This window comes from Triplophysa rosa, linkage group LG14 (assembly GCF_024868665.1).
Source record: "Triplophysa rosa linkage group LG14, Trosa_1v2, whole genome shotgun sequence".
Classification (NCBI taxonomy): Eukaryota; Metazoa; Chordata; class Actinopteri; order Cypriniformes; family Nemacheilidae; genus Triplophysa; species Triplophysa rosa.
Window position 1 is genome coordinate 18,969,556 of NC_079903.1, and position 288,358 is coordinate 19,257,913.

Genomic DNA, 288,358 nt, shown 5'->3' on the forward strand with positions numbered 1-288,358 from the left:
TCAAGAGATTGCCCAAACAATTTATAAACGATTGTGGCATATCATAATACACTTCTGTAATAATTCTGGCATAGGGATGCTTATTTAGTGTCATCTATTGTTCATCACAGAAGATAACAGAAAACATCACGCAAGCTGAATCTCCAAAAGCAAAGGGAGGAAAACATTTTCAAGCAAACCACTAAACTCCATTTACCAAATTATTTTGAATTAAAAAAAAATCCTGTGCATTACAACAATTGCCGGATTTTGTGCAAATCAAATCTCTGGCTATTTTCCTGTGTATAGCAAACATTGCTGACCTCTGTGTCTTGTGCAATAGGCGCGGGGCGCAGTGCGCAGAAAAGCTCATGGAAACCACTGCTAAGAATCCCGGGAATTCAATTGTGTACCCGAGCATCGGGAAACTGGCAACCTGTGTGGTGACACCAGAGGCCGGGTCAGCTCGAGATGCTGTGGTCGCTCTTCGTGCGCAAAACGACGGACAGCAAAATACGTCTCACAGATATACACGCGCGGTGCTAGAAAAGTGCTCGGATGCCTTTGTGCGCAATTTCATGCGTCTGGTTGATTTTGATGTGACAAGTAATCTTCTTAAATCGGACAGCAAACAAAGTGCATGCAATAACAACCATCGGTGCCATAACTGCATACACACCCAACCTTGCAATACAGTAAACGGAGTAAATTTGACTCCAGAATAACGATCACAAATTTAACAAAATGTATTAAAACAATTAATTTCACTACGTTAAAATACGCAGTATCGAGTCCTATGCCTTCGATTTTAGGGAACACGGCGAAGGAATAACACTTTAATACTTTATATTAATAATACTTTAATTATAGTTCGAATACGTTAAAAAACATGAGTTTTATTTAAGATGTTTAAGTTTAAACGTTTTTTAATCTGCAACATACTTCCATTAATTCATTTAAATATTATTATTATTCATCCCAGTTGTTAAAATGTCCAAATGATATTATTATTAAGTAGTTAGTTGATTGATAGTGATTTAGTATTGAAGGTTATGTTTCTATTGTTCTTTTATTATTAGCAACAGAAAACAAGAATATTCCATACGATTGCAGAACTGAAATTGAAACTGAAATGTAAGTTTCCCCTGTGAACAACCCCATTAAAAATATTTGAGGTGAACAGGTTAGTTTGCTAACAGCTTTCTCTGTTGATTAGGACACACATAATGCATGCATACTTTAACGGGGGCCCACCTTCACCTCCCACCGTTCCCGGGCATCCTGCATGCGGGTGTATTGTGTGATGCACACCTGGCACCTGAGAAAGACTGTAGTGCTCGGCTGCTTGGGGATGGGAAACATGGAAGCGAGATACCATCAAATTAGCTAAATATTTCATCTTTTTTTGTATTGCTGTGTGTGAAATGTTGAATTGATATAATATAAGAGTTTGGTTCCAAAATGAGATACTGTAACTCCGTTTTTTAAAAAAATTCAAAATTATTTTTTATTATGTTATCATGTTTTTATTGTGTTTTATTGTTAGTTAGCACAATAAAAATCTTTTTTGAGTGATAATGGCTTAAATCAAAACAAACCAACTGCAGTTTGATTGATATTAATTGGAATGCATAAAAAAACATGATTTTTTTATTTAAAAACGGAGTTATCTCATTTTGGAACCAAACTTTTCATATGTATTTTTTAATACAGTGAAACACGTTTTCAGCATAACGATGAAACAATAAGAAAACTTGTAAACCATATTCTTAATAAATATATTTACAAAAATAACTGCGCTATAATGTTTGATTTAGGTTTGCATTCATTATATTGGCTTGCATTAAGCAAAGGAGATTTGAAGTTACTGAATGATCTTGAGCGTTTCATTGGGTTACCTAATGTATTTGTCAAAATCTTTAAACAAGATTTTGGATTCGATGTGTTTAGATTCGACATTTAGATTCATTTTAGAAATATAGATTCGATGTGTTTTTCGTGTATGGACTTTGTCTAGTCAATGGTCTTTTTTATATTTGTTAAATGTGTATGCTCAAGAAGATGAAGATCAACACAGTCACACAAACAGACTCCTGATCCTCCAGTTTTAGGGCAAACAGAGAGAAAGTGGGACAAAGATTTATAAAATATATTTTATTAATAAAACTATTCCTAACGGATCAGTATTAAACTGAATATCTTTGAGATTTATTTTTCAATTATATTAATAAATAACTAAACAATATTTAATATATGTTGCTGAAATGTGTCTTTTTCTTTGCTTTTCTGTTTTGCAGTTATGTCAAATAAAAAACTGCAATCAATGTTGAACTTGTTTATACGGTAACTTTATTTTTAGGGTCTATATATCGTTCTTCTTATGCAAGAGTCATTTTAATCATCATAATATTTTTTTTGTATAGGCTACGAAGAATTTATAAAAATGACCATTATTATTTGGAAATACGGTCAAGTTTAAAAACAGTGATCTGCCTATACTGCCTACATTGTAACTTGTTTATTATTTTGTAAAAAGGCGACACCATGTCTGTACCACGGAATAACTTCTATAAAAAAGTTCTGTTTTTCAGTGATCCATGTGTGAAAAACAATGAGATGTTGATCTGTATCACTCAAGCATGTATACTGCAGTTCAACTTAGAATTCATGTTGAATGGATTTTGCGTCTGTCAATCATAAATCCATTGTATTTTACCTATGACCCAGGCTTATTGACCCCGAAAAAAAGAACATTTGAATATTCCGTGCATGGAGGAAACACCGCCAAACAGCTTAATGCTCCTAAACGATATATAACATTTCCGATTTAAATAAATGGTTCGCAAATATGGCGGTGTGTGTGTGTTGCGGTATATGCGCGTTTAATTTCAAATGAATAATTCATTTTCTTAAATCTTCAAACGTTTTGCCTTCTATCATGTTGATGCCCTACTGCTGAAAGATTTGTGTCTTTTCTAAAATATTAATATTTTTGACAAATTTGCTGGCTATTAGTTTAAAAAAATATGAATACAATATGTTTCCCATTTTCGCGCAGTGAACTGTAACATAACATTTAAACGAATATAAAAAATTAAAAGGGATTTTCCCCCCAGTTTTTATGTTTGATCTTAAACATTTTACATAGCAGAAATTGCGTTAACATTTTGTTTTCGTGCAACTTTGATGATGTCCTGTTTGCAGAATTAATGTCAGCCTGTGATTTAACCTATTTCACAGCACTAAACGCCGTGTTGGTATATATCAAGGAAATATTGTTGGTTGAACAATTTATCTTTTTATAATAATTAATCATAATAATTGTCACGTAATAGTAATAATAATAATAATTTATTCAATTGACGACCACTGTTACGTTGACAAAAAGTTTATTAAAAGATAAAAAGCTAGACCTATAAAAAGAAAAAAAGATTGAAAAGTGCTAGTTAAACATGGTCCCTTGTGTCATAAGGCAATTAAACATATTTCATATTGATAAAAAAGTACATACAAAATAGTCCGAACAAGCCGTCACGTGCGCTGACCCCTGTAAGACCCTGCATCAAGGGCCCTATACGCGAAAACAAAGAACCAAAACACAGGTGTGAGCGTGTACATGCGTCCCCTCCAAGCTTCAGTTTAACTACCCGTTCTGAACTCCACTGTGTCCTTAAACATTCAAAAGCAAAGAGAATAACATGTTGGCTGAACAATGGGTCCAGAGCCCAGAACGTCTTTCCAAAGTCACTGACAGCACGCTGAGAAGGGATTCAGGTAAACATGATTTGTAAATCCAGATGTCGGTGCCTTCAATCTGCTGGCCATCCCACATGATATGCGTCTGTACAGTTTATACATATGTCCAGCACATCTCACGTGGAGGAACATTTTAGCCCCATAATCCAACTCGTTACATATGTCCCACACCGCAGGCGCGCTTTTATTTTCATCTATTTTGGTGTGTTGCAAAATCCGACTCGATCACCATCTCATATTGTTTTTAAGCAAGGAAACTTGGTTTCTATATATCAATCCGCGCCTGCAATGCTGAGTGTTTGCTCTCGTGCTCCCAGTACGAACAGTGCATCACGGAGAGCTCGGTGGGCTGCCGCGAGCAGGCAAACTGCAGCCCCGTTCCGTTACCCGTGGACACCGGAGGAGGGGCGGCCGTGGCGGGACTTAGCTGCTGCGCGTGCGGGAGCCCGTGCGGGTGCGCGTGGTGGTGATGATGATGATGATGGTGACCCATGCCGTTGTAAGAGTTCACCATGCCCGGGAGAGCCATGCTCTGCACGCGCGAGTACGGATTGTACGAGGACGGCGCGGACAGGCCTTTGACGTTAACGGGACTCACGTTCCCGCTGCTCATCTGACAGGAGGTATAGGGCATGGGCGCCGGAGACCAGGAGTTGTTAAGGAACCCCGACTGCAGGTATTTGGGCGGGGACAGGTAGCCGTACCCATCACCGCCGAACAGAGATTTACCGGGCTGGAAATGCGTCGGCGGAGGCCTGAACGGTCTCTTCATGCGCCGTCTCCGCCGGTAGTTGCCCTTCTCGAACATGTCCTCGCACGCCGGGTCCAGGGTCCAGTAGTTGCCTTTGCGTTCTCCTCCACCTTCCCTTGGCACTTTGATGAAGCACTCGTTGAGAGACAGGTTGTGTCGGATGCTGTTCTGCCATCCCTTCCTGTTTTTCTCGTAGAAAGGGAACTTGGAGATGATGTACTGGTAGATACCGGACAGCGTGAGACGCTTCTCCGAGCTCTCGCGGATCGCCATCGCGATTAACGCCACGTAGGAGTACGGGGGTTTCTGGGTCGGGTCAGATTTGTCCGGTAACTTCTCGGGCTGTGGGTCGTCTTTGGTCCTGTCTTTCTCCGTCGAGTTGGTGTCCATGAGGATCATGGCGTTATCCTCAGGGCCAGGGTAAGTTGCCATCATTGCGCACGCGGCCGACCTGCGCCAAAGCAAAACCGAAGAGCAGTAAAACCCCAAGTTTAGCAGTCTTCTGTAAGAAATTGTTTCTTGCGAATAAAATGTGTAGTTGTTTGTACGTCTGCAGCTTAATGCCAGGGTAAAACGTTTCTCTGAGCTCCTACGTCCCAGACTTTCTCCTGAACTAGAAGGAGGGCAAATTGTGGTTTGGTTTCTCCGTAAGCCCGCCTACTCTCCTGCACACACTCACACATATTTGATGCGCTAAGGAAATAAAGCTTCCTGATTCTTCTGCCACGATGCGATCCACCTCTTTTGTTTCACACTTTTCATTATTCTGTATGCTGTTTCACAGCAGAACAAATGAGCCAACAACTGGTGACTGAGGCCGACTTTAACAAGACATCATTGGTTCATAAAACAGGTGCACGAGCAAAAATAAATCTGTCAACTTATGACTGTCATGCCCGCAAGGTTTCCCTGTAATCAAACCATTTTTAAATATCTCATTAAACTTACCTTTCAATTAGAAAACGAGTTATGACATTAATGCTTGCATTCTGTCAGCATATTACAAAACGATTATTGATTATTACCATTATAATTATTGTTATTGTTACTTACCGATTATATAGTTTTAAGACTAAAATATATAGGCCTACTTGAAATGTTGTGAAGACGATGTTCTAATCGCGTTTTATTTTGTTTGCATTTCTGCACTTTGTCATAGACAAAATAAACACAGCATGATTCTGGTTAAATTACAAAGCCAATGTACATGCTTACTGACCAAAAAAAAGTTGGATAAAAAGCCTTTATTCATAGTTCGCAGTCAGTTCCCGTAAGCAGCAGTAAATAGGCCTACGTGTGAATTTATTTACTTCCATTTTATTTGGACCTACTTTGATAAATATACAGAAGAAACGCGTTAGATTTTTTGACTGTGGTTTCTTACACAATAGGGAGGCCAACATAAATAGGAGTTAACGAAAAAGATTTGGAAATGAGCACCTCGCTCTATGTTGTATCAGCATGTCAGTCACAATAGCAAAAACTATTGCACAGATCTCATTAAGGATGAGCTACACAGTATCTCTATATGGCCATATTCTATATGTGAAAGGCAAGTTTTTAACAAAGTTTTTATGATCCTCATCGTGTGATCACATCAATTTATTTAGTTTGGCAATAATATTTCATGTTTTATAATAATAATAATGTTTTATCAAATCCTATTTTTTTCCTTTTATTATGGAGAAATGTAATATGTGCAAGGTTTCTACTAGTTTAGATGAGTGTTTTATGGTAAAGATATTGCAACCTTCCATTCACGCGCTAATCTTAAAATATTATACCTTTTTATTTACTCATGCCAATATTCCCTGACAACATTTAACTTTGCTAACACAAAATACAATTACGTGATGTAAGTGAACAAAACACTGAAATCTTTTTTAAATCGCTTAAAAATCATGCGCAGCCTATTGCATCCATAGAATCTCATTAAATGACAGCAAAGAAACACAAATCACATCTATGACGAGAACACACATTAGAGTTGTTCTGGAGCTGTTTGACGAATTTATAAAAAAATACACAATACATATCGCTAGCCAAAACTATTTCGTATATCTTGTGAAATAAAAATAATAAAAAATATGTATGCCTGTGCTCTCCGCGTTAACACGTAGCCTACTCTGTAAAAAACTGAGCAAAACTAATCTATGAAAATGTTTCTTTTTCTTTTCAACACTGTTGAAAGTTTAAGAAAAAGTCAGCTGGCTGAATAATGGTAAGTGTTCTTTAAACACGACATACATTTTTATAATATGTATAATAAACTAAACAACAATGCCTATATTGCTTAAAAAATAAATGGCCAAACAGAGACACGTTTAATACCCACAACTATCCTCAGGACCCTAGAAACATGCTGGGTTGTGCCTCTACTGCAAGCCAAAGATTTGTAAAAAAAAAAGCAATAAAAATGCCCCTTAGGTGTAAACAATATCCATCACTGGTCACAGTGTGAAAATATAGTTATTGTGTATGATGGGTGAATGGAGAAAAAGGGAGGTGATGCAGAAATGAAGAAAGCATTATAGCACACCTATATTCCAGTCTTAATGGACTCTGAAAGACAGAAATGTCTGTTCTCTGCACTTCCTGACCGGGTCTGAGACATAAGGATGTTTATTTTTGGGTGCGTATAGACCAGTGGTTCTCAAACGTTTTCACTGCAAGCCTCCCTTTGTGTAGAGTGCATCCCTTTGCGGCCCCAAATAAAGACTTATAATCCTAAATTTAGAATTTCAATTAAACCAAAAACATTGTCTGTTACACAACGCTGAAACATCAATTCTTTTGGTTGGTGGTCCAAACCAAAAGATTATTTTTTCTGTATTTTTCTGTATAAATTTCTATATTTCATAAAATGCCACAAAATCCGTGGCCCCCCCTGGATCCATTTTGGGGCCCCCAGTTTGAGAACCACTGGTATAGACGGAGAGGACTGGATCACACGCGTCAGTCCATAGAGCAAGGATGAAAGATGTCTGTATATTTTGACTAGAGAGAAAAGTGTGCATGTGGAGATGTAAGGGTGAGGAAACGGAAAGAGGGATTAAGAGAGAGGGATGTTCTCAGCTCCTGCTGTGACACAGGTGAACGACACACACACACACACACACACACACACACACACACACACACACACGCACACGTGTATCTTACCTCAGTACGTGTTTGTCACTCAGTATGTGTCACTTACATTGATAAATCACACAAATCCAGACTCATATTTAAAATATCTTTCTAATATGACATTTTGGTCATTGACATTAAATTTCAGCCTGCAGGGCTCTTGGCCTATTTTCTAGCTTTGTGAAATTCTTGTGAATTTCTTGTGAAAGTCTTGATGTGGTGTTGGTATATTCCTCCGTCATATAGTTGTTTTCAATTACACTAGGTTTTTATTTTAATTAGGCCAAATTCCAGGGTTTTACTGTAAGGATGCATGGATAGATTTCACTGATTCCGCTTGCCAATTATTCAGAGTGATATCTGCCGATACCTATTAAATGAATATTTCTTTACTTTCTGAATGTTATCAATTCATATAATGACTATTAATATTGAACATCAAACTGGTGATGTTTCTTAACATTTTCTATATAAAGAGCACAAATTCATTGCACTTTCCTTCCCTCTTTTGAAGGACAGGATATATCAATATATATCAATAACAACACATTTTTTTCTTAAATCACACTTGTTAAAGTGATAGTTCACCCAAAAATGAAAATCCTGTCATCATTTACTCACCGTCATGTCATTTCAAACCTGTATGACTTTCTTTCATCCGCAGAACACAAAAGAAGATATTTCGAAGAAAGTTCTGCACTGGACCCCATTCGCTTCTATTGTATGGACACAAAACCAATGCAAGTGAATGGGGTCCAGTTAACAACATTTTTCAAAATATCTTCTTTTGTGTTCTGCGGAAGAAAGAAAGTCATACAGGTTTGAAATGACATGAGGGTGAGTAAATGATGACAATTTAGAAGACTTGGAATGTAGCACATGAACTAATGTTATGATGTTTTTTATGTCATGAATTCTTTGATCAACTTCAATCAATACAAGGCATTAACTGCACACTTCCTTGAGTCGTAGCCATCCCTCATGCACACACAACACACCAGGAAGAGGAAGTTGCAGCTTTGACAGTTGACATGTTTAAATCCTCAAAGTTAATGGAGCAAAAACACCGGCCAAGTTAATTCAGGTGAACGAGTTTAGGTTCAGTACAAAGTGTTTGTGCTATGGGGCGGGTCTCCACCTGACACCCCATGCCCTGCCGTTGCTAAGCGACCAGAGATCATTATTGGCACGGCATTGGACCACAGCACAAAAGGCATAAACTACATGTGAGCGGCTATGAATCATGGAAGATCTTATCGCGTCACGTCTCCACGACAACAAGAGACGTTCATGCAGCCGTGACACTGCTGCCGCTGTGTCAGCCAGCTGTTTAACTTCAGCTCTTCCCGTCTCTTATGCTCAGTTTTGTCCCTCTTAATAATTGATGTAGTTCTTATGTAGTCCGGTTTGGGTTTTTGACGTACGAAAGGCAGATGGGTGCCTAGAATGACTGGGGTACAGTATAGGTGTGAAAATATGGACATAAGTATAATAAAAATGTTTACAGTAATAAAACACCCAAGGGGCGGTCAAACGGCGTGAAAAGATGCGTATCAGTTGTCTGTGTTGTATGTTCATTTAGCTCGAAGTCTGTTTATTTGCACACGTAATTGAAATAGTTTGTGTATTTGTGTATGTGAGCGAGAGAGAGAGAGAGAGAGAGAGAGAGAGAGAGAGAGAGAGAGAGAGAGAGAGAGAGAGAGAGAGAGAGAGAGAGAGAGAGAGAGAGAGAGAGAGAGAGAGAGAGAGAGAGGTCTCTGCACACAGTGAGGAGTAGTTTCCTGCAGGAAAGGAAAAGTAAAACAGGACGTCTTCAAATCCACAGGGAGAGGAGTTTTCTGAACCTGCCTCGGACCTCAGTAATCTGTTGCTTTCTCTTCTTTCATTTACTACATCCATCATTCATTTAAGCTCGCACATCTCTATCTAGTTCAATTAAATTTTCCATCCTTTCCCAATTCCCGATATTCACTAAAAAATGAAAATTCTGTCATCACTTACTTACCTTCAAGTTGTTCCGAATACATTTCTTTGTTCTGATGAACACAGAGAAAGATATTTGGAGGAATGCTAGTAACCAGACAGATCTTGCCCCCCATTGACTTCCATAGTAGGAAAAAATACAGCAGTAGCCAAAAGTGTCCCAGAACGATTTTCTGTCCTCCATTCTTCATAATGTCTACTTTTGTGTTCAACAGAACCAAAAAATGATCAAGTCATTTTTCCTACTATGGGAGTCAATGGGGGGCAAGATCTGTTTGGTTATAAGCATTCTTCCAAATATCTTTCTCTGTGTTCATCAGAACAAAGAAATTTGTATAGATTTGGAACAACTCGAAGGTGAGTAAATGATGACAGAATTTTCATTTTTTAGTGAATATTCCTTTAACAGAAAACTTTGGATCATTTATCCCTTTTTTGGAAAAACTTTGGGGATATAAGCAGGATAAGGTAAAACATTATGAACAAATTTCTATTTGGTTGGTTTGTTTATACTGTTTTAATGTATCTGTTATTTTTACATTTTCTTTTTACACGTCCTTTACAGAAAACACACTGAAACACTGACAGAGATGTCTGTGGATGTGACGTCAGTGTGAAACAATATGGCCAATGTATTAACTATTCCTTGGGTACAAAACTGCCCTCAAACATTGACTAAATCAGACAATAGTCTAAATCTGACTCAGGTTGCTTTCCTAGGTGATGTGATTTGTAATGAACCTGCCACGTTCGTCTTTGGCTTGCTTACCGGGTGACATTAGGTTTTATTTTAACTTTGGTTATCATCTGCTCTGACTTGTATCTTGAAGACACTTCACCCCACAAAATGAAAATTCTGTCATCATTTACTCATGCTGTTGTCATTTTAAACGTGTGTGATTTTCTTTCTTCTGTAAAACACAAAAGAAGATAGTTTGAAAAATGTTGGTAACATAAAACCGTTGGTCCCCATTGACTTCTATTGTATGAACAAAACCATTGCAAGTCAATGGGGACCGATGGTTTTCTGTTGCCAACATTTTTCAAACTATCTTGAGAAAGAAAGTGATACAGGTTTAAAATGACAAGATGACGTGTAAACAATGAAGGTGATTACTTTAACTACAAGGTAACAATGCTAATGCCATGTATTTCATTATTTTCCTTTTTTCGTGATTCCTTTCTTCTGTTTCTCTTTTATATTTGCCTTATGGTTGCTCTTCAATGTGTACCTTTAGTGAAATCACATGTTACTGATCTTTATGTTTTTGGCATGTGTGTGTGTTTGTGTACATAATCGAGCCCAGATGAGGTCTGTTTACTGTAGAATTTCAGCAGATGAGGGCATTAACAGGTAATTGTCTAATCCTCGTCAATCTCTTTGAAATGGGTGTAAAGTTTCATCTGGTGTGGATAATCCTGCCTGGTGTTAAACTCTAGAGCGCAGAGGCTTGGGGATCAGGATCCGCATCTCTGCAGTATGATGACAGTCCACATACCACAAATCTTGAAAGAGAAAGTTCTTGAAATGTTTGGCCACAGGGGCCTAAAAGTGAGAAAGATGCCAAACTGTAACCACCAAGTCTGGAGAATTTGTAGGATAACGCAACAACTGAGCACAACTACACTTCCAAGTACTAAATATCCAAGTTACTGCTTGATATACATTTTCAAACACATATTTCTGAAAATACTGTGACTTTAAATTTTAAATTTGTGTTTTAATGTGTGGTATTTGCTAAAGCAAGCATGCAATACTTTGAGTTAAGGATTAAAAAGAAGTTGCTTAACCGTAGGGGTTAAACTTCGGCATGTAACTCATTTAAAATCATTTTGGCTGTAGATGCGAACAAGGTGTGTGGCTTGTTGAGCAAGACACATTGGGCCAGTAAGCAACCAACCACCCTACAACAACCAGTCAACAAGCACCCCTAACATCCAATAAACCATAAAGCAACAGGCAAAAATATTTATTTACTGAATATTACATATTGAATTTTGCTCATCAGTTCATTGTCATCGTTGCACAACAATAAAAACACACTAATGCTTTTTGTGTGAAGTAAAGAACAGCGAGAGGCAATAATGAAGCTGTATGGAAACAATATATTCAAGTCTTAGATTACGTTTTGTATTTTCAATTTCTATTCAATAGTTTGCGTATAGCATATTAATGCTCATAATGAATAATGTATCAATTCTTTAAATGACCTTTCTTTATAGTCTCCTCTCTCACTCAATATTGATTTTTCAATACATTGTTTAAATAATTGATACATTTAATTAATTCACATTGACATAACAATTGTTTAATTAAAAATGTACTATTTCAAACCCATAATCTTGTTTATTTTCATATCTACAATTAAATTGTATTTTTCTAGATAGTAAACTCATGGAATAACAAACGTTTTCTCAAAACGTAGTGCTTCTTGATCATTATGAAAGGAGCTATTCTGAGCTCTTATTACTGTAGCTGTTTTCATCAATTTATCAATCAATTAATTTATTTTGCAATGAAAGATTAATGTTGCTTATATTAATGGGTTACTATACTAATTTTAAACTTTAAGCATATGCCTTAAGATCAAAAGAATCAAACTGTGTTTTGATGTTTCACATTTACATTTACATTTATTTTAACAGATTTATTAGCCTGTTATATTAAAAAGGCCAACAGTTTTCTAGAAAGTTCTCTTATTTTATGGCATTTTTTTATTTCCTTTGTCATAAATAAAAGTAAAATCCTTGACCATTTTTTACTGCAAGCACATTTGGAGCATTTATAAGGCACAATATGGAACTTGTAAAACCAACATGTCAATTCCCCCACCAGATCATGTCAATATACACTCTACAAAAATCCGTAAAATAGGGCACAATATATATTAATATGAAGAAATTTTCCGTATTCATTTTTACAGTTGTTTTACTTGTATTTTACATTTTGCACTGCATTAAATTACATTTTAGCATTAACGGAAATGTCCGTAAAATAAAGGAAAATATACTGGTAATTTTCTGCCAGTACTTGATCCATTTTTTTACTGGACTTTTTTTACAGTGAATGCTGTTATGCTGAAACCAGGAGACACAGTTCAGTCATCTACTGAACAATTAGTCATTTCTGAAGCCTGATGGATGCGGTGAAAAACTCCTGTAGGCCTGCCTGTAATTATACGACCCTATTTCTAATCTTTACCCCCTAACCAGGGCTGGATTGGCCATCGGGCATACCGGGCATTTTCCCGGTGGGCCGATGTACTTTTTGTCCTCTCCGTCAACTCCATTCTTTCTCTTTCACTCTCTTAAAGACACACACGCAATGCATAAACCAGGCACACGGCCTATGTTTTCTTTCTGCTTATTGGTGTGTAGCTCCCTTAAACAGCGCCTAAGAAGGCGTGTGCGTTTGGACGTTCACTTCAAAGTCGCGCACACGCACGAGCTGTGACCGTTTTTCCTGGAGGAAGTGCTGTGTGTGTTTGTTTTTGGGACAAAGCTCAGAAGCTTTTTTGAAAAAATCCTTTTAGTTTGCCGAACCAAAGCTGATTAAAGCAGGCGGGGGTCTGTCAAGCCAACGGCCGTCAATCAGCACTTCTGCCCAGCAGGAAAAGCCCCATCAGAGGCTCGGGGTGGATCTGAAACTGTGGCACGAAAGGCCATCTCACTACAAATAGCACAACAAGCAATTACGGTAAATCGTTCTCATCATCATGCTAAAACTGATGTTATATTCTCTGATAGATGATACGGTCTAAATCATCTTGCATCATCATATTCATCATTATCATGTTGACGGTATACATCACTCACTATGTCAATGTGTTGCTAAGATACGAAAAGAAGAGCATGGAAAAGGGTGAATTGCTTTTCTTTTAATCTTACAATAGTTTTGTGCTTCATCGGCGGCTCTCACAGGACAAAGATGTCATCACGTTTTCACTTCTTTGCCGAAAGAGATAACGTATTTACGAAACTGTAGAAACAACATGGCCAATTCATGCAAGCCGTGGTGTATGTAGATAGAAATAGCTCATTCTAAGGTAATAAAAACATACGTTTTATTATGTAAGGTCTTTATATACCTCTGAAGAGTTATGTATATTATATTGCATTTCTGTCAATAGATCCTTCCAAAAATCACACATTGCACCTTTAACATTCCAGCTCACTGATGCACCTATTTTGTAGGACCTATAATGTAATACAATGAAGAAACTCATTTAAAGTCCTCATGACCTCAAAATCGACCCTATTAGATCACATTACTAATTTTGTGGTAAGCAATGCAAGTCAATCCACAAAGGAAAGTTTCATTTTCGTAATCTTCAACCCTTCTCTGATGATGTCAGTTTGACGGTTTGGGCAGATCTGATAATCCCTCCCCTCCAGCTGTCAGGCTGCTGCCAGCTCCACTTTGAGTTTTATACATTCAGTAAATTCATAGTAGATAAAAACAAGCAGCACCTCTATTTTTCTCATTTGATCTTCGGTTTCAATCGGAAATACATCACAATACCGAAATAAAAATGACTGCGACTTTCAGTCTCTTGTGATCTCTTCACAATGGCCTCGGGTGAGTCTAAGAACCAGAATATATGCTTGTAAAGGGATGAGACACAAGTCTTAATGAAACACAAAGATTACATCCAAGATGGTGGTATTACCTTGCGATGGAGGCAGGTCAGTCAAGAAATCCACCACATGGGACCAGGGACGATGTAGCATGGACAGTGGGTGCAGTGGGACAATGGGAGACCAGGATCACTTATCATCATTCATCTTAAGCATTATGTCCCACTGAACAGGAGCAACCACTAGTGGAGAAGACAAGATGTCGGCAGTGTAGGCACCTGAGAGGGTGTAGTGTTCATGGATCCAAGGTCGTACATAACGGAAGTAACAATTAGAGCAGTGTTCACCAACCCTGCTCCTGGAGATCACCTTCCTGAAGATTTCAGCTCTAACCCCAATCAAACACACCTGAACTATCTAATCAAGGTGTTTAGGTTTGCTTGATAATTACAGACAGGTGTGCTGAAGCAGGGTTGGAGATGCAGTCTGCAGGACGGTCGATCTCCAGGAACAGGGTTGGTGACCTCTGAATTAGAGAGTCCACCTTTCTTGACGGGAGTTGGTTTTTTGGCCCCTTGAATCTACATTTCTGTCAGGACCACTACCGTCAAGATTTAAGCAATAGCAATATTTAAGGTTGGTGGAATGAAAGTGTTCTGGGCAAACTCTCTGTCTATCCATGCAGCCTTGCACGAACAGAGCAGGAGTGCAGCAGCAATAATAACCCCCCACATGGGGAACCAGAACAATTTTCAAAACAGGGATATGCATACCTTGCAGATTAGTGATATGAAAAATGTGTATACTAAAAGGACATCATCTAATCCAGAGGATCCACACCTATTATAAGAGAAAATTTAAAAAAGCTCAGGATGCATACAGGATGAAATTAAAGGTTACCTGATAGATGCAGTCAGATGAGGAGGAGTTGGGGATGGTGGTGGGTTTTTTGAGAGTGGCATGATTAAAACGCTGTATAAGAGCTATAAGAAGGCAACTTAAATAGGACACAGTCTGGTATGTGTTGTTTCACTATGGATTGACACTGATTAGCTGCACCTGATGACATCAGCTGCAGTGTTGCGTGTAACTATTTATTAAGTAATTAGCTATTGTAATTTAATTACTTTTCCCTTGAAAAAGTAAAGTAAGGGATTACTCCATTTTTTTCTTTTATTTAATTACAGTTACTTCTGATATAAGTAAACTAAATACTGTGTGTAATATATGTGTGTGCAATAGTGGAACTGACATCAAAATTCAAAGTTTAACTTTAAAATCCGTGCTTTAATGTATAATTCTCGCATTTGTAATATTTTGGTCAGTTAATAATAATACTTTATGTAGTTTTATAGTATTTATTTGAATGAATTAAAAGAGCCGTTTCATGTCTATCCTTGAATCACTTAACTAATCAAGGTTGATGTAGGATATAGAAAGTAATTAGTAATAAGTAATTAAATACTTTTTGGAGAGAGTAATTTGCACAGTAATCTAATTACACTATTGAATATGTAATTAATTACTTTTTCAGAGTAACTTGCCCAACACTGATCAGCTGAGAAGCTTGACTAACGTGGCCTGCCATAACTGACGCTATGCTTGATGTGTAGAGATGCATAAAGAAAATGTTGAAAATAGTGTAGCGCTTATGTTGCGTAATGATGCATATAACAAAATCACAACTGAATGTCTACGTGTTTGGAGCAGGTGGTGCTGTTTTCCCAGTGCTGTGGTGTTCTGGTACCATGTTTCTAGTCGATCCACAGAAGGAGGCACACAAACCCTTTAGCCCATATGACTGGACCAACATGCAAGAATATGATGGTACTACTTTCTATTTTTGTGCACTTCTTTTTTATTGTTTTTGGCATATTTCTATTATTATTCTTTTTGAAGACCAACAATAGTGTCAAAGTGTCATTGTAAACACTCACTCTTCACAGTTCAACACATTTACTATTTCTATTTTCAGTGATGACAACATCATAAAGGTCGCAAAAAAATCTTGACGTGCTTGTTAAGTAACAATGGTTTATACTGTACAGTAGGGTTCTCAATGTGAACACAGCCGGTTTACAGAGACAGGAAGTGATGGGGGAATGGATGGTGACACGACACAGCTGTCTGTCATGTTTTGCCCGCACACACAGCTGAAGCAGAATTTCACTTGTGTTTTTTTTTAATAATAGACATAGATTTAGAAGATGGAGTCCGACCCTGACAGCCTCAAATCACATGCAGGTGCTTACACTTCCAGTCCTGCCAAACATTTTCCTGTTCACCTTCCTATGCCTCAATGCAGGAAGACCTTTTATTCCAAAATAACCTATGCATTTGGTATTCACCCCGTTTTCAACTTTGAAGAGGACTTTTGCCTGTTTTATTTTATGCCTCCTACGAGACTACCGGACTACATTCTAATAACTAATACACATCGGAAACTCTAAATCTACATTTTCTTCTTTAAGGTCTGTCTGTATTGCACGAAAACTTTTGGTGAAATGTAACAAATGAAATTTCAGCTGCTTAATAAGTGAGTCCAATGATACAATTAATCTTTTTCTTAAGCACTAAATGTAAACACTGGCCGAAACACAGAGAGTAATGAAAATTCATGCTCACCCTCTTGTAGGATCCTTCGTTTGACAGGTTTGAACATGCAGGAACATGCACATTTTTCAAAACATCTCCTTTTGGAAGCCAGCAAAGAAAAAAGTTGGTATTAAAGTTTGTAGTTTGTTGAGGAAATGATGACAAATTTCCTTTATATGTCCTTTCCATATATTCCACTGAAATACGGTATTCTGTACTGGAGAGAGTTTGTTGGTAACCAGTCCAGCAAGATGTTTTAAAGAGCGATAAGATGGAGTACAGCAGCACACGTTTTATTCATTTCCTTAGCATTAAGTTCAACCCTGTGAAAAAAAATATGATGTTTTGTGTCCATACAATCGAAGTAAAAGGGGTTTAATGTTCTTTGGTTATGTTCACTCTTTAAAATAAAGGTGCATCACGTTGCCATAGAAGAAACATTTTGTCTAAATGGTTCCATAAAGAACCTTTAACATCCAAAGATCCTTTCTGTTTCACAAAAGGTTCTTTGTGGCGATAAAAGGTTCTTCAGATTATAGGCATGGTCTAAACCAGCAGGATAGGTAAGACCCGTGACGTAAGCAAACACCGATTGGCCGAACTTCTGTTGTTTGGTTGTTGTTCGACGGAAGAACTTAAATGACGTTGCTGTCGACCGGCTTACGTCAGTAAATAGTTCCTTTTGTTGGTGCGAATGCGATAGGGGAAATGGCCTGAGGGAAAACTTGTTTCAAGAATGACAGCCCTCTTTACTCGTTCCGGAACTTTGTTCCTAAACTTATCCGGTCGGAAAGCACCTTATGGTTCTTTGAGAAACCAAAAGTGGTTCTTATGGCATCGTGGTGAAGAACCTTTTAAGCACCGTTATTTTTAAGGGTGTTCTTTAAAATATCTTCTGTAGTGTTCTGCAGAAGAAAGAAAGTCATGCAGGTTTGGAATGACATGAGGATGAGTAAATGACGAATGAATTTTCTTTTTGGGGTGTACTGTCCCTTTAAATGATATGATGTATAATTCTGCTTTGTGCCATATGTTTCCCCAGCAAAATACAATTGGTAAGAAACAGCCACATGATAAATCAAAGTCCATCACAAGTGACCTTTCTGTAAATGCACTTTAAAGGTGCTTTAAATGTTCTTCACAGCGATGCCATAGAAAAAAACATTTTTGGAAACATTCAGTCAAAGAACCCTCTCTTTCTTACCTTTTAAACAACCTTTTTTCGCCACAAAGAACCTTTTGTGAAACAGAAAGGTTCTTCGGATGTTAAAGGTTCTTTATGGAACCAAAAGGTTGTTCTATGGCATCAAAGAACCTTTTGAAGAACCTTTTTTAAAGAGAGTACTCTATATGTAATGAATTGTATTTTTTATTTAAAACATTATTTAATTGACATTACACGATATACCACCATATTAGAAAAATATCACAAATCATTCATATATTTTACTTTTAAAAGCTGTACATGTAACTGGGTAATATTTTATTTTGATATTTTACAAATTATAAGTAACTTTGGGACTTCTCGTGAACTACCAGTCAGTAAATTATTAGTAAACTTTCTCTCTAATATCTACTAGCAATTTATTATAAAAAACATTTTACTCACTATAACATGTTCTCCTAACCCAAAACCCAACCCTAACCCTAACCTTAACCTAACACTGTACTAATACTGTAATGAGAGTTAGTTGACATGTACAGTTGCTGCAAAGTTACTTATCATCAGTATGATGTCTTTCAAAATAAAGTTTAACCTTTAACTGTATACACTATGTTCAGGTTTTTAGAGCTACCCAGGATTTACCGTAGCATTTTACATTCTGTTACAATTATAAAAATGATTATTACGTTCACTAATCAGCAGCTGCCATATTGTCACCGCACAGCTGACAGGTGCACAAAATGGCCGCTGACATTTTTCTTCCCTTTCACTCTCTTGTCGTGGTGGATGGTGAAAAGAGATTGTGTGTGTGTGTGTGCGAGTGAGTGAGTGAGTTGAGGTGGGTGGTAATGAAAGACTAAGTGAATGGAGGGCCATGTCTGGTTCACAGGTTTTTTATTTCTTACTTGTTTGAGGGGGGGGGTTCGGAGTGACTAGGTGTTAATTGACAAACGGCAGACTGAACTGCTCTGTGGTTGAACAGCGTGGACAGGAGGGGTGTAAGAGGTATGGTGGCGGTAACACGTGACTAAAGATATCTACATCCAACCCCTTAATTCACCCCTGACAAAGAAGCAACAGACAGACTTCGGCGAGACCATATCCAAGCAGGCCCTCGTCCTAACACACACACACGATACCCGCCCCAGAGGACACCCTATTACATGTGTTCGCAGAGCCCTTTGATTATTTTTATCTGCAACAGGAAGCACCCCTCTAATAATAAACCCTCAGATCCCGGCGATGACAGATCCCAATTAGAGCTGAATGAACGACGAGACATGAAGGGAAGACGAGGGATGTTCTCTGCTCGAAACAAGAAATGGAGAATGATTAGAGCTTTTTCAGACAGGAAACACAGCAGAATGACGACTTGGTTGAGACGCAGCTGAAAAATGAGAAAAGAGAGCGAGACAGAGATGTTGTTATGCATGTATGCAGAACACTGATTAACTGTATCGTGTCTATGCGATGGGAAAGGAAGAGAGTGATTGACGCAGCTTTCTGATTGGACATCCCGCTTGCATGCATGCACGTGACACGCCTTTTCCGTCAAACATCCTCCTGCCACTTTGCATTGTAATATTAATATAGATAAAAATACAACCTCTTTTTTTTGTGTGTGTGTGCCTTTTGCAACAGGTTATTTTCAAGTATTCATGAACAAAACATTGTAACGCTAATAAAAAGATTCAACACGATGTCATGGCAACTCTCAACTATTAACAGTAGCCTATACAGTATGTTCAGTACGATCTGCTTTTGCCCGAGTGATGTTAGGTTTGGGGCAGGGTTTCATTCTTGGTTTTTTAACACGTTAAACATTTTTATACGATTCACATAGTGCAAATTCATACAAAAATGCCCACAACACAAACAAGCAGTTAGTTGAGCTATAAGATGGCATGTTCAAACACATAAACAGAGCAATTATTTTGAAGTGGCACGGAGCAAAAATCTTCTACTGTCTTCCGACAAATGGCTTATTCAATATGTATTTGTATGTGTTTCCACTAGGTCACATGACCAAAAAAGACGCACCTGTAGGTCAAAGTATGTGATGTACATTTTATTACATGTATGCATTTGGCAGACGCTTTTATCCAAAGAGACACATTACATTGCGCTATACATTTGTTTTTTTTGTATGTGCAATCCCTGGGATCGAACCCATGACCTTGGCGTTGCAAGCGGCATGCTCTATCCACTGAGTCACAGGAAAGATTAGTTGTATAATGATATAAAGGCAGAGAACAGTACAGTTATACATACAACAATAAATTATATATATGTACAAATACAATTAAAAACATTTTCCATTCAAAGACAACTTGAAAATACTATGCTGTGCTTATGAGTTAAAAAGGATCTTCAATGATATGCCACAGAAAAAATTAAGGGACCATTTCAAATTTAATTTCAAATCAGCATTTCTAGATGTATTGTGGGGATTACAGTCAAGTGTCTGTTGAATTTCAACAAAATTCAACCTCAGGAGTGACATCAAGTCATCCAACAGCAATGTGAAAGACTGACAGCATGACAAGACACATGGAAATTGTGTTAAAAATCGAGGTTATCATTTTACATGTAGAAACATTACTCTTGTATTGTTAAAAAGTGAATATAAACTTACAAAGCATGGAAAAATACAGAGCATATTTTCTGTTATTTTGACCTGTTTCTCCAGTTTTCATTTTCTGCAAATAAATGCAAATAAAAACAATATTTTTATTTGACATTTGAAGGGAAATAGTGTTTGTAGTTCACAGAATTAAACAAAAATGACCATTTTACCTAAACACATACTTTACATTCAGCTGTATGTATATTATACTTCAACAAATAAATCTGTTTTTGATAATGTTTTTGATACAGGTGTCTATATGAGATTTATTGGTGTGGGAGGAATTTTTCCACCCGGCCCAATTCAACCATGCATACATGGGCTGAACACACTAGATATACTCAAAAACACTGTCCACACCCCAACCAAACCAACAGTGACAGACAACCCCCAAATAGCAAACACCTGGACTTCACACATACACATACACGCGCACACACACACACACACATACATTATTAGCTCATGAGGGAAGCTTTGGGCTCAGTAGAAACATCAAACATAAGAAACTAGAGAGAATAGCCCAGCTGGAATATACAACTCAACAGTGCAGCAAGCCGAAGGGGCGGAGGTGGGGGATTATGTGTTTGAGAGAGAGAGAGAGAGAGAGAGAATTTGCGGTTTACCTACAGCTGTCAATCACACAAGAGTCTAGCCCAAAGCTTTTATCAGTCATTAAATGGATGGTTCACCCAAAAATGAAAATTCTGTTAGCATTTACTCACCCTCAAGTTGTTCCAAACCTGTATAAATTACTTTGTTCTGCTGAAACAAAGAAAGATATTTGTAAGAATGATAGCAACTGACATCATTGACCACCATAGTACAAAAAAATGCATACCCTCTATTCTTCAAAATATCTTGTATTGGGTTTTTAACAGAATATTGTATAGAAAAAAAACACTGAGACATTTCTTAAAATATCTTCTCTTGTGTTCTACTAAAATACTTGTATACAGGTTTTAATTGAGTTTTTATGAACTTTACCTTTAAGCACCAATTAAAACAACAACAGATAGAGACACAGATGACATGCCTATCTACAGTGCTTATTCAGATGTGTGCATGACTGCATGCTCTCCTTGAGCTGTGTGTATGTAGGACAGTGTGGCAGTGGGATATCACAGCTGGCAGAGATCTGAGAAAAGCTTTTGGTGTGTTTTAGTCTAATCCAAAAGTGGAGAGAGAGAGAGAGAGAGAGAGAGAGAGAGAGAGAGAGAGAGAGGTATGAGAGATATGAGAGATATATATAATATATAAGAGATATGAGTGCAGATAATTGCAGTCCTATTAATCAATGAACTCTTATGAACCTAACACTGGTCCTTGGGGCACACCATCTTATTTGACAGTGTATTTTTAAGTTGTTTCTTAAAGCGATATAGAGAATTACAGACCGGAAGAGTAAGATAAAAGTGTTGGTTCAGTAAGAGGACATGCTGGTATTCGTGAGAGAATCAGATTTCAGTGAAAAAAGTTGGAGTCAGGGGAATTAAGGAAGTCAGAAATAATTATCTGATTATCTGTAATACAAGGAAAAAAATGTTTGCAAAATATTTTATGCACTGTTTCACAGAAGAAGTGGATGTACATGTTTTCATGTTCAGAAACAGAGCAATGTCTTTACATGCCAGGTGTGAGAGCCCTGACGCAATGGAATGTCTACCAGTCTTGGTGCAGAGTGAAAACTGCCATTTGGCATGTGTGTGTGTGTGTGTGTGTGCAGTGTTTGTAAATGTGATACCACAGTGCTGTGTCGTTCTAAAAGGCTGTGTTAAGGTGTCATTATACAAATAGCTTCCACAGCATCAACCCTAGGTGCTGACTGATATCCATTTTTCATTATTAGCACAGACCATCTGACACATTATCTGTAATTAGTGTCGGAGATAGTCTTCCACCATGCTATGATTTAAGACCAAATTATTACACTTCTGTTTACATTATCAGAAGTCAATGTTTGTATAACACCCTCATATATGAGTCAGCCGTGTTAACCAGTCTACCTGATAAAGAACAGAAATCAACTCATTCAGAACTGTAAATTCGACCAAGTTTTAATCCAGGGGGTACTGTGGATGAGAGTCAAGCCTTTACAAAGGAGAAAAAAATAATTGAGGGGAAAAGAGAAAGAGATTTGCAAAGTTAAATACTGTACATGTAATGAAACACTTATTGCTGAGAACCACAACTTTTGTGAAAACGTATTTAATAGTTATAATAGTTATAATAATTCAAAAAATTTAACAAATCCTGCATGGCAAGCAGTTCCATAAAATAAATAATAATTATAAAACATAATTTATTCTACACTATTACATAAACATAGTACAGTTTTAATTATTGTTAACAGTAAAAGTAATAGTTAATGTTAATTAAAGAGATAGTTCACCCAAAAACGAAAATTCTGTCATCATTTACCTCAGATTGTTCCAAACCTTTATGAATGTCTTTTTCACAAAGGAAAACATTTGGAAGAATGTCAGTAACCAAACAGATCTCATCCCCATTGCCTCCCATAGTATTTATTTTCATACTATGGCAGTAAATGGAGGATGAGATCTGTTTGGTTACTGATGTTTTCCAAATACTTTCCTTTGTGTTTAGCAGAACACAAACATTTTTTAATAGTAATGTTAATACTAAGCAAGTTTAATTTTACATGAATAGTTTTTTGTGAGCTTATATTATGTCAGTAACAATCACATACAAGTTACAAATTGTAACGCCGACCAACTGACCGTTTTGACAACATGCAAAAAAAGCAAAGCAGCTGCTTTCTTAAAAGCAGATAGCGAGTTACCTCTATACTTTTACCTTTATGAAGTTTTATATGTTATTGCAGCTGATGTTACCTGATAGACTTCGAAACAAAGCATAATCATTTTGTAAAACTAATTTGAATAAAAATGCGGAAATGTGCAACGCAGTGGGCTTGATGATGAGCTGTATTTCCAGTAGCAACATCACATTAATGTGTCGTGTAATGTCACATCACTACGACACCCAGACATTCGGTGTCTATTTTAATAAGACAGTGTACTTGTTATATGTTTGTGTGTGCATTCTGCATTTGGGAATGTTCAGTATGTTTAAACACGTGAGTGTGGGTTGGAGACAATGTTCATGCGTGTGCGTGTGTTTGTGTGGCAGGACAGTACGCTGATTCAGCTGTAGGTTATTGTCGCACTGTGATTCTCCCTTACTGAGAAAATATTGTGGTACATCTGTTCACACTTAGCCTTGCCACACACACACACACACACACACACACACACACACACAGGGAGAGATTAGAGATCAGATGAGAATCTTTGAAATACCATAGTGTTTTATCTTAGAGAGCTTAGAAATTATGATCTAATAAACATAAACATCACCAAATGTCAATACAGCCAAATAAACACACTGCGCTATAAAAAGCGTTCATTTGGTATCTCAAGGATCTGACCCTTAATGTCACTTGTGTTGATAATTCATTCAAGGTAATTCAAAGTATTAAATATTATATGCAACAGAAAATATTACGTGTTTGGCAAAATAAATGCTTGATTTTGTTACAAAACACAAATTACTCGTCAAAACATTTTTAAAGAGCATTTGTAACACACACAAGCACACGTTTACTGATTATAATCACTGTAATTGCTCTGTAAAAACACACACGCACACACACGCACACACACGTACACACGCACACACACACACACACGCACACACACATACACACGCACACACACGCACACACACACACACACACACACACACACACGCACACACACACACACACACACACACACACACACAAACCCAGGAGCTCTTCATGAAAACCATTCCTGCCTTTGGGGTGTCAATCTACAAAGCAAACTCGACGGGAATCTAACACACCTGTATTTCGGTTATTCATTCATACATCACTCAAACATTCGAGCTTTAATAACGTTTTATTTGAAAATAGCAGTGCACACACACACACACACACACACACACACAATGTGTAATGCCAGAATGACCCTCTTTATTTCTGATCTGGTAACTGTATCTGCAGTGACCCCTTCAACCTTTCCAAACCTCACCCCCTGCCATCACACACACACCGCCGGGCCGAGCCCAGCCCCTTATTTGTTCAGTATGCAGGACTAATTTTTCGCGTGTAGCGAGTGGACAAGTTGTGCGGCTGACCGAGCTCAACCCTCGGCTTACCTTATGGAGTTAGTTACCGTCACACACAGTTCAACTCTGACACGACCAATCCAATCATGCGCCGGGAGAAAGAGAGAAAGAGAGAGATTGCTTGAAGGGCTCCAGTGTCTTTCCAGCCAGTGTCTCACCCCCGTTTAAAGCTCTGATCCTTATCGTAATTAATTCAATAAACCTGCAATGTGCCGCCAACCTCTTAGCCCCTCTGTCAGACATGGACTCGGATAGACTTTCACCATTCCTGTGTGTGTGTGTGTGTGTGTGTGTGTGTGTGTGTGTGTGTGTGCCTCATATACAGAGAACTGCTCTCTGTTTATGCGTGGAGCGTCTTTGCAATTGTATCCAAGTGTGTGACTGTAATTGTATCAGGTGTGTGTTCGTACGTGTGTATTAATGTCAGGGATTATCAGGAACACACTTAGCACAAACTGCAATGGCGCAATAGGTTTTAGTGTTTAAAATGACGTACGCGAGTTTGTGTTAATAACCTAATAAAAACAAGAAAGTCAGCGCTGCTGAAACCAGGTTTAACGTGAATAGAGGCCTAGTAAATCAAATACGTTTAGATGTTTTTACTTTCAAGCTGTTTTATGCTGAAATTAAAGATGGCGACTATTCTGAGAGAGCTCACAGTCATGTCCCGAGACTGGCAAATGGATTCATACAGGACACGCCAAAAGAAAATCACACACTTTATATTGATTCACAATTTGAGGTAGCTATATAGCTTGTAGCTATATAGTCGCTGGGGTTGTTCCGATACCAATACTAAACAATTCTGGCATCGGTATCGGCCAGTACTTGAATCCATGTGCCGATCTGATACCATTTTCTTAAACAAGACCTATTTATGCCTTCTAGCTTTGCTTAACGCTGCAAATGGGAAATCACTTCTTCGCTGCTCAGAATGCAAACACAGGAAGTTGTGCTATGTCACCCAAGGTCATTTTGGTTTACTAAAATTAAAATTTTGAAAACGTTTCTGTTCATTGAAATCAAATAAAATATTGACCTAAAATTATTGGAAAAACTTCGATGTTGCCTCAAAAATAAACCAATATAAGTTTAACGCACTACAATTATAATAATAAACAAAAACTAACATAAAATAAAAATGAATTCATCTTATATTGCAACATAACAAATCAACAAATATATTATAAAATGACAAAAGCATACTGCAAAATTGCTCAAACTTTAACTACAATTAACATAACAACTAAATGTCTGAAAATAAAAGCTAATATAAAATATTAATAAAACTAAATATAACTCAAATCAAAACTATAATAACTATGGTGTCACCACAAGCAACCACTGTTTAGAGCAACGAAGAAAAAATACTTGAGACCAGGTATCGGAATCGGAAAAGGGTATCGGTACATCTCTACTGTAAGCCTTCATGTAAGCTGTCAAAAACATTTTTTTAAGAAAAATGTCAGATCATGTAAAGGAGAAAAATGCAGAGATAAAACAAGCGATTGTTTACCTTCACTACTTTGTGACATTTAGTTCACGTGTGGGCAGTGTTGGGTAAATTGAAAAATATGAAATATGAAAAACATATTCAATAGTGTTATTAGATTGCTGTACAAATGACTCTCTCCAAAAGTTTATCCTATATCAACCTTGATTAGTTAAGTGATTCAAGGATAGACATGAAAGGACTCTTAATTCATTCAAATAAATAATATAAAACTTTGCCTGTACTCTTATTAACGGACTTAAGTATTACAAATGCAAGAAAGATACACTAATGCCTGCATGTTAAAGTTAGACTTTCAACAGAATACTGTGTAATGTATACAATATTGGAATTGACGTTAAAATTCAATTACATCCAAAGTGACTGTAATTAAATTACAGAAAAAAGAAGAGTAATCCCTTACTTTACTTTTTTAAAGGGGAAAGTAATTCAATTACAGTAACTAATTACTAAGGAACTAGTTACACCCAACACTGCGTGTGGGGCTGCGATATTGTTTTCTCTAATAATCAAATGGATGATTTTCTCTAATGATCAAAAGGTGTTTTTCATTTCTATGAAAAACACTGTATATGAATTCTTATGAATTAGGCACCTCACAAAATACTGGCTGTTGATTCTTATGTTACCATGTAGCTAAACTGATCACTAAATACCACAAAAAGTATGCATAAGAAAAACATTTAAGAAAGTTTATGTCTTGCAAAATGTTACAGTGTAACATTTTTAAATCGGTTGGTAGGGTTTTCATATTGGTAGCTGTGATGTCCAAACACAGTCGTTTATCATTCCTGTCTATTTAACCCAGTATTTTACTGTTCTGCACATCCGATGCTCAGGTAACCAGACTCAGCAGCACCTGGCTTCAAGCGCACGCTTCGCACAGGTAACCCAATACACGGACGGCATTAACTATCTCAAGGAAATCAGGCAGCACAGATGCATGTAGATCACTTCATGGCCACACCAAAACCCATTAGCTACAATAATATCAATATTGTCAGTGTAAACAGACTAAATGTCATCGTAATGATTTAAAATAATTGAAAAGGCGATATGGCAGACGACAGAACCAAAGCACCACCGTGTTATGTTTTGGTAGGAGGTTGTAATATATTGTGCAGGTCGTGTGAATAAAGACCAGAGGCAGATTTGCTCGGATCTCAAAAGGGCTTATGGATGTTTTCAGGTTTTGTAGGGCCGTCCAAACCATGCATGCGTGTTTTGTGTCTCAAAGCAAGTTGGTATTTAGAGGCGTTTCTATTTACATGTAATTTCTAACATTTTACCAGGAGATGATTGAAACTGAACATTGCTTTATTACAATGGTTATTTTCTTTCCAACAGCTACAACCAAATACAACTTCCCTTCATTTGAGAAGTATCAGCCTACTGATGTATTACGTAGCCAACCCAAGGTTTTTACGGCTGGCTAATTCGCATGATTCCGTTTTAGTATGATTTGATTTCGCGCCAGTGACGGTTTAGGGGTGGGGCTTCGTGGTTGCTTTTTCCAATAATTGTACGTTTTTGTAAGATTCACATTGCACAAATTTATCCAAATTATCCGTCAGGTAAAATACTTACAAATTCAGGCCAAAACGTCATGAACTCACCTACGTGATGTGTTTCACCATCAGGATATCAGTAAAGATTATGGAAATCAAATCATCACGTGAACACGAACTGGAATCATATGCAGGTGTAATGTGATGTTGCCGCCCTGCGATCACCACTCATTAAATTTCAGAGCGTGTCACACTTTTTGCCACTGACCTTCTGGCCCCATTGGGGGGTCGGAGTGACCGCGGTTGGTTGAGGTGGGGAAAGGTTTTTTTGGGGTAGGGGTGCTGTGCACTCAGGATATTTGACCAGAATTTGCCCTCCTCTGCACCCCCACCTCCTCATTCCCCCTGTTCCCCTTTAGATCAGTGAAATTGGATCAAGATGACACCAATAATTGACTCAAGCTGCAGTCGCGCTCAGACCAAACGATCCATATCTGAGTGCGTTCGTAACTGGTGTCCGCGTCTCAATGATACGCCGTGGCTCCAAGGCGCCCCGTTTACCTTGGCTCGGCACGCCGATCCTTTCGGCTCGATCCCCCTCGGAGAGTCTTCGCGCCATGACATCATGAGAAGGACGGCGAGGTTACAATTTTCACAGATGTCTGGGAAGTTATCCCACCGTCCTTTATCACAGTCAGATTTAGCTTCAGAGTTTTTCTGAATGATCGGTAGAGATGTCTAAGAATGCCTTTAGAAACTTTAAAAAACATTAAAAAGTACACATTTAAAAAAAATAGAAACGCAATATGTGCATTCATATCAAAGGATTTTCAATATAGCCTAATGATAAACATAAATGTACTCAAGTGCATTCAAATGTAAGAAAAAAAGCAGATAATTTTTTTATTTATTTATTAATTGTTAATACAGTATTAGTTTGTGGAACATTTTTATCAATGAGTGTAACACAAGTGCTGTGTCTAGTCAGTCTCTCCGACCAATAACTGAGATTCTAGTAGCTCTGATGAGAGAATGAGAAGACAGAGTTCATGCAGTCTGTGTAGATTAGGCTGACAGTACTTGAAATATTTTTCCACCTCTAATGAGTAATTTCAGACCCTCATGAGTCCAAGAAAAATGTTTAAAGTTGTAATGAACGTAAATTTAATCATAACAAAGAGTGAAGCCGATAAAAACACACATGTATCCCCTCTGATAAGTGAAAGTAAATGTGCAGTCTTAACTAGCAAGGATTTGTTTATTTTAGTTTCACATCCAGACTACTGAAAGCCTCATCACCCTGAACTGCTGCTACGCACACACACACACACACACACACACACACACACACACACACACGCACGCACGCACGCACGCACACACTCACACATATCACTGACTATACGTAATACAAACAGTTTATGGTATTTGGATAAGTTTCTCTCAATAGGTTTGATTTCGAAAGTCAATTTCTGCATAGCATTCCTTAAATTCTCAACTACAAAAGCAATTGAGCATTATTTAGAGCAGTGGTTCTCAAACTCTTTCGTTGTAAGGCCCCCTTTGTGTTAAGTGCATCGCTTTGCGGCCCCCCATATAAAGACGTATAATCTTAAACTTAGAATTTTTATTAAACCAAAAACATTAAGTTATACAATGCTGAAACCTCAATTCTTTTGGTTGGTGGTGTCATTTTTCTGATGTTTGATTGCATAAAATCTATGATAAATTTCTATATTTCATAAAATGCCACAAAATCTGTGGCCCCCCTAGATCCATCTTGGGGCCCCCCCAGGGGGCCACGGCCCCTAGTTGAAAACCACTGATTTATAGGACAACATTGACAACAATTATTGTCATTTAAGTGGATTTAATTAGATGTTTCATTTCATTTGGTTTAGAGTTATGTCTGAACTCAACATATGTAGGTCTAAACAAAGAAAATTTGCAGTTAGAAATTAGACTAATGAGATGTAGATAACTTGCCTTGTCTCAGAAACATGTGTCTTTTGTTGCTGCACACATAATCTGTTGTGGATGCTGTAACAGTGAAATAAAGTAAAGGAAAGTGCTCTTTTATCACACAGGTCGATCTGTGAGAATCATTAGCATAACTAATAATTACGCACGCACGCACACACAGAGAGAGAGAGAGAGAAACAGTTGATTTCACTTTCCAAGTTACCAAGGAAAATAATCAAATTACCATCTTCCTAGTATGTAGGGTTTTCTGATTTTCTATAGGCCAAATGACTGACCTCTTAGATAATGTAGGCTACTGCATGTATTGTATGTAAATGTGCTTCTCTAAATGTGTGTCTGTGTGTTTGCAAAAAGTACTTTTTATATGTGATATGTGAAGTAATATTCCTTAACAAATTGACCAAAAATAATAATTTAGCACATACATACCATTATTGGCCATTATTGTTATAAAAATGCAATAAAACTGCGGAAACTATTTGCCCACTGTGACTACAGCGGCTCAACCCTCAATTTATGAAGCAACAAGAATACGCTTTGTGCGCAGTAAAAATTACAACTTTATTTAACTTCTTCCTTTCTTCCTCGTCAGTCTCCAATGCGTGTGAAGCAGGCCCTACTGTGCGCACAGTATTTTACTCTGCAGAAACAGTAAGAGTTGTACACTATAATATAACTTTGATCTCTTCATGTGCCGTAGGAATTCAGTACACAAACACTTGATGATTTATATTTCAGACATTTTTCAGATTGACAGCACTTCTAAAGCTATAGGCTACTTTCCGCTTCCATTCCCACCCACCAGGAACAATAATTGTGTCCGATATATTACTATAATGAACAAATTTTGTTTTTATGGTTCCAAAATGAGATAACTCTGTTTCTAAACTTGTTCAAAAATCATGTTTTTTTTTATTGTGCATTCCAATTAATATCAATCAAACTGCAGTTGGTTTGTTTTGATTTAAGCCATAATAACCCAAAAAATACAGTTAACGAACACAATAAAAACATGATAACATAATAAAAAACATGATTTTTGAATTTTTTGAAAAACGTAAGTTATCTTATTTTGGAACCAAACTCTTCATATATACTGTACTATATTCAATTCAATTCAATTCGATTTTATTTATATAGCGCTTTTTACAATGTTGCATTGTTTCAACGCAGCTTTACAGTAAGAACGACAAAAACAGACAAAAAGTTAGTATTAAAATAACAAGGGACCATCTTTGCTCTTAGTTATTGACGGAGAGTAACAATATTTAGGATATAACATAAACACAGCATATAAAGCAAAAAGCAGTCACAACTGTTTTTCAAAATGTACAAATATCCCAAAAACATCAATTTTAATGAGGAAAAGACGCTGAAGTGAGCACCATCCGCAGTAAATCTTCAGATCTGGCAAACGTCCGGTTGAAACGCACGTTTAAAATGACCACCAGAAGAAGTGATACATCAGCTGTGATTGTGAAATGTCTGTGGCTGCGTCCGAAATCGCATACTGTTAATCTACGTACTGAATTTGAATCGGCCGTTAAAACAGAACGTTATGAGTGGGAGTAGTATGAATATATTTCGGACATACTGCGTCCGCCATGTTTTATGGTCATGTGACCCGTATGCTCTTTGACCTATGAGGTATTAACAACATCCTACACGTGAGCGTTGATAAAAACATAATTCAGTCAAGAGAAATTAATTTATTACATTAGAAACTGAAGTCCGCTTTGAAGTTTTCCGCTATATTTATTTGATTTACTTTTGAAATTTGACCGTTGCTCAGCTCCCGTGGCATCATGGGATAGAGAAGTGTCCATCCGATCCACACTCACTAATCTCGGCGGAAAAGGTAGACCATCCGGGGAAATTCAATAAAATTATATGTTCTACTACATGTACATGTTCTACTTATTTCATCATAGATTATTTTACCAAATGTTTGCATTTAAAGAGATAGGTCACCCAAAAATGAAAATTCTATCATCATTCACTCACCCTCAAGTTTTTCCAAACCTGTATAAATATGAAGATATTTGGAAGAATATTTAGCAATTTTCAGTTCTGGGACATCATCCACTACCATGGTAGGAAAAATGATTGTATCATTTTTTTGTTCTGTTGAACACAAAATGAGATATTTTTAAGAATTTAGGAAAGCATTTTTGGGGCACCTTTAACTTCCATTTTAATTTGACCTACTAGTCAATGATGTCTCAAAAATTGCTAACATTCTTTCAAATATCTTTCTCTGTGTTCATCAGAACAAAGAAATGTATACAGGTTTGGAACAACTTGAGGATGAGTAAATGATGAAAGAATTTTCATTTTTGGGTGAACTATCAAATCTCAGTTTGACACAGTACAAATCTTGTTTCCGGTACGAATCAAGTGACAGCCATTGTATCTCGTGCCCGCTTTGAAAGTGATGTGTCATTGGCTCTCGTGACCAATTGCATCATGATGTCTGAACAAGATCTGACTGTGTGCGTTGCATTCACGGATATCTTCGTATAAAGTTATCTCATGGCTTCAGTTCAGAAGGTTTCCGACGCGTGTTTTTATTGTTATGTACTGTTTATTGGTCAACTTATGCAATCAATACCTGTGACTGTACTTTCTTTCTTCCGCAGAGCACAAAAGAAGATATTTTGAAGAATGTTGTTAACAACCCCCCATTCACTTGCATTGTTTACAATAGAAGTGAAAGGGGGGTTGTGCTGTGCTGTTACCAACATTATTTTAAATATCTTCTTTTGTGTTCTGCAGAAGAAAGAAAGTCAAACAGGTGAGTAAATGATGACAGAATTTTCATTTTGAAGGTGAACTACTTTAATTCAATGATTCCTGTTTGTGTTAAATCAAATAAGTACGAAATAAAAACCCCAAAAAAAGACACAGACGGATATCAGTGGATATATACCTATTCAAATGGACGAAGTGTCCGTGATGTCACCCGTAGGTTTGTGAAGAGCAATTTTGAAGACAAAAGTGGGCGGAACCGGCCGCCACCAGCGCTTCGCCGCACGTCACTCCCGGTTGGAGGTGGGAGTGATGTGCGTGGAGCTGAGATGCCTGATTGGTGAAACCACCTGTCACTCAAGTGGCCACGCCCTTAATTATGCAGAATGTAAAGGCTTAATATAATTTAAACGGATGAGTTATAAAAAAGTGAACTCCCCTCACAGATGTCATGAAGGGCAAAATTATCCATATACACCAAAATCATGTAAAACATGTTTTTTCTGCTATAAAGTTGGGCATTAAAACATGGGGCTCAATGAGATTCTGCTCTGTTTTTCTTATGCATATAAGAAACAGGCGTGAGGATGTATTTCTCCCCACACCTCTGTTAAAGAAGTAAGAGAAACGGTGGTCAGGAAAACAGAGAAGCAAACACACTTTTTTACAAACATGAACAAAAATGAAAGACCTGAGAAGGAAAAGAAAGCGATGAAGGTCTCCTCCACACAGCTGTCTTATTATCAGTGTGTGTGTGTGTGTGGTAGAAGTACAGTCTGAGCTTATCTTCAGGGTCACTGTGCACTGCTGAGATCCAGCTGTTGTGTGAGAACAATCTCTATGATCAGGAGTGTTCAGAAACAATTGCAAAATTATACGTCACCTGAGGAGCAGGTACTCTCTACAGATTCATCTGCATTAGAAAGTAATGTAAGGTATGAATGTAATGAAGCTATCTCGCCCCTTCTCTCTCGAGTGGATCTCTTCCCTAAACACCTCCACTGGAGGGCGCCCTGGATGCATCCTAACCAGATGGCCGATCCACCTCAGCTGGATCAGTTCAATATGGAGGAGCAGCGGCCCTACTCCGAGTCTCGATCTGGCTGTTTGGGTCATTACCAAGCGGCAACCTTCCGATCTCTCTCTTGAAGCCAACACAGAAGAGACTTAAACAGAAATTCTTCGACTGGCCGCTAGAGACTGGCCCCAAGGGAGAGCAGAATCTCATTGACCCCCATGTTAAAATGGGCCACTTTACAGCAGAAAACAGCCTGGTACAAAAATATAAGTATATGGCTCATTTTACCCTTTAACTGTGAGGAGGGTGAATTTTTTTATAACTCACCCGTTTAACTTATATTAAGCCTTCTTAAAATTTTGCAAATTAGATGAGTGACAAGTGGTTTCAGCAACCAGGCGCCTCAGCTCCAACCACGTTCCGCCACTTTGCCCATTTCCGATTATCCGGGAGTGACGTGCTGCTAAGATGGCGACGGCCGGCTCCGTCCACATTAAGCTTCAAAACAGCACCTCAGAAACCTACGGGTGACATCACGGACACTACGTCCATGTTTTTTACAGTCTATGGTCATTACCTAAAGCTCATGACCAGTGGTGTGGGTTAACTGGTAAATTGAGAGCTTTGCCCTCCAGCCCATTTTCGTCTTCACATGACAGTCCAATACAATGACCACATTACTGCTGTCGCTGCATCTACCTGCCTCCGGCACCCGATATGACGACAACGACAATTGGTACCAATTCAGTGTTGCCAACTTGACGACTTTGTCGCTAGATTTAGCGACTTTTCAGACCCCTTTAGCAACTTATTTTTCAAAGAGCGACTAGCGACAAATCTAACTACTTTCTGAATAAACCTTGGCGACTTAGCGAAACATTCAAGAAATAATCACTTATTGACCTTGTTTGAGCATTTATGTTTTCAAACGCGATGCCTGTATGGACGCATAAACATGAACACAGACAGATTTTAGCTGTTCAATGAAAGTGACTGCTGGTGTGCAGTTTTAAGTGGTCGAGTTCACTCACTTTTACATAGCTTTTGTTGTCTGCCAACAGAAACAGAAAATTAAGTAATTAAGAACCCATTTATTGTTATTTGGGTGTATTGTTTTAATATAATACTGTACTGTTTACGACCGCTCAGAGAGTAGAGATATGAAGCAGACACGAAGCGCTTAGCTTGTCAGATACTATGTGATGACGTCACTGATATGCAAATTAGCGCGTGACCTCATCTGGCGACATTTAGCGACTTTTCGGGCAGGTTTTAGCTACTTTCCATTGAAAATAGCTGGCAACACTGTACCAATTACACTTGATCGCTGATACTCTGAACAGTGATTCGGGGAGTAAACACAGAGTCAAAGGCTCAGTTCATGTCTGATAGCTTTTAGCACTGGGACGGCATCATCTATCAGTTTCAAACGATCTCCAAATCCAGCGTTATATCCACCATTTATATAACATCCATCACTGAAATGCCGTGAACAAACAGACACATCTAAGCTTCACTATCGCAAGAGTAACGAGTTGCAGCGCAGCCCATCTTCTCGCTCGTCGGTTGGCTCGCGGGCGGGCTCTTTCTTTCGCCTTGCCGTGCTTTTCCGGGAGAATGGCCGATAAAAGGAATAGGATCCTTTTGACGACACAGGGATCCAGAATTATAAAAAAACTTTCCGAAACAAGTTGGAGTGCTGGGGAAGTGTATCAAGCTCAGAAATACTACGTCATACGTCCAACTCGTTTTTTAACAAGTTGACCGTGTTAAGCATGAGAAGCCAGCACGTTTAACAGTGTAAAGAAGTCAGATTGCATGACATAGCATGATACCCGATCTTTAAACTTCACATTAACTGTAAACTTATCCCTCAAATCGTATTGGTTGATTTAATGTTTTCCCAATACCAATCTATATAAGACTTAGAAAATGAATCATTATGGCCCAGTTTCACAGACACGGTTTATCTTAAGCCAGGACTATGCCTTTATGTTGCTTTCATAAAAATGCCTTAGAAGAATACATTGGTGTGCATCTTGAGACAAAACAATGGCACTGATATATTTTATTTTTAAGATTAAGATTTAGTTATATTGAGTTAGGACAGGTCACACATTCATTTTATTCTGGGACTAGCCTTAAGCCTGTGAAACTGGGCCTATATGTCAGGAACGAGTTTTATTGCCGGTACTCTTTTCTATAGGTGAATGTTATACCGATAGTTCAGTCACCGGCTGAGGTTTAAGCAGAAATGTGTTGGCAGCCTATCGTACGGGGTCCATTTAGGTTTAAGTTAATAATTGCAATTATTTAACACCTTTGTAGATTTGGAAATGAATGATAATCAGTGATCATCAATAACAGTATTCCACCTCCATTTACGCTGGGTCCTTGCGTGTTAGTTCATTTCCAGAACGGATGACAATGATAAACATGGTTTTTCCACAGCCTCTAACTGGTCTGAGAGAATGAGAAAGCATTAAAACAAGGTCTATATATAGAGTCTCTCTAATTCATCACCCAAATTTACTCCTTTAAAGTGCTTTCCTGTATTGTGTTCATACTGATTACAGTCTTCCTACTGTCTGAGTGTGTGTGCATGTGTGTGAGAGAGGGAATGTCTGAATAACAATGACCATAAATTGGACATCTTTTCCCGAAGTGGGCTACAATATTCAAAAAATTGTGTAGTCAGTCACCCCATAAGGGGATCCCAGTTGAATTTAATCTTTTAAAGAGATACTCCACCCAAAAATGAAAATTCTGTCATGAATTATTCGACCCCAAGTTGTTCCAAACCTATACATTTCTTTGTTCTGCTGAACACAGAGAAAGATATTTGGAAGAATGTTAGCAACTGACATTTCTGAGGCAGAAATTTTTCCATAGTAGGAAAAATTGAAATGGTGGTCAAATAAATTCTTTAAAATATCTAATTTTGTGTTCAACAACAAAAAAATGATACAATCATTTTTCAATGTGGTCCCAGAAATGTCAGTTGCTGACATTTTTCCAAATATCCTTCTATGTGTTTAGCAGAACAAAGACTTTATACAGGTTTGGAACAACTTAAGTGTGAGTAAATGATGACAGCATTTTCATTTTTGGGTGGAGTACATATGCATGCATGCAAGCTAACCATGCAAAAGATTATGAGTTTTGGTAAGATTTTCTCCATCAGATAAGATGTGGATGTTTAGTGATTTAAATCTATTAATGTGACGTGTTAGTAGTAATTTACTGGCAGTAGTTTGTTCAAATATAAATTAACATTAAACATTAATAAGTCTTTATCTTTACAGAAAAAAACTATAATAATAATATCCCAAAGTATTCTGGTAAAGGTTTTTTTCCTGTAAAGATAAAGACTTGTTAATGTCTAATGTTAATATATCTTAGAACAAACTATTGCCAATAAATTACATACATTTAAAAACCTGCTGCCAAGACTGTAATTTCTACAGAATTTTTTAACAGTGTTATGATTTCAGATTTGTCATGTCCATAAATGGTTCATATTCCTCATTAATGAGCACATGAAAATGAAAATATAATAACTATTTTATGTTATATGAAGAGCTTTCTTCATTTTTAGGGTATTATCGCTTTTGATTTGTGAATTTAATTCACATCAACCGTACAAAGCACAAAATGTTGTCTCTCAAAAACACATCCTTTTTGTCAAATCCATAACGCATCTTAAATAGTGTAGTAAAAAAATCGTAAATCGTGTAGTAAAAATCTGATATCGTGACAGCCCTGTTTTTTATAGTATGTAAAAATCTAATATAACATTTTTACAAGACTACTCTTTTTGAAACAGGCAGCATAGGCCTTTTAAAGTGTGCACTGCAAAAAGAATTTCACCTATTTCAAAAACTAAATTTATAATTTAATAATTTGAACTTAAATTATTATTAAAAATCTAGTTGTATTTCATATAACATAATTTTAAGTTAAAGTTTGGTTTAACTTTAAATATTAAGGAAACTTTTTAACTAAAGTTTTACAGCTGAATTTTTTAGTGTATTATCATTTTTTTCCATTCGTTCTGTTAATATTCTAAATAATTTTCTGTAATAATCAATTATATCAATAAAAGACACTACACACTCAAGGTGAGTTAGAGTCGATAATATGAAGGATGAAATGGAAATGGCAAGCATAAAAATAAAAAATAAAAGAACTGTAGGGTGATGGAGATGAGGACGAAAAACATGAAAGAACATGGGAGAGCTATTCCGTAAGAGAGCAGTCAGGTTTAGTGTCACTGTGCCCTTTTCCAACCTCTCCCTCGTTCCCCTCCCACTGAACTGAGAAATACCAAAACTTCAGTCCTTGAAGCCTTATTACTGCCCCTGAGAGCGCACACACACACGCACACACGCACACACACGCACCTTTCCGTTTTACCCTTCTGTGAACCCTCCATTTTCTGGCTGGTGTGTAGGAACCAAAATAAACATACATTGAATTAGTCTTCGTATACAATAAGTGTGCATACACGTGTAATCTCACACTCCCTGTGCAGTCAGCAATCCTGGGTCAAGCTCTCACCTTCCTGGACACACAATACACACATAGAAGCTATATAAGTGAAGACTCGAAGTGGTTTTTATACTGACATAATGATATTTACTAAAGCCCCCGAAAACAAACCTGTTAACCTGGGAACTAGGAATGCTCATAAACTGGAAAAAATCGGCTTTGCTTCACTTTTGATGGTGTAAACATATGTTTTGTGAAGGTTAGGTTTGGGGGTTTGTTGTAGTAAATATGATCATTTTAGCAAAAACATTGCATCTATAGTAGGTTCTCACTAATCTAGATTCTTTAAGAATTATACTTACTAAAATACTACAATTATGAGATCAGTTCTGTCTGTGTGTGTCTGCTACAGAGACAGCTGTTGCTTGTTGAAAGGCTAAACCAGTCTTGCCTCTGGTGACTAGGACTATTAAAAGACACACACACATTTTTTCAAACCTGTTTGGAAAGTGTTAAAAAGTAGTGCACAGATATAAAACTTGCAATACAAGGAAGCTGGAAACGTTGAATCATCACATTGTGTTCCCGTATACTGCACAGACGTGATTTTAAGGCTTTTCATGGCTTTAAAAATGTAATGTAGGCTATCAGACTGATAAAGTACAAGGTCAACTGATGCAGTGGTGTAGTCTACGTTATACGCCGTATTCCCACTAAAGATGAAGAATTTCCATATACCCACTTAAAAAAGCGCGATGATACGTAACAACATCGTTTTGTGTCAGAAAAGTGCGACGCACTGACTTTTGGACCATTGGTGCAACCGGGAGATGTGAAACAAAAGGAGATCATGAAAGGCAAGCATTTAAACGACACTATTTCAGTGTTTTCGTAAACCTGCCTCTGAAGATACTGGCGCTTCGGGTGACGCAGCAGGTGTTACTGAAAATGAGCCCGACGAGGCTCATGCGTCCCCCTCCCTCGCGATAGTGTCCCGGGGTCGCAATCGCGCACTCTGTTCGCCGGTGTATTATACCTTCTGCTGATAACTCACCCAAACTTTTAAAACCACTGCGTAGTCTTTAATAAAACGAGCATATTTGTTTTCATTGACACAACGGTAAGGGGATTGTTGTCATATTAAATTGTATCTAACTAGCCAACTTCACAAACGTTAGTTTGTGTGGTGGTGAATCAATACATGAAGGAGAAAGGGAGAGATAAATTATACTACAATGTTTATAATTGTTTTAGATGATAAGAGATGAGAACTCCTGGCCAGCCTTGTGAAAGTCAGTCTAGAGACACCGCCAGCAATCTATAAGTGCAACGGGTGCTTGATAAAACTGCACAAATGTTCATTGTTGATTATTATAGTTAACTTATCAATGTCAATAATAGACGTAACTTGCACTCATAAGTGTGACCCGGTGTGTGAAAACTAGGCTAAAAATCTAGTTATTAGTGATGAGCATCAGAGTTTGATTTTAACCATTTATTTCAATATGATTTAGGCTACTCTTTTGACATGATCAAAATCTAAAGACTAGACTTTCACAGGATATTCTTTACATTATGTTGGTTGCCCTGCTAAAAAAAAAGAACCAATAGGGAATCAATAGAACACCCAATAGTTTTTTATTTTGTAAGAGAAAAAATGGTGGTACATAATGGTATTTTAATGGAAACCACTAGAATTAATGTAATACTATTTTTTAGCAGGGTGGGTTTATGTAGAAATAGTACATCACAAATAAATGACTTTATAGCTGGGTTTTCACATGGATCACAAATGTGCATTGAAAATTGCCAGCTAATCAAACCCGTGCTTTAGGGATTATATACATCTAAGGCTAAATGCAACTCTTAACTGACTGATTTATACAGTGATTAACAAAACCAGCAAGTCCCCCCAGCTGTCATTGCTATTGAAATCTTGCTTGCAATAAGTCTTTCAGAATGCTCTTGATGACATATAGAGGCATACTCTACGCATTCGTGAGTGTGGTGGTGCTCATGGGTTGTTGATCTGGGACGGATGAGAAGCCTGGGGGGATCAGAGTATACGCTGATCCCCCCAGGCTTCAAAAAACTAGTCTACACCACTGAACTGATGTGACTTAGAGAAGTGTACTGTATTTGGGTTTGTGTTTTACTATCCGAGATCAGACAGTGTAAACCTCTTGCGCCATCTACTGGTTAAAATATTTATTTACGACATTACAGTCTTACCGAATCACAGACAGTTTACCATACTATAGCATCCAGAGTATTGTGTTATACAACACAAATTATAACAAATTATAACTCAGTTTATTACAGTAAACACTAATTAGTATCTTTGTTTCATGTGCTCAACTAATGCTAAAATATGGTGTAGTTCAGGTTAATCCGGTGCGCATATAGCATAGTAATTGGATATTATTTAATGGTCGACTTAAATGTATTTCATGTATTAAATGTATTATTTATTTACCAAAAGAAAAAGGCAGTGAATGTTAAAACAGTTCTCCAAAAAAAAGTCCTAAACTGCGTCTGAATTCGCTCACTTGTTCACTCCTTCACTATTCCCTATGTAGCGAATGCTAAATAGTCCACTATATGGGGTAGAAGTGAATGAAAATGAGTCAACAATTTCGCACACTGACGTAATATATCCTGCGTCTGACAATACTGTCGCGCACATTCGTCATAACGCTTATATTACACCTGTGTGGCTTTATGGATTGTTTTGTAAAATGGTAAAGTTCATTTTTACATAATTTGTCAAGTTTATTGTATTCGTTTTTAATAAAGAGAACAAAACAAATGTTTGCCACGTTTATTTACTATTACATTTATTACGTTTAAAAAATTACTTAATATTTTTAAAATACAACACTGCTATATATAACATTAATTTAATCTCAAAAGTAGAAAATAACTGTCAACAAGAACAAACACAAGTGTATAAACGTACATTCGTGGCAATAACGGTCACTCACCTCCAGCTGATTCTAATCAGACGGTTGATTCGCGTTGTATCATGGGAAATATGAGTGAGCGAGCGTACATCGAACGTACACTCAAAGTCAGAATGCATTGTGGGTCAAAAGTAGTGAACAAATGTAGGGAATGAGTTTTTTACTCAGCATTCGGACAACACTACAAAATGGCGGACACCCTATATAGTGCACTACATAGGAGATAGGGGCGAATTCAGCCACAGCTCTAGTAAGACTGTGAAGCCAGTCATTTTTTCAGCCACAGGCTGCAGCCATTGAGCGCTTTCTTTGTGCCAGAATAAAAAACGAAGCTCTCCAGTTTACGCGTGCTCGTGGGGCGCACTTGCCCTTCCAAATATGGCGGCGATTATGCCATGCAAGTATGCATAAATTTATATAACTAGATGCCGCATTCAAGCGCACCAGGCACGTAGATTTCTCCGCCATCTTGGAACAGTCCATTGAAGTCACTCACAGTTGAGTAGAATGTCCCAACACTGCGCTGCGCAGCCATGGCTGTGAAAACCACGGGGATTTAAATTCCCGAAAAATGGGATAAATAATAATGTTGTCATGTGTTAGTGTAGCAGATATAATGTTTGAGTTCACACAACAATAAATATGTTTTCATAATCATACACAGTCAGCTTGATTTTGAGTGTTAACGGACCGGCTCGCACCGTTCCAATATGGCGGACGACCAACTTATAGCGGCCCATAGAAACAGATTCTAATGCGGCATCTAGTTATGATTTGCGGTTCAGGTGAAAGTTCAACTACGGGTGGTGACGTCATTTCAACATGGCAGCTTTCGGTGTAACGCGGTGTTTATGGAGGTCTTACTGTTGTGTTAAAGTCGTGGATCAAAATGCGCACATGCTTCTGCGGGTTACAAGAAGATTGCTGTGTGTGTCAGCACCAGACAGCAGTGAGTACACAGACATACTAACACTGCGCAATCTGCTGTTGCATTGTAACACTGTTGAGTTGACCTTCGTGATTATTATAATGAAACAAATGAAAGAAATTAGACCAGAAAGCTTGACTGTTAACGGGTGATTCTCACGACGAAATCTTGGTTTCCTTTGTAAGCATTAAAACAAGATCTGACATGTTTAAAAGCATTCATTTCAAAACTTTAACAATCTCATTGCCGTAAAAGCCTTAAATGCTTGTTATTCACATTATTGAATGAAATTTTTATATAAAATTATAAATGCAACATTTGAGGGAAACTACCTGTTACAGTATAATCAATGCTGTGGTGTGAAGAGTTTAAGAAGAGAAGAGAATAAACCTTTAATTGTTGATTCATCGATTGACTGACATTCACCATGACATGCAGTCGAATATGAGTGTTTGTGCATTAAATATACCAAAGTATTATGCTATTTAGCATCTAACACAATCACTTTGCCATCTTATTGTGTCAGTACTGACATTGCGAATGTCTTGACAGCTTTATTGATACGTTTTATTTTTTTGTCCAGGTTCAACAAATGTCCCTAGAACTCAATTTACAGATCCAGAGGTTCAAGATATTCTGACCAAAATCACAGGTTTGGATCTGCAGAAAGTCTTCCGGCCCTTGAAACAGCAGCTAAAGCCGCCTAAATACAAACTTATGACAGATGCTGAATTAGAGGAGGTGAGGTATATTTAATCGAATGTGGGACAGGATTCTGAACTGGAAACATTCATAATGGGATGGATGTGTTGGGGTTTTATTCTGAGATTTATACTGGTGTTGTATATTTATATAGCATGCGATCTTGGCCTTGACAATGCTTGTGTTTGATGGGTGTTTCGTTATTGTGGTTGTATAGGCAGTGCAAAAAGCACAAGGGGAGGCGAAACTGTTGCTCAAGATGCCTCCGGTCCTGCCTGAGCGAAAGCCCATAAGCGATGTGATTTCTGAAGATCAGATACTGGAGGGCATGGATACTGCCAAATATGTTTTCACCGACATCAACTTTAACATCCCACATCGAGTAAGAAAGACAGGCGACTGTTTCTGAATCATTTGACATGTGTTTTTAATGATCTAACCCAGTGGTTCTCAAACTGGGGGCCGTGGCCTCCTCGGGGGCCCCAAGATGGTTCCAGGGGGGGCCACAGATTTTGTGGCATTTTAGGAATATTATAGATATTTATCATAAATTTTGTGCAATCAAACATCAGAAAAACAACGCCACCAACCAAAAGAATTGATATTTTAGCATTGTTTAACTGAATATTTTCTTGGTTTAATTAAAATTTTAAGTTTAAGATTCTAAGTCTTTATTTGGGGGGCCGCAAAGCAATGCACTCTACACAAAGGGGGCCTTACAACAAAAAAGTTTGAGAACCACTGATCTAACCAATAAAAAGTATTAAAAAGTCCTTGTCAACTTTGACAACACAGTACGTGATCATTTTAAAAGTACAGCGTTCTTTCAGCTTCCTGAAAACCAGCAAATTTGGACTGCGATTTGAGACCTTGTCATGTGTTTCCAGAGGTTATGTCTTGTTCTCATTGTCACTCTCACTTTTTCTCTCGCATCAATTTAAAGGAGCGCTTCATTGTCGTGAGAGAGCCCGGAGGAACACTGAGAAAAGCATCGTGGGAAGAACGAGACAGGATCATACAAGTTTATTTCCCCAAAGAGGGTCGCAAACTTTCGCCTCTACCCATCTTTAAAGAAGAGAATCTCAAGGTAAGTCTGAAAACATCAGGTTTTGGCAGTTTGCGAACGTGCAGAGCGTGACAAGTGTCTTTTCGCTCAGATGCTCTTTGAACAGGATCGACACGAGGACGTCCTAAACTATTGCATTGTCCAGTTTGAGCCAGACTCTGCAGAATTTATACGGGTGAGTTTGTCACTGACATAAGGGCCTTTCACACTACGCTTAAGCCCAGGTTATCCTCATTCTGAACCCCATGTGGAGCACCCTTTCAAACTTGTCATTAGAAGCAGGTTAGCACCGCTTTTGTGATGCCAAATGTGTGCAGTGTGAAACAAAGGGTGGGGGTAGAATGATACGACCAGACACTTAGCGACAGATAGCCAATGAATAACCAAACAGCACTTGCATTTACATTAAGGGATTTAGCAGATGCTTTTATCCAAAGCGACTTACAAGAGGCGAGGAAGCAATGAAGCGTTAAGTCGTAGAGGTAGCAATAGAAGTGCCATAACGAGTTACCAGGTTACACAAGGCAAGACAATACCTGCTGGGAGAGAGAAAAGGGATTCGTTTTTTTATATATATATAAGCAGAAGTTAGCATGTTCCTGTCAGGTGTTGCTGAAAAAGATGAGTTTTTAGTTGTTTCTTGAAGGATGTGAGGGATGTAGCTGATCAGAGCTGTGCACTTACCTCACGAGCTGTGCACAGTCAGAAACTCTGTGCGCTCAGTAAACAATTGTTTAGTAGATACTAATGTCAAATGGTGACAGAAATCAACTGAATTTGAGTAAAAACGTCCTAGGAGGCTCAAAGCAGCAAATAAGGATTTGCGAGGCGACATTTATACTCGGATGCGGAACCGTGAGGTAGTCAGTTATTTAAAGCAACTGACTATTTTTATTCGGTCAGTTTAACACTGCAGTATTTATCCCAACATGACTGTTGACACTGCAGATAAGAGTTTTGTGATGCACAGTGTGAAACATCAGATTATGAATATCCAGGTTTATGTTTCACCCAAAAAACACAATTTCCCAATGTTTTCGTCCGTTATCCCTCGGTTGCGCGTGAACTAGAGGGTTGTTGTTCCGGAAAATGACGCAGGCGTGTCGAAAGTTCTGGTGACCAAATGTGCTGTAGTTCCGCCCCCCTGCAGGCCTCCAGGCGCTCGTCTTTTGCCGGAAATAGTTGTACAGCTGTATCTCTCGTTTATAAATTTGATCAAACTAAATAATTTTCAAAGATACGACTTATGTAATACTACTGTATAGGTACTCAAGATTAATATGAGATTTGCAGAAACTGCGTGTTACCTGATCTTTAAACCCACAGAGTTTTTCGTTCGATGCATGCACTTTTTAGAGCCTCAAAATCTCGTCCACAATTCACTCCCATTCGAAAGCTTGGAAGTAAAAGGATACGTGGTTTTACAACTCCGACTGCATTATTCTGAAAGAAGAAAGTCATATACAAATAGGATGCCTTGAGGTTGAGTAAAACATGGGGAAATTGTGTTTTGTGGGTGAAATATCCCTTTAACCCCTGGTAAATTATAAGCAGTGTGAAACATATAAGCCGGCATTCTGCTTTCTGGGGTTAACCAAGTGGAAGTAATACACCTTGTAAGATTCTCATAAAAAATAAACAAACATTTTATTTGGGGGGTTTGTAATTTTTTTTGATTTCTTGGTTTTAACATCAATTTTCTTCTTAGTTAATAACATATTCGTGGATTTTGTTTTTGGTGAACTACTCTATCCATTTTATTCTATGTAAGTAGATGGATAGGTGTGAGAAATTTATGGATATTTTAAGCATTCATTTAGCATAATAAAAAAACTCAAATAAAATATGGTGGCGCATGGATGAACGTGGTGTTACATTTTCCACAAATCTCTCTGCCAAGAATTTGTCAAGAAATGGTATTTTCAGTGACTTGTGATGGTGTTGTTTCATGTCTTCTGCGATTAGGTGCACACGTTGACTTATGAGGACATTGAAAAGCATGGGAAATACGATATCTTAAGATCCACCCGGCTCTTCGGAGGTTTGACCTGGCATCTGGTCAACGGCCAGCGAATCGATGGCCTTCTTGTGGACATGCTGCAGAGAGACCTGTGAGTGTGTTTGGAGAATACATTGAGGCGAAATACATTTGTATTGTATTTAATACAACATTAAATAATACAACATGAGCATGCCACAAACACACAGCTTTCGGTTACTGCAGAAAATCATGTTGCCTCTTTCTGATAATGATAATAAAAATCGTTTTTACAAATTTGTGTTTCTTAACTAGAGATCCACGAGTAGGCCAATGGACGTTTGTTAAAATCGGTATTATTGACCAATAAATTCTATTCCTATTGCAAACCTGTATGACTTTTTCAATAGAACTCTAAAGGAGCTCAGAGGCTAAATAAAGAGCGAGGTCTACATTCCTTAAATTGTCTTTTGAGTTCCAAGACAGAAAGTCAAGTTTCATTGTAATTACCCCCAGAACATTAAGATGTGAAACTGGTAGCGATAAAAATTTGTTGGATTTCATGTTAAATTGTGAATGTTCCAACATGCAGAGGTCTAGCTGTTTACATGTGATGTTATTGTTACAGAATGCAAGATGCAGTGGGGTTGGTGTGTTTGTTTAATTTGGTTCATCCTCAGAGCGAATCTGCACGTCACGCCCAAACACAACAGGCTACTGACCTGGACCTTCTCAAGGTAAACCCATACACGTCACGCATGAAATCTTTTGTAACCAAAGATAGCTTCCACGTTCACTAGTTACATGCAGTTCCCCAAAACAAGTTGCTGCTTGCTTGCCTTTCAACTGGTTATCTTTTCAGGAGCTAACTGGCCTGAATCTATTTCTTGGTTGTATATTGCAATTTGGACTGTCAATGGTTTGAACTAATTAAATGCTATTAACCTCCTTTATGTGTTTAAAAATACCAGAGTCAAGCTAAGGTTTTGTGTGTGCCTGTTTGTTCAACACATAAACCTACGGTCGGAATAAAAAATGGATCAATCTTAAAGGGTCATTCTGTGTCAAATCAACCAAATTCTGAATATTTCCCCGGCTCAATTTTTTCTATTTTTACAGAAGCAAGACCAACATCAGTAGTGATGAAAGCTAAAATATTAATGAATAGTTATTAAGTAATCAATTTGTAGAGGGGTGTTAATATGACTACTTTCACCTGAAATTTGGAGCCAAATTAGAGGGGATAAAAATGACATGAGAAATATGGCAGCATCATAATTTTATTTTTACACAGATTGGTATATATGTTAGTGAAATATGTTAATTTTAGCAATCCTTGATGCATTTTATGCCAATAGTGACAGTTCAAAAATGAAGAAAGGGCATTTTTTTGTGTTCTTTTTACAACATTTGCATGGCTGTAACTTCAGAACCGTGCCTTTTAATGTCCTTTTAAATTCTTGTACTTGACCAACTTGTCTTTTGAGAACTACATTTCTAAAGCCCTATAAGGTTCAGGTCTAGAGATAAGGGGATCTAAATGTGGCTTCATGAGAAAACTGTTAAAATGCACTCATTTTCATTCATCAAAAACTAAATGTGTGTCATTTTACAAAAACCTGCTACTTAATTTCTTTGTGTTGAGGCACATTAACTTGCTTTGAAAAGTCTTTTTATAAGATTCTATATTTCTTTGAGTAGTAGGGAAATCTGGATGAAGGGATGTTGTTAATTATTGCCCGGGCAACGATAATGTGAGGAATTGCTCCGTTTTTGAGAGCCTAAACATGCTCGAAAACTCATGAAAGTTTGCAGAGGTGGTGAAAATGTACTTGGTCGTGAAGATTCAAGTACAAGAATCTAAAATGACATTAAGGTATTGCTAACATTTCATAATTTACAGGCATGCAAATTTTATTAAAAGAACACAAAAATTGCCCTTTCTTCATTTTTGAACTGTCACTATTGGCATAAAAAATAAAAATATGCTGGCATTTTCTCATGTCATTTTTACCCCCTCTAATATGGCTCCAAATTTCAGCTGAAAATGGTCATTTTTACCTCCCTCTACAAATGAATTGATTACTTAATTACTATTCATCGGTGGCTTTTAATATATTTGCTTTTGTCACTATTGATGTTGGTCTTGCTAATGTAAAAATAGAATAATAAAATAAATAAAATTCTGGGCTCAGTTGCATAAACTTAGTTGTTAAGTTAAGACTTGCTTCTTAACAGCTATTCTCACATATTTAGGACTAATCAGTGTTACTTTTCATTTTTCAATTAGCCCAATCTACCTTTTTATGTAACTGATTTAAAGAAGTTATGACCAGTCTTGAAGAAAAAATTTAGATGACTAACATCTAAGTCTAGTCTAAGCAGTTTATGCAACCGCGGCCCCTGGTTGTGTTGACACGGAATGACCCTAAATTTAACAAAGTGTTCTCTTGCATAATGTTATTTTAAATAGTTGTACGGGCAACTATTTTATCTTGCCTAAAACCTTCACGGCGGGCACACGCACAGAATAAACACGCACACAAACCCCAGGCTGTAACCTCTCCTGGAAGGCAAACAGGGGTGTCCGTTCCTTGACAAACACTCCGGTAGCTCTAGGTGTGCACTGTGAGCAGCTCTCATCACGCATTTAATCTCAGTTTAGAAATCCTCACAGAAAAACACATGGCTTCACAGAGAACTTCACTCAGACGTGCTTTTGACAGCCCTAGAGACAGGGAAGAAGAGGTCAGGCAAGGGATACATCACTTCCCATTAGCCTGTGTTTGGACCTCTGACCCGCGCGAGGTCGTCGTTCAGAGAGAATGGGGTGAAGTGAATTCTTGAGTTGTAGGCTGCCATCAGTAATCTGGCAGAGATGCGAGTGACCAGATTAAATGTGTGTAAAAGGAAGTTTGAGAACACGTTAGACTTAGCATGGGGCCGCAGTTTAGTCACGCTTCTTGCTTCGCGCATACTCGGCTCACTTCTGTCATGCCTCACACTGACCCTTTAACCCTGTGAAACAGGAAGTTAAAGTTCACGTATGAGGGTAAACTTTTCGACAGTTGACATGAAGTTCATGGAATAATTAGGTTAACAATTTATGTGGTACTGTGATGGTTTGAAAATGACCATAAAAATGATGATGGGACAATTTCATTTATCATTATTTAAAACCTTTTGAGCGATATTTAAGGGCTAGTTCACCCAAAAATGAAAATTCTGTCATCATTCTCTTGTCATTTCAAACCTGTATGACTTACTTTCTTCCGCAGAACACAAAAGAAGATATTTTGAATAATGTTGGCAACTGAACAACGGCGGTACCCATTCACTTCTACCCTTACGAAATTTAACCATGGTAAAAATGTAGTAACCATGTTTTTTGGTGTATTGATTACTATTGGCAAAACTTACTACAGTAACCATGGTTTAACCATGTTTTTTTGTTGTTGTTTTAACTGTGGTAAAACCATGGGTTTTTTTTTTAACCATGGTTAATTTTGTATGGACGCAAAACCAATGCAAGTGAATGGGTACCACCGTTATTCGCTTACCAACATTCTTCAAAATATCCTTTTGTGTTCTGCAGATAAAAAAGAACAGGGTGAGTAAATGATGACAGAATTTTAGGGTGAACTGTCCCTTTAATGCATTTATGTTCTTTAGTGTGCCCATGGAACTAGGAAAGTCTAGTGTGACTGCATGTTGATTCAATGTTTTTTAATCATGCCCAGTCTGTTTTAATTGTATTTTCATTGGACAATTTATATTTGGCTTAAGATGGCTATGTCCTTTTTGCTATATTCCTGCATCCCAATGGAGTGGCTCAGAGATGACGTATTTTTGTAGGCTAACCCAGAAGTAAGCGCCGCGCTGGTTCCCTCGACTGAAGGCCTATGCATTTTCCCCATAGACTTTTGGAAGATCGCAAAAAATAAGCTCTGTGATTAACAAAGGTCTATGATGTTTACACGTTTTGTCTATCAAGATAATCTTTACAAATCAACACAACATTTGATACTTTTGAAGCCGAAATCCAATCAGCAGAAGTAAAAAGCTAACACGATGCTATAAACAGACTACACTACGGTCGCTGGATATCAACGTCACCACCACAAGCCTGACAACTCTTTCAAACTTTCTTAAAAATGTGTTCCCTGGTGAGTAATTACTCCGTGAATTAATCCGCATCTACGTTTTAAGACATTTGTGCCCATGTTGCATTATTTGTGAGCTTTATATGACGTCTAACGTCCCCGCCAAAGGTAGTAGTTGCTTTTAGCAACTTTTTTTTTTTTTTAAGATTTATTTTTGGCGTTTTTTGCCTTTATTTGACAGAGAGAGACTCTTTTCAGAGAGGACAGGAAGCAAAGTGGATGAGAGAGAGAGGGTAGGGTCGGGAAAGGACCACGAGCCGGGATTCGAACTCGGGTCGCCCAGGACGCACCGGCGCCACATGTCGGAGCACGAACCACTCAACCACCTGGCTCCGACCGCTTTTAGCAACTTGTTAGCAACCACCATTTTTAAGACTCAATATGGCTTTAAAAATTCACAAAATTATAACTGGTGTGTTTTATATCATAGATTAAAACCAGATCTGTTTAGAGATTTGGAGCGATGGAATCGGAAGTCCTAAAATGCTAACTTGCTTCCGGGTTTTGCATACAAAAATACGTCATCTCTGCGGCTCCCCATTGCACTTCATTTCAAGTATACTGTATATTTTCCTAAAAGCTGCCATCTACGTCATTTAAAATCAATGGTATATGTTCTTCAATTATTGATTATCTCTTAATGTTTCTGTATGTGTACTGCAGTCGCTGGTGCCAGTCGTTAATATAAATGACGGAAAGTGCTGTAGGAGATGTTCAGATCATTTAAAGTGGCCTCAAGTCAGAATGAGTGAAAATTGCAATATGCATGCACGTCTGTCAGTTTCTGATGTGTTCTTTCTCTTTGTCCATAATTTCTAGATTTATGCCGAGTATGAGTCACATCGAGCTGGATTCATCGAGCTGGCTGTGCAAACGTATAAGCAGACCAAAGCTCTGAGCACTTCATAAACACAGAAATTAAACAGATAAAACTTTTCTCAAGAATAGTCATCACTTATGGAAGTATATACAAATGTAGTACCAAATGTTGTCAAGCTATAAAACATGGTCTGTTTTTGTACATAATAAATAAATCTTTATAAAAATATCGTAACATTCTTTTTCCATCATTAACTTGACATTTCACTCAGCTTTACAGTATTTCTCAGATGCGTTTATGCTACAGAATAAATCCCAACAGTGATGTGACCAGTACCTGACGTGAAGAGCAAGCTGAGACGGAGACCTTTTCCAAGGAATCCGTTTACTTTTGTTTTAGGCAAGACACTTACAGTGACTCGAATGAAACAAACACACAATTTGATTGAATAATATCTAAAAATCTCATATATTATATTAAAAAGGCATATTAATGTTTCATTTATGTGCAGCCAGGATATAGTTTCTAATTGATTTTTCTGAAAACCGGTCAGTGGGGAGATGCATGACAACAATGTTTGCGACTAATGGAAACTATGGGAGGAGAGTATTTAAATGAATCACGCAACGTAATTTACTGATGCTGGGTTCACACCAAACGCGAACAATTGCGTTCCACGCTCTTTATTACTCTTGGGAAAAGTTCGTTATTTTCACGTGAGTGACGCGATCTGACAAATATTTTCAACCTTCACTGAATCCCCTGCCGCGAGTTCGCGTCTATACGCATCTTTGCATTGACTTTGTATGTAATTTACTCACGCAAATCGCTTAATTCGCGTTTGGTGTGAACCCAGCATTAGGTCATTGTACTGGTATTTGCAGCTTTATTTAATGCCCCAAAAAAGCATGTCTTAAACCTTGCACTAGTTTGCGCTGCTCTTAGTAGATTGTGTTGGTCATTATGGGAATGAGATTTTGCGCCAGTGTTTTCACTCCCATCTGTGCTATTTTGCTGACATCTGCTTGTATTTATTAATATCACTTTAAATGTAACATTCAGCTTAATTTATTCATTATTACATATAATATTTGACCTGTGTTTCTCTCTTATCTTAAATATGTGCTTCTCTGTGATAACCAAGCTGTGTGTGTCAGTGCGTGTGTATTTTGTGTTCGTGTGGAGTTGTGTGTCTGTGTTTTAGGCATGTGGGTGTCTGTATTCTGCGTGTGTTCATGTTTTTTTTTACTTGTATAACTTTAATATTTTGCTTATAGTCAGTATGTTTCATGTACAGCTGCTTTGTAACAATGAGCATTGTAAAAAAAAAGCGCTATATAAATAAAGTTGAGTTGAGTGCTTAATTTCATAAAATGAATAGTGGTGATTAAGTTGTAATAAATATTTAGATTTATAGAAAACAAAAGCACAAGACCTGACGATTAAAGTCCAAAACCTGACTTGAACCAAACTAATCAGTCACGTTTAAAAAGGTTTCATAAAGGTCAGCTTTAGTTCACGCAATCCTACTAATTCGTAAGCAGTCCTAGAAGTTGATTGGTACTGCTCTTCTTTTGTTTTACGATGGTTGGCATCCAGCATTAAAGGGATACTCCACCGTAGAGTGAAAATTCTATCATGAATTACTGACCCTCAAGTTGTAGTACACGGACTGTAGCCCCTCTTAGACTGGGACCACACATGACAAAGTGAGGAAGTACAAGTCATTACAACAAAATGCCGGAAGCATCCCATCAAAAAAAATGTTTTAGTTCCTACATAATGCCAGCAAATACTGTATAAGCTCTACCTCCTCACACAAAGGGGATGTAGACATTTACATTTAGGCATTTAGCAGACGCTTTTATCTAAAGCGAAATTTTCTTTTAAAATTTCTTTTAATTTGATGATTATAACTGACAACTCATGAAAATCCCAAATTCAGTATCTCAGAAAATTAGAATATTACTTTAGACCAATACAAAGAAAGGATTTTTAGAAGTCTTGGCCAACTGAAAAGTATGAACATGAAAAGTATGAGCATGTACAGCACTCAATACTTAGTTGGGGCTCCTTTTGCCTGAATTACTGCAGCAATGTGGCGTGGCATGGAGTAGATCAGTCTGTGGCACTGCTCAGGTGTTATGAGAGTCCAGGTTGCTCTGATAGTGGCCTTCAGCTCTTCTGCATTGTTGGGTCTGGCATATCGCATCTTCCTCTTCACAATACCCCCTAGATTTTCTATGGGGTTAAGGTCAGGCGAGTTTGCTGGCCAATTAAGAACAGGGATACCATGGTCCTTAAACCAGGTACTGGTAGCTTTGGCACTGTGTGCAGGTGCCAAGTCCTGTTGGAAAATGAAATCTGCATCTCCATAAAGTTGGTCAGCAGCAGGAAGCATCAGAAGCGTCTCGCCTGGGCTAAAGACAAAAAGGACTGGACTGCTGCTGAGTGGTAGGATTTGAACCAACAGAGCGGAGTGCCGGTGATCCCTAGCGATGAAAGGGTGTCTAGTAAGATCAGGTGATTTACCGTATCGAAGGCAGCCGATAGATCGAGCAGGAGAAGAATGGCACAATTAAAAGTTACATCTTTGTTTTCTAATACATAATTGAGAATATATATTTACCTCAGAGTGTTATCATGGAACGTAACTTCAACAATATAACGTGTTTAATACAAGTGGTTACAAGTGGTGCATTAAATACTTGTATATTTGACAGTTAATTAAAGACGTGTGTTTCATATGCCTTAATTTGGTCCATTGTTGATTTTTTGCTGTGTAGATAATATTAGACTTCTCTAAACCATGTATAGATTATTTTTAGCGTATCGTTTACATTTGATGCAGAGCGAGAACTTTAATATTTAAAGTTCTAATATTTTTAATATTCATTATCATCGTAACTTTCACTTTCTATAACTGTGAATGAGCAGCTAAGGGAAAGAACGGAAAATTGTGGGAGGGGGGCCCTTGGAGGTAACTGGCCCCGGGGCCCTTTGAAGTCATAATCCGTCCCTGCCTGGGACACGCTCCCCTGGGTGGCAAAACACCCAGCAAAATGGCTGAGGAGAATTGTAGAAACAAAGAAACCGGAACTAAAACACGCAATTATTTGCTGAAATTACAAGTAGCTGGACTCGACGGTCATCCTTACGACTTCCCTATGATAACAAAGGAATCTGGTGTTCCTGGACACTGAAATGTTGCGCGGGATTGCATTTCCTGACATTGTAAGCAGTCATTTTGCGGAGTGTTTTTGCCACCCACTCTGGTGTTGCTTACTTGGTAAAATGACGACAAGTCCATACCCTCTATTCATAAAGAGTAGGCGTGAAATACCCGGGTGGTGTACCCGAGATTTGGACATGCGTATACTAATGTTGCGACCGAATACGCCTACTTACCTACTATGTAGTAGGAGAAAACAGTACTTGAACGGAGTAGTATGTCCGAATCGTCAGTGTTTATAAAAGAGTAGGCGAGAAATTCCCGGATGGCTTACTGGCCAGCAAACAATGACCTGGCGGTCCACCGGCGCTTTTTTGCGGCACAGATTCAGGGGCCTGACACAGTCGGACCACTGTCGACAAGCCGATCAATGTAAAAATGCTGTCAGTCTGCCAGCTTTTTTTGGGTGGCACGCCACCAGCGGCTTGCTGCCGCTGGGCCTCTGTTGGTACAGCAGTGGCAAACTAATAGTTTCTTCTGAGCTCTTACAGGAAATTTTTATAAATATTTATTTATTTTTGTGTACAGTCAAAGGAATCTTAAGAATGTTATATACTGGCTAAATAGTTATTTAATACAGCCTAATAGTTATTTAACAAAAGCAAAACTTTTCTGTTAAATAAAAATGCTATTAATTTGCAATTGTAGCCTAATGCTGCGTGACTTTTACTTGTATTAATGGGTGTGCGTTGCGAGCTGAACCTTCGTGTGGCATTCATACACTGGAGCGAAGGGAGTTACCGTGGAAACGGGGCGGCACCAGGAACTGACTAGCAGTAAGCTTTGTTTCTCGCGGTTTTCTTCAGTGTTTTCAGGTAAGTTTAGTCACTCAAATCACACAAATAATACACACAACTGTTGTTGACACGTTTCTGTTGAATATTTACTTATTTATTTACTTAGAAATGGTTTTATGTCTTCAAGAAAAAAGTCTGTTAGCATCTCAACCGTTTTCTGAGAGGCAGGCTAATGTTAACTATAGCTTGAACGCTTGTTTCCGAAAGTTTGGGCATTTAATAACGTCTTTATTTGTAGATGGGAGGTTTTGAAAGCATTGTAACTGTTGTCAAGCGATTATTGGATGTATTGTACCTAAAATATGCGAAGTACTGTTAACGTTACTTACATTGAGCATAGAAATTTGCTGCAGCTAATTCAAGTGTGTTTTGATGTTTTATCGTGAACAGATGCGGTCAAAACGTTGTTATAAATAACACCAATAGTAGAGCAGAACGTTGAGATTTCAACATTTCTGAAGGGAGTTACTGACACAGAGGTGCTTAGGTGAGTTGAGAAAGCTCATTAAATCTTTTTCACAACATATCACCATGCATCTATTTACCATACGTTTTATTCCTTTTTTTAAAAAAAACAGTTTATACAGTTATTTTAAGGTTTTGACATCCAAACGTGAGTGGCATTGTATGAGCAATATTAAATGAATAAGTTAACTTAAAAAAAATAAATTCTGTTATTTTAAGAAATAGTTTTTGTATATTTTCTGTTTACTATCCTTTTTGTTTTCCATGCGCGTGAGTTTAGGGTCCATTTAAACTCCATAGTTTAATGACTGTTGAAAAGACGTCAACGGATAATTATTCACAAGATCATTTTAATCAGGCGGTTTTAACGGATACACTTTAGCGCAATTCAACTTTCTAATCACCTTTCATAAACAAATAATTACAAAACACAAATAAGTCCTAAACCAATTAATTACTAAAATTAAATTACTTATTTATCCAAACGAAAAATGAAGAGACGTGTAAAGTTAAACGAGAGCATGGTCGGATAACATTGGATAACGTCCATGTTAAAACATACTTGGCACATAAAAACACAGATGAGATTTACTCGGGTTGTTCTTAATACTACAATATGCATATTTGAGACATCAACCAATAGGCAGAATTCAGACAAAATAATAATTTGTAGCAGTTTACAGTTAAGTTTGTTTCTGTTACAAAAATATCATTCCATTGGCATAATCATTCTTCACAATGGGAAGTGTGGATGGGCCTGTTATTGCCAAAATTAATTTTTTGGTCAAGTCTAGTTGTAAATTGTATTATTCCGTGCACTCGTTTAGAACGTTTTGATACCTGTGGATGTTACCTGTTGAATATTCTTACCCATGGATGTTACCTGTTGTTTATATACCCACCTGTGGATGCTGTTACCCCGGGGGCCTGTACCATGAATGTAGCTGAACAAACTCAGGGTTACAGGATTAGTTTTGGGTTGACAAAACCAAACCAACAGTATCAGCCACGGAGTAATATGTTTCTACTGTCTACGCAAGACAGAACGGTTTCAGAAACACTGATGATTGCGTTAATGCGCAAGTTAAACGACTATAACACGCATTTACTGTAGTATAGCCTACTAGCAAGGTAAATACTACAGTAATAATAATATACGATGTATGTGTCTAATATGTGTTCCCACGCACAGTGGATGAAAATATCCTCCCTTATATTATTTATCATTTAGTTTACCTTTATTAATGAGGGTGAAGCATTTGATGAAGAGAAACTATCTGTGTGCTCTGACAGAGTTAAAGAGATAAATGTACTGTAGGCTACTATTCAATATGGCACACGTGTGAATGTGAAGATTTATATTTTACGTTACTGGTGTCTCTGTTATTGTAGAACATTTCACAACTTTCCCCAGAAACTGGAGTGTCTACCTCCATAGGTTACAGAAGAAATGTGAACAAAATACACTACACTCTAAAAGAAATCCTTAAAATAGGGCACAATATACTCTATTAATATGAAGGAATTTTCCATATTAATTTTTTACAGTTGTTTTACCTGTATTTTACATTTTGCACTGCATTAAATTACATTTTAGCATTAATGGAAACTTGATTTTTTTAAAAAAGGATTAAAATAGCTGTGTTAAAAGATATGTGATATCACCTGTGGTTTTGTCTGTATCTTACTGCAGCTGTTTAATAGAAGGCTTTTTTAGTGGACAAATATAAATGTCCTAACACAGTGAAACTAAAATTGTTCCTAGATGTTCTGCATCACAGACAAGAATGTAAAAAATGCAATGCTAAGAAATACATATTGTGTGTACAGTAAAAGAATGGAAAATAAATCCATTCCATGTGAGTGTAAGGGAAAGCCAGCAAATGTTATCTCTAAAATCAGATTTTAACACTAGTAACCATTGTATTTGATTTTATATTTGTAATATAAATATAAATTTATATTTTATATATTTTTATATTAGTATTTTTATTGTATTACACATTATTAAAAGTAACTTGCCATTGTAACACGCGCTGTGTTGCGTCACTTATATGTAAATTTACTCGCAGCTGATTGGTTCCGTTTTGGTGCGAGATCTCTAATTTAGATCATAACCTGACTAATCCAGAGAAACCTGTTGAGCGAGATATAGTGAGTTTAGTTTGAACATTTGAAAATGTTTTTATACTCTTCTGTGAAGGAGAAAACATAATCCATTAACACAAAGAGAGAAACTGTAAGTATGTTTTAATATTTGAGTTCACTGGATTATTTACAGTTTTACCTGTAAACATAATGAGTGAATTTATTCCTGATTTCATGTGTAATAGTTCGAATCTGATTAAAGCGTTTGTAATAGTTTCTCTGCAATGTTTTTATTTCTCTAATAAACCGTATCGTAGGGCTGTGCCGATAAACGATATCATATCGAATCGCGATAGAATGTATTTCAAAAACGATGATAAGCTATTGGCATTTTGACTCGATATGGATTAATTTTACAGTCTAACAGAACGCAGAAATAAACGCAACAACAGTCAGTCAGCGTACAGCTTTTATCATGCGCGTCAAAGTACAAAGTCCATTTCATACTGCACTTGGCAAAGAAAACTCATCATGAGGAGGAAAACATTACTGGAAGCTGAAACAAAGGTGAAACTAACCTCGAGTTGTCATTACGCGGTTTATCAAGTGTCTTATTTTTTTTCGCAATCGCCGGTTAAACAAAACCAACTTGAGGCGCAATTGCAAGCGAGTTACTTCGAAACTCAAGCACAAACGTTTTTATATCCATCGTTAACATACCTGCTAACATGAGCTGGTGCATATGAAACAAACCAGCGCTGCCCTGTACAGATTAGAGAGAACCTTGTATGTAAGATGCTTGCATGATTAAAGAAATGTACTACAGTTTTTGTGAGATGTCTTTAAGGTTCACTGAATACATTGAATGAATCCCACTACTCGAGCAAGACATTATTGCAGCGTTATGTATGTGCGCAGGTGCTGAGCCAATAGCGTTCGAATGTACTCAGTAACGGAGCTCTTTCATTGGTTGAATGTACTGAATGAACACTCCCTTTACTTAACGAGTCATTTGAGTCAAAATGAGACTGAATGAACTGGTACATGTTGTTTATGGCCTAATATCCTCTGTGTTGCAACAGTGCATTCATTTAATTGAATTTTAACTGGTTAAAGGTTAACTTTTGTTAATAAACTGTATTTAAAATAGATTCTTTTAAATACTGTTTTTTAATTAAATATATATCGAAATAAATATTGTTATCGATCAATATAGAAAAAAACTATCGAGTTTACTTTTTTGCCATATCGCCCAGCCCTACCGTATCGTATTAAGAGAGTATCATCTCATTTCTTTTTAAGTCTTTCATTAAAAATCAATCGGTTTAGTATTTCAATGAATACACAAGTTTTTAAATGTTGTTTGTTGTTTTTCAGCAGCTATTTTGATTTTAGAATTCCTGTATCTAGTTTTTATCCTTAAACACACATGAATATTCATATTTTCATGAGCTGATTGTGGTGGTGTTTTCTGTCTATCGCCAGAGTGAATTGTGTGAGATATCCAGATAAACTTAATTCCTTAATTATGTGTGTGATGATGTTGTTTGATTGTGATGTGAATGTTTTGTTTTCAGTTGCACTGAATGTGAAACATGAGTTCTGATGCAGATCAGGTGGAGGGAGGATTTTCCTCCAACTCTGAACACATCAGGTAACACACAAACATGACCAGAATATCATTTTTAAACCTTTTTTTGACAGTGTAACCCTAGTCATTAAAAACAATTACTTTTTTAACAATAAGTTATTATTTTTCATATTTACAGACCACACCAAACAGAGGCTGGAGGTGACGATGTGAAATCCCAAAAGAAACCAAACATGACTGAGGTCTATAAATCAAATCTGAGGAAGAAGTTTGAGTGTTTGTGTGAGGGAACATCACATGAGAGAATCCCAACTCTGCTGAATGAGATCTACACAGAGCTCTACATCACAGAGAGTGAAAGTGGAGAGATCAGTAATGAACATGAGGTGAGACAGATTGAGAGACAATCCAGGAGAACAGCAACAGAGGACACACCGATCAAATGCAACGACATCTTTAAAGCTTTACCTGCACAAGACAAACCCATCAGACGTGTGCTGACAAAGGGAGTCGCTGGCATTGGAAAAACAGTCTCTGTGCAGAAGTTCATTCTGGACTGGGCTGAAGGGAAAGAGAATCAGGACGTCCACCTCATATTTCCACTTCCTTTCAGAGAGATCAATCTGATGAAGAACCAAACACTCAGTCTTTTACATCTTCTTCATCTTTTCTTCCCTGAGACAAAAGAAATGGAAATCTCCAGCGGTGAATATAAAGTGTTGTTCATCTTTGATGGTTTGGACGAGTGTCGCGTGTCTCTGGATTTCCACAGCAGTGTGAGGTTGTGTGATGTCATTGAATCAGCCTCAGTGGACGTGATCCTGACAAACCTCATGGCGGGGAATCTGCTTCCCTCCGCTCTCATCTGGATCACCTCCAGACCAGCAGCAGCTGATCTCATCCCCTCTGAGTGTGTTGATCGAGTCACAGAGGTACGAGGCTTCACTGACAAACAGAAGGAGGAATACTTCAGCAAGAGAATCAGTGATGAGAGTCTGAACCACAGAATCATCTCACACCTGAAGTCATCCAGGAGCCTGTACATCATGTGTCACATCCCAGTGTTCTGCTGGATTTCAGCCACTGTTCTAGAGAGAATGTTGAGTGAAGCAGAGAGTGAAGGAGAGATCCCCAAGTCTCTCACTCAAATGTACACACACTTCCTGATCATTCAGACACACATCAAACTTCAGAAGGACTATGAGAAGAAAGAGCAGAATGATGAAGACATGATCTTCAAACTGGGCAAACTGGCCTTTGAGCAGCTTGTGAAAGGCAATGTGATCTTCTATGATGAGGACCTGAGAGAGTGTGGCATTGATGTAGCAGAAGCATCAGTGTACTCAGGATTGTGCACTCAGATCTTCAGAGAGGAGTTTGGCTGGTATCAGGGGAAAGTTTACTGCTTTCTTCATCTGACCATTCAGGAACATCTCGCAGCTCTTTATGCTCACATCTCTTTCATAAACAACAACACAGATGTGTTCAATACAACTACCCAACTAACTCAAGGAGAGAAGCTTTCAGTATCTGTCATGTTACAGAGAGCTAAAGATAAGCTTTCAATATGTGACCTGCATCAGAGAGCTGTAGATGAAGCTCTACAGAGTAAAAATGGACATCTGGATCTTTTTCTTCGTTTTCTTCTGGGTTTGTCGCTGGAGTCTAATCAGAATGTTCTACAGGGTTTCATGACTCAGACAGTAAGAAGCTCTCACAGCAATGAGAAAACAGTCGAGTATATCAAGAAGAATATCAAGAGCACTCGCTCTCCAGAGAAATTCATCAATCTGTTTCACTGTCTGAATGAACTGGGATATCGTTCAATTGTAAAGGAAATTCAACATCATCTGAAATCAGGAGCATTAAGTGAAGTCAAACTCTCTTCATCTCAGTGGTCAGCTGTAGCCTTTGTGTTGTTGACATCACAACAGGAGCTGCATGAGTTTAAACTGAAGGAATTTGTTCAACAAAACAAAGCTGAAAATCTCAAAGTTCTGAAGAAGTTGCTGCCTGTGATTTGTGAATCCAGATCAGTTCAGTAAGTGTGAACAGTCACTTCACTCTTAAAACATTATTCATGAAGAAAAGCCTCATAAATCTTCAGTATTGCAGATGTTCTTCAGTTTAGTGTTTAGATGTGTTTCTGTGTGTGTTTATTTACACATGGTACTCAACCAGAATAATTCATCTGTCGCTGCCATTCTCGCAGCAGCAGTTGTGTCGTTAATGTGTGTTTGTGTGTTAATGTTTACCGTTAAATGGCAGTTTATTCATAGACTTTCACTCGCCATGAGCTGACGCGTGAAGCCTATTGTCGAAACTGTGCCTCTCTCCACCAATGGGCTGGAGTTGATGGATTCAGGCGTATAAATAGAAAAGCTGTCTACAATATAAAAGTTCATTGAAATTCACAGGCACAAGTAAACAGTTATTTAACACTAGTCATAAATACAAACACTTGAAACGAGACGAGACCCATTCAGGAATTGCATTGTCATGAATGAAGCGTGATCTGTGTGAACGTGAATAATATAATGTTGAACATATCAGAATATTTATTAAAGTAAATTATTGAGGCAGATTAATAAATGAAAGCATGATGTACAAGAACGCCATCTGCCTGTCTGCTACAGAATGTGTTACTATTGTCAGTGATGTAACTCATCGCCATGACAACAGTTCATGTTTGTAAAATCACAAAACATAACTCAAACATTCAAGAAATTACAATGGGCTAGTTGCACAAGATGGCACCGGTGAGCTTTTGGGACGCCAGAGTCCGCAGACTAAATTACAGTCGTATAACACAATTTAATTTAATTTAATAACACAAAAAGTCAGATATTCAGCGCTCTCTCTGTTAATCCTCACACAAATAACCCCATCAACTGCAGTAGGATACCTCTGAAAACTACTCGTCTAAAAAACTCTGAGAAGTTGTGTATTGGCAACAAATTGACATTTAATTATTGTAATATGTTAAAGTCCCAGTGAAATTGAAAATTGCAATTCCTATTTTTTCGTTAAATATTGCAGCGTTTATTGTAAATAGCTTACCAATGTGGGTCATTATCTTTTTACAATGTATGTGCCCTCATAATCTTCAGTTAAAGTCCGAAAATGCTCTTCCTCCCTGTAGTGACTATTCATCTCGCATGATGTAAGTTAGATGGTTTGGCTGGAGCATCCGTTAACTCCTCCCCTTCAACAGTCAGCCTGCTGTCAGTTCCATTTCAAAATGCAACGGCTGTTTTTATGCATCCAATCAAATCGCAGTGTACTAACAAGCCACACCCATTATTTTTTCTCATTAGAAATTCCGTTTCACTCATAAATGCGTCAGAATACGGAAGTAAAAACAATCTCAACTTCCGGTTCACGGGCACCTTAATAACAGTCTCTGACAAAGACAAAATGAAAACATTTAAATATTTGTTGTCTAAACAAAAAATTCCTATTATGTTTTCAATAAGGTTTTATAAGTAAGAGAGAGAGATTTATATTGTTTATATATTTTTGTGTTGTTGTATTTCATATGTGTTAAACAGTATACTTATGTAGTTTTGAATAAAGCTGTGTTTATATCGTCTTCTGTGTTGTGAACTGAGAGAGTGAAGTGTGTGTTTTTGTTCTCTACAGATTGAGTTATTGTAAAATCACAGATGAAGGTTGTGCTGCTCTGTCTTCAGCCCTGAGATCAAACCCCTCACACCTGAGAGATCTGAATCTGTCCGAGAATAAATTAGGAGATTCAGGATTAAAGCAGATCTCTACTGTACTGGAGAATCCTCACTGTAAACTGGAGAAACTGGGGTAAGATCATCTCTGTGATAGTCACACATGTACTGAGGCTTACAGTAGTAGAAAACTTAAACTGTTTTTTAAACAAACACAGCAGAATATAGATAATATATAAAGTCCAAAAAGTGATGGGATCACAAGACCTTGTTTGCTGTAGAGCAGCAGTTCAAAAATCTTTATTTCAAAAAATCAAACACATAAAGAAACCAGGGCCTGTATTCTTAAAGCTTACCATAAACATTTCTAACTAGGAATCTTATCTCAAGAGTGATTCAGAGCAACTCGGGTAGAAGGAAAGACAAAAACGTTCATCTTAGTGAGGAGGCGGGGCTCACCCTGTTGCTTGGTATGACACATTCTTTTGAAGACTCCGATTGGTCGTCAAAGAAGGAGAAAAATAAGCGTTTATTACAAACCTCTTCCCTTTGAAATTACAGGCCTAATTTTTCCTATTAAATTTTTCCTATTTTACCCTAAACACACACTGTATGTTGTATATAGCCTATGTATAGCTATTCTTTATTTTTTAAACCCGAAACAAACACAGGGAACTTGGAACAACATTCAACAAATGACTGACACCAGACAACTGAAACACAAGTGCTTAAATACACAGAACTAACAAGATAACAAAACACACCTGGGAGAACTAATTAACACAAAAAAACTACAAAAGGACTACAGAACACGTGGCACAAACAGGAAGTAACATAAAAGCCCAAAATAACGGGAAACACAGAACAGATCGTGACAGATAGGGCTAAGAATAAGGAAAAATTGCTCCGCTCTTTTCAGTTTCACGGATTGCTGGCATGTCTATTTAAAGTCACCATGAAATGGAAGCCCTCTCAAAACTGACTGTCAATGATTTTCATGTATTTTTTAAAATATATTATATTATATATTATAGTATTATATACGTATTACAGAACAAGACTGCGAATTTACAAGAAAAACGGGAAAAACATATAATTTTACAGGGAAAACTGTTATTTTACGGTTTATTTCTGGTGCCCCAGCAGCCAGAATTTTTTTTTTTCACGGAATCTTTTAGAAATGTGGATTGCTGCTTGGAAACCAAATGATTGGAGATGCAGAATTACTATAGCTATTAGTAATTCAGAGATATAAATGCTGAAATACAGCAGACAAGGTTTTTTTTATTGTTGTGTTTTTTAAATGTCTATGAAAAAATTAACAGGCTAGTGTTGAGCCTGGAAATACAATAGATCTTTGCCTTCTCAATAATTATGACCCTGTCTGTGAAATCCAGGCTAAAGTCCCAGAATCAAATGATGAGATAAGAAGCATCAAAGTTTGATTTCAACCCTTAATTTCACTACAATTTATATCTTATGTATTATTCTCTACAGGTTGTGGATGTGTAATATCACAGCTGAAGGTTGTGTTGCTCTGACTTCAGCGCTGAGATCAAACCCTTCACACCTAAGAGATCTGGATCTGTCTGGGAATGATGTAGGAGATTCAGGAGTGAAGCTGATCGCTACTGTACTGAAGAATCCTCTCTGTAAACTTTAGACACTGAAGTGAGATCATCTCTCTGATAGTCACACATGCACTGGATCTTAAAACATGTTCTATATTCATGTTCAGGGGTGGGTTGGGCTTGGTATTTAGGAATGTCATAAAAAAACAAACAGCTTTATAATTGTATTGTCATCGTCTAAACATTTGATAACAAAAATCAACATCATTTCATTACTTTCAATTTGAGCTGAACTTTCCTTTTAAATCTTTATTTAAAACTTTTCATACAATGGTTGAGAGATCTTATCGGTGAGATAAAACTAAAGAAAGAAAGAAAAAAGAGTTTCTCTATTAGAATTTGTTGTTGAATGCATTTAACTTTTTCTAAATACGATTTTTATTGTAATAGGTTAACCACAACCAATAACCAAACTTTAAAATCCACACAGTTTAGCGGGACTTTCTGAAATGCTTCATATGAAACTTTGCATGTTGTATTTATATCTTGGGCTCATCAGATCATCTGTACATGGAAAACTTTATTTACAGAACAGCTCGGCTCTGTAAACAGTAACTCCCATCTTCTTTTATTCGATTGGTCACCTCACTTATTTTGACATTGAGGAGCGCTGTTAGACCACTGAGACGTTATAAAATGAATGATTACAAAGGTTACGTGTTAGCATTTTAATAATGAGATGAGGATGATGAATGTCATTCTGTGTAATATGTTTTTCATTAATGACATTCCTGCTGAACTGAGAGACTGAAGCGTGTGTATTGTTCACTCTACAGGTTGTGGAAGTGTAAGATCACAGATGAAGGTTGTGATGCTCTGACTTCAGCTTTGAAATCAAACCCCTCACACCTGACACATCTGAATCTGTCTGGGAATAATATAGGAGATTCAGGACTGAAGCTTCTCTCTGATCTTAAAGATGATCCACATTATAAACTAGAGACAGTGTGGTGAGTTGAACTCATTTAAATAAATGTTTCAACAGTTCAACATCTATAATAACTTAGTAAAGTAAATGGAAATGACTCTGGTGCTATTATAGGATAAGCGTAACTGTTTTAAGACAATTTTTATTTTCTTGATTTGCTTAGAAAATATTTCTACCCATCTTTACCCTTCTGTTTTTGGCAACTAAAAATAACAAAAATATTACTTGGTATAAGCAAACCTCATAAGTGTCATTAGGTTTTCTTAAATTGAAGCTCAACTGAAAAAAAAACGATACTTTGCAAACACACAAGCACATATGAGTTAACAATAATAAATTACAACAGTACATGTGAAGTGTGTCACAATGTCAATTGATCAGAAAACAATAAAAGAATAGGATGGCACAAGAATTCCTTGGGCAACTCGATGGCTGTGTCCGAAATAGTCCCCTATACCCTAATATTGTGCACTATTTGAGGGGACATCCATTTTTAGTGGACATCCATTTTTAGTGGTGTCCGAATTCATAGTGGACATTATTGAGTGCACTCATTCAATCCCATGATTCATCATAATAACGAGTGTACTGCCAATGTACACTCACGGCTAGCTGCTAGCCATCTATCGTGACGCTCGCGCTGAATGAATTCCCGCGTCTTGGCGGAAGATGGCGCCCGCAGCGTTTCCGGTGCACCGAGTGTCCGAATTTACTCACTCGTTTTCACCCGCTCCTTAAAGTGGACTATATTAGTGAACTAATGTAGGGAATAGTGAATGAGGGTATAGTGGGCGATTTCGGACACAGCCGATCTTTACTCCAATCCGAACTCTCTTCCATTCTGTACACACACTTGTTTTACTCTCCATTTCCTTGTGTCACATCTCCCCTAGTGTTAATACATTGAAACAACAATTGATATAAACAAGTGTACCATTGAACACACTTGATGTTTTGAATGTCTGTTCACTTCGGGACTGTTCACTTCTGGATCGCAGCGTTGAGTTGATTGTGTTCAAGTGAATCATATAGGACACATTACTGATTCATATAGTGCTAATGTTTGTTGTGAAGTGTTTCTAAAGTTTATCTCTTGATCTGACAGTGGTGATGTTCATTTAGTGACCATCTTTGTGTTTCTCTTTTAGGCCTGACAGATGAGTAAGGTGTGTGATTAAAGGTGTCTGTGTGACACACAGTCAACACAGACTGAAGACACAATAACACCTCACACTGATAACACTGATAATCCACACATTCAGTTTAATAATCCAGTGATACTGTAGTCTTGGGTCTGAAGTTTAATGTGACAATACAGTCTAGAATAGTGCATATATAGTGTGTGATTACACTAAGAAATGAACAGACATGTACATAGATTATTATGTGGGTGACACACTTTAATCAACAAATAAAACAAATAAATTCATCTGTCATGACATGACATTGTGTGTGGTGCGCAGTGGCGCAAAAATGGGGTTTGCAGTATATGCGGTGCATGGGGCGCCGCACAAGGGGTTTTCTTAAAGTTTTTTTTAATAAAACGTTTAGCTGTTAAATCTCCCACTATCACGCATATGCTAGTTGTCGGGTTCTTCATTAAACGTCGGACGCGTTTTCCCAGGCCCGTGTTCTTTATATAACGCGATCAGATGCGTCCTCTGCAAACAGCGCGCAGCACAGAGCACAGGAGAGATTGCGTGATGATTGACATTATGACAGAAACAAGAGCGCAAAAAAACGTTAAAAAATAATTTCTTCGTTCAATGTAAGTGAGTTTGTCTTTGTTTTACTGTAATGATGTGTTTTCAGAAAATGTGAACCACAAACTAAAAATGTTTTAAACGGTTCTCTAATTGAAGGGGGGCTGGGGGGCTCCGGGACCCCCCATAAGGCATTAGGGATCCCCCATAAGAGGTAAAAAATAGACTTAGGGGGTCCCTCAGATATTTTTATTTGAGTAAAAATGATAATGACAAATGTAATTAAAGTCATGCAATGGATATGGTTAATTTCGTGAACTAATTATTTACAATAATTTATATTAAGTTTGTTTATGGGCTAGTTGTCTTGTCTATTTACATTTTAAACGCCCCGCCCCACGTCTGAAGACCGCTAAGCGCAGGACATAGTTGACATGACTGCTTGATAACAATAAACCTCCACTCGCAGTCGGGAAGAGAAAGTCTACTAGTTCTTCTTTTTTGAGGGGTAATTTTCTCTCTCTATATCTTTCCACTATATTTATCAACTCCATGTTGGGGCTTTTGTATTTCTTGTGTAAATTATTATTATTAGGCCTGGTTCTGGGGTGATAGAGATCTCGATGAAGATGAGTGACATCTTAATTATAAAGGGAGTGCCCGTTGCGCGATTTCTGTGCTATAGATAATCCATTCAGAATTGTATAAACTTGTTTTTCATGCTTCTAATACCAACGGCCACATACACCCTGCAACGTTTCGGGAATTACATCAGCATATAAATGCGGGATTCACTCTTGAAATAGCTTTGATTGACATATTGATAGCCATAGTTAATTCCTGAATAAAGCAGACTTTTGGACTGAAATGGTTGATTAGTCTGCTGACTGACAGACTCTCTCATAAAAGTAAACATTCAAACATAAAAACATTCAAAAGTAATTTCTGTTCACAAAGCCTGCATTGATTTGATCCAAAATACAGTAATAGAAGCCTGTTCTTTTATGTTAGCCTGTTTTTAATAAATAGTATATAGGTATGCATATTATGATCAAATATATTGTGTATAATTGTATATTGCGAGACTAACCCCCACCCCCACCAAAAAAAGTCTTATGGTGGGGACACCCCATAAGACTTGATTCAATTTGAGCACTGGTTTTAAAGCAAGGGGAAAAATGTATTTGCTTTATAATGTCTGTTATCAGTCTTATTTCGTTTTTCAATAAAAGTTTAATTATAAAGTTTCAGTAAAAGTATGTTTAACATAGGCTGTTTTATTGTTGTGTTTTTATTCAATATTAATGAACCACAAACTAAGCATTCGTTTTAAAGTAGGCCTAAGTGGGAAAGAACAAAGACCTTTTGTTTATTTGTGTTATACAATGCGAGTATGTCATGTGATACGTATTATTAGTTTTGGTAATAATGAATAATGTTAATAATACTTTTTGTTTAAGGAAAGGGAATCATCTAAATGTCTAACATTGAAGATCAAAATAAGTTTATAATTCACTGGGAACATTTCCTCACCTGCACATCTCCGGCTACAACTCGATTGTTACTTATATTTGGGATATTTAAAGACGTTTTATTTTTTAAAACTGGACAAGCTTTTTTGTTAAAGGTTTTAAATTTCAAAATTCTAGACTACATAAGTGAAACTCACCTTTCGAAGTATACAATAAATAGCCTTATTTGGGGTTTTATTTAGTTATTATAAGCAAAAGATCAAATTAAAAATTGTTTAGCCTGTTAACAGATTAATAAAAAAACAATCGTCCGATTATACGATTATTAAAATAATCGTTAGTTTCAGCCCTAATTTATTGTGTATGTCTGAACATAAACTTTATGTACTTTTACTACTTTTGCTCCTTTGTTTCATTAGTTTTCAGATTGTTATTTGTCTTTTCAGAATTGTGTATCTGTTACACTGTGAAGCAGTTGGAAAAGTGTTTCTGTAAAAGGAAACCTTTATGCTTCTGTTATAGATGCAAATCTGATTGTCACCTTCACATGATGTAAAATATAACTAAAATGACTCCAAAGGTAATATACAACTTGTCTGCGGATTTTTTATTTGTTGTGTGTTTTCTATATTGGGGTGGGGATCAATACTGATCTGGCATACCCCTCAGAAAATGTGCAGTTTGTGCCCTTGTGTGGTGGAAGAAATACATTCTGGAATCATTAAAGTAATGGCTTCGTATTGACATTATTATTGTTTATTTAGTATGATTTTACTTTGGAAAAAAAGTGAACCAAAATCTCCTTACAACACAATTAATCAAGTGTTCTACAACAGGAAGTTTTCTAAATGTGAACAGAATTCCACAGAATTCAATCAGAAGATCACATCAAATCTAAACCAACAAATTTGTTATAGGCTATCCATCTGTTCGTGACCGCCATCGGTGATAGAACATGCTGTACATGATGCCAAAAACTGTTAGATCTGATAGAATTAAAACCATCTTGTTCCCCTGATTTATGTAGATCCCATAGATCAAAGATCCAGCCCAGTTTCACAGATCACTCTTCACCCCAGATAGCACAGGTACATCTGTAAGATGTCTGCTAAAGATCTGGAGATCTGGAAATCATCTGCTGTGTAAAAACATCTGCTAAACATCTTAGAAAGAGCTGTTTTACATCCATTCTAAATCATACACATCTTACAGACATCTTCTAGAGGTCTATCTGACAGCAGACGTCTCAGAGATGTAGGGCAGATGAGCAAACAGCATCTGCCAGATGTCTTGCAGATGAAAATGCAGATATCAAATAGATGTCTGCCAGATGTACGTGTGCTATCAGGGATCAGGAAATAATGACTAAATCTGTACTCAAAATATCAACTCTGTTGTGAGTTAATGCTTCAGATCAACCATGAGGCAGATACAGAGATGAAGGGAAGAGCAGACAGGAGACGAAGTGGTGATGGAATAAAATGAGCAGAGTTTGTTGAATAATCTTAGTTGCGTTTCGATGCTGTCTAATTTGGGGCCCAATCCCGATTTTATTGTACACGGGGAAGGGTTGAAAATATTCCCCTAAGAAATGGGACACCACTACTACGTTGTTACAGGAGATACGGCAAAGATACCACCGTCAGCTGGTATCCGTATCTTCATAGGGGTTCTTTTTTTTGTTCACTGCTGAATTTGGGGCCAGGAAAAATGGTTGGAAGAAATGAATCAAATTTTTACTCTTCACGTGGTTTTGTTTCATTTTTGCTACACTAATAGTTATGAAAAGAACAGCGACATCTAGCGGTGTATAATATGACGTGCCAGGACAAGCAGATCACAATATTTTATTTGCCACTGCACTGTCTTTACATTATAAATCTCTGAAAACCCATTTAATAAATATTTAAAATGTGTCAAGCTGTTACAATATGAAAACTGCTTCACAATACTTTGCCAAATGGCGAAACATGCATTACATTTGTTAAGAGTGTCCTTAGAAATGTGTTCAGAATTTTGAAAGCAGAAACATTCAAACAATGTTAAAAGTGGGTATTCTTGACATCAGAAAGAGACGGATCATTTTGTTTTGTTTATTCATAATTCAAAGGTCATAAAAGAACAAAGTTGTGTCCAACATCATATAAAAATCAAGCCTGTAAAAATCAGCCTCATTCACGCTTCAGCAGTTTACAGAAAGTAGCAATACTCAAGTTCAGATGCTAAAAACATTTGAGAACCAACTGAGTCAAGCTTCATCATCTCCAACTAAACACAAGCAACAAACGCTTTCAAAGATCTCAGGCACTGAAACACATATATTAAGGGCCTCTGTTCTGGTTACACACCCAGTAACAAAAAGCTTTAGTTGAAACGGCCACAAAATCATCTTTAGTCTAAAGTTACACTGCATCCACATGAAGAAATCAGGCTCTTAGTGTTAAGATTAAAACATGTGAAGAGGTCAGTTTGTGAAAGTTATTTCCATGGAAGACATGAACTTGTCTCGCACACAAACACACTTTCCTAACCTCCGCAGATAAATCTCCAATAAAATCATTGGTTAAAACCTGATACTTTTCCTCTGGCGAGTCATTTCTGTAGCGTCCATCTCTAACACGCTCTACAGACGTCTGTGCACAGCACAAAGCTTCTCATGACATCACTGATTCTGTGTTTAGTCTACAGAGCCCAGGTGATATTTATCTGTGTGCTTTGGTGTCTCTCATTGGTGCTGCAGGAAGTTTTTGAGCGTCTGGCAAATCTGGATGTGATGAATCCGCTGTCGACCCAGAGCCTGCCGGGCTGCCCGTCTGCAGAGCTCCATCAGGGGCAGGGGTTCGGCTGTGGGGCAGATCAAAGGTCAAGTTAGGGTCAAAGAGCAGGATGTCAGATTAGCACCCAGACACGTTCTCAAATCTTAAAGGGAAAGTTCATCCAAAATTCTGTCGTTTATTCACCCTCATGTGGTTCAAAACTTGTATTTGACTCATTTCAGTGGAACACAAAAGAAGATATTTTTTGAGAAATGTCTCAGTAGTTTTGTGTTCATAAAATGAAAGTCAATAATGATACTAACATTCATCAGAAGAATATATTTTGTGAAAGAAAAGAAAACGGGGAAAGCAATACAAAACTGAACAACAATAGGGTGAGATTATAATAATAATAATGTGAGATATACGTACGGTCCAGTCCGTTGATGTAGGTCATGGTGACCTCGCAGTGACCCCACACGGCACTGACGATGGGGTACAGCCTCTTTCCTTTCAGCCCATGAAACGCTACGCCCAAGTAATTCCCGTCAGCGCAGAACCCGAGCGTTCCCTCGTCCATGTCCAGCACCACCAGAATCTCCTCCGGCACGGAGAACGTCCCATCCTCATCCTCATCCTCGATGAATTTAGGGTAAGATGGCACAGTTCCACTCTGGCTCTGACTCTTCCTGTCGTGGTAAAGTCTGCCGCGGCCCAAATCCCAACCCCACGACTCTGCGTCGCTGCCAGCCATGGCACAATACCCCACAGCCCTTAAAGAAGCCAGAGAGGTGGCGACACCGACCACGGCGTGCGTGCCACGCTGTCGCACGGGCCAGCGGAGGGTCCAAGCGTGAAGCCCACAGGTGAAGCCCACTTTTCCCCGTACGCAGTCAGTGCTCTGGGCCACCGGGTGGCGGTGGAACGTTAAGCGATCGTCATCCTTGATGAACAGGTTGAGGGAGCGGTCGTCTGGGTTCCAGGCGTGGTGAAGCTGAACATCTGGTCCCGCCGGTGGCATATCCAAGAGCAGCTCCACACGGGGAGGTAGTGGGACCCCGCGGCTACGGAGCGACCCACATGCCGGTCGGTAAGCCAGCTCACCTGTCTCCGGCTCATCTGCAGACTTCACACCCGACACCCTCTGCCCCATCACGGCCCGGACACGGGCATCAACAACAACAGCCGGGGTTACCTCATGAGCAGGACGGTAAAAGAGTGCGTCAGCCAATCAGACGAGGCAATACGGCTCCATGTCAGAGGAGCGGTCCAGACTGAGAGAGAGAGAAAGAAAGAGTTAGGACAAGTGTAAACTACTGGACGAGTTTCAAAGCATCAAAACAAAAACAGGCATATTAAAATAACACGCACTAAAAAAAGAAAGCATTAGAAAGTGGCTTTAGAGAAGGTTCTCTAGCCTGAAATGAGTTTTCACAGCATCTGACTCTCACACTCCCCTGGGATATCAAGAGAAATCACAGTGATCCTGAGAGGAGATTCACAGGACCGTGTAGATCGGAGGTAAATATTCCCTCATGAGCTACAAACAAAGAAGCTATAGAACGTTCTTCCTCACCGAATCAATGACAGAAACACGCAATAAATACCAACAAGAGCAAACCCAGACTGTGCTGAAAGTCAGTCCAGGAACTCACGAATATAAAAAAGACACATTTCCCGTAAAGGCCTCAGATAAAGAGCCCGACTCATCTCAGCACTACTGTTACAGACACATGATCCCAAGAACACACTTACAGAAAACAAAACAAAAAAGCAGACCCGTCTAAACCAAACAAAATTCTTACATATACAAATATATATTGTTCAAACTAGATTCAACTAACAAAAACAATAAACAGAAACAATTATCGAGACTACACAAGATAATACATTAGCAGAGTCTGATCTTATTCTCCACGTATCGTCCCCTTCAACAAAGAGCAAGAAAAACATAATAAGTGAAATGAAACAGACTAAAACACAAAAAAGACCTGTCGTCCCTCTCCAACACTCCTTCATGTGGAGCATTCCTCACTCACGCTCATACGGTGGTGAATCCCTGAAAGAAACTTTGGTGCAAGTGTGAATAACTGAGCAAACACTCACCTTCTAGATCACACCCGCACTTCAGGAAGATCTGCCACGGCGATACGTTTTATTACACTTCTGCAGAAAGAGACTTTAGATTTTATTTTCCACAGTTCATGGGTGAAAATAAGGTTGTCGTTTTGATTTTCATGTTGTAGTTCATACCGATTCCAAAGAAAGGACACAATATAAAATAGTAATTTCGCACACCCTTAAATAAGTATTACTTTTATTTAAAGCAATTATTCACTGTTGTCAGCGAACTAAAAGCAGTGAGCAACCAGTGAAGTTCAAAAGGTCAACAGAGTTCAGGTCAATGATAAATGAAAGACCCCTGCAGCAACAGTCTGATGTTTGTGTTTCCGTGACGACCGCGTCCTCTGTTTGAACTCAATGCACAAAAAAACAGACCGAGATGAAAAAAAGAGGAAACAGCTCTGGACACTTCCTACTTCTCTCTCTCGTTCTGAGCATGCTCACAACAGCGATCCGTGTGTGACCTCATCTGAAGGGGGAAATGACAGTGAGGGAGTTTCTGAAGAAATAAAACTACACAGAAAATGTGGCCAGAGCCGGTCTGGATCACCAGGCGATTCTGTTGAGCGGCCATTCAAAACATCCTCATGGTTCAAATAGTTTTTCTGTGACTTTTCATGACATTCACTCAAGTGTCTGAGAGTCACTGTACACATACAGATTTAGTATGTTTAAAATTAACTTGAACGATAATAAAATAAACAAAATGTGACATATGCCTCTAACAAACCTCTTTACATGTAAAGACAAAGTACATGTATATGTCAAATACACGTTTGTCTGTCTGTCCGAGTGCTTGTTTGCATAAGGGTTAGACCAAAGTATTTATAATGAATAACGAACATATGCTAATTCTATGAGGGAAGGGAAGTGGCCATGATTTCAAAAGACTTTTGACACATTAGACAAAGAGAGTGAAAGAAACTTTTGTTTTTCATTTTTTCATTCAGTTTGTCATTGTTTTACTGATTAGTTCATATATTTCACAATATTTAGAATCTGTGCCAGATAAACACAACGGTAGGTCAGAACATGATGAGTTTATCTCCGAACCTCTTTCAGTCTCGACCTTTCAACATAATGAAAAACGGCAAACAAACCCATTTACACTGTCAAAACACTGAAACGCTTGTGTGTGTGCGCATTACCATGACACAATTTCTGCCAGATGGTTTTAAAAATGAGGCGTATCACATAGATGATTTTTAAAACACCGCTCGGAAACGATATATTAAAAAAATGCAACATTGTATCAATGTAACACAACACAAACAAACCAGCCACGCGCTGGATCTACTTACTCTCGCGAGAATCCCACGCAGCTTCAGTTCGAACAAAGACGCGCTTCTCGAGTTCCTGTGGGTTTATGCCGCTCTACTGCGCGCGTAAATATATAAATACTATCATGTATTAAAACAAACTTTAGCGAGAAACGATCGTGACTGCGTGCTGTCGTTCACTTCCAGCGGGGAGGAGCTTTACGCGCGTACGGCTTTTGTTCCGCGAGATATTTTGTGGGCGACGTCACGCGAAGCCGGCGAGCGCTGATTGGCCACGTAGGCGAGTGGGCGGTGAGGAGTCGCCAGAGTCACGATTAGACTAGACGTAAATAAATAAACAGATATTTTGTAAAACACTTGTAGTTAAATAACAATTTAATCATTGTTTTACTTTAAATTACCTTGCTATTTTTATTAGTATCTATATTATTTTAGTTTTTACATACACTTAAAAACCGCAACAAAATGTTGCATCGACTCTATTAGAAAAAGCAAAAAATGGCAATCACTGCAGGTATGTATAAAATATATGTTTTTGAAACAATGTTTCTGTTTCTATTCAGAAAGCGTGCATTCCCTTACAAAAATGAACTATGGGTTTGCTACAAACAAAAAAACACCATAAGTAACCATAATTTAACCATGGTATTTAATATTCAATCCCCCAAAATGGTCATGGCCATGCTTACTACACTTGAACTAAAAAGGTTAGTTTTTGTAAGGGTCATTATAGAGTAGATATATTGAAAGCTTATTTAAAATTGATTTTGTATTTTTCATTATTATCATCTTCTGTAATTGAGGAGTCGTTTATTTTCAGCAATGGCAGCTCTGTACTACACAACCACAGACTGAATTTAATAAGCAAACAGAAAATTTAATTTATTGTATCATAATTACAAACCAAAGCCTTACAGACAGTATTTAGGTCTTCTCAACATAACAGAAATGTGTTTACTTTTATGGTAAATAAAAAAGTGCATTCATAATAATATGTTGATTATACACTTTAGCTTGATTACAGGTCCTTCTGAATTCTTTCCTTGCCTGAGATTGTGACAGATGAACCTGCTGCAATCCCGAATGCAGGATATAGTGGTTCAGTGAAAGTGGTCAGGACTCTGTGTATTAGGGTCATTGTATCAGAGATTTTGTAGAAGGCCAAAATTCCTGCCCTGTGATCCAGATACACACCTATTCTAGAAGCAGCAGGGACATGCACCTGGGCTTTATTATGTACAAAACAGAAATTCTGCCCATCATAGCCAAGTCTCCAGGATTTCTTGTTGAAGCCTAGTCTACAGTCATGACCGGCTCCTTTACGACCAATTCCTTTATAGGAAACTGCCACAGACCAATTGTCCCCACGGCACTCGACTTCCCAGTAACAACGGCCACGCAAACCCTCTCTGCACATGACATTGCCATAAACATCAAACCGCTCAGGGTGGTCTGGATACGCCACAGTCATGTAAATATTAGACACCGTCACATTTCCATCTGACAATATGAGATCGCTGTTTACAGTGTTTGGATCCAGGTGCAGCCCACAAAAATCTGATGATGATAAACAAATTTAAAAAATAAAAATACTGGCACAATGTAGTAGTACTATACTTATTCTATCCAAAAAAATGGATATTAATGAATTGTGTGTTTGTGGTGAAGTAATAATAGCAAACACAGCTCAACTCACATTTTAAAAATTCACTCCGAATATTAGGTTGTGATAGGTGCACGATGTGAACATTTGAGACTGAGGAGACAAACAAAATGACATACTTACCAAAATATTACCGTCAATATAAAACAGTAAAATAATATTTTCTTCCAAGCAAAATATGTTCAGACCTTCTTGAGATATTTTGTCTGTTTCCTGCATACAGACATCTTCCAAAGCCTTTTTCATTGTTGGGATTGAAATGTCTTTAAATGACAGATGAGTGTGCTGGGTGATGCTGACAAGATCTTGAACTATGGGTACATCACACACGGACTGAAAACTCTGCAATAAAACAGATAATTCAGCACTATTTATATGCTTAACAGGAAACTATTACTAAAAATATCACTGTGTTGACATTACACAAATATCGTCACAAAAGAAGTTTTATTACCTTCAGGAAATGGACCTGATCATCTGTATTAAGAAGCTTGCTGATCTCTGTATCTCTTTGCCTGAGGTCTGCCAGCTCTTGACCCAACTGTCTGTTAAGATTTTCTGCTCGATACATCTCGGCTTTCTCCTGAGCGCTGATCCGCTCTTTAACCTCGGATCATTTCTTTTCAAGAAAGTGGATGAGCTCAGTAAAGACCTTTTCACTGTTTTCCATGGCCTCTTGAGCTGAGCTCTGTTGAAGACAAAAATCAAAAACAACAAACAAGATGGTGCCTAACAGTTATAGATGAAGATGCCATCTGGCCCTTCCATACTGGTACTCACTTTAAAAGTCTTCACAACCTCACCGAGTTCCTGTTGACCTCTCTCTCGATCTTGGATCATCTTTGTGCATGTCACCTTTGTTTTTTGCAACGCTTTCTAAAAATGCAAACAAAGATTCAAGGTCTAAAAAGACTTATCTTACATATTAATATGCTTTCATGACCTTTTTCTTTGTCCATTCAGATTCCACAGATACCACACTGTGGCCTTTGTGATAGTCAATCATGCACAAGTAACAAATGCACTGGTTGTCATCCTGACAGTAAATCTCCATTAGTTTTCCATGATGAACACACACGTTCTCTTGAACTTGTGTGGTGGCTTTGACCAGTTTGTGCTTCATGAAGACAGGAGACTGATAGTGAGGCTGCAGGTGACATTCACAGAAAGAGGCCAAACACTGCAGACAGGACATGACAGCTCTGTTCTTCTCTGTAGTGCAAACGTCACACTCCACACAAGAGTTCTCCTGAGAGCACGAAGCCGTGTGCAGAGACGTCTTCTCCAGCTTCTCCATCATCTCAGATAAAAGAGTGTTTTTCTTCAGCAGAGGTCTCTGAGTGAAGCTCTCTCTGCATTGAGGACAGCGGTACGGTGGTCTCTGCTCCTTCTGACCCCAGCAGTCATTAATACACATCAGACAATAACTGTGTCCACATGGAATAGTCACAGGCTCCTTCAGAGCATCCAAACAGATCGAACACACGAACTGCTCATGATGTTCACTTTCTGCCATTTCTGTGTCCTTCAAACTGTTCAAACATACATTTTAAAGCATTAATGTTACAGTTGCCTCTTATTGGTTTTGACAATCCAAGTGTTCAAACAGCATGACAAAAAAATTAAGTATTTATATGTAAGAATGTGTAGTTTCTTACAAAGATTGCATAAAAAGGCTCCTTTTTGTGAGTTTATATAAAAAAGTGAAAGCTAACGCTTTACCTAGTGATGTTATGTTCTGTGCCGAGAAATCCCGGAAGCTTTCAGTGATGCGCGTACCGAGTCTTGTATGGTTTTGACTAGAATGGTTACAGGTACATCCACTGGGCATGCGCACTTCAATACCGCATAATTTTTGTCACGCTGAAAACAGTTTATTAATATTTTTTTTAATATTTTAAGGTTAGGTTTAGGGTTGGATAGGTGTGGGCTTTAGCTAATGTAATTTATTGTATTTATATGGCGAGATATTTGCACCACTTCCGCCGTAGCTGTATCCCTTCTAGCAACAACCGCTTTCGGTCGACTCGAGGGAACCAGGCAGCGCGGCGCTTACTTCCGGGTTAGCCTACAAAAATGCGCCATCTCGCAGCCCAAAGAGAGGGCACCCACTGACTAAAACAGTCGGGACAAATATAAAATCTGCGAACCAGAAACGGTGAAGGAGGTTAAGAGAACTCATCAAAATTTTCTTTAAACAGGCGAGTACACTATAGAGATGTTCATGTGATTTTATTAGCACACCCAGTAAAAGCTTCCCTATTAAGTAAATAATTAGAGCTGCTCGATGACTAGATTTAAACAGGACCCTCCAGTGATGTTATTATGAATGGGGAAAATTCATGCGACCGCTTTAACGAAAACTACTGACGATGATCAGGAGGAGGCAGAAGTACTGTTATTATACTCTTTGGATAAAGGCGTCTGCCAAATGAGTAAATGTAACTACAGGGAGATGGTAGTGTCCAGCGCCGCACAACAGGTGTTGTGCCGAAAACACACTCCCCGCCAGATTATGCACCCCCCTATCCACAATGGTTAGGGTGAGGATTAGGTGTTAGGGGAGGGATTAGGATTGGGTGTGGGGAAGGGTTAGAATTAGCCAATCGGACAGCGTGTTATTGAAGGGGGTGCATAATCTGGCGGGGAGTGTGTTTTCGGCACAACACCGGCGCTATGGTGGGGCATTAGAGGGCCGTGCCCCCCCTAGCGGTCACTGATGCCCCTCCTTCCACAGGCCATGGCGTGGCCCAAAAAATATCCCTTTTAGTTATTCTTTTAATATTAAATGTGAAAACTGTACCTGTAACTGTTGAGAGGTGGATAAACTATTTCTGACATGTGTTGCGGGAATATGGGCATTGTCCCTTTAAGAAGCATGGGGTTTGTATTCCTGGCCGTACTGAATGACGGGAAAAGTAGTGCGGGGTATTCACGTGTGTGAGAGAAAAGTAGCGGACGGAGAAAAGGAGAGTAAGATGCTTTAGAGGTTTTGTTGTTTTCTTTATAAGTTCGTCAAACCACCCGGGAGTTCAAGTGATTGTCAAATGGTATAGTGATGGATGGAGCTTTCGCTGACGAGATTAAACAACGTGCTTCGTAATAACTTTGTCGGCTCATCTTTGTGAGAAATGGACCAGAGCAAACTGTTACAGCTAACATTATCCGCGATCGGAGAGGCGGATTAACAAAAAGGTAACACATGACAGAGATGGGTAAACTGCATTTATTTAAATTTAGCCTCCACTACAGCCCTCCCCTGTGCTGGAGTAGAGAGAGGGCATAACTTTACCCCACCCCTTTCTGCCTTTTATTATCGTCTTCGTGTGTGTGACTGAGTAAACTGTGTGCATAGGGCTACCACATAGCATCGACTAAGTGACATGATATGGAAATTAACAACAACAAGAGTAAACGAAATTAGCAAATATTAATTAATAATAAAAAAAACGTGTTTCGTTTTTTATAGCATTTCTGCTGTGTTGGACTTAGGGCTGTCACGATTATTAAATAATCGTCTCATCGCGATTGTTTGACCTCATCGCGATGGTTTCAGTTCATCGCAATTATTGCACATCTCTATAGAAGACACTAGGGGGAGCTGTAGTGCATCTGCATATTGCATATTTTAGTGTATATATTGTTACTAAAGCATGGTAATACTTGTAAAATCTACCACCACAACACAATCACTTAAAAAAAAAAAACATATACAAATTACCTGCAGTACAATTTAATATTATTTAAGCAAATCTCAGTGTGAAAACCAGTCTACCAAAATTTCATTAACACACAAGTAAAATTTTATGTAGTCTTGCAAGTGAGAAAAAAACAGACTAGAAGCTTTTCTATGACTGATAGTATTTTAATGGTGGCTTCAATTCACACCTGATCAATTTACTTATTTACAAGTATTTGGTGGTTGTATTATTGACAGGTAAAAGCCTAAACCTTAAATATATGATGACCCAATTTTTTCCTGATGTATTTCCAGAAAAAAACATAGTCTTGTATTCAGAACAATATGGTCTTTCAAGCTGAATCAAAAATGATGAGAATTAAATGTCAAAGCTCAAAAACAGACAATTAATCGTCATAATCGCAAAGCCCTAAAACAGACAATTAATCGATCAGATCAATTAAGTATCTTTCATAATCGTGACAGCCCTAACTAAACTGGGTAAGACTTATTGCTACGGTTGTTCATTATCCACTTGTAGTACTGAAATTTGATAATAGGGCATGTCTCCTGACCAATACCTACCTATGTAGTATGTACTTCATTTAATTCTCATACTTAAATGTATGTGATTACATGTAACAAGGATGTAAATGAAGCTGAACCTAATTTTATTTATGGTTATGATGTACCAGCAATAGATGGGGGCACTAGAATCGTCACGTCATGTGTCGATGTCTTACATGGCATGTTCATTTATTACATGAAGTGACGTCACGCTCATGCACCATCATCATTGGGTGGACAACCCCGTATTGCATTCGTTATTATATTGTACCGACGTTTGAAGTATGAGAATCGAATAAGTACAGGCTTTCCGATCTATTCACTTTAACGATACCGATTACATAGTTATATTTCCTTCAAAAAGACAGACATATTGAAACTAAGCGATATCCAAGTTGGCATACATTCATGGCTACGTCGATACAGCTTATTATATAAATACTATTATTACATTATACACATATATATACTTAGGATTATTAGGAACACCATACTAATACGGTGTTTGACCCCCTTTCGCCTTCAGAACTGCCTTAATTCTACGTGGCATTGATTCAACAAGGTGCTGAAAGCATTCTTTAGAAATGTTGGCCCATATTGATAGGATAGCATCTTGCAGTTGATGGAGATTTGTGGGATGCACATCAGGGCACGAAGCTCCCGTTCCACCACATCCCAAAGATGTTCTATCGGGTTGAGATCTGGTGACTGTGGGGGCCATTCTAGTACAGTGAACTCATTGTCATGTTCAAGAAACCAATTTGAAATGATTCGAGCTTGTGACATGGTGCATTATCCTGCTGGAAGTAGCCATTAGAGGATGGGTACATGGTGGTCATAAAGGGATGGACATGGTCAGAAACAATGCTCAGGTAGGCCGTGGCATTTAAACGATGCCCAATTGGCACTAAGGGGCCTAAAGTGTGCCAAGAAAACATCCCCCACACCATTACACCACCACCACCAGCCTGCACAGTGGTAACAAGGCATGATGGATCCATGTTCTCATTCTGTTTACGCCAAATTCTGACTCTACCATTTGAATGTCTCAACAGAAATCGAGACTCATCAGACCAGGCAACATTTTTCCAGTCTTCAACTGTCCAATTTTGGTGAGCTCGTGCAAATTGTAGCCTCTTTTTCCTATTTGTAGTGGAGATGAGTGGTACCCGGTGGGGTCTTCTGCTGTTGTAGCCCATCTGCCTCAAGGTTGTGCGTGTTGTGGCTTCACAAATGCTTTGCTGCATACCTCGGTTGTAACGAGTGGTTATTTCAGTCAAAGTTGCTCTTCTATCAGCTTGAATCAGTCGGCCCATTCTCCTCTGACCTCTAGCATCAACAAGGCATTTTCGCCCACAGGACTGCCGCATACTGGATGTTTTTCCCTTTTCACACCATTCTTTGTAAACCCTAGAAATGGTTGTGCGTGAAAATCCCAGTAACTGAGCAGATTGTGAAATACTCAGACCGGCCCGTCTGGCACCAACAACCATGCCACGCTCAAAATTGCTTAAATCACCTTTCTTTCCCATTCTGACATTCAGTTTGGAGTTCAGGAGATTGTCTTGACCAGGACCACACCCCTAAATGCATTGAAGCAACTGCCATGTGATTGGTTGATTAGATAATTGCATTAATGAGAAATTGAACAGGTGTTCCTAATAATCCTTTAGGTGAGTGTATATATATATAGGCGAATGATATTTAAGTACTAAATATGTAATATATATATATCATTGTAAATATAATAATACATAATGTATGAATTAGATTAAGATGTCTTCTGTACATTTAGCAGAAAATTTAAAATGCTTATATATGCTGAAATATATATTAGAATATCATCAAAAAGTTGATTTATTTCACTAATTCCATTCAAAAAGTGAAACTTGTATATTATATTCATTCATTACACACAGACTGATATATTTCAAATGTTTATTTCTTTTAATTTGATGATTATAACTGACAACTAATGAAAATCCCAAATTCAGTATCTCAGAAAATTAGAATATTACTTAAGACCAATACAAAGAAAGGATTTTTAGAAATCTTGGCCAACTGAAAAGTATGAACATGAAAAGTATGAGCATGTACAGCACTCAATACTTAGTTGGGGCTCCTTTTGCCTGAATTACTGCAGCAATGCGGCGTGGCATGGAGTCGATCAGTCTGTGGCACTGCTCAGGTGTTATGAGAGGCCAGGTTGCTCTGATAGTGGCCTTCAGCTCTTCTGCATTGTTGGGTCTGGCATATCGCATCTTCCTCTTCACAATACCCCATAGATTTCCTATGGGGTTAAGGTCAGGCGAGTTTGCTGGCCAATTAAGAAGAACAGGGATACCATGGTCCTTAAACCAGGTACTGGTAGCTTTGGCACTGTGTGCAGGTGCCAAGTCCTGTTGGAAAATGAAATCTGCATCTCCATAAAGTTGGTCAGCAGCAGAATGGAATTAGTGAAATAAATCAACTTTTTGATGATATTCTAATTATATGACCAGCACCTGTATATATATATATGCAGATTTTTTTTATATATATATACTGTATATATGTATATGTAAACCCTGAATATATAAATGTACATTTTGAATATATAAATGTAAACCCTGAATATCTAAATATAAATCCTGAATATATACTCATAGTTTGAATATATAAATGTAAATCCCGAATATATATTTATTGACTATATCTCAATATAAACATGTTTATGATCGGGCATGTCATTAGACAGACATTACATTTTTTTTATTTTTGTTTTAATGAAAATTAGGCACAATATTAGGGCAAATATTGCACTATTAAATTAAAAAGTAATGTATTATTGGAACAAACTGCTACTTTCAAAAGGCTGTCCATAGTGCCAGAATGTGCCAGAAGGTCCCTAACAGCCCTTAACATAGCTATGTAGTTTTCGGCAGATTTAGTCATGACTGAGAGGGCTAGGAAGATTGTTAACAATCTGCTGATGAACAGTGATTTTATTGACACTTCAGCAGCAGCATGTGATAGACAAGAGACATGGGGACAATCGCAGGGTACATCTGTCCATCAAACTGCAGAGTCAGAGGTGCGCTGGTATGGAAGGTAAATCCTGCCAAATTTAAATAAACAAATTAAACGATGAAAATGAAAACCATATTAACAATATGTTATATATATATATTAATATATATATATTAATTTCATTATACACAACTGCACACACAATATGTGCCAAACTGAAAAATAAAATGAGATGATTTTAATTTCATTTTCATTTTTACACTGACAATGCATTGTCCCTGTCAAATTGAAAAAGAATATGCAATTGGTGATTTGATATTTTATTTTCCATATAATCTCGAGGCAACACTGCCAATATGAAAATGAAAGGCAAATGTGGATGTTTTGTTACATTTTTATTAAAACAAAAATAAAAAAGGTTAATGTCTGTCTAATGACATGCTCAATCATAAACATGCTTATATTGAGATATAGTCAATAAATATATATTCGGGATTTACGTTTATATATTCAAACTTAGACTTATAACTATATATTTGGATTTACACATATATATTCAGATTTACATTTATATATTTTACATTTATATATTCAGACTTACAACTATATATTCAGACTTTTAACCATATATTCGGATTTACATTTATATATTCAGGATTTATAACTATATATTCAGATTTTATATAATTATTTCCTGTTTGGCCCCCCATACCCCCCATAATATATATATATTATATATTAGTAATGTTTATTTGATAGATCTATTTGTTTGACATAATGAAATGAAATGCTGTTTTTGTGATATGTGTGAGAATCAATTATTTATTCAGAAAGACAGATTCATTGATAAAACGTTTGATTGTGACAGGTCTGTTTCTCTGAAGCACACAGAGATCAAGATTTACGCAAGAGAAGAGTGCAGACATGAGTAACACAGAGCCATGCAGAATAAAAAATGAAGATACTGCAGAACGAAGAGGTTGGTGTTCATTCTAGATTCATCATTAATGGTCGTAAGGAACATTAAAGTAAAATCATGACAGTTTTGTTAAGATTTTGTGGTCTTAACATGTACTTTTGTTTCATTTTAGATGTAATGGAAGTGGAAGAAATATCAATATCACAAATATCTTCTGGTAGCTTGCCGGTAAAAAATACTTTCATAAAAAAGGAACCTACTGATATCACGAGAATTCGCACTGGAGAACACCCATACGCATGTCTTCAATGTGGAAAGAGTTTCACCACCAGAAGTAATCTTAATGTCCACACGAGACATCACACCGGAGAAAAACCACACGCCTGTCCTCAGTGTGGAAAGAGTTTCACAACCAAAGGTTATCTTACTGTCCACATGAGACTTCACACCGGAGTAAAACCGTACACGTGTCCTCAGTGTGGAAAGAGTTTCACACACAAACATAGTCTTAAAAATCACATGATAGCTCACACCGGAGAGCGCCCATACGCATGTCCTCAGTGTGGAAAGAGTTTCACACACAAACATAGTCTTAAAAATCACATGATGGCTCACACTGGACAAATGCCATACACATGTCCTCAGTGTGAAAAGGGTTTTCCAAGCAAAGGAAGACTTACTTTGCACATTGAAATGCACATTGGAGAACGTCTGTACATTTGTCCTCAGTGTGAAAAGAGTTTCAGACGAAAAAGTGATCTTAAGGAACACATAAGAATTCACACGAGAGAGCGTCCATACACCTGTCCTCAGTGTGGAAAGAGATTAGCAGGAGGACTTAAAAATCACATGAGAATTCACACCGGAGAAAAAACATACGCCTGTCTTCAGTGTGGAAAGGGTTTCACAAGAAAAGATTATCTGCAATACCACATGAGAACTCATACTGGAGGGCGGCCGTACGTATGTCCTCAGTGTGGAAAGAGTTTCACAACCAAAAGTAATCTTAATGTCCACATGAGAATTCACACTGGAGTAAAACCATACACATGTCCGCAGTGTGAAACGAGTTTTACAAGAAAAGTTCATCTTGAATACCACATGACGACTCATTCTGGTGAACGGCCGTACGCATGTCCTCAGTGTGGAAAGAGTTTCACAGCCAAACATAGTCTTAAAAATCACATGATAGCTCACACCGGAGAGCGCCCATACGCATGTCCTCAGTGTGGAAAGAGCTTCTCAAGAAAAGATTCTCTTGAAAACCACATGAGAACTCATACTGGAATGCGGCCGTTCGTATGTCCTCAGTGTGGAAAGAGTTTCACAAGAAAACGTAATCTTGAAAACCACATGACAACTCATACTGGAGAGCGCCCGTACGCATGTCCTCAGTGTGGAAAGAATTTCACGACCAAAAGTTATCTTAATGTCCACATGAGAATTCACACTGAGAAGCGCTCATAAGCATGTCCAACCCAGTCTCAAGGCAAATTTGGAATCGATTTTTTCGTGTCACTCAGCACGATGTTTTCATGTCACCGGCACGCATTTCAATACACAGACCACGTGTGTATGTACGTTTATATAACCTGATATCAAAAAAGTCCTAAATATTTGAGATTGAAAGTCGTGCTGCTGACACGCAAAATTTTCGTGCTGACTGACACAAAAAAAGGGGCAAATTTGTGTTCATGAACACGAATTAATAGATTACAGTTCGTGACAATGTCACAAATTTCCTCAAGACTGTTGTCATGTCTTATGAGTGTAGAAAGTGTTTCACAGTGGCTCTGTTCACACCGTCAGCGTTTCTCTTTACAGATGTGAGTCTTCGAAAGTTCTGTTCACACAGCTGAAATACTGTCTGTATTCTGTTCCCATGTGACTCCTGTAACCACAGTGATGGACTTTCATCCAGTGTGAGCCATCATGTGATTTTTAAGACTATGTTTGTGTGTGAAACTCTTTCCACACTGAGGACATGCGTATGGGCGCTCTCCGGTGTGAGCTATCATGTGATTTTTAAGACTATGTTTGTGTGTGAAACTCTTTCCACACTGAGGACATGCGTATGGGCGCTCTCCGGTGTGATGTCTCATGTGGACATCACGATTACTTTTGGTGGTGAAACGCTTTCCACACTGTGGACACGTGTGTGGGGGCTCTCTGTTGTGATTTCTCCTGTGGATGTAAAAAGATGTTTTGTTGGTGAAACTCTTTCCACATTGAAGACATGCGTATGGGGGTTCTCCAGTGTGAATTCTCATGTTATCAGTCGGTTCTTCATTTTTAAAAGTATTTTTTGCCGGCAAGCTACCAGAAGATATTTGTGATATTGATATTTCTTCCACTTCCATTACATCTAAAATGAAACAAAAGTACATGTTAAGACCACAAAATCTTAACAAAACTGTCATGATTTTACTTTAATGTTCCTTATGACCATTAATGATGAATCTAGAATGAACACCAACCTCTTTGTTCTGCAGTATCTTCATTTTTTATTCTGCATGGCTCTGTGTTACTCATGTCTGCACTCTTCTCTTGCTTAAATCTTGATCTCTGTGTGTTTCAGAGAAACAGACCTGTCACAATCAAACGTTTTATCAATGAATCTGTCTTTCTGAATAAATAATTGATTCTCACACATATCACAAAAACAGCATTTCATTTCATTATGTCAAACAAATAGATCTATCAAATAAACATTACTAATATATAATATATATATATTATGGGGGGTATGGGGGGCCAAACAGGAAATAATTATATAAAATCTGAATATATAGTTATAAATCCTGAATATATAAATGTAAATCCGAATATATGGTTAAAAGTCTGAATATATAGTTGTAAGTCTGAATATATAAATGTAAAATATATAAATGTAAATCTGAATATATATGTGTAAATCCTAATATATAGTTATAAGTCTAAGTTTGAATATATAAACGTAAATCCCGAATATATATTTATTGACTATATCTCAATATAAGCATGTTTATGATTGAGCATGTCATTAGACAGACATTAACCTTTTTTATTTTTGTTTTAATAAAAATGTAACAAAACATCCACATTTGCCTTTCATTTTCATATTGGCAGTGTTGCCTCGAGATTATATGGAAAATAAAATTTCAAATCACCAATTGCATATTCTTTTTCAATTTGACAGGGACAATGCATTGTCAGTGTAAAAATGAAAATGAAATTAAAATCATCTCATTTTATTTTTCAGTTTGGCACATATTGTGTGTGCAGTTGTGTATAATGAAATTAATATATATATATTAATATATATATATAACATATTGTTAATATGGTTTTCATTTTCATCGTTTAATTTGTTTATTTAAATTTGGCAGGATTTACCTTCCATACCAGCGCACCTCTGACTCTGCAGTTTGATGGACAGATGTACCCTGCGATTGTCCCCTTGTCTCTTGTCTATCACATGCTGCTGCTGAAGTGTCAATAAAATCACTGTTCATCAGCAGATTGTTAACAATCTTCCTAGCCCTCTCAGTCATGACTAAATCTGCCGAAAACTACATAGCTATGTTAAGGGCTGTTAGGGACCTTCTGGCACATTCTGGCACTATGGACAGCCTTTTGAAAGTAGCAGTTTGTTCCAATAATACATTACTTTTTAATTTAATAGTGCAATATTTGCCCTAATATTGTGCCTAATTTTCATTAAAACAAAAATAAAAAATATGTAATGTCTGTCTAATGACATGCCCGATCATAAACATGTTTATATTGAGATATAGTCAATAAATATATATTCGGGATTTACATTTATATATTCAAACTATGAGTATATATTCAGGATTTATATTTAGATATTCAGGGTTTACATTTATATATTCAAAATGTACATTTATATATTCAGGGTTTACATATACATATATACAGTATATATATATAAAAAAAATCTGCATATATATATATACAGGTGCTGGTCATATAATTAGAATATCATCAAAAAGTTGATTTATTTCACTAATTCCATTCTGCTGCTGACCAACTTTATGGAGATGCAGATTTCATTTTCCAACAGGACTTGGCACCTGCACACAGTGCCAAAGCTACCAGTACCTGGTTTAAGGACCATGGTATCCCTGTTCTTCTTAATTGGCCAGCAAACTCGCCTGACCTTAACCCCATAGGAAATCTATGGGGTATTGTGAAGAGGAAGATGCGATATGCCAGACCCAACAATGCAGAAGAGCTGAAGGCCACTATCAGAGCAACCTGGCCTCTCATAACACCTGAGCAGTGCCACAGACTGATCGACTCCATGCCACGCCGCATTGCTGCAGTAATTCAGGCAAAAGGAGCCCCAACTAAGTATTGAGTGCTGTACATGCTCATACTTTTCATGTTCATACTTTTCAGTTGGCCAAGATTTCTAAAAATCCTTTCTTTGTATTGGTCTTAAGTAATATTCTAATTTTCTGAGATACTGAATTTGGGATTTTCATTAGTTGTCAGTTATAATCATCAAATTAAAAGAAATAAACATTTGAAATATATCAGTCTGTGTGTAATGAATGAATATAATATACAAGTTTCACTTTTTGAATGGAATTAGTGAAATAAATCAACTTTTTGATGATATTCTAATTATATCTATATAACTTTATTTTTCTATGACAGAAGACTGTTAATCTAATCAACATTATTATTATTATATTTACAATGTAAATTATTAATATTTATGTTTAAATACATTTAATATATATAACTCACTAAAGATTATTAGAACACCTGTTCAATTTCTCATTAATGCAATTATCTAATCAACCAATCACATGGCAGTTGCTTCAATGCATTTAGGTGTGGCCTGGTCAAGACAATCTCCTGACTCCAAACAATGTCAGATGGAGAAGGTGTTTGCATTAGCGTGCAGGTTTTGTCCAATCTGAGTATTTCACAATCTGCTCAGTTACTGGGATTTCACGCACATTTTAGGGTTACGTGTGTGGGAATAGTATGGGCATCTTCGATGCTTTGATGTATCAGATCCGATGATTACTATAGCAATTTGTGATAACTCGTTCAGTATGGCAAGCATTGTAGACAATTGACAATGCTACACCGTATCTTATTAGCTAAATGCACTCATGGCAGTACTATGTGCTGATAGTGACTTGGCATTAAGTAATCGAATTAATATGATCACACGTACTTGCACTTAATATTTTCTTGATATATGCAATTGAGTTATGATACTACAGCTACATGACTTGAACATTATTCTATGCTACTACAGATATTTTGATAAGCTGATGACAATGAGTAGTCTATAATAGATCCTAAACATGACAGTTTTGATTGATCAAATTATATGATCTATCATATATGAACATTCTAGATCTTCACACCTGTTGTCATGACTGAATAATTTGAAGGCGAAGCAAACACCGTTTAGTAGGTGTTAAAATCTTGGTTATATACGAAGGATATATATGTATAAATGATAGTTATAATTCCGAAAATATAATTAATGTATTCTAGTATAGGGTGTACGATCACTACTCCATAATACTGCAGATCTGGGTTACATTGATTGCATATGATTTGAAAATGTAAAATGAGACTCAAGACTGATTCCCCAATTTAACATTGGTTCACATTACATCCATTTACAGTGAATAACATAGTACTGGTATAAAATGAATCATGACTACTATAGTTTGTTCGGACATTTGCAATCATAAATACTAAGTATTGTCACACTGTATAAATGTACCACATTAGTAGGGCTGTCACGATTATGAAAGTGACGTATTGTAAATCATTCGAATCGAAATGTCGTTAGGCTTCGATTATGACGATTAATTGTCTGTTTTGAGCTTTGACATTTAATTCTCATCATTTTGATTGCATTGATGCCATATTGTTCTGAATACAAGACTATGTTTTTTTCTGGAAATACATCAGGAAAAAATTGGGTCATCATATATTTAAGGTTTAGGCTTTTACCTGTCAATAATACAACCACCAAATACTAATAGTAAATTGATCAGGGTGAATTGAAGCCACCATTAAAATACTATCAGTCATAGAAAAGCTTCTAGTCTGTTTTTTTCTCACTTGCAAGACTACATAAAATTTTACTTGTGTGTTAATGAAATTTTGGTAGACTGGTTTTCACACTGAGATTTGCTTAATAATATTAAATTGTACTGCGTATTTGTATATGTTTTTTTTTTTTAAGTGATTGTGTTGTGGTGGTAGATTTTACAAGTATTACCATGCTTTAGTAACAATATATACACTAAAATATGCAATATGCAGATGCACTACAGCTCCCCCTAGTGTCTTCTATAGAGATGTGCAATAATTGCGATGAACTGAAACCATCGCGATGAGGTCAAACAATCGCGATGAGACGATTATTTAATAATCGTGACAGCCCTAAGTCCAACACAGCAGAAATGCTATAAAAAACGAAACACGTTTTTTTTTTTATTAATTATTATTTGCTAATTTCGTTTACTCTTGTTGTTGTTAATTTCCATATCATGTCACTTAGTCGATGCTATGTGGTAGCCCTATGCACACAGTTTACTCAGTCACACACACGAAGACGATAATAAAAGGCAGAAAGGGGTGGGGTAAAGTTATGCCCTCTCTCTACTCCAGCACAGGGGAGGGCTGTAGTGGAGGCTAAATTTAAATAAATGCAGTTTACCCATCTCTGTCATGTGTTACCTTTTTGTTAATCCGCCTCTCCGATCGCGGATAATGTTAGCTGAAACAGTTTGCTCTGGTCCATTTCTCACAAAGATGAGCCGACAAAGTTATTACGAAGCACGTTGTTTAATCTCGTCAGCGAAAGCTCCATCCATCACTATACCATTTGACAATCACTTGAACTCCCGGGTGGTTTCACGAATTTATAAAGAAAACAACAAAACCTCTAAAGCATCTTACTCTCCTTTTCTCCGTCCGCTACTTTTCTCTCACACACGTGAATACCCCGCACTACTTTTCCCGTCATTCAGTACGGCCAGGAATACAAACCCCATGCTTCTTAAAGGGACAATGCCCATATTCCCGCAACACATGTCAGAAATAGTTTATCCACCTCTCAACAGTTACAGGTACAGTTTTCACATTTAATATTAAAAGAATAACTAAAAGGGATATTTTTTGGGCCACGCCATGGCCTGTGGAAGGAGGGGCATCAGTGACCGCTAGGGGGGGCACGGCCCTCTAATGCCCCACCATAGCGCCGGTGTTGTGCCGAAAACACACTCCCCGCCAGATTATGCACCCCCTTCAATAACACGCTGTCCGATTGGCTAATTCTAACCCTTCCCCACACCCAATCCTAATCCCTCCCCTAACACCTAATCCTCACCCTAACCATTGTGGATAGGGGGGTGCATAATCTGGCGGGGAGTGTGTTTTCGGCACAACACCTGTTGTGCGGCGCTGGACACTACCATCTCCCTGTAGTTACTTTTACTCATTTGGCAGACGCCTTTATCCAAAGAGTATAATAACAGTACTTCTGCCTCCTCCTGATCATCGTCAGTAGTTTTCGTTAAAGCGGTCGCATGAATTTTCCCCATTCATAATAACATCACTGGAGGGTCCTGTTTAAATCTAGTCATCGAGCAGCTCTATTTATTTACTTAATAGGGAAGCTTTTACTGGGTGTGCTAATAAAATCACATGAACATCTCTATAGTGTACTCGCCTGTTTAAAGAAATTTTTGATGAGTTCTCTTAACCTCCTTCACCGTTTCTGGTTCGCAGATTTTATATTTGTCCCGACTGTTTTAGTCAGTGGGTGCCCTCTCTTTGGGCTGCGAGATGGCGCATTTTTGTAGGCTAACCCGGAAGTAAGCGCCGCGCTGCCTGGTTCCCTCGAGTCGACCGAAAGCGGTTGTTGCTAGATGGGATACAGCTACGGCGGAAGTGGTGCAAATATCTCGCCATATAAATACAATAAATTACATTAGCTAATGCCCACACCTATCCAACCCTAAACCTAACCTTAAAATATTAAAAAAAATATTAATTAACTGTTTTCAGCGTGACAAAAATTATGCGGTATTGAAGTGCGCATGCCCAGTGGATGTACCTGTATCCATTCTAGTCAAAACCATACAAGCCTCGGTACGCGCTTCACTGAAAGCTTCCGGGATTTCTCGGCACAGAACATAACATCACTAGGTAAAGCGTTAGCTTTCACTTTTTTATATAAACTCACAAAAAGGAGCCTTTTTATGCAATCTTTGTAAGAAACTACACATTCTTACATATAAATACTTATTTTTTTGTCATGCTGTTTGAACACTTGGATTATTGTCAAAACCAATAAGAGGCAACTGTAACATTAATGCTTTAAAATGTATGTTTGAACAGTTTGTAGGACACAGAAATGGCAGAAAGTGAACATCATGAGCAGTTCGTGTGTTCGATCTGTTTGGATGCTCTGAAGGAGCCTGTGACTATTCCATGTGGACACAGTTATTGTCTGATGTGTATTAATGACTGCTGGGGTCAGAAGGAGCAGAGACCACCGTACCGCTGTCCTCAATGCAGAGAGAGCTTCACTCAGAGACCTCTGCTGAAGAAAAACACTCTTTTATCTGAGATGATGGTGAAGCTGGAGAAGACGTCTCTGCACACGGCTTCGTGCTCTCAGGAGAACTCTTGTGTGGAGTGTGACGTTTGCACTACAGAGAAGAACAGAGCTGTCATGTCCTGTCTGCAGTGTTTGGCCTCTTTCTGTGAATGTCACCTGCAGCCTCACTATCAGTCTCCTGTCTTCATGAAGCACAAACTGGTCAAAGCCACCACACAAGTTCAAGAGAACGTGTGTGTTCATCATGGAAAACTAATGGAGATTTACTGTCAGGATGACAACCAGTGCATTTGTTACTTGTGCATGATTGACTTTCACAAAGGCCACAGTGTGGTATCTGTGGAATCTGAATGGACAAAGAAAAAGGTCATGAATGCATATTAATATGTAAGATAAGTCTTTTTAGACCTTGAATCTTTGTTTGCATTTTTAGAAAGCGTTGCAAAAAACAAAGGTGACATGCACAAAGATGATCCAAGATCTAGAGAGAGGTCAACAGGAACTCGGTGAGGTTGTGAAGACTTTTAAAGTGAGTACCAGTATGGAAGGGCCAGATGGCATCTTCATCTATAACTGTTAGGCACCATCTTGTTTGTTGTTTTTGATTTTTGTCTTCAACAGAGCTCAGCTCAAGAGGCCATGGAAAACAGTGAAAAGGTCTTTACTGAGCTCATCCACTTTCTTGAAAAGAAATGTTCCGAGGTTAAAGAGCGGATCAGCGCTCAGGAGAAAGCCGAGATGTATCGAGCAGAATATCTTAACAGACAGTTGGGTCAAGAGCTGGCAGACCTCAGGCAAAGAGATACAGAGATCAGCAAGCTTCTTAATACAGATGATCAGGTCCATTTCCTGAAGGTAATAAAACTTCTTTTGTGACGATATTTGTGTAATGTCAACACAGTGATATTTTTAGTAATAGTTTCCTGTTAAGCATATAAATAGTGCTGAATTATCTGTTTTATTGCAGAGTTTTCAGTCCGTGTGTGATGTACCCATAGTTCTAGATCTTGTCAGCATCACCCAGCACACTCATCTGTCATTTAAAGACATTTCAATCCCAACAATGAAAAAGGCTTTGGAAGATGTCTGTATGCAGGAAACAGACAAAATATCTCAAGAAGGTCTGAACATATTTTGCTTGGAAGAAAATATTATTTTACTGTTTTATATTGACGGTAATATTTTGGTAAGTATGTCATTTTGTTTGTCTCCTCAGTCTCAAATGTTCACATCGTGCACCTATCACAACCTAATATTCGGAGTGAATTTTTAAAATGTGAGTTGAGCTGTGTTTGCTATTATTACTTCACCACAAACACACAATTCATTAATATCCATTTTTTTGGATAGAATAAGTATAGTACTACTACATTGTGCCAGTATTTTTATTTTTTAAATTTGTTTATCATCATCAGATTTTTGTGGGCTGCACCTGGATCCAAACACTGTAAACAGCGATCTCATATTGTCAGATGGAAATGTGACGGTGTCTAATATTTACATGACTGTGGCGTATCCAGACCACCCTGAGCGGTTTGATGTTTATGGCTATGTCATGTGCAGAGAGGGTTTGCGTGGCCGTTGTTACTGGGAAGTCGAGTGCCGTGGGGACAATTGGTCTGTGGCAGTTTCCTATAAAGGAATTGGTCGTAAAGGAGCCGGTCATGACTGTAGACTTGGCTTCAACAAGAAATCCTGGAGACTTGGCTATGATGGGCAGAATTTCTGTTTTGTACATAATAAAGCCCAGGTGCATGTCCCTGCTGCTTCTAGAATAGGTGTGTATCTGGATCACAGGGCAGGAATTTTGGCCTTCTACAAAATCTCTGATACAATGACCCTAATACACAGAGTCCTGACCACTTTCACTGAACCACTATATCCTGCATTCGGGATTGCAGCAGGTTCATCTGTCACAATCTCAGGCAAGGAAAGAATTCAGAAGGACCTGTAATCAAGCTAAAGTGTATAATCAACATATTATTATGAATGCACTTTTTTATTTACCATAAAAGTAAACACATTTCTGTTATGTTGAGAAGACCTAAATACTGTCTGTAAGGCTTTGGTTTGTAATTATGATACAATAAATTAAATTTTCTGTTTGCTTATTAAATTCAGTCTGTGGTTGTGTAGTACAGAGCTGCCATTGCTGAAAATAAACGACTCCTCAATTACAGAAGATGATAATAATGAAAAATACAAAATCAATTTTAAATAAGCTTTCAATATATCTACTCTATAATGACCCTTACAAAAACTAACCTTTTTAGTTCAAGTGTAGTAAGCATGGCCATGACCATTTTGGGGGATTGAATATTAAATACCATGGTTAAATTATGGTTACTTATGGTGTTTTTTTGTTTGTAGCAAACCCATAGTTCATTTTTGTAAGGGAATGCACGCTTTCTGAATAGAAACAGAAACATTGTTTCAAAAACATATATTTTATACATACCTGCAGTGATTGCCATTTTTTGCTTTTTCTAATAGAGTCGATGCAACATTTTGTTGCGGTTTTTAAGTGTATGTAAAAACTAAAATAATATAGATACTAATAAAAATAGCAAGGTAATTTAAAGTAAAACAATGATTAAATTGTTATTTAACTACAAGTGTTTTACAAAATATCTGTTTATTTATTTACGTCTAGTCTAATCGTGACTCTGGCGACTCCTCACCGCCCACTCGCCTACGTGGCCAATCAGCGCTCGCCGGCTTCGCGTGACGTCGCCCACAAAATATCTCGCGGAACAAAAGCCGTACGCGCGTTTAGCTCCTCCCCGCTGGAAGTGAACGACAGCACGCAGTCACGATCGTTTCTCGCTAAAGTTTGTTTTAATACATGATAGTATTTATATATTTACGCGCGCAGTAGAGCGGCATAAACCCACAGGAACTCGAGAAGCGCGTCTTTGTTCGAACTGAAGCTGCGTGGGATTCTCGCGAGAGTAAGTAGATCCAGCGCGTGGCTGGTTTGTTTGTGTTGTGTTACATTGATACAATGTTGCATTTTTTTAATATATCGTTTCCGAGCGGTGTTTTAAAAATCATCTATGTGATACGCCTCATTTTTAAAACCATCTGGCAGAAATTGTGTCATGGTAATGCGCACACACACAAGCGTTTCAGTGTTTTGACAGTGTAAATGGGTTTGTTTGCCGTTTTTCATTATGTTGAAAGGTCGAGACTGAAAGAGGTTCGGAGATAAACTCATCATGTTCTGACCTACCGTTGTGTTTATCTGGCACAGATTCTAAATATTGTGAAATATATGAACTAATCAGTAAAACAATGACAAACTGAATGAAAAAATGAAAAACAAAAGTTTCTTTCACTCTCTTTGTCTAATGTGTCAAAAGTCTTTTGAAATCATGGCCACTTCCCTTCCCTCATAGAATTTGCATATGTTCGTTATTCATTATAAATACTTTGGTCTAACCCTTATGCAAACAAGCACTCGGACAGACAGACAAACGTGTATTTGACATATACATGTACTTTGTCTTTACATGTAAAGAGGTTTGTTAGAGGCATATGTCACATTTTGTTTATTTTATTATCGTTCAAGTTTATTTTAAACATACTAAATCTGTATGTGTACAGTGACTCTCAGACACTTGAGTGAATGTCATGAAAAGTCACAGAAAAACTATTTGAACCATGAGGATGTTTTGAATGGCCGCTCAACAGAATCGCCTGGTGATCCAGACCGGCTCTGGCCACATTTTCTGTGTAGTTTTATTTCTTCAGAAACTCCCTCACTGTCATTTCCCCCTTCAGATGAGGTCACACTCGGATCGCTGTTGTGAGCATGCTCAGAACGAGAGAGAGAAGTAGGAAGTGTCCAGAGCTGTTTCCTCTTTTTTTCATCTCGGTCTGTTTTTTTGTGCATTGAGTTCAAACAGAGGACGCGGTCGTCACGGAAACACAAACATCAGACTGTTGCTGCAGGGGTCTTTCATTTATCATTGACCTGAACTCTGTTGACCTTTTGAACTTCACTGGTTGCTCACTGCTTTTAGTTCGCTGACAACAGTGAATAATTGCTTTAAATAAATGTAATACTTATTTAAGGGTGTGCGAAATTACTATTTTATATTGTGTCCTTTCTTTGGAATCGGTATGAACTACAACATGAAAATCAAAACGACAACCTTATTTTCACCCATGAACTGTGGAAAATAAAATCTAAAGTCTCTTTCTGCAGAAGTGTAATAAAACGTATCGCCGTGGCAGATCTTCCTGTAGTGCGGGTGTGATCTAGAAGGTGAGTGTTTGCTCAGTTATTCACACTTGCACCAAAGTTTCTTTCAGGGATTCACCACCGTATGAGCGTGAGTGAGGAATGCTCCACATGAAGGAGTGTTGGAGAGGGACGACAGGTCTTTTTTGTGTTTTAGTCTGTTTCATTTCACTTATTATGTTTTTCTTGCTCTTTGTTGAAGGGGACGATACGTGGAGAATAAGATCAGACTCTNCAAATGCCATACACATGTCCTCAGTGTGAAAAGGGTTTTCCAAGCAAAGGAAGACTTACTTTGCACATTGAAATGCACATTGGAGAACGTCTGTACATTTGTCCTCAGTGTGAAAAGAGTTTCAGACGAAAAAGTGATCTTAAGGAACACATAAGAATTCACACGAGAGAGCGTCCATACACCTGTCCTCAGTGTGGAAAGAGATTAGCAGGAGGACTTAAAAATCACATGAGAATTCACACCGGAGAAAAAACATACGCCTGTCTTCAGTGTGGAAAGGGTTTCACAAGAAAAGATTATCTGCAATACCACATGAGAACTCATACTGGAGGGCGGCCGTACGTATGTCCTCAGTGTGGAAAGAGTTTCACAACCAAAAGTAATCTTAATGTCCACATGAGAATTCACACTGGAGTAAAACCATACACATGTCCGCAGTGTGAAACGAGTTTTACAAGAAAAGTTCATCTTGAATACCACATGACGACTCATTCTGGTGAACGGCCGTACGCATGTCCTCAGTGTGGAAAGAGTTTCACAGCCAAACATAGTCTTAAAAATCACATGATAGCTCACACCGGAGAGCGCCCATACGCATGTCCTCAGTGTGGAAAGAGCTTCTCAAGAAAAGATTCTCTTGAAAACCACATGAGAACTCATACTGGAATGCGGCCGTTCGTATGTCCTCAGTGTGGAAAGAGTTTCACAAGAAAACGTAATCTTGAAAACCACATGACAACTCATACTGGAGAGCGCCCGTACGCATGTCCTCAGTGTGGAAAGAATTTCACGACCAAAAGTTATCTTAATGTCCACATGAGAATTCACACTGAGAAGCGCTCATAAGCATGTCCAACCCAGTCTCAAGGCAAATTTGGAATCGATTTTTTCGTGTCACTCAGCACGATGTTTTCATGTCACCGGCACGCATTTCAATACACAGACCACGTGTGTATGTACGTTTATATAACCTGATATCAAAAAAGTCCTAAATATTTGAGATTGAAAGTCGTGCTGCTGACACGCAAAATTTTCGTGCTGACTGACACAAAAAAAGGGGCAAATTTGTGTTCATGAACACGAATTAATAGATTACAGTTCGTGACAATGTCACAAATTTCCTCTAGACTGTTGTCATGTCTTATGAGTGTAGAAAGTGTTTCACAGTGGCTCTGTTCACACCGTCAGCGTTTCTCTTTACAGATGTGAGTCTTCGAAAGTTCTGTTCACACAGCTGAAATACTGTCTGTATTCTGTTCCCATGTGACTCCTGTAACCACAGTGATGGACTTTCATATGACAGGTATTCTTTCTTTATTGACTTGGTATTGCAATTAAACTTGTTGCAATTAATCCATACACTGACAACGTTAATAAAAATGTACTTTTTCACCATATTTCCTTTGAAAATTATTTTGGTGGGTCCTGCTCTGCTCGACCTATCACCTTCGTCGCACACTCATAGCACTGTGGGCCATTAAAGGCAGCGAATGATACATCTATGCTGCATTCAAAATTCGACCAGATGAAGGTATCTCATGAAGCAAACATTGGATTGATTTACATGTACTGTAATAATAGATATATAGATACAGTGAAATACGGTATATACAGATATAGAGAATTCTACCTCTATAATGAACTACCTGTAACTCTACCTCGAAAGATTGGCATTTATGGTAAAAAAAACAAGTGAATTCCTTTGTATGCCATTTGTTTGCATGTTTTATACATGGGTGTGTCCTCATAAACCCCATATACGAGCAGTCACATAAACACACAGTGTTGCCACCGTATCTTCAGTCGGTTTACTTTTTCTATTTGGAGTCTCTGTTGCTGCTCCTTTTCCATCAGCTATAAGAATCAGCTTGACATCTTTTACCAGCTGTGACAAACAAATAGAACCCATAGACAATCACATATACAGACGGAGATATGGTTTTATAGTTCAACAACAAATGCTTAGAAACTCAACAGAGACCAGTATGTGGTCTTGAATGTAAAATATGACCAACATTATATGATTTGTTTTAATTGTTACTACTCACAACAGTTTTTCTAGTTTATAATGTGGATGATCTTTGAGCCCAGAGATCAGCTCCACTTCTGAATCTCCTAGATTATTTCTCTGCAGATTCAGTTCTGTCAGGTGTGAGGGGTTTGATCTCAGAGCTGAAGTCAGAGCAACACAACCTTCATCTGTGATATTACAACCAGCCAACCTGCATGAAATTAAAAATGTTATGCGAGTTTACAACAAAAGCATGAGTAAATTATGACAGAACTTTTACTTTTGGGTGAATGTATTCCTAGATATACTGTATGAATGTACGGCAGGATTTCCCAAACTGGGCTTTCCCAAACCTGGTGGTTCACAAGGGAATTTCAGGGGGTACGTGAGGTGCACGTCCCTGCGTTCCACTCCGAAGGGCTCATCCCTGCCCTACTCTCTTCGAAGAGTAAAGCTCTTGATGTGATAACTCTGAATGGAATGAAATTCACTTGGCAAAAGAAGCAATAAAAACGTCCTTTGATCTTTATTTGGAGCGACGTTTTGTGTAGTGTCCCCTTCCCGAATGTCTGCCAGTTCACATGTTGTTTCCAATACTTTGAAAAAAATTTAATTGCAAAAAATGTTTAGAAACAACAAGTTACGTAAAATACTAATAATAAAAACCTCGAAACTGATCAAAAAAATAAAAGTTACACAAGTTAAACATGCAAATGTGCTATTAAAGTTTTTTTAAATATTTACTTCCTCAGGGGGAGTACCACTTAGGGGGTACTTCAGGTAAATGAACAGTTCAAAGAGATTCGGCTGACGAAACCCTTGATGCAAGTCATCTCACTGAAGGGGTGATAAGAACCAACTGGATGCACATTAAACGTATTAGTAGCATTAGTTTAGCAGAATATTAGTTTGCTTTTAGGATAGAGTCCTTGAACCTGCTGATCTGAATGTTTGATCTAGAAAGTGTCACTGAACCATTTGACAAATAAAGATTATTCTAACATGTGTTAAATTCTCATGCTTATATGTTTAATGAAATTATTTTATTAGTAGAAAAGATCTTACTCCAGTTTCTCCAGTTTACAGTGAGGATTCTCCAGTACATTATAGATCCGCTTCACTCCTGAATCTCCAACATTATTATCAGACAGATCCAGATGTCTCAGGTGTGAGGGGTTTGATCTTAGAGCTGAAGTCAGAGCAACACAACCTTCATCTGTGATATTACAATCACGTAACCTGTGGAGAGATGAGTAAATGTGAGTAAAAAGGACAGAATTTTCAGTTTTCATTCAATTTAAAGTAAGAATTATAACATATCAGGCATAACATTATGACCACTGAAAGGTGAAGTGAATAACACGGATTATCACTTCATCACGGCACCTATTAGTGGGTGGGATACATTAGGTAGCAAGTGAACATTTTATTCTGAAAGGTTGATGTGCTAGAAGCATGAAAATGGTCAAGAGTAAGGACAAGAGGGAGTTTGATGAGAGCCAAATTGTGATGGCTAGACAACTGGGTCAGAGCATCTCCGAAACTGCAGCTCTTGTGGATGTTCCCAGTCTGCAGTGGTCAGTGTCTACCAAAAGTGGTCAAAGGAAGGAACACTAGTGAACCGGCGACAGGGTCATGGGCGGCCAAGGCTCATTGATGCACGCGGGGAGCGAATTCTGGTCTGTATGGTGCAATCCAATCGATGAGCTACTGTAGCTCAAATTGCTGAAGAAGTTAATGCTGGTTTTGATAGAAATGTGTCCGAATACACAATGCATCAGTTTGTTGCATATGGTGCTGCAAAAGGGGGACCAACACATTATTAGGAAGGTGGTCATGTTATGCCAGATCGGTGTACGTTCTTAGTATGCAATTAAAGACACAGAAAACTCGCTAAAACACTGAACACTAAAATCTGCATGACATCTGTACATAATTGATTTAAAAGTGAACTGACTGTTCACACTTACTGAACTGATCTGGATCCACGAATCACAGGCAGCAGCCTCCTAAAAACCTTCAATGTTTCAGCTTTGTTTTCTTTGTGAACAAACTCTTTCAGATGAAACTCATGCAGCTCCTGTTTTGATGTCAACAACACAAAAACTACAGCTGACCACTGAGATGAAGAGAGTTTGACTTCACTTAATGTTCCTGATTTCAGATGATGTTGAATTTTCTCCACTAGTGAATCATCACCCAGTTCATTCAGACAGTGAAACAGATTGATGGATTTCCCTGGAGATCGAATGCTCCTGATCTTCTTTTTTATATATTCGACTGTTTTCTTATTGCTGTGATAGCTTCTTACTGTCTGTGTCATCAGGACTCGTAGAATATTCTGATTAGACTCCAGCGACAAACCCAGAAGAAAACGAAGAAAAAGATCCAGATGTCCATTTTTACTCTGTAGAGACTCATCCACAGCTCTCTGATGCAGGTCAGGGACTGAAACCTTTTCTCCTCGAGGTAATATAGTAATTGAATTAAACACATTTGTGTTGTTGTTTATGAAGGAGATGTGATCATAAAGAGCTGCTAGATGTTCCTGAATGGTCAGATGAAGAAAGCAGTAAACTTTCCCCTGATACCAGCCAAACTCCTCTCTGAAGATCTGAGTGCACAATCCTGAGTACACTGATGCTTCTGCTACATCAATGCCACACTCTCTCAGGTCCTCATCATAGAAGATCACATTGCCTTTCACAAGCTGCTCAAAGGCCAGTTTGCCCAGTTTGAAGATCATGTCTTCATCATTCTGCTCTTTCTTCTCATAGTCCTTCTGATGTTTGATGTGTGTCTGAATGATCAGGAAGTGTGTGTACATTTGAGTGAGAGTCTTGGGGATCTCTCCTTCATTCTCTGCTTCACTCAACATTCTCTCTAGAACAGTGGCTGAAATCCAGCAGAACACTGGGATGTGACACATGATGTACAGGCTCCTGGATGACTTCAGGTGTGAGATGATTCTGTGGTTCAGACTCTCATCACTGATTCTCTTGCTGAAGTATTCCTCCTTCTGTTTGTCAGTGAAGCCTCGTACCTCTGTGACTCGATCAACACACTCAGAGGGGATGAGATCAGCTGCTGCTGGTCTGGAGGTGATCCAGATGAGAGCGGAGGGAAGCAGATTCCCCGCCATGAGGTTTGTCAGGATCACGTCCACTGAGGCTGATTCATTGACATCACACAACCTCACACTGCTGTGGAAATCCAGAGACACGCGACACTCGTCCAAACCATCAAAGATGAACAACACTTTATATTCACCGCTGGAGATTTCCATTTCTTTTGTCTCTGGGAAGAAAAGATGAAGAAGATGTAAAAGACTGAGTGTTTGGTTCTTCATCAGATTGATCTCTCTGAAAGGAAGTGGAAATATGAGGTGGACGTCCTGATTCTCTTTCCCTTCAGCCCAGTCCAGAATGAACTTCTGCACAGAGACTGTTTTTCCAATGCCAGCGACTCCCTTTGTCAGCACACGTCTGATGGGTTTGTCTTGTGCAGGTAAAGCTTTAAAGATGTCGTTGCATTTGATCGGTGTGTCCTCTGTTGCTGTTCTCCTGGATTGTCTCTCAATCTGTCTCACCTCATGTTCATTACTGATCTCTCCACTTTCACTCTCTGTGATGTAGAGCTCTGTGTAGATCTCATTCAGCAGTGTTGGGTTTCTCTCATGTGATGTTCCCTCATACAAACTCTGACACTTCTCTCTCAGATTTGATCTAAATGTGTTGAGGACTTCAGCAAGATTAGATTTATGGCTGTAAAATTGAAATATCAGATTACATATGAGAAAATATATATACAGTAGTCAACATTTGAAGTGGATCAAAAAATGTTAATCAAAGTTGTCTTAGACAAGAACGGGTTTTGTTCTTGTCTTAGGACAACTTTGATTAACCTTTTTGATCCACTTCAAATGTTGACTACTGTATATCAAAATGGCTTTCATTTTATATATCATAAGACAGGACGTGTTTTTTTATTTAAAATGTGTTTAAGTATTGTACTCTCTATATCTTTATCTTATGTTTATTGTATTGTATTTCTTAATTTTTTATACCCATAGGCCCTTATTTAAATCATCTGTGTACTGTATTCTATTGTGTTATGGGCTCTGTGTACTGTTGTTGCTGTTTCTGTGTACTGGATGCTCCTGTCACCAAAACAAATTCCTTGTATGTGCAAACATACTTGGCAATAAAGCTCTTTCTGATTCTGGTAAGCCTGATATGCAATGATTTACCTGAAACCAGGACACACGTCTTGTGGCCGATTCTCAGACTGCTCAAACTTTCTCTTCTTACCGACTGTTACAGCTGATCTGGATGGCCCAATTGAGAATCAAGAATCAATGGATTTTTTTGTTATCACCTCTTAAAATTTTTACAAAGTTGTGAATGTAATTATAAAACAAAACCTACTTATGACCAACTTATGATTAACTGAGTTTGAGCACAGATGTCTCTCTCCCAGTGAATCAATTATATTTTAGTGTCTTTTGACATGTGCAACTGAGCATGTTTAATAATGACAATAACATGTTCTATAAGCAATCACTACAATTTCTCATCTCTTTTACAAAATACTAATTAATAAAAATGAAATGACATGTATAATAATTAAGATAAAAAAAATGTTTACCGACTATCACAGGAATTTCACATCTCTATTACAAACACATCACCACATAAACAACATAATTAATTACATGTTTAGACATTTTTATACCTGAGATTGGGCCTTGTATCTCCACTCTTAAAGTAGATAGACAAATCCTTAGACATGTCACTCTTCATAGACACACAGCTGAACTCTGGATCTGATCTCTCCTGATGAACTGAACTATAACACACAACTTAAATTTACAGAACTAATAATTATGTTATATATATACTTAATATTAACAAATAAACCAAACATATCTGTCCCATTGAATATAATTTGGTATATGTTTACAGAAAGTACCTGCATCCTGGAGAGAAATCTTCATCTGTGGATGTTTTTGTTTCGTTCATGACGGAGCTACAGAGATGAATCTGATTAACCTGATCTCCACAACTGACACTAAAATGAAATTCACGGACAAAAAAAACTCATAATCAAAGTGAATAAACAGCCATTATAATTCAGATAAATGAATCCTGTGTGTTGAAGAAACAGCTGCGTCACCTGAAATAAAATGACAACACATTACTTAAACATAACCACAAATATTGACACGAAACCAGAAAGACAAACATAAAAATGTATTCGGCTCTTACGAATGAGGAAGCTAACACTGTCCTGAACACTCACCGTCATCACGATCTGACTAACGTTACATTCACTTTCTCAAAATACTCCAGCTCTTACATCAACTAAATACATGTAAATAACTCTTTATGTTATAATACGTCTATTAAAACGTTGATATTTCGCGCAGATAATAATATATTCTGAATGTTTAAAATGGTAAACAAGGTAAACAACACTTACTTTCACTTTCAAAGCGAGACTTCGGCTGCGTCATGTACCCCCATTTGCGGTCTTTGCACTTGACCACTTGACTACTTTCATGACGTATTTCCTGTTTTTGGCCCAAGCGTTCTAGGCTGTGGTCTTTGGCCCTGTTCCAAATGGCGCACTCCGCTCTTGTGGACCTCCTCCGAGTCCACACTTGATGACGTCAGGAAGTGCAGACTTATAGGGCACTAGGCACGAGTCCACAAGGGTACACGGGAGTGCATTTTGGGACAGACTTGAGGACATCACACCATAAAGAGCAAGCGGTGCTTTCTAATCACTCTCGCGGTACTTTGTAGTCATTCGCTGATCAGTCTGCGCAGCGCCGCGTGAAGTCGACCACTTGTTGTCCCATTGTTGTTATTTGAGACTGGAGCTGCTGGTTTTTATTGTTCTGTATTTCATATGTTTGTGTTTCATATGTCGATATGCCACCCGAGCATTATGCAATAGATACTTATGTTTGTAATGCATTCATTTGTCATGACGTCATGAAGGTATATTTATTAATTTGTTTACACTATACTTAATGTGCGTAATGTGTTCTTAATATGCATATAGGTTGTTATTTAATATTTCTCTATAATACAGAAGCTGTGTTGTTCAGCTTTACAGAGCCCAGAGACAACTAGATATTAATCTACAACAAAACATGGCTTATTACCTTAAGTAAGAAAATGCACTGCATTAAAAGTTTTTATTCTTGAATAGCTGGCTTAATAGAAAATAAATAAGCAATAATACGAATAAGTAACTAATTAATAAATTAATTTTGAATTTTATCAAAACATACATTTAAAAATGTATCCGTCATGTTTACGTGTATGTCTAACATCCACGACACTCCTCCCATCCGTTCTGTGATTGGGCGCTCGCAAGGATTCCTGGGTAGGGGACTTCAGTGGAGTCTGCATCATCGAGGGCACAAAGGAGGCGCTCGCGAGCAGTCTTCTGAGCGCTGAAAAGACAAATGGGACAATCTACGGACTGGTAGACTTGGCGAGAACGCGCAATTTAAGTCCACGAGACCGCAAGTCCACATGAAGTGCGTCATTTGGGACAGGGCCTATGATGCATCATGGGACTGAATCAGTGCACTCAAAAATGTCCAGTATGAATTCGGACACGACTTAAAATGGATGTCCCCTCAAATAGTGCACTATATGGTATAAGGGGCTATTTCGGACACAGCCCATATCTATGGAGGAAATGCACTAAACGTTTGTTTACCAAACGCCATAAAAATCCAAAAGAAGTAAGAAGAGGAGACTGAAACCAGAGATATTATAAGGACATGGAAGTGTATGTAGTACTCCAATATTGGAAAAACCATAACGGCTAACAAAAACCACTGACATTCATGAAAAAAACTAGCATCTGGCCCTGTCCTGCGTTGCGCTGAGGCTAAAGGCTTTCCATTTAGTGGCTTTGCTGATACTGTCCGGACATATGAGGGAGGTGAAGAGAACTACTGGACATCAATACTTTCTTTAAGACAGGTTAGTGCACTGTAAAGATGTAAATGGAATTTTATTAGTAGGACCCGTATTCCTACTTTCCATTCTCTCCGCGTGCGCAGTAGCGAGATTTTTTTGCATATTTCCAGTTTAAAACCTAATTCATACCGATCCAACAAACGCCAATAGGTGTTTCAAACTACTCCAACAAACGCGTTTATTTAATGGGCGTTTTAATGCACACGAACGCACTTCACTAAATACGCATCAATACATTTGTATATTTTCTGTTTTTTTTACACTGGGGTTTATATTATGGCTATTTAAACGCTGATACAGTGTTAATTTACATTGCGAGGCTAATATATATATACATATATGTTACAATAATTGATGTCATTTCTTACATGTGTTGGCACTTTGGCAAATAAATAAACTGCTATTGGAATATTGTAAGGCCCCGTTAAAAAAACTTAGCTGAAATGGTAAATTAAACCGTAGGCTATAGTGTTTATTTGATAGATCTATTTGTTTGACATAATGAAATGAAATGCTGTTTTTGTGATATGTGTGAGAATCAATTATTTATTCAGAAAGACAGATTCGTTGATAAAACGTTTGATTGTGACAGGTCTGTTTCTCTGAATCACACTGAGATCAAGATTTATGCAAGAGAAGAGTGCAGACATGAGTAACACAGAGCCATGCAGAATAAAAAATGAAGATACTGCAGAACAAAGAGGTTGGTGTTCATTCTAGATTCATCATTAATGGTCGTAAGGAACATTAAAGTAAAATCATGACAGTTTTGTTAAGATTTTGTGGTCTTAACATGTACTTTTGTTTCATTTTAGATGTAATGGAAGTGGAAGAAATATCAATATCAGAAATATCTTCTGGTAGCTTGCCGGCAAAAAATACTTTTAAAAATGAAGAACCGACTGATAACATGAGAATTCACACTGGAGAACACCCATACGCATGTCTTCAATGTGGAAAGAGTTTCACCAACAAAACATCTTTTTACATCCACAGGAGAAATCACAACAGAGAGCCCCCACACACGTGTCCACAGTGTGGAAAGCGTTTCACCACCAAAAGTAATCGTGATGTCCACATGAGACATCACACCGGAGAGCGCCCATACGCATGTCCTCAGTGTGGAAAGAGTTTCACACACAAACATAGTCTTAAAAATCACATGATGGCTCACACTGGACAAATGCCATACACATGTCCTCAGTGTGAAAAGGGTTTTCCAAGCAAAGGAAGACTTACTTTGCACATTGAAATGCACATTGGAGAACGTCTGTACGTTTGTCCTCAGTGTGAAAAGAGTTTCAGACGAAAAAGTGATCTTCAGGAACACATAAGAATTCACACGAGAGAGCGTCCATACACCTGTCCTCAGTGTGGAAAGAGATTCGCGAGAAAAAATAATTTTAAAAACCACATGACGGCTCATTCTGGAGAGCGGCCGTACGCATGTCCTCAGTGTGGAAAGAGTTACACAACCAAAAGTCATCTTAGTGACCACGTGAAAATTCACTCCGGAGAAAAGCCATACGCCTGTCTTCAGTGTGGAAAGAGCTTCACAAGAAATCAAAGTCTTGAAAACCACTTGACAACTCATACTGGAGAGCGGCACGCATGTCCGCAGTGTGAAAAGAGTTTCACAACCAAAAGGTATCTTAATGTCCACATGAGAATTCACACTGAGGAGCGCTCATAAGCATGTCTCATGAGTGTAGAAAGTGTTTCACAGTGGCTCCGTTCACACCGTCAGCGTTTAGGATCGTCTTTACAGATGTGAGTCTTGGAACGTTCTGCTCACACATCTGAAATACTGTCTGTATTCTGTTCCCATGTGACTCCTGTAACCACAGTGATGGACTTTCATATGACCGGAATTCTTTCTTTATTGACTTGGTATTGCAATTAAACTTGTTTAATCCATACACTGACAACGATAATAAAAAAGTAAAATCTAGCACAGGTGCGTCTGTAGTATGTCTGCTAAAGATCTGGTAAAAATCTGCTAAGTAAAAACATCTGCTAATCAGCTGAGAAAGAGCAATTTACACATAATCTCTAAATCATAAACATTTTACAGACATCATCTAGATGTCTATATGACATCTGACGTCTCTGAGACGTATTGCAGATGAGCAAACTATGTCTTGCAGATGTAAACGCAGACATCAAATAGACGTTTTGTGTTATCAGGGACCCGATTCTTACAACAGTGCTTGAAGTGAGCCTTTTTGCTACCTCCATACAAAACAGGACTAACCCCTCCCCAAACCATAAAAGATTAACAAACTAGACGTGATTAAATAACTGGTTATTTGTAAACCACTTGTTGTGGTTAAATCATTTCCTAAATTTACTTTAAATGACCTTGCTGCTATTTTTATTAGCATCTATATTTTTTATTTCTACATACAAAAATGTTTGAACGACTGTATTTGAAAAAGCAAAAAAAGTTGCAATCACTATGCATTGTTTGTTTTTGAAAGAATGTTTGTATTATTTCCTGTAATTGAGTTTACTTTCAGCAATGCACTACACGACCACAGACTGAAATTAATAAGCAAACAGCAATTCATATTCTTATTTATTGTATCATAATTACAAAGCAAAGCCTTACAAACAGAATGTACACAAGATACACGATACATCTTGTGTCATGAAAATTCTCAAAATACACATTTATAAATACACAAACCAATTAAAACAATGTGTGCATAATAATTTTGTGATACATTCTGTGTTTACGAGTTTTCTTTCTGCACTCTCTCCCTCTCTATGATCCTAACAGATGAATCAGAAAGAATCTGAAACACAGGGTACAGCGCCTCAGTAAATGACGTCTGGAATCTGAACATTGGGGTCATTGTTTTAGTGATGTTATAGTATGACAGAGTTCCTGCCTTATGATCCAGATACACCCCGATTCTAGAGGCCGCAGTGAGAGGTGTTCTTACTTTATCATGAATAAAACCAAACTGCTCCTGATAAAAGCCAAATCTCCAGGATTTGTTGTTAAAGCCGAGTCTGCCGCCATCACTGATTCCCTTACGCTCAATTCCCTTGTAGCAAACTCCAACAGCCCAATTTTTACCACTGCACTCAACTTCCCAGTAACAGCGACCACACAATGCCTCTCTACACATGATGTAACAGAAGGAATCGAATCGCTCTGGGTGACAAGGGTACTGTTGGACTTTAACTGTGCATGATATCCTTCTATTCCAATCTGACAGGATGAGACTTTGGTATGCAGTGTTTGGATCCACTTGAAGTTGACAAAAATCTGGGGAGGAAAATGAACACAAACTAATATTGAATAAACTGCGATACAGTTTTTTGGTCCGAATCTCACATCGTTGTAGACTACATGTACTAATATTTCTTAAAACTTGTGTTTGTATTAAAGAATCAACAGATCAACTTACACTGCAAAAAATCTTTTCGAGTCTTTGGTTCTGGAGGTTCTGCAATATGGACTTGTGACACTAAAAGACAATCAGAAATAAGCCTCTATTGTTCATTTGTAAGAGGAATTCTACATGAATGAAAACACAGCACAACAAACCTTCATGAGATATTTTGTCTGTTTCCTTCTGACAGATCTCTTCCAAAGCCTCTTTGAATCCTGAAATTGAAACGCCTTCAAATGACACATGAGGGCTCTGAGTGATGCCGGGAATGTCTTCACGTGTGGGTAAAGTACACACAGACTGAAAACCCTGCAATAAGATGAATTATTAACATGTATTATTATTCGCCGAGCACAAGAGACGTTCTCCTCAAATAAACAAAACAAATCAAGTTTTATTACCTTCAGAAAATTGACCTGATTTTCTGTCATTAGAAGGTTCTCGATCTCTGTCTTTTTTTGTCTGAGCTCTGTCAGCTCTTGATCCAGCTGTCTGTGAAGATCTTCTGCTCGATCGGTCTCTGCTTTCTCCTGAGCGCCGATCAGATCATTTATCTCAGAGCATTTTTTCTCAAGAGAGCAGATGAGCTCAGTAAAGATCTTCTTACATTCTTCTGCAGCTTCTTGAGCTGAAATCTGTTAGAGAAAGATAATGGTCAGAGCAACATAAATCGTATCAAAAGCTAAACAGATTATTCTATGATACAGCACAGAATGTGCAGATGTTGGTCTATTCACAGCTGAATTCATAGTTTTACTGATACTCACTTTAAAAGTCTTCACAACCTCACCGAGTTCCCGTTGACCTCTCTCTCGACCATGGATCATCTTTGTGCATGTCACCTTTGTTTTTTGCAACGCTTTCTAAAAATGCAAACAAAGATTCAAGGTCTAAAAAGACTTATCTTACATATAAACGTTACACATAAACATATGCACACTGCAAAAAATGACTTTCTTACGAAGTCTTTTTCTTATTTTCCGGTAAAAATGTCTAAACATTCTTGAATCAAGATGCATTTTCTTGATGAGCAAACTGACCTAAGAAAATAAGTCTTGTTTTTAGTAAAAAAAAAAAGAAATTTCAGTGAATTTGTGCTTAAAACAAGCAAAAAAATCTGCCAATGGGGTAAGAAAAATAATCTTGAATTGAGTGACTAAGAAAAAGGTAAACCTTAATTCAAGATTATTTTTCTTAGCCCGTTGGCAGATTTTTTTGCTTGTTTTAAGCACAAATTAACAAGACTTATTTTCTTAAGCCATTTTGCTCATCAAGAAAATGCATCTTGATTCAAGAATTTGTAGACATTTTTACTGGAAAACAAGAAAAAAATACTAAGAAAGTCATTTTTTGCTGTGCATTCATGACCTTTTTCTTTGTCCATTCAGATTCCACAGATACCACACTGTGGCCTTTGTGACAGTCAATCATGCACAAGTAACAAATGCACTGGTTGTCATCCTGACAGTAAATCTCCATTAGTTTTCCATGATGAACACACACGTTCTCTTGAACTTGTGTGGTGGCTTTGACCAGTTTGTGCTTCATGAAGACAGGAGACTGATAGTGAGGCTGCAGGTGACATTCACAGAAAGAGGCCAAACACTGCAGACAGGACATGACAGCTCTGTTCTTCTCTGTAGTGCAAACGTCACACTCCACACAAGAGTTCTCCTGAGAGCACGAAGCCGTGTGCAGAGACGTCTTCTCCAGCTTCTCCATCATCTCAGATAAAAGAGTGTTTTTCTTCAGCAGAGGTCTCTGAGTGAAGCTCTCTCTGCATTGAGGACAGCGGTACGGTGGTCTCTGCTCCTTCTGACCCCAGCAGTCATTAATACACATCAGACAATAACTGTGTCCACATGGAATAGTCACAGGCTCCTTCAGAGTATCCAAACAGATCGAACACACGAACTGCTCATGATGTTCACTTTCTGCCATTTCTGTGTCCTTCAAACTGTTCAAACATACATTTTAAAGCATTAATGTTACAGTTGCCTCTTATTAGTTTTGACAATATTTATATTGAATATTTCCAAGTAGTTCGCCTTTTTGTGTGCGATTATATACAAGTACCACGCTACTGCTTTACCCACTGCCAGCACGTATCTATTTTATTGAAGTATTCTGAAACTGTTTCGTTTAATTTCAAAAGCGAATTATTAGATACGGTTTGTAAAAAGTTCTTTACCTGTAACGACGGAATCACAGAAAGTAGAGAAAGGTTTCGTTTCATTCACTTCCTGTTCGTCAGAGCGCATGAGCCACCAGCAGATGTCGCCAGAGGGCCACCACGGTCAGAGTGAGAATCTCTCGTACATTAAAACAATAATTTACAATAAAGTTGTATTTGTTAACATCAGTAAATGGATTATCTTAACATGAACTAACATAGTTAGTGAGCTATATAGTTTTAACATTTATTAATCTTTGTTAATTTCAATTAATACCGACCAAATTGTTCATGTTGGTTCCTGTGTATTAACTTATTTTAACAATCACAAGTTTGGATTATAAATATGTATTACTAAATGTTAAAATTAACATATGATGTATATGCTATTTAAGTATGACAGGTCACGTTAACTAACGCATTAACTAATGTTAACAAACACAGCCCTAAAAATAGCCAAATACTATCAGTATATTAGTATAAAGTACATTTATTAGCTTTATGACATCAATGTTGTGTTTAAAAATGTATTTGGATTACTGTCACACTTGCCTTAATAGGTCATATTAAAACTATTGTAGCATTTCAACTCTGCACTAAAACCGTGCAAAGATGCATTACATCTTAATGTGTTGCATAAAAAAAGCTTACTTGTCCTTTTTGCTTTTAATTTAGTTTAGTTTATTCTTTCCAGACAAACAATTGTTCACATGATATGAAAAGTGACAAACTGACTGTAAACAAAAAAACAAACAAACATTGGGTTGTTGAAAAATCATAAAGGCATTAAAGAGTGAGAGCATAACACTAAATGCACCCAAAACCAAACAAACAACATGATTCATCAGACTTAGATAAGAGCCTGTCTCTGTGTGAACTGAATAAAACACGTGCCACGTGTGCTTGTGATGGGGACACAACATGTCCTCCAAAATCCAAATTTACTATGTGCAACAACCTTCCTGGATAATGCATTTATAAATCTATTTTTAAATATTTTAATTATTACCATCTTCTCAGTAGAATTTTTCCTGCTGGAAAAAACATTTATTACATTTTTATGCTAACAAATGTATATGGCCATCCAGTAGACACACACACACACACACACGCACGCGCGCGCACGCACGCACGCACGCACACACACACACACACACACACACACACACACACATATCGAGGCTGAGAATGCATAAACGTACAATTATGATACACCGATAAGAACTCCACCTCACTTTTACAGTGTTTTACAAACGTCTTTTCTTGCAAATAAGGTTCAAGTACGTGTGTGTGCACAGTGTTCAAGTACCTGTAAAACATACTGTTCAACATCTACAGAAGCAGATATATGTAGGATTCAGGATATTTCTGGTCTGGCATTGCATGACCTTGCAAGTGCATTCTGATTGGCTGGTTGCCAAAACAGGAAATGAGGCTCAGTTTGGACCCCCTCCAATTCCCTTCCAGCTCAGAACTTGAAGCTTTGATCACCGTAAAAACTCTCAACGTTCAGTAAACATAAGAACACCTTGAACTATCTGGGTTTTAACGGTACACATTAAGGCAATGCATGTTAGAAGCAGCATAATATTAAACAATAAATGGAAAAGAGACAGAGAGAGAGAGAGAGTGAGGGAGAATGCAAGAAAATGAAAAAGCATTTAATATCGGTGTGTTTTCTTATGAGAAACTTCAGACCACACTGGGTTTTGGCATTGCTCTCTGTCTGCTGTCTTGTTTTGTCTTTCACACACCACCTGACAAAATGGGAATGACATCACATTAGACTATGGATTCCCAGGTCACGGGTGAGGGATGTTCAGCCATCAAGCAAGTACACGACAAGTTCATATGTGCTCATCATGATGGCTGTATTTGGGATCTGTCTGATCAGGTGCGTTGTGAGTCCTCTGTAAAGAGCGCGATAACCTTCCTCTCGAAACACCAGACTGACACTCTGGAAAAACGAGCGGTACTTGTTGCCCTCTTCTCTTAGCCGGGTACGGATTACTTCTGCAGAACAAACATGCAAAATGCTCAAACACAGTTTTTAAAATCAAAATTCAATCGATTATACTGTATATATTATTGTCATGCAGCCTCACCGTGTGGATAGGCTATAGAGGTGGCGCACGTCTTAGACGTGGCGGCTGCCAACATCATTCCCACAAAGTCTGATGCATCTTTTGAGTCCTGCTCTCCGTCCATGTGTGTTGCTGGTTTGGTCTTTACCAGACGTCGTTTGAGGGCTTCATACACCACGAAGTGAATCACAGTCTCTGAGATTCCTGCGTAGGACGCCGACATACCGCGGTAAAACCCTCGCAGGCCATCAGTTTGATACACGCGTCGTATGCATTCAAACGTGCTCATGCGACGCTCCCCGCGTTTCCTGCACAAAACAACACGCATTAAGTACGTTTACAAAAGTGACAATATTAAACCTGTTCCTTCAAACTACAGTACCTACAACAAAGAAAAATAAAGAAATTTAGGGCTAGACTTTAATCGGTATAACTTTTAAAACAGACGCAGAGGACAATTTGTAAAACTAGATCTTTGCTCAAACTAAAAACAGCACATGGGGGCATTTACAGGATAGCGCTAAACAATGCTTCTTTACGTGCGTGTTGGCATTTACCTGGCATCCAGTTGTAGCCGAGTCTTAATCACCCAAATTGGATTGGTTGCTGTGATGGCTGTAAATCCTGATTGGAGGAGAAGAGGACAGATTAGACATACAGAGAAATAACATCATGAGAGACTTATATTCTCGAAAAAAGTCCACTAGGTGGTAGGGATGTAACGATTCACCAAGCCGGTTGAAAATCGGTTATAATGAGCGACGATTCAAATCGGTTGAGGCGTGAACTGAATCGCAATACATTTTTTGAACAGCAGGGGCCGCTATATTCACTGCAAACCTAAACGTGGATGCTGATATTTCTTAAATGCAAAAAAATCCAAGAAAAGCACAGACAGTATTAGTTTGTTTATATTAAAGAGACTTTTTCTATTATTAATTTGTTATAAAATTGCAGTTTAGTTTTGTTATTTGAAATAAAACATTATTTTATCATACAAAGAAAGTTTTGTTATTTGAAATAAAACATTATTTTATCATACAAAGAAAGTTTTGTTATTTGAAATAAAACATTATTTTATCATACAAAGAAACGTGAAGCATTTAAGAAATAATGCAAGGGACGTTGTTCATTTCTAATTTGTTTCAACTCATTTTTTCAAAATAAATCGTGAGTAAATCGTGAATAAATCGCATCGTGAGATCAGAATCGTGAACCGCATCGCATCGTGAGCTAAGTGAATCGTTACATCCCTACTAGGTGGCAGTGCTCCCATTGGGACTTTAAAGGGATAGTTCACCCCAAAATGAAAATTCTTTCATCATTTACTCGCCCTCTTGTCATTTCAAACCTGCATGACTTTCTTTCTTCTGCAAAACACAAAAGATATTTTGAAGAATATTCACTTGCATTGGTTTTGTGTCCATACAGTAGAAGTGAATGGGGACCAATGTTTTTTGTTTACCAACATTCTTCAAAATATCTTCTTTTGTGTTTTGCAGAAGAAAGAAAGTCAAACAGATTTGAAATAACAACAGGGTGAGTAAATGATGAAAGAATGTTCATTTCTGGGGTTGAATTATCCCTTAAAAGGAGTGTTCCAAAAAGAGAAACCAAATCAAATTAAAAGCTTCAAATGCAGACAACAATGAACATCTGACAAGTGTCTGTCCAAAGAGTTGTGAGAAATAGCGCTTGTACAATTCCATAATTCTTAAGAAATACAAAGACGTGCTTGTGTGCCTGCTATGGAGACTTATCACAGGCACATACACGCATGTTACACAAAATCCTCTCTTCAGTTAAAAGATCAGATGACAGGTAACACCCAACCATTATTAACACAACACACTTACGCACACAATCCTTTGACATCCTCCAATGACATTTACTGGTAAAGAATTGTACAGAAAGTGAAAGCGGTTTAGTACTTTGAGGACATTTTCTTTACGATTTAATTCATATGAGTTGGAGGGGTTTCCATGTTGTGCAATATCTATTCGAGCCCATTTGAAGCCAGAAAGCATGATGTAGTTAGCTGGATCAAATATATAAAGAATTACCTGCGATCCCAGCTGATGCCATGTGCAGCTGTGTGGAGTCGGCCTTAAACACACCGTTCAGTCTCTCCTTTGAGGTGGAATATGCAGCGAAGTAAATAGCCCTGTAAACAAAACAGGAGACAAACAAAATAAATAACGCTGGTGAGTACAACACAGTTGTTATTTTGTGTTATTACACGGCTCGTTGGACTGCTCGATTCTGATTGGCCAGTTGCGACATTTGCAGGTTCGTTATTCCCAGATAACAACCTCTCAAAACTAATAACACACGGTAACCGGATGCAGCAAATCATTTTGACAGTTTTTATTTGACAAATTAAATAACAATTTTTAATCACATATATGACATTATTAGTGGTCGACCGATATGGGTTTTTAATGGCCGATGCCGATATTAAAAAAGGACTGTGGCCGATTGGCCGCCGATATAACACAAATGCAATTCAATGAGTAAATGAGAGGCATACAGAAAATTGGTGAAACTAAATGAACAATTATTGTATCGTGCCTAGTTAGTAACACACTTGAACACATGAAAAGGTCCACACATGACATTGAATTAATTCTGGGCAGCTAAACATGGCCTAATATGAATAAAATATAGCAATTTAAATATATTATTGATACTTACCATACAAATTTTGTATCTCATCCACCTTATACGACCCATTTTACTATGGTCATATTACATTACTAAGTGGCAAAAATACCAGCTTTACATCTTAGTGGCATTTTCAAGAATAAAATGCTAATGTGCTGTATGGCGGCCCCCCAAAAAATTGTCCATTTGTAAAAATATATCGGCCGATGCCGTTAATTAAAAACTTCAAAATATCAGCCGATATATCGCCACGGTAATATATCGGTCTATCACTAGACATTATTTTTACAAATGGTTAAACCAAATTGCCTGTTCGTGACGTTTGAACATCGTTTCTTACTTTAAAACCGAAACTAAACTGCTTTTCCTCTCGGAAGGTCTGCATTCGGTAAAAATGAGCTAATAAAATATTTCAAATTCACATTTCATGTCCAGTTTTTTCTCATGTGCCAAGTAGCCATGTAATAAGCGGGATAATGTATAATCAGCCGGCTGTTACAGCGAAATAAACCCCTTCAGTGTGATGCAAGACCCTCCGCTTCGCTGTCGGGGCTTATTTCTGCAATAACAACCGGCTGTCTGTACATTATCCCTTACTGAACTATCACTTGAACTAAAAGCATTGGTAACAACAGATGGTGACCATGAGAAAAACACCCTTGATACTCTCAGCAACTGATCACGGTTCCCACGTCTCATCTTACTAACACACACAAGTTTACATAAGCTGTCCTTTAAAGTTCAACTAGCACTGATTCATCATTCACACCTCATGACACACGTTTACACAGACACTTATGCTTAAACTTCTCTAACAAGGAGTGAACAAACAAACAACCATTTATCTGCTCGTTTATTTCATTTTCCGGGATGTAATGTTCTTTACAGAGTTCGTGTCTAATTTGTTTGGAGTTTACTGTTGCGGAAAACCTCAAATATGCTGGTGTGGCATAAAATTGCAAGGCCTGGTTTAATCACGGGCGTTGAATGATCCGAACATCTTTAATGGCCTGGAAAACAAATCCACACATTACACACAGTGATCTTTCACACTGAATTACATCAGGTCATCTTTCAGAATGTGTGATGCATTTACTGTCTATGGGTTTTGAAATCTAAAAAGCAGGGTGACTGCTATAAGCACATATCATATATTTAGAGTACATTCGTGATTTATACAACAGTTAATATTGTTCCTATAGTCTCATTACACGAGCGATGCTCAAAAGAGTGCTAATGTACAGTAATATATCAACTCTGGGACACGTTACTGTTTATATTTCTTCATGATGTCAATACAAACGTAATTTCCGTCACATTACATTTAGTCATTTAGCAGACGCTTTTATCCAAAGCGACTTACAGAGAGGTCAGGGAGCAATAAAGCGTTATGTGTCATACAGGAGCAATAATACAATAGGTGCTAAAACCAAGTTACTAGTTTCAACAAAAGCCAGAACAATACCTGTTGAGAGCAAGAGAGAGGGATTTTTTCATTTATCTGTCAAGTATTCACAGAAGAGATGGGTTTTAAGTCATTTTTGAATGTTGTGAGAGATGTGGTTGACCGGACTGAGTTAGGAGGAATGTTCCACCAGGAAGGCACGGGTTTCTTTAGATAAACATTCCATCTCCTTAGAATAAATGCAATCTGAAGTATGTACAAACTGATATTATTTGAAAACTATCAAACTGGAGAACGGCCAAAATAACTACGGTACAACGTCGTACACCATCGTGCTTTGTTGCTCAATTGATAACATGACTAAAATGCATCATCATTATTCAAAAGTTTTCACAGCCCACACACTGCAATGGATTGTAAAAACACTTTTGTTGACATAAGCCTTTCGGAAGGTAATTGTTTCTCATAAGGGACGCAAGATATTTTCACCATTTACGGGGGAAAATGGTGATTTTATTGCCGTCCGAATCCAGAATGTCTGTGTTTTTCTCCCACCACCCGCGGGAAAATCCCCGGCTGAATTACCTACTGTTTTTTGACAAACACCAAGGTCGTGCAGTAATTTAATTCCTGTCCGAATCCACATCTGTGAGTTTATAACAGGTCCATCCAAAATATGTTTTGTAAGTCCGTTCTGACCTCTTAAAAGCACCGTAGAGTGTTGCTCTTTAGGAGGTTCAGGGATTATAGTGTCTGATCATTAAAAACACCGTAAATGGCAGCATAAAAAGCACAACATGACTCACATAACGTCTTATCACACGCGCACCTGATGCGCTTCTGCTAACAGAGAGAAACAGTTCACAGACGGCAGAACGTGCATCCTTTTGCCGTTCTTTATTTGACAAAATCACAATGTTTTGTGGTTATCGTGGGTCTACGCAAATAAATCTAAACCCTTTACAGCTTCGAATGATATCATGCGTGTCTGTATGATGACCAGATCATGATACAGAGTTTAATAAGTTTCGGCTGTTAACGTGATCGCGTAGATGCATCACGCGAACACAAACACACACACACACACACACACACACACACACACACACAGACAGATCAGGATCGCGGCTTCACTACACAGAGAGGGAGATGATAAGAACAGAAAGAAGACAAAAACATGAAAACATTCGATATTGGCATTTCAAAATATCGATTTTATTCCATTATAAGGATTAAATACGTGCGAATTGTCATGTGACTGATCACGTGAGAAGCGCATTTTCCGGGTTCGCAGGATTACAAACTCACACCTACACCGTGGATTTATGTGTACGTCCGAATGCGTGAGTTTTATCACCATGCAGATTTATTTTTTTAAATCTTATTTTTTACCATCCGAATAGGGCTATAGATGCCATCTCAGGGTACATTTACTTCACAAGGAACCGCAAAACTACAAAAAAATGCTGTATTGGGGCGATTCGCATTTTGCGTCTTTTGCGCGCGCAAGTTCGTTATTTTAAATATAGACACATTTTTCTAGGCACTGCATCGAGATGGAACTAGTTCCACTCTACAGAACGCTGCACGTGCACCGCGGGTCATTTGACTAGAGAAAGCGGCGCGGCACGGCTGGCGTTTTCCGTGCGGTTTTAGACACGAAATGTGAATCGCCCCTTATGCATGCCAGGACACAGGACAGCACTGTAAAATATTGGTAACAATAGTGCATAATGTACTATATTTTAATATGAATTCATTGTTTCCCCCCTTTTTTTTTGCACAGCACTGTGTTGCGTTGGAAATGTCTGAAATTGATGGATAATGTCCTGGCAGAAAAGCAGCAGTACTTTTCTGTTTTTTAACAGTGAGTAGATGGCAATGTTAAGAAACACATAATACACATGTGCATGATGTCACGGCTCGTACCAATTTGTGTTTTCAAAATCATGCAGTTTGAAACCAAAAACACAGACTGAAGGCCAAAACTGAAAGAAAAAGATATCTGTTTGTAAATGTAGCAGAATGTAGCAGTTTTGTATGAGTTGGTAAATTTAGCACATTTGCACCCTGCATGGCTCGATGACACTAACGGCCGATTCACACATACTACGTGTGCAGTGCGTATTTTTTCACGTGCCCATGTTTACGGATTACATCATTCACAGCACGCGGATGCGGTGCGGTCCGTCCGTTGCAGATGCGGTGCGGTACATCAGTGCAGCGATCGTGCTTCTATGCAGATAGTGACAAGCAGGTGGTCCAGAAAGTACAAGACGGCAGCGCGATGGATGACACGCGGCTAATTATTGAGGTAGAGAAATACAAAGTGATTTATGACCCCCAGGACTGTTTTTATAAAGACATGAATGCTAAAGAAAAGGCATGGAGGCAGTTTCATCGGCCACTGGAATGGATGGCAAGATATTTTGAAACTCTTTTAACACGCTAGGCTAATCTAACTTCACGTAAGCATCTAGTGTTTTGAAGTACCATCCTAACATCAAAACAGATAAAATATCATTTTAATAGTGTTTTCTTTTCAGCTATTGTCTTTAGCACTGAAAAGGTTTATAATTTTATTTCTGTGTTGTTGTTCTTTTCAAAAACTTACGTTTCGATTAATCATATATCGGAAATACCCATTGTTACCCATTGTTAACTGAATCACACAGAAGACGCGGACCGCTAGCACGCTACAAACGTAGTGTGTGTGTAAGCACAATGGCGCATGACGGATCTGTACCGCATACGTGTTGCTCTACGCACCGCATACGTACCGCACACAAGAGTATGTGTGAATCACATATATTTGACTAACCAATAAAAAAAATATATCTTTTTTTGTTCATTCTCTCTTTTGTTTACTCCAGCTTTAATCCTCCTTGTAGCCTGGCCTTGTAAACTAATGGTACCGTTTAGCAAAATGTCTATATGCTCTCCTACTTGTAAGTCGCTTTGGATGAAAGCGTCTGCCTAATTAATAAATGTAAGTGTAAATGTAATGTAAATCGGGCGTAAACCGTATGCTCAATACAGTCGATACAGAAAATAAACAAACAAAAGGATCAGCACACCACAGTCTGTGTGTGCTTATGGCAAACCCTGTGCATTTGTAGCTTTTCCAGTTGAGCAGGGATTGCATCAGTCACACTGGTCTCTGAATCGGTTTTCACTTCACACTTGTTTAGATACAGTAAGATGTTGTGTCAGTATATGCCCACTCACCGTGATGGAGCCACTCCGATTAGATTGGGCCCCAGACCCCTGAATAAAGAGCGGGCTCCCTCCTTCTCAAGAATGAACCTGAGACAAAAAGAGATGAACACATCAACATCTGTCAGTGCGAATGAATCACAGACAAAACGTGTCAATGCTTTCCGCCTTTATTATGACAAGTTTGAACAGCTTTATGACATGATGTACTTTTTCTCATCAAATATTTTGCCCGAGTAATATGTTTGTCTTTAAAAAACATGCCACAACTGTTCAACTCAACTTCAAAAACGTCCAAATACTTTTCGTGTGCTGTATACGGTGTGTGGATTCATGAACGCGCTAATGTACACAAACTATACTCGTCACAGGACACACCTCAGAAAGACTTGTTCGAAGAAAGAAATCCAAATTCCTGTGAGACATTCTTAAAAAAAAAGAGAATAAAGCTCTCTATTAAGAATGGGTTGTGATTTTTGGTGTGGTGTGGGATTTAACTGTCAATCAAAGACAAATACAGATATTAAAGTGGCTAAAAGAGAAATGTTGACTTGATCAAATGAAAAAAGCGGTTTGTTTCTTCCAACTGAAACCAGGACCAGGTTTCGTTGCGTCACTTCAAACCTATATAACATTTTTTGGTAACAGTAATACGTTAACAAATACAACCTTACTGTAACGCATAATCTACATAAACAACAAATGATACATCTACAACATTCATTCACCGCAGTTCATGTTAATTTCACCGTTTAGTGTAACACCTTTTCATAATCGAAAGTTGTATTTGTTAACATTAGTTAATACACAACACAAAGATGTAAAGATTAATAAATGCTGAAAAACTACCATATTGATCATTGTTCGTTCACGTTAGCTAATGCATTTACAAATGTTTGTTAACAAATACAACCTCACTGGAAAGTGTGTTATGCTGAACACAAACAATGCTTGAAATATACGGTATAACCTGAGAGAATAAAACCACTGAGTCAGACAAACCAGCTACAAACACATTTCAGTTTGATGCCAAGCTCCAGAACTCAACGTTTCAGCGTGAAGGCAGCGATTGGTCGGGTAAGGGGGTGTGGAAACGCTTGAGAAGAGATTCTTAATAAAGAAAACACACCGAAAGGCAGGAAAGAAAGAGTCAGAGTAAGAGATAGAGTCATAGAAATTGTGCAATCCTGCTGATTTTCTTTTACATAAGCTATCTATAATACGACCCGGCTGTTATAGAACAAACCAACAGTCATAATTTGCCCTCTAACTACATTTCTTTTTACTGGTGTGGTGAAGACAGCACATAATGTTCAGAAAAACAACCGTAAGAGCAGCGAAGACGAGGCCTACGTTACAGGACCACAAACCATCGAATGTTTAGAGAACACCGAGCTAAAACAAACACACAGCCAACACTCACACAACGCAGACATAACATTCACTAAATTTAGCTGCCTGACTCCATTCCTGGGTTTTGGCTTTAAAATATTAAAGCGGCCCTAACACACGCGTTTTTTTCCAATCGCATATTAATCTTGAGTACCTATAGAGTAGTATTGCATACTCCATATCTTCGAAGAGTTTTTAGTTTGATCACATTTATAAAAGATAGATACAGCTGTACGATTATTTCCGAAAGCATACGGCACGTGCGGGGGGAGGGGTAGGCTGAACTAAAGCACGTGCGCACCCATTGCCAACAAAACACAGACATCAGTTTCACTTGTCCCGCATCTTTTAGCGCTGGGACAGCTCCATATATCAGTTTCAAACGATCTCTAATCCAGCGTTATATCCACCATTTATATAACATTCATCACCCAAATGCAGTGAACAAACAAACACCTGAACTTCGCGAACGTATGCTCCCTCTCTCTCTCTCTCCTGCACACAAGTGAAAGTGACGTCTGCGCATGCTCCTTCTCCTGCTCTCCTTGCTGCCGCATGGGCGTGCCGCGTGCTTTTCTGGGAGAATTGTCCAATAAGGGACTAAGAAAAATTGTTACGAAACAGTTTTATATGTTCGAAAAAAACTTTCCGAAACCTGTACGATCGCTGGGGGAGTGTATCGAGCACAGAAATATACTACGTACTACGCCCAACTCATTTTTAGACAAGTTGACCATGTTAAGCATGAGAAGACAGCACGTTCAACATTGTAAAGAAGTCAGAATGCATGAAACACCGTTGCAGCACCCCTTTAAAGGCGGGGTAACCGATTTCCGAATTACGCTTTAGACAACTGAGTCGGGCTGAGTACCAAAACAACCTTGTAGCCAATCAGCAGTAAGGTGCACAGGACGGACATTAGCCGAGCGCTGACGAAAGCGAAAGATGGGGGTAGGGGTGTGTTTGTTTTGGTGATTTGAACATCAACAATGGCTAAGAGAAATCGGACACCCTGCCTTTAAGAAGCAACACGGTCAAACTAAAACACTTGAATAAATATTACTGTCTTCACTAAAATTCATAAACACATACAGAACAGCAGCCCAGTGTCTGTTTTCTCAAAGGCGGTGGTTTGATGTTCGCCAAATTAGAGGTAGATCAAACCCGTACGTGACAGGCATGATACACATGATGTTTTACGTACCTGAGGCAGTGAACGGGTCCCGGAGGGGCTACACGTGCCACGCTGGCTCCATTAACTGTACTCAAATGAACCTGAGAGATACAGAAGGTCACGGACGAAGACTGAAGCCTCGTCTTCACCACCTCTAACGGACACGTCAGGATTGCGCCCACCGTGCCGCCACATCTGAAAAAAAATGAGATTATTATTACTAGTTTGTTTGTAAATATGAGGCTACATTAGATGTGTATTACAGTAAATATAAGTTCCTGGAAATCTCCTGAAGGAGACGATCATGTTTTTTTTCACTTTCCTCTTAGAACTTTAGATTTACTCAAATCATGACCCCCGATTTATATCATGTACGCTTATCTGAACACCACGAGACTTGCAACAGCAAACACAGATTCAGAGCAAACACAGATTCAGAGTAAATGAGGGCGACAGGGTTTCAACTCCAATGTGAAAGGTGAATTGTTGTTAGGACTGCAGATCTGGGTTAACAAACACAGTAACTCAATCCATCCCTCACGTGCCGAGAATGACCCGATGTCATTGATCTGATGGAAAAAACTGACCTAAAACTACAAACCACAGAATAAAAAGTTATTTCTGAATAAAACATGACATCTTAAACAACAAAAATGTAGATACGCATGTAAGTTTAATGCAACAATAATTAGACAAAGATAATAAAGTTAGTAGCAAAATAAAAATAAACACAATAAAGTGACATTTATATGAGTGCTACTAATGTAAATCTTTAAATAATAATAACCATGAAAAAATGAGTCAATTTGTATCCAGTATATATTGAAAAACACCTATTTTTGCATTCATGTGTAGTTTCTCCTCATAACAAATCATGAGTTGTTGAGTGTGAAAGCGTGTGTTTCTATTTTAATCACTATGACCACTGCACGGAGGGCAGATATTTCGAGCGTAGACAACAATCACTGGAGCTGAACCAGTGCCACACAGGGCGACAGCTCAATGCAACGAAACCACAACCATGATTCAAAGCTACACCCTTAATGTTATCCTAAAATCAGTGTTTATGTGAACATTCTTTGTTAAACACATATTGTGATATAAATATCAGCGTGGCCGATTGTGACATCTTTCAGAATGCTGGTGTATATTATTTACCGCAAACCACATTATATGCAAGTGCATAAGAAATGAGCAGCACGTGTCTGGTCTCATACAAATGATGAATTACACAGTGAATTGAAGATTGTGTTAAGCTGATGTCAATCATCTGCTGCGATTAACAGTGTGTTCCTGTAACTCAATTGGTACAACATTGTGTCACGGGCAGTGTTGGGCAAGTTACTCTGAAAAATTCATTAATTACTAGTACACTATTACATATTCAATAGTGTAATTAGATTACTGTACAAATTACTCTCTCCAAAAAGTATTTAATTACTTATTACTAATTACTTTCTATATCCTATATCAACCTTGATTAGTTAAGTGATTCAAGGATAGACATGAAACGGCTCTTCTAATTCATTCAAATAAATAATATAAAACTACATAAAGTAGCATTACAAATGTGAGAATTATACATTAAAGCACAGATTTTAAAGTTAGACTTTGAATTTTGATGTCAATTCCACTATTGCACACACATATATTACACAAGTATTTAGTTTAATTACATCAGATGTAACTGTAATTAAATTACAGAAGTAATTAGAGTAATCCCTTACTTTACTTTTAAAGGGGAAAGTAATTAAATTACAGTAACTAATTACTTAGTAACTAGTTACACCCAACACTGGTCACGGGTTTGATTCTCAGGAAACACAAGTATTGATGAAATGTTTAGTATGAATGCACTGTCAGTAGCTTTGGATACAAGTTTTTGCTTTAAATGTCAATGTTGTGGGTATAACTCTGTGTGAGTATTGTCTTACGGCTATATTTTGGGTGGGTGTCTTGTGTGTGTGTTATTGCTTCATTGTGTGTATGTAGTAAGGCTATATTTTGTATGTGTGTAAAATGAATGTATTTTCTTTGTATTACGGTTATTGTGTATGACTGTGTGTGTATTATGAGTACATTTTTTGTGTGCGCGCGCGCTCGTTACATGACTATATTCTTGGTGTGTGTACAGTAGGCTATGTATGGAGTTGTGTAAGGATACAATGTCATTGTGGTGATAAGTGTATTGTGAAGTCATTAAACAAAAGATGTACATTTAAATACTATAAAATCCATGAAAATGGATCTTAAAACAACTTTTCACTCAAATTCTTGAGCTGATTGTGTACACTGTACCTGTAACGCATGTATATGTGAAACGACCTCCTTACCCTCCAGCAAACAGATGCACCAGTGTGTCTCTCTGGCTCATCTCGGCTCATACTCTCCAGGATCCACCGGACTGGGCTGATGTGTCAGTGTACGTGTCCGTGTGGTTCTCATGCGGGTGGGTTTAAGTTTAGCGAGCTCTTGTAGGTAGTCTATTCGACCTCGCGCCGTGCCGCGCCGCTTCACTTCCGACTGTCTCACGCTTATAGTTCCTTCCTCGACCGTTGAGCTGAAGTGATTCTGGGGTCAAAAATTCCTCAAATATCACGGATGCGGGTCGATATCCAGGTGGAAGATTATCGGGGGGTTAAAAATGGAAAAGAAAACACACCCCGTAAGCATTTCACCGTCATGTACACACAGGCACGCACTTCTCCGACGTGAACGCGAGCAAAGTTCACTCAGTCTACGGACCAATCAGAAGGCGAATAATCTTCACGTCTCTTTCACATGATCAGCTCTTATGGAAAGCCGAATTAGCTTAAATTCTCCCCAGCGTTACTCGTCGCAATTGCATTTTTACTAGTAAAGCCCATTGCACATTGAGTCCGAAATTTGCGTCCGAAATTTCCCCACGTTAAAAAATAAATACGACCTCACGTTGTGTCAATCACATTTACACACTGCCTCCGATATTTTCGTCCGTCATAAAAAAATTCGGACCGAGTTCGATTTTCTGCGTTTTTCGCATCCGTAGCAAGCATTTTGAGAGGCCTTTTTTAACAATTCAGAGACACCGTACAAACGATCGCCAAATACGAAAAAACGCATACGAAAATTTCGGACTGTATGTGCAAAGGCCTTAAGAATTAAATTAGAGAGCTCTAATTCAAATTTTTACTAGTAAGAAGACAGAGCTCTCTAATTTCATACTTACTAGTAATAATTCAGTTTATAGAGCTCTCTAATTTAATTCTTACTAATAAAAATGCGATTACGACGAGTAACGCTGGGGACAATTTAAGTTAATTCGGCTTGCCATAAGTGCTTGAATAAAGAGGGTGAACGCGTGTAGCATTTGCAATCGTTGTAAATATGGTGTTTTGAATTGTTTTTTAAATTATGTTATTATGTTAGTCCTTTTTTACTGAAGACTGTAGTGAGAAAAACAATCCGTTTTTCCAGAACTGCTTCATTTGTTCGTTTTATTTTTAAAATGCAAACGCGTTTTATCACGTATTTTGTTACGCGTGAATGTTTTGTCGCATTCAAATCAAATTAGATGTTTCACAAATTTACTAGTCATTTCATTTCTTTGATAATTGCAAGTCATAAAGTGTAAGATAAAGAATTGACAAGGCTTTCTGTGAGACTTCAAAAGTCTTGTTTTGAGGTAGCTGTAAAGAGCAGACAATTCTGAGAACATACAATAAATACAACACACAATTTTATTGACATGTCTTTTAAAACAATCCAATGCATAGACTATTCTTTACTTTTGGTGGATGTGTGTGTGTGTGGGTGGGTGTGCGTGCGCGTGCGTGTGTGTGAAGAGTTTGGTTCCAAAATGAGATAACTCAAAAATCATGTTTTTTATTATGTTATCATGTTTTTATTGTGTTAGTTAGCTGTATTTTTTTAGTTATTATGGCTTAAATCAAAACAAACCAACTGCAGTTTGATTGATATTAATTGGAATGCACAATAAAAAAACATAATTTTTGAAAAGTTTTGAAAAATATCTCATTTTGGAACCAAACTCTTCATATATATATATATATATATATATATGTATTAGTCCACCAAAAGTTATATATATATATATATATATGTTTTATCGACATGTTGTTTGAAGTCCTTGCATGGGTCTTTAGTTACTAGCAGAGACACATTTCTTTAGTTCTCTAAATTATAGTTAGTTGTACAGTGTCGCCACCTATTGTCGACTTATTTTCTTTCCCGTAGAGTTAATGTTTTTCACTGTCTAGAAGCATTTTTCCATGCTTCGTTAAAAATTGCATTTATTTTAAAAATTTAATTAAAGTACAAATACCAATAATAAACATTTCCACAACTAATTCAAAGAATATGCATATAGGCATCCTCATATTAAATATGTAAATAATTGCATGTTATATCAACAGACACCACCAAACCACTGACATTATTTTTTTAAATGTGAGTGTGACATAACTTTTGCAGTGTACATTTTTTAAGGATTTAAGTCATCAATAAAATATACATTAAAATAAAATAATTAAAAAGACGTATCTAGCCAACAAAATAATCTGTGAAGAGATATTTTCAGATGCTCTGTGTTTGTTTAAGAAACAAATTAACAAAAACTGAAAAAAACAGAGCATTTTGTATGTCACTATAATAGGTGCTTTTAGTCACAGTGACACTTTAATGCAATTGTGTGTTTCTATCTGTGTGAGTGTGTGTAAACAGATAGATCTATATTTAAAGTGATTCAATCTCCTCCGAGTTTGTGTACTTTGACCTGCAGACTATCAGTCGTGTTTTGCTTGCTTCAGAACGCAGACAATGATGACAAACCAAAAATCTCCTTCTAAGACTGAATTGTTAAACAACCTTGAACTGAGCATGTCTATTAGGAAAGTCGAATTATTAACCTTTCACACACGCTGTCCTCTAAGGACTTTGATCTGCCAGACTGTAGCTAATAATATCTCTGTGTGGTGTGTCCACACTCTGGATTTTACTCTTTTGAACTCATTTCAGGGTTAATGTTGAACTGTGTCAGCAATTATAGATCGTCCTATTTTCTAAAATATTGAAAAACAGATACAAATCTGTGTTGAGCAAATGCATGTGATTTCCTTTCTTTCTTCACAGATATCTTAACCTTGCAATTTAAGGGTTCTATCTGACATTTTTGTCATTTATATTATGTATTTATATTATGTACATTTTGGGACTTTTTTTAAACAAAACAAAGGGTTTTATCTACAGTCACGTGGAATGCAAAAACTTTGAAGCTCAATATCTCAAAACTGCAGATAGAACCTTGTAATTCCAAGATATATGCTGTAGATAGATAGATAGATAGATAGATAGATAGATAGATAGATAGATAGATAGATAGATGATAGATAGATAGAGTCAACTTAAGCTCATAGACAAACGTACCATTTTTCATTTGCTAGAACAAGTTGTAATTGCGCATATGACCAGCAGGAGGAGTAATGAATCTCTCTCTCTCTCACACACTCGTTCAGTCAGTGTTGTGTAGGAGGAGGGGAAAGAGGTTCACTGTGTGGGCAGGCAGTATCTGATCAGTCCTGCATTCCTCGCGGTCAGATGGATTATGGTTCCTCGCGACGGAGATCAACCCGGGCTCGAGATCTGTGAGCGAAATATTTGAGCTCTGTTACCACCGGCAGGTAAAGACATCTCCCTCCCTCTCTCTCTCTCTCTCTCTCCCTCTCTCTCTCTCTCTCTCTCTCGGGTCTGATTATTTGATCTGTTAAATTGTTGCGCTCGCCTCACGCTATGCGCGTTTTTCGTGTTTATGCGTTATTATGATCTTCCTTTAGGTTATTGTTATTAAGACATACATGTTGCGCTATTAAGATCAAGATCATATTTATTCTCACGACACGACAGAGGCAGCTGTAAATGTATGAAAACAGCTCAAGCTTTGTTGGAGTTTTAGACTTTCGGAATAGCCTACATTTATATTGCATATTACGTTATTAATGATTGAGCAAAGATATTTAGCTCTTAATGGCTGGATTTGCAGCCTTTCCATATGCAAACTGGAGTAGCAGCTATTAGCCACCTAGACAGTCTCCTGCTGTAACTGCAGTTTATAAAGAATAAAAACATTGTGTATTTTGTTGTAAAATTATGTCATGTCATCTATAATAATTATACAAAACTTTATCTGCATCACGCGTCGTTCCAGGGTACTGAATGGATGATAATAGTTTGTGGTTTTAGACAGAAGTTGCAGCGGAACTTATCATAGAACAAGAAGAAGTTCAAACACAAATGTGTGAGAGTTTAGTAGCAAAGGAGCTGATGGGTGTAGCCAGACTGCTGTTTAATGCACTCACGATGTGGCTCCAGACTGCTCGTTTAAACGTCTGCTTGCTTTTTGTGCGTTTCTGTGTGCTCTTGTTTGTCTATCACAAGAAGAGTAAAACCTGAACTATGAGGGAGATTATTGAACATCCTAAATGATTTTGTTTATTTGAAAAGTTGTAATGAGAGTTAGGGGTTAGAACATACAGCTCGTCCAGTAGAGAAGTCATTATGTGTATGGAAAGATCCCACAGAACATGCAAACCTGTGTGTGTGTGTGTTTACATTAGGTCAGAAAGTCCTTGGGTAGGAATGAGTTCAAAAGCACAGCTATTTCAAGATAATAATAGTTTCTCCTGGTGTGTGAGTGAGTTTAATGACATGTTGCATGCCCGTGCTGTGTGTGTAATGTTGTAGTGTTTGTGTGTCTGCCCTCTGGTGTATGTTTTTCGCTTTAAAGGGGTCCTATGACACGGCTTCAGATTGCCCGCGAATATTCGGTGCGAATGTTCGTCGCGATAACGTTCTAGAACAAAAACAATAGATTCTTATGAAGCCTTTCATATAGACCGCGAATATCCGCGCGGCGAAAAAGCGAAGGTTTTTTTTCGTCTAGTGCGACGAATCTTTCCCCATTTGCAAAGCGAAGAAACGGACCGTCCAATAAGAATCGAGCATTTTACGTCACGCGCCTAGAGCCGCTGAGGGCACGCGGGGGCGCTAAAGGCTCAGAAAGCTGTTGTGAGAGAATGGATGTCGAGTTGTTACTGTCGTTGGTGTCAGAACAGACAGAACTTTTTGAAAAAAGTCACAGCGACTCAAAAACCAGGACAAAAAATAAGTTCTGTGGCATAGGTTGATGTGGCATTCAAATATAAAAGTATCAACTAATATATATATATAATCTTTCATATGAATACAATTCACATGTTACGTTGTAGTATGGGATATTACAAATATATTGGCGGTACCAGTAAAAGTCATCAAATACAATCAGTTTCTTCAAATTTCTTTATTTTTATTTATATACAATAACTAAGCAGTTTTGCTTGTAGGTAGAAAGCACAGGCACATGTAATCAAACATCAAGTCAAGTGTACACATATTTTACAACTGTTTAAATAGTACAGTTGCAATGCAAATGCCATTTGGTAACTAATTAACCCCCAGACCATCGTCCTGAAGTAACGATGAAAACGATCGTGGTGCAGCTTTAACTCCTGGATCAATCTATTAAACTCCCCGTGCTCTACTCTCTTCTCAAGAATAGGGTGAACCCAATATCGTCCTTTTCTCTTCCTTTGCTCATTCAGGCAAAAAACAATAAACTCATCTTCGCTGCTGCTGCTGGAGAAATCCATTTCTTGTTCTGCTGTTGTAAGTATGTAAAGCAAACAGTACTAGTAGCCTGTATTGCTAAGCTTTAAGCTTTTCTTCTTCTCAGCAGCCGAAGCCTGAATAGCGGTTGAGTTCCACCTAATGTTTAGGCGTGAAATGTATTCTCCATCAGCGCCATCTACCATACGGGCGTCAAATAGAAGAAAGCGAACATTTGTTTCGTCGTTGATATGAAAACTTGGTTCGTCGGGTATTCGTTTCGCTTTTTCGCATCTCCCGCAATCTGAACGGGCCTTAAAACTAATATTATCGTTTGTTTTAGATGTAATGCAATGTACGATTTAAGGTTCAAAAACGCTGTATTTTCCTCATACCGTGCATGTTTGTATGTCCTCTTTGCCCCGCCTCTCTGAAACGCACAGATTTTTTACAAAGCTCATCGCTCTGAAAAGCGAGGTGTGCTATGATTGGCCAGTTAACCAGTGCGTAGTGATTGGTCGTATACTGCAAGCGTGTGATGGAAATGTAACCACATGACCCCTTTAAAACATGCATTAAGGAAGTCAACATTGTGGGGGTTTTATTACTCTCTGTAATAGTTTTTGTTACGGCTTATAACTTGACTTCATTTAAAAGAGATGTAAAATAAAGTTTGATATGTAATGATATTACGCTTCTCTCTTGAATGTCTAGGTGACATCAAGGGGGCTGTGCATGGATGGCTGACGGACAGGTGTGTCGACTAATCACAGGACAATGCTGGCACGGAACCGTTTCATCATGGTGCTGGTGGTGGGGGTGCTGCTGGCCGTGCTGAGTTTCAGTCTGCAGTATTGTAAGTGTGTGTTTTTGTGTAAAGCACAATGTATACTTGCTCTTCCTCTCTTTTTACGCTGTATGAAATCATGGCTATTCATGTGGGGAATTGCCGTGGGGTGCTTTGTTTGTGAATGTATAGGTTTAGCATGTCAGGTGTGAATACAACCGCGTCTTATATTTACTTGGCGTGTGTGTGTTGTAGTTCCAGTGGGAATACGGTCTCAATTAGAAAGCATTCGCCACTCAAACAAAGCCATTTCCCTGGCAGACGTGCTATATATAACAGACCGCCTCAGCAGATCACAGCTTTATAAAGTGATGTATGACTGACTGTATTTAGAAACGTACAAAACCTAAAGTACAGTTAAAAAATAAAGTGTCATTTACAACGGAGAGATGTTTTATTTATTTATTATTGAAAGGGTTAATTCGATTGGCTTCTGAGAGAGATTATTCTCATATTAGACTCTGGACCAGACTGAAAATCCTCTTCAGATGAGGACCGCAGTCATTCTGCATTCGCCAAAAATACACTCATAAATATCAGCAGATTGAATAATATTGCACAGATGGTGAGAATGTGCAAAAGCAACTCAAATGTAGCCAAACATGGGCATATTTTTTGACGGGTCCCTTTAATGCCCGCCCTCTGCATCACACAGCCAATCACAGTTCAGTTTGAGCAAAAGGATACCCCTGGCCAGCAAATGAAATCTAAATCAAACCAAATGAAACAAAAACCGCTGTCAAGTATAATACTTCAGATATTTGGTAGACACCGTGTTGCTGACAGGAAGTAGTTGCTAAAATGCGTAAGAACACATTTCCTGTAAGGGTTTGTAAGACATGTTAATATAGACTGTGTATAGGGAATAAATGGACACACCTTTGCCTTTTTGTGTGTGTTGTGCAGGCCTGTACACGTGTTTGCATAGTAAAATATTGACTTTTGACAATACCTGTTTTACAATCTCTCGCTCTGTTTTTTTTCTCTTTCCTGTCCCATAAATAAAGTACCTGATCTCAACTTTGGCTTCTGCAATTAAAATGAATTTTGGTTTTATTATAGTAAAAGTCTAGTTTTCTTGGCAGATTGAACCATGGTTGAACTATGGTTACCAGAGCAAAACTGTGGTAAATATATGTTTATATGGTTTAGCTTTTTTTTATTTGTAGTTAAACCATGTTGACTTGTCATCAATTACTAATCCTAAAATATATATAGGCACATAATTCACATATAATGGGGGGGGTTTCCCGGACAGGGTTTAAGACTAGTCCTAGACTAAAATAAATGTTCGAGTTGTCTAAACGGTACTGACATATCTTAAAATACACCAGTGTCATTATTTTGTCTCAAAATGCACACAATTAATGTTTTTTTGTAAGGCATGTTTCTAAAAACTAATTACATTTTTAAATTGAACTAAGGCCTGTCTTAAGCTAATTCCTGTACGGGAAACTGCCCCTATGTCAAAAATGTATTACATTAGATTGTAGATAATAAAATAAAATTGTAAGCAAAGTTCAATAAAAAAATATATATATATACAGTTTACGAAAATGTATCAATCATACAGTAAAATTAAGACAGAACATATTTTTGTGGACACTTTCTGGTTCATATACTTAATGGAACATGCCCTATCTAATAGACAAAGCAAAGCTCTAATGTTGGTATTTAAATACATTTTGGAGACTTATATAAAGCCTTTGTTTATTTTAAACAGTTTTCTGATGATCTTACTGTGCATCTCAGGTCTGTCTTTTCATCCAACTCGTGTTTCCTCGCGATGATGCCTCTTGCTTCACCCTGTGTGATATCATTACTAATTCATTCAGTGCTTTTGTGGTTTTGTTTGAAGCGGTCTGAATGTAGGACAGAAGCATGTCTTAAATTAGCCTCTCTCTTCCTCCTCTCTCTTTTGGCTTGGGTTCACTCAACCGTGACTGCTTCATTTTAAAGAAGGAGACTTCAAGTCTGGAGAGAGAGAGAGATAGAGCGAGACTTCCATTGTATGGACACAAAACCACTCAGACATTTCTCAAAATATCTTTTTTTTGTCATACATGTTTTGAAGGACATGAGGGTGAATAAGTGATGACAAAATGTTCATTTTTGGGTGAAGCTTTAAGACCATTTGTTTTTTTGTGAGTTGATTTTTGCAAGTTTGGCCCTCGCTAGTACCGTCAAACCTGTAGATACACACAGACAGTGTCAGCGTAATGAGCGGTATAAACCCTCTTCTATTTAAAAACGGAACTTTTACAATTTGGTTCAATTCACATGAATTGTGGTTAAGACCGATCTGACTCCAATTTTAATATAATATAATATAAGTTATATGACATTTCCAATTTATCTGTTGATCGTAGTTAATTTGATATGTTAATCTTCATACTTTATTTATAGTTATCCTTTCGTTTGGGACCTGCTGTCGCACAGAGTCTCACGCCGGCCGAGTACGTGGATCTCACCGTCACAAAACTGTCAGTTCTGATCTCTAGTCAGAGGTTGCCGGGTAAACTAATATCATTAAGTCTGGCCGCCCCATGCTTGCTCAGAAACATAACAATAGTTATTTTAGTCACGATCATGCAACTTGCTAAGGCCGGTACAACATGAATTAAAATCATAGAATGCACATACGAAGACAATTCTAACTTGATAAGCAAAGATGATCAACATAATATAAGAATAAAATAAAACCACAAAGCTTATCATACCCGGCAAAATCGAGACGCACGGTTACAGTGCGGGAAGTTCTGGTTACAGATGCTTCCCTAAGTCTTTTGCCAATGCACCGTATATACCCAGATGTAACAAAGAATCATGAATTCAATGGTCATTGTGAAATTTAGTTTAACTCGTGGGTGACGAGATCATCAAATGTCAATCTATCTGTGAACAGGATTCCCTGATGTGTTATTTCTTGTTAACATCACTCATGGGCCTTCAGCTACAAAGAGCTCTTTGTGTGGTCAGCCCCTTCACAAAGCTGTGCTGTGACTGGCTAAGAAACTCAGTCCTAACATCCTATTGGTCGTGCAGATTTGACAAGAAGGAGAGGGGGTTCAATGCTGTATAGAGACAGACGTAATGTGAACACACACACACACACACACACACCTGCAGTGCACACATGATCTCTCTCACACATCTCCAGAATGTCTGCTGCTACTCGTATGAATCAGCTAACTGTTATTCTTCTTTCTGGTGAGTTTAACTAGTTGGTTACATCAGTGGTTAGAAATGCAAATGTGTGAATCATTTCTAATAAAGGTTTAGTTTTTAGCCTGTATTCATTTATTAATAGATTCGTTTAATGTATTGAACAACATTGGCAATGATTGTATTTTAATGTTTTTCCTGTAAACATTTCCGGTATGAACTGATCAAATAGCTCTGCATAGAAATATGTTTTTTGGGGTGCTTAATTTGAACAGTTTTGTTGAAATGAATTGGTACATGGTTTCTTCTCTTTATTGTTTCATTCTTATCTTAAAACAACTTGTATATGTTTTTGATTTACTTATTCTTTTTGTTTTTGTTTATGGTTTTGTATATGGTATGCTGTGGGACTGGTTGAGCGTGTTTTTGTGTTGTATTTTGTGCCTATGTTGTAAACTTTTGTTTTATATTTATAGGACCCCCTTGAAAATCAGATGTTATCCTCTTAATAAATTGAAATTTAACGTGAGAGATTTTATCCGACAAAATTCTTCGAGAGGAGTATGATGCCGGTTTCTCTTACTTAATAGTGTTTTGTTTCTAGTATCCCTACGTTTGTAAAACTGCTTTGCAACAATGCAAAATTGTGAAAAATACATTCGATCTGAACTGCATAAAATATTTCATATTATTTGTTTTTAAGTATGCATAAATATTAAGTTAAGAGGGTGTTTCTGGCACAGGGAATGTGGCGTCCTACTGACTGTCTAAGATCGTTTTTTCTGTGTCTGAAGCTCAGCCTTCGTCGCAACGGCGACTCGTCAGATTCCTCCCTGTGCCCACATCACCTTGGTTATGTCCCAAGCGTAACAAGCGGCAGCACTGTGCGACCTCAGTGTTTACTCAGTGAGCTCACTTCTGAGGAAGCTGGAAAAAGCGTGTAAGTGTGTGTGTGTGCTTGCGACCGGCTCTCAAAGCCGTCTTTTAATCTTTTTCCGCACAGTGCACCTGATTCCAACCAATCCGGTGGCAGAGCAGAGGTCACATGGGAAAAGCAGGAAGCGAGTGAGTCCGGTTCTACATACGGAGCCGCCCAGCCCGGACCCCATCAGAGACACCCATCAGTACTGCAACTACCCCAACATCACTGAACACAGCTGGGAGGGTGAGAAACGCACCCCGTCACCCTTCACACTTGTTTAAAGATTCTCACAGACCCGTATGAACGTATTTGTGTGTGTAGGTCACAGTCTGGCTGACTACAGACTGCTGTCGGTCCAGGTGATGATTCGTCATGGAGACCGTTATCCTCTGTACTCCATCCCCAAAACTAAGAGACCTGCTATAGACTGCACGCTGTCAGACAAGAGGTACACACGCATTAGCATTCATCCGTCTAACATAAAAACAAATCATACAACGCATTATTCTAAATATCAGCCAGCTGTCATTTTAATTCGTTTTTTACGTCTTTGTCTAAAAGCAATCAAATCTGACTTACTTTAGAAGATTGTTTTTGAGCTTTGAACCGACTGCCAACATACATGTGTGTTTGGTACTGTATGATGTCTGAATCAATATCAGATTAATATTTCATTCCTCTTATCATGTTTCATCCTCCCTGAGCTGCGTTTCTAAGGAACGGCTGCAGTTAATAGTCAATGTATCGTTACCTAATATAACATTAAAGGTTTCCATGGTTTCGTCATAGTATTCCAACTCATGCCATCACTAATGCTGCTGTCCAGAATATTCAGAGAATTATCACAGTCAACAAGCCATAATGTTTCAACGCTGCCTCAGATTTATAGTAATCCTCATCCATAAACCTGTGTTTTTCATACACACAAGCAAACAGCACATACCCTGCTAAATAGTTGATTCAAATATAAAAATGTATGACTTCATTTTTCAGCTGAACTCATTTCTATTAATATGCCATTATGTTGTGTATTTTTACGGGACTCAAAATGGCAAATTCCTATTTTACATTTTAATGTCGCTCAAAGTATTGTTTCAAAATAATATTTTCTATCACACACGTTTGGCTTCCGAGGACACACTGGAGTCATTTGGATTACTTTCATGATGGATGGGATGTGCTTTTTGAAGCTTTGCCATGTTCAGCCCGATTTGAGAAGATAACAGGATGGCATTTTGATATCAAATGGTTTGTTTGAACATATGCAGAAAAACATCATGCATGCCTATCTGTAATAGGATGAGGATAAGCAAACTATGAGAGAGTTGTCATATTTGGGTTAACTATTCCTAAGTTTCATGACCAGACAGATCCTAGAGTCAATGCAATCCAAACATTTTGCATGAAAATTGTCCACAAAACCTAAAAGTTTGTGTCCTGTTGGTCTGCCTTAAAGGGATAGTTCACTCAAAAATGAAAATTCTGTCATCATTTACTCACCATCTTGTCATTTCAAACCTGTATACATTTCTTTCTTCCGCAGAAAACAGAAAAACATATTTTGAAGAGAGTAAACGAACACCACCGGCACCCATTCACTTCTATTTTGTGCAAGTGCAAGTCAATGGGTACCGGATAACAACATTCTTCAAAATATCTTCTGTTGTGTTCTGTGGAAGAAAGAAGGTCATGCAGGTTTGAAATGACAAGAGGATTAGTAAATGATGACAGGTTTTTTTTATTTTTGGGTGAACTATCATTTCAATGTAGCCAGTCTTTGACTTTAAAAAGAAAGTAAACTGCCACGGACTAATGTTATTTATTACCCTGGTACTAAAAGAAGAATTATAAAAGTAATGCTTTTGTCAGGAGTCACTTTTTATTCGATAGAGCTAGCTGAATTCAGTGGACTTTTGAGTGCTCATTAGTGTTTCCACATCGCCCTCTTGTGGATGATTCGTGCAGTTGCACTTTTCACATGGCTATTAAAGAAACAAGTTCACCCAAAAATGAAATTTCTGTCATCATTTACTCACCCTCGAGTTGTTCAAAATCTGTATAAATTTCTTTGTTCTGATGAACACAAAGAAAGATATTTGGAAGAATGCTTGTAACCAAACAGTTCTTGGCCACCATTGACACCCATAGCAGAAAAAATGACACTGGTAGTCAAAAGTGCCCCAGAACTGTTTGCTTTCCGACATTCTTCAAAATATCTTATTTTGTGTTCAACAGAACAAAGAAATTTATAAAGCAATTTTCCCTACTATGGTAGTCAATGGTGGGCCAAGATCTGTCTGGTTATAAGCATTCTTCCAAATATCTTTCTCTGTGCTCATCAGAACAAAGAAATGTAAACAGGTTTGGAACAATTCAAGAGTGAGTAAATGATGACAGAATTTTCATTTTTGCGTGAACTGTTTCTTTAGCGGCGTTTGAGTTTTATTAATCACATTTCAGTCTAAAATATGTCTTTCTGTCTGTTTTTGTTGTTGTATTTTTGCAGAAAGCCCTCTCACCCCCTCCTGGCCTCTTTTGTTAATCACATGGCTCTGGGAGGGCGTGGTCACTGGGACGCATCATTGGGATCTCTGCCCCGATTACCCAATCACAGCAGCTGTGAGATGGGCGAGCTCACACAGACAGGTAGCCAATCAGTGTTCTGCAAATTTCTGCGTTCCCAAACTATTTGTGCTTCCAAATAATAATGTACAACGTGTCTCTTTCAGGTGTCGTACAGCACTTGAAAAACGGCGATCTCCTTCGTCAGGCCTACATCAAGCGTCACAATCTGCTCACAGATGATTGGTCGCCGAGGCAGCTGTGGGTGGAGACCACCGGTAAAAGCCGCACCCTGCAGAGCGGATTGGCATTCCTCTTCGGCTTCCTGCCGCATTTTGATTGGTCACGGCTGACGGTAAGACAGCAGTGGAGTACGCTGTTCTGCGGTTCCTCGTGCGACTGTCCCGCACGAAACCGATATTTGGACCAGGAGCAGCGCAGGCAGTACCGGCAAAGGATTGCGGACGCAGAACTCGAGCGCACATACGTCGCCATGGCAAAGACTTTGGTTGTGGCGACGAAAACTCTCAGGGCAGCCAATCCGGTGGATGCTCTCTTATGTCACTTCTGTCACAATCTTCCCTTCCCCTGCTCCAGCACACGCACTACAACCAACTCTCCTCCCGAGGGGGCGTGTCTAACACTACAGCACTTCGCCGTGATTCGCCGGCAACAGAAGGATGACGAACTGGAACGTCGGGAGGCGGGGATTTACCGTCGCTACGCCGTGCTGGCCGCGCATCCGTACCTCAACCGCACCGCGGCACGCATGGAGAGGATCGCGAAAGGCAGCCAGATGCACAGCGGAAGAGAGGAGGCGGTCTTTGCGTTAGCATCCGCTCATGATGTAACCATGGCGCCGTTGCTAAGCGCACTGGGCCTGGAAGGAGCGGGATTTCCGAGGTTCGCCGCCCGGCTGGTGTTTGAGCTGTGGAACAGCCCAGACGTGAAGGACAATGGGGAAAATGAGAGAAAGAAAAGAGGAAAAGGGTTGGACAATATGTTTATTCGTGTTCTCTATAACGGTGAAGACTTGACCTTTGACACAGCCTTCTGCCGGGATCACAGTCGCAGCATCGCTCAGCCTCTGTGCCCTTTGGGTAAATTCCTGTCTTTTGTTCGAAGGGATATGTTTAATATTGTCGATGCTACAAGTTACCAGCAGGCCTGCCATCAAACTGTACTATAGTGAATGAAAGTGAACACAAAGAGAGGGGGAGACATTGTTAAAGGGAAAAATAAGACACAAGAATGAATAGTTCACCTAAAAATCAAGATTCTGTCATTTACACATCCTCACAAGTTGTTTCAAACCATACGGTGTCTTTTGTAAAACACAAGAAGTTTCGCAGAATGTTTACACAGCTGTATACAGTGACCAGGTGCTTGCAAAAAGTATTGTAAAACAACTTTTCTATAGGTTTGACGTTAGGTGAATTAAATGACAAATAATCATTCCTTTAGGATGAACCATTTCATTGTGTTCATAATCAGTTCACCAAACAATTGTACTTGCACAAATAGTGCACAAAAAGTCAGATTTTGTTTACAACAGTCATTGGGTGTAGATGAGATTTAGCCGTCGATTGATCGCACATCTGGATATATTTGTATTATTTTAAATGAGGACTCCAAACTGCCTAAATCCAGCACCCAGACCGACACATTTACTGTACATGTTCAAGCACCTCTTGCCTTTATTGTGAGTCAGTCAAGAAGACAATCCTAGTGCTTTCACTATAGAGAGAACAATCCATTTGTGTTGTGTTTGTCACTTTTAGACCAGATTTCCTAAATGATAGGATGAAATGTAGGGCACTCAGCCACTTTATAGCACAATTCCTGATCGATGGGGAATCAGATTTATTTCGTGGATGTCCCGATGAGAATCCACACTAGACCACCTATGTTAAGTTCTCACTTGAAAAGTATTTGGAAGAATTAAGTTTGTATATTTTCTTCTACATTTGTGTTCTCTTATCTAGTTAGACCTTTTCATTTTAGTTTCCCCTTTTATCTTTAGGGAAAGCAGTGACAGGATTTCTGATTTCTGTAAGGATGAATATGTAATATGTGTTTTATTTTCTGCCACATTACAAACTTCAAAGCAGGTTTTTCAATAAAACATAAATTGTTTTGTCTGAAAAATCCACTGTGTTTTTCTATATATACTGTAGTCAGGCTAAAGTCTCACATAATCTAACATCAGAAGATATAAACACTGGTCCAGAAGCACTTCCAGTTTCTGACTTTTCTTTTTTTATTTCACAGATATAATTAAGTCTTAAAGATGTTTAACATCTTTTAAGTAAACATTTTGTTGGTTGTATTTTGTTCACAATGTTCTATGGAGTGGCTCAGAGATGACGTATTTTTGTAGGCTAACCCGGAAGTAAGCGCCACACAGATTCCCTCGACTGAAAACTTATGCATTTTCCCAGACTTTTGGAAGATCGCAAAAAATCAGCTCTGTTATTAACAAGTGTTTATGTTTACACGTTTTTCTATCAAGATTATCTTTACAGATTAACACAATATTTGCTATTTTTGAAGCCGAAATACAATCGGCAAAAGTAAAAAGCTAACACGAGGCTATAAACAGACTGCAGTTAAGTTCGCGCGATATCAACGTCACCATCACCAAGCCTCCGACAACTCATTCAATCTTTATTAAAAATGTGTTCCCTGCTAAGTAATTATTCCGTGAATGAATCCGCATCTTTAAGAGATTTGTGCCCATGTTGCATTATTTGTGAGCTTTATATGCACGATGACGTCCAACGTCCCCGCTTTTAGCAACTTATTAGCAACCGATGTTTTTAAGACACAAGGCTTAAAAAACCCACAAGAGGGTTATAATTGGTGTGTTTTCTGTCATAGATTAAAACGTGAAAATATTAGAGGTTTTGTTAACTACAGACCTTATTTCAGGCGATTTACCAGAAACCCATTAAAAACCCCATAGACTTTGGGGCGATGGAACCGGAAGTCTTAAAATGCTAACTGGCATACAAAGAAGCCGTCATCTATGTGGCACTCTATTGGTTTGAAGAGGAAGTGCGTCTGTACCAGTGGAATGGTCTATAGTTTTGTCTGAATTTCAGCTATTATTCTGGACCTGAACTGCTCACGTTGACAGGACGGGATCTGTTAAAAAACATGTTCAATCTGACCTGCAGAAATTGCTTAAATGAGATTTTCAAGTTTGTTGTTCGATCTGAGGCTCTTACTCTGATATTGTATTTCATATGATGGCCACAAGGTGGCAGGAGAGTTGCATTTGTGGTATCACTCAAGACCCCAAAGGTAAGACTTGGGTTGAGTCAGTACAGCAAAACTATATCAAGCATCAGTTCATTGGTCAGCATTATATAAAGAAATAGAGTGCCTCATTGGTTGAGTCATTTCTGTTAAACGTGAGATCACAAATCACACGGCTGAGTTTTCTAGCTTAACCTGTCAAATAAATTCATCATAATAGCCAAAAATCTGCCACAAGGTAATCTCCAATATTTCCCCACGAGTGTATAGAGGGATGAAGGTAAAGGCATCTGAGACCTTGTGACTTCATGAGATGATTTAAATTAGCTGTTGTCTTTCTTGCCAAAGAAAAGATCCTTCATTAAGTGAGCTGGACAGAGAAATAGATCTCAGCTCAAGTGTATGCGTCTTTCGATGGTGTTGTGTGTCTGTGGGAATGTGAAGATTTTCGTTGCTGACAAATACAAAGAAAGCACCTTTTTAGAAATCTTTCAGAATGTGTTAGTTATGGTACAACTTAAAGGGATAGTCCACCCAAAAAAGAAAGTTCTGTCAATATTGTCATCCTCAAGTTGTTCCAAACCTGTATACATTTCTGCTCCATTAGCTACCATAGTAGCGAGAATGACTGTATAATTTTTGTTCTGTTGAACACAAAAGAAAATATTTCAAAGAGTTTAGGAAAACAAACTGTTCTGGCCTGGGCACCTTTGACAACCATTTAACGGTAGTCAATGGTGCCCCAGAAAAGTTGCCAACAGAATTCTAAACTGTTCAACAGTTTAGAGTTTGAGGAGTTTGGAACAGCTTGAGGTTGAGTAATTCATGACAGAATTTTCATTTTTGGGCAAACTGTCCCTTTAATGTTCAATCACAGTGATAAAGCAACAAGAGACAAATCATTTTCTAAGAGTATTTTAGCTCGAACTGTGAGTCGGTCACTTAATCTCATCATGTTGCACTCTTAGAAAAGGTTCTTAAAAGGTTCTTTGTTGGGCTGTATGGTCCACAGAAACTTCTGTTGGCATTAAAGGCTCTTTATAGTGAAATACATATCCTTCAAGCTGTGAAAAGGAAAGAAAAAAATGGCTTGCAAGATTATTGAAAGTTTCTTTAAGGAACAAAAATCTTTCTTCTATGACATCACAGTGACCCTTTTTAGTTCCTCTATTATTTTTAATAGTTTGGAGAACCCCGCCCAACAATTAATCTCATTGGCTCAACAAATCACCTGAATAACTAAATAAAAAATACTAGGTGCCAAAATTAGAGTTTTGACTTTACGTCCACATGAATATGCTAGTGTACTCCTAACTAAAACGTTTTTCCAACCCTGACATCTGAGGCCACCTTGAAGTCGCACACGTACCCTCAACGGGACCGTCCCGTTAAAAGGGATTTCTAACGCTGTGTATGTGTGTGGTCACATCTGTGATGTTTCACTCACTGCTCTGCCATAACATTCTTCTCCCTCACAATGTTTTCTCTCACAAAAACACATCCTACAAGCCTAATGCGTCTGCGCGCGCGCACACACACACGCACACACACGCACACACACACACACTTACCGGCTGCGGAAAGCTAAGGGACATTCATTTACTCTGAGATTTTCCGTCTCGCTGTGTGTGTGTGTGTGTGTGTGTGTGTGTGTGTGTGCGTGTGTGTGTGTGTGTGTGTGTGCGTGTGTGTGTGTGTGTGTCAGCGAGTGATTGAGAGAAGGAAAGAATGAAGTGTGATGGAGAGAGTGAATGCTGGTGCTGAGTGATCATGAGGTGTTTCAGAAACACAGACCTCCACATGCCACAGTCAGGTCATCAGCTCAGACCAACACGTGTGTTACACCTCCTCGCTTTTTTCCGGGCAGAACGCACAGAGTGATTAAACATTTAGACCAGAGAAGATGAGAAAACAAACATGTGCATTTGTGACGCTCTTTAGGTTTATATAATGTGAAATAGAAGAGCTATTTTGGGCTGAATGGTTCTATAAAGAACCTTTAACATCCGAGAAAGCTTTCTGTTTCACTGTAGTGAAAAAATGTTCTTTATATAAAAAGGTAAGAATTTATTTTATCCAAAGCGACTTTTAATTGAGAGCATTTGCCATTTTATCTCATTTCTTTTTCTTTGACAAAAAGTGACATGTATAAGATGATGGAGTCCAAACACTCCTGTCTCAGTCTTTGGTTCCTCCCATCTCCACCTGTTCCTTAATAACACGCTGAGTTCCAGGTCGTACCAGCTCACCTCCTGCGGAGGAACACATTCCCGCACGACCATAAAAATGATGGAAAACAGTGTTGTTCCTGATCAACTCCTCATGTACCCGTTTCATTTTGTCTCTGGAATAGTTGGTTCAGAATCATTCGGGTTGGTAACTCATTATTCGATTATTATAGGGTCATTAGAAGAGGAGAGAAAGAAAACAAAGAAGCATTACTAAATGATCTAATGACCTCAAGTGACTTGTAGTTTGTTCTTTGCTCTGTTACTATATTGTGTGCGCGTGAAAAAAAAATGCTGGCTTGGTGTGATTCTCTCAGTTTTGTCCTCCAGAACCAGATGGGTGGACCGGGTCGGAGCCAAACTGATACAGAACCCCCAGGGCAGATCAAATCCACACACATGACAACATACAATAACACAATCCCTAACAGAACCACCCAGGACCCACAAACACTCAAACAAACTGTGCGAGTGATTGACTCTCTACATTTGTATCTATTAATAAAAGGTCTGGGAAAAAGGTTAGGAATACACTTGTGTGTCAATCCACAGCACGGTGAGTTAAATGTATATGTGTATAACTTATATACAGTAAATGTTTCAACATGAATTTAAAACTGCATACAGAAAATATATAACATGTGATATAACGTGAAAAGACAAATCTCTGTCTTTCCGTGTGTATATGGCAGTGGTTCTCAAACTTTTTTGTTGTAAGGCCTACTTTGTGTAGAGTGCATTGCTTTGCGGCCCCCCAAATAAAGACTCATAATCTTAAACTTAAAATTTTAATTAAACCAAGAAAATATTCAGTTTAACAATGCTAAAACATCAATTCTTTTGGTTGGTGGCGTTGTTTTTCTGATGTTTGATTGCACAAAATTTATGATAAATATCATATTTCTAAAATGCCACAAAATCTGTGGCCCCCCTGGAACCATCTTGGGGCCCCCAGGAGGCCACGGCCCCCAGTTTGAGAACCACTATGGAATACTGTGAATGATCTACACTTTGGCAAATTCAGACTTAAGATGGTGTGGGAAAGCTTTAAAAAATGTAACCTGTTTAGATTCCTCCGTTCTTCTCTCTCTCCTTTCAGCCACATGCAGTCATGTCAGTGGCCTGGCTCATAAAAACATTTCTTTGTTTAATCTAGTACGTTTTTAAATAATGTCTTTATTTGATGGCTGTTAAAGGGATAATTCACCCAGAAATGAAACTACTTTTGCTATTATATCATTTATTCATCCTCATCTCGGTTCCAAACCAGTATGAATTTCTTTCTTCTGCAGAACACTAAAGAACGCTGGTAACCAAACAACATCAGCCCCCATTGACTTCCATTGTACGGACACAAAACCACTTCTCGAAATATCTTTTGTTTCGAAGAAGAAAGAGTCATATAAAGGTAAAATGATCATTTTAACAACAATAATTCTCTCAAATTTCAAAAAAATGTTTTCCCCTGTTTGCATTTATTCACAGAAAACTGCACAGCAAAATCGCCAGTGTTAAAAAGGGTCAAATTAACTCTCACAGTGTTTATATAATCCACATTTCGAGCGCGGATTATATGTACACTGTGAGTGTTAATTTGACCTTTTTTTTAACACTGGCGATTTTACTGTGTGGAGAAACAGGTGAAAATAACGATGCTCTGCATTTTTTCAGACCTCAAATACTGCAAAGAAAACAAGTTCATATTCACTTTTATGCAATAACACAGTCGTATTTCGTATGTATTTAGGAAAAGTTCAAAAATGATTTTTTATGCGATAACCTTGATTTTTATGATAGTTGTCATGTGTCTTGTCATGCTGTCAGTCTTTCACATTGCTTTTGGATGACTTTATGTCACTGAGATTTGATTTTGTTGAAATTTAACAGACACTGGACTGTAATGACCACAATACATTGAGAAATGCTGAGAAAGCGAAAATTTGGAATTGTCTCTTATTTTCCCCCGTGTCTGTATATATTTGTCCGATTATAATAAACCTTCAAGCACTGCTGAGCCTTAAAACTTGACAGATTTAAATTTAACGTGGAGCATTATCTCTCAAAAATATGATTTACAAATTGCATCAATACTTCCACATCCATCATCAGACATATTAAGAATAAAACATGCATTTAACTAAACACATTTTAACATATACCACACATAATGTAAAACACGTTCTTCAGACACTAACACAAACGTCACATGCGCTGGGAATGCCGTCTCACAAACAACCACTTCACAAAGCACACATTCCTCACACAATGTGGTTTCTGTAAAACACACACATCAGACACTGAAAATACTTCAGAATATTGGCGTTCGAGTATTTTAATAGACAAACCGCACATTCACGACTAAATTAACCAAGAAAACGAGTGATTAAGAATCTGGGCTGCAATTATAAAAGCTGTCAGTTTAATTCCAAGTACGAGTTCTTGCGTCTTAATTGTCTTCAAAGAAAACAAGACTGTTTGGGTTCCCTTGAGAGAAGAATGTCTAATTAATTCGCCATGTTACTTCCATGTCCTCAGAGTAATTTTAAGGATGAATTTAGTGTGGGAATTGCATTAAGGCTCAGTATTGATTCTTAGTTGCGGGATTAAATTTAGGAAAGGGTGACCTAATGTTCACACACCGACCTATATTAAACATTTTACTATAGAACTTAGCCAACAGTAATATGAGAAAAAGATGTCAATCATTTTTTAGACGAGCTGTCATCTTTGTATGCCTTGATTTTAAAGACTTCATCCAGGGAAATATGCAATTCAAGCTTTTGTCAGACACGGTGAAAGACATTCAGCAGACGTTCATTTCACTGCCAGTGTTTAAAAGAGGTTAAAGCCTTTGAAAAGTATCTTTGACTTTTACCGACTTTTTGGATTTGTGGGTCATTTAAAGTACCTCCGTATCTCGCTGCTAGTGCTCTATAAGTCAGGGGAACGTGACAGAAAACACATCCACAATCTTAAAAGCCTCTCAGAGGAATGTGTGTCACCGTTATTTATCTTCCTAGGTGTTTTATTGAACAGAATAACGTGTTTGTTTGATTATTATTGCTGAGATCGTGGGCACGCATATGTAAGAAAAGTGTTTCACAAATCATACTATTTACAGTTTTGTACATGTAGCAGCAACCATAGGATTGGATTTTTTATATTTTATTTCAAACACCAGTACCGGTATAAACGTGTACAATATATGTCCTAATCACTACCCTGATAGCACACATACATCTGGCAGACGCCTATTTGACGTCTGCATTTACATCTGCAATACATAGTTTGCTCATCTGCAATACGTCTCGGCGACGTCTGCCGTCAGATGTCATATAGAAACCTAGAAGACGTCTGTAAGATGTTTCTGATTTAGAATGGATGTAAAACTGCTCTTTCTAAGATGTTTAGCAGATGTTTTTACACTGCAGATGTTTTCCAGATCTCCAGCTCTTTAGTGGACATCTTACAGACGTACCTGTGCTAGCTGCCGGTGGAAAAAGTAGTAATGTGTTTGTGTTATATTTTGGACTCCAAAATTAAATTTGCATGAACTGCCAATGACACCTAAATATCCAAACATTTTCTGTTTCTTCAGTGCATCCAAGTACATTTTTATTTTCGGTTGAAAACGACAGCACAGATGGAGGTTATACAATGCAGTTAATACTGTATATGGAGGGAGGGAACAAAATAACCTCACGGAAATTCGTAACTATTTTACCAGGTTGCTTATTCGTATGAATTCGTACGCTGGGAGTGTATGATTACTAGAAAAATTGCAATACTAGCCCCACCCTAACCCTGATGTCACTGGCGCGAAAGCAAATCGTACAAAAATGTACAAATGATATTGTACGAATTCATACGAATTAGCCAAAACTAGCCACATCATAAAATAGTTGTTTTTGCTGTGAGATTGAAATAATTTTGAGAAATGTCCAAATACACAATCATTTCTCTGAGTGTTGGCATTTTCTATACATAACGATTATAGATTTGTATACATTTGTGCAGTACATGTGTTTTCTGCAGTAATGAGCTGTTGATGGTTCAAGAGTCAACATGGCACGACGGTTTTTCAGTTTTATGATTCATTTGGAGCAGCTGCACACAAATCCGCATAACTGTGTCATTTCTTAAAGAGTACATAATATGAGATCATGAAAATTACATTTCATGCCGTGTGTAATGTTGCCGTGTTTGAAAGTAAGCAGTTGTAAATCCGAAGGTGAATGAATAACAAAGTTATTGGCTTGGAAAAAAGGGAGTCGACTCTGAATTACGCAAACGAATCGTCCCTAGTCCGTTTCGCAAACCGCTGTGGATTTACGTCACTACATATAGTCCCCGCTTATGTTTTGCTAGGACTGCCCGCAGAACTTCACTCTTCTCCCCCAAACACTGTAGCTCGTGAGCCTCATTCGCAGTAGACCAATCACAGCAGACTAGACCATCTGACCAATCACATCAGACTAGGCTAGCGGAAAGAAGGGGATTAGACAGATGAATCGCGGAACGATTCATCTGAGAGTCAGTCAAGAAGTAAGGTACGAATAACTTCCTTATTACGAAATATTAGTGTTTTTACACCTTCTACGTACATAAACATGTTGTTGGACACACCATAAACCAAAGTAGAACCTTAAAAATCCCTAGTTATGTACTCTTTAAAGTCATGCCACAGAACTACATTTCCACAGAACTCACTTCCTTATAAAACAACAGCAGCTTTGTCTCCTGTTGATGTGTGTTTAGATGTTTGAGTTTGTTGACATAGTGACTGAAAATATTCACAAAATGTGATCGACACTTCAACAGAGAAAAACTCATCTTTGACGTTCCCAAAACATGACAAATGTAGCATTAAAAGAACTGGAACGTTTTCGGATGAGCCCGTGTCCAGGAAAACATAAGCCTGACATGAAGCTGAATAAAACAGCAGATGACACTTTACTGTCTCCGGAAACCCATCGACTTGCATTTGCCCCCCGTGACTAAATTTGCTGCAGATGATATAAAATCAGCACTGTCAAATTGGTCATTAGTTTTATATTCTCTTTTTCTATTTTATTCTCTTGGCAAGGTTTATGGTAGCGGCATGGGTGTTTATACAAAAAACTGAATCGCAGACTCTTGAACCATCACTTCCCAGAGGATGTCCTCCCTCCAAAAGAAACCACACTCTTGACTCGTCCTTCCTGCTTGCTGGAAAAACATTGCCTGTTATTAATATGTTTTCACGTATAAAGCATTTTGTTGTGGGGAAGATTTAATAGTTTCCAGCGTTATTGCTGCTGATGTCGTTGGGTCGTAAAGATGAGTGAGATCATGTGGTTTTGGCGTTTGGGCGCTGACGCACTGAAACAGCTCGGCGCTTTGAGTAAACACTGAAAACCACATCGAACCGCACCAGACCTTTCAGAGATCTGCATAACGCGCTGTTCATTAAACAACATGAAGCTCTTCCTGGAAAACAGTGAGAGAGCATTAACTAACACAGATTCATCAAACAATGATCGTTTTGAACCAGTCACATCTAACACAAACATGAAGAAGACTCTCTTACATTCCTTCTCTCTTTGATCTTACTCGTATCATTCACGTGTCCAATGCGATCCAGACTGTAATGTGCGCATGTGGAACTGAACTTGATTAAAACGAGCAGACTCGAGTCACGTGAGAACTCCTCATGACCTCACTCACCTCCACGTCGAACATCTACAACCCTCTCAAGCTGTCATCATGCATTTAAGTTCTCCAAAGGTTGTGTGATGTCATAAAACAATCACGCAGTCTCACCTGTGTTACGCGGACCACTGGAAAAGACAAATAGTACAAACCTGCTGATTTTTTGGCAGAAGTTTAAAAGAATGTGCTATGTATCTGAAGTCATTTTACAGGCCTTGGACTGTAGTGAGGATTTCAGTGTATAAAAGCAAGTACGTTTGGAAATGGTTTGGACAGACATGGCCGTGCCGTGAAACTCAAATACTGCTAACACAGAATAGAAAATTGGCACTCTCCAGGTGCAAGTAAAAACCGGCTTTGACAAGTGAATCAAGTGGACTTGCAACATAATATATAGGTAAAAGGAATCGTTTGGCCAAAAATAAAAATTCTCTCATGTCAGTCCAAACCTGTATGACTTTCATTCTTCTGCAGAACACAAAAGAAGACATTTTGAAGAATGTTGGTAGCCAAACAACATTGAACCCCATTGACTTCCATTGTATGGACACACAACCACTGAAACATTTCTCAAAACTCAAAAAAGGGAGTCATCAACAGCTTTTGCATGACATGAGGGTGAATAAATGATGACATTTCATTTGATTTTGGGGTGAGCAGTCCCTTCAAGTCTAATTGTAAAACGATAATCCGAGCCTCGTCTCCCTCTACCACAATAAAAGGTCTGTTTGGAGTATAATCAGGAACACAGGACAGAATGAAAAATGACAAACACTTTGTCAGAGCATTAGGTGACACACATACAGATGACCTTTGACCTCCAGCTGTGATCCACTATCAACAGGAAACCGCAAAGGTCTTGCCACCTAAATTGCACCTTTCATCAAACCCTAGGATTGGTGTGTCTGGAGCACGCTGTTATTCAGACATGTTGAACTGCTGTGAGGAAGATTATAATGTGCGAGTGACGTTGATATTTCACGAGCTTGTATCTCTTGTTCTTTCTCCACTCCGTTCAATTTCTTCGTGTCTGCAATGGAGAACATGTCAGTTATGCTTGTTAGTCTTGTGAGACAGTACATCACATATAGAAAGTGATAAAGCACGTTACCTCTTAAATCCCGAGTCAAGATTCGCGTGTGCGCAAGTGAGAGAACGAGGGGTACATGTGGACGTCTCATTTGAGACTCTGCCAAACAGCTTTGGTTAATTGGCCGTGCAATATCGCACAGCTGGGCCTGATTAAAACTCTATACCGTGAAGAAAGAAAGAAATTGGGAGACGAAAGAAGGAGAGAGAGAGATGAGGAGAAGAAAGAGGCAAGAGAGGGCTTCAATAGGTCACATTTCACTGCAAAAATTACAAGTAAAAACTTGAAATTAAATTTTGCGACGTCGATGAAGCTTATTGTGACGGCCATAAGATTTTGACATTATTGGCACTGTGACAGTATTTCATGACAAAAGTGCACTTTTTTTTCGTTTTTTATTTGCGACTGCAATTATTCTTAGTGCTGACCTAACGCTAAAGGGGAGGCAGTTTTGGAGACTAGCGATAGCAAGACGGCTTTGAAAAAATACGAAAGATCCCACGGCTCTCTCCAAAATCCACACCTCCCTGTGTCAATTATCTCACAATGTAAAAAACATATTTTTGGTTAGTGTAAAACTAATAGTGGTTTTGTACGTACATTTTTATGCATGAAACAGGGTACGTCTTATGCAAATACATAGATCGACAGGCAAGTAGGACATTCCGTCTGACATTTAAAGCAAATGCAATGATTGGACAAACATTTTATAGACAGTTTCAAAGCAACGACATAAATAAATTATACTGCATGCGCGCTTTTGTGGCCCAAACTTAAAGGTGCAGTTAGTAAAAACCGCCGCTAGAGGGCGCACGATCAAAACAACAACAATGGCGTAGCTTGATGACGCTGTGAAGGAGCGTGGAATGATGGGATCTGTTGTCTTCAACTCCACCGCTGATGGCCATCAATCAGACGGGACCGAGAAACCATGTTAGCAGATGAGGTAACGTTTTATAATTGTTGCGAATAATTGTGGTCCATAAATAAGTGACTGTTCGAAACAAGTTAGTGGCTTGCTAGACACTAGACACTACTTCCGCATTTGTCCACGACACTGTTGTCATGCGGTTTCTACGTCAGTAAAGGCGGTAACAAAGGGGAACGCAGATATGACGCCATTGACAGGCGATTTCACAGCCCCGTGTCACTGTTTAGAATGGACGATTTACAAGTCGTTGGAAACATTTGAGATGTAGTAGGCTAAGTACTCAGCTGAACAAAACATGTAACACTAGCCTAGAGGTTTTTGGATAGTTTACTGCAAAATTGTTACAAACTGCACCTTTAATTTATGGTACACATCCGCAAAGAATAGAGTCCCTGCAGATTACTTCTGATAACAAGCAAAAGAAATAACAAGTAAATTACATTAGCTAGCAAGTTAAATGTATGTCTAGTCAGTATTATTTTGAGTTACCAGTAGAAAAACGGTTACTTGGCTAAACTTAAATGAGAGAAAGTTACACGACCCATTCAACAAATTGTTTATTAAATATAATTAATATACAATAATCATTTAATACAATTATTATACAATAAAACATTAATATAAATTAAATAAAATATAAATAGTGACATTATTAGTCACTAACCAGACCGAAAAAACAAACACAGATCAGAAGTTAACTTCAAGTGCAGGCGAGTGCGTCTGATGAAACCGTCCTGAGACGTCCACAGCAATATTTGTTAATATTCAGACCACTTTACTTATTGATTGACATCAGGATGTGAAGAGACTTTCAATCGGTCTAACAAAAAATATTTATGGAAAACATTGCCTACCCCTGGCTTTAATGTAATGTGGTGATTTACGTTTATTTTTAAGATTTAAGATGTAGCATGTGTGTATTAAACACTCATGTCTCTATTTATAAATATATAAACGCTGTGTATAGTAAACACACGTACACATATATACATCAAACACTGATCACGGCCCTCTAAGCAGTTTGACCAACAGCTGGTTTGTGTAATACTGAGTCAATATTCTGTTATATTTGGTGCTAAACATCTTCCCTGCATCCACACTTCTCACAGTCATCAACACTCTCTCGCTTCCTGTGATCAAACTGTTTTTAGCCCATATTTCCATGGGACAAGAGCTGTGCTGATCGCAGAAACATGCACTTTATCTGAAAAATACAGAGGGAAATTCCCTGGATCTATTCCTCCCGCCCCTATCTCAGTCTGCCTCTGGAATGTGACAAGCCGAACGGTCCTTCTTCCTAAATCCTTCCCTCGCATGTCATTTACATACTACTCCTTAATCTTCCAAAATCCCTCTCTCACGGAAATCAGTCGGGAATTTTTTCCAGAGGAGGCGGGATGGAGGAGGAAAAGCTGTCTCGACTGATATTTTATTACTCTGAGGGAATTACGACGGGATTAGAGAGGAAATTGATGGGCTACACCACTCTGCCGACTCTTAGTAACTTTCTGTATACTTACTTGCAGAAGAACACCAGTTGTTTGTGTTCGGCAATACTGATTATGTGGTGATGCGGACATGTGTTTGTAAAACATGCTGAGCAATTCGTAAACCTTTTCTCAACTTCTTCATAAACAGACTCTTTCGCCCGTCGTCATCAAGTCTGGTTCACATTGTCGTGAGTTTATTATCCGAAACACGCATCTTGAGAGAAAGAGGACATCTGCCAGTTTGCTATTGTGTGATGTTTTGGTAACCTGGATGCTATACGAACCTTGCAAATTTAGGCAAATCCAGAACTGAGGTCTTCCTTAACCCTCAAGTGGTGTTAATAACAACTGCACTAATCTGCTGTTATTGGACAAATTTGGGCACTTTGTGATTCTATTTGTATTTTACATATATCTTTTTTTCTTTTTAATAAACGTAAAATCTTTCAAGTTATATATTTATTTGGTGATTTTTGTGTTTTTTTTACCTCAATTACTAAAATAAGCAGTTTTTATGTTTTTCACCCAAAACTCACACGAAAACATGATTTTCATAAAAACTTCATTCAACAATTAAAACAGAGTAAAAAACCTTTCAAATAAATTACGATTCTGTTTTTTGTGACATCTGATGGACTTAAAGTAGCAATTACATGAATTATCAATGTAAATACAAAATAAGCATTTTTTTAGCTTATCTTTTACCTGAAATCCACTTAAAAAAGATTTTCATAAAAATCGTCATTCCACTAATTTAAACACAGTGAAAACCCCAAAATATGCCCCACTTTTGTTTTTTAGTGACATCTGATTTAATCAAAATAGCAATTATGAATGTCATTTCAATGGCAGTACTACTCACTGGTTGCATAGGCTAAAATCTATAAAATAATGTTGTAACAAACTTAAGTTCTTACGTTATAGATTTTCATACAAGTACAAGTTTTTTCAAAAATTGTTGAATTAAAACATTTTTTTGGGTATGACTGTGCAACGATGCCATATGCTTACAGACAAATCTAACCGTGTTATAAGGAAAATGCAAAGTAGGAGAAGTAATCACTTATTTGCAGCAACAAACATCCAATTTCAAGTAAGAGATCCATGGTCTCTGCTACAGTAAACCTCTTTGCCATTGTGCTGCTACAAAAATATTTGAAAACTTAACTTTAGCTATATGTTTTATCTGGAAGCATCATCAAATCTTGCAGTGGGACTTCGACCTCTCTTTGAAGTGTGTGTGTGTGTGTGTGTGTGTGTGTGTGTGTGTATACGTGTGTGTGTTCTGCACAGTGGCTGATTGGCATTTTTTGTTATTGTCTCATTAATCTTTTTTTGTTTATTTATGTGTGAGAAGCTGTTTTTATTTGACAAAATAATAAAAAAAAGCAATCTGTTAGTCTCTTTAAGTTTTTTGTTTGTGGATGTGTGTGTGTTGCGTGGTTGTGTGTGTGTGTGAATGTTGGTCACATTAAAGGATGTTGTATAGGCTCACCCCTTCATTTATGTGTAAAGATCTGCATTGTGTTGGATTTATGTTTAAAAAAAAAAAAGCTCATTTATTTCCTATGGGTGCCCAAAAATGGGCACTAACAGCTCATTAAGGAGTTTTTTATTTTCACCAACTTAACATTGTTGAATGAAGTCCAACTTTATTGGGTATGCTTAGGTGGCTAACTTAGGTAAAGTAGCCGAGTTTTGTACCGATCAGATTGAGAGAAAAAAAGTGATTTAAGAAAACCCACATTTGTCCCCAATGTCACTTTAGGGTTAAAAGTGCTTATTTAACAAACATAAATTTGTTTCCCAGTGAGCTGATAAAAACATGACTTCCGGAAATCACAAAGCAATTTATATACGAGCCATTTTAAGTTATTTTGGGGTCTTTCTTGTGCTTTTATTGGATAGGAGAGTATACGGTATATGAAGAGGACAGAAAAAAACAAGATGGAGAAAGGGGAATGGGATTTTCAAAGGACCTCGAGGTGGGAACCGAACTTGGGTCACCGGAACTGCGTTTATGCTATATGTCGGAGCACTCCCCAAGAGGACAGGAGCGTGTCATTTCCATTTTTGTGTTGAATATGCATCAGATAGTCCGCAAGCGTGTCATTGAGGCTGAGATTTAAACTTACCTGACCTGAGTTCTAGTACATCTGTACTGTATGTGACCCAAAGGTGAAAAAACCTTCCACTTTCATGCAGGGGACGTCTTCCTCCCACAGGACGTTCTCACATGTGAAATGTGGATTTTCTTTGAAGGTCAAAAGTCAGTTTACTCCAAGGAATTTCGTTCCTGTCAACAGATACAGATATAGGAGGAGAGAGAGATTATAATAGTCATATTAATAATGTTCACAGACAGAAATCAACGAAATTCCAAGATGGAAATACAGTAGATTGAAAGTTGGAATGAGCAACATGTGTACTGACACACATTATTTAGTACCTGACAGAGTAAGAGGATTACAGCTCTCTTCACTGAGAGTAAGTCTATTTCTGTGCTAAACTGATGATTTAATTTTTCGACCAAAACATAGGCAGCTGGGAAATGTATTTGAGTGAATCTCGCAAAAGTTCCACCTCACCCCTAAATCAAGAGAAAGAAACACAAATGTAAAATTCCAAAAGTAAAAGTAAAAAGGTATTACAACAAAAAAAATTAATGGAGGAGGAAAAATGTGCTTAATTGTCATGAAAATGATGCCATAACACAAGCCCTAATAGTATTAAAGACATACTTCATTTTCTTTAGACATCATTTTTTGGCCAGTAGTTTGGGGTCAAATGTAAGATTTTCATGAGAAAAGTGCAAGTGTGTGTGTGTGTGTGTGTCACAGTATGTATGTATTTCTGGCGTTCTTCTTTCCTCACTTATCAACACATTTCGCATGTGACCACTGAAAGACAGCAGGTTATCCAGACAACAACCAAGCAGACCAGTTATATGTGTGTCAGCTCAAGCGGATATGTTTGTATATATATATAATTCGCAAGAGTCACAAGAATACAAAAGTTGAGTCAAAATGAAATACAAACTGACCATTATTTCTTAATACAAGTGTTTTTTAAGAATATATTTATTGATTTTCCAACTTTTCAAACGCAACGACTTATCAAATGAACATGAAAAATAAATACAAGTAATACAAATAAAATAAAATAAAATAAAATAAAGAAATTAAGATTACGTAGAAAAAAAACGGAAAACAACTAACTAACTAATCGGCTCACCACTTAATTAAATCAAAAAAGCAAAAGACAATTTTTGATACAAGCAATCTCTGTATGGGTTACAAAATTATATCTCCCTAAATAAACCCTCTAGACAAAATAGAAGAGATGTGTACTCCCATATATTTCAAAAATGGTTCCCACCGTCTGAGAAATGTGTGGTCTTTGCTATGAGCGACACAAGTTAAGTAGTCTTAAGAAGCATATTTAAGAACAACTCTATGCCATCGTGTTATTGAAGGAGATTTTTCTGATATCCAATTAAATAGAAAACATTTTCTTGTTTATCTGTAATGGAATTACAATTACAACGTATTCCAAGCACCATATTCAACGGGTCACACACAACATCAATGGCCAGAATAGTATTGATCTCTTGTCCTACCGTGTACTTATAATACAAGTGTTAATGTTAATGATTGGTGCACATTATAGCACATAAGTTAGTCATTCAAATAAAATGGACACATCAGGTCATGTGAAATATATCTAAATTAATTTTGCACTGAAACTGATAAACATTTTAGATTAAACACTAGATTAAACTTAATGTCTTTAGAAGAAACATGTCAACAATGTGCTCTAATATGTACTGTATTCATGCAGCAATGAAATCTGAACACAACTGGTCACAGAGGACCAGTGTTGGGTAAGTTACTCCGAAAAAGTAATTAATTACTAGTTACTAATTACATATTCAATAGTGTAATTAGATTACTGTACAAATTACTCTCTCCAAAAAGTATTTAATTACTTATTACTAATTACTTTCTATATCCTACATCAACCTTGATGAGTTAAGTGATTCAAGGATAGACATGAAACGGCTCTTTTAATTCATTAAAAAATAAATAAATAACTACATAAATTATTTGTATTAACTGATCAATGTATTACAAATGTGAGAAGGAGACATTAAAGGATACATTTTAAAGTTAGACTTATAATTTTGATGTCATTTCCACTATTGAATATATTACACAGTATTAAGTTCAATTACATCAGAAGTAACTGTAATTAAATTACACAAAAAATCAAAGTAATCCCTTACTTTGCTTTTTCAAGGGGAAAGTAATTAAATTACAGTAACTAATTACTTAGTAACTAGTTACACCCAACACTGCAGAGGACACATGTTATGACCAGGTGTAAATGGCGACGAGCATCATCTGGCCTCAGTGAATGTGGACAAAACACAGCCACATCTGCTTTCAGTCGCCACATGAAAGCATAGCTAACACACGCATGATGGACAGCAGAAGGTCCGTTTATACACACAAACACACAGTCACTTTGTGTACACTCTTTGATACAAATACACCAGCTGACTCCCTTAGGCATCACATTTATGGATTACGTAAATGTTGTTTGCTTAAACATAATTTGTTAAAACAAAGCAAAACTAAGCACTCAAGCACCTGCTCACTCCTTGTCATGGCACATTCTAGTATGCCTGGTTGCGTGTTGGTTCTAACAGGATTACGGCAGCACATTAGGAGAACCGCAGGACGCCGAAGTGACCTGTGGAGAGGTGTAATGTGAGCGTATGTATTCAAAAAGACCTATCAATGTGCATGAATGCATCTTTCTTAAAAGAAGTTGATAAAATACAGCTGAAAATACATCGTTAGTTTGAAAAAAAACAGACTACAAATACATTTCTGAACAGAATATAGGCAATGTTAACAACCAGGTTACCAAAAAAAGAACTCAAGATTTGAGAATAAATCCTTGTATAACCACTAGATTTACACAGCCATAAATGCCAGCCCAGCCCTTGCGACACCTGTGATTTACAGACCCAATAACAAATCCTAGCAAAATATAAATAATCCCCCTTTCCGGAAATACATCTGCATATTCATGACACACCCTTACTAGAAGCTTATTTGCATTAGCATGCTGAGAGAATTATTACATCATTGAGATGATGTCATGCATCTGTCACCAGGCTGATAATCGCGGACATATAAATGTAATATATAGATGTATACTGATGACAAGTGTGTAGGTCTGGTAAGCATCACGCTCTCCGATTTAATGAACAATGTTACCGTCTATGAATGCTGGAGATATTCAACATTTCTGATGTGTTCAGATTGGATGGCAAATAGTTTCAGCGCTATTTGCTAACTTAATACATATGTTTGTGATGGCCATTACATGTGATTTAAAACCAGTCTCTTAAAAATCTATTTTGTATGTGATTTTATTGATCAATCCATCAATTTCAGAGAGAATTCAGAGGGAAGAAGGTATGAAGAACCAGGTGTATTGAGTAATCTACAGAAAAATCTACAAATCTACAAAAAATATGTGAAAGAAAGCTGAATTTGGTCCTGTGACACCGTGTCCACACCGGACGCGACAGGCGCGACGCGACACAACAAAGGACATTAGAAACGCATTAGAACCCATTCTAATTTCAATTCTGTCCACACTGGATATGTGACCCATTCAGACATCCAGAAACTAGCAGCGGCAGAGCAACGCGATCTTATTCATTTCAATGGAGAGCTGGCGACTTCCAGCGACACGAGCGACAGTGACCATTGGCGACAGAAAGTGGTCGTGTCCAGCCATAGACCATAGATATTATAACTAAATGCCGCGTTCAAGCTCTCCTGGCGCATATATCGGCCCATAGAAACAGATGCTAATGCGGCATCTAGTTTTGATATCTATAGTTACAACAGGAATTACAGCTGATCTACTTTTATCTGATCTTAAAAAACGATTATCATCTGTGTGGGTTGCATTATATAAATCGTTTTGTATAAAGGTTTTTTGTTTTCCTCACTTTTGCAAGTCACTTTTGATAAAGGCCTATGTGTCACGGATATCGGAGGAAGAACCTAAATGCAGGCAGGCGTGAAGGGGTTAACAAAACAAGACTTTAATAATTCAAAACAAAAACCCACGATGGGGTGCAAAACAAAACAGGAACTAAGAAAACGGAAACAAAACAAAAAACTAGAACAAAACACTTCCCTCGATGGGGCAAGAAAAAAACACGAACAGCAAAACTAAAACTAAAACCACGACCAAACGTCTCACAAACAAAACACGGCAGGGTAAACCAAAAACTCAGTCCACGGACAAGGCACGGGACAGGAACATGGGACCATTACCAACACGGGCATATACACGCACGACAAGACATAAAACCAAAGGGCTCTGTCCTGATCCTGCCACACGACTAGAAGTTCAGATACAAGAAGGCAGAACTGTGACACTATGTAGTTAAACCAAATTTATCAGCTTTCATGGGCTTATGTACATGAAAACATTTTACACAGACAATCACGTGACCATAAGTAGGGGAATTACAGTAGCTCCGCCCCCTGCAGATACTGGATAGCCTATACCTGAAAACATCTTAATTCTGTTGTTCAACTCAGTGAAGAGGCAGCGAGTCAAACTCACAGGACACATGGTAAGTGCACATACAGAAACAAAATGTTATGATTTTGTTATGATTATTGTTAAGAGTTATGATTCAGATCTAAAAAAAATCTAAAATGATTCAGTAATGTTATCTGCTGAATGTTACATTGTTGCACAAAATATTCCACTGGATATTACACATCTTGTTTTATGATGTTCTGTTAAAAAAATCTGTGTATTTATGTTAAGTCAGACACTGACAGGCAGTTTTTCATTGTTACATGACCAAACCAGAAATACCACTAAACTAGTCTAACCAGTTGCTGAAGGCTGTTTTTTGTTGAGTCGTAATCTAATGTTTTGCTTCCTCTTGTTTTTATTTTTAGAGTGCGAAGGAAACACTACATTCAGAATATATTTGTCAAAAATAAGCAAACAAAATGTCCCAAATAAATGACAAGAAATATACTTGCATTGAAGAGAAAAGGTAAGACAAAACGTTTTTGATTATTAATAGATATGAACATTTATTTATACCACGGGGTGTGCATCACTTTTTAAAAATGCAATGTCCCGTCGTCAATTATTTCTTGTATTTGTAGTATAATGAATATTTTCTGAAGCGAATGCTTTGTTTCATAGATCAGACTCACCTGAACCCAGCTGTTTGTCTGTCAAAAGTGATCAATTTATGCCAGTCGAGTTAAACGGTGGAGATTTGTCTTCCGATGAAAGGTAAATACTACATTTTATTGACAAAACTAGAATGACACTCATCTGAATATAATATGAGATAAACAGCTTGTGTGGCTTTGCCAGTTTTCAGCCAGAGAGATCAGATTCACCTGTACTCAGTCTTTTATCTATGAAAAGTGATAAATCAATGACCACGCCAAGTCACTTAAAACAAGGAGATTCTCAGTTTAACCAAAGTCAGTAACACAAACTACTTTCATGTTTGCATGCATCATGACATACCCATTATACAGTATATGGCAATGGCTAAAATACCTTTTATTTGTTTTTAAATATGAAAGAAACAAAATGTTTTAATGAAAAATCTATCTTAAACTATTAAGAGACGGATTGTGTTGTCTTATTCAGTTCTGGTGAGAGACTGAACTCATCTGTACCCGGTGTTTTATCTATGAAAAGTGATAAATCAATGACTATGCCAATTCACTTAAAACACAAAGAATCTCTGCTTGACCAAAGGTAACTCAAACTACTATTATGTTTGCTTGTAACTTAATGGCACAAGTCTAAAATTATTTTGTTTCAATATTTAATTATTAAAACTATTTTATTACTTTGACATAAAGTTTTGTAATTATTGAAGATTTTGTTGTCTTTTTTAGTTCTGGTGAGAGACTGAACTCATCTGTACCCGGTGTTTTATCTATGAAAAGTGATAAATCAATGACTATGCCAATTCACTTAAAACACAAAGAATCTCTGCTTGACCAAAGGTAACTCAAACTACTATTATGTTTGCTTGTAACTTAATGGCACAAGTCTAAAATTATTTTGTTTCAATATTTAATTATTAAAACTATTTTATTACTTTGACATAAAGTTTTGTAATTATTGAAGATTTTGTTGTCTTTTTTAGTTCTGGTGAGAGACTGAACTCATCTGTACCCGGTGTTTTATCTATGAAAAGTGATAAATCAATGACTATGCCAATTCACTTAAAACATGAAGAATCTCTGCCTGACCAAAGGTAACTCAAACTACTATTATGTTTGCAAACGTACAATACATATGATGATTTTGATCCTAAATAGGCACAGAATAAAATAATTCCGTTTTTAAAGATCAATTCAACTGTTTTATTCCTGCAACAATCTTTTTTAACTATAAGATTTTCTTGTTTAGTTCTGGAGAGAGATTTAACTCATCTGTACCCAGTGTTTTATCTTTGAAAAGTGATAAATCAATGAGCACGCCAATTCACTTACACCATGAAGAATCTCTGCCTGACCCAAGGTAACTCAAACTACTTACTGTATGTTTTCATGTAACTTCGTGGCACAAGTCTAAAATAATTGTTTCAATATTTATTTATTCAAACTATTTTATTACTTGAACACAATATTTTTAACTATTGAAGATTTTGTTGTTTTTTAGTTCTAGCGAGAGATTTAACTCAAATGTGCCCAGTGTTTTATCTATGAAGAGTGATAAATCAATGGCTATGCCAATGCACTTAAAACATGAAGACTCTCTGCCTGACCAAAGGTAACTCAAACAACTTTTACGTTTGAATAAGGTTTAGCCTATTTGTGTTGGTTTTGATACTGTATAAAACACTAGGTTGATTCAAGCCATGGTTGGGTGAATGCACATTTTCTAGCTTACTTCCAAACCAGAAGTTGGGTTTCTCAATATTTTACCCAAACATGGATTGAAACAACCCAGCATTTTTCATGTACTGGCGCAGACTTAAAATACTTAAAAAGACGAAAGATGAATTCAATAAGGGTTAATAGCTGCAGAATAAATCTCAACATTATATCTATACGTTATATCATCTCATAAATGTTATCAATGACACATATTTCTATTGAATTTATTTGCGAGTAAATTATTTGTAAAATCAAGGTGACCCACAGTACCCGGGTGACCTTGTGTTATTAGTTTTAGGTGGTTGTCATGACTGACCAATCAGAATCAAGTATTTCAGAGTGCTGTGTTTTAAACGCTAGAACATAATCTTGAACTCTTGATAGCTGAATTTTGTTGTCTTTTTCAGTTCTGGAAAGAGATTTAACCCATCTGTACCCAGAGATAAACCAGTGGTCATGCCAATTAACTTAAAACACAAAGAATCTCTGCCTGACCAAAAGTAAATCAAACTACTATTTGCATGTAACTTATTAAATCTGTTTTTGATTTGATCCTATACACTATAAAAATTGTCCCAACCATAGCCTAAATATAATGTAAAATGTTCAAATTTACATGTTCTTTTTTCTAGAAACGATCCTCCATCATTTGATTCAGAAATTCAACAAAGATTTAAATCACAAATGAAAACGAAGCACCGGTGTGTTTTTGAAGGATTGGCCAAGCAGGAAAACCCAACTCTGCTGAATGAGATCTACACAGAGCTCTACATCACTGAGAGTGAAAGTGGAGAGATCAGTAATGAACATGAGGTGAGACAGATTGAGATACAATCCAGGAGAACAGCAACAGAGGACACACCGATCAAATGCAACGACATCTTTAAAGCTTTACCTGCACAAGACAAACCCATCAGACGTGTGCTGACAAAGGGAGTCGCTGGCATTGGAAAAACAGTCTCTGTGCAGAAGTTCATTCTGGACTGGGCTGAAGGGAAAGAGAATCAGGACGTCCACCTCATATTTCCACTTCCTTTCAGAGAGATCAATCTGATGAAGAACCAAACACGCAGTCTTTTACATCTTCTTCATCTTTTCTTCCCAGAGACAAAAGAAATGGAAATCTCCAGCGGTGAATATAAAGTGTTGTTCATCTTTGATGGTTTGGACGAGTGTCGCGTGTCTCTGGATTTCCACAGCAGTGTGAGGTTGTGTGATGTCATTGAATCAGCCTCAGTGGACGTGATCCTGACAAACCTCATGGCGGGGAATCTGCTTCCCTCCGCTCTCATCTGGATCACCTCCAGACCAGCAGCAGCTGATCTCATCCCCTCTGAGTGTGTTGATCGAGTCACAGAGGTACGAGGCTTCACTGACAAACAGAAGGAGGAATACTTCAGCAAGAGAATCAGTGATGAGAGTCTGAACCACAGAATCATCTCACACCTGAAGTCATCCAGGAGCCTGTACATCATGTGTCACATCCCAGTGTTCTGCTGGATTTCAGCCACTGTTCTAGAGAGAATGTTGAGTGAAGCAGAGATTGAAGGAGAGATCCCCAAGACTCTCACTCAAATGTACACACACTTCCTGATCATTCAGACACACATCAAACATCAGAAGGACTATGAGAAGAAAGTGTAGAATGATGAAGACATGATCTTCAAACTGGGCAAACTGGCCTTTGAGCAGCTTGTGAAAGGCAATGTGATCTTCTATGATGAGGACCTGAGAGAGTGTGGCATTGATGTAGCAGAAGCATCAGTGTACTCAGGATTGTGCACTCAGATCTTCAGAGAGGAGTTTGGCTGGTATCAGGGGAAAGTTTACTGCTTTCTTCATCTGATCTTTCAGGAACATCTCGCAGCTCTTTACGTGCACCTTGAACTTATAAACAACAACAGAAATGTGCTTGACCAGCAAGAATCTCACAAATCTGAAATTCCATTGACAATGTTAAGGTTACACAAGTGTGCAATTGATAAAGCCTTACAAAGTAAGAACGGACATCTAGATCTTCTGCTTCGCTTCCTCATGGGATTCTCAATGGATTCAAATCACATCCTTCTAGAAGGGTTTTTGGTAAAAAGGCCGCATAGCTTCCAGGAACAAGGGAAAACTATTGAGTATCTGAAGGAAAAAATCAGAGACGCATTTTGTCCAAAGCAGTGTGTGAATCTTTTTCACTGTCTACGTGAACTTAATGATCATTCTTTAACCGATGAAATCCAACGCCTTCTGAACTCTGGAAAAGTGAACAGGCAATACATGACTCATGAACTCTGGTTAGCTCTGCTGTATCTTCTCATGATGTCAGATGAAAAGTTTGATGAGTTTGACCTGAGAAAATACGGAGGATCAGAAGAAATCCTTCGTTGGCTGCTCCCGGTGGTCAAGTTATCTCCAAAGGCCCAGTAAGAATTCATTCATTTTTATTGCGGTCATACATAAAATACAGTTTATGTAGTGTACTTGTTCTGTTAGGTTACAGGACTGTAACATCACAGTGAAGGGCTGTGCTTTTCTGTCTTTGGTTCTAACGTCACGGTCCAACGTGAGACAGCTGGACCTGAGCAAAAACAACAACCTACAGGACTCAGGAGTGGAGATGCTCTGTGTCGGAGTAATGAGATCACACTACACGCCATTAGTGTAAGCTCTGAATGTGTATAAAGATAAAATATGGAACCTTATTTTGCTCATTTTACTGGGATAAATGAAATGATTGCAAGAAATGTATGTCTCTCTCGTCAGGATGACAACGTTTTTGACCCTAGGAACTGATTCGGATAATGAACAAAAACTTCTTACCAATTGTGCCGATTATTTTAAATATACGGCTGGCCTGCAGGACACAGAGTGCGGCCTGGAATCTCTGAAGTAGGTTTGGTTTCTCAATCAATGCCAAATTGAAATGCTGTAAACTCTGACAGTCCTCAGCCCACACAAGTGCTTGCTGTAAGCTTGGGATTGCAGTATCAATGTGTTTTTTGTCTGTTGGCTGTAGACTCAAGGACTGTGGAGTAACAGAAGATGGCTGTGTTCTCCTCAGCACAGCTCTGAGTTTAAACCTTTCACACCTGAGAGAGCTGGACCTGAGCTGGAATCCTGTAGGAAACTCTGGAGTCAAACATCTCTGTGCAGTTCTGAAGAAAACTGAATGTGCACTACAGATACTGAAGCGAGTTCAATTCTATTGTCTCAATATTACATGCTATGATAAAAGTACACTGTAACACTTTGCTGTAGTTTTTGCAGCAGGTTTGCCAGTAACTTACTGTAGATTTAATTACTACTTAATATACTTTCCAGTTAGTACTGTTTTCAATTACTTTAATCAAAATGAAAACTCTTTGACTTTTGAGATTCAAAATGAGCAAGAAGAGACTGCTATAGGCACAGAAAAACTGCAAAAAATGACATTCTTCCTGTAGCTTTCCTGTAGCTCAGTGGTAAGAGCATGGCGCTAACAACGCCAAGATCGTGGGTTCGATCCCAGGGGATTGCACATACAACTTAGAAACAAAAAATGTATAGGATAATGCAATGTAAGTCGCTTTGGATAAAAGCGTCTGCCAAATGCATAAATGTCTTCCAAAGCCGTTTTCTGTAAACATATTTAAAACTTCTTAAAGGGGTCATATGGCGCGAATACGTGTTTTTCTGTGTCTTTGGTGTGTTATAAGTTGCCCATGCATGTATTAGACACGTAAAATTGCAAAAATGAAATTGTCGGAACAAAAGATGCTTTCTATCTAAAAGCGAATGCTCACCCAGACCTGCCTGAAACGCCTCGTGTAGCCACACCCCCACAAATTCACCTCAGTTCGTGGTATGATTTGACTAAGATCGCCCAAATGTTTACTCAAGTAAGGTGGTCGCCTGTCAGTACATTTGCTTTGGAACCTGATGTTTCAAATATGGTAAGAGGCGTTACATTTCCGTCACACGCTTGCAGTATTCCACCAATCACTACGCACTGGTTAACTGGCCAATCATAGCACACCTCGCTTTTCAGAACGATGAGCTTTGTAAAAAATCTGCGTGTTTCAGAGAGGCGGGGCAAAGAGGAGAAACAAATGTGGAATGTGGAAAATACAGCGTTTTTGAACCTTAAATCGTGTATACACATTGAATTACATCTAAAACAAACCATAATATTATTTTTAGCAGTGACATATGACCCCTTTAAATTACGATACATTTACATAAGAAAAGTGCCTCAAGATATTTAGTCTTGTTTTATGAAAGAAAAATATATAAACTAGGTAAGTTTATGCTTAAAACAAAATTGTTTATTAAATCTACAGTAAGTTACTGGCAAATCTGCTGCAAAATTACTGCAAAGTTTTACACAGCGAGTCATTAGAAAACATAACGTTTACAAACTTACAATTTTCTCTCAGGCTAAATACATGTGGAATAACAGAGGAAATTTGTGCCGCTCTGGCTTCAGCTCTAAGTTCAAAGACGTCCGGTCTGATCGAGCTTGATCTGAGTGTAAATGCTCTACAAGATTCAGGAGTGAAGCTGATCTCAGCCGGACTGAAGAATTCTCACTGTCAACTGAAGATACTGAGGTAAAGGACTTTATCCGAGTGATCAGAATTGATGCAAAATCTCGAAAGCATTATATTAGCTATTTAGCACAATTTCTTTTTTTAAATAGCCCACCATCTAATGCTTGCAAATACACCGTCTACTCTTCAGGTTGTCAAACTGCAGTGTTACAAAGGAAGGCGTCTCCGCTCTGGCTGAAGCTCTGAACTCAAACCCCTCACACCTGACAGAGCTCGACCTGCGGGACAATCGTCTGAAACAATCAGACGTGAATCTTCTCTCCACGATACAGGACAAAGTTATCACATAAACAGAGGAAACAGTATTAAAATAACACACAATGTGGATGTCATCTATTTTTTGTTTTGCTTTACGGGGCGGTTTCTCATACTGGGTTTAAGACTAGCCCTAGACTAAAATAAATGTTAGTTTTGCATTGACATATCTTCAAATACATCAGTACCATTGATTTATCTCAAAATGCTCATAAGTAATGTTTTTTTAAATGTGCGTTTCTAAAAAGTACTTAAATGTCCTAATTTAGGCCTAGTCTTGATTTAAGATAATCTTTGTCTGGGAAACCACCCTACATGAATTTTAATGTGACAAAAAATTCAGTTGTTTCAGGCTGTTTAAGTAACACAGACACAATTTCTTAGCAATTCATAAAAAAAAAGAATTGTTTTGCCTTTGAAATGTGAGATGTAAGTTACATACAACAATTGATAAAATCCTCTTAAATCATTTATGCCTGTGGCAGCTCACCTGGATGTGCATTTTGTCATCATCCTCTCATATTTCCTCTTACATACTGTAATTTATTTGCTTTGAGAAAATCACCTCTGGGCAGGCAAAATAAACACTTTTATCCTGAACATATGAACACCACAGCATATGTAATCTTTTTCCATTTTATTTTAAGAACTAGATACAAAAGATCATAAATAGAGGTTATAAGTTAGATGCGCCTAAAGAGAAAAAGCAGACTGTGTGACTCCTCATCTATTAAACGAGCCACTGATATACAATGTGTAACTGTCAAAATGAACACTAACAACATTCTGTTAACATCTTTCGTGCATGTGGAAAAAGAAAATGTGACGAAATCCAAATCTGTACATGGAAATGGAAAAGCTGGTATTATGTACATGATAAAAAAAACGATTAAAAACCATTGTATGTACATACAACATTATGTACAGTGTACGTCTAAAACAAGTTTCAAAACTTGCCATCATCAATACAGGCAGGCATTGGATTAAGTCATTTCTTTTGTTACCTCAAAAACTGCAACATGAGTAATTTAAGACTAAATCTTACCTAGGTTTATTTCCTCATTTCCATGATTTTTTAACAAATAAAGCAAAAAGAAATTCCATTCAGCAATACCTCTGAAAAGCTTCTCCATCTGGCCTTCATAAAACAAACACACTCGCTCCAAACGTTCTGTTAGTTTCAGTTGAAAAAGCTGAAAATCTCCCGAGGCAAACGATCCGTTGGAATATAATGTTCACGGGATCATTTCCCTTCCACTGAGGGCAAACACTTCATACTCTCATGATTCCAGAGTCCTGTCAAACACACACCTTCACTTCCTCAGTGCTGGAACAAAAGCTTCAGTAACGTCTTCAAACACTTGAATTGTCTGCAGAAGGCTGGTTCAAAAATCCTCAAACGTCACGAAGACAACCAGCAGAAAAAAATCAACACAATTCCTCATGAAAATGCAGAGGTGCAGGAAAAACTGCAGCTTGACTCGTTCATTTTGATCTTTATATTCCATTAAAGTGCAGAAGTGAAATATTCCTTCCCTCTTAGTTCATGTTAACCAACATGATGTTTGCTTTACACCTCATCCTGGATCACACAGGAACCTTCTTATCTTGCATTTGATGCAATCCAGACAATAAATCCTGAATACCGGTCAAGATCTTTCTTTGATGTGCCGTGCATGTGATTCCCATGTTGGCCAGATCCCTAAAAAAGAAACCATTTATTTTTCTCATGATCAGTAAAATGTGTGTTAATGTGTGTGTGTGTTTTAACACTCACTCCTGGTTTATTTGTATAACGCTTTCTAGACCGCAGTGTCCGGCTGCGCTGAAGTTGTCTCTGTATTGTTTTAATCCGATGACTTTCAACCACTCTTCAGCAGAACCCAACGAGGGGGCGGGGCTTCCAGAGGGGGCGTGGTGCAGCGTGGATGGATGGGGCCTGGGGATAAAAAGATTAGGCACATCACAAAATTACTTTTTTAAAATTCCTACGGACTCACGTTGTCCCAAACCTAAATGACCAGAGAGTCTCAGTCACCATTTACTTGTATTGCATCTTTTTTCTTACAATGAAAGTGAATGGTGACTGAAGCTTTCAGTTACTAACATTCTGAGTTTGAATCAACTTGTAAATAATAAAAATTCCTTTTCAAACTAATTCTTTAGGATCCAAAAATGTGAATATAAATTTCCTGTCATATATAGCTGTGGAAAAAATAAGAGACCATTTCAAAGCACCATATCAGTTTCCCTGAATTTGCTATCTATTGGTATGTGTTTAGGTAAAATGTACATTTTTGTTTCATTCTGTGAACTACTAACAATATTTCTCCCAAATTTAAAAAATATATTGTTGCTATTTGTATTTATTTGCAGAAAATGAAACTAACAGAAAAGATGCTCTGTATTTTTTTCAGACCTTAAATACTGCATAAGTTCATATTCACTTTTAAGCAATACAACATATTTCTGTGTCTTTACGAAAAGTTCAAAGTAATTTTTTATGTGATAACCTGTATTTTTATCACAGTTTTCATGTGTCTTGTCATGCTGTCAGTCTTTCACATTGCTGTTGGATGACTTTTTGTCACTCCTGAGCAGTGTTGGGTAAGTTACTCTGAAAAAGTAATTAATTACTAGTTACTAATTACACATTCGATAATGTAATTAGATTACTGTACAAGTTACTCTCTTCAAAAAGTATTTAATTACTTATTACTAATTACTTTCTATATCCTACATCAACCTTGATGAGTTAAGTGATTCAAGGATAGACATGAAACGGCTCTTTTAATTCATTAAAATAAATAATATAAACTACATAAAGTATTATTATTAATTACAAATGTGAGAATTATACATTAAAGCACGGATTTTAAAGTTAGACTTTGAGTTTGGATGTAAACTCCTCTTCTGCACACACACATTACACAAAGTATTTAGTTTAATTACATCAGAAGTAACTGTAATTAAATTACAGACAAAATAAGAGTAATCCCTTACTTTACTTTTTCAAGGGAAAAGTAATTAAATTACAGTAACTAATTACTTAGTAACTAGTTACACCCAACACTGCTCCTGAGGTTGGAACTGGACTGGAATGACCACAATACATCTAGAAATGCTGATGAAATAAAATTTTGGAATGGTCTCTTCAGTTTTTCCGTGGCTGTATATACAGTCTGCTTTATATAAGGGAAAGGTTGTGCGCTGTCTCTACACGTCTACAAAGTGTACATCTGTTTACCTGCTGGTGTCTCCTGCTATCCTCTTGAGTGTGGCTGGATTGCGTATGAGTTTGTCTAGCATGTTGACTATCTGGCTGAATTTGGGTCTGTCTGCCCGTTCCCTCATCCAGCACTCCAGCATGAGCTGATGTAACGCCAGCGGACACTCCATGGGCGGTGGCAACCGGTAACCTTCCTCTATCGCCTTTATCACCTAGGAAACAGAGAGGAAATGAGTTATGCCATTCAATTAGTTTGTATAATTTGGCATGGTGCACAACGTTATGCAACGATGAAGTGCTATTGTATTATTCCATGGTACCATGGTAACGAAAGAAGTAAAGGTTTGACCTAAATAAATAAGACCAGGAATCTGACTGGCGGTACAGTGGCACTTACATCCTGATTGCTCATGTCCCAATATGGTCGTTCTCCGTATGACATCACTTCCCACATGACGACGCCATAGCTCCACACGTCACTAGCCGAAGTGAACTTCCTGTATGTGATGGCTTCTGGAGCGGTCCAGCGAATCGGAATCTTTCCTCCCTGTGATGAACGGGTTTGTGTTATTAGCAATGTTTACTATACGGTTACATATAAACATAATTTCACAACATCCTGTTTGTTTTCTGTCTTTTATTTATTTTATTTCGCTTTTAATTGAGTGGACTATTAAGACAGAAATCCAAGTCATTGTGTCGACGCCTGAATGTTTTAGTCCATTAATCTGATACTTGCCTAAGTTTTACGTTGAAAATCAAAAAAACGGCCACAGATGTGTTCTGCGTCAACATCCCATTAACTTGTTTATAGAGCTGCATAAAAGCAGTATGACACTCGCACTGAACATCAACACAGCTGTGATGAATCAATGTATATAAATCAAAGTAAACACACTCTGGTGGTGTAAGCTCCTTCTGGTTCATCTTCAAGCACTCTGGACATCCCGAAGTCGGAGACCTTGCACACCAGGTTGCTGTTCACCAGAATGTTCCGAGCCGCCAGGTCCCGATGAACGTAACTCATGTCGGATAAATACTTCATACCGGACGCGACGCCCCTCAGCACCCCCACCAGCTGGATAACAGTGAAGCGGCCGTCATTCTTCTGAAACAGAGAGACTTAGCGGTGACACGTCGCCCATCAAAGTGAATGAATCATGAAGGTCAATTAAAGGACCGGGAAAGCGGATGAATCTCTTTCTCCAGGTTTGAAGATAAACTGCATCTCATATTCGTGTGATCTGTATGAATCTGAAAGCTCTTACTCTGAGAAACATATCCAGCGAGCCGTTCTCCATGTACTCTGTGATGATCATAACAGGTTTGCCTGCAATCGGAGAGAGAGAGAGAGAGAGAGAGAGACTTCATAAGCTGCTGTTCATATGCGAAAAACACAACCCAACTTATTTAACTTTCCACTTTAACTTTCCTACCGACAGTATTTGCATGGCAAAGACAAACTGTGCTAATGAAACACTTTTTCTTAATATTTAGCACGACATGAAGCTTAATATACTAACCAGATGCAAACATCAGATTCAAGACAATGAAACCGTGTTATTCTAAAATCAACACACACACAGTTACGTGTCATTTATTATTATTATTTTTTGTTCGCTTTCCGCTTGCTGGAGTGGTTTAGTTTTGTTAGTTTAATTTGTTGTTTATTTTATACTCGTGTTAACTTTTCGTACATTTCTTTGTAGTAACGGTAGTGGTTTTATTTAGTTCACTTTTTTGGAAGTTTGGAAGAGTAGTGAGGGAAGCAGAGGTCCGGAAGACTCACCTGTTTTCTTTTCTTTTTCGGGAGCGAGGTACGATCTTTCCTGTAGGACAGGTGTAGTCAGGTTGTCTTTTTGTTTCCTTAGCTACCCTGCCTGTTACTATGAATTATTTTGCCTTTATTCGTTTATACATATTTTGTGTATATTTACTTGTTGATATTATCCTGTTTTGATTGTTCATGGAATTTATTTCGTTCTATTTTTTTATTAAAAGAGACAGATTATTTGTCATCAAGCTTCTGTGGTTTATATACATGTTCGGCCATGACCGACAATTTTTGGGTGATTTTTAAAACGAGCTACTTGAATCGGTTCCGTAACACAAAAGCACAGTGGCTGTTTGATTGACAGTTGGTCAATGATTTTTCCCCTATAGAGGAAGTGCGGTAAAATAAGCTCATCCAGACTTATTGTCAGCCATCTTTTTCAGTGTGGCCTTTCTGATGACCTTGAGTCTAGTTTGACTGACAGCTCCTCCGAGGGGCCTGAGGAGCAGGTGACCTCTGACCCCTCCCATCACTGTCTGCATTTCCCAGTCCCGCCCCTTTCCGCCCACCCTATTAGAATGCTAATACAGTGTTTACTGACTGTGTCTAGATTTGCGTTGTGTGTGTCATGCATGCATACATTTGACAATGAACTCGATGGTCTCCATCACCAAAACATAAACATACACTTTACATATTGAAAATGATGCATCAATGAGAACAAACACAAATATTAAAAAAAGAGACAAAAATGAGTTTTTTTTTGCATTTGATATGAGACGGAACCACTGTAGTAATATGATCAACATCACATAGAAACACTGTTGAGAGATACCGAGAGGCCCAGCGATCCCACGCTGCTTTATTTACATATTTAGATTTCATTCTTTCTCATTTATATTATGCAAATGAAGCATTCAGTTCCATTAGCTCTGCGGTAACACAACACAGGAGAAGTAAGACGGCTTTATAGTTTTAGGGGACATTTATGAGTTGAAATTAAATTAAACAACGTCAGTGCTGGATGACTTCCACCTGTTTGAAATACATAATACTCTCTTTTAATTCATTATGAAGTTATAAATCAATGTTTTTAACATCACCTGCTTCTCAAAACTTTCTTTATGCACCTCAGAGTGAGCCGAATAAACTGCTTGAATCTGAATATATGCAGTAATACATACATAAAAAACTATTTCTAATTTTATCATTTCGTTTTTTTTCTTAAAACATTAACATTAAAACACAAAACATTATGAATACATTTCTGATATTAAAAGGAATATACTGCAAGAGAATTATCTATGGTATAAAAAATGTAAAAAGAAGCGAAAGTTTTTTCTTTTTAAGGTACAAAACAACAGCATACTTCAAGTTCATTTCACGAAGTATTCTCAAGGTCAAGTATTTTTTAAGTATTCTTTATGAAGTAAATATATCCAGTCGCTTTGGATAAAAGCGTCTGCCAAATGAATAAATAAATGAATATCAATGTACTAGTAGTGTACTTGTAAGTTTACTTTTGATACCTTTTGGGAGTATATTGGCAGACGTTTTGGTTTATAAAAGTATACTTTTAAGTGCACTTAAAATGTAACACAAGTAAGAAAATTACTTAATAGGCTACCCAATTGAAAAAGTAAACAACTACAAGCCACAAATACATAAAACACAAAAATTGGTTACAAGTATAGGCCAAACATACTTTTGAAAGTGAATGGTGTATCCAAAAGTATATGTAAATAATATATATATATATACTGTATATATAAAATCATAAAAATGTATTTTTAGATTAAAATAACTATACTAATAGCACATTTGAATAAACTTATTTTATGTAACAGCATAATAACACTGTTTACTCAAAAAATAAGTTAACTATTTAAAAATGTACACAGAAAAATAAAGTATAACAGAAATATGTGAAACACTTAGCTATGAACAGGGAATGTGACACCCTCTCGTTCTCACACACACAACAGCAGCGGCGGAGGCGGCGGCGGCGTTGTGCGCCTGTGGTCAGAGATATTAGGTGACACTCAAACCCCCCTCAAACACATTTAGTCCTGACGATGTGATTAATGACCCCGAGTCTGTGGTGCACTTTATCTCACATTAGCCCTCCGGTGCGGCCCACTCCATCTGGAGACCGCAACTGTGCATGTGTGTGTATCAGAGAGCGGCTCTGCAGTCTTTGTCAAGCCACATTCACCAAACAAACACACAAATAAGCACTGAGCAGGCATACATTAAAAATCACCATTAGCATATCAAAAGGAACCTCAAATGTTATATCACCAGCTCGAGTCTTTAAGCTGCGTTCCATTCAAAGTCAAACAGGGGATATTACGAAAAATGTCTGACCCCGTAACGTTCGGCTGTGTGAAGTTTGGAATACGGGTGCTACCGTATGTCTGAACGCTGAAACAAAATGCACTGAACGCATCAAGGCACATGTCAATACTGTCTACTGACATGCCTTCATCTGGTCAGTTTTTGAAGGCAGCAAAGTGTATCCCTTCACAGCCTGCGATATCCCACAATGCTGTGCGTGATTTGGCAGTTTTGATTCGGTTTAAAAATCAGTTGAGCGGTCAGGTCCGATTTCGATGTCAGTTTGACATCCTTTGACTTCAACATGTGTAAAGATACGTTCATAAAGTAATCTGCATTTTTATCTTTTAAACTAAGATATTGATAGAGAAGCAAAAATGACCGATAATGTTAATGAATATATAAATACACATTTTATCTGTATTATAATTTAATTTTTTATCGTGATTCCATTTCTGATAAAATGCAGCAGTTAATGTTCGCTTTTAGAAAAGATCATTCATATTGTTCAACTCGTATGTCTAAGCAAATGTTCTACAATGTTTAAATGATGCGTTAAATTTTCTTCAAATGAAACGTCCCTGAGTGATACCATGATTGTGTGACATCGTGCAATTCCAGGTAGAATCGTGATAAAGTGGCATTTATTGCACATATTAACAAACCTGAATGGAACGCGGCATTAATAACATTTCTGACATTCAGGAAAGTCCAACCACATTAAAACCATGCTAAAAGTAAAACTGTTGCAAAACACATTTTGCTAGCCCTTAAAATCTCTGACTTACATTTGGTAACCACACCCTCCAGGTGAATGATATTGGGATGATCAAACTGGCCGACGACGCTGGCCTCGCTCAGGAAGTCCAGCCTCTGCTGTTCGGTAAACCCCGCTTTCAGCGTCTTGATGGCCACACAGATCTCTCGTTTGCCTGGAAGCTTCAGACGGCCGCTACACACCTCACCAAACTCACCTGCAGACACAAGTTGAGGCGTTTACACCTGCTGTTCATCAACAATCATTCATAGTGATGACAGGATAACAGACTGTTAACTCACCGATGCCGATCACTTTCTCAATCTTAATGGAGGATGTATTGATCTCTTTAGCAAACTCTCGTATGGCCTGGTTGGGGTCTTCGTAGGTGAAGGGGTCCACATATATCCTCACTCCTAAAGGCACATTAAAGACGTTCCATTACGTTAAAGAGGAGAAAACCTTCCAGCAACTGCACAAATGGGATATAAATGTGAGTTGCTGGATTTACCTGGCTGCAGGCGTTTCTCTTCGGCCTGTTTCGTTTTGCCGTATCTGCTCCTCCTAAGATATATCACAATATATTTCACTATTCATTCTTTTATTGGTCTATTATAATAAACACGAGATGTGTCATCATCCGCACCTTTTGGTGATGATAAAGGCGATGATGAAGATGAGCAGAAGCACAACAACACAGCTGGCCACCAACAGCAGCAACACAGCGGAGCTCATGACCCCGACAACACGAGATGCTACTGTAAAAAAGAAACGAAATATCACGTCATGCATTTAATACTTTATAAGAGTTCAGTTAATGATTCTAAAAAAAAAAAACGTTTCTATGTCGTTCCCAATTCAACACACACTTTTGAGCAACAACGGCAGACCCACCGGTGTTGGTGCTGAACTCGAAGGGTGCGCTGAACTCTCCGTATCCCGCTGCGGTGCGAGCGCGCACGTGAAACACGTATGAGGTCAGCGGGGTCAGATCTTTAATATCTGCTTTCCTAGACGTCGTCTTGACGATGCGATAACTCCTCTCGTTCTGATCCTGAGATTTATAAATACAGCCAGAGAGAGACAGAACGGACGAACAGAGGAAGGTAAGAGGTCAACGAGCAGCCTGAGGGATGTCAGTGAGCTATTTTAACCTGAATAAAAACCTCACTTCCTGTTTATCCGGTCAAAGCGGCTGTACACAGGAAAACAGCTTTACTACATGCACTTATATTGAGTTTACAAGTTGAATGGTGTTTCACATACAGTACTGAGAATTTAAACAGTAGAAGAAGGATAACAAAGAAACTGTATTTGAGCCCCGTGGACAACGTTTATGACAACTTTTTTGTTGTTTTATATCTTGACAGACCCAAATGACTTCCTTGGGTTACAACAGCCAGGAGAGAAGAAAGTTTTGCATAGAGGGGCCAGAAGAGGATAAAAGACTTTTCTCAATTTTGGCTGAACTATTCTTTTAAAATGAGATAAAAAGAACTAGATGTTTCCCATAATTCACCTTCTCATAGTATTTGACTTCATACTCCAGTATGACTCCGTTGGGTTTCTCTGGCTCCTGCCAGAACAGAGTGAGCGTGTGCCGGGTTATGTCCTTACTCTCAACCGACATGACTGTGGAGGGAGCTGCAGAGAGAGAGAGAGAGAGAGAAAGTTAATATTCGATAAAGTTTTACATTCACTGCATTTTAGTCAGGTTTTTTGTCTGTCTCACTGTCGCTCTTTCATCACATCACAGACAAACACAGCAAGAGAAAAGACAAATGAAAGGACATAGAGGACAAGATCTTTTTCCCTCCCGAACGTTCCTGGTTTCCTTTCGACTGTGGATTTGGACTCAAGACAGCTATTGTCTGTTCAGTTTTCTCCCCTGAAGCTGTTTTTGTTGAGGGTGAGAAAGTCAAACACCGAGAATCAGACACAACAGAGATGAGCGCCGTCTTTTCAGCTTCTCTAAAGTTGCAGAGAACTGATGAAGAAACAAAACGGAAAAGCGAGAAAACGAGGAAATGTACAAAAGAACGTCAGAGGTCTGTGAAGGAGAAATAAAATGAAAGGCTGGATCAGAGATTTTCATGACTCAGCACAAAGCTCTGAGTATTTCCACAGACTTCAAATGTTGTTACTGAAAAACTTTCATGCCTGAACCTGTGTGTTTACCTTACGTAAATGAACCATGCGACTTTATATTTAACACTTTATATTAAAACTATAAAGAACTGTAAAAAACTATATATTCTAAACTAAACTGTAAGAGTTGTCTTTTAAAAAACTGTCACATTTGCTCACAATTATACAGAAAAATAAAAATAAGACATAAAATAACTAAACAGCTCCCAATACATGATTCGAGTACTTCCAAAACATTTAACAAACACGTAAATCCCCCACAAATCGGTGCAGAAAATGCATCCATGCTGTCTTATCTATAAGTTGCGTGTGCGTCGCGTCTTATGCCTCCGTTAAACAATTGGAACCCCTGCCAGCTGTAACAGCAGCAGCTCGACGCGATCATCTCCCGCCCACAGATCCATCTTCCTCTGCCCGACCCGACAGACCAAACGTGATTTGGAAACGTCCCACGGGGGGCTTCTGAGACGGCCCCCTCCAGCCAAAAACACAGGGGTCAGCGCCCCCCTTCACCCTCCGAAGGCACTCGTCTCTAACGCGCATCCATCATGCCGTCTGCTCTGACAGATATGGGGCCGTAATGGAGTTGTGGGTGTGTGTGTCTGGATGAGATAACGCAAAAAGGAAAGATGAGAATCTTCGCTCGTTTATCGTAAACACGGGGATTCGGGGGCAAAACTGTTTTGGACGCAGCGTTCCACGGGGATCATTTATCAAAGCCGATAGTGCACGCTGGGATATGTGCACTTTGCGGTTTTGTGCGCGAGTGTTTGTGTGAGGTTTGTCCGTGTGTGTGTTTGTGCCAGACGTGTGTATTACGGACACTTGGCTTTGCAATCTCAGTGCTTATACACACACTGGTATCTTTTGAGCGATATACTTTATATAAACACTATGTGATGTGTCTGTATGCGTCTCACTCCGTGACTTTAATCTTCTTGTATTGATACAATTGTCACTCAAAAAACAATTATACAAAGAATTCCACAAAAAAAATCTGCCATCATCTATATGATTTTTTTATAACTTATTTATTTAGATTTCTTAGAAAGTCAAGTATAAAATCACAAATTAAAATGTTAGAAGTTGCAACCCTGACATTCTGCTAACCGTTTCTTCTGTGTATCACTCGTGTTCTTCATTTACCGTTGAACTATCCCTTAACATGATGTATGCTAACTGCGCCCACACACAATCACCCGGCACATATATAAGTAGTACACATGTATGCAGGACCTCTGTCCTACAGCCAAAGGCATGTCAAAGCATGACAGGACCCTCCGCCCAAACTCAATCCCTCCAGGTGATTTACAAGCTTGGGTAACTTGTCACAGAAAGTTCCGGATTTCCAGCAAACGCTCCATTCCGACTGAAACCCAACACACCATCAAGAGCACAGACTGAATATTACACATCCACCCGAAGGTGATTGGGTGAGAGAAACTGAACCCGGTGAAAACTTTGCACAGAGAATTAGGTGAGAAAAACACACATGTATTATTTAAAAGAGTAAAAAGCACACTTCTCTACAACAATCCTCACAAAATAAAGTTCATTACTTAGTTAAATAAGGTTAAAGCATTTGAACAAACCTCTAATGCTGAGTATGCACAACAGCAATTCTAATCCGAAATTTCAGCACGTCAAAAAATAAAGACGACCTCACGTTGTGTCAATCACATTTACACAATGCCTCCGATATTTTCATCCGCTATAAAAAACTTCGGACTGGGTTGGTTTTTCTGCGTTTTTCGCATCCTTGACAATTCAGAGACAAAGTACAAACGAGCGCCAAATACGAAAAAAACGCATACGATAATTTCGGACTATATGCACAAAGATCTTAATGCTCATCTTAGTAGCAAACACGAATCATCGCTTAAATTCAAGTTTGTGATTGGACACCGATAATGCGTAATGAACCGATATGGATCTAGGTCATCTACACAAACCAGCCACGCACACAGAAACTCACCGGCCTGGTTGGTGGCGAGCGTGACGGACACGGCCTGCTCCGGGCCGGGGTTCTGTTTGGACACCCCGTTGACGGCCCAGATCTGAAAGGTGTAGTTGGTGTGCGCCTGCAGCTGGTGAACAGACACGCGCGTGGAGCGCAGACTCAGCCGCTGCGGTAAATAGTGCACGTCTTCCCCGCACGGCACGCATCTCTGCCCGTCTCGAGCGCACCGCTTACACACCACGTTGTAGGTGAGATCCTGACGGCCCCCTGTAGAGAGAGGCGGGCTCCATTCCAAGAGTACGGACGTCTCGTTGACATTAGATATGAGGCTGCGTGGAGCAGATGGAGGACCTGAGACACACACAGGAGTATTTGTTAGCACGTTTTGTTAGAAGTCATTTTTTTGCGATGACCGTCTCCTTCAACAATGAATGTTGGAGAAGCAAGACAGAGACAGAGAGACGGATAAGGAGAAATAAGAAAAAGAGTACAGAAACAGCGTCTGTTTCACAGACTGATCAATCAGCTCATCTGGATGGAGGAAAACAGACAGACAGATAGACAGACAGCTGGCACAGTGAGACGTACAGACAGCTGGCAGAGAGTGAGACTGATACGGTCTCATTTAAATTCATTTATTTGATGTGAGGAACATCTGCTGCATAAACAGATGTAAACAGAAATAATCACATGCACATGCCTGACAAACTATTAGAGCTCTGCTGAAGTTTACTTTTTCATTTTTTTGTATACAAATGTTTTTTTTTGTTTTACATTTTATCTTATCTAAGAGTTACCTCACTGTGTCAAAGAAGTTTAAAACAGTTTACATAAAACAAAATGGAAGACATTTTTGTTTTGACTTTATCATTGACAAAAAAGGAAATCTAAGTAGAAATTTTGCACATTTTTACTGAAATGAATGTTGTTTATTTTGTAATCCATAATCATGTAAAATGTTTGTGTGCTTTCACATCTGTTGTCACGAGAGCCACTTGCAAAAGGATTTCGTTACAAAATAATAAAAAAAGACAATTCAATACTTCTATAAACAGCTGCTTAATATTCAGAAAATGCTGTTTACTTCATAAAAAATGTATTCCAATTGAATTCAGTGCATTGTTTAAGAAATGCAGACGGGGTTGAATTCCTGATGACTGTCATTTATCACAAATCATTAATTATCAGACATGCATCGGGCTTCAATTCATCATCAGACACGAGAAGCCGACCTGAGATCTGTCAACATCTATGATTTCAAAATCAGCTCACACAATAAAACAGTGCCCATATGACACCGACTGATTTAAACTAGTGTGTGTGTTTTCCTTACGTGTGCAGGGCATTGACGCTGGGTCTGTCTCCGATCTGTAATACCCTTTGTCACAATCACAGGACGTGGCTCCTTCCTTCATGGAGTAACTGTTCAGTGGACATCTACGACAGCCGTCGTCTGAAGACAGAGATCTGTAGTACCCGACCTTACACACTAGGAAAACGAAGAGATTTTTAAAGATTATTTTGTGAAAAATAAAACAATGAATCTGTTACCCTGATAACCACAAGTCCGTGAATCAAAACGGCTGCATCATAATGCTATTCAAATATGAACAAATAAAAAACTAGACTAAGATGGAACACTGAAATATAATAAAATAAAACATAAAAATAAAATGACAATTTATGACGGAAGGAAAAAAAAGGGACAAGAGAAATGTAGGGACGTAGGGAGTAAAGCGAGTGAGAGAAACCAGAGATGAATGAGGAATTCTGGGTATTTTCCCAGCATGCAGTGGTTAAGATCCAGAGCTCTTTATTTCTCATGTCCATGTCTTAGACACCGGTCTCATTTATCCAAGTAAAATGTGTTTTGACATCAAAAATAAAAAAATGATTATTGTTCACCTACTGCCTGAAAAATATGACTTTTCTATTTTCCTCAACCCTCATTTAAGTTCAGACAAATTTATCTAAACTATATGAATAAATACTAAACAGGAATAATACGTATATTAAAGATAAATTAAAGATCAAATAGAGCTAACATTATGCATCATCAGCAAAAAATTTGAAAAACACTTGCAAGAGTAAACAGAATTTTTGCAGTTTTTACTGTGTTTTTGTGATTAACCATGATGTGAATAAAGGCTTTTTATATTTTTGTACCGGAAGAAGTGCCTTGGATTCTCTTTTATAGTATAAGAATAATAAACACATTTTCAGTACAATACAAACTTTACGACAGACGATAGATTTTCTATAATAAATTTACAGTATATATTATATCACAAAATTGTCAAGGAAAATGCTCAAGGATTAAGGTCTAAAGGTTTAAGATCCTCAAATACAAACTATAAACCATAAAGATAGATACAGCTTCACACGTAGGTTAGGGTCTTAGATGTTCTGATAATCCTAAAGCAGAAGGGAACAGACTTTCCGACAGATTATCAGACAGCCCCCTAACTTAATCTCTGCATTAAAGATTGATCCAGAGGTGTGAAATCAACAGAGAAAGAGAGAGAGCACAGGAAGAGTAAATCCTCCCTCTCTCTCTCTACCAGAGTTAATCTCTTCTAAACTGAACGATTCCCTTTGTAAGAAAGAAAGTGCTAGCACAGACATACAGACACACAATATGACACGGTCGTCTCAGATAAGCAAACAAAAAAAGTCTCTTCTGACTCACATTCCAACATTCTATAATGCCTGAAAGATGGATGTATCCGTCACATTTCTGAGCCCTGAAAGAGAGACTTCAATGTAACGTCTTTCCATTAGTGAGACGATGAAAGAAAGACCAGACATGAGGAGAGATGAACTACATCAGTGGGTGGCCGGGCGACTGGTCACTCTTCAAAATCCTCAAGCACACGCACGCACACAAACCACATGCTGGTACTCATATCATTACAAGAACTTTCCATTAACTTTATGTTTTTAATACTGAACATAATGATATTTTCTCTCAACCCCAACCCTCATTTTAACACTTTATTATAACATTACTGTATTTAGTATGTTTATAAAGTTTATTTTAATACATGAACAACTGGGTTGCCCTCACAATGACTATGTTTACATGCACCCTCATAATGCGATTATAGACCATTTCATTGGATGCGTGCGCGCCTGACACCCAGTTAACCTCTGGTTTGTGTTTAGCTAGGGTCTAATAATAACTATTTATATTTTATTTAATTTATTTTAGTATTCATTTGTATTTTTTTACGGTATAATAATTGTATAAATTAAACGATTTGTTGAATTTTGTTGTATGCTCATTTTATTAAATAAACAATTTGTTGAATGGGTCCTGTAGTTCGGTGGCATTTAAAGAAACCGTATGGTACAATGACATTTAGCGGTTGAGCTTGGTATTGCAGTCTAAATTCAAAATATTGGAGAGACAAGTTTAGCCAAGTAACTGATATTCTCGGTTTCTTTTGATTGTTATCAGAAATAATCTGCAGGCACTCTATTGTTTGTGAATGTGTACCGGAAGTTCAGTTGGGGTCACAAAAGTGCGCATGCGCAGTAACGTTTGTTTATGTTGTTAAGATGAAACCATCTATAATAGGATTTTGGCAAAACTGCGATTACACTTTACCTCATGTAAACGCAATTATACGATTTAAATTAGTTATATTATACTAATACTCAAAAAGTGTACTTAAGTACAGTACTCAAGTAAATGTACTTCGTTACTTCCCACCTCTGAGCTAAATATACACCCAATTCAGGGTATTTAGTTACAAATTGGGTTTTACATATTATATTCTCTAATTTTGTCATTTAGAACACATCTCCCCTTTAAACTTTTAAAACGCGTGGCTTAAGAGATGCATGCAAAACTCGTCTGACTTTAAAATCGCGCACCTCGCGTTGCATGGAGAGACACGTTTGACTTTAAAACTGCGCAACTTGTGCCGTGCCGAGAGGCGCATTCACGGAGAGAGAAACGTCTGACTAAAAAACAGCGCAGCTCGGGCTGCACGGAGAGACACGTCTGACCTTAAAAATGCGAAGCTCATGCTGCACGTAGAGACACGTCTAAAATGGTAATTTTAAAAGGGAAGAAGACGCGCTTGATCTATAACTGTGCAGCTCGCAAGTGACGTCACAGACCAACTAATCGATAATGAAATTCGTTGACAACTATTTTCATTATCGATTATTATCGATTTTATTGACTAGTTGTTGCAGCCCTAATTTAAATAATGTGATTAAGCTCATAATCGCAGTAAGCGTCAAGCTGTTTTGCATTTGACGCGATTCACGCGAGTATATTAAAACGATAGCCAGTAACACACACCTGCGAATATATTAAAACGATAGCCAGTAACACACATCTACTGTACCCGAGAGCATCGTTTGTGCTGTGTATTATAGCAAATAATCAGACTAATAAAACTCCCATGTAAACAGGAGCAAAGAGGTGTTCTCATGTCATGTAAACATGTTACTGCGATTAAGTCCTTACTTATTGGAAATAATCGCATTACTGATGCGCATGTAAACGTAGTTACAAATGTCCTAATGTTTTCCTACATTGTGAGGAAATTTTCGTCCACAAAATGCGAGTCAAACCACTATCAAGCAGCCAACACTCAAGCAAGCTAAATATTTTAGGGTGCTTCATCTTGAATTTTCAAGTTGGAAACACTCCTCTCGAAAATATTTTTTTGTGTCTCTTGGGATGAAATGACTTGAAGGTGAGACGAATGGTGACAAAATGACAACTTTTGGGGTTAACTATGCCTTTCAGAACAACAGAAGCCAATGGGAAAACCAGATTTAGATACAGCGTGTGTGATTACTGACAGTTTGCAGAGCACCAAGACTTTTTTAAGACATCGAGTTCAGTTTCTTCTCCTCAGGGCAAAGAAAGCCCTCTAACACACATGCACACTTAAAAGAAACATCAAATGACTTCGTGTCTCATGGTCTGGCGTCTGTTGTTCTACATGGTTTAGTCACTAATTAACAATTACCTCTGACCCCTCACACACACTTTAACACACGCACACACACACACGGACAGCGGGTCCATCACTGTGATTAATGACAAACATGTGGAGGACGGGCAGATCATATTGATTGATGACTCGCTCACCCCACATGTTGACCTTGACCCAACCCTGAGGGTCACAACACTCACTGATTCACTGACATTCTGCTTCACCTTAACAAACTCTATTGTCATTACAGAGGAAGTCGTCCATCTCCCTATGTCCAAACAGCTCTTACAAACGCTAGTAATAATATTACTCTAACAAAACCCACAAAACCCATCGCATTCAGCCGAGGAAGGCATCAGATACCCTGCTGAACACACCAGCGTGTGATGGGTTTGTTTGCTGGTCCCCAACACTAGATGCTGGTGTTCTTACCAGGTTTCTTGAGTACTGATAGGAAAAAATTACAAACGTCAATCTCCTTAATTACGTGTTTAATCCTAATGCCAAAATTATAATTTCAAAGACAAACTTTTTAGGACAAACTAAATGCAAAATAAATGTTTAGGTTTTAAACCGACATGCTAGCGTTGTGAACGTCCCCATTCTGCTAAGCATCAATTTATTTAACCTTAAGTTGACTTCAACAAAATATGAAAACGACATCATTATCTCCATTGAATTATTGCTAAATATACGGTATGAAATCACAATGTTGTCGTCGATAGAATTGTGTGAACGCATGATCATTTACTATAGCAGATTTGGCAGGTTTTTGATCCAAGTTTTCCTGAAACGAATTAAACTTCATGCTCCTCTGAACACGTACACCAACTTCCTCCATTCAAAGAGAGGAACTTCCCAACATTTACGGCAAGTTTATCGCTAATAGAATCTCCTAGACCCTGTGGGCCATCGGGGGACTTGAAATCCATAAGCAATTAATAAACCAACAGGATTTTGATAGGAACTACCTGGAAAATGAAAGAATAGAGAGATTAGAGAGAGAAGCGAGTGTGTGTCTGGCAGGGTCAGCAGGTATTGTTCAATGTAAAGCGTTCCGGTCCTATTTTCTAATACAGGAAGTTTTGGCAGAGGAGGATATGCAAATGAGTTCCACATCGACACACTAAGATTTGTTAAATTTGTAGTAGCGCACACAGACTCGGGGTTCTGGTAAAGCCTATAAATACTAAAGAACCACAATTCTTGTATGAAACACGCACATACACCAGAGCCCGTCACACCACACACACAAAATATCATATCATTGTATGAAAACAATAGACCCTTGTGAGATGTTCTGACCGCTGTAATGAAACGCACCTGTATGTGTGTGTATTTTTAGTTTGTTTATCTAAACTGCTGGAAATGCTTGGACGTCAGGCTGTCTGGTGCTGCAACACCTACCATTGTGTGTGTGTGTGTGTGTGTGCGTCTTTATGGGAACTGCGGGGACAGCAGGGAATTGGGTTTTGTTTCGATTGATTTGTTGGGAAAACAAACACACAATAACCTTTTGCAAACACACACAATGAGGTAGTGCAACACGACAAACACGGCAGCGCTAACATGACAAACTTTCTTATTTTGACCTTTGACCGTCCACTTTCTCCCAGCCTTTATGACTGTGGTCATAAGTTAATGGTGTGTTTAGATTTCAACACCAACAGGAATCACATAGTTTGAATCACTGGGTAACACACACACATGATGATATTGAATCACCTCATGTTCGAAGCCCCCAAGAGTCAGCTGCTGTTTTGGAACACCACCGACGTTTGCATTAAAATAATGCCTGTTTCATAACCTAGACCAGTGGTTCTCAAACTGGGGGCCCCAAGATGGATCCAGGGGGGCCGCAGATTTTGTGGCATTTTATGAAATTTAGAAATGTATAATACATTTTAGGCACTCAAACATCGGAAAAATAAGACCACCAACCAAAGGAACTGATGTTCTATGTATAACTGAACATGTTTTTTTTGGAAAGTTTAGGATTATAAGTCTTTATTTGGGGGGCTACAAAGCGATGCACTCTACACAAAGGGGGGCTTACAACGAAAAAGTTTGAGAACCACTGACCTAGACAGCTCTCATCTCCTAAAATGCAGTCTTTAAAAAATAGGAGAGACGCTCCTGATGCAACAAAGTGTTTCAGAAAGTGGGCAGGAACCTAAACCCAATTCATTTCATTTCTTCGGGCAGCTCCTCGTGTATTCCTAAGAAGCAGACAGCAGGTGAGCTCGCTAGATTTTGGAACAGAGCTAACGTTCCAGGTTGTTTGAGTATTCAAAATATTTTTACATCCTTCCTCTCACCACACAGTAAAACTGAGAAAAGACCACCTACACACCCTCCTACCTCCTAGTTTGACAAGCTTAAGACCATAACTCAAAACATCGCAATCACGGCTTATTGTTACGGGAGAGCGACAGAAACGGAGCGAGCGAGAGAGCGAGAGCGTCTGTCATAACATCAAAGAGGTTTTTAAAGGCACGTAAAGTGAATGATGAAATCAAAGCCTAGCTAAGAACCTCTTTCTCAAGACATCAGCTCCTTTTCATTCAGTCGGCGAGAGGAGGCCGCTGACCTTCCCCGTGCGCTGACAAATCTGCTTTTCTCTCCCATCATCTCCATTATTCAAGCTGTCTCTCTCTCTTTTGTTGTCTTCTCTTCCTCTTACCGCACGTCTTTATCTTTTTTGCACCTCGCCATGGAAAATAAAAGACGGATTCACAGGCAGAAGGAAAGGAGATGAAAACAATACAGAGATTCCAGCAGGAAACTTCAACATTGATGGTTTAAACAAATCAGCCAAACCACGTTATAGGAAACGACTAAAGTTTAAAGAGTTCTTTAAAGTAAGCTGAATTTAATGTTATATCAAAAAAAGTTCTCATATACATGTTTTTATATGACAAACATAAACATTAAGCGAAGCCTGTTAAATCACACATCGAGTAACATGAGGGAGAGCAGACAAATGTACTATCACTTTAAGAGCGCTGAATTAAGCTGAAAGGAGAGAGGGAACTTCAGGTTAGTCGAGGGCACACGTATCCTGTCATTCCCTTGTAAGACTTCCAGACAGTCCATTAAGTCTGGTTAATATTAGAGACCGTCAGTGAACTGCAACATTACTGCGGCGCAGTCCCTTGCATTTCTGTCACGCTTCTCTTAGGGGGAAATGTCGGCGTTGAGAGAGGCAGTGTGAGATAAAGAACTTGAGGAACTGAACGCCGGCCAGACCAGAAACAGCTCTCAACACCTCCGTAATTACTCAAACACACACAAGACTCTCTTTCTATCTCTGTTTCCTATAATGTCTTCGGCCTGTTGTGAACTGAACTGGGTCGGGTTGTACAAAGCTCTTCAGGCAAAGGTAATCTCTGACCTTGTGCTTTTAGGCTGGCGTGTGTGTTTGAATCATTACCATATCTTAAAAAAATTAAGATAGTTTTACACCAACCCATATTCGTCTCAAACATAAAAAATAGATAATGGAAGGAAATAAAAAAAGTCATTGATGGAGAAAAGGTGATGCAGATTCTTTCCTAGCCTATCCTGTATTTCGTCACAAATTCTGTTCGGCCACATCAGTTGCACAAAATGTAGCAGCAACTTTCACAAATGTTTCCCTAAAGAATCCCTCGGAAAAATAAAAAATATATAAAAAGAGCCAATCTTTGAAATAGTAAAAACAGAACTGAAAAAGGCAAAAAAAAATTAATTGGTTATAAAAAATATACAGCTGTGGAAACAATTAAGAGACCATTTCAATTTTTTTTTCAGTTTTAGGTTAAATGATCATTATGTTTCATTCCGTGAACTACTAACAATATTTCTCCCAAATTTCAAATACAAATATTTATAATATTTAATATTTATTTACAGAAAATGAAGACTGGAGAAACGGGTAAAAATTACAGAAAATATGCTCTGTATTGACTCAGACCTCAAATACTGCAAAGAAAACAAGTTCATATTCACTTTTAAGCAATACAAGAGTCATATTTCTACTAGGAAAAGTTGTAATTTTTTGTATTCATGTAATAACCTTGATTTTTATCACAGTTTTCATGTTTATTGTCATGCTGTTAGTCTTTCACATTGCTGTTGGATGACTTTATGTCACTGAGGTTTGATTTTGTTGAAATTCAACAGACACTGGACTGGAATGACCACAATACATCTAGAAATGATGATTAAATGAACATTTGGAATGGTCTCTTGATCTTTTTCGCGGCTGTATTTTATCTTGTAATCTTGTTGTATGTAATAGACTATTTTTGCTGTCGACTATCATGTCTGCAACTCTCACATGACACTACAGTGGTTTATGTGCTTTACTGTGACAAGCTGCATAAATCACCCCAGAGAATCTTCTCTCCTGCCGTCCCATTCGGATCATACAGACACCAGCAGAAATGAAGAGAACGCGGGTGAGATCACAGCTCCCGCGTCTCCATGGCGTCCTGTAGAACCCCGGCTGTCAGGAGTTTTGATGTCTTAATAAATTTCTCCTCTACAGCTGTCAAGAGATTGTCAGAGATGGATGGAGGAGTCAGTGACCCTTGACCTGGCCCAGACCCCTCTCTCGATCCCCCCTTAAACACCCGAAACTCTCACAGAAGCCCAACTGCAGACGTCTTTCAACACTACGCCGGCTCTGCTGAAGTCTATCAACAGCATTTACCAGAGCCATGGGATGGTTTCACATGCAGCGCAACTGCTTTCAAAATGTCACAGCAATGTTCGTTACATGCTTGAACAAAATACGACTGAACTAAAAAATATACGATGTGAGGGAAGCTCACATGAATAAAGCTCACAACGGGTTGGTTGCCAGAGTGTTGCTATGCAAAGCCCATTAAGAATTACTCATGCGTGCACGTTTACTTTGGTCAGTCTAGCATTATTTTTAATAAAAAAACCAAGCGGGGCAGCAAACGCCACATCAACCAAAAAAGTGCAGTTCAAGTCCATAAAAAAAAATATTATAACCAATGATGCAATAATGTAGTACAAAAGCTTATAATAACATTAGTTTCTCTGTGCCGATTCTAGGAAAATGTCTTCATGCAAACTCATAGGGTGGAAAAAAATCCACCAATCCTTTCTATTCATAGCTTCCAATTTTCAGAATAATTAATGTGGATTCAACTATCATCAATATTCATGAAGGCTCAACTAATAATCTTATTATAACAGTATAACTCGCTTTCCTGAAAAGCCCATTAAAATTAAAGACATGAGCTTGCCGCACACGCACTCAAGGAAACTTTAAACAGCTCAAGACGACTGCACTTGAGTGAAAAATAACCTCTGATCTGTGACTGACCTTTGAGGTCAGAGGTCAAGGGTGGCGCTGGTTTCCTTCATCATCACTATGGAGACCATGCGAAGTGTTTGCGTGCATCTTTGCCTCAGACGTCTACAAATAGCAGCACATGCCCAAAATCCATCAGACTCAACTGAAGTTCTACTTTCTCCCCGCTCTGTCAACACGTCTGCGTAACGTGTATATTTATTACTGTCACAACCTCTTATTTGACTTGATCTACGGCAGTAAGAAATGGTGCTCTCAGGCATAATTACTTTTTTCTCCTTCACAGGTCCATTCATCATTCTCACGGCCCTCGTCCATTTTTAGATTCTTGATAACATGTCTCAACTCATTCCATCTTAGACTCTCACACACGCACACACTCTGACATACAGTACACACACAACCTTGTGTAGCAGAATGTTGTTAAATATAAGTTAATTATAAAGTCCAGAAAACAATTCTCTCAATAATAACAAACCAACAAAATAAGAAAATATGATATGAGGATAGCACTCCTGTCCTGTCCTCTTCCTGTTTAAATCATCATCTCTTGTCCCCATCATGGGCCATGTCTCATGGTAGGAGCTCTCACAAACACTGATAAACCAATCAGAACAACGCGGCCTTGCTTGTTATCACCTGATGAGAGAATCTTGTTTGAGAGGGGAACAAAATAGATAAAAAGAACAAAGACAAATGGACGCTCAGCAGCGTTTGATTGGTTAATCGTGTGTGACTGTGACAGTCCTCTTACCCTGGCACTGCTCATTCCGTTCCTCGTATCCAGGATTACACAGGCAGTTCCCAATGGGCACCAGCCACTCTCCATCTGACCCGCAGTACATTTTAGGAACCTCCTGCTCTTCCGAATGATTCACGCAGGAGCCTCGTACCTCCACCAGGGACGACGTGTCCGCACCCGTCACGGTGTCCGGAAACTGCGCCAGGTTCCTCACGGCTAACGGACACTTCTTATAAAACACGCGGACAGAAACCAGCGCGATGCAGGCCCCAACATCCTGAAATGCCAGATAGAAGCCTGCGCGGCTCAGAACGCCAACATCCCGAACCTCAGTGTTGAGCTTCATGATCCGATCACCGATATCCACCTGCGTGAAGCTCTCGTCCGCCGCCACCGTGTCGATCTTAGCAAAGCGGCTCTCGTGCAAGAACCGCTCGTTGTCGGAGTCGGACTCAAGGTAGTAGAGGTTAAAGGTCTCCTTGCATGTGCCGATGACCCCGGGCAAACTGTTACAGTCACGCAAGGTGAATTTAATCTCGATGTAGACGCGCTGGGCCGGGCCGCGCTGTATCCAGTGAGTCCGGAGCCAATTGTTCTGACTGGCTTCCATTACGTTACACACCTGGTACGTTCTGATGGGGATGTTCTTCTCGTCCATGATGCTCACCTCCTCCCACTGCATGAGGAGATAAACGAAAAAACAATGTTAGAAATCGAACACATGCATCAAAACAGAATACCTCTTCAAATGAACTGTTTATCTAAATCTGAAAATGTTTTCATTGACCTACGAAATCTGTATGACTTAAACACAGAAAGACATACTTTTTTTTAAAAGAAATACTAACCCATGGTAATAATAATAATACATACATTAAAAAACATTTTTCTATTCCTCACATACCATCGTATAACTTAAAATATAGACCGTTTTATCGGACGCATGCGCGCCTGACCCCCAGTTAACTTTGTGTTTTGCTAGTGTCTAATAAATACAACTATTTATATGTTATTTAATTTATGTTAATATTAATTTGTATTATTATTTTACTGTATAATAATCGTACTAAGTAAACGATTTGTTGAATTTTGTTGTATGTTCATTTTATTAAATAAACTATTTGTTGAATGGGTCCTGTAGTTCGGTCGCATTTAAACAAACCATATGGTACATTGACATCTAGCGGTTGAGCTTGGTATCGCAGTCTAAATTCAAAATATTGGAGAGACAAGTTTAGCCAAGTATCCGTTCTTCTCGGTTTCTTTTGATTGTTATCAGAAATAATCTACAGGCACTCTATTTTTTGTGAATGTGTATCGGAAGTTCAGTTGGGGTCACAAAAGTGCGCATGCACAGTAACGTTTGTTTATGTTGTTAAGATGAAACCGTCCATAGAATATACTGAAGAAAGAACATATGGTTATGGATTGACATGACAATGAGTAAATGATGACAGAATGTTCATTTTGCGTAAAATATAAATATTCCATGAACCCCTCTGACAGGCGCTGGTGTACTATACAAAGCGCAGGGACTTGACTCATCTGAACAGAACAGAACCAGTGATCTAACCCAAGAACCATCAGGTCATCATCAGCGGGCTGAATTAAAATCCTTCGAGAGTGAGGGTAGACGTAAAACGTAACATCTGTTTCTCTCTTACAGGCCTGAATTAACCTCAGAGAAACACCATTATCTGTCTTCTACTGGCCTCAGATACAATAACAACTCTAGACGGTTATAAATGTTTTACAGTCTGGCCTGATAAAAGATCCAAAACATTTCTCAGCTTCTGCTACATCAGTATTACAGCCGGTGACTGGACTCGTTGAGTTTATCATCTACTGTAATCAACAGAAACTGTAATACCATATCAACACATGCAATTTTTTTATTGTTAAATCTGAACCTGGTGATACCTGAGAGTCTTACTGGAAAATCAATTCTATATGCGATATATAAGATGTGCAATTTTTCGTTGAACAGATTGTCCTGTTTGTGCCAGATTCACCAGTCGTCACAATGCAAGTGTGTGTGCAATGCAAGTGAATGAGAAATTTTCTATTTATACAATGTTAACAAATGTTTGGCTTGGATATAAATGTTTTTTTTATTAATTAACATTTTTCATATCGCTCATCTTTTCATTTCTGGACACCAGCGATACCAGTAGCCACAGCTCCACACACACCCGCCTGAATGCCCTTAACAATCTCATACTCAAACTAATTGAGCATTTGCGAGATAACACGAATGACAGCAATCTGGCATCCGTCAGGGGCCGCGATTGTCTCTGCTCGGCTCGTCCCTTCAGCGGTGCAGCTACGGAGACCCAGAGGAGCGACACAGAGATAAGAACCCAGAGCTACAGATAGCAGGACACGAGTAGAAAGGAGCTAATTGGCCGTATTAAAGTCTGAATGCCCGCCCACCGCCTGTGCCAAAGGCCCGTCCATCACACAGGAGATCACAGAGGGAGAGGAACTCTGGATTTCAATGAGAGTTGGATCGATGCTAAAAGAAGCCGAGCTGCAACGGTTCTCTAATGAAAGGGAATTCTGGGAAATGTATTGAACCGGTGATGTGGTCATTTAGACGCACCTGATCTAAAAATGTTAAACGGCTAATTGGTGTTGGGAGGCTGAAAACAGTGGAGAGACCTCAGGAAGCATACATTATCAGACAGAACTCACTGACCCCCTCCATCTAAAATCTCTCTCACACACACATTCAAACAAACCTTTTCTCTGTCCCCGTGTTGCCAAGTCTCTCCCCCCTACCTCTTTTTAGAAAAAGGGATAAAGTTTCCTAACAAAGGCCATTTTTGTCTACCTCCACTATTTGGGAAACTTGACACCCGTCACAGTAACCTAGCGTTCCGAATTTACATTAAAGAGAGGCAGAGAGCAGGGTGATATCATCAGCATTTGTAGCTTTATTATGCTTATTTTTATATGTTACGTGTGTCAGCATTTAAATAGTAAATTATTTTTATAATTGAATCCAGGCACAACTTTAGAGATGCACAGCCTCAGGTGACCGATTTCAATACTCACATAGATGGATTCTTATTTAACGATAAACCATAAGGAAACTATATTTGAGAAAGAGCTACTTATATGCAACTGTTTTCATAAATGAAACCCAGATGGAACTAACAACAATGAACTCATACGGCAAGCTCATATTATCACAAATAATTCGCAAACATCTCATCCATGCGTGACGGGGTTTACATGCTATCAGTTCGTTGTCCAAACATACAAGCAAGTACGTGCACTTAAACACAATACATCATGTTAAGGAGAGGCATGAAGAAAGGAGTCTGAGATGGTCTTGACTCACCCCTCCTTCTGTCGGGCTTGCGACCCAGGCCAGTTCTCCCTGCACGGATCTGGAATCCAACAGCGTGACTGAAGGAGAAATAGACAGAGAATGTAAACTAGATCTCATGAGCGTCTGGTTTTACCCATAGTGCAGTTTTCTTTACGAGCATTGTGCAAGAATGTTGTTAAAATTATGGGTAATTATTAATGGGTAATGAATAAAATACTGTAGGCTTATCGCATATAAACTGGAATTGTCCATGCTGTTTTAGTAGTCGTAATTTCTTTACATGCATTTTTTTGTTTAACATTTGGGGACATTCTTAAAAATGAAATAAAATTGGTGTTGGCATTATGCATGAAGTCTATTTTGAAGACCCATTTTAAAAATATTTAATTCAGAAAATTAAGCAACAGCCTTTTAACATCTATTTCAAGTATTTCAATTTCAAATTCCCAAACTCTTAAATACCAACCGTGACTAAAAAGGAAAGACCAAAAAGAGAGAGTTTTAAAGTAAGATGCATTTAAAGCTTAGACACCCAAATTATCTTACAATACTTAAATGACAAAATGTTTAGCATATATGACATTATACAAATCAGACGGATAATAACAGTAATAAATGAAACTCATAACATTTTAAATATCATCCCCATGAATGTAAAAATTATGGGTCCTCGGTGCTGTTGTGTGTTTATACTGAATCTGAATTCAAACTGTATTTAAACAGTAGTTTGCATGAAAAATAATACACATATTTAGAATGTACGTTTTATTCAGTTGGTTGTATTATTTAGAGTAGAATGTATTTATGTTTCACTATAAATCAGTTTAACTTCTGTTTATTGTATATATATATATGTGTGTGCGTATATATGTATATTATACATATATTATTTTAATATATATATATATATATATTTCTCTCTCTCTCTGCCGTTATTAATGTTGATGTAGTTACAAAAACAGTACTTTTCAATGTTCTTGTCAGCTTTTTGGTTAACTAATGTTAACTGATTTTTTTTCTGATTTTGTCTTTGATTTCAAAGACACATTTAATACATTTTAAAATGACCATAAATTAAGAATAAATACTGTATAAGTGGTGTTCATGTTAAGTCATGTTAACTAATTTAGTTCACTAATGATAACCTTATTGTGTTACCCAGTTATGCTTAAAACTAGTAAAACTCCAGTTAACACTGATTGCAAACTAACTTTATTTATATAGAGTGAACTGGGGAACATTTACTTGGAAAAACATTTCGGCGTTCCTCAGAGAACCGACATCAATCCCCTCACTGACTGACTGACTGACACTGACATGATATATCTGCACTCACGTTCACGTTACTTTTAACTTTTCCGCTTATCTAAAAGCCTCTTACCTTCGTTTAACGGATAATTCCTCGGAAAGGTCAGACCTGCACAAATGCCCATGAAAAGCGAAGCGAGCGCGTAAATAATCGCGGCCATGAGCGCCATTCGTCCACAAACTTTCACTCCGTTATTCCTCGTGCTGCTCTGTGCGACTGACAGAGACTCGCACGACAAGCAAGCTCAGCGAACGCTGCTGGAGGGGGCGTGCCATTGTGCAGTGACGTCGCAGTCAATCAAACGCTACAGAAGCGAATAGTGTGAATTAAACGTGTAGATTAACCGAATGCCGTCCGTATAAATTGTATGGCTAGATTTAGACGTTTCAAATCATTATTAAAATTAGACTGATCTTCGTCAAATTAATACATTATCGAAAAATGTTATCATGAGTAGTCTTTATATTTATTAAATTAATTTAGGCTACTAGGCTACTTAAAATGGATAACAAGAGAAACTGTGTCATATAGTATTGGCAGTAATATTAGTAGTAGAAATATCTGTATAGTAGAACTGAACTGATCTTATTTCGCCATCTAGTGAACATTTAACGACACAACCGACCAAATTAGTTTTTCTCCGCGCACTCACGCACGGCACGCACGCGCCATTAGTGGCCTGAGGCACAAGTGCAGCGTGGCGTAGCCTATTCTTTCACGTCTTTTGTTTTATTCAAGAGAAACTTGCGGGATTTTGTGCGGTAAATTGTGAGAAAGCATCTGTTTGGACTCCGTACCTTCAAGGCAGGTCCGTCAGGCTCTTATTATTCATCTCATTTTTTCGATTTAACGCTCCTCTCGCTGTGAGGTGAATGTTCTTATTGATTGAATTCCACCTGACACCTGCTTTCTCCATCCATCCACACTCCCCGCTTTATACCCCAGGGTAATATGCTACAGGCAGATTTTTCATCTCCAACTGACTGAATCAAACCATTTCCATTTAAACCGAGAGTGGATTCTGCCCCGCATTGAGAGGGGTCACACTGTAAGTCTGGTATGTGTGGCAGAGGGTGAGGGGGTCTCTGGGGAACCTGAGACCATCTGTACCTTCCACCCCAGAATGATTATGTGTGTGCAACTTTGATCGACAGGCACATGCATAAAATATATGTAACTTAACCATGTATTTACATGCATTCTGATAATGAGGCCAATGTTTAAGCATTAAAACTTCTGTAGCCTATGCTCATGTTCTTAGTTGCTGTTACAGAAGTGTGTGAACCCACAGGATCAGTCACCCTCAACTTCTGCTGCCATGAGTACGTTTCTATGTCTTCATGAGTTTACATCATCTATGCTTTGTGCAGAATAGGGCAATATGCTAACAAGAGCTATTCAGAGTGAACAGAATCCTTTTTATTGGATTCTCTCTCGCTAATGTGTTAATGTGACACAACACACACGATACCGCATTTCTTTTTTTGGATACAATGTTTTATTTGGTCAGGCAGTAAGCAGTCCTGGTGTCATTAACAAGGTTGTCAACAAAGCAGAAGTATTACAGTTTATGCATCTTTCATTCATTTTATTGAGTAAATAGAAATCAAGCATGTAAGGAAATTGTAATTGTCATGTGTCTAAGACTCTTACAGGTCTTACAGGCGATCACATTCAGCTTTGTAATTTTCACACTGATAACATGGCAAATCGGGTGCTATTGCTGTAAGTCGTTTTTTCAGATTTTTCATTGTATCATGCGTCCAGACCTTTTTAAAAGCAAGGGCTTTAACTCCCTCGTAATTTTGCAGCATTGTTAGGCTGCGTTTAATTGTATATTTCCCTTCCTCTGCTAGACATCTGTCCAAACAGGGTGAATTTACGGTGAAAAAAATCACACATTCACCTTTAGCATTCAAGATGTTTTTCAGATAATTCTTCAGGCGATACTCCGAATGCTGCGTGTTTTCACCTTTCAGAGCTTTTGCAGCTATGAGGTTATTGCTCTTGTAAACATCATTATTCTCAATCGTATTCTTCACATCTTCTGTTATTAAGTCTTGACCAGAATAGTTGGAATCTGAACATTTCTCCTTCCCGACTCTTAAGGCTACAGCGTATTGACCGGATTTACCCAACCTAGAAAACATTAGAGAGCATTTAAGTTTGTGTGCAATTCTGTTGTATTTCATACATTTTTGCTTTAACTACTATCTTTTTGAGTGTATAGGGTGCTTACTTGGCCTCAAAGGCTTTTACAATATTTGCAAGGGTTCGTGTGTTCACATGTTGCGCACTTAGAATACAGGGATGAAGCAGGAAGATCAAGACGAGGCTCTTCTGTGCCACAGTGAGAACCTATAGACCAAACACATGCATAAAAACATAAACAAGAAACAAACATAGAAATTCAAGATATCCTGGCTACAGAGTCGGCGCCAGGGTGCACAAAGTGAGGGTGCTGCTACGTTTAGTGGGGGGGCCAGGGTTTAGGGGTTTAGAATGGGCTGGTGTCCCGAAATTTCATTCTAACCATCAGATTATCCTACCAGGCATGCGCACATCAATGTTACGTCATTTTTTTGCGCTATAAAATCATCCTACTTGTTTATTTTATACTGCTACGGGAATCTGATTGTGTATTTTCGTTGTTAAATCATTCTAGGCCTACATATTTATTTAGTACTGGTAGTACAATTATAGGGTATTGCGCTGTAAATTAATCATGTTTCTTTTATGCTTGTAGGATAATCTGACAGGGTATTTACGATGTAAATTTATTTAATGTGTTCATTTTAAACTTGTAGGAATATCTGACAGGGTATTTTGCATTGTAAAATCATCCTACCTGTTTATTTTGTCGATGTGGTTTAGATTATAGCCTAAATTTTGCCCTGCGGCAGGAAAATCTGACAGGGTTGGACAATTCAAGGTTGAGACACGGCACATGAGGTCTCGCTCTGTTCTGTTTCAGTGTGCGGCTCTTCTGGTGTTAAGAAGCAGCACTCCGCCATGCCCCAGTTTTCTTCTCAAGTTTAAGTTTTAACAATTTAATTTTTTATCAGAGATAATCGTGGAAAACCTGTGCCCATATTCATGAAAAATCTTATCGCAAAGAATTGCTCCTAGTCACAAAATTCTAAGAAAATTCTTAGAAATGTGGGCGTTTCCCCTTAGAATTACAGAAAAGATCCTAGTAAAGAAGAAAGTAATTCATAAAGCATCTTAACCCTTAAAAGAGCTCTTAAGGTCCAAAATTTTAGGAGTAGCGAGGAGGACTTTTAAGAGACTTAAGAGTTTCTTTAGCAGCAGAGAAAATGGACGAAACACGAAAAGTGAGAAGAAATGTGTTGCAATGCATGACAATTTCCATATTACTTTTAAGGTTTGTCAGATTTTGTGTGTGTGTTCAACTTTTGATTATCTTGGTTTTGGTTTTCTTCTATAGCTGCTTTGATGCAATGCAAATTGTAAAAGCGCTATAAAATAAAATGACATTGAATTGAATGACAGTGGAGTTAATAAGACACAACACATTAGATGTTTGTGACCGATCCTATTAGAGACACGCTAACATCTCCAAAACAGCGCAGAAATGCCGTAGCGCCAGAAATAGAAGAAATCACTACATTAACATATTTAGCAACTGGAGAAATGCAGCTCTGCAGCAGAGATGATTTGGTTCTGTCACAACCTTCTATAGTGATCACACAAACAATTACAGCACTTACAGAGACTTATTGTGTCACTGTTCATTTTCTATCAAATACGTTGACATTAACAGCATGCAAATAAAAAAATAAAGAATATATGTGTGTGTCTGTGTGTGTGCGTGAGTATGGTAACACAGAAAAAAATGACGTGCAATTTCAAACTAATGACCCTATACTTAAAGTCGCTCTTCTTCCTTCTTGGCCAACCAACCAATCACAGTCTTCAAAAGACACAGCAACGGGTCAGCCCCGCCTCCTCACTAAGATAAACGTTTTTGTCTTTTCCTTGCTCAGAGTTGCTCTCAGATTGATCCTGAATCACTTTTAAGCTAAGACTCCTACGTAGAAGTTTTTAAGCTAAATTAAGAGCTTTCTTAGAGGATTCTTAGAAGCTTTAAGAATACGGGCCCTGATCTATATGCAACGTGGTAGGTTAACCAAATCATACTTGTAAAAGCGGCACATTCGCACATAACGAGTGCGCGAAGAAATCCATGTCCGCACACGTCAGGCGCGCACTGCCTATTTCATTGAGAGCCAGACATTTTTAACTATAACACAATAAAAAAAGTTAAATCCTGCCTATGGGTGCGCAATACCTGCGAGTTGTAGATACAAAGCTTTTCATCCAGTGCGCGCTGCCGTGTTGAAATTTAACAATTCTAAATGTCCATTTCGAGGACAGCATTGCATATTTCGCATAGCTTTTTCAAAGTTAATAAATTGAACTGAACTAAAAGACATGAAAGACACTGTATGAAAGACACTGAAACGGAAAGACAAAAAGAACTGGAAATACACCGATCATAGCCCATAAATTCAGCGGGAGTTAATAAATGAAGATTACTAATTTAGACGCATATATAGAAAAAAATTAATAGAAAAATGTCAAAAGCAGCTAGGCTTTAATGAAAAAGTGACAGAAAAAGTTTACAGGGGACTGTTCCCCAGTAGAGCTTATGTCTAACAAAACAATCGCATCAATATAACAACACTAAAGAGCGAGCTCTTGCTTTCTGATAGACAGCCTGTATCTCCACTTGTCACCGTCTGCATAATAGTAATGCCCGTTTCTTGTTTATCAATGTTGCCGCTGGACGCAAGCAGCCCTTTAGCTTGTGTTTTTAACAACACATGAAAGTAGGCTACAGCACAAGACAATGTCTTTAAAATCTCTTAACTAAGAAATAAATTATTTTTACCCTCTGCTCTTGTTGTTTCTTTAATAAATATAAACCAAATTCATTCTCCAAATGTTTTTTTTGTAATGATTTCGTCTTTTATCATTTTTAAAAAGTGAGGGGGCACAGTGACTGAAGTGGCCGAGCCTTGCCTCCTAGTGCCCCCTCGTGGCGCCGACTCTGCCTGGCTATGAGAGCTGATTTTCTTTGTGTATTTAATGCAGTCAGATCTTATTAAACGCTTCTTGTATTGCTGTTGCTCAACGAATGCTGCTATGTCACGAATGCATGTTGTACAAAAGTGTTTACTAAATGTGCATATGCATATTACTGTCAGAAACGTTTTGTGAAAGTTAAGTTAAACAAATGCCTTATTTTTATATTAAATTACATTTATTGCATTAAAATTTCCACATGTGAAACACTAAACAAGTTTGAAGAATAGTCATGTATATTGTGAATGTATAAATAAAGTAAAGTAAATTTGTTTTCGTAAGTTACTTACCATTATGGTGTAGCAAAGTTCAAAGTTCTTTGAAGATGTTAGAAGATGAGTTTTCTCTGAGGTAAAGAGAGACGGGGTTATTTCTCCTGAGCCAACCCCACATGAATCACGTGCAGTTATGCAATACTGTATGTTTTTTTCAGTTGTTTCTCTCAAAGTTTCTGCAAACTTTTGACAATTAGAATGTTTTTTTGAACCTATTTATATTGCAAGCAGCAGCTCGAGTGTTCAAGATCGTGAGCTCTGCATGAGTGCATGCAGTCTTGTTTTGTTCTCCTTCTACCTCCCACACTGTGAACCTCAGACCTGCTCTGCCCTTCGCCCCCCATCCTGCTCCACCTCCTCCCAGAGGGTCATCCGTACCTCTAACATCTCTCCCTGCTGCACGGTGAGCTCGTTGGCATTGCGCGCCACAAAGTGATAACGGATTCTGACATGTATGACACAACTCGCAACATTCTTGAAAAAAATAATATACCAATAAATGAGGATATGTTATACTGGATATTGCATTATTATAATAGCTATTCTCACATAGCTATTTTTATACTACTATGAATTTTAGATTTTGCCGTGTTGCTAAAATACAGTACTGAATAATGTCGCAATCTAGATGAGAACAACTGAAAACATTTACGCATTTCAAAAACAGATGGGCAAAAAGAAAGACAATATTCTGTACAAGAAAATGAGGAAACATTTAGAGTAGCTTATCATCTGTTTGTCACTTAGTTTGGTACGTGTGAATGACCAGGCAGTTTTTAGGCAGTAGTTAGAGTAGTGTGAAGACACGAGAGCAAAAACACTGACAGGCGCTATACACTATGGCTATACGTCACAACTTTTCACATGGGTTCTTAATAACTAAGGTTTTGAGTCAAAAGTCCAAAGTGTTGGTTAGCCAAAAATATCCAACTCCTTTAACCACATTAGCCCCACAAGAAGATTATATGAAGTGTTTCAAATCTGAATATTGCTTAACTAACATTCGAGTAATATCATCAAAAGCATATTTACTGCATCTTTTATGTATGAACCATCAGAAACTGAAAACTTAGCATTGCATTTCTCTTTGCCGGTTTATATATAATGCAATTGATTGTCTGACGTTGTTGAATAAGACCCTGACTCTCCATCCACAAATCAGACAGTAGCTACCTGTAAATAGTTTCTAAAACAGCATCTAAAATAGTTTCTAATATAAAATGACTTTTCAAACTATGTTAAAAGGAAAGGCTGATTAGTGTGTGAACCTAATTTAAAGTGTGCAGAATCATGCACAAGACTGCTACTAACAGAAAAGGTTTATTGATGTTACACTTAAAAGTTGCAAAACAAGACGACGTTTAGAAAGACTAACACATTTATTACGAACAAATCCCAATATACCGATCCCCGTTAATTATTTTAGGGGCGGTTTCCCGAACAAGCATTAGTTTTAGCCAAGACTAGGCCTTAGTTAAATTAGGATATTTAAGTTGTGTTAAAAAACATACTTTACGAAAAACATTACTGCTGTGCATCTGGAGACAAAACAATCGCACTGATATATTTTAAGATATGCCAGTGTAAATTGGTTTCGTTGAAGACGCCTCTAACATTTCAGTTAGTCTGAAGACTAGGCTTAAACCGTGTCCGGGAAACCGCCTCATACTGTTATTAGCTCAAACCGGTGAGATCTGACTCATCATGCTGGGTAACCAACGGTGCCAAAAAAAAAGAATACAAAAAGGTGCAGGGTGCCAGTTTAAGTGGTTGACAAGTTGCAACACAAAGCATGGTACTTAAAAAAAATTATTTTAAAGAAATACAGTGAAAATAAAAAAATAACATGCTGCAGATTTATTAGCTTGTTGATTAGCAAGCTAAAGCATTTAATTCGGGTTAAAACACACCAGGAAGGCAGTGCCCATTCCTCACATTTATAACATTTCATATCAACTCCCAACCAACTCCATGACAAAGATAAAGAGGCACTATCCTATTCATCTTTTGAAATTCATCTGAAAGTTTTTTCTCCAAGTATCCTTGCAAGATGTTTTGAATCACAAAAACATTATTTTCTTTATTCAAATTTTTCCAGCCATTCAAAATATTGTTCTCACTTATGCACACAAGCATTGTAAAAGAAAACCATATAGCTATCTTGATTTGCCCATTTTATATTTGTCATTAAAAAAAAAAAAGAATGACATCATAAAAATAAAAAAGGCTTTTAAACATCAACACCAGGGGGCACTGCTTGCAAAAAAATGTGGAGTCCCTCACTTAAAAAATATCTACACAATCAACTTTATCAAATTTAATTTTTTAATTGTTACATTTGAGAAAAGTGTCACACTTTCCAGTGTTTTTAACTCACAAATGTAACCCTCAAAGTGAAATAACCCCCTGCAAATGTTGCTATAAACTTGATTTTTTAATAACATTTAATAACATTTTTCACCACACAAGCCGAATAAACGTTTGATAGTTCATTTAAAACAGAAAAGAAAGTTTACTCATTAAATCTCATTAGTAAAACTGATATGAACAGTGATGATGATGTAGAAATGTTTAGAGCTACAGTATAGCAGTTTTTTCTTCGAGTGTCATGATAGAGAAAAATTAAGGCTTATATAAAGTCTAAACCCAGCAAAGAATTAAATTATGATTGGTGCAGTGATGCGTCATGTGGGTATAGAAAGGAAATCATGACAGAAGCTGCACCTTTATAACCACATATCAAACAGGGTCCATGTTTACCAAAGGAAGCACTAATCACAGAAAAGATGAAAATCCTTCTATTTTGCATTTTTTCCCTTTTAATTTAAATAATTGCAATACAATCTGGACGTTTTACAAATAAATCCCTGATACGTCTTAAGAATGTGTGTCTGCTTCTTTAAGAGTTGGTTCTGCTCTGTGACATTATATGACATCCTGTCCTCACAGACCTGAGAGAGATGACCTCCTGTGTGGTTAAACCTACTGGAATTTTGATAAACCACTCAAATTCAAATGTATTAATTTTTTTCTTAAAACTCATCTTGACACTTTTTCTAACCAATGTTTCTTGGTCAGAGTTTTTGCTGATGACATGCAGTTCTCTGTCATGATCCCTCCTTCATAGCAGATATTTCTCTTGTTCTGGGCGACGGGATCATGACAGCCCCATTTCTTGTGTTTTGTTTTGGAAGCCATGTGCTCTCCCGTCCTGCGTCTTAGCCCCGCCCCCTTGTTTCCTTATTCATTATTCCATTATACATTTAGTCATTTAGCAGACGTTTTTATCCAAATCGACTTACAAGTTGGGTAAACAATGGAAGCAATTGGGTCAACAACAGGACAACAAAAAGCATAAGTGCAATAAAAACATGTCTCACAAAGCCTACTACAGTGTACAGAGCTAATTTTAGTTTATCTAAGTTTAAGCAAGCATGCTTTTTTTATTTTTATTTTTTATTATAAGTTCACGCCCTTCACCTGTTGCCCTTAAGTTAAGTTAAGTTAATTTTAAGTTGTTGTTTTCCCCCTCGAGGGATTTTGAGTTATGTTTTGTCTATGATCAATAAACTTCAACCTTGATATTTCTATTCAACTTCTTATTCCTTTTGTCAAATATTAATCTTCCAGGATATCATAATGGTCTCCTGAATTTTCCCAAATCGTTGAAATCGTTTTAATAGGGATTTTGGCATTTACAGAATACTGCCATGGTCCCAGAATGGATAATTGGCAGAATAGGGATTTACTGTACATCATACATATCATGTAAATTTTATACATAAACATGGTCAATAAAAATGATAATTGTTATAACAGATTCTGTTTGCACTAGTTTGTCCGTGTGAAGCCAAATAAGATATATTGACCAAAACGCATTCAAATAAACAGCAATTACAAACGGACTTGGGCTGTACAGCTTGATTAACTACAGATAATACTTGTGTTTTAAGATCATTGAAAATGCACAAGGGCAAAAGCAACTCAACTACATGGAATTTGTTTATGGCTTGTTTAATAAAAAAAGACTTGAAATATAATGTGAAAATAACAGGAAACATCTATTGCTATAAAGAGGCTTTCAATTTACAACAACGACTAATTCAGTAATTGTTTATGAGACAACGAAAATCAATTTCACCATATGGATCTTCACAGTCAAAACACTCAATGTCATTCCTACAACGATAGAGAGGGACATATTTCGTTATTTCCTTTAGTGCATTTTTTAAACATTGTGGATTTATTTCATCATCTCTCCAGACATGTTTGAAGACAAGCGCTTTAATGCTGCTATGTTCACTCCAGGTTCGAAGGCCGTCAAAGATGTGATATCTATCAAGGCACAAATCAGCACATGGAGAGTTAAGGCTGTAGAGAATAGTGCAGCTGTTGTTCCTAAGATTCAGAAGGGTTTGCATGGGTGTAGTAGGGTGTAATGAAGTGGGGTTAAGCAGGAGATATTCAGAGTGTAAGGAGTATCCATACATTCGTTGAATTCCTGCTGCTATGAGCTCTGTACCTTCATAAACAGGGTCTTCGTTATTAGAAATGGTCATTCTCACAACTCTTGCATTCTCATTGGTTAGAAAGTTGTCCTGCTGGAATCCATTTCGACACTGTTCTGTCAGTACATTGATGGCTACAGCATATTGAAGTTCATTTCCATTTCTATGAAATCTCTTATAGCTGAAAGATATTAAATTGCACTTTTAGGGCAAGAAGAGATGATCAAGTACATTTACAAATCACTGATATTTTACTTCTTTATAAACTTACTTCTGCTCAAAGAAGGTGATAATACGAGCAAGAGTATTCACGTCGATGTTCCGTCCATCCACACTCTTCAGTGTCGAGTGATGAATCAGAAAGAGCAACAGGACGCCACTCACAGATACTGTGAACTAGAATCACAAAATACAACACAAACACACATAAACCTGAGTAACAAGGCACGACATGTGTTGTGTGCATGTCAGAATTGATGTGATTCAACAAAATATTCCAAAATGTTCTTTTTACCAACGAATGACAAAACATTCTTCAGTAAAGAGTGCTATACTCTGCTAAATAAATCAATAATCTATGTTGAGTTATAGTTGTGAAGGGGACTTACCATGTTGTCTGTGTCAGAGATGAGTTGTGTGTGAATCTCCACAGAAGCTGGGATCAAGGAAGCAGATCAAGTAAAGTAGTAAAGTGTGTTCGTGAAGTATTTATACTGGTTTTGATCCGCCTTCTTCCTGGATTTTGTTTGCTGTTGTCATTATCTACTCAGATGGAACTTCAGATGATCCTTTATTAAAACATACTGAATACTGATCACTTAAAGATGCCTTTACCAAAAAGACATAAAAAATACAACATTCAATGAGCAAAAACTTTATAACCTCTTACTAAAAAATGTTTAAATACCAAATACGTTATTATTCTTTGACCAAACAAAAATAATTAAAATATCCAGACAGAAGGAATGATAGGATATAACGTTTTGGTAATTTTAAGAGAACAAAGTGTTTTAAAAGAGATTTTGTCTCTGCACTTTGACATTGTTGTTTACAACACCCTGTGATATTTATTTAAGGCGTGAAACATACTTCATAGCAACAGACATAAAAGATGTGAGATGATCTCTTGTGTGGAAAAAGTTACCCAGCTTTCTTAGAACTGATCTTCACATGTTTCTCAGAGTTGGGCAGCTGCGACTCTGCCTTGAACTTTGATAGTGTAAAACACTCATGTGATGCATGTGAATTCTCAACCATCTATGCACTTTATTCCTGTTCTCACACCACTGAACATTAGCTTTGATAACTTGATATTTATATTAAACTTCATACTTCTTTGTGACTTAATCATCATTATTGTCTGCTGAATTATTTGTTTTCAAATTTAGATTTTGTATGTGATCTCAGATGTTTTGTCTTCTCTGTATACTGTATAATGGTGATGTAATATAACTGCTGCTTGCATTGTAGTTCCCCTGCATGAGGCCAGATAAGATCTTTTCATTGTTTCAGTGTTTTCTTCACAGATTTCTGTGAAGTTTACTCATTATGGCAGATATCAGCACATGGAGAGTTAGTGGAGAACTCTTTTTTTATTCAAGAGGCTTTGCATGAGTGTTGTGGGTGTTTAGCAGTATAGGGTTAAGAAGGAGACACTCAAAGTGTGTGAAGAACGAGCAACAGGACGCGCCTCACTGTAAACTGTTAGAATCACTAAATGCAAGATAAACACACATCAAATTAAGATGTCAATTTTTAATGAAGATCAGTAAGTGTAATGTCAGGATTGGTAAGTGAGCAATCAAGATCCTGAACTTCTCGACCTAGCTACATCTGCAGTCTTTGCATTTATCCACTTGTCTTCTTGCATGCAGCATGTGCAATATTTGGCCAAAGTAGTCAAGTAGTGTGAAGAGCACATTAGTAGTCAAGTGTGTGTAGTCAAGTGTGTGTAGTCAAGTGTGTGTAGTAGGCCTACATTTTACTATGCGACACTCTGAACCTGAATTAGTTGACTTCACTTGAAAATGATATATGAGCCCGCCAAATCACAGAGATGGCGATTCGCACAGGCTTAAAATCACAGACAACCTCTGCAATTAATACAAATGACTAGAGGTCCCCAGGTAATACTAATCCCGTGCGTATAGTGCTCAGGGCACATCAAGCAAACAAAGCTCTACAAAGATCTAAACGATCTCTAACAAAGCAATAGTGATGCATAGAACAAAAATGTTTTACTCGCATAAGATTGCTGCGCCATTCCTATCGGATCCAATATTGAAGGAACAGCACTAGCTGCTTTTTAATTTGAGTCATTCCACAAATCCAGTGTCGACCTGTGCCTTGTTCACAAAAGAATCCTCGGAGAAATGAAACGAACAAACGTTCCATGTTTTTCCCACATGAGCTGGGACGTCTGGGGCGGGGCTAGAGAAGTAGTCGTTGATATTTTTCTGTGCAGGCGGTGTTCAACCTATCTAGGTGCATTCCAGAACCTGGCGTTCGCTGGGCCTGGTGTCAATAACAGATGTAATCTCAGTAACAAGGACGTTTTCAGTTCTGACACTTACATGATGTTCACATGAATACAATTCCCTCTTATATAACAAAAGCTTGGGTTAAAATTGTGATTTTAATTCATGCCTCCTTTAAATAATCATATAATTAGGCTAGAAAATAAAATGCTTTATTAATGTAATGAAAATAAGAAATCGCATTGGAATCTATTTTTACATTGTCATACTAAACGAAAAAAACGTAATCCATCTTTCTATTTGTCATTATTCCTTATCAGTTATCAAAAACAATTTCTCTAGTTACTTTTTTAATTTTGCTACTCTACCCACCTCTGACGTTCACTCCACTTCGTGCCACAACTGTGGACTGAAGAACACGCTAAACAACGCAGCGCGCCCTCGTTTTCATAATAAGAGTTTTAAAACATTTTTTAGGGGGGCTAAGCATGAAATTTAGGGTGGCTAAGGCCCACCTACAAAGGGCCTAGCGATGCCACTGCTACTCTCTTAATTATACTATTGTAATAATTTTTGAGTGTATCGAGTGCTTACTTTTCCTCAATGGCTTATGTTTGCAAGGGTTTATGTGTTTATTTCCATTTTCTGCATTAAGAGTACAGAGATGAAGCAGGAAGATCAAGACAAGGCCCCTTGGTGCTATTGAGAACCTAGAACAAACACACACCACAAACACATCACACAGGTTACAGTATTATATAGCATTTGAGAGAATATTTTGGGGGTCTTTGTGAATGCTGGAACATCACCAGAATAACAATGAGCAGTCCACACAAAACATCAAGGTTATTTTTAATTTCAGGTACATTAAATGATACAAAAGTCATTGTTTAACATGAATAGGTCTCTATAGTACAAAGTGAGGGAAATAGGTTGTGCACAGTGTGCACTTCCCTGTTGTTTTTCATCGTAATTCAATGCAGTGAAAATTACGTTGTTTTATATTACTTTTCAATTACAATTACAATCATTTGATGATCTAAGCATAATCATGACATTTTAGTACCATCGCCAATGCACTTCACCCATCACGATAACTCATGGCCTGTTTGTTTTTGGTGGGAGACAGTTCTCATCGATGGGGGTGTTTCCTTCTCCTTTACAAGCATGGCACTCGGTCTCACTCACACAGCGATAAAGAGGCACACGTGATGCAACAAGCTTAAATTTGCTCTTAAGATCTTTTTCTTTGTCAAACTTCCAGAACTCTTTAAAAACAAAAGCTTTAATTCCACTGTGTTTGCTCCAGCTATCAAGAGCTTTGAGGATGCTATATGGGCCTTGCTCTTTGAGACACGTATCAACACACGGAGAGTTAAAGGTATAGAAAATACTGCAGTCTTGTTTATTTTTGTTTAAGAGTTTTGTCATGGGTGAATTGTCAGGGGGGTTTAGTAAGAGAGACTCAGAATGAATTAGTATTTTTTTATTTTTTTTTATTATTTTTTCTCTATTTCCTGCCGCTATAAGCTGTTTACCCTGGTAAAGTGCAGTGGACTCATCGCCAATGACATTTTTTACATTTTGTGCCTCTTCCTGAGTCAGAAAGTTTTTCTGTGAAGGATTAAAGCTGGCTTGACATTGAGCTTTTGGTACGTTGATGGCTGTCGCGTACTGACGGGGCTGACCATCAGCATCAACTCTCTTATAGCTGGAAAACATTAAGCACCCTCATATCACTTGAAAATTATAGTTACATCAAGATGACTAATGATTTAATTACACATTACCATTAATAAACTATTGGCAAATCTTTTTGTTTTTCTCATTGCATACTTACTTCTGCTCAAAGAAGTTTATAATCTTGGCGAGAGTTTCCTTGTCCACTGCTTCATTCTCCAAACTTTGTGTCCAATGAGGAAGCAGAAAGATCAGCAGAAGACCACTCAGACACACAATGAACTTCTGCAGAGACACAAAATATAACACAGACACACACGTCTGGTTTATTATCTCCGTGGGGACAGTCCATAGGCGTAATGATTTTTATACTGTACAAACTGTATATTTTATCCCCAACACCTAACCCAACCCCTAAACCTAAAGATCATAGAAAACTTTTTGGATATTTAGATTTAAAAAAATATTGTTCTGTACGATTTATATATACGCTTTTCTGCCCATCGGGATCTCAATTTTGGTCCCCACGGTTACACGAGTCCATGTGTTGGTGTGCATTCAGGTTTAGGTCCCCACCGTGATATAAAAACAAGGCCACATACACACGCCCGTTGATACACTTATCATCACAAAGACTTTTCATTAAATGTTTTTACTGAGTTATATTATTGATCATTTTGATTGTGGTGTTATTTATTTTATTAGATAGCACTTCTTACAAAATAATACAAGAAACAACAGTAATAAAGAAATGATAATTATTAAATATTCTTGAATGTGACTTACCATTGTATCTTTTGTCTTGAAACTGTATGTTCAGAAATGATTTTTATATTTTAATTATATCTAACCTATTACGGGTGAGGGTGAAATGCAAACCAACCAAGAATTGTCTTTGATCATTTATTCTTGCAAGAAGGTCATCTGACATACAGAAGGTTCTGCACTGAGAAGACAAGAGGAAGTAAAGGCACACTGTATTTATACCCTGCGAGACAGTCGGATGTCACACCTAAAGCTAAAGTCCATAAAAGGAAGCAAGCAAACATGTGGACATATTCAGTAACTTTTTTGCTCGTGATAATACTTACCTTTGATATTTAATAACTGTTATAACATTTATTCAGGTACAGAATGACATATGTACATGTATGTTGGTGTATATTCAGAGAATATGTTATGATCATCAGGAGTGCCCTCGAGCTCCACCAGAGGGCACTACAGACATTACACAGACTTTTAGGGTGCTTCTCAATTCTTATTTGTGCCTCCTCGTTTCCTTTCCTCGCGTCTTAGCTCCACCCCTTCAGGAGGCGAGGGAAGGGAACAAGGAAAACAAGCGAGGACGGAGGAATTAAAATAAGTGAAATGGCATATCCTCGCTCCCTTTAGGGTCAATTCAAAGCGACGTCAATTAATGATGACTGTACACATTGCACATTTAAAATATAAAAAATAAAGTTAAAAACATACTTTAGGCAGGTTTCATAATCACCACTACAATAAAATAAGTTAAAAACATGCGTAAAAGTGGTCAGAAATGTATATATGGTTTATCAAATATATGTTATACATAAATATTAACTATATTAATATATTAACTTTATGAATATTAACTATACTGTCTGAAATAGATATACATTTACAAAAAAAGCGTAATTATCACATTTATGCGTGTTTGAGTATGATCTAAAGATGTGAGGATGTGCAGGGGGAGGAGAATAATATGCGCGTCAGGTTTAGAGGATGAAACACTTCCACAAAAGAAACACTGTGTTTCAAGTCTTACGAAACCTTTACCCTAACCCTAACCATCTAAACTACCTATGATTGTTAAAATTGACGAAAAACACGTTTGGGTGATCACGTCTGACTCGAAACACCAAGGATTTAGTTAGTGCCATTGAGAAGCACCCTTAGTTTTCAATACAGTTCCCATAATTCAATTCAATTTATTTATATAGTGCTTTTCACAATGTGCATTGTTCCAAAGCAGCTTTACAGGAGCAAATAAGAAAAACATCAAAACACAGAAAGGTAAAACACAGCACAGTGCATGGTGTTTATAGAACAAGCAAGATCATTCTAATAAATCATATCTAATAGATAAATAAATAGATGCAGTCTCCCGGTGAGCAAGCCAACACTGCCCTGCTGTGGCAAGGAACCCAAACTCCAATGATGAATAAATGGAGAAAAAAAACCTTGGGAGAATCCAGGCTCAGCCGGGAGGGCCAGATCTCCTCTGACGTGTCATAGCTGCACTCAGTGACCCCGACCAAAAGCCACCGAGCAAACATCCACGAAGAACAGGGAGAGCCCACCACCCGCGACCCAGGAAGCCCCACTCGCTGAAACCGTGCAGGTCCAACCCGGTCCCACATTTCTCGTCCTTCTCCTCCTTTTATGCTTCCCGAGCTCCGCCGGGAGAGATGCGAGATAGTGATGGGTCGTTCTTGAACGATTCGTTCATTTTCAACGAATCTTTAATGTGACTCGGGAAGACCGAGTCGTCTTAGGGAGTGATTCGTTCAGTCGCGCATGCGCATTGCGCAACATTCTATGGGTCCTGTACTGGAATTCAAGAAGAACGAACGATTCAAACCCGAAGACTCGAGAGGTGAACTAATCAATTCTCTTTCCGGCTCTGACTGCATTGGTTTAGCTTACGACGCTGTCACGTGATGAACGAAGGAGTCAAACCCGAGGACTTGTCAGATAAGAGGTGTGGTGAGCTAATCATAGACTAAAGACCCAGGTAAACAATGAATTAATCTTTTCTGTTTCTTATAGCATTATAGTTTTGTATTGTTTGTAATGTGATCAACGTTTGCATAAGTAGTAGATGTGTTAGGAAAGTAACATGTAACATTTTAATTATATTTTGCCAGGGCCGGATTATCCAATGGGCATTATGGGCACCGGCCCAGGGGCCCATGCGCGCTTGGGGTCCAAGAAGGGGGGAGAAAATGTAACATAACCATGTTTTTGCTATATTAATTCTGCCGTGTGCCTGTCTGGCCCGCACACACGCAAGTGCGCACACAAAACAGTGTTTCTAACGTACGCAAGTCTGTCTCTTGATTTAGTAACTTTTACAAGCTCTTTAGCAGCTTTTGTTCAGGAGAAGCACAAAGCGAAATATCCAGCGACCTTCCGATAAAGCTTTCATTCAGTGGGAAAATGTCGCCAGTGCTGTCCCGCGAGCGCAATGTCTCCTTTTCCCCGCGCAGAGATCTCAGTGAGCGGCAAGGAAGAAGCAGCACATTCCACAGGTGACTCCTGAATGAAATAAGTACAAAACAGCGTTTCCAACAACCTGTCACTGTTATCGACTGTTTGAATGTATAAACATGAACACATTTCGTCTGTAAATATGTATGGTTACCTAGACAGAGGCTGTGTGAAAGAATGTAGCCAAAATCGCCGCTTTTTATGGTTATTTGTTAAATGTCACTAAAGTCACTAAAGTCACTAAACTGAAAATATGTAAATGAAAACGGCTTTATTGTTGTAAATATAATCCATAGGCTAGAATACCCTCACGGCTGTCTTTAAAATCTCAAAAGGTAAGAGTTGTTTACATGTATTTGGTGGTGTTTCTTCGCCAATAATGAATTTTGATATAACGTTGATCAGGTCTAACTGCCTTACTTTACCGATTTTTAGCCTTCGTTATTAGAAAATCCAGAGTGCTTTGCAAAATGTTTACTTACACAGACTCGTGTAAGTATACCTATAATATTCGTTAATGCCGTTTAACACAAACGCTTACATAAGAACGTGAGTCGCGAGGTGCTTACAAAGTTTAACCAAAGGACAAATTACTCTTATAGTATAATCAATGACAAAGTCTGCCCTTTTATTCTTAGACAAATTAAAATGTTTATAAGAAAATATTACTTAAGAATATTCTTAAGAACGTCCTATAATTTATCTTAATAAAGTTTTTATATTTTCTCTTAAGAACAGTTTTGTGAATCCGGCGTGTTTGTGTGTGAATTATGGAAGAATCTAATAGAACTGAATTAATAGGTAGAGGTGAGGCAGTGTGTGCTTGCAAATGCCAGTGAGTTACATTATGCAGGGAAATGTCTTGATATTGTTGCTGCTGGTCCAGAAAAGCATTGTTGTGGTGTAAATCCTGTATGATGTAGGATGTGTACAGGTGCTGATATTGTCATTCAGGTTGTGATCATAGTTTGTAACTTGGCAATGTAATCCTGTATAAGATAGAGGTGCTTCCTACACGTAGTACCCTGTAGGCTATTTCAAAACTTTATTGTGCGTACGTGCATATGGGGGGGGGTCTACAAGACACTTGTGCCCAGGGGCCCCTGAATTCTTTATCCGGGCCTGTATTTTGCTAAAATGAACGAAATGAACGATATGACTCGAAAAAAGATTCGTTCATTTTGCTGAACGAGACTCAAAGATCCCAGTCAGTAAAATGATCCGAACTTCCCATCACTACTGTTTACGTACACTATAACGTAAATTAGAAGTGTAACGCAAAAAAATTGGATTTTTACGCCTAAATTTTGAATTTTACTCGAATACAAATACAAATACTTCCCCCCCTCAACAAATACAAATACAGATACAAATACCGGCTGCTTTGCACACCCTTAGTTTAATATTTGACCTGTGTTTCTCTCTCCTTTATCTTTAATGTGTGCTTTCACTGTGCGTGTATGCGTGTCTGTGTGTTGTGTGCGTGTGCGCGTGCGTGCGCGTGCGTGCGCGTGCGTACTTGTCTATGTGTCCGTCCATGTGTGTGTGTCTATGTGTGTTAGTACGTGTGCATATTCTGTGTGTGGAGCGTTTGTATTTGGGTATATCTGTCTTGTTTTCACCTTTTTTTTCTTATTTTTACAGGTATATAACTTTGATGTGCTCATAGTCAGTATGTTTCATGTACAGCTGCTTTGTAACAATGAAAATTGTAAAAAGCGCTATATAAATAAAGTTGAGTTGAGTTGAGTTAGCAAGTGAGATTTCTGGGGCACCATTGAAAACCATGGTTTGTATTATGGTATTACAAAATTATTGTATTTATTTTGTTCTGTTAAACACAAATAAATTTTTTTTTGAAGAATTTAGGAAAACAAACTGTTCTGGGGCACCTTTGACTACCATTTTTGACTACCCAGAAATCTCAGTTGCTAATAGTCTTCTAAATATCAACAGAACAAAGAAATGTATAAGGTTTGGAACTACATGAGGGTGACTAAATGATGACAGAATTTTCATTTTTGGGTGGAGTATCCCTTTGTGTTACTCCACCCCAAAATGTGTTGCTGAATTTTTTTAATTTTAAAGAATTTCATGAACCTTTCTAATGCGGTGACATTTTTATAGATCTGTTGAGTTGCATGAAATATGACCTTTGTATTATTTTATACTGTTGTCTGGGATCTACTTATGACGTTCGCGTTGGAAGTAAACGCCCACTGCTATGATTGGATAACAGTTCCAAAAGACAGCAGTGTGCCCTGTGATGTACCTTTCTGTGTGTCTGTTTGACAAGCTGCGTGTTTAGTTGGAGCCTTCTGTAAACTTGGTTAGACACGTAGGTTACACATAATCAGGACACATAAAGCGATGTCAATAAAAGTCGTAATTTCAGTAACAAGGACATCTTCAGTTCTAACACTGAATACGATGAGCTTTTATATAACAAATGCTCAGGTTAAAATTGATTTCTTAATTCATGACACCTTTAAAAGTTAAGGAGAGACAAAATTATTTCACAAAATACATAGAATGCATTATTAAATAAGATGATTTTTATTGAAAGTGTTTCATGTTTTTATTTAACTTTATACTTTTCATACATACTGTTTTAAGCATCTTAGCAGGCTCACCAAATTAATCAAGCAACCTAGACATTTAATTGATGTTTGTTTTTCAAACTGACAAACATTCTTCTTTTATTTCTTCATTTGAATTTGGCTTTCCACAAAGGGTGCATGCATTGTTTCATATACAGTAGTTGTCTTCAACTATATGCAGCGCAGAAGTGTCACACGATCAGCAATCTTCTTCAGGTTTTCTTTCAGCTTCTCGTTGTTTGCTTCACCTTGGTCATGTGTCCATATATTTTTGAAAACAAAGGCTTTAATTCCCTGATAGTTTTTTAATTCATCAATACCTGGTATAATGTTGTAATATCCATTAAGACAGGTGTTCATACAGGGAGAGTTAAGGGTGTAGAACACGCATGCATTCTTTTTCCTATTTAATAAATCTGTCAAAGGTGAATTATTTACAGGGTTTAGAAGCAGAAACTCTGAATGAGCTGGATTTGGTTGTGTTTGAACTCCTGCGGCGATTAGCTCTGTGCCTCTGTAGACTGGATTGTTATTACCCATTATAACATTCTTTACATTTCCACTTGGGTCACTTATCAGGAAATTTTCAGCCGATGGTTGGAAATTCTGACTGCACTGTTCAGTTGGGACATTGATGGCTGCTGCATACTGCCCTACTTTGTAATTAAAGAAAACATATATTCAAATACTGTACATGTTAGACTCAAAACAATTGGCATCTCTTTCAGTGTTAATAACAATAATGGCCTTAAAGGTCAGATATGACTGCATATGATGCCTAACACCGTGTCCTAACCAGACCTAACGACGCCGTGGTAAATAAGGTATCTTATTTAGAATATGGGTGCTTCTCAATATGCCTCCTCGCTCCTCCGTCATCCATCCTATGACCCGGAAACCGATCGAGCTCAGACATCTCAATTCTCTAATTGCACCAAGAGGAGGCGAGGAAAGGTATTTGACATACCTTAAATACATTTCTGACCACTTTTAGGCATGTTTTTAACTTATTTTATAGTAATGGGGATTATGACATCTGCCTAAAGTATGTATTTAACTTTTTTTAATATTTTCAATGTGCAATGTATAGAGTCATCATTAATGGACGACGCTTTGAAATGACGCTAAATAGACTGGGATACGCCATTATAATTGTTTTAATTCCTCTGTCCTCGCGTCTTTTCCTTACTCCCTTCCCTCGCATCCTGAAGGGGTGTATCTAAGATGCGAGGAAAGGAAACGAGGATGCAAAATGAAGAATTGAGAAGCACCCCAGGACGCATCTCTATATGAGCACTCTTCAGCTGCAGCGTGAGACGGTGCATGGGCAGAAAAAAAACTCTTCTGATTGGCTGTGTTTCGTGATTGATCGTCGCGGCCCGCCCCTTTTTCGCATTAGGTATGGACAAACAAATTGCTTGTCGCAGGAATCTAATCGTATCGCGTTTGGTTAGGATGCGGTGTAAGTGTCTAAACAGTAATGTTTGTAGTTGAAATAACAATTAGTTTCTTCATCATATTAACCTACTTTTGGTCCAAGAATTGTATAATGGTAGCCAGACTGCAAAAGGCCCGAGGAAGCAGGCAGATCAGGAAGAATGTCTTCATATGACATGCCTACAATATACAAAAAAAAGATATGTAAGTAACAAAATAACAATTAATTACTTATAATTTTATATGAAATAAAATCTGAGTTTGCAGAGATGATACACATGCTACTAAGCTATACAGCAATTTAAACTACCAGCTTAAGCCTTTACTTAGTTACTTACCATAATAGTTGCTCTTTACAAAGTCAACAGTCCTTAGAAATGTCGAGATAAAACTTCTCTGAGAAACTGTAACTGTGAGAGGAACTCCCTACTGTATTTATCCTGAACCAGCACCCCACATGAGTCATGTGACTGAATGGCACATTGTAAGGTTGGACTCATTCAGATCTAAGTGTAGCTTTTGTTTTATACATTCAAACAAACACCAAACATTTTTTTTAAATCTAGAGACCCCGAATGATTGCCAAAAATCTAGAATATATGAATCTAGAATACTTTTTGCAGCATACGGCATGTTTACAGCATTTTCAGATTTTTTATGGTGATGCAACATTCAAAGCAGTGAAAGACTGATTTATTTTTGTTTCAAAATTAAAAAATGTTTACGTATAATTAGCATTAAATCAGTATACCCTCGGTGCATGGGATTTATCACCATTACACTTTTATGTAATCATTTTTTAACACCTCGAGTGTTTAAAATGATAGTTACTCAGTGTTTCTACTGTATAATCAACATTTTTGTTCAGTGTTGATTTAACGCTATCAAAGATGAACCTGTATGTTCATGTGAAAAGTGTTTTAACACAAGTGTTAAATCTCCCAACATATTTTTGCTGTGCAGATACAGAAACAAAAACCTATTGCAGTACAACTACGTAACTTGTGTTCAGTTGAAAAGTAAAGGTTAAAAGTGTCCTAATGAATACTGCAATAAAACGTAAGCCTGTCTTATAAGAATGTCTATTTTTTGCATTTTGCATATTTATTGTTGTTTATGTTGTATAATTTGTTGTCAATTGTGCCACACCCAACTGCATCGCTGCAAGCTTTCCGCCTCGTACACCTGTACAAATTTAAGCTGTTTTGTTATTTTCGTGTTTCTTAATAATTAAAATGACCTGACAGATGTAGTCAAATACGGAGGAGCTGGGGATGGGTTTTATATGGCACAGTTGATCAGCTGATGAGGAGCTAAGAAAGGGAATTTAGAATAAAAGCTGTGTCTCGTCCTCCGGAGGTCGCATTTGACGGCGGCATACGTCATTGAGGCTGTCTCGTTTCAGAAAAGCAAGTAGGACACTCCAAATGCACCATTCGAATGCAACCTTCTTTCATGGGAATTCTTTGCATCGCCACAAACCAACGTATTTTATTTGAATAAACGGGCAGCAGCTTCACATTCAATCAATGTGGTGCTTAAATGAAAACAGTTTACAGTTTTTTTTACATTTTATTTCCTCAGTAGACAGATGTAGTAAATAGGATTAAAAGTGTTTAGTGATTTTTAAATGTTTAAAACAGTAGGACAATCATTTTTTTCATTTGTTGAACTCTTCTGGCATTGTTTGAGGTAGACTTTTCATCTCTTTAATTCACCTAGAAATCATTTTTATTAATTTGACACATGGTAAAGCGCAATGTGTTGTGAACGTTATACTTCCTGTTTCCTTTTCTTCCAACAAAGGACGTCTCATTTAATTCTAAGTTGAGGACCCTCCTTATACCGCATTCTTTAGAGGATGCAACCTCCGGAGGACATGAGGAGGCTGCCTTCCGAAACGAGACACAGCTGCAGTCTAGTAAGCTATGTGTTGTATGACTACTGGTTGATCAGCACACACAAAAGGAGAATCTTGACAGATTATCATATTTAAAATCTCAGTCACGCACATACTAAAAGATTTGAAAGCGAGAATCTTCATTCCAGATACCAGAACTAATCTTCAAAAACAGCATTTATGTTGGAAACTGTATGTATGTTCTGATAGGAGTAAAACAGGTTTTTATAAGACAGGGCAGAGTAGGAATCATTTGTGAGTATAGACGGTGTACTGACGGTTAGGTTTAGGTTTAGGATGACAACAGTGCTTACTACTAGTCACAAGGTCTCATAATTCGATGGTCACCAAATTCGGTGTTCAATGGCTTTGACTCGAGAGAGATCGATCAATCCTGACCTCATGGACAGACGCAATTTTACTGCATGCACAAGATGCTTCCAGTTAGAGAAGTGCAGAGCTACCTTGTGTGAAAACATAAAAACAGACTTTAAAGTTTTTTCACAGCAGGAAATGTTATGAAAAGTATCTTATATGAGCTTGCACTCGTTTGGTGCCGTGATGCGAGATCCAAGGGGAGTGGCCCTTGTAGAAGAAAAAAAGATTAATAATACTGATGTTTGCTGCATTGTAAAACTTTGACTTGACCCACAGACCATCTATGAACAAATTATATTTGTAGATTTTCAATAGAAAAAGAGGCATTTTTTGGCAAAAGCTAAAGGAACTGAGAAAGTAAAAATTGCAACATCAGAAAGGTTTTAATCCAAAAGAAAATATTAGTACAGGTGTGAAGAGAGTTCCTGATAAGTTGGACATTTGAATGATAAATAAAGATTTTCCTATTTAAAGAAAGCTTTCTGTTTACTTCAGTTAAACCTGCATGACTATCTGATTCTTACTGCAGATAACCTGTTTAACCGCTGTTCTTTCCTTTTCCGTCTCTTTTGTAATGAAGTTGTGAAAGACTTTAAATAATATCAATATCCTGTATATATTCATCCAAATGTGAGGATGAAGGAATTGGTCCTTGGTAAGAGTAGAGGCCTTTGCTATGTTTCAATTGAAACGGTCCTCACAACAGAAGGGGCCACCGCTTACACTCGAAAAAGATCATTTTCACCTGCCATCACCCCACACCAGGGGAAATGTTAAGGGGATTTGATGGAAAGTGTCGTCACAATTATAAAAAAAAACTAAGAAACGTGCGTTTCAAGATAGGGATAAGAGAATTCCTGTAAAATTATTTAAAATTGAAATATATGCCACCATGCAATTAAATGCCACGTTATGAGATTGCTGGATAAAGGAAATCTTCCCTTTTTTTGCAGCAATATTCTAAATGTCATAATCGGGGTAAGTGGGAGAATATGCTATTTGTATTATTTAGGAATGAATATTTTCTCCACCTAGCTAATAAACTTTTGACAACATTTTTGATCTTCACATCTTAAATTTTCTTTTAACAAAATCATGCTCAAAATATTTGCTCATTTTTATTCCTAACAAATCATCCATAAACAATAAAACAGTACCATGACAAACCCGTTTATATTTAATGTATAGTTAAGTTGAGGCTGAGACTGAGACTAGTGTTGGCAATCGGCGTGTACATGCATAATGTAAACAACACAAACTTATAGTGAATCAACCAATAATGTATTGTGTGCTTGTGCTGTGGTTCCACCCCCCCCCCCTGCAGGCTCTCCTCTTTTTCCGGAAATAATCGTAATAAATTTGATCTAACTACTGTGTGTACCTCATCTTTAAGTCTCCCCAACCAGAAATTGAAGAGGGATCTTCCTGTTAAATAGAGCCCATGGCCTTTTTTTTTCTAACTACACAACAATAGATAAAGTATCCCTTAAAGAACAAAATGTTCATGGTTTGTATTGCTTTCTATTATCCCCTAAATCTACTCATTTACAAAAAAAATCTTCTTTGATTCACAAGTTCGATATGTCTCACTCTATCTGCATTTTTTCAGTTGAAATTCTGTAAACACATCAAATTATGCTGTACAGTGCTACACATCCTCATTGATGTGAGAAATGACTGCGTGAAACTGCTATTGGAATTGCAAAACCACTCAATTCAGATGTACTCGGTCTTCGTAGAACTGATCTTGACACTTTTTTAAACAGAGTTGAGCAGCTGTAACTCTGTCATGTACTTTCTTCAAGGGTGGTTCCCATACAAGGCTTAAGACTAGTCTTAGACTAAAATAAATTATATACAGTAGCTGTCTTAACTGAAATCAGCTTGCACTGACATACTTCATACATTATCTTTTTTTTAGGTATTTGATAGGTAAACTTAAAAGATTTGCTATAAAGTACTGGGAATCTGTGAAGATCATGGCCTGCAACTTTACAACCAATTATTCCTAAAACAATGGCAGAGCCTATTTCTTATCAAGAAATGCATTTTAATACATACATTAATACATTTAATGTTGTATGACACTTGTTGTTGTGGCAAAGTAAGAAATAAAAGTTTATATGATTTGCATGTCTTGCTTTCTGTTTTTGAAATGTAAAACATTAAGGGGTAAAACCACTGATCTAAATAAATGACTGGATTGCTACTGACGTCATTACACTGAAGCTACCGCGCCGCCATGTTGGTATGCCCAAACGTTCTATTAAATTAATAGCGAGTTATCACTTATTAATGATAAAACAGTAACTTACCAGTCCCTGTTTTTACATCTAAAGTCTAATAGTACATTTTTACAACGCAAATGTCTTAAGCATGTAAATGGTTAATTATTTAAAGTCAGGGATTTTCCTGTCTTATTAGATATAGAGTGACTTGCGTTCATTTTCATTACAGTAGCGTATATCAGATCAGCAGACTCACGAGACACCTTAACATGTGACAAATGTGCTTATTCTGAAATTTAAATATGGATAAATACAGGCTGCATATGTTTTTTAAGTCATGAAGCTTTATTTCTAAACATTTACACATTTGCCATTACAACAGTGTGCAATACACATTCTACACACGTCGCTATTCTGCCCAAAATAAAAATAAACATTGGAAAAACATCAGAAGTAACAACTAACTTAAACACACGTGAACTAAAAACGTATTGCGTGCCTAATAAGCTGAAAAACGGGCTATTTCAGATCGTCATATTGACTAAGTCAATGATGCTCTCTGTCAGTTGGACATACCAAGATGGCAGCGCGAACGCTTCCAGTTGCTTCACCTCCTGCTGTTGGTTTAGCGTTATAGGCACAATCCAGTCTTTTATATAGATCAGTGGAAACAAAGCTGTGGAAAGAAATTGGAGCTATCTATGCCTGGACTTCCACATTGGACACATGTGTTTCCCACTCTCGGGCCACACCTGTAAAGTGGCACATAATCAGCAATTTTCATTAGTTCATTTTGTAGATAATTTTTGTTTTTGTCTTCATCATATATATGAGTATAAACAAAAGCTTTAATCCCTGTGAATTCTTTCAATTTCTCAAGACCTGATAGAATATTTTCATTTTGAAGACAGCCATCAATGCAGGGAGAGAGTAAGGTGTAGAAAATCACACAACCGGCCTCTCTTTTTTTCAACAAGGATTCCAAGGCTGATATTCCTCCATTATCGGCCATCAGCAGAAACTCTGAATGTCCATCTTTAGTAGTACCTGCTGCAATAAGCTCTTTACCGTTATAGATGTTATTGTTATTCTTCCCTATCACAGGTTTCACGTCTTCCCCTTTGTCATCTTTGAGAAAGGATGACTCGTCATAACCATCCTTACATTGTTCCTTTGGGACATTGATGGCTACTGCAAACTGCTCACCTTTTTCATAACTGAAAAAACAATTATGTAAGTAAATAGAAATCACAAATCAGAAATGTATGACAGAACTGTCTTTAAGAGTGGAAATATGTGTACGTTATATTTGTTCATATTAAAGTGATACTTCACCCAAAAATTTAAATTCTGTCATCATTTAAAAGTTGTTCAATTTTTATTCTGATGAACACAGAGAAAGATATTTGGTAGAATGCTTATAACCAGACAGATTTTGCCCCCCATTGACTCCCATAGTAGGAAACATTACTTTATATTTTTGTGTTCTGTTCAACACAAAAGACATTTTGAAGAATGTAGGACAGCAAACAGTTCTGGGGCACTTTTGACTACCATTGTATTTTTTCCTACTATGGGAGTCAATGGGGGGCAAAACCTGTCTGGTTATGAGCATTCTTCCAAATATCTTTCTCTGTGTTCATCAGAGCAAATAAATTTATTCAGATTTGGAACAACTTGAAGGGGAGTAAATGATGACAGAATTTTAATTTTTGGGTGAAGTATCCCTTTAAGTTGATGCAAACATTGAAAAGCAGTTTTGACATTAATTTTTGACATTAATTTAACATCATTTTTATAGGTTACAGCAACTCATCACTCGCCAAGATTTTAAATTGTAAGTTTAAATTCATTATACTTTTTTATAGTGAACGCTGAGAAGTGGTATAAAAATCTATACAGTGGTGGAGCTAGAGTTTTATATATGGGGTGACCAGGGGGTGGCTACTTCAGGGGGTCCACAGACCATGATAGAAAATGTGTGTGTAACTCTGACCTGGCATCGAATTATAAATAAATAAATCCTAGGTTTGCTTATTAGAGGTACAAGTGTTAATTTACTACACAGAGTTTGTCACAAATGTGACATATGTATACAAAACAATTGCACAGCGTAATGAGATTAATGTAATTCTAAATATGAAATAAATTATAAAATATAAATAATGAAAATGTTGAAAACATAGTTTAACCCTGATTACTTGTTTAATTTAAACAGAAACAAAGCAGCACCAGAGGTGTCTTTAAACTGATGTGGATCAGAGCAGCATGATAAAACATATACTCATTCCATAGGACTGCAAGATTAAAACTAATTCATTGATGCTGATTATTGCCCTTGTCGTTGAAATCTTAATTACTTTCAGATATCAGAATACATTAACACTTTTTACACGCTACAAAACAAGCTGAGAAGCGTTTATGAATTATTTTATTGCTGAATCAAATTTTAGGGTGACCTTGGATCCATCCCCCTCTGGCTCCGCCACTGTATGTATACTTGCCTGTAGTGAATATAGTTTTGAATCTTAGAAAGAGTTGTAATGTCCACAGTATCATCAGGCAGGCAGCCAGGAAGCAGAGAGATCACAAGAGGGAGCAACAGCACAGTGCACCCCTAACAGACCATAAATGCAAAATTATCAATAGTTTCAATTTATCAGCAAAACAGCCAAGTAAAAAAGTGAAAGAAATACAGACCAGTATGATACTTCCAACAATGAAGATAAAAACCTTTGAATTTACCAAGGATTAAACACATATTTATACAAAATATTCCATGAATATGCTAAATGAGAAGAGTCTAGAAGCATGCACCACTATTTGTGAAACCCAAAAACAATTGTTCTCAAATGTTCTCAGCTACTATGTAATTTCAATTTGAACACTTACTATAATTTTAGTAAGTGTTCAAATTGTCATTTTTTGCATTTGCAGGGAGGCCATTTTGTAGGAAACCCATCGTGAGTACAACTCGTAGCATCAGTATAGAATAGTCTACTGTTACACGGTGTCTACACCGGACACGGTGCGACACGACAAGACACATCGCTTGTTCTTATGGGATTGTCGAGTCGTGTCGCACCGCATCCAGTGTGGACAAAATGTAATATTATAAAGGGTTCTAATCAAATAACATCGAGGTTTTCAAATTTTAATTCAGAAGTTAAATATATTCATATGGGAGTAAGGCCTGAAACAGTTTATATTATAAACTTTTGCAATGGACAAAACTATGTATCCTCTCTGGGTACTTTTGTCACTGTTAGTAACAATGTACTGTAGTTTTGGGGAAATACTCGTAATAGAAAAAATGAGTACTTGTCAGTTGCTAAACTGGCCAGTAACAGTTGTAAATTGGGGCTTAGAGTAGTGTCAATAGTTTTTCACATCAGCATTTATTATTATTGATGTGTAGATGGTTTTACACAAAAGTCAGAAGTTAGTTTTGAGTGTCACTACTATGCCTTTTTGACAGGAAGGTCACCTGTAGCTGAGAAACTCAGCAGTTCTACTGTGTCAGCTTTCATGTTTATGATATTTACACGTAACATGAGTAATTACTTTGCAATCAGCAAATGGATAATGAGGTAATAGATCAGAACATTCAAAGAGGTTTTACTAATGTGGTCCCAATATGAGTATAACACTACTGAATGTTGTTTCTGGAAGACAAAAAATTATAATAACCTTACCTCAACATCAGAATGCAATCGGGTCACAATAAGAATATGACGAATAAACATCCACAAAGAGATTAACAGGCAGATGTAGAGCTGTTACCTACCATGATGCTTGTTAGAGAAGATGCGATGTGGAAAGTTGGGTCCTATTCAGACAGTGGTGATTGAGAGAAGGAAAATAATCATATTTATTCTGCCTTTATGCAAAAATGAAGGCGGGGTTCAGTGAAATGGTTCAACATTTGCAAATAATTTGATTCATATAACAACTTGCAAATTATGCAAAAAGGATTGATAGTGTCATGACTCTGCCTCATCATGTCATGTCTTTCTTGGTCTTGTGGCAGAGTCATGACAAAGCCTTTGGTTTTGTGTGGAGAGAAACATATTAATGTTGATCATGACTTAATATTCGTTCTCTCCGGTCCCGTCTTTGGCCCCGTCCCTCTCGTTCCTCGTATAGCTTTCCACCCGTGTCTCATTACCCACACCTGCCCATTGTTATCTTCCTTTGTTAGTCTCCCTATTTAATGTCCTTGTGTTTGCTGTCCTGTGTTGGTTCGTTTTGTATCTCTCCGTGTGAGTGTTTCTCGTGCCTTGCCTAGAGTTATCTTGTGCTTACCTGTTTGTATTTCCCCTTGTTGTTATCTACCCTAAGTCTAGTGTCGCAATATCCTGTCTAGTTTAGTTTTTGTTTCTATCCGGTTTTTCCCCACGTGGGAAGTTTTTGGTTTACCTTTTTGATATACTTTTAGTAACCTTGTCTGTCCCCCATCGTGGGTATTTTTGTTCTTTATTATTAAAAGTTTCTTTGTTACCCCGTACCGCTGCCTGCATTTGGGTTATTTCCCTGTGGTCCCTGACAGATAGAGTACTTTCAATCTTTTGATTCTAAACCAATGAACTTTCTATATTGTAGGAATATCATTAGCAAAGAGTATTTGATGTTGTCCATCAACAGATTCAACACTATCAAAGTGGATATAAAATGTATATTAAAAGTCATTTATAGTTATACAAACCGCATAAAAGATTAAAAGTACTCTATCAATCCTATTTGCATAAGAGCTGGTCCACAAGTCGAAAACAATGTGATATACAACTTTGATAGTAGAATGAAACGTTTTATTATCAAGTACTGATGTTTGCTGCAGTGCATATTTAAAGTGCCCAAATAGAGAGGCAATCTTGGACCAAGTAAAAAAACAGACAAAAGTAACTAAGAAAGTCAAAAGATATGGAATGTTTTTAAATTCTTAATTGGTAAAATATATATATATTAGTAGATGTGACGAGAAGCTCCTGAGTCCTGACAAAAAGTTAGTTGCAATTCCAATGAAAAGAAAACATTTTCCTATTTAAAGAAAACTTTCTGCTACAGCCAAACTTGCAAATATCTGTCTCTTACTGTAGATAACCTCTCTTTAACAGCTGTTCTTTCCTCATTGAAATGAAGCCTTTTTGTGAAAGTCATACCCTGTTTTATATTCATCCAAATGTGAGGATAAAGGAATGGGTTTCATTTTGAGGTTTTATCGGACAGCAAACCAAAACTATTTGCCACACTAAGATTATGTGGGCACAAAAACTTGTACGTGGGCATAATTCTGTCTTGCAGAATGATCATAGATATTTCATTGTCATATCCCTGTGCAACCACTACATGATTCGACACATACTGCTCATACTTTTCCCTGGCAGTCTTGTCGAAATATCACGTGTTACAAGTCACTACAAATTATTAGTGACCAAAAGTTTCCCCCAACGAACAGCAAAAAACATTTAGTTTTAAACCTGTCTGGCTAGTGCTTAATGTTTTACGCATGATGTCCATATGTGGTCTCTTGTGGCTGTTCATCAAACGCCGAAAAAACAAAAGCCAAAACAAAAATTCACAGAAAAAAGCTGAAGTCTAACTAAAGCAGCGCGTGCTACACCGTGACGCTCCTCTCCTATTGCAACACTCCCACTTCTTGCCAGGGACAAAAATGTATAAATTGTTAACATCTAAATACAATACAAATCGCACTATATTCCCACCTAGGGGTGCAACTGGGTAACTACTTACATGCATAACCTGTGTTATAGAAATTGAAAGGAAATTTCCATATTTATTGTCTGCGGCTTAAACATGTTTAAAGGTTCTCTGAATGTGAAACACTAATCATGTCTGTAGAATAGTCATGTAACTTGTGAATGTGAAAATCCAAAATTTAATCAAAGTAAATTAGTTTTAGGAAGTTACCATAATGATGTTGCAAAGTTTTTAGAAATGTTAGAAGATGAGTTTTCTCTATGATAATGAAAGATGGGAGTTACTTGTCCAGAGCCAACCCCACATGAGTCATGTCACGTGACCGTCTAAATGTGAACATCCATAAACATTTACATGACATTAACACATTTGGCGGAACCCATTATCCAAAACGACGTACAATTTTACAAACAGAATGGCACAAAGACAGACAATGTACGAGCACTAACATTTCTGTTCATGTGAAAGTGAGAAAACACTTATAATAGCTCCTCATGTTTTTGTACGTGTGAATGATTAGGCAGGTTTTAGGCAGTATAGCTACAGTTTAAATCTGAATATTGTAATTGTTTAACTAACACAAGTTAAGTATCAACAACAGAAGAATATTTACTGTATCTCTCATGGCTATGTGGCATAAGATACTGAACGTAAACATTTCCCTTTGCTGGTTTACAAGTAATTGTTGATTTAACGCTGCTGCATGAAACCATGACTCCATAAAATAGTATATGCAGTATCTAAAGTTGTTTTTAATATTAAATTACTTTTAGAACTATGCTGATTAGTGTGTGAACCTATTTTTTCAAAATGAAAATTTTGTCATGATTTACTCACCCCTTGTCATTTCAAACCTGCATGACTTTCTTTCTTCTGCAGAACAGAAAAGCAGATATTTTGAAAAATGTTTGTAACAGAAAACAGCTGGTCCCCATTGACTTGCATTGGTGTTGTGTCCACACAATAGCAGTCAATGGGGACCGACGGTTTGTGGTTAACAACATTCTTCAAAATATCTTTTGTTTTTGCAAAAGATAGAAAGTCATAGGCCTACAGGTTTGAAATGTCAAGAGGACAGATAAATGATGACAAAATTTTCATTTTGGTGTTGCACTACTCCTTATACGATTGTTTAAATGCCCCAGTTATTATTCTTTGACCAAATAAAAGTAATTAAAACATCCAGGCGCAAGGGATTATAGGTAATCTTATGCTTTGAGAATTTTAAGAGAACAAAGTGTTTTAAGAGAGATTTTGTCTCTGCACTTTGACATTGTTGTTTACGACACCCTGTGATATTTATTTAAGGTGTGAAAGAAACATCATAGCAATAGACATAAAAGATGTGAGATGAACTCTTGTGTGGAAGAAGCTACTCACTCTCCAACTAATCTTGACACTGTTTATTTATGTTTCTGAGAGTTGGGCAGCTGGGACTCTGCCTTGCACTTTAATAGTGTAAAACCCCCAGTTTATTTGCTCATGGCATGCATGTTCTCTCACCACTGAACTTTAGCTTTGATAACTTGATATTTATATTAAACTTCATACTTCACGACTTAATCATCACTATTGTCTGCTGAATTATTTGTTTTCAGATTCAAATTTGAATCCCATTTTCAAAGTAATCTCAGATGTTTTGTCTTCTCTGTATATAACGGTGATGCATTTAAATGCTCCTTGCATAGTGTAGTTCCCCTTCATGAGGCCAGATATGATCTTTTCATTGTTTCAAGTGTTCTATTTTGTGATTCTAACACAAACACACATAAAATTAAGATTCAGGTTCAAGGTTCAGGTTCAGGCTTGCTGGTTGGATTCTTGTTGAGCTCCTGAATGAATGAATGGGTCACCTTTAAAGGCTGTCACAGACAGCAAACCAAAACTGTTTCCACATCCACAAACTCATAAACTCGTGAAATCTGCCTTGCAAAAATAAAGTCTAATCTCAAATTGGGTAACACTTTAGAATAATGGTCCGTTGTTAACAAGTAACTATGCAGAAAGTAATAGGCAGCACTACATTAACACTTACCTTAATACTATTAACTAATATAGAAGCAAGATTAACTAAGCAGTAAGTAATAGCTAATTTAGGACAAAGGTAGTTCCTTATTTGGTATTTGATAATTACTAAAGAAAAATGCCATCATTGACAACTACTTGCGAACTATGACCAATTAATAAAGAAAAAACAATTAATTACTAATCTCAACATTAACGTACATAAAGTGAAAAAATAGGTTGTTTGTGGAAACTAATTTATGAATAAATACAAATACCAAAAGCCAAATACCAAAACATGAATGGATATATTCTACGTATATAGCCTATCCATAGAGATATATTTCATGTAGTACTGCCTATTACTTTCTGCATAGTTACTTGTTAACAACGGACCATTATTCTAAAGAGTTACCTCAAATTGTTTTGTTGACATCGTGTTCAGGCAGCACATATTTAACAAGTGCTAGATAAGCAATTTACAGTACATTTTATCTAAATATTTACAGATTCTTTACCATATGGGATCAAATTTATGACCTTTGCATTCAGTACAAAATGAAACAAGAATATGTAGTAAATGGTTCATTTTGAAACAACGAATGCTTCATATATGGCACCAGTGAAGAATGACATGATGTTTCTTTTAAAAAACTTTACTGCGAACTATAAAAAAATCTGTTTTTAAATGTTTATTATTTGCGTACTAAATGCTTTGACACACAATAATATTTGAATGCTGAACTTAATTTCATCAGTATCCCCCCTAATAAGAATGTTTGATGACAATTATTATCATTTTTAAATATATTTGTAGTTAAATACAGTTCCATGCCTCATCTATCTGAGTTTTTCCAGTTTATAATCTGAATGCTCTTGTAGGGCAGTAAGCAGCTTCTTTGCTGAATCTAGTTTGTTCCTGGACAGTTCCCTTTCTCTGAGGTGGGCGGGGTTTAGTCTGAGAGCTGAAGCCACAGCAGCACCGCCCCCTTCTGTGACATCACAGTATGACAGCCTGCAGAGAGATTAGGAACAAAATCTAGAGCTGTCCATTTCATAAATTATATATTATAATTTATATGATATATTCGTTTCTCTTTTCATAAAAATGATGTTAATGAATCATAAATAATCAAGCCTAAGTATTACTGTGCCACTGTTGCGTTTGTGTTTTTTGGCCTTGCTACGCATATGGAATAACCGTTTTATAAAAGCAATAATCCCTGTGAAGCAGTGGGCTACAGTGCATTTTATAACAGTTTAGAGGGTTGTAGGGACTCCGCTTGATGTCCTTTTGCCTTTTCTTTTAGGACGCTAGAAAAGAAAATTGTGCATCTGCTGTGTCACCTGCGTAGTGTTAATATCTTCATCCTGGAGGTTTGGTGGAGCATCCAAAGACCACTTGCTCTTTATGGATACACAGCTGGATCCAGGAGTGTTTGATCGTACCGACTGGATTAAATTTTAGAAAACAAAAAATCCTTGAGTTTTAAATCCAGTGTTCGCATCACAAAATAGTTTGCATTTGCAAATAAGTTAAACTACTCAACTCTTGAAGGCAGGATCATTATACTGTATTTATTGTGATCAGTTTGCGTTTGCTTTAGTCTCTTGTCTGCAGTGCATCTTCTCTGAATGGGAGTCTTCTATACTGGGGGTCACAATGGACCCCTTTTGTATTCATGGTAATCCTCTGATAATCAAAGACATGTTTACAAAATGCTCATACTTCATTTTTTAGAGCATTTCACAACAACACCCCCACCAAAGGTTTACATGTGTTCAGGGGCACCGTATAGGCATTTCTAATAAAGCGCAACTACGGTAAACAATTTCCCCAGAAGTCAGCTACAGCATCTGCGATGTCCTCATGTAAAAATGTTTATAGGCAAAGTAAATAAGACATATGGTTTTAACAGTGGGAGTCTTTGCATTGTCTTGATTTATAGCATGAAAAATGTGCGTGTTCATGCATTTTGGATTGTAGTCATCACATCTTCAGACAGAAGCTCAAAGTTTGCCAAAAAGATTTATTAAAATTGTTTTGAATATACTATTTGTTAAAGCACCAAGCAAGCATATTGTAAGTCTTAAAATATTGCATTTTTTCCAACTTTAAAGTGGGCGAAGTAAGACAGAAATAAAGCAATGCCTCAGCCAGGAGTTAACATCCTTTACTTTGTAAGACATTTCTCATCAATGGGAAGATTATTTCTCCCACCACAGGAGAAACACTCATCGTTGTTCACACAGCGATATAGAGGAACATTGTCTGCAATCCTCTGCAGTGCTTCTCTTAAAATATCTGTCGATCCTTCACCTGTGAAGACGTGTTTAAAGACAAGCGCTTTAATGCTTTTATGTGCACTCCAGTTTGCAAGGCCGGGAAGGATCTTATTTGGGCTGTTCACATTAAGGCAGGTTTTAGAACATGGAGAGTTAAGGCTGAAGAGAATAGTACAGCTGTCTACTCTTGTATTCAGAAGGTTTTGCATGGGTGTTGTGGGTATTTCTACAGTAGGGTTAAGCAGGAGACGCTCAGAGTGAATGAAGTTCGATTGACTAACTTTCTTAACTCCTGCTGCTATGAGCTCTGTACCTTTATAAACAGGGTATTGCTTATTAACAATGTCACGTTTTACATCTGTTGGATTCTCATTAGTTAGAAAGTTGTCCTTTGAAGGCTGGAATCCAGCTTCACACTGAGCCGTCGGTACGTTGATGGCTACAGCGTATTGAAGTTCCTGTTTATGTTCATTAACTATCTTGTAGCTGAAAGACATTAAACAACAGTTTTTAGAGCAAAAATTAGTACGTTTACAGATCACTGAAATTTAACTTCTTTTGTTTTTGATCTACGCAAACGGATGGGCTGTATAACGCCAAAACCTACTTCTGCTCAAAGAAGGTGATGACACGAGCAAGAGTGTTACTGTCGATGTTCTGTCCATCCACACTCTTCAGTGTCGAGTGATGCAGCAGAAAGAGCAACAGGACGCCACTCAAAGATGCTGTGAACTAGAATCACAAAATACAACACAAACACACATAAACCTGAGTAACAAAGCACTGCATGTGTTGTGTGCATGTCAGAATTGATGTGATTCAGTTATAGCTGTGAATGGGATTTACCATGATGTCTGTGTCAGGATGAGTTGTGTGTGAATCTCCACAGAAGCTGGGATCAAGGAAGCAGATCAAGTAAAGTATTGTGTGTATTGATCGTGAAGTATTTATACTGGGTTTGATCCGCCTTCTTCATGGATTTGGTTTGCTGCAAATCATTGATGCAACCCCCAAAACTGCTGAAGGCTGCCAGTCCTCGCTCAGATGTAATAATAATAAACATTCTTTAGTTATATTGTAAGTTAAATTAAATTTAAAAGGTTTATCATTTCTTGATACTATACATTGTTGTCATTATCTACCAGATGGAACTTCAGATGTACCCTTATTAAAACATACTGAATATTGATCACTTAAAGATGACTTTACCAAAAATATATTAAATAATACAAAACTTCAATAAGCAAAAATGTTATAACCTCTTACTAACAAATGTTTAAATACCCCATAAGGTGTTATTCTTTGACCAAACAAAAATAATTAAAATATCCAGACACAAGGGTCTATAAGTAATCTTATGTTTTGGGAATTTTAAGAGAACAATGTGTTTTAAGAGCGATTTTGTCTCTGCACTTTGACGTTGTTGTTTACGAACACCCTGTGATATTTATTTAAGGTGTAAACAGACATCATAGCAGCAGATATAAATAAAAGATGTGACATGACCTCCTGTGTGGAAAAAGTTTCTCAGCTTCTCTCCAACTGATCTTGACACTGTTTTTTTATCTTTCTGAGAGTTGGGCAGCTGCGACTCTGCCTTGAACTTTGATAGTGTAAAACACTCATGTGATGCATGTGAATTCTCAACCATCTATGCACTTTATTCCTGTTCTCACACCACTGAACATTAGCTTTGATAACTTGATATTTATATTAAACTTCATACTTCTTCGTGACTATTACCCTTATTGTCTGCTGAATTATTTGTTTTCAGATTCAGATTGGGATCACAGACTTTTAATGTGATCTCAGATGTTTTGTCTTCTCTGTATATAACGGTGATGCACTATAAATGCTGCTTGCATTGTCGTTCCCCTGCATGAGGCCAGATAAGATCTTTTTATTGTTTCAGTGTTTCTTCACAGACTTCTGTGAAGGGCATTGTTTTTTTACTCATTACGGCAGATATCAGCACATGGAGAGTTAGTGGAGAACTCTTTATTTATTCGGGAGGTTTTGCATGAGTGTTGTGGGTATTTAACAGTATAGGGTTAAGAAGGAGACACTCCTATATGTATGAAAGGACGCGCCTCACTGTAAACTGTTAGAATCACCAAATGCAACAAAAACACACATAAAATGAAGATGTCAATGTTTAATGAAGATCGGTAAGTGTAATGTCAGGAATCAAGATCCTGAACTTCTCGACCTGCTACATCTGCAGTCTTTGCATTTATCCACTTGTTTTCTTGCATGCAGCATGTGCAATATTTGGCCAAAGTAGTCAAGTAGTGTGAAGAGCACATAAGTAGTCAAGTGTGTGTAGTAGGCCTACGTTTTACTATGCGACACTCTGAACCTGAATTAGTTGACTTATGTTATATTCTATACTAGAAAATAGTGCAAAAATCAATCGCCTTCAATCTTATATTTGACTGACATTTGTGACCTTTTGTGACCTTTTAATAACAACTGTTTAATTTCCCATTACTTTGTAATCTTTGACCAAGCATAAAAAGCATCAAAATATTAGGACCTATGGGTATTCCTTGATAGAACAATGCTGGTTCAGTTCAGGCTTGCTGGTTCGGTTCTTGTTGAGCTCCTGAATGAATGAATGGGTCACCTTTAAAGGCTGTAATGCACATCAAATCAAAACTGTTTGCCACATCCACTAAGATTTAGCGGTCACACAAACTCATGAGATCTGCCGTGCAGAAATATAGTCTAATCTCAAAATGTTTTGTTGACATCAGTCGTGTTGAAGCTGCACACATTTAACAAGCCAGTACTAGATGTGGCCAATATGTTTCCCCGAACAACAGCAAAAAGTAAAAAACATGTCTTTTTGAAATTGATTCCCAGTTCTAGAGTTCTCAAAGGATCAGACATTCTGCAAGTATAGTATTCAACTGTATATAATTGCTTTAAAGTTTACTATAATATAATTTATTTAAGTTTTTTGGGGAATATGCTTAAAAAAGGTCCAGACAGATGCAGAAAACAGAACTCCATATGTTTTTATTTGGTCATGCAATATAGCAGTTCTGATCATATCGAGGTTGTGAAAGCATTATCATTGTTACAGGTTACGTTCACATACAATTTGTGTGTCTTTTGAAGAATACATTTTCTTGAGCAAACTACTTTCAGTCTTTTTTCAGGTGTTCTTTAAAATCCTCTTTCAAAATCCAAATGCATTAAATCCATTGTGTTGTTCTGAGGGACATCCTATTGGCTTGATTTGTTTATCCTAGAAAACATGAAGCAGTGAAAGTTTAATTCCATGCATGAATTTGTTGAATGTAACCATTTTTACTACATTATAAACCATATATCATACTTTTTACTCCACTACATTTCATGAATAAATGTTTTTTTTTTTTACATTTTAATGCTGAAGTACATTAAATCTACTTTCTTTTTCAAAGTATTTTTATTTTTAAAAGTGGGATTTAATGTACTTGAATACTGTATTAAAGGTAAAAACATGTAAAAAGTATTAATGAAATGTATAGTGGAGTAAAAGTATGATATATGCTTTATGATGTAGTGATGTAATTATTTTCAAAGCAAAAACACTCTCTTAAAGTAGAGATACTTGAGAAATGCACTTGAGTAAAAGTAAAAATACTATACTATTACCTCTGAATGTAACAATATTAATATACTTTTGTTGCATGTAATCTGAATATTGTTTATTATCTTGTTACATTCGTCATGATTTTTGGGGGGTATCGAGTGCTTACTTTTCCAGGGCTTTTCCCAATGCATAGAGTACTTCGGGGTATTTAGTTCCATTTTCTGATTTGTTGAACCTAGAAAATATGATGCAGTGGGAATGTAATCATCTGCGTGAGTTTGTTGAATGTAACAATATTAATATACTTTCGTGAATAGGCACATAATCTGGAAATATTTAACTACTATCTTTATTAAACTACTGTCATCATTTTTGCGTGTATCGAGTGCTTACTCTTCCTTCATTTCAACTTTTCCTTGTGTGTTTTTATTCCCATTTTCTGCTTTAGAGTAAAGAGATGAAGCAGGAAGATCAGGACGAGGCCCCTTGATGCTATATTGAGAACCTAGACCAAACACACATCGCAAACACAACACGCAGGTTACAGTACAACACAGGCAGAAGTTAAAACTATCGTCCTGCCATTTGAGAGATGATTTTCTTTGGTCCTTTTTTGTAGCCTAATCTTATTCGGAGCTTCTTGATGTTTCTACTCAGTAGCATAGCAATATCATGGGTTTGATTAATTGGAAACTCAAAGTGACGCAATACCACGAATTTACCGTATGCCATGAATGCATGTAACTTGAATAAACGTTTTTACTGAATTCTTATATATAAATTAGTGCTGTCAATTGATAAAAAGTGAACTAATTAATAGCACATTTATTTGGAAATTAATCGCGTCAGTCATTACTTATTAGAACTTTGACGCTTTAGTTAATCAAATGTCGTAAAATGTACAGTATCTATACTGTATAAAAGTCTAAAAAAGCAAACAAAAGAATAATTTCAAAAGGTCTTTAATGAGAAACTAAACAAACAAGCATTTTATCTGAAGATAAAATGACAACATAGTCATTATTTAGGATGACTTGCACATTTTGTTTCAAAGTAGTTTTGATAAACACCACAAAACTTGACTGAAAAATATTGAGTTAACAAAGCTTCCAATGTGTGATGTACGAACTAGACAAAAATAATATTAGAACAAATAAAACAACAAATACTCGTATTTCCGGCACACCCCACATTACAAAACGATTTCACCATCCAACTTGGCAATACAACAATCACTCCTTCCAAAACCGCCAGGAACCTCGGAGTCATATTTGATGAACAGCTGTCCTTCAATGATCACATTGCAAAGACAACGCGGTCATGCCGATTTGCCTTATTCAACATTAGAAAGGTTAGATCTCACTGAGCATGCGGCACAACTCCTTGTCCAGGCCCTGGTAATCTCAAGGTTGGACTACTGCATTGCTCTCCTTGCTGGTTTTCCTGCAAAAGCTATCAAACCACTCCAGCTGGTTCAGAACGCAGCAGCACGCCTCGTCTTCCAACAGCCCAAAAGGGCTCATGTGACACCCCTTTTCATCTCTCTCCACTGGCTACCGGTTGAAGCCCGTATCAGATTCAAGTCACTAATGCTGCTATAAATTATAGCTTTTGAGGTTAAAAAAAGTGTAAGTTAAATTTCACTTTCAATAACTTTTGATTGCATTTCTAGCAAGAAATTTGTATGGTAGTTTTTAAATATTGCAAAGACGCTCTCTGTTTATAATTCAAATAGAAATCCGTTACGCTGCCTATGAAGCCTCTGAGCTGCCTTCGTGCACAAATGCTGCCTCTGAACATTGTCAGCTGCTATTTGTAACCACAACGTTTTTTTTTTTACTAAAAACTTCTAGTTAAAAAAGAAGTCAAGTGTGAACACGGAATTAGTTTACCTACCATGATGTCTGTCGTAGATTATTGGAATGAGATGTTTCCGAGCTCTTCGGAGATGATGTGTTAGCTCTGTTAAGAGATTGTGGTGATTGGGAGGAGAAAATGGATCACATTTATTCTGCTCGTGGACCAGCCATTATGGAAAAAAGATAGATAACATACTTTTAATCTTTAATGCCGTTTGATAAACTGTTTAACATTTGCAAAACATTTTTTTACAGTTGTAATTTGCAAATTACTATAATAAACCAATTAACTTTCTATATTGTAGGAACATCATGAGCAAAGAGTATTTGTTGCTATCCATCAACAGATTCAACACTATCAAAGTGGACATAAAGCATATTAAAACTGTTATTTAAAAAGTTACAAGTTAAAGCTTACATTTTACATTTATGCATTTGGCAGACATTCAAAGCAACTTTCAGAGTACATTTAATACAGATAATGACCTTTGCATTGCTAATTCAGTGCGGAACCAAATGCAATATGCAAGAATATGTACTAAACCAGTGGTTCTTAACAGGGGGGCCGTGGTCCACAAAGGGGGCCCAGCAGACTTCCAAGATGGCCTCAAGATGACAAATATTTTAAATATATATAATATAATCAAAGACATGTGGCATTTCTAATAAAGCGCAACTACGGTAAACAATTTCCCCAGAAGTCAGCTACAGCATCTGCGATGTCCTCATGTAAAAATGTTTATAGGCAAAGTAAATAAGACATATGGTTTTAACAGTGGGAGTCTTTGCATTGTCTTGATTTATAGCATGAAAAATGTGCGTGTTCATGCATTTTGGATTGTAGTCATCACATCTTCAGACAGAAGCTCAAAGTTTGCCAAAAATATTTATTAAATTTGTTTTGAATATACTATTTGTTAAAGCACCAAGCAAGCATATTGTAAGTCTTAAAATATTGCATTTTTTCCAACTTTAAAGTGGGCGAAGTAAGACAGAAATAAAGCAATGCCTCAGCTAGGAGTTAACATCCTTTACTTTGTAAGACATTTCTCATCAATGGGAAGATTATTTCTCCCACCACAGGAGAAACACTCATCGTTGTTCACACAGCGATATAGAGGAACATTGTCTGCAATCCTCTGCAGTGCTTCTCTTAAAATATCTGTCGATCCTTCACCTTTGAAGACTTTTTTAAAGACAAGCGCTTTAATGCTTTTATGTGCACTCCAGTTTGCAAGGCCGGGAAGGATCTTATTTGGGCTGTTCACATTAAGGCAGGTTTTAGAACATGGAGAGTTAAGGCTGAAGAGAATAGTACAGCTGTCTACTCTTGTATTCAGAAGGTTTTGCATGGGTGTTGTGGGTATTTCTACAGTAGGGTTAAGCAGGAGACGCTCAGAGTGAATGAAGTTCGATTGACTAACTTTCTTAACTCCTGCTGCTATGAGCTCTGTACCTTTATAAACAGGGTATTGTTTATTAACAATGTCACGTTTTACATCTGTTGGATTCTCATTAGTTAGAAAGTTGTCCTTTGAAGGCTGGAATCCAGCTTCACACTGATCCGTCGGTACGTTGATGGCTACAGCGTATTGAAGTTCCTGTTTATGTTCATTAACTATCTTGTAGCTGAAAGACATTAAACAACAGTTTTTAGAGCAAAAATTAGTACGTTTACATATCACTGAAATTTTACTTCTTTTGTTTTTGATCTACGCAAACGGATGGGCTGTATAACGCCAAAACCTACTTCTGCTCAAAGAAGGTGATGACACGAGCAAGAGTGTTACTGTCGATGTTCTTTCCATCCACACTCTTCAGTGTCGAGTGATGCAGCAGAAAGAGCAACAGGACGCCACTCAAAGATGCTGTGAACTAGAATCACAAAATACAACACAAACACACATAAACCTGAGTAACAAAGCACTGCATGTGCTGTGTATGTCAGGATTGATGCGATTCAACAAAACAGAGCAAAAAAGGTTCTTATTAATTATTGACAAAACATTCAAAAAGTGCTTCTACTCTGCTAAATAAAAAATAAAGAATCTATGTTCCTTTAAATTTGTGAGTGTGACTTACCATGGTGTCTTAACTTGTGTGTGAATCTCCAGAGGCAGTGATTAAAGTAGATGAAGTGAAGTATTGTGAAAGTGTACTGTACGCGTACGTGAAGTATTTATACTGGTTTCGATCCGCCTTCTTCCTGGATTTATTTGCTGAACACTGTCGATGCCACCCCCAACACACAAAAAAGTGATAGAGCAGAGGCCAAGTCCATTTAGGGAAGTTGTGCCACTCGGCCCTCTTTGCAAAACGCCTCCGGGCAGTTATTAGGCGTGAATGGGAATACTGCTATTTCCTAAAATACTGGCTAAAATTCCAATTAAACGACATATAAAAACAACATTTAGAAATGACATAAACTGTATCATAACGTTTGTTTCCTGTGATCAAATTGCACTTACAAACATTATTTTACATGTTGCTTTAGATACTACGCATGCGCAAAGCTTTGTTAGTGGTGATTCACATTTCGCATCTAAAATCGCTCAGAAAACGTGAGCCGCTGCGCTTTCTCTAGTCAAATGACCCGCAGTCCTCGCACGGCACTCTGAAAAGTTGAACTTTTCCATGTTGATGCGGCGCCGCGCGCCTAGAAAAATGTGCGCACTGCGTCGCTCCCTATTTGCACGCGCCTGCGGTGTCTACATTTAAAATAATGAACTTGCGTGCGCAAAAGACTCAAAATGTGAATCGCCCCTTAGGGCAGCCATGTTGAGCGTTGCGTTCCTCCCCATTCATTTCAATGGCAGGGACGCAATTGTTAATATTAATATCTTTGGCAGAGGTCACTAATGCTAATTAATTCAAATATTTTTAACGTGCATGTAGACATGCAGGCTATGAAAATAAACTGAGCTGTAATGTTATTAAAGATTTATTGAAATGCACCTTCATTATATTGAACAGGGTCCATGTTTTCCAAAGCTAACACTTATCATATGATAGAGGACTATTTACAACAAAACAATTTCAATAATACTAAAACAAGGTAAAAACTCTACGACCTCTTATAAAAACTGTTTAAACATAAATAATTAAAGTAATCAGGCACAATGGATTATAGGTAGGTTTTAAGAATTATAAGAGAAAAAAAGTACAGGAAACATTGTCTATTGACATTTTGAGTAATGTTCAACTGGAACAGCTTGATGTTTTAAATAATGACATTATGGTTTACAGTGAAGCGTGACATCATGCATTTAATGTAAGCCTATAGAAATAGATCTCTTTTATACAGTAATTAGTCTCAAGAATGTGTGTTTGCAGATTTTTAATGTGGTCTCATATTTTTTGACTCAACAGTATACTGTATAATGAGGATTTTGACACTTACTTGACTTGTCCCAGATTGGAAAATGTACATTTACAAATTTATATCATACATTATCATGTATATGGGCTTATACGCACTTGTTTTCTGCATAAAGCCAAAGAAGATCTTTGGACCAAGTACATTTTGTTTTTTCTTTATTTTGTTTCATATAAACAGCAAATAAAACATTGACTTTTAAGCCGTATGGCTTGATCAACTACAGATGTGTTTCAAGATAATGGCAAAGGGCAAAAAAGGTTCAACAATTGTTAGTGAACTACATGGAAATTTTATTTTTCCTTGCACAATTATAAAGATCCTTGCACAATAATATAACTGTTTTGTAAGAATAAAAGGAAACATTGCTTTAAAGAGCTTCAAACGATTTTCAACAGTTGCTAAATAAATAAAAAAAGTTTAGCATTATGACCATGACTATGAAGCATGAGAGAGAAACATCAGTTTGTGAGACAGCGCTCATCAATGGGAGATCATATTTTTGTCCTTCACAAACACAACTCCCATCTCACATCTGTATTCTCATTAGTAAGAAAGTTGGAATCCAGCTTCACACTGAACGGTTACTACATTCATGGCAACAGCATATTGACATTCGACTCCATTTTCCAATTGTAGTTGAAAACAGAGTTTTAGAGCAAGAATAGAAGATGACTGACAGAGAACACATGCCAATGACTTGAAATTTGACCTCCTCTATAGGGAAGAACTTTTTCTGTCATATTTCTAATGATGTGCCGTAGCAAAATGAAAACCTACTTCTAGGTGCTATAGACCCATCTAATTGAATTAATCCATGTTTTCTTTAGTTCTCTGTGCTGTGGAAATTTGTGAAATGACCGGCATGACCGGCATGACCAGCATGAATAAGGTCTATACTGCTCCAAAGTGCGGTGTCAAAGCACTGGCATTTTTCAGACTTCTGGCAGTCTTGTGCACTTACGTATTGTCATACACTTTCAAAATGAATAAACAACATTAAAACTGTTATTTTAAAATGATTACATTTGGCAGACACTTTTTTCCAAAGCGACTTGCAGTGCATTCAATCTAAACATTTACAAACTGTTAATTCATAGATTCTATATATTTAACACTGTTTCTTAGGGCAATCAAACTCAAGACATTTGCATAATATAATGCTCTACCAAATAAACTACAGGAATGTGTACTAAAAGGTTCATTGAGGAACCAAAAATGATTCTTCTATGGGATTGCTGTTTTAAAAATGTTATAAAAAACAAATTACCTTAACAACTGGATTCATTTTAAACACATTTCTTCTACAACCACAATTCATTAAAGCTACTGTATCAATATTTTTGTCATTTATAAACAAAAAAATGAATGATGGTAAATACCACTTTATTTTTATGCTTTTATCACTCATTCATTTACATTTATTAATTTGGCAGACGCGTTTATCCAAAGTAGGAGAGCATGTGACATTTTGTCATTTTTTATTTTATTTATAAAGTCTTTTGTTAAACATTTTATCATCAACAAGTATTGATGCTTTCTGCATTGCATATTTCAAGTAAAAATTTGACCTAATTTAAGAGACAATTCATAAACACGTTTCTGTAGAATGCAGAACTGTCTCATTAAACAAGGTGATGTATATATTTTGAAAATATTTTTAGATGTCCAATATTTTGCTAAAAAGTGCTCTTATAAAGGAGTCATTTTCGCCTCATGTACAGTAAAGGCAAAATGAACGGAGAAAGTAAAAAGTGCAAGTAAAAAGTTCATCTGTAATAAAATATACGAGTACTGGTGTGAAGACACAAAAAGGCCTGTTAGCAATTCGAATGATAAGAAGACATTTCCTATTTCAAGAAAGCTTTCTATTACAGTTAAACTTGCATGACTGTCTGATTCTTACTGTAGATAATCTCTGTTTAACAGACGTTCTTCCTCTTCTGTGTCTTTTGTAATGAAGCGCTTCCTGACAAGTTGTGAAAGACTTTAAAAGACTCTCTTGAACACAAATACCCTGCTATTCGTCCAAATGTGAGAATGGGTCTCATTTTGAGTCCGTAACGGACAGCAAACCAAAACTATTTGCCAAGGTTATGCGGGCACATAAACTCATGAAATCTGTCTTGCAGAATTATTATCTAACTCGTAGGAGAACATTTTAATACCAAACTCTTTCATTTCATCAATTTCCTTTTTAAGAATGTTTGACTACAAGTAAGGAATAATCCACAGCTAGCCAGGCAAATAAATAATAAATAAATAAATAAATGCACGGCTAGCCGTGGATTATCCCGCATATACCATGGTCATTTGCCAGGTTAAAGCTGTTATTAATGTTTACGTTGTCATTTTTGATCAGACAGGTTCAAATGACAGCTATTTCATCAGTTAATATCAAATGTTGATCAAACTGACTGGAACTACCGGTTTTAATGCACACGTTCCAGCCAATCTGAATTAAGTATTCAAACAGACCATGATATAATTATTTTTAATTTCTTTGTAGTTACACGCAGCTCCATGTTGGCTCTTTATTTATCTATCTATCTTAAGTTTTTCCAGTTTATAACCTGAATGCTCTTGTAGGGCAGTGAGCAGCTTCTTTGCTGAACCCAGTTTGTTCCCGGAAAGGTCCAGCTCTCTGAGGTGGGTGGGGTTTAATTTGAGAGCTGAAGCCAACTCAGTACCGCCCCCTTCTGTGACATCACAGTATGACAACCTGCAGAGAAAGCAGGCACAACATGTAGAGCTTTTTTTTATATTGTACATATTGAGAAAAGCAATGTTTTATTTTTCCTTAAAATTAATTTAATGAGTCATAAATAACCAACATTTAATGTAAAGAGAAAGTGTGCATAAAAGATAACATGCATTACAACTATAGCATAAATGACTTTTATTACATGGAAACAATCATTTTCTCACCGTGGAGCGTAACTCTAAAGCCAATACAGGTTAAAAAGGGTTTATCATCTCTCAATAAAACACAACAAATATATTTCTATTTATCTTGTTCACTCACCTCAGTTTCTCTAGTTTACACTGTGTCTCCTTCAGCAAATCAGAGATCATCTTCACTCCTAAGTCTTGTATCTTGTTTCTGTTCAGACGGAGTTCAGTCAGATGAAGAAAGTTTGATCTCAGAGCTGAACACAGACCTCTACAGCACTGTTCTGTGAGACCACAGTCCTCTAAACTGCAGACAGGGGGAGACAGAGAGCCAAATAATGCACCTGTTAAAACCTAACCCTGCTTTCAACCACTTTAAACATGCATTTCAATTTCTTTACTCCTCAACAGACTTCAACACCTAAAGAAATGAACAGTCATTTTTAAATGTATTTTAAATGGAGCAGGTCACCCGATGTGGGCACGCCTGTTTAGATCATGGCCAGCCGAATTCGTAATCCACTTGTTATCAGACACATGCACTTGTGGAATTGAATTAAAAAATTGGCATCATGGCTAAAAATGTACTTTAAAATGAGTCTTTCAAATATTGTAATAATAGAGAACTGTATTGAATAAGTACCTTAGAGTTTTCAGTTTACAGGAAGGACTCTTCAGTCCATCACAAAGAAGCCTCAAGCCTGAATCCATCAAGCGATTTTTACTCAAGTCCAGATCCACGAGAGAGGAGTTTCTGCTCAGAGCTTCAGCCAGAGATCTACAGCTCTCTCCTGTAAGACCACAGCTCACCAGTCTGTGAAAACACACTCAACCTGTCTTTAATATTTAAATGTTTTAAAACAGAACACCGAAGCTACTATGAGAGATGGGTACAAACGTTAATTTCTGTAGTGCACAGTTTGGGTTCGTCAGCATTTGCAATAATGTTTTCACTCCTGCATCTCCAGTATGATTGAAGGTCAGGTCCAGCTCCATCAGATGGGAAGGATTTGAGTCAAGAGCCGCTGATAAAGATGAACAATCTCCAGCAGTTATACCACACTCTGATAATCTGTGTTAGAAAAAGACGGAACTGTATTAAAAACGTTACGTCACACAAACAAATCTAATGAACGTTATAAACCAAATATCTATATATACAACAAATGATTGAAACAACCGATCTTACTCTAGTGTCTCAAGTTTACAGTGCAACTTCTGCAACCCATCAGATAGAATCTTCATTCCAGGACCACTGAGTGAATTTCCACTGAGTTTCAGATGTTTGAGAGAGGAGGACTTTGAGCCGAGCGCTGACCACAGTCCCTGAAAACCTTTGGAGGAGAGACTGCAGTGTCTGAGTCTGAAGAAAGACAACAAAGTGAATTCTGGGGAACACTTTCACCTAAAACTGAGTCAGTACTGAAAATAGGTAGTGGACAAATAAAATGGTGTGACAGCTAAAATTTAGAAAACAAACTATTATATGATATAGTATTTATAATATAAAATAGTAGAAGAGAGATTTATCTTCATTGTTAGTTTTTCTATAACGGTCACACCATAGAACACAAGTGCGGTTTATTTGTCAACTATCCAAATGTTTATTTCGAGAAGTAGTAAACACAATTAGGTCGTTTGTATTCTAAAAATCTTACAATTCCAGTCATTTTAGAGCAAAATCTACTTCTTTATGTTGGCTTGAGAAAGCCAACGTACTGATGTTTCACTTAAATGATCTTTCTTAATATTCTTCTGAGACTACATTTAATGACTCTAACTCCTACAGCTGTCAAGCTACAGCAACCAAAACTTCACACAGATCTTCAGTCTGGTCTGACTTCAGTTGCTATATCATTTCTAACTGATCCTGGGTCTGGTTTTCGAAAACCGGACTTTCAAAACCACCTAAATTCCCATAGACTTAACATTGCAACAAACTCTGATGGCTCATAACTCAGAGCGAGGATTTCGTAGAAACTTGCGAGTTACCACGTTTGAAGAAGCTGGCAGGCTCTGTAAGAACTTCAACTTCAAGACCAATCTGTCTTTCAGGATCATCATGAAGCTAAGAAGCCACGCCCATGGCAACCATTTACAGCAACCGATCCCATAGACTCCCATTATAAAAGGCACAGATGGATATCTTTGCAACACAGTGTCGTAGAGACAAGGGGGTGGGCTCATTTGACTCAGGCAGCCAATCAGTATCCCAGGATCATCATGAAGCTATGAAGCCACGCCCATAGCAACCCTTTACAGCAACCTAGCAACCGATCCCATAGACTGCCATCATAAAAGAACCAGGTGGGTATCTTTGCAGTACAGTGTCAAAGAGACAACGGGGTGGGCTCATTTGACTCAGGCAACCAATCAGTATCCCAGGATCTTCATGAAGCTATGAAACCACGCCCATAGCAACAAAACAGATTAATTTACCAACCGTTCAACAAGACATATATCTCTGCATCAGAACATCGTAGAGACATGGGGGTTGCTTCGTTTCACTTGTGGCTCGAAGCATCATCTCTTGGCATCTGCCAAGCCAGACCCATAGCATCAAACAGATTATTTTAGCAACCGTTTAGCCAGACCTATATCTCTGCATCAGAACATCGTAGAGACCTGGGGGTTGGTTCGTTTCACTCGTGGCGTGGAGTATCATGCTAGCAACATGCTAATCGTGTTAACATCATGCTAGCAAAAGGTTAATTGTGGTAGCATCATGCTAGCAAACATGTTAATCGCGTTAGCATGTTATCTTCAAATTTAAAATCTTCTGACTTAAATTTACTTCAAACTTTCAAGTCAGGGTTTCTCAAGCCAACATAAAGTTTGTTCACAAACATTTACCTCATCTAGTACACTTTGGTAGTCACCAAGCCAGCTATGGTTCGAATACCATCAATCCAGACACAAAATTATGTGATAATGTATGTTGTTAATACTCTTCTAGTTGTTTATGAGCAAAGATGAACTTACTCAGCTGTTTTGGCTTCCATGACAACAGGTAACATCCTCACCAGGCATTCATCTGCATCGTTCTGACTGTATTTCCTGAGGTCAAACACATCCAGTTTGTTTTCAGACGACAGCAGGACAAACACAAGAGCCGCCCACTGCGAGGCAGACAGCCTGGTTTTCGCGAGTTTTCTGTTTTTTTGGAAACTTTGTATTTCCTCTACTAAAGAAAAGTCATTGAGTTCATTAAGGCAGTGAAACAGGCTGATATATTTTTCTGAGGGGAGGTTCATCCTGATTTTATTCTTTATGAAGTCTGTGGTTTCTGTCACACCATCAGGAGAAACAGTTGATATCTGTGGTAGTATGTGATGCAGAAGATCCTGGTTTGAATCAAGTGAGAGACCCAAGAGGAAGCGGAGGAAAAGATCGAAATGCCCATTCTTGCTTTGCAACATTTTGTCCACAGCGGTCTTGTGAAACTCAGAAATGGTGGAACATTTGAAGCAGGTAGCAATGTTGGATGTTTTCCAGTGATTAAGAATGCCCGTATCTCCACGACGGAAAGATGTGTGCACATACAGAGCTGCTAGATGTTCCTGAATGGTCAGATGAAGAAAGCAGTAAACTTTCCCCTGATACCAGCCAAACTCCTCTCTGAAGATCTGAGTGCACAATCCTGAGTACACTGATGCTTCTGCTACATCAATGCCACACTCTCTCAGGTCCTCATCATAGAAGATCACATTGCCTTTCACAAGCTGCTCAAAGGCCAGTTTGCCCAGTTTGAAGATCATGTCTTCATCATTCTGCTCTTTCTTCTCATAGTCCTTCTGATGTTTGATGTGTGTCTGAATGATCAGGAAGTGTGTGTACATTTGAGTGAGAGTCTTGGGGATCTCTCCTTCACTCTCTGCTTCACTCAACATTCTCTCTAGAACAGTGGCTGAAATCCAGCAGAACACTGGGATGTGACACATGATGTACAGGCTCCTGGATGACTTCAGGTGTGAGATGATTCTGTGGTTCAGACTCTCATCACTGATTCTCTTGCTGAAGTATTCCTCCTTCTGTTTGTCAGTGAAGCCTCGTACCTCTGTGACTCGATCAACACACTCAGAGGGGATGAGATCAGCTGCTGCTGGTCTGGAGGTGATCCAGATGAGAGCGGAGGGAAGCAGATTCCCCGCCATGAGGTTTGTCAGGATCACGTCCACTGAGGCTGATTCATTGACATCACACAACCTCACACTGCTGTGGAAATCCAGAGACACGCGACACTCGTCCAAACCATCAAAGATGAACAACACTTTATATTCACCGCTGGAGATTTCCATTTCTTTTGTCTCTGGGAAGAAAAGATGAAGAAGATGTAAAAGACTGAGTGTTTGGTTCTTCATCAGATTGATCTCTCTGAAAGGAAGTGGAAATATGAGGTGGACGTCCTGATTCTCTTTCCCTTCAGCCCAGTCCAGAATGAACTTCTGCACAGAGACTGTTTTTCCAATGCCAGCGACTCCCTTTGTCAGCACACGTCTGATGGGTTTGTCTTGTGCAGGTAAAGCTTTAAAGATGTCGTTGCATTTGATCGGTGTGTCCTCTGTTGCTGTTCTCCTGGATTGTGTCTCAATCTGTCTCACCTCATGTTCATTACTGATCTCTCCACTTTCACTCTCTGTGATGTAGAGCTCTGTGTAGATCTCATTCAGCAGAGTTGGGTTTCTCTCATGTGATGTTCCCTCATACAAACACTCAAACTTCTTCCTCAGATTTGATTTGAAGACCTCATTCCACATTTGCCCTTGTAGAATGTCGGTTTCCTCATCTCCTGCCTCTGGTTGGTCTAAACTGTAAAATGTTAATGATAATGTTCGATTAATGAGCAGTTACTACGAGTGTGATTTAGCTGCTGAGTTGTATGTTCTCATGAGCTTCCCAATCAGCAAATACAGACATCTATAGTGACAGCAACACCTAGTGGTCAAATGTTACACATCAACAGCATTAAAAAAATGTTAGCTTATAAAAATAAATAAATATAAATTGTACATTGATATTATAAATTGATCCAAATAAGGTGCAGCAGGGATCAAAAACTCATTTCATCTGAAACATGTTCAATGGCTCTTACACTGGTTCTGATGGATGTTCTCTCTCTAATTTCAATGGGGGATCCATAGACCGGTTACTCTTCATGGAAAAAAGGCTGGGAACTGATGAGACTGAACCATTTCCCCCCCGCAGGACTGGTCTGAGGTCAGAGAGGTAAAAACACAGTAAAACAGGGTTAACACAACTGTACTGGTTTAGGCTACATTGAAAAATCTGTTGCAACAAGCTCACAAACAATGTTGCTTTTGCCTGGGGTATAATATATGTGTACAAATGGCAGAACCTTTTCTAAATGAACACAGCCTAAACATATACATATAAAAGGGCATTCAAATGCACCAATCGTGTCACCACTTAATGTTTTAAACCTAAAGAAATAAATAATGTGTACTTATAGCTCAGAAAAAGATGTTTTATTGTACACAAGGGTGCTCCGCCCTCATCTGCTGCCAACATGTTGAGATCACATGATCAGCAGAATAAAGTAGTCAACGCACCTCGGGTATTTTTTACAATGGCATCAATAATCAGAAACTTGGCTTTGTGTGATGCTGTATTCCTATAGATAGCAATTTGAGAAAACACTGTATGCTAACAAAACTAAATACTAATTTACTGTTGTTGTTTTTTTCAGGGTAACCTATAGGTGGCCTAAACCTAAAGTCTTAACTTACCCAAAAAGTAAAAGGATGTGCATTCTTTTGCCAGCAAAGAGGGCCAGAAAATTGTGTCACCTGTGTGTAGTGTTTATATCTTTATCCTGGAGGTTTGGTGGAGCATCCACAGACCAATTGCTCTTCATGGATCTACAGCTGGGTCCAGGAGCGTCTGTTCGCATCGACTGAATTAAACTTTAGAAAACAAAAAATCCTTGAGGTTTAAATGCGGTGTTCACGTCACAAAAAGGACCCAAATAGTATGCATTTGCAAATAGGCAAACAAACCACTCACTTCTTGGAGCCATGATCATTATGTTCATTGTGATCAGTGTTCTCTGATGACACAGGATCAGTTTGTGTATTATGTATTGTTGCTTTAGTCTCTTGTATGGAATGCGTCTTCTCTGAATGGGGGTCTTCTATATTGGGGGTCACAACGGACCCCTTTGTATTCATGGTGCCCCTCTGATAAACAAAGATATGTTTACAAAATGCTCAATACTTCAATTTTTGGTTTAGTGCATTATACAAAACAACACAACACAACTCACCCCGCCCCAACCAAAGGGTAACATAAGAGGTAGATATTTAACCAAGTGTACATGGTGGCATTTTACAAAAACTCTACGTAACAGTTAGCTAGTAGGATCTAAACATTTTCCTTCATTAAGACCATAATGTGTGTGAATAAAACGTGCAAAAACGATGTGCAGCCGACAATTTTTTTACAAGAGTCTTAAAACAAATGGCAACACAGTAAAGCATCCGGCCTTTAAACCTATTTAAAGATGTTTATACTGTCAAGCACCTTACTCACATGTCCCCTAATCCCTCGAGGGATAGAAATATCCACATTTCGTTTCTGTGTTCGGAATAGGGAAGCCGCGTTTGACTGGAGTTTCGTTTCGTTTCTTGAGTTTGACACCGCCCACAGCTACACGTCACGAGGCACGTCAGTCATGTTTTGAAGATGTGTTTCTGCTTAGATGCTTTTGTAATATTTTGTGTAAAAAATCGCGCAAAGTCAGTCATTTGAAACCCTAAGTTACAGAGAGATGTGTGTTTGTGTCGTTTAATTGTTATTCCCTGCGTTGCCTTCTCACTGTTGCCCTCAGTGCCCCCTGAGCAACGCAGATCGCACGAGACGACGACTCGCACGAGACCCCCTCCGTCAACCAGCGGCGGCTCAAGGTGCCACTTCTGTTAAAAGAACCTTATAAAAAAAGTGCATGTGAAGAAAACGTCAAAGATAGAAAGAACTAAGAAAGAACTATTCAATCTGTTGTCTAACGATGCAAAAGAGTTTATATCAGCTGGTTTATTTTTATTTTTTCATATATTAAAACTTGATATATCTGAACTAAGAATTAAAGCTGAACATAATATTCTTATCAAATGAACATTGAATGACACATTAAACACACGCACAGCAAGATAAAGGACCTTCACCCACTTTTGAGAACTCGCAAATAAAAGATGTGGTTAATTCAATAAAACAGTAACTCGGTGAAACCGTGCTCCTCATTATACGACAGACTGCAGTTATTTAAATTATAGAAGAATCAACAACAATTTGATATGATTCCTTGATAAAATATGTGCATCAAAACACATGTTTGAAGACCAGATGAAAAACAGATCAGACTGCAGATTTATTTTCATCTGTCTGAACTGTCTTTCTATTTCCTCTTTTCAGGAACATGTGAGATAGTGAACTTTTAACTTTGACCCATCAGATGATGGAACAGGGTGAAGGAGATGGGGAACGTTTACCAGCAAATTCTGAGGGTCAAACAGAGCCTTGGAGAGAGAGAAACACAAAAAAGCACAGCGGAAAATGTTAAAAGAAAACATTTAAAAAATGTCAAAGTTGTATGAATGTGAGAAAATAGCATTTCTTTCTCAATGTTCATTATTTAAATAAACAAAGTTCATTTTCATACAATTCTTTTATTAAGAAAAATATCTGATACAAATATACACACACAAGTACACAAAATAAATTAATTCAAACATTTTGAGTCGTGTTCTTGCTTGAATTTCTGATGGCTATAGGTACAGCTGAAGAAAACCAACAAAACGGTTTTTGTAGGGTGTTGTGTTGAAAGCAAGCAATTGCAATTTTACGCATACCAGAAAATATCAAACCATTATAAAAACATATATATAAAAAAAAAGTCACATTGTGCCACCTGTCTACACCCACAAATAACATTTACGCAACTGTGGAACAAGGTTTATGAAAAAAGTAACATATTTAAAATGGTTTCAACGTCACTTGAAAATGTGCTTCCATGAATTTTTCCATTGTCTTTATTTATGAAAGCAAAAACATCCCTTAAACAATAGGGAATGTGCTGCAAAACAAAGCTGTATGAAAACACTCTGACTGACTCGTTGTCCTCATACAAACATTTGTCTTTTATTTACAACATATGAGCAGAGAAAGATGTTTCCAGTCCAGCGCCTTCATTTGCCGTCGTGCACGATCATGTTTCATGATGATGACCGCTGATCCTGAAGATCAAACGTCTGGAAATGTTTCTAGCTCTAATATTGCACTTCAACATATCAAAAAATGTCGATTTCATGAAATTATCTTTTTAAACATTTTATCAAAATCTTTTGGTTTTTATTCAGTATATCTTGTTGTGTGAAAGATTTTCGTTGAACAGTTTAAAGGAATGTTTTAGAAAAATGTGTAATTCTTCTGATCCAGGTATTTAAAGTATGTCAGCATTTTCCAGGTATTTGTAATAACAAAATCAGACATTTGTAATGCCGTATTTTTACACTCCTGTACCTCTAGTTTTTCTCAAATCCACGTTTGTCAGAGAGGTGAGAAAACATCCGACTCTGGATGACTTCAGGCGATTTCAGGTCTCAGATAATGAAAGGAATCTGTCAGAAAAGGAAGAGTAAAGTGTTTTCAAATATAACACAAAAAATGTAATAATAAATGTCAGAAAAAATAAATGAACATTTAATATATTCAATACATAATGAAGGAAATCCCTGTTCAAACGTCAATCTAAAACATTGTCTCATTTCTTCATAGAGGGTTAGCATTGAAATAACTTCTCACAAAGCATGACATAACTTCTCAACATGATTGTAATATATGAGGCATTCAAACATCTCCATATGTATCTGCGCCATGATTTCGGGAGTAATATGAAGCTTTTGTTTGAGTTGATTCAGCCGCTGAACTTTGCATGTGCCATCCATTCGATACAGCAATCAGATTGAGAAGCGCTCAGTCTACCCTTAAGAGTCATTAAAGCGCCAACCGCGGTCATTTCATCTCTGTGGAACTGTATGAGTCGACTGTGACCTGCTATAGTGAGCTAGACAAGCTCAGCTGTTTCTAATCCTGATACTGCCACAGGAGATTACCGTCCAACCGTAACATTCATACACACAAACACGGTCCACATATCAGACCTCTGTAAATCAAATATAACTATAAACCAGACTCAATATCTTAAGTTTTTACACACTGCAAAGTTACAGACGTGACACGCAAAGGTGAATCCTCAGAATGTGTGTACAGGAGTCGTTATTAAAACTGTATTAACGTAGTGACATTTCGGCATCTTACAATTCACACAGAGCTGAAAGTGAGGGAGACTTGGGGGTATGGAGTGGATTTTCATTTTTTAAACCGGAAAACCCCTCTGGAAAAAGTTTTCTGGTTATCGAGTGAATTGGGCTAAATCAGAAGACCTTGCATTAACTTCATTTCGTCCTAGTAGCTTTCTATCCGGGTGTCTTTCAATGGCCTAAATTAGGTATTCGATATTTAGGTATTCGGTTTCCTCCAGACTCGGAAGACTTAGTGAGAGTTCATTTTGATCCTTTAATGAAAAAAAATTCCTTAGGTGGGCTTCTCTCCCCATGTCAATGGCTGGGAAAGTGAATGTAATCGAAATGAGTTGCACACCTAAAGTGAATTATTTATTACAGTCTCTCCCAGTACAAATCCCAGTGTCTTACTTTAAACAGTTTGATATGATGTGTAAGAATTTTATTTGGAAAGGCAAGCGACCTCGGTTACGTTTAAATGTATTATATTACTATTATGCTTATAGTCTTAGACGCACCTGGCACATTGGTCACTTCCTCCTGAGCGTGCTCCACCTTGGTTTAAGATTGAACGATGTGCCTTGCCATCAATTCAGTTATTAGATAGCCTGTCCATTAAATTGGTTGGAGACTTGAAAAATCATCCAGTTATTTCGCATTTGAATGCAATATGGTTCTGATCCTTATTTAAATGCTAACTCAAGTATTTGTTTGAATCCTAAACTATGTAGGCTATTAATAAAGCTCCCTTTTTCTGGCCTGAATGGTGGAATGATGGAACTTCACAGGCCCTTAAGAAAATATGGGAAAAAGACCTGAACCTGACACTTACAGATGGTGGTGCGGAATTCTAAAGAATGTTAAACTGGCATCTAGAGAAGCAAAAACACGTCTTATACACGTCAAGGTTATACACCGCTATTACTGGACTCCCTTCCGGTTGTTTAAGCTTGGATTAAAAGACACTCCTCTCTGTTGGAGATGTAAGACTGTGGTCGCCGATTTAGCCCATACTCTGTGGTCCTGTACGAAAATACAAGATTTTTGGAAAGAAATACATGAATATATCTGTTTGGTTTTAGATTCTTATATTACACTATGTCCTAGACTGTTTGTGTTAGGTGGGTGGATAGATAGATAGATAGTTATGAGATAAATGATAAATATATAAAATCCTGGGTCCAAACAAGTCTGATGATCGCAGACAGGTAATTCTGAGGAGTTGGAAGTCACAGGGCATTCCCTCCTTTAAAGAATGGGCAGTAGAACTAGCTAAAGTTGCCGCCTTCGAGAAAGTATCTTACACGCAGATGGACAAGCCAAACTTATATTACAGAAAATGGTCCAGGTACCTAACCTTTGTGGCAATGGGATAATATTGTGAAAATGTGTTGATTGTATTATTTTAAGTGTGTTGTGCTACTTGCTGTCTGGATGTATTGTTTCTTTTTATTTGTTTTATTTTTTTTTTATTCCAGTTTTCTCAAGGAAGTATGATTTAACTATAGCCAGTTTGTGACCTTGAAACCGGGAAGCAAGTTGGGAGGGGTACGAATGGGACAAAAGTGGATTCTGTATGAATTTATTTTTTTTAATTTCTTTTGGAGACTTGTATGAGAATCAACAAAAATTGTTAGTACAAAAAAAAGTTTTTTGTTTGTTTACCGTTTATTTATTAATATAACATTTTTATTTGGAAGAAATGAAACGAAACAAAACAATACATTTACCTAAATAAAACAAATATATATTAAAAAGTTATTATTAAAATTCAGGTAACGTATAAGTCAGTTTATGCTCAAAACAAACAATAATATCTGTCAGTGGGTTAATAAAAATATCTTAAATGTAATTAAAGAAATTAATTATTTAATTAATTAAAGTTTCAACTTTATAAAGTTTTTTTACCCCACTTGCAGATATTTGTGCTTGTTTTAAGCAATAAGCATTTTCTGATTTTTTCTTAGAAAAACAAGACTTTATATCTTATGTAATTTTGCTTGTCAAGTAAATGTATCTTAATTTAAGATTTATTTTAGACATGTGTACTGTAAAACAACACAACACAAAAACACTAAGCAAGAGATTTATTTTAGCAGTGTACATTTTCCAGAGCTATAAATATAGTGAGATTTTCTGCATATGGTTTTAAAAAATATCTTTCCAACTAGGGTTTCCCAACGGCTATATTTCGGCCGCCACTAATTTCACAGCTGGAGCGAGATAACAAACCAGCAACAAAAATACTGTATATGTAATGACCTTACTTTGTCCATACTGGGTGTAGTGGTAGGGGGCGCTGTGCTCCATGCTGTAGAAGGACGGTGGGCCGTAAGACAGAGCTTCAACACGCTGGGAACAGGTAGCGGTAGGGGAAGTGCCCGACTCCAGAGAGGATAGAGAAAACTCGGTCTGGGTCTGATGTGGAACTCCGCCTGGTGCTATCAGTCCCATAACCTGCAGAGAGAGAGAGAGCGAGAGAGAGAATATGGTCACAAAAATGTATGCAAGAAAGGGGGCGGGACTACCTAATTGCTTAACTAATAGTAGATCCGTTATTATTATTTTTGCATTTATTTTAGTTTGGTGAAATTTGCGACACGCTGTACCTTTAAAACACACACACCCTATGTGACCTGCAATTGTTCAGACGTGATATAATTGAATTTAGGGAATTGTTTAATCTACGCCGCAAGGTCAGCACAGTGTGTGTATCTACGGTGTATGTTTGTTTGTCTATGTGCACTTAGGTGTGTGTGTGTGTGTGCGTGTGCGTGTGTGTGTGTGCTCATTGCTTTTTAACCTAGAAAACACTGCGTTGCATTACAGGAAAGTTGCATGTGCGCTCTGGGGAATAAAAGTTCCTAAACCATAATTTAATCTCCCAATAGAATAAACACATGCTCCGGTTGCTGTACCAAATAAGCACCTTAACATAGAACCAGAAAAGAGAAAAGCATGTCTCCAAGGCAACAAGATCTTATTACATCAGTGAATACAGTCAAGACGATACAACACACATACAGATGCACACGGTCACGCACATGGACTCGCTTAAACCTCTTTTACATAGAGCAGAGAGACATATGCTGAATCCTGGAGGAGATTCTGTTTCTGAACCTCTGGACAGAGTGCTTACATTTATACTTTATATAAGCTCTCTGGACGGTACATTTAAACTTGATTTATGAATTTTCCTAAAACACAACATCACAAAGGTATTTGGTAGTTGCAAACTGATCAAAAGACATACTTTCAAAACAAAACATTGCAATAATAAAGTATTCTGAGACGTGAACATTAATGTGTGTGCCATGAATCAGCGATAATTCACACAAAAAAATGACATTTCTATCATCATTTACTCGCCCTCATGTCATTCCAAACCTGTATGACTTTCGTTCTTCAGCAGAACACAAAAGAAGATATTTTGAAGAATGTAGGTAACCAAACAACGCTGAACCCCATTGACTTTCATTGTATAAACACAACAACAACAAACATCTCAAAATACCTTATTTTGTGTTCCACAGAAGAAAGAGATAAAGGTTTGAAATGACATGAGGGTGAATAAATTACAGATTGTTTTTGGTGAACTATCCCTTTAAAATTGTTTGTATGCATTAACACTACAAAATGATGACAGCGAGCCGAGAATGTGAAAGTCCAACACACACACACACTTGTCAAACCTGTAATTTAGTGTGGCCTGTCAATGTGTTTGACAAACGCCCCCAGTTGAGGCATTGGAGTGCTCCTTTTACAAATGAGAACCATATGGGGGTCAGTCATACCATCTATCACACAGAGGGGGGTGATAGTATCGGTGCGTGTGTTCTGTTGTTGTTCCATTGGAAAGCATAAGATAACCGAGTGAAAAATGGCCCGTGGATGGCCTGAGATGGTGGAATTTACCCGTGTGATGTGACGTCTTGAAGTGTGTAATAGTTTCTACAGAAGCCAGAAGACCTCCATTAAACTGACACTCAAACACGAGCCAACAGGTGCGAGTTACTTTGAACTAGACTGGATTTTATTTGTGACTATTTTTATTAAGCCACGGTTTCAAAATCTGTACATGAAAGATAGCTATAAAAGTTCAAAACCAGAAACGTGTAGCTTGTAATTCAGCTAAAGAACTAAACGTTTTTTGGATTTACAAAGCAAGGGACAAGTTTACATTGTTTTCTTAATAGTCTACGGCCCGGTTTCACAGACAAGGCTTAAGGCTAGTCTCAGACTAAAAGGAATGTGTGACCTGTCTTAACTGAATATAACTTGCCCAGAAATATCTTAAAGTATATCAGTGCCAATGTTTTGTCTCAAGATGCACATCAGTAATGTCTTCTAAGGCATTTTTATAAAAGCGACATAAATATCTTAATTCAACTAAGGCACAGTCCTGGTTTAAGCTAAACCGTGTCTGTGAAACCGGGCCTATAACAATACTGTAGTATACTTCAGTATTTACTGTAGTAAACAGTGATTTTAGTGTTTTTTAGTGTTTTTGAACCTTACTATAGTAGATATTAAAGTATACTACAGTTCATCAAGACACAAATTTGTACACTCTCAAAGTGTGGATTATATAAACACTGTGAGTGTTAATTTGACCTTTTTTAACACTGGCGATTTTGCTGTGTATAGTTAGAATTAGGAGTGTCACAACATACCGTTTTTTACAATAACCATGATATTTAAAACTATGATTATCAATATCATGTTAATTCTACAAAATTTGTAGTATTTTACTATTCAGCACATATTTAAAATTTTGCCTTAAAAGTCACAATGGCTACAAACTCACTCTCTGTCTCCCTACACTTGTGTTTTAAACATGTTTTATTGACCAAATGAAAGACGAAACACAAAATGAGCTCAATTAAATAAGAATTTGACTAATAGCATCATTTATTTCTTTAAAAAAAATGTCAACAGCTATTGCAACATATCATACCGTGATTTTTGGCCACGATAATCATATAGTAAAAATCTGATATTGTGACAGCCCCAGTTAGAATACTGCAGTAGCCTATACATCAACAAAAAGTTAGTACTTACTACAAGTAAATACTAAAGTATACAACAGAATTTTTTCCATGTGGCTGATTTACGAACAGATAACCCCACCCACTCACAAAACTCACTAACCATTGGTTGGGCCAAAAGTTTACATGTCAAACTTCTCAAACATGTTAAAAGAGATTGTTTACACAGCATTGAAACAAATATCCCATTTACCTGGGAAGATAGTCCATTATGAATGGTAGAGTTCGTGGGACTGTTATGTGGTCCAAAGCTCTCTGAGTATCCCGCGTAACCGTGTCGACTGGAGAGACAGTAAGAAGCCCCGCCCTCTTGCCCCGCCCCTCCAGAACTCTGATGGTTTGAAGATGGTGGAAGGGGCTGCGGTCTGTGAACAGTACTTGAATCTAAAAAAAAACCACGTAAATCACATTAAATATTGTGAAATGTGTGAAATGCAACGTAAATGTAATTGTCCGACTTTAGTTTACCTTGAGAAAGGCCAGCAGGTGAGTACGGGCTCTCTGACAGCGGATACGGGGACAGACTGGACATCGCCGGGTGGGAAAAACCAGCAGGAATCAGGTGATTAAATGCCATGAGCTGATTGGCTCCCGCTTGTTTCCTCCAACGAGCTCGTCTGTTACTGAACCACACCTGAAATAGCGAGTTTAAAAGAAAGAATGAAAAATCCAACTTAATATCATTACAACCAACTTGTACTTGTGAAGACATTTCAGGGAGTTGTGGTACTAACATATAAATTGGCTGAAACATGTTTTTCCTTTAATTCAATGCCACGCACATGTTTCTGTGATGGTGAGGCGTTAGCATGATATAAAATGAATGGAAGTCTATGAAATGATCTGAGTAATGTTTACCTGTACTCGTGCCTCTGTGAGTTTAGCTCTCTGTGCGAGCTCTTCTCTGGTGTAGATATCTGGATAGTGCGTGCGTTCAAAGGCTCTCTCCAGCTCCTCCAGTTGTTCTACGGTGAAGGTTGTGCGACTGCGTCGTTGTTTTCTTCTCAGCGGCAGGTCAGGTTCTGACTCCACGTCTGATCCTTCACCAGACAGACTCGCTGAAACACAAACATCAGTAGAAATAAACAACTGGTTCGCATTGTGTTTTTATTCTAACACACATGCATACTCACACACTCAAAATCGGACTTCAGGAAATCATGTAAAACACACAAGAGCAAATAAAGATATAAAACTAAACTACAAAAGTAGAAGCTGGTCACTATAAATTACAGGTTACACTCATATTGTTTGTTTTATTATTATTATTCTGTTCACATTTAGCTATATGTGCATCTCTCTCTCTCTCTCTCTCTCGCTCTCTTTATTGGACTGATTTCTGATTTACATCCTCCATCTGTGGAATCCGTCATGTTGGCCAGGACCCTCAGTGGAGGCCGTCATCTGCCCTGGAGGGGGTGTAAGGGGCATAAGGGCCAAAGGTGGGCGGGTGGCAGGGGAAAAATGAGAAAGAGAAAGGGACGGGGTAATTTAAGTCTATCTCTTCTAAACCTGTTAAAGAAACAGTTCACCCAAAACTGAAAATACTGGCTACATTTCCTCACCCTCAAGTTGTTCTAAATCTGTATACATTTCTTTGTTGTGATGAAAACAGAGAAAGATATTTGGAAAAACGCTTGTAACCAATCTTGGCCACCATTGACTACCATGGTAGGAAAAATTGCTTTGTAAATGTCTTTGTTCTGTTAAACACACAAAAAAGATATTTTGAAGAATGTAGGACAGCAAACAGTTCTGCACGTTTGACTACCGTTGTCATTTTTCATTCTATGGTAGTCGATGGTGGCCAAGAACTGTTTGGTTACAAGCATTCTTCAAAATATCTTCTGTTGTGTTCAACAGAACAAAGGAATTTAGACAGATTTTGATGACAGGATGTCTATTTTTGGGTGAACTGTGCCTTTAAGGAAAGCCCAAGAAGCCATGAAACATCAAATTCAGCCTGGACACAGATAATCAAAAAACCATAATTGATTTTAAGTTAAGTCAAGTCACCACAGTGCTACTTAAATACGGACATACTACAGTGAAGTAAAACAAGAATAAACCTATACACAAACTAACCTACCAATTTACTGAGCGAGTAAATTAGCTAATTTAACTGACTGATTTTGCTAAAAACATTTTACAATATGAAACTTTTATCTCAAGCAACTTCATACAAATAATACATTTCATCCATGTATTCCAAACCACGCATGACTCCATGCTTTACCATCTGAGCTACAGGGACCCACGTGCATTTTCAATTTGTGTGTAAAATTTCATAAACCGTGCATTTTTATCTTCTTGCTGACGAATGAGCAGTCATGCAAGTAAACTAAAAACACACAGACAGGCTGGATCTGGTCAGAAGACGCGGTCCACATGCTTCTAAACACACGATCTCAAAAAAAGGAGCGTCTCAAGAATCTATTCAGAGCTGTTCTGCCTTCTGTAAATACACAGAGCGTGTGTTTGTGTGTGTGTGCTTTACAGAATATAAATCACATGTTTGTGCGCGCTGATATTTAAGGTCTTTGGCATGCAAAGTTAGCGTGCGTTTTAAGGTCCTGCTCAGATACTTTAGCTCTCTGCTATGTAAACTGTGCGGTCACTAAAAGCATCTCTATCCGCCGGTTCTTTCAGCTCCGTGCCCTTGACTCTTAAATTCAATATTCCAATCTAAAATATCGCCGCGAGCGCATTTACCTTATGCATTCGTGTACACAAAATCCACCTAAGACGTTTCATTAACACTGGGGGTCAGCGTACATTCACACACTTTGGACTTAACTTTGGTCCCAGGTAAAACCATATGTGCATGTGTGCGTTTTGCAGCATGTGCGTGTGAGATCCGATTCTCTTGGGGGCAGGTATTGAAGAGGGCTAATTGAGCCAATGACATGCCTCCTCGCCATCAAAAACGGGAGAGAAGAAAGACAAAGAATGGCACAAAAGAAAGCTCGGGAACAAATGCAGCGTTTCTGCGACGGGTTCTTTTCAGCGCCGGGTTTGGCTGAGTGACTGGCCGACTACATTAAGCAGTACATAGAGAGCTAACAGATGCTGGAGATAGAAAGGATGAGTGACAGCTCGTGGGCCCATCTGCCCCCCGGCGTTTAGGAAAAGAGAGAAACAGGGGGAGGACTTGACTTACTAAAGAGCGACTGTGACCCTCGCAGCTGCCCCAAACAGACTCGACTTCAAATGTGCTATTTATCTGCTCAGCCTCTTTTGAATCACTTGAAAACTGTTTTCACATCTGAAATGTTTCTGTTGCTGTCTGATTTTGGAAACGAAACGAACAGAGGCCTGCTTACAGAACACCCTACTGTATGTTCAGAGTTGTATGTCGAATAGTATACAGTGTCTATAACATTTCTAACAGTAACATACTACATTTGTAACATCATGTACCATTACTACAGTAGCATGCTATATTTTGTAAACATAGTGTCTTTATCCTGAAGGAAGCCGGTATCAAAACAGGAAGTGCTCACCTGCTCTAAACAAACATCAATGTGACCTTTGCTCACCGGAGGTCAAACACTGATGACCTCACACTGACCTGTTTAACAAGTGAAAGCACATGCATACAAACACACATAAGTGCTTGTTATCTACAGTATGACACATTTTTTTCTTTTTGCTGAAACATCCACGCTGTAAGTTAAACAGCTTTGTTAATTTTTAAGTTAAATCAAAATAACTTTATGAGTCAATTAAACGTACATGATATTGAACTGACTTTAAAAATCTAGTTGTACTTTACAAGTCGATGTTTTTACGTCAGTTCAATAAAATTAAGTTCAATTGACTCATAAAGCTAATTTTATTTAACTTAAAAATTTAAGGCAGCTGAAATTGGTGATTTTTTTTTACAGTACAGTAGGAAAAAATATGTGTCTGTCATTTTTCTTATATAGCAATAAAACAGAGAAAATTGAGCCTTCCTGTCTTCTAGAGCTCAATAATGTCTCCAACTTTGTTCAGTTTTGCCAAGACACAAAAGTCAGAGATCTCGATGTGATCTCGTTCAATTCTGTCAAGACCATAGAGAACTATTAGAAGCTTTTTGTATTGTATGTATGTTATTTATATCTATTTCCCCACCACTTTACCAAGAAATGGCAATTCTTTCATTCTTTTTTTTAATCTTTTAATATTAACCCTCATGTCATTATAAACCTGTATGACTTTTTTGCAGAACACAAAAGAAGATCATTTAAAGAACGATGACACAATTCGCCCCCATTGACTTTCATTGTAAGACATTTCTCAAATGATCTTCTTTTGTGTTTTACAGAAGAAAGACTCGCATACAGATGACTTAAAAAGAGGGTGAATACATTTCATACATTTTGGGGCAAACTATCCCTTTATAAACTTGATGAGACTTAAAAGAGACATAACTGAGTACTATACTAACTTGAAAACATTGCTTCATTGTGTTTGAGTGAGATTGTTCTGCGCATTTATCAAAGAAGTCGTAAGGGTTCATTCATGAAGTATCACATAAATAACAGCTCTCCTGAACTCTCTCTGTCTTCTTTTCTCTCGCTATCTGACATGCACATTGAAATTTTGCCTTCAGGGTCTGAATGCAAGGGAACACAGATTTCACAGTCTGCTGACCATCACGCTGCAGGACGATGAGATGATGGTTTGGGGATTTCCCTCATTGTCAGTTTTACTGTCTCATTACATGTCTTTATAAAGATGAAACGATACACGCTCAATGCTTTCCTTTTCACTTTTATTCTTGACAAAGCCAACATGCACTTATTGTACGAGTTTAGGTTTTTTTTCAAATTCTCAAAATTTGTTTTTTAACACCTTGCAACCACAACTGTGCTTTAACGACCACTCAGAACACCATAGCAACTGCAAAGCATCACTACGCTATGCCCTAACAACCACAATAAACCAAGCTCATAAGCCTGGCCCTCTTATCTTCTGCTAGTAGTTGTCATAACTATACCATCTGCTGACAAAAAGCATCTTTCTTATTGAGTGTCACAGGTGCAGATATAAAAATTCTGTAAAATATATGAAGTTTGCACGTATGCATAAAGGTGCAGGTTAGTTACAGTAATTAGTTACTGTAATTTAATGACTTTCCTTAGAAAAAGTAAAGTAAGGGATTACTCTTATTTTTTCTGTAATTTAATTACAGTTACTTCCGATGTAATTGAACTAAATACTGTGTAATATATTCATTGTGGAAATGACATCAAAATTATAAGTCTAACTTTAAAATGTATGCTTTAATGTATCCTTCTCACATTTGTATAATTTGGTCAGTTAACAAGAATAATTTATGAAGTTATTTATTAATTATTTGAATGAATTAAAAGAGCCGTTTCATGTCTATGATTGAATCAATTCTAATCAAGGTTGATGAAGGACATAGAAAGTAATTAGTAATAAGTAATTAAATACTTTTTGGAGAGAGTAATTTGTACAGTAATCTAATTACACTATTGAATATGTAATTAGTAACTAGTAATTAATTACTTTTTCAGAGTAACTTACCCAACACTGTATTTCACAGATCTCTCCACAGATTCTAAATGTGGCAGGTGTGCTATAAGGTGATCACTTCTCTTTTTATCAAAAACCTTTACATTTTCTGTGTTTTTTCTTGTCAGTGGTGAACCGTACAAGTGAACGGCCTTTCGAAACTACATCTCTCAAGCGACATATGCTTAATTTTAAACAAAAGTTTTGTCGTAGCTCATCTTTAGTGCAACCCTGCACAGCTTTTGCAACTGTCAACAGTTTTGTGCAAGGGTTTACACAGTCTGAACAGAGATTTTTTTTCCCTAAACTTTCAGACAGGGCTTTGTCAAGCCAACATTTGAACTGTGGCGGCACAAACATATGTTTGTGTTAACTCTCAGAACAAATTAAGACCCGCTGACTGCACACTCCATGGTGCACACAAACTCTGCCACACCGGGCCAGTTGGCACTTACCATCGACTACTTGCGTATGCATGTGTGTGTGCATATGGTTAACAGGGAGTCCATATATGTGCATTAAATTTACTTTTTGGCTTTCATTATATTTCAGCAAGAAATAAATATAACTCCCATCAATGTTTTGAAAGGGCAATTTCAGAGCACACCATACAGTCCAGTGAGATTTCATAAGCTACAGATTCCCCTCACAGTCGCCAGTATCTTTAAAGATGAAATATGGAGACAGTGTAAAGGAAGAGGTCAGGAATCAAGCCATGGCCAATTCAAAAGAAGGGTGTAAATACTGAGCTCAACTTGCCTGTCTGTGTCTCCCAGAGAAGGAGGGGTGTGGGAATACAAGACACGGACAACGGCCCACAGATATAAACCCAAAATGTGCCGCAGGCCAAGAGAGAAGGAGAGGTAGAACAGGGCATAAGGAATGAAAAAGAGAGAGGCGTGTTTGACTCACTGGCCAGATGAAAGTGAAGTTCAAATAAAGAGCTTGATTTAATCGGCTCGGGGACTCGTCTTTCTCGGATCGCGGGACGGGTAGAGCGTGACGGACAGGCTTTGTGGGGGCGCGCATGACGAGAGTCTCGCCCCCATTGTGACCGCCGCTCCAGGCCATGAAGGAACGGCCGAGGAGAACACTGGTCTTCATTGACGGAAAGAGCCTTTAATAAACTCCTGTCGTCATTAAGTGTGACACTGCGCTGGGATCAGTATTATTGAGACGGCTGAAGTAGTGTTAGCTGGGCATCTGTGGCGGTCGTAGAGCGTTCACCTCAATTTGTCACGCAGGGACGAGCTGTTAGCTCATTACAGAACATCAAAACAGAGTCACTACAGATGTTAGCCGCTGGGCAGCAAGAGGGCAAAAACAACTTTTCAACTTTTCATTAAGTGGTCTTGGGCCTCTTAGCACCAAAATAATACAGCAGTCCCAAACTCAACATAACAACCATGTCCCAAAACGGAACATAATTCAGCAATTAACATTAATATAATAAACCCACCTTTGTTTAAACCTACATTAAATAATATATTTTATATTTACTCTCCCTGTCCATGCGATGCAGTGCATGCTGGTTACTGGAAATCTTTTCCCCAGGTATAGGCTTGAACAGAATGTGAAACTGAGCATTGAATGTAAATAGCTTTTACACTAAACCAACACTAAGTTGTTGTTTTTTTACTTAGTATTAGTATTTTAATTAAACCCATATTTACATTACAGCAATGACAAGAAAAAAAGTATTAATATGTTGACAGAATTTAAAACTAGTCCTTTAATTTAGTCCATTTATATCTTTCCTTTCATTTATTTTAACAAATTACTCCAGGACCTTGTTGAATTGATCTAGGCCACGTTAAACATAAACTCTTTTCACAGTTAAAGTGATAATTCACCCAAAATTCTGTCATCATTTATTCACCTTCGAGTTGTGCCAAATCTGTATAAATGTCTTTGTTTTGATGAACACAGATAAAGATATTTGGAAGAATGATCTCAGATGAACAGATCTCGCCCCCCATTGACTACCATAGTAGGAAAAATTACTTTATCATTTTTTTGTTCTGTTGAACACAAAAGAAGACATTTGAAGAATGTAGGACAGCAAACAGTTCTGGGGAACTTTTGACCATTGTGTTTTTTCCTGTCTGGCTATAAGCATTCTTCCAAATATCTTTCTCTGTTTTCATCAGAACAAATACATTTATACAGATTTGGGACAACTCGAAGGTGAGAAAATGAGGACAGAATTTTCATTTTTGGGTGAAGTATCACTTTAACTGACATTTTGCCCTTTTTCAGCGCGGGACCGGTGGGCAGCAGAGCGCATTTGTCACTCAAGTTAATGCAAGCGCGCACCTGTGCGCTCGAGCAAATGTTAATTTTGCTGCTTTTGTCTTTTGCTGCGTTGTGCTATAATATTTATCTCAACACGTGTATTATTGAGTGATAAATCAGAATCTAAACTAGTAAATTAATGAAGAGAAACTGTCTTTAAATTTAAATTAAATTGGAAATAGCCTGAATACACATTTTGTTTCATTCCAATTTCTGCTTTTCATTCCCATTTTGATAAAACGCATATTTTATTGATCTTTGCTAAATATTTACTGAAAACAAATCAAAAGGAAGACCGTTTTTTGGAGACAAGTGGTAACATATGAACTCGTTACCTCAATCAACTCCATATAACTTTCTGTCTGAACACTTGGTAACTACTTTCCTTATATCTTGTCCAGCTCGTCCATAAAAATAAAATCATATAATAGAAATATTTTAAATTTACTTGGAGAGGCATCTTTCCAACAACTTCAGATTACACGAACCACTTAATAACTCGATCAAAAAGTTTGTATGTTGATATCAGAGTAAAGAAGGATCCACTTACATCTGTCTGCCAGAATCCCCTCGATGCTGTGTCCTCTCCTGTGCGCGTGCTCTTCTTGCTCGCACTTTTCCTCTTCATCCTCATCCTCACCTTTTGCGCCATATTTCCTCTCAAAGCGGCTTATTGAACTCACTGAACAAGAGGTGAACAGAACGCGTAAGTGCTCAATTAGACAAATTTAAATTTAAAAACAAATGCGTGTTTGGGAAATATGGCAGGCCTATTTCATAACGCACAGTAATATAACTAAAGTATAATTCTGAGAAAAAAGAGTAAAATGCTAATATTTTCCATTTTTGTTCTCTATACCCTACCTGATGGTACATTGTTTCGGTCACAAATTCCCTCTTTAAGCAATTTATCCCGGATTTCCCAACTGAATATTCCTGGATTATCCCGTTTATATTCCTCAATGCGCTTCTCCACCACTGGAGATGAAGTCTGTTCAACATGATAAAAAGTTGCACAATAGTCAATAAGCTGGTTTCATTCAAAATACTCTTATTTTAAATTCAGAGTGACATCTGACAGACAGTTCAGCGCTCACTGACATAGACCTGTTGCTTCGAGTTAACGTCTCTTTGCCCACAAAATTCCTTGGAAATATCCGCGAGCACAGCAGTAATGGATGAATCCGTACTTTCATGCTTCCCCCAAAAGGCCTCACCTTGGTTTTCGTACCGCCGACAGCTCCGGGCCGAATGGATCCGGTCTCCTGATAGCGGCACAGGATTTTGGAGACGCAGCCGTGAGAGACTCTGAGCTGGCGGGATATCATGCACGGTCGGATCCCGTGATGCGCCATCTCCACTATCTTGTGTCGAATGTGATTCGGTAAAGGCCGACCGTTGATGAAAACTCCTCCGAGCTGGTTGACTCGACCCTGGCCCATTGGAGTGGAAACTGCATTGAAGAAAATCCAGTTATAAAGACAGTGAGGAGATTGTTATCAAAGCGTTGCATAAACTTGTATTATCAATATTCGCAAGACTGTGCAAACAAATCAAAAGAAAAACTTGTCATCCTGAAATGCTTCTATACAGTTTATATGGCCTATAGGCTACATGTGCATTTAATTCCCGGACATAGGCTATATCATGTGTTCCTGTGCTTTTACGCATTATATTTTTCAGTTCTCCTCAACGTTTAGGCTATAGACAAAAATAAATTAAAAGTACATCAGATTAAATAATGCATATACACTTTTAAAATAGGCCTAATGGTTCCAATTAGATCCAAGCTCATTTATATTGCCTTTTAAGTTTCAATAAATCACAATAAATTTATGATTAGAAAACCATACATGTAGTTTCAAAGAACCCAAACCAATACACTGATCTGAAGAATCTATAATTTAAATAATATATAATTTTATATTTTCAAACCTTAGTCAACAACCAAATCTAGTGAAAATAGTTAATCATAAGTACAGAGTTCTTTGCAAAAACTGCTGAATAAATTGAAGTATTGAAAAAATATTGAACAAAAGCAAATGAAGTAAAAACATAATACAATGCATGTTAAGCAACAAGCTAATAGGCCTATTTAAATTGTTATCTTACATTTCTTCACAAATATTTTATGTTATAGTAGGTAAAGTTTAATGCTGCATCCATCAAAACATTTGTCTCTTTGTCAAAGTTAAACGCAGTTAGGCCAGAACAAAGATCAGCCTAAACAACAGTCTACAATGTTGGCATTAAATTAACCTTGAAAGTATTATATCATTTAATCATATATTTTAATGTATATTTTAAACGTTTTACCCTCCATTGGGAATCCGCTGACATAGCTGTGAGAGAGAGATGGACGCATCATCCTGGGAACGAGAACTAAACCATACAAACGCACAGACCAGCACAGCTTTGTAGCTAAATGAAGAGAAATATTTCACGATAAAAACAAAACAAAATAAAGTTCCACAGGTTTGTATCCGCCAAGGAAAAAGTCGAGGATAAAATAAAAAAGCAATCAGAGTTACGCTCGTCTTCTCTCACGTCTTTGTGATCTTTAGTTGTTCACATTACTAGCTCGAATTGATGTGACAAGAATTATCATCATTATTGTTTTTAACATTCGTTAAGCTCGAGCGCTTCTTCTCAAACTACTGAGACGTTTAAGAGTTTGCAGATGCCTCCTAGTCTACAACGCGAATGGCGCGTTCTGATTGGTCCGCAGGATCTTGTAACCGAACGCTGATTGGTCAAAGCAGTGAACTTTTTCTTTCAGACATGCAGAAGGCTGACTCGAAGACATGTAGCAACTTTTTAAAAACGAGAATGAAGTGTGTCTGTTTCAAGCAACTGACTAAGTGCTCGTATAATTTAATTCATGTAGTTATAGCGCAGAAAAGGTGAATACACTTTGTATTTAAGAGTGAATTAAGGTATTTTAAAAGACGTTTACAAATTGGGTTGATATAATTTATATAAACTAACCCTACAAATATATATTAAATGTTCAGTGGACCGTAATACTATTAAAAGGAACAATTAAATAGCTTATACTACTTGTGTATTTTTAGTCCATGCATCTTACAAAATGCAACAATATGCATAGCCTATATAATATCACAGACACATGCACCAACGAGAAAGAAAACTGTTTAAATGTACAACTGTTCACTTATAGGATTATATTGACCTATTAACTACCACAGTGTTGTATTAACTATTCTCTCTCCCTCTCACACACACATACGCACACACACACTGACTTCAATGACATGTGGCTCTTTTGTTGGTCTAAAAAGAAACTTCAAATGTTTTCTTTTCGCCTGCGCGCGGGGACAATGGGGCGCACGCGGGAGGGAAGCACGCGGGGGAAACGGGGGCCTTTCACGTGCAAAACACTTGATTATTCTCTCTTACTTAAAAAGTTAAATCAGGCCGGATCCTTTCATACAGCCATGAGAAGTTAACAATGCATCTGTGTGCGTGCGTGTGTGTGTTTAATAAAAATGTTTAAATAATTTTTATTTCACATTTTATTATCACTACGCATTGACTTGACTTCTTTATGGGTTTTTTTTTTTTTTTTGCAAACATAAACAGCAAATGTTACAATTATTTCTACACTGATCGGTGTCACCCCTTTAAAGTACAAATGTCAAGAATTTAAAGAACAGGGCCGTGAAGTTTTTAAGAATTAAAAATTCTTCTTATTAAACATTTCTGTTATTATTATCATCAATAAAATCTCATTACATTTTTAAATCAAAGTTATTGATATGAAAACATTTTTTGAAGTATTGTTTCATCTTTGTGTTACTTTCTGTTGTATTCGTTAAGAGGTCCATTCAGCATTAAACTTCAAAAACAGAAGGCGGTAGGTGAAAAGGTAAAGACTGCTGCATGATGTATGTTTCGGCCTTTTTGAAGCACCAGATCTGCGTGTCGAATCCATTACTAGAGAAGGGATCTGAACACATGAGGGATCTTAATTAACTACACTGACAAAGGGTCAAATATCAATATTTTCTATAAACAGTGTCAAACTAATTTGACTCAGCTGTACAAAAAAAAGTTTTTGAAAAGCAATGAAAAATGAAAAGCAATCTTAACAAGATGTTTCTGAGATCTCTGTCTTTCACACACACATCCAACAGTGCATGTTTTGTTTGTGTCATTTGTCTTGTGATGTGTCTTGTCTAGCCTGCAAAAGGTCACCATCCTTTTAACCTCAATTAGATTGGGTTCAGTTCGAGAAAACGTAAACCCCCCAGAACAAAATCATCTGTCCCACATGTACCACAGGCATCCCTCAACTCTGTCGTAAACAGCCAGGCACTTTAAAATTCAGTGTAATATCTTTTTTAAATCATTTAAATCAGGTACACAGGCCAATATCTTCAGATTTCAACGATAATTCTTGTCAAAACTGATTTTTTAAATAATTTATTTGCCAACCAAAAGGTGTGTTTTTATATGTAAACAGAACAATTTCAATGTGCAAATACAGTTGAAACAAGTTTCACAACAATTATAGAGCCATTATATTAAAAAGACACATTTTTTAATTTCTAATCTAAACATATTACAGCAGAGTATAAGGGCTATTTATAAAGCCCATGACCCTATAGTTACTAACAGGAGTGCATTAAGGGAAATATCTCATCCCAGACAGTCGCTGGGTCAATGCATGTGTGGGAAAAACTGATACGTGAACAACGGACATCGTGCCTGATAATCCAAACAGTTACAGCAACAGCGGTTTCATGAGAAAGGGAGAAGGTCACATAGAGTAGCATGTAAATATGAATAATTTTTATGAGGACATTTCAAGTGTGTGTAGTATGAATGTTTTTATACCATTAGGACTGGAACATACTCTGTTCCTTATAGTTTGGTCCTTAATGAGTTAATGTTTTGGGTTTACACCAATTCTCATTTTCTGAGCATCTGGACCAGAACAGAAGACAAGTGCAAGGATCCAGACTGACCAGCGTTTTTTAGCTGGTGAACAACACAGCTATACTTGTTTACCAGCTAGACCATCATAAACCAGAATATTCATATTTAGGATTAAACAGGGTAATTCAAAATCCTGGTATGGAATAATATCATGACATAGATGTTGTCTAATCTGGCAGGAGAAGCTGTAAAGCTGGTGACTATACATAACACCACTGCACTACACTATCCTGTACAAGTGCTGCTTTGTACCATTTATTTCTAACCGACAACAGCATCAAACAGTCTACATTTTAGCACATTCCCCGGCTGTCAAAATCCCCATTGCATTAGTTCAAATACCCCCCACACACAGATTCAGTTTGTAAACCTTCCTTACAAAAATGTAAGCAATAGCCACAACACACAAATGATTGCACTACACAAGCACCACCAGCAGGGGGCCAACTTGAGTTGATCATCACATTTCCAACAACAACAATCTTAATACTAAACAGTAAGCTCATATAAAATTCCATCGATCATTTCTAATAAAAATGTCTGTTTCCTCCATAAACAAATGAATAAATAAAAGGGAAAGGCACATAAGACCTAATTTCAAATAGTTCACCCCAAAATGAAACTTCTGTCATTTACAAACTTATTTGCCATATAAGTGTTAGAAAAGAGATGTTTAAAGTCTTTGAATGTCTCATTTTGTGAAACTGAGGGTTTCGGGTTAACTAAAGTAATGCAGAATTACATTTTTTAGGTGAACTGTTCCCTTCAGAGATACGGATCAAGTTTGGTTACCATTCTCCAGAGAATGACTTTTAAAAGGAAAATAAAGGCTATCAAGTGTCTCGGTTATCATTGTAACAAAACTCAAAAGTCCAAAAAAGATCAACTGAATGATATATTTATTAATACTGCCAGCTGGCTACTAAGAACGTGTGATTGCACTCTGCAAAACTCAAGTTAACCAGCCACGTTTGGCTTCATGAATCAGTTTTGCACATCCAGGACAAATGACTAATGGGAAAAAGATTTCATAAGTGGGTCAGTAAATACTGGACAGCACTGCTTGGCTGACTTCCAAGTGTGTGAGTCTTTATCATTGATTTTTGCTGCCGCATCCCATCAGAGCGAGGACACTGCAAAACTCGAACTGCTTCTCGGATATCACATTTCTCCTTGCTTCACCTCTGTGCATTTTTTTTCTTAATAAATCTTTCACAGAGATCTGTTTCAGTAACTTCAGTATCTGTGGAGCTCTGCACCAACACTCCTTCCCGTTCATGTGCACTTAACACGAAAACCCAGATCTGTGTGAAGTTCCCACCGCAACAACTACAGATTAGTCATTGCTTGATGACAAAAACAGCATGTATTGACTCTCAAGAAAGGAAGGAAGGTCTCTACCATCTCTACCAAATGGCTCCAACATCTATTCTGTATCATGCAGGTTGTTGTTTTTCTAAACTAGGTACGCAGGTAGAGTGCATCACAGGTTTGTGTCGTACAAAAATTCTATCAATGACTTAGATAAAGTGAGCACTAAGGTTAATGTATCTTGATGCAGTGCATGTCAAAGCACACAAAGACGACAGCAAAAAGAGATTGTCAGTTGGTTGTCAGATGACACGGTTTCACCATTACAGATGCATAGGTGAAGCAGAGAACAAGGAGGTGGTATAAAACACAGTTTCATATTAAAGCTATTGCTCCATATGAACAAAAGGGCCTTTTTTTCACAGGCTGAATGGCATAAAATACAGCGAGAGTAGGGCTGCTCGATTATGACAAAAAACATAATCACGATTATTTTGGCCAATATTGAGATCCCGATTATTTAACACGATTACTCATTAACTTTTAAAACAACATAGAAAATAAATAACTTGACTTTTAAACTGTGAATTCAACTGAAAAATTAATGTAAAGAAATAGCACAGATGAACCACTGTAAGGAAAGTGGTGCGCTGTGGATTTATACCACAAGAAAAGAGAGGATCCTTGCAAAATGGAATGTGGCACAATAATCGTTTTAACTCGATTATTTTGTTTTTGTAATTGTTGAAGCCAAAATTGACGATTACAATTAATTTTCGATTAATTGCACAGCCCTAAGCGAGAGGATATACCATCGGGTGGTAGACCCATTCATCAGCCGTTATTAGGCCGTTTGGAGATTATCAGCCTATTCTCTGCCTTTTTAAGTATATGGGTGTAAAATAATTATTTCCTTTCAGATTAGGAATTTAGCATACTGCATGATATACAGTGGCTACTAAAAGTAGGAGACCTAGAAACAGAAAAGTTAAGCCATAAAAAGAAATATTCATAATAAATGCACTAATTCTGGAATGTGAGCAAATATGTGAAATTGAGTATGTTAACAGAATAAAAAATTAAGATTACCTTTCTTCAACTGATGCACAAAAGATGCTCTTTGGAACAATCTCAAACATCATAAAAACAATAAATGCTATAATTTACACTTAGATGGTATTCATTTTCTGATTCATGTGAAGAAAACTGCCTTATGGAATTGCAAAAAAGGCAACAAAAAAGGAGCATTAGTGGTCTCAGATTTCTGGCTCCCACTGTATATCGTGGCCTCACAAAATATTTGAACATATTTTGAGGTGGACATGTTAGGTTCACACACGTTTCCAGCAGAGTAACATATGGCTATATCCACTAACATTTGACAAATACTGTATTCTTAACATTTTAAATAGTATGTTTGTTGTTTTAATATTTAAATTCTAACTCATTTCATTTCTGAAATGTTTTGCTTGAAAAGTGCTCTCTTTAAAACAAATACTTGCTCACATTTTTTGAAAATTGGACTCAAGTGTACAAATAAATTTTGAAGCCATTGTTTATCTGCATTATGTCCGCGACCCTGCTGTCTAGACATCGGTATTGTCATCAGCCATTGCGAAACTCCATTTCTCTCGAACACTAACACACACACACACACACACACACACACACACACACACACACACACACACACACACACACACACACACACACACACACACACACACACGTGAACAGTAATAATTTCTGTCACGCGTTTCTCCTGCTCGCGTTGGAAGTGGCCGATGCGCGGCCGGTCTCGTGCTCCGGTCTGTATTTGAGCCAGCAGAGGAGCCACGTAACCACCACGGAGACCATGGCGAGGATGCTCGCGACAGACAAGCAGAGCGGTCCCGCGGGCGAGGGCGGCCCGCCGTGGCTGTGCACGAATATCAGGCCCATGAACAAGAGCACGAGCATGGAAAGGAAAGAGAAGATGACGCACACGCATCCAGCGGTCAGCGCGAGCCGCCTACAGTTGTGGCAACTCTCGTAGCGCGAGACGGAGTCTTGGGACAGCGTCGTCGCGGTGGACATCGTCGTGGTGGACGGCGTCGCGTGTCCCGCCATGGACGCGTCCTCCTCGCGTCTGAGCGCCACGAGCGCCGGATGCAGGGGAGGCGGGTGGGGCGGCAGCGCATCTTGAGGCAAAGGGTCCGAGTCGATATAGAGAGGGAAGTCCTCGGTGACCTTGGTGTTGTTGGGCAGGTTCTGTATCCGATAGTCTGGCACGGGCGTCCGGTGACGGCACACGGGGCAGCTGATACGCCACGGCCGCTCCTCGCGCAAGTGCAGCGCGTGCAGGCACTCCTCGCAAAACGTGTGCAGGCACTCCAAAATTTTGGGCGCCCTACGGTCGAGGTCGAAATAGTTGTAGCAGATTTTACACTCGTACTCCTCGTAGGGAAACGCCGCGGATGCCGGTGTACCGGGCGGCTCTGGCCCGTTAGCTGCTACATCCGCCGCTGCCATGGCATCCCGCCTCACATCATCACCGACAACACAATGAGCGCGAGCCAGTCACGCGCCTTCCTCCTTCTCTTTATCTTGATCGGTGAAAAAACGTGCTTCCGTTAAACCCGGTGCCTACGGACATGTTTGTGTCATAATTAACGGTTGTCAGCCTAGGAGGTGATGTAATGACAATCGCGTGGGCTGCTGCTCATGCAGCCGACCTCACAGAAGCCCGGTTGCTTCCCAGATGTGTTGACGGGGACGGCCCGCGTCATCATCGTTGCACAGCGCAATCAAAGCATCGCTAAATCAAAGCGTCAGGCGCGCGTCCGGGTCAAACGACACGCGCCGTTCACAAATCTTCGGCTGGTGGACGCAGTGAATGTGTACGTCATATTTAACTCTTCTTTTGCTATCCAGATCTGTTTATTCATTGGTCCTTCTTTAAAACAAACCGGACTCTGTGTGGTTACAGCTCTTCGCGTTTGTTGTCTATTCTGAGTCATACCTGTTGTTTCCATAGAAACTAATATCCTCGAAACATGATGACTTTAGGAAGGTGCTATTGTTATGACGGTTACCTTTGAGGAGGAAACTATTTCAAATTTACTGGCATAAAGTTCCACACAATCCACATTCCTCATAAAAATAAAAATGATTTTTGGACTCAGATAATAGGCTAATTGACCTGGATTTCTATGAAGTACATTTTAATGTCCTATCAAACACCATATGTAGCTATTAAAATAAAATATTAAATTAAAATGTATCACACATTTGAAAGATGAAAATGTAATTAATATATTTTAAATTAAAATATTACACAGTAACCTGTTGTATGTTTTATATTACGTATTTAGTGTGCATTTAATAATTAGTGTCATTATTATGAATCACATCACTTTTCATTAGTTTAGTTTTTTGTAACATCCATTTACCAAAAGACAGTTCCCTTATGACGTCATCTGACAGAAAATGACAACAACACAACTGTCAATACTACAAAATGCTTTTTAATTTTGTTTGGAGACACAAGATACTACACTATATAAAAAAACTGTTATAATGAACTCGTATGAAACTGGTGGCTGTAACTTTTTAGACTTTAATACGTTAAACAATACATTTAAATACAAAGTTAAGTGGATAGGGCAACTTCTTAGAAATCCTAACTCCATCTGGAATATTATCTCCCTCCATATTTTCTCTCAGTTAGGTGGCATACATTTCCTTTCTTGTTTGTAACTATCAACAAAATACCTAAGCTTTCTGATTTTCACCAACAAGCACTTTTGGCTTGGAAATTAATTTACAAACATAATTTTTCACCACATGTATTATATATGGAACAATAAGGACATTTTATATAAACAAAAAAACACTTTTCTTTTGGAACTGGTTTCAGAAAAATATTGTTCTGGTGGACCAGTTATCTGATGGTTATCTCTTTACATACAGTATGACACATTTTTGAAGCACTATAACATCCCTGTACCACCTGGAGAATTTGCAAAAGTCTTTGGTGCGATCCCTGCAGGCGTTTGCATGCTATTTAGCCTAAACAACAGAGGAGACTGGACTATCAACAACTCCCCACCTTTACACCCAAACAATCTCCTGTGGGGGAAATATGTTTCTCTTCTCATGGACAAAATAATAATAAATTAATTAGAACTATGTTCCAAATGTAATTACATGGAGTCAATTTGTGAATGATGTCAATTGGAAGAAAGTTTGGCTTTTGCCTAATCTCTATTTTGTTACAAACAAGGTTAAATAGGTAACCTTTAAACTTATTCACAGAATATACCCGGTTAAATGTTTTCTAGTTTAAAAGTTTAAAAAGCATATAAATGTTAGTTGTAGCCTACGTAATTAATGTAAAGAGACCGCTATTCATTTGTTTTGGTGCTGCCCTCTGGTTGTTGTTTTTTGGCTAAATTTACTTGACTTTCTTGTTGAAAATATCGATAGCAATTTCATTTTACAATGAAAACATGTATTATTAGGTCTGTTTGCCAATCAGAAAGACAAATAAATCCACACTTATTTGATTTTATTATTTTAATGTTCCATATTCATACATGTAAATTTTCTGTGCCTTAACCATGCTTTAAAGCATTTAAGGAAGAAAAAATGTACTATGTTAACTTAATCTTACCCTCCAAAAACCAGAAAGCTTGTCATATTCTGCAGGCAACTATTTTCATGTATTTATATAACTTTGCTTATTCCCCCTAGCAAAATGTGTTATTTTTATATACTTTTTGTTATATAATTTTTTTGGGTTACACTAATTGTATTGGTTACAATATTGTTATTCAATAAAAAAACTGGCAACGTATTTATGAATTCTGTGATATTTTATGGTCGTCTTACCATCCTTCACTCAGATCTACATTTTCATACCCTTTTGGCACCCTGTACATGGTTTCCATTCTGTAAATAATGATATAAGTATAAATAATAAGCTTAATAAGGCATAGATTTTCTGAAATTAGTGAATAAATCCATATATAATTTAACTTTAAATAGTTTATTTGTTTTACTTACTAACACTTCTTTAAATTAAAACAAAAATATATACATTTTTCAAGTTAGCCTACAGAGGTCAAGAGATAACCGTATAACAGGAAAGACCCACCTGGGACAGCCATTTTCCGCAAACAGGCCGTCTTCCTCAGGCCAGCCAATCAAAACGAGCAAAAGTCAATACATCAGCATTGACTGAATGAGCGTGCATGTTCACGCTCTGTCACCTGCCGCTGTAATACACACCTGTGCGCGTGGGCCGGGCTGGTGAGCAGAAGTCAAAGCAAGGGCGGCCATGTGGGGGGTTATCTCGTACCTGCAGAGTCCGGAGCTCGTGGCCGGGTTCCAGCGGTTCTGCGGACTGGTTCCGGTTCCGACAGAGACGTGCTCGCGCGCGACTCGAAACGGATTCGTGAAGGCGAATGGTGATACGGACGGTTCGGTAAAGACTCATCGGCGCAAAGCGGAGCATGTAAACGGGAAGCCCGCCTCACATGACAGTAACTCCAACTATAAAATCGACAGTTTACAATGTGACAACAAAATCAGAGTAAGTAATTAAGGTTTAATTTAAACGACTTTGAAAATTTAAGTCGGGTTTTTCCTAAAGCAAAGCAATTGAGTTTCTGCTTTTTACAACAGAAATACCAGATGACAGGAATTTCCCGTTTCTCGGGTCGGTTTACTTTTGAGAATCGTTTGAGAAACGTGCATCAAAACCTAAGCATAGCCTATAAAAAACTAGTTTCCACATAAATGTCTGTATTGTCCATGTTAATATTTACACTTACATATTTAAAGGAGCTGTAAAATATTGTAATGTTTAGTTACAGATGAAAGTTGTCATTATAGTGTTACAAAATCTTTCTTTTTTAATGAGTAAACAGGTACATTGGCCCCACTTAAATGAATGAAAAGTGAATAAATGTTATGACATTAGATCCAATATAAGTTAAAGACATAACATAATCAAACATTTCAAGACAAACAAAAAAGGTTGCTAGTTTTTGAACCATAAAACGTTTTATTTTACAAGTCATATTAATAGTGGGTGCATACCGTCTCCTAAATGTTCTTTTAAGTGTAAACCACGTAAACAAGAAAACAACATTCCTTATCAGCACCAGGTCATGCCAACTATGAGGGCAGAGAAAGTACAGCTAGTGCCGTCCTATAAAGAGCCATTATCAGATGGCCAGTGCACTGCTCACTTGTGCAAAAAAAAGATCATCAGACGTTCTCAAACGCTGAATGTCATCTTGATTTCATACATCATAGACTAGAGTGATAGAAATACAAGCCACACAGAACCCTCTTTGAAGACAACTTGAACAAGATCTCTAATTCTCGTAAACTTTTTAACTATAGTTCGAAGGTTTAAACTGAGGCTTTATTGTCATTTAGAATTGAAGTAAATCATTTTATACAGCTTCGTCTTTTTTCTGTGTACAGGAGCATCCTCGGCCTCATTATGAGGTGAAAAACTGGATTCTCTATGTCCTGTTTGTGTCGTCAGCCATGCTGGGGCATGAAGTGTTTTACATCACCTGTCTGCCTTGCATCCACTGGAACCTCGACACGTTCCTGTGCAGGCGGCTTGTCAATGTGTGGGCTGTGAGTGTCTCTCTCTCTCTCTCTCTCTCTCTCTCTCTCTCTCTGTCTCTCTCTCTCTCTCTCTCTCTCTCTCTCTCTCTCTCTCTCTCTCTCTCTCTCTCTCTCTCTCTCTCTCTCTCTCGCTCTCTCTCTCTCTCTCTCACACACACACACACACACGCACATGAATGTATGCACATGCAAATGAACACACACACGTATGGTTCAATATGGAGTTTTTAGTTTTCATACTGGGCTTCAATATGTCACAAAAATAAAATTAGAACTACTGTAGAATTAGAATTATTGTAATTCATTGTAACACTATTGTAACACTATTTTTTTTTCGATTTCTGTGGTTCTATTTTAATACTTCTAGTTTAGTTTAATATTATTTAATGTATTATTCTGTAAAATTATTACAGATTTTCCAGTACCATAGTGTACCATGGTATTACCTTCTTTACACTATTTTTGTATTAGGGTACCACTCCAGCACTTTTTCCTTATTTAAAAAAAATCCTTATTCTGTCTATTACTGCAGGTTGTGATGTATATAGGTCAGGTCATGAAGGATATTTTAAAGCTGCCTCGTCCCCCAGCTCCCCCTGTGGTCAAACTGGAGACGCGCGTGGATGCTGAGTATGGGATGCCGTCCACGCATGCCATGGCAGCCACTGCCATCTTCTTTACGCTTCTGCTCAGTGCTCAGGAGAGAGTGAAGGTGAGGTGCTTAACATACTGAAGGGGGCGGGGCATCAGTGTCCATCAGTCACTGGAAGTCCCTCCCACACATCTGCTCTGTGGCTTTATAATGAACTCTTGAGTAAATGATTGTCAATCAATGTCAGCTGTAGATGGATGCATTTCTCGGTCAGTGAGTCCTGCTCGGATGTCGTCAATGTTATCGATTAATAATAGGCTATAGAAAATATTTCAAAATATCTGCCAGCTTCCTTCTAAATATTTTTGTGTATCACTTCAGTGCCAGTTGGACTCTTCTCAGAAATATATTGCATTTGGTCATCGTAAACACAAACCTATACTACAAAATTTCCGTTTTTTACAAGATGTTAAAATGAATTTTGAATTTTAGCTGAACTATCCCTTAAGGATGAACTGATTTGTAAGAGATCTACAGTAGTTAAAAGACTTGCTTGTAAAGGATCGCCCATCACCCTGTATATGTGATTTATAGAGTAGTCCATTCAATTATACATGAGCTCAAGTGACCCAGAATGCTTTGAGCTTATTCTGGAAGCGTTCTTCATTAACTTCCTGTGAAAGACCTCCAGCTGATAGAGGCGGAGAGGGAGAGATGGACAGATGGAGGGAGGAGGAGATGGAGAGGACGAGATAGAAAAGAGGGGGCGGGGTCACTCATGAATACGTAAAGATGCTTCCAATGTTGTCAGTGATTAACAGAGTACCGAATAAACCCTGTGGGAAGAGAACATGTCAGGGGCAGAAAGAGAAGGATGCCAGGGAGGAGATGAGAGGATGATGTTAGAGAAACATCATGAGTGACAGACAGAGTAGATGGAGACTACAGTACAGATGGTTCCTCATAGAGAGAGAGAGAAGATGGATGGGAGGATGATTTTTGATGAATGAATGAAAGCCTAGAAAGAATATGGTCTAATAATTTTTTATCATAACTGTGTTTTAAAAAAAAAATTCTGTAAGCAGTGTTTTCCCCCAAAAAATGTCGTGGCAGTTTTTTAAGTAAATTGAAGTCCCAAAATGAGTATAATGAAATAATATCACTTGATCATTACGTTCCTGGACCTCAGTTTTCCAGGGAACAGTTACACTCTTAAAAATAAAAGTGATTTAAAGGTTCTTCACAGCGATGCCATAGAAGAACCATTTTTGGTTCCACAAAGAACCATCTCTTTCTTACTTTTTTTATAATCTAAAGAACCCTTTTTTCAGATGTTAAAGGTTCTTTATGGCAGTGGTTCTCAAACTGGGGGCCATGGTTCCCTTGGGGGGGCCACAGATTTTGTGGCATTTTATGAAATATAGAAATTGATACATTTTAGTTATTATTGTGCAATCAAACATCAGAAAAATGACACCACCAACCAAAAGAACTGAGGTTCCAGCATTGTATAACTGAATGTTTTTGGTTTAATTAAAATTCTAAGTTTAAGATTATACGTCTTTATATGGGGGGCCGCAAAGCGATGCACTGAACACAAAGGGGGCCTTACAACGAAAAAGTTTGAGAACCACTGCTTTATGGAACCAAAAGGTTCTTCTATGGCATCAAAGAACCTTTTGAAGCACCTTTCGTTTTTAGAGTGAAGATAAAAAATATTTGAATTCACTTTATATTGCTATGGATAAAAGCATCTGCCAGATTCATGAATATAAACCTGTTGTTTACAAACCATACCACTGTTTTTTTCGTGGAAAAGTTCATATTTGCAAAAACAGATCTCAGTCTCCAAGACATGAAACGGCAGAAGTGTTTAAATGATGTCAACATTTTTATTTTGCTGTGAACGATTCTTTTCAAAGGTGTTTTTTGTGTTCACATTAGTTTCAGTTTGAAGTGGGATTGACTGTGGCCGCGGTTCTGTCTGCACTCGTGTGCTTGAGTCGTCTTTACACTGGCATGCACTCGGCTCTGGTAAGTCTGGAGTATGCTTCCCGTGTTTTTGGGTTTGTAGACAAGCTAGAGTAAAAGAGAAAGGCACTAAAAGCTACATGCACTTTTGCGTTTAAAATAAAACATTTACACTCCTGTATAATGCATGCAGACTGGCTACTCTCCATAGAATGTCCCTCTAGTTCCTTTAACACAGCACAGTTTTACTGACGTTTGCTAAGGCAAGAATTTTGTCAATCACTCATACTTTGGCTAGTAACCTTCAGCGTTAAACTTGCAATTCAACCTGTGCCATCTGTGTGTACTTTTTCTGAAAGATTGGACTTGAAATATTACCCTGGTAAGTATTGAAATGGGTCCAAAAAATCACATTTTCATTGAAGGTGGTACCCGAGAACGCAATGACATATAATTTCTATCATGTTTTTTAATCAACATCAAGGTTTATCTTATTGCAACAAAAATGTAAATTCTTCACATCATGTAATCTTAATTATCTACATTTTCTGTTTCTGAAGTTTAAGGTTTCTTTCGGTTTTTAATCAGTTATTGTGTGTGTAATTTCTACTGCATGCTGTGGAAAGTGTTGTACAGTACTTTCATAAATAGTGTCAGAAGGTAATACCGTGGTACTTACTGACCCTCTGGTACTGGAAAGACTGCATTATTTATGACATAATTTAGTACAAATGACAGGAACGTGAACTGAAAAACTCTCCGTATGTTCCCTCCTCTCAGGATGTGATTTGTGGAGCTCTTATTTCAGCCGGCATCATGATCGTGTCGCACCCTTACTGGGAAACCTTCGACCGATTGCAGCTCCACAACCCCATCTCCCCTGCGGTGGCGTTGATACTGCCCCTTTTCCTGTGTTACAAATACCCCGAACTGGACCATTACAGCACCACTCGAGGAGACACCACCATTATTTTAGGGTGCGCGGCTGGAAGTTCCGTCGGATACTGGGTGAATGAGAGATTGGGCCGGACCTTTGAACTAGTCGGGCCTTTTCCGGTCATTCTTTCGCCACTGACTCCTACAGCGTTGGGCCACGGTGTCGCACGTTTCCTGGTTGGGGTAGGGATGCTGGTGCTGACCCGGCAGGTGTTCCGCTGGGCGAGCCTGCGGGCGCTCTGTCTGGTGTACGGAGCGTCTGCGAGTGACATTGATGCTCGCAGAAGGAAGGAAATCGAGGTGCCGTATAAATTCATCACGTACACGGCCATCGGCCTGGTGAATAGCATGATGGTGAGTAGAGTGTTTGGAATGATGGGACTGCTGTGATTTCTGTGGAGTTTTACAGGAGATTCATGCTGTGAATTTGCACTGATGTGCCTTTTAAAGAGAATCCTTTCCCATCAGTCCTTGTCAAGGGATTCATTCGCTTTTGTCTGTTTTTACAACCTGTTAAGTAAACAACTGCATTTCACTAAATCAAATTGAGAGAATCACGGTGTGTAGATTTCAGGAGCGCCCCCTGTGTGCCAATGGTCGAGTTACAAACAGTCCCACCTTACTTTTTCCCACCTCTATTTTGGGCTGGTCAGGATGTTTATATAGCACTAAAGTGTTTACAGTTTTGTTTGGCTTACGGATGATTTATAGTTGTTTCTGTAAATTAAGCTGGGATATGAGAAAGTAATACCGTTTACTTTGGAACTCAGTTCAGGGCGACAGATTTATGATGTATCAAAAATGCCATGTAAACATATAACTGTACCTTTAAAGTGGTAGTACTGCCAAATATGAAAAGGTAATCATTTTTTCACCCTCATGTCATTGCAAACCTATATGACTTTCGTTCTTCTGCAGAACACAAAAGAAGATATTTTGAAGAACGTCGGTAACCAAACACTGGTCCCATAAGCTTCCATTGTATGAACACAAAACCACTCAGACTCAGAATAAATTCGTTTGTGTCCCACATAAGAATGAGTCATACAGGTTTTTATTTACATGGGAGTAAATAAATGATAGATTTTTTTTGAGGCGGAGTGAACTGTCCCTTTAACGTGCAATCCCTTTAAACATGCCATCATTAGAACGGCCTTTCCGCATCTCAAATGCTATGACTGCCTTCTCTGTCAATATTACTCCTTTATGTTTTTTATCATGCTGATATAAAATTGATATTTATTACAACAAAAAACATTTTGTACTATGAGGTTCAGGTACAACATACATGTACATGTGTTTATGAGCCAATTTCTGCTGCTGTATAAGGAATAAACCAGGTCCTCCTGTCCATCTGTTTGTTTTAAAGTGTTGGTTTGGTGTTTGCCCTGTGGTTTAATGGTCCTTTATGACTCCTCAATATCTACAAACATTATAAAACCACAAACACGCCTCGTGTAGCCACAAAGCCTCACACCTCAGCCTGAGCTCCAGTGAATACACAGACCATCCTTAACCACACACCTTTACAGACAGACCATAATAACCTCATATAAACACACACACCAAAAACAAACACTGCTTCGTCATACAGTATGTTTAAACAAATACAACTTCTCAGATTTTACAATGTTAATATTCATTCAAACTATCATAAATAACCCACGCAAGTATAGAAATGGTGTAGTGGCCTTTTAGCTTCTTTAAAGGGATAGTTCACCCAAAAAGGAAAATTCTGTCATAAGTTACTCTCTTGTCATTTCGAACCTCTATGACTTTCTTTCTTTCTTTCTTCAGAACACAAAAGAATATATTTTGACAACAACATTTTTCAAAATATCTTCTTTTGTGTTCTGCGGAAGAAAGTTATACACGTTTGAAATGACAAGAGGGTGAGTAACTTATGACCGAATTTTCGTTTTGGGTGAACTATCACTTTAAAGTAGGTAAGTGCATCATGGGATGCCTTGTAAATACACTTGAAGCATCCATGTATGCTGGATACCTGCTTCTTTCACTAGCTGATCCATTTAGTATTACATTTTAATATGGTCTGTTTATTTTTGTCTGCAAAAGACATTTAAGGAATTCAAGCACATGAGAAACACATTCAGTACAGTCTGTTTGAGATGTTGAGTCTTTCTAGCCCTGACCTGTCAGATAACCTGTTAAACCAGTGACTTTCTCACACAAACACGTGTCATGTTTAACCAATAACCAAGGTCCTTGTAGTAGTAGTGTAATATACCCACATACACAGGTTATGTGTATGTGGGTATATGTTATACTTGTCATTTATTTGATCACTTCTACAAGACGGCACATGTGAGTCACACACACAGACAGCTGAAGCTGTTGAACTTGCTAACACACCCCTGACAGATCAATGCACTAAAAACGGTCACGGTCAACCTTTAAACCCTCTTCTGTTTTGAACAGACATAAACCACACCTGTAACCGGACCTTCATTTCAGCCACAAGAAGAATTATTACTAAAGACAATAAACGGTGTCTGATCATTCTAAATGGTGTTTGCTAAGGAAAGAAAAACTATTATGCTCATTACGTCTCCAGGTATTAAACATCCACGATCACGTGATTTCATCTAAAGATGGGAATGCATGATAAAAGACCTGTGGGACCTGAGGAGTAAGCGAGTGCCCTAGCAAGTCAATATAAACTATTTAGAACATTTTAACTACTGCATAGCAACACCCTGGCAACCACCCACATCACATTATGTAAAAAAGTCATACAGGTTTAAAATGACAAGAGGGTGAGTAAATGATGACAGAATTTTCATTTTGAAGGTGAACTCTTCCTTTCATGTTAATGTTTGTTAGGTTTTGGTAACTCTTTTCCAAATTGCTATTATTCAACTCTTAGAAGTTTCTTAGTGAACATCCAATCTGTTTAAAGAGACCATAGTCTTTGCTGGCCTCCGGTCCTCTTTTTCTGCTCCGTCTCTTCCGCATGCGTCACTTCTACAAGAACCTGGACCCATAAGTCTGTGCCAGGCTACAACCTCTGTAGAAGATTTTATACCCAGTGAGATAAATAATGAGAAGATGTGTATGTAAGCTGGCCGAAAGGTAGTGAAATCAGTTGCTTTGCAAACCAACTCGACTTCCTTCGGTGTCCCTGATAATAAAGTCCATCTTTTGGCATCAAAACCTGTGACTGAAGAGTATTTTCTACAAACAAAGAAAAATGCACAACACCTCCACCCAAGATCAACTGAAGCCTCAACAAACTGCATCAGGACACTTTCTTTCCTTTGATGGGCAAGTATCACAATAAGGCTTATTAAACAGTGCATCATTAATCCTTTTCACAAAGGATGAAGAAACTGATGGTCTGGTTCAGGCTGTTGATCTGCTGAATTTCAAATGTTGCCATAAATCCATGCTCTGTTCTCTCTACTTCAACTTCATCCTCTTCCAATGCTAAGCTGTATGTGTGCGTATGTATGTTATATTAGTATGTGTCTAGTCAATAAAGTCTTGTTTTATGTGACGTCGTTTGTCGTTCATGCTCATAATCTGTAAGCACTGTTCTCTATGAAATCATTACAGTAGAATTCTTTATTGTATCTAAGTGAGGTGACAGGGTGGACACATTTTCACTCTATAGGTCCAATATTTGCAGATGTAACAGGAGAATTAGTGAAAGCCTCAAATTAGGCTGCCCTTGAACTAATGAAATACCTTTTGGCTGGGAGTGTGTGGATGTTTGTTTGTTATGCGTTAAGCAGGATCACATGTAGATCATGTTGCATGTTGTGTATTATATTTTGACAATTTTTTCTTATTCATGAATATTCTTTTTATAGTAGTTTCCACTTTTTTTCTATAATGTCTACACATACAGTACATCAGAATTACCCGACTGTCCACTTCTGATGTCGTAATTATGAGAATGTTACATTTCTTGTAGTTATGTATATATGTCAATAACACATAAGAGACTGAGGGCATGTTTATGACCCTTTAAATTTCACAGCAGTGACAACAATGTTATTAGATTACATTTAATGAAACATCAATCTGTAGTGTAAAGACATTGCCAGTGTCAGGGTTGGGAGGGTGACTTTAAAAATGTATTCCAGTACAGTTACAAATGACTTATTTATATAAAAAAATGCAATCAATAACGTAATTCAAGTATCACAGTATAAAAGTAATGTAGTCTGATAGCTTTTGGATTACTTTTGGGTCACATGTAAATAAAATCAAGAGAAAAGCAAAATGGTTTAACCCTTTACATAAATTTGTATATAGAAATTGTTTGCGCATTAAAAAACCCACTACACTTCCACATTTTAAAACAATTACTTAGTTTTGAAACCATTGTAATCCTGATAGTAATCAATTTTTTTTACTAATTGTAGGTAACCGTTATCTTACTATTTTTTTTTTTTTCATGTAACTGTAAAGGATTAAAGCTACCAAATTTTGTATATCCTGATTACTGTAATTCCGTTACATGTAATCAGTTACTCCCCAACCCTGGTAATGATGAACACAATGGGAATTGAGAAGCACCCTTAGTGGATAAAACACTTCTGCAAAGGAAACATGTGTATCCTTGCTCTTGACTCCTCAGGAAGACTCCTCTCTCCTCGCCTCCCAGTGCATTTAGAGAATTGAGACGTCCTAAAGATGGCTGAGCTCGATCGGTTTCCGGGTCATAGGATGGAGGACGGAGGAGCGAGGAAACGAGGAGGCATATTGAGAAGCACCCTAATCCTGACGTGCGTGTAAATTCTCCTCCCCCTGTACATCGTCATATCTTTAGATCATATTCAAACATGCATAAATGTGATAATTACGACCTATTTCAGACAGTATAGTTAATATTCATAAAGTTAATATATTACTATATTTATGTATAACATATATTTGATAAACCTTATATATTAATATAAATGTTTTTAACTTATTTTATTGTAGTGGAGATTATGAAATCTGCCTAAAGTATGTATTTAACTTTATTTTTTATATTTTCAATGTGCAATGTGTACAGTCATTATTAATTGACGACGCTTTGAAGTGACGCTAAAGGGAGGGAGGATTATGCCATTTCACTTCTTTTAATTCCTCTGTCCTCGCTTGTTTTCCTTGTTCCCTTCCTTCGCATCCTGAAGGGGTGGAGCTAAGACTCGAGGAAAGGAAACGAGGAGGCACAAATAAGAATTGAGATGCACCCAATGTAAAAATGATCTTGACGATGAATTTAGTGCCGAGTGTCTTGTGTCTCCAGTCCAGCAGGAGTCGCTCTGCAGCTCTTTAGTCCGCCGATAAACCCACTAAAGAACGAAAGAAAGAAAGTCAAACATCAAGCGCTGCGTTTATACATAACTTTGATTTCGACTCTTTTGTGTTGTATTTACGGTAGATGCGAGGTTTTCTCGCTTTTTTGCGTTGGACGCTTTGAGTCATTCACAGTTTTAAAATAAACGAGAAGAAATGTGAGAATATCGTGTTTAAATCTGAGGTGTGTAAATCTGTTAAATGAAGATGTGCGTATATTGTAGTACTGGTCTAATGGTCTGATTATATACATGATTTTTTTTTTTTAATATTTTGTCGTCAGTTAGCCCCTGTCATTTATAATCATAATAAAACAATGTTTTTAGTTTGTTGTTTTTGTGTTCAGACGTTGAGGATGACGTCACGGGTGGATGCGATGTGCTGTAAATCAGTCGGAACTGATCTGTCCATGCTGGATATTGATGATTTCATCACAGAAATCTGTCAGCTGAAGAAAGAGGTGGCGTTACTGGAGGAAAAGCTGAGGACAAGAGGAGATGAACTCAACACAGAGGTTTGGACACATTCAACATCATTTACCTAAACATCAATAACTGACTGTTTCTGTACTGTCATTCATGTCAAACGAAATTAAAATTACATATCAGACATATATTATATATAAAGCTTGTGTGTTTGTCAGGATGTGTCGGCGGTTTTGTGGAGTCAATCTTCAGTGTGTGTGAGTGATGGGAGCTTCACAGAATCTCTGGATTCAGTGTGGAGCAGCAGAGATCCGAGCACACCACAGCCACTGCTGGACAAACTCTCTGAACAGAAATCCAGCCTCACTTTACACTGTTATACTGACACAAACCCCACAGACGCTCAGGACACTGCGTGTGACAGTAATCACACCTTGAATCAGGATGAACCTACTGATCAAACCTCCACAGAGTCTCTGGGTTCTGTGTGTAACGCTGGAGAACAGCAGACCCTGAACACCATACCACTGAAGATGTGTTCTGTCATACTGACGGACTGCAGGAAACTGATGGAGATGTAAACAGAACCCACACCGGAGAAAGAACCGACTGATGAAGATGAGAATCATGATGATTTTGTTCCTTCAGTCAATCTGGAAATAAAAACAGAACCCAAATCAGAGGAAGAACCGACTGAAGAAGATGAGAATGATGATTTTATTCCTTCAGGTATGTTTAATCTGTCACGTGAGTTGCTTATTCATAAAATATGTTTTTTGGTTACTTGAGAAAATCTCAAGGAAGTTAGTTTCTCATTCTCAATAAACACGGATGTAGTTTCATATTTGCTGTCGTGTTTGTTTCAGATGAGAGCAGTGATTCATGTTGTGATGCAGAAATGGCCTCTACGTCAAAAGAGCGACTGACTGAAAAGTCTTTTCACCGCAGTGAATGTGACAAATATTTCAGCACCAAAGCAAAACTTGTTCTTCATCAGAGAATTCACACTGGAGAAAAACGGTGCGAGAAGAGATTCGTAAGTCTTCAGATTCATCATAAGAAACACGCTGAAGAACAAACTGATCTAAAGTCACACCAAACAACACATACCGAGGAGAAACGCTTTCAGTGTTCACACTGTGAGAAACGCT

General features: G+C 37.8%; 24 protein-coding genes, 1 long non-coding RNA gene and 1 pseudogene across 39 annotated transcripts; 9 read left to right on the forward strand and 17 right to left on the reverse strand.

The window, feature by feature from the left end:
• Positions 1–3,351: 3,351 nt before the first annotated feature.
• Positions 3,352–5,305, reverse strand: foxl2a (forkhead box L2a). Its single transcript, XM_057351180.1, has one exon. It carries the CDS (start codon positions 4,919–4,921, stop codon positions 4,001–4,003), a length of 921 nt encoding a protein of 306 aa, XP_057207163.1. The 5' UTR covers positions 4,922–5,305; the 3' UTR covers positions 3,352–4,000.
• Positions 5,306–41,754: 36,449 nt separating this feature from the next.
• Positions 41,755–50,863, forward strand: mrps22 (mitochondrial ribosomal protein S22). The gene is made up of 8 exons (XM_057351823.1): positions 41,755–41,911; positions 42,474–42,631; positions 42,810–42,974; positions 43,536–43,679; positions 43,750–43,833; positions 45,624–45,769; positions 46,265–46,373; positions 50,619–50,863. Exons 1-8 carry the CDS (start codon positions 41,785–41,787, stop codon positions 50,706–50,708), a joined length of 1,023 nt encoding a protein of 340 aa, XP_057207806.1. The 5' UTR covers positions 41,755–41,784; the 3' UTR covers positions 50,709–50,863.
• A 3,656-nt stretch (positions 50,864–54,519) lies between these two features.
• Positions 54,520–68,927, forward strand: LOC130564840 (protein NLRC3-like). Its single transcript, XM_057351252.1, has 7 exons — positions 54,520–54,666; positions 58,779–58,855; positions 58,971–60,833; positions 62,435–62,608; positions 63,970–64,143; positions 64,880–65,053; positions 66,180–68,927. The coding sequence occupies exons 2-5, from the start codon at positions 58,797–58,799 to the stop codon at positions 64,133–64,135; spliced, it is 2,262 nt and encodes a 753-aa protein (XP_057207235.1). The 5' UTR covers positions 54,520–54,666; positions 58,779–58,796; the 3' UTR covers positions 64,136–64,143; positions 64,880–65,053; positions 66,180–68,927.
• A 1,108-nt stretch (positions 68,928–70,035) lies between these two features.
• On the reverse strand, positions 70,036–74,768 carry spsb4b (splA/ryanodine receptor domain and SOCS box containing 4b). Its single transcript, XM_057351273.1, has 3 exons — positions 73,069–74,768; positions 71,395–72,236; positions 70,036–71,050 (listed from the first exon to the last, which is right to left on the reverse strand). The coding sequence occupies exons 2-3, from the start codon at positions 72,113–72,115 to the stop codon at positions 70,932–70,934; spliced, it is 840 nt and encodes a 279-aa protein (XP_057207256.1). The 5' UTR covers positions 72,116–72,236; positions 73,069–74,768; the 3' UTR covers positions 70,036–70,931.
• Positions 74,769–75,218: 450 nt separating this feature from the next.
• LOC130564842 (tripartite motif-containing protein 16-like) lies at positions 75,219–77,741 on the reverse strand (annotated as a pseudogene).
• A 5,765-nt stretch (positions 77,742–83,506) lies between these two features.
• Positions 83,507–86,114, forward strand: LOC130564848 (gastrula zinc finger protein XlCGF57.1-like). The gene is made up of 2 exons (XM_057351262.1): positions 83,507–84,263; positions 84,376–86,114. The coding sequence occupies exons 1-2, from the start codon at positions 84,209–84,211 to the stop codon at positions 85,668–85,670; spliced, it is 1,350 nt and encodes a 449-aa protein (XP_057207245.1). The 5' UTR covers positions 83,507–84,208; the 3' UTR covers positions 85,671–86,114.
• Positions 86,115–92,338: 6,224 nt separating this feature from the next.
• Positions 92,339–94,937, forward strand: LOC130564844 (tripartite motif-containing protein 16-like). Of its 2 annotated transcripts, none has more exons than XM_057351257.1 (7): positions 92,339–92,402; positions 92,595–93,183; positions 93,251–93,346; positions 93,439–93,672; positions 93,785–93,938; positions 94,034–94,093; positions 94,233–94,937. In XM_057351257.1, exons 2-7 carry the CDS (start codon positions 92,611–92,613, stop codon positions 94,769–94,771), a joined length of 1,656 nt encoding a protein of 551 aa, XP_057207240.1. In that variant the 5' UTR covers positions 92,339–92,402; positions 92,595–92,610; the 3' UTR covers positions 94,772–94,937. The 2 variants fall into 2 exon arrangements, with proteins under 2 accessions (XP_057207240.1, XP_057207241.1); XM_057351258.1 differs by having other exon boundaries at positions 92,389–92,466.
• A 2,368-nt stretch (positions 94,938–97,305) lies between these two features.
• Positions 97,306–98,144, forward strand: LOC130564857 (gastrula zinc finger protein XlCGF57.1-like). The gene has a single exon (XM_057351274.1). The coding sequence runs from the start codon at positions 97,371–97,373 to the stop codon at positions 98,142–98,144; it is 774 nt and encodes a 257-aa protein (XP_057207257.1). The 5' UTR covers positions 97,306–97,370.
• A 924-nt stretch (positions 98,145–99,068) lies between these two features.
• On the reverse strand, positions 99,069–105,099 carry LOC130564839 (protein NLRC3-like). 8 transcript variants are annotated; one of them, XM_057351248.1, is made up of 8 exons: positions 104,791–105,099; positions 104,281–104,484; positions 104,044–104,170; positions 103,559–103,636; positions 101,280–103,073; positions 100,375–100,548; positions 99,347–99,520; positions 99,069–99,183 (listed from the first exon to the last, which is right to left on the reverse strand). In XM_057351248.1, the coding sequence occupies exons 2-8, from the start codon at positions 104,303–104,305 to the stop codon at positions 99,177–99,179; spliced, it is 2,379 nt and encodes a 792-aa protein (XP_057207231.1). In that variant the 5' UTR covers positions 104,306–104,484; positions 104,791–105,099; the 3' UTR covers positions 99,069–99,176. The 8 variants fall into 8 exon arrangements, 6 of the variants coding, with proteins under 6 accessions (XP_057207231.1, XP_057207229.1, XP_057207230.1 ...); XM_057351246.1 differs by having other exon boundaries at positions 104,044–104,157; positions 104,791–105,096; XM_057351247.1 differs by lacking the exon at positions 104,791–105,099 and adding an exon at positions 104,611–104,784 and having other exon boundaries at positions 104,044–104,157.
• Positions 105,100–105,712: 613 nt separating this feature from the next.
• On the forward strand, positions 105,713–108,017 carry LOC130564851 (gastrula zinc finger protein XlCGF8.2DB-like). The gene is made up of 3 exons (XM_057351266.1): positions 105,713–106,316; positions 106,906–107,016; positions 107,129–108,017. Exons 2-3 carry the CDS (start codon positions 106,941–106,943, stop codon positions 108,004–108,006), a joined length of 954 nt encoding a protein of 317 aa, XP_057207249.1. The 5' UTR covers positions 105,713–106,316; positions 106,906–106,940; the 3' UTR covers positions 108,007–108,017.
• A 1,014-nt stretch (positions 108,018–109,031) lies between these two features.
• LOC130564843 (E3 ubiquitin/ISG15 ligase TRIM25-like) lies at positions 109,032–111,976 on the reverse strand. The gene is made up of 7 exons (XM_057351256.1): positions 111,909–111,976; positions 111,086–111,674; positions 110,485–110,580; positions 110,119–110,352; positions 109,873–110,026; positions 109,733–109,792; positions 109,032–109,590 (listed from the first exon to the last, which is right to left on the reverse strand). Exons 2-7 carry the CDS (start codon positions 111,656–111,658, stop codon positions 109,049–109,051), a joined length of 1,659 nt encoding a protein of 552 aa, XP_057207239.1. The 5' UTR covers positions 111,659–111,674; positions 111,909–111,976; the 3' UTR covers positions 109,032–109,048.
• Positions 111,977–112,531: 555 nt separating this feature from the next.
• slc25a36b (solute carrier family 25 member 36b) lies at positions 112,532–126,551 on the reverse strand. Its single transcript, XM_057351269.1, has 7 exons — positions 126,159–126,551; positions 123,856–124,020; positions 121,272–121,349; positions 116,038–116,138; positions 114,532–114,598; positions 113,996–114,282; positions 112,532–113,903 (listed from the first exon to the last, which is right to left on the reverse strand). Exons 1-7 carry the CDS (start codon positions 126,197–126,199, stop codon positions 113,710–113,712), a joined length of 933 nt encoding a protein of 310 aa, XP_057207252.1. The 5' UTR covers positions 126,200–126,551; the 3' UTR covers positions 112,532–113,709.
• Positions 126,552–129,349: 2,798 nt separating this feature from the next.
• Positions 129,350–141,090, forward strand: pxylp1 (2-phosphoxylose phosphatase 1). Of its 2 annotated transcripts, XM_057351259.1 has the most exons (6): positions 129,350–129,503; positions 132,178–132,319; positions 136,479–136,640; positions 136,719–136,845; positions 138,904–139,043; positions 139,127–141,090. In XM_057351259.1, the coding sequence occupies exons 2-6, from the start codon at positions 132,241–132,243 to the stop codon at positions 140,146–140,148; spliced, it is 1,530 nt and encodes a 509-aa protein (XP_057207242.1). In that variant the 5' UTR covers positions 129,350–129,503; positions 132,178–132,240; the 3' UTR covers positions 140,149–141,090. The 2 variants fall into 2 exon arrangements, with proteins under 2 accessions (XP_057207242.1, XP_057207243.1); XM_057351260.1 differs by lacking the exons at positions 129,350–129,503; positions 132,178–132,319 and adding an exon at positions 134,719–135,520.
• An 18,949-nt stretch (positions 141,091–160,039) lies between these two features.
• Positions 160,040–168,324, forward strand: LOC130564832 (protein NLRC3-like). Its single transcript, XM_057351238.1, is given in 15 exon segments — positions 160,040–160,320; positions 160,658–160,758; positions 160,914–161,006; positions 161,376–161,486; positions 161,630–161,740; positions 161,884–161,994; positions 162,150–162,260; positions 162,402–162,512; positions 163,027–163,119; positions 163,252–165,033; positions 165,104–165,271; positions 165,374–165,499; positions 165,627–165,800; positions 167,026–167,199; positions 167,330–168,324. Coding segments are annotated over 14 exon segments (3,372 nt in total). The 5' UTR covers positions 160,040–160,320; positions 160,658–160,711; the 3' UTR covers positions 167,490–168,324.
• Positions 168,325–168,436: 112 nt separating this feature from the next.
• Positions 168,437–195,541, reverse strand: epha4l (eph receptor A4, like). 2 transcript variants are annotated; one of them, XM_057351243.1, is made up of 17 exons: positions 195,410–195,541; positions 194,038–194,105; positions 190,704–191,367; positions 180,993–181,148; positions 179,675–180,010; positions 177,071–177,195; positions 176,446–176,605; positions 176,198–176,306; positions 176,063–176,115; positions 175,854–175,967; positions 175,583–175,768; positions 171,952–172,013; positions 171,582–171,791; positions 171,081–171,230; positions 170,702–170,895; positions 169,232–169,393; positions 168,437–169,156 (listed from the first exon to the last, which is right to left on the reverse strand). In XM_057351243.1, the coding sequence occupies exons 1-17, from the start codon at positions 195,504–195,506 to the stop codon at positions 169,042–169,044; spliced, it is 2,961 nt and encodes a 986-aa protein (XP_057207226.1). In that variant the 5' UTR covers positions 195,507–195,541; the 3' UTR covers positions 168,437–169,041. The 2 variants fall into 2 exon arrangements, with proteins under 2 accessions (XP_057207226.1, XP_057207225.1); XM_057351242.1 differs by having other exon boundaries at positions 176,198–176,309.
• Positions 195,542–196,827: 1,286 nt separating this feature from the next.
• On the reverse strand, positions 196,828–201,004 carry LOC130564863 (uncharacterized). The gene is made up of 3 exons (XM_057351281.1): positions 200,737–201,004; positions 197,577–197,695; positions 196,828–197,476 (listed from the first exon to the last, which is right to left on the reverse strand). Exons 1-3 carry the CDS (start codon positions 200,737–200,739, stop codon positions 196,996–196,998), a joined length of 603 nt encoding a protein of 200 aa, XP_057207264.1. The 5' UTR covers positions 200,740–201,004; the 3' UTR covers positions 196,828–196,995.
• A 3,768-nt stretch (positions 201,005–204,772) lies between these two features.
• LOC130564861 (uncharacterized) lies at positions 204,773–205,893 on the reverse strand. The gene is made up of 3 exons (XM_057351278.1): positions 205,838–205,893; positions 205,501–205,625; positions 204,773–205,410 (listed from the first exon to the last, which is right to left on the reverse strand). Exons 1-3 carry the CDS (start codon positions 205,838–205,840, stop codon positions 204,825–204,827), a joined length of 714 nt encoding a protein of 237 aa, XP_057207261.1. The 5' UTR covers positions 205,841–205,893; the 3' UTR covers positions 204,773–204,824.
• A 2,664-nt stretch (positions 205,894–208,557) lies between these two features.
• On the reverse strand, positions 208,558–210,320 carry LOC130564859 (uncharacterized). Its single transcript, XM_057351276.1, has 3 exons — positions 210,173–210,320; positions 209,547–209,671; positions 208,558–209,417 (listed from the first exon to the last, which is right to left on the reverse strand). The coding sequence occupies exons 1-3, from the start codon at positions 210,173–210,175 to the stop codon at positions 208,805–208,807; spliced, it is 741 nt and encodes a 246-aa protein (XP_057207259.1). The 5' UTR covers positions 210,176–210,320; the 3' UTR covers positions 208,558–208,804.
• Positions 210,321–215,193: 4,873 nt separating this feature from the next.
• LOC130564867 (uncharacterized) lies at positions 215,194–217,049 on the reverse strand. Its single transcript, XR_008964308.1, has 3 exons — positions 216,996–217,049; positions 216,749–216,837; positions 215,194–215,876 (listed from the first exon to the last, which is right to left on the reverse strand). It is a non-coding gene; the product is annotated as an uncharacterized LOC130564867 (long non-coding RNA).
• A 3,980-nt stretch (positions 217,050–221,029) lies between these two features.
• LOC130564862 (uncharacterized) lies at positions 221,030–225,430 on the reverse strand. Its single transcript, XM_057351280.1, has 3 exons — positions 224,951–225,430; positions 223,668–223,780; positions 221,030–222,380 (listed from the first exon to the last, which is right to left on the reverse strand). The coding sequence occupies exons 1-3, from the start codon at positions 224,951–224,953 to the stop codon at positions 221,825–221,827; spliced, it is 672 nt and encodes a 223-aa protein (XP_057207263.1). The 5' UTR covers positions 224,954–225,430; the 3' UTR covers positions 221,030–221,824.
• Positions 225,431–230,689: 5,259 nt separating this feature from the next.
• LOC130564483 (uncharacterized) lies at positions 230,690–234,893 on the reverse strand. Its single transcript, XM_057350564.1, has 3 exons — positions 234,885–234,893; positions 231,779–231,903; positions 230,690–231,657 (listed from the first exon to the last, which is right to left on the reverse strand). Exons 1-3 carry the CDS (start codon positions 234,891–234,893, stop codon positions 231,060–231,062), a joined length of 732 nt encoding a protein of 243 aa, XP_057206547.1. The 3' UTR covers positions 230,690–231,059.
• A 2,587-nt stretch (positions 234,894–237,480) lies between these two features.
• LOC130564860 (uncharacterized) lies at positions 237,481–238,791 on the reverse strand. Its single transcript, XM_057351277.1, has 3 exons — positions 238,696–238,791; positions 238,364–238,488; positions 237,481–238,242 (listed from the first exon to the last, which is right to left on the reverse strand). Exons 1-3 carry the CDS (start codon positions 238,696–238,698, stop codon positions 237,645–237,647), a joined length of 726 nt encoding a protein of 241 aa, XP_057207260.1. The 5' UTR covers positions 238,699–238,791; the 3' UTR covers positions 237,481–237,644.
• A 1,327-nt stretch (positions 238,792–240,118) lies between these two features.
• LOC130564833 (NACHT, LRR and PYD domains-containing protein 3-like) lies at positions 240,119–249,532 on the reverse strand. Of its 3 annotated transcripts, none has more exons than XM_057351239.1 (10): positions 249,431–249,532; positions 248,906–249,078; positions 248,689–248,805; positions 247,974–248,093; positions 245,864–247,690; positions 244,071–244,244; positions 243,780–243,953; positions 243,525–243,695; positions 243,015–243,188; positions 240,119–242,711 (listed from the first exon to the last, which is right to left on the reverse strand). In XM_057351239.1, the coding sequence occupies exons 2-10, from the start codon at positions 249,067–249,069 to the stop codon at positions 242,528–242,530; spliced, it is 3,105 nt and encodes a 1,034-aa protein (XP_057207222.1). In that variant the 5' UTR covers positions 249,070–249,078; positions 249,431–249,532; the 3' UTR covers positions 240,119–242,527. The 3 variants fall into 3 exon arrangements, with proteins under 3 accessions (XP_057207222.1, XP_057207223.1, XP_057207224.1); XM_057351240.1 differs by having other exon boundaries at positions 249,422–249,530; XM_057351241.1 differs by lacking the exons at positions 240,119–242,711; positions 243,015–243,188 and having other exon boundaries at positions 243,541–243,672.
• A 1,015-nt stretch (positions 249,533–250,547) lies between these two features.
• Positions 250,548–268,660, reverse strand: pax3b (paired box 3b). 3 transcript variants are annotated; one of them, XR_008964307.1, is made up of 10 exons: positions 267,384–268,660; positions 266,285–266,520; positions 265,932–266,058; positions 265,618–265,749; positions 258,105–258,304; positions 257,715–257,880; positions 257,440–257,630; positions 254,466–254,655; positions 251,417–251,514; positions 250,548–251,174 (listed from the first exon to the last, which is right to left on the reverse strand). XR_008964307.1 is itself a non-coding variant. In XM_057351263.1 (9 exons), the coding sequence occupies exons 1-9, from the start codon at positions 267,433–267,435 to the stop codon at positions 251,480–251,482; spliced, it is 1,329 nt and encodes a 442-aa protein (XP_057207246.1). In that variant the 5' UTR covers positions 267,436–268,659; the 3' UTR covers positions 250,548–251,479. The 3 variants fall into 3 exon arrangements, 1 of the variants encoding a protein (XP_057207246.1); XR_008964306.1 differs by having other exon boundaries at positions 250,548–251,130; positions 267,384–268,659; XM_057351263.1 differs by having other exon boundaries at positions 250,548–251,514; positions 267,384–268,659.
• Positions 268,661–268,767: 107 nt separating this feature from the next.
• On the reverse strand, positions 268,768–274,580 carry LOC130564858 (E3 ubiquitin-protein ligase RNF186). Its single transcript, XM_057351275.1, has one exon. The coding sequence runs from the start codon at positions 273,849–273,851 to the stop codon at positions 273,090–273,092; it is 762 nt and encodes a 253-aa protein (XP_057207258.1). The 5' UTR covers positions 273,852–274,580; the 3' UTR covers positions 268,768–273,089.
• A 1,997-nt stretch (positions 274,581–276,577) lies between these two features.
• Positions 276,578–284,986, forward strand: sgpp2 (sphingosine-1-phosphate phosphatase 2). The gene is made up of 5 exons (XM_057351265.1): positions 276,578–276,915; positions 277,818–277,979; positions 278,503–278,682; positions 280,507–280,596; positions 281,314–284,986. The coding sequence occupies exons 1-5, from the start codon at positions 276,661–276,663 to the stop codon at positions 281,857–281,859; spliced, it is 1,233 nt and encodes a 410-aa protein (XP_057207248.1). The 5' UTR covers positions 276,578–276,660; the 3' UTR covers positions 281,860–284,986.
• The last annotated feature ends 3,372 nt before the right edge of the window (positions 284,987–288,358 follow it).

Bases quoted from the DNA above. Each gene is read 5' to 3' on its own strand.
- LOC130564861 (XM_057351278.1), bottom strand. The intron at 205,411-205,500 runs GTAAGTTTATAA...AATATCTTTCAG, and splicing joins ATCACCTTCTTTGAGCAGAA to CTATAAGAGATTTCATAGAA.
- epha4l (XM_057351242.1), bottom strand. From the start codon at position 195,506: ATGGCGCTCATGGCCGCGATTATTTACGCGCTCGCTTCGCTTTTCATG. The intron at 175,968-176,062 runs GTAAATCCAGCA...ATGTGCCTTTAG, and splicing joins AGAGAAACGCCTGCAGCCAG to GAGTGAGGATATATGTGGAC. The intron at 169,157-169,231 runs GTGAGTGTTAAA...TTTCTTTTTTAG, and splicing joins GTTATACAAATAAACCAGGA to GGATCTGGCCAACATGGGAA.
- mrps22 (XM_057351823.1), top strand. From the start codon at position 41,785: ATGGCAGCTTTCGGTGTAACGCGGTGTTTATGGAGGTCTTACTGTTGT. The intron at 42,632-42,809 runs GTGAGGTATATT...GTGGTTGTATAG, and splicing joins CAGATGCTGAATTAGAGGAG to GCAGTGCAAAAAGCACAAGG. The intron at 43,680-43,749 runs GTAAGTCTGAAA...CTTTTCGCTCAG, and splicing joins TTAAAGAAGAGAATCTCAAG to ATGCTCTTTGAACAGGATCG.
- LOC130564844 (XM_057351257.1), top strand. From the start codon at position 92,611: ATGGCAGAAAGTGAACATCATGAGCAGTTCGTGTGTTCGATCTGTTTG. The intron at 93,673-93,784 runs GTAATAAAACTT...GTTTTATTGCAG, and splicing joins ATCAGGTCCATTTCCTGAAG to AGTTTTCAGTCCGTGTGTGA. The intron at 93,939-94,033 runs GTCTGAACATAT...TTGTCTCCTCAG, and splicing joins AGACAAAATATCTCAAGAAG to TCTCAAATGTTCACATCGTG.
- foxl2a (XM_057351180.1), bottom strand. From the start codon at position 4,921: ATGATGGCAACTTACCCTGGCCCTGAGGATAACGCCATGATCCTCATG.
- LOC130564860 (XM_057351277.1), bottom strand. The intron at 238,243-238,363 runs GTAGGTTTTGGC...AATGTCTTTCAG, and splicing joins ATCACCTTCTTTGAGCAGAA to CTACAAGATAGTTAATGAAC.
- LOC130564483 (XM_057350564.1), bottom strand. The intron at 231,658-231,778 runs GTAGGTTTTGGC...AATGTCTTTCAG, and splicing joins ATCACCTTCTTTGAGCAGAA to CTACAAGATAGTTAATGAAC.
- LOC130564833 (XM_057351239.1), bottom strand. From the start codon at position 249,069: ATGAATACAAAGGGGTCCGTTGTGACCCCCAATATAGAAGACCCCCAT. The intron at 244,245-245,863 runs GTAAGTTCATCT...GTCTTTCTTCAG, and splicing joins ATGGAAGCCAAAACAGCTGA to ACTCAGACACTGCAGTCTCT. The intron at 243,189-243,524 runs GTACTTATTCAA...CCCTGTCTGCAG, and splicing joins TGTAAACTGAAAACTCTAAG to TTTAGAGGACTGTGGTCTCA.
- LOC130564840 (XM_057351252.1), top strand. From the start codon at position 58,797: ATGAGTTCTGATGCAGATCAGGTGGAGGGAGGATTTTCCTCCAACTCT. The intron at 58,856-58,970 runs GTAACACACAAA...TCATATTTACAG, and splicing joins TCCAACTCTGAACACATCAG to ACCACACCAAACAGAGGCTG. The intron at 60,834-62,434 runs GTAAGTGTGAAC...TGTTCTCTACAG, and splicing joins TGTGAATCCAGATCAGTTCA to ATTGAGTTATTGTAAAATCA.
- pax3b (XM_057351263.1), bottom strand. From the start codon at position 267,435: ATGATGCGTCCATCTCTCTCTCACAGCTATGTCAGCGGATTCCCAATG. The intron at 265,750-265,931 runs GTAGGGTATAGA...CCTCTTGTTCAG, and splicing joins CCGAAACAATGTACCATCAG to TGAGTTCAATAAGCCGCTTT. The intron at 257,631-257,714 runs GTAAACTAAAGT...GTTTTTTTTTAG, and splicing joins ACCTGCTGGCCTTTCTCAAG to ATTCAAGTACTGTTCACAGA.
- LOC130564858 (XM_057351275.1), bottom strand. From the start codon at position 273,851: ATGGCAGCGGCGGATGTAGCAGCTAACGGGCCAGAGCCGCCCGGTACA.
- LOC130564839 (XM_057351246.1), bottom strand. From the start codon at position 104,330: ATGAACGAAACAAAAACATCCACAGATGAAGATTTCTCTCCAGGATGC. The intron at 103,074-103,558 runs GTAAATCATTGC...TCAATTTTACAG, and splicing joins GACGTGTGTCCTGGTTTCAG to CCATAAATCTAATCTTGCTG. The intron at 99,521-100,374 runs GTAAGATCTTTT...AATTTCATGCAG, and splicing joins TGTAAACTGGAGAAACTGGA to GTTGGCTGGTTGTAATATCA.
- spsb4b (XM_057351273.1), bottom strand. From the start codon at position 72,115: ATGGGGCAGAGGGTGTCGGGTGTGAAGTCTGCAGATGAGCCGGAGACA. The intron at 71,051-71,394 runs GTACGTATATCT...TCTGCCCCACAG, and splicing joins CTACATCAACGGACTGGACC to CCGAACCCCTGCCCCTGATG.
- LOC130564843 (XM_057351256.1), bottom strand. From the start codon at position 111,658: ATGGCAGAAAGTGAACATCATGAGCAGTTCGTGTGTTCGATCTGTTTG. The intron at 110,581-111,085 runs GTCATGAATGCA...TTGCATTTTTAG, and splicing joins CTGAATGGACAAAGAAAAAG to AAAGCGTTGCAAAAAACAAA. The intron at 109,591-109,732 runs GTAAGTTGATCT...TTTCCTCCCCAG, and splicing joins TCGAAAAGATTTTTTGCAGT to ATTTTTGTCAACTTCAAGTG.
- LOC130564863 (XM_057351281.1), bottom strand. The intron at 197,477-197,576 runs GTAAGCACCCTA...AATGTTTTCTAG, and splicing joins GTAAAAGCCTTTGAGGCCAA to GTTGGGTAAATCCGGTCAAT.
- slc25a36b (XM_057351269.1), bottom strand. From the start codon at position 126,199: ATGAGCCAGAGAGACACACTGGTGCATCTGTTTGCTGGAGG. The intron at 121,350-123,855 runs GTACGTAAAACA...TTTTTGTCTCAG, and splicing joins GGACCCGTTCACTGCCTCAG to GTTCATTCTTGAGAAGGAGG. The intron at 114,283-114,531 runs GTAAATGCCAAC...TGTTTTGTGCAG, and splicing joins CGGCTACAACTGGATGCCAG to GAAACGCGGGGAGCGTCGCA.
- LOC130564859 (XM_057351276.1), bottom strand. The intron at 209,418-209,546 runs GTAAGTATGCAA...AATGTTTTCCAG, and splicing joins ATAAACTTCTTTGAGCAGAA to CTATAAGAGAGTTGATGCTG.
- LOC130564862 (XM_057351280.1), bottom strand. The intron at 222,381-223,667 runs GCAAGTATACAT...TTGTTTTTTCAG, and splicing joins CAAAACTATATTCACTACAG to TTATGAAAAAGGTGAGCAGT.
- LOC130564857 (XM_057351274.1), top strand. From the start codon at position 97,371: ATGCACATTGGAGAACGTCTGTACATTTGTCCTCAGTGTGAAAAGAGT.
- sgpp2 (XM_057351265.1), top strand. From the start codon at position 276,661: ATGTGGGGGGTTATCTCGTACCTGCAGAGTCCGGAGCTCGTGGCCGGG. The intron at 276,916-277,817 runs GTAAGTAATTAA...TTCTGTGTACAG, and splicing joins AATGTGACAACAAAATCAGA to GAGCATCCTCGGCCTCATTA. The intron at 280,597-281,313 runs GTAAGTCTGGAG...CCCTCCTCTCAG, and splicing joins CTGGCATGCACTCGGCTCTG to GATGTGATTTGTGGAGCTCT.
- pxylp1 (XM_057351259.1), top strand. From the start codon at position 132,241: ATGCTGGCACGGAACCGTTTCATCATGGTGCTGGTGGTGGGGGTGCTG. The intron at 132,320-136,478 runs GTAAGTGTGTGT...TTTTCCGCACAG, and splicing joins GAGTTTCAGTCTGCAGTATT to TGCACCTGATTCCAACCAAT. The intron at 136,846-138,903 runs GTACACACGCAT...GTATTTTTGCAG, and splicing joins TGCACGCTGTCAGACAAGAG to AAAGCCCTCTCACCCCCTCC.
- LOC130564851 (XM_057351266.1), top strand. From the start codon at position 106,941: ATGCAAGAGAAGAGTGCAGACATGAGTAACACAGAGCCATGCAGAATA. The intron at 107,017-107,128 runs GTTGGTGTTCAT...GTTTCATTTTAG, and splicing joins AGATACTGCAGAACAAAGAG to ATGTAATGGAAGTGGAAGAA.
- LOC130564848 (XM_057351262.1), top strand. From the start codon at position 84,209: ATGAGTAACACAGAGCCATGCAGAATAAAAAATGAAGATACTGCAGAA. The intron at 84,264-84,375 runs GTTGGTGTTCAT...GTTTCATTTTAG, and splicing joins AGATACTGCAGAACGAAGAG to ATGTAATGGAAGTGGAAGAA.